Raw genomic sequence first — 288,358 nt, 5'->3', positions numbered from 1 at the left:
ACTTGAAAAGTTAGGAGGGTAGATCTCTTATTAAGTACTCTTACCACAAAACAAAACAAAACAAACCCCAAGGGGACACAGGTTAGGTTTTGGAGATGTTGCCATGGCTAGTGTCTTGATTGTGGTGAAGATTTCATGGCTGGGAGCATATGTCCAAAGTCGCCAAGGTGTACATTTATTAAATGTGCAATTTTTATCTCAATTATACCTCAGTAAAATTGTTTTTAAAAAACAACAAAACAAAAAATAAAAAGGCATCCAATTTCAGACATAATTAGAAAAATTAAAATTATACAGGTGCCATTTACCACTTTCTTAATTGGTGAAAGTTAAAAAGTATGACTTGATTCTATTGGCAAGGCTGTAAAGCAGCCATTACTCTCATATATTGCTGGTGGGAATGCAAATGAATATAATTCTATTGGATGGAAATCTGGCAATATCTAACCAAAGTATATATTCATTTACCTTTTGATTCAGTACTCCCACATATATTACTTTATCTTGAAGGTACACCACCAATAATATAAAGTTGCACATGCACAAGTTATTCAGCATTGTTTGGAATTGAAAACTATAAAAATCAACTTAAATGACAATACGTAGGAAATTGGTTAAATGAACTTTGCTACACTGACCCTACAGAGTTTAATGTATGTGTAAAAAGAATGAGAAGATGTCTAAAATTGATATGCAGATATTCCCAGGGTATATTTTTTAAAAGGCAAAACAAACAAAAACTTTCAAAATATACTAAGTTAAAATTAATGTCTATACTAATTTAGTAGGCCATCATTCGTGTAATAATGAAGGGAAAATGAAAAAATACATGTGCTTGTTCATTTGATGAGAAAGAAACATGTAACATGTAAAACAAAAACTAATAATATAGACCTTATATTATTAAAAAATGGTGAAAGTGGCATTAAGAAGAATAGAGGGATGAAGTAACACTTCTTTGAATATATCTTTTAGTTCATCTGACTTTTAGAAACATATCAATGCTTCCTATGCTTAAAATCAAATTATTAAAATTAATGTCAGTACAACTAACCTGACATGGAAAACAAACAGAAACATGAATCTAAATATATCACAATATATAGCATAACTATAGTAAGGGAGAGAAGGGAAAAGAAAATGATTAACCTAAGAAACATTGAAAAACAGTGTTTTTACTGTATACTTTAAGACTAATGATTAAAAGAACTGGACACAAATATTGAAATTTGGTTAGAGAATTTCTTTTTCATGAATGTGTAGGTTAGTAATTCTGAAACAACGTTGTGTATATTTTAGATTTAATCAAATAATATATCGTACATGATGAGAACCAGATTTTTCACTGTCAAAAAAAAAAAAAAGGAGTTACAGTTGGGAGAGGTGGAAGCCTAGAATAAGTCTTGTTGCTATCAAAGCCTTCCAGCCAAAGCACCAGGAACACACTTGTAATTGACAAGTTAGCATTAGCATTTGCTGTAATGAGGGAGAACACACACCATAGAAAAACATGGATGTATCAGAGAATGTTAGAAAAAAGACACATGATAAGATTTGGCTTTTGCGGGTAGTGGTGAATTGAGCAAAAGTCTGAGGAAGTGGGGGTTCACTCTAGATTAAATGCTGTCATGGAGTGGAGCAATTCAGTCTTTGGGTATCTCAATAATTGTTTTTATAGGGAAGGCATCCTAGAGTGAGAATAAACCTATAATTAAGAAGAAGCAGCAGCCACTTATTTCAACAAGAAGAGTTGTTATTCGATAGGTGTCACAGTGACCCTGTTTTTTGTCTGTGTGAAGAAAAAAATATGAACTGGTCTTGTCTTATTTTATCAAGGTTTCAGAGTAAAGTTTTCTGATGTTCTATATGTATGTTCAACATGATAATAACATAGCCCAGATGTGGGTCCTGGACCATCTTCAGTAGATTAGAATATGAGGAATCAGTATGAATTCACGATTTAAGCACACAACATATATTTCTTAGCTCCATCATTGAAAGGATCTTGCCACAATGCGTACACCTCTCAGCCAAATCTTGAGTTTCTAATATTGTCCTACAGCAAAAGAAACAAGAACTCCTTGGAAAAATGGCCAGTTCTGTGGCTGAAGCAGAGAAATTGCATAATGAAACTAGAGCACGCTGTGGTACCAGAAAATAAGGAAGTGTTCAGAAAATTACTAAGATATCACAAAGACACAGGGTAAATAACCAGAAGTGGAATTTCTGGGTCTTATGGTAGTTCCATTTTTTTAGGGTTTTTTTTTTTTTTTTTTTTTTTTTTTTGGTATCTCCATACTCTTTTCCATAGTGGCTGCACCAATTCTGTCGACATGGACCTAGAGGGCATTGTGCTAAGTGAAATAAGTCAGTCAGAGAAAGACAAATATGATTTCATTTAACTTATCTGTAGAATTTTAAAAAATCAAAACAAATAAACAAAACAAAAATAAACTCATGGAAACAGAGAACAAACTGATGGTTGCCAGAGAGGAGGAGGAGTGGATGGATTGGTAAAGAGGTAAAGGAGAACATAGTCAGTAATAATGGGATAATTTTGCAAAGTAATAGATGGCTATTCGTCGTCGTCGGCAGCTGTCCGTCTTGAGAGACGATGGTGTAGCTTCTTAAGAGTCTATCTGCACCGCCGAAAATGGCTGTGCAGTCCAACTCGGGAGTGACACGGTATCTGTCTCCTCCCGTGTTGAATCGACATCTTGCGATGACGCTGGAGTGTCCTCTCCAGCGAAGCTGAAGTTACAGAGCCTGGGCAGGGTGATATGGAGGGTCTGCTGTTGCCCATGCAGCAGACCCCCCCTCTCTTCGCAGCTGAAGGATCCAAGGGAAAGACGGAGTCAATACAGCTTGGCTTCAGGTGCGCCGCAGGAGTTGCCGGTGTTGACTACAATGTCAAACCGCCTTAGGGACTCCGGCTCCGGATTTTCTGTCGGGGTTTACTCCCTTAGCCTTTCCCCTGAAGAGGTATGCCGCAAGGCAGCGGAGGTTTTTTGGAGTCAGAGTTTTCCTTCTCTGATGTGCCCTGACTGGAAGATCGAACCAGCGACACTTAGCTCGCAGGCCGACGCTCAATCCACTGAGCCAAACCAGCCAGGGTATAATAGATGGCTATTAGATTTAGTGTAATAGTCACATTAGAAGATGCATAAATGTCAAATCACTATGTTGTACACTTGAAACTAATATAGTATGCCAATTGTACTTTAATAAAAATAAAGTAGAAAAAGAAAACATAGGAGTCTACATTGAAGGAATAATTAATAGAAAATCCTGTGGCAATATTAGCAACAAAATAAATAATGTTATAAATGCATTATAATCCATACAATGAAGAAAGAATCTTATAAATACAGCAGTCCCTCTCTATATCATGCTTCATTTATTGCAGCCTCACTGTATTGCAGGATTTTTAAAAATATTATATTTAATTATTTATCGCAGATTTTTCACAATATCGTGGGATTATGCGGTACTGTATATGTATGTTGTTAAAGTTATGTAGGTTTAAGAGTGTAGAATGTGTTTAAGAACATAAGTAGTGTTTATTAAAAGTGTGGAAAAGGTTAATGAGGGAGTGGGAAAGGTTAATAAGGGACTGGGAATGGTTTATAAGTGTGTGGAAAGGGTTTATAAAGCCTTAAAATATATATAAATACTAAAATAAATGTAAGGTTCCTACTTCGTGGATTTTCACCTAAAGTGGGGGAGTCTAGAACATAATACCTGTGGTAAGTGAGGGAACACTGTACTGATATGAATAAGTAATTGGATAAATAGAAGGATAACTAAAGGGAGAAGAGATAGCTCTTCATTCAGTTTAACTCAAAGTAACTAATATAGAAAGAATGATAGAAATATCATAAAAGGAATTATTTCAGACAAGAATCATCAATGAATTCTAAAATTGGCCATGAGAAACAGAATATTTACATAGTCTCAAAGTATCTGCACACAAGATACAATGGGAAAATTGTACCTATAGCAGAGCACTGTGATAAATAAATTGACATCATGTATCTCCTAATAAGACACACATCACTTTTGTGTTATTTTTACAAGGAAGGTTGTTATATTTTTATAAACTCAATTTGATAATGAAGAAATAGTAGACAGATTCAAATCGAAGGACATTCTATAAAATAATAAGTCAGCACTCTTTAAATATGTGTAGGTCTTAAAAGATCAAAAAAAAAGGACTGGCCCTGATTAAAGTATACTAAGAAGATATAACAAGTAAAAACATGTCTCTCTGCATTATTTTTGGAAGAAAAAAAGGATAGTAGTTATCAATTGGCAAAATTAAAATGAAGTCTTTAGATTTGATAATAGTATTATATTAATATAAGTATATCAATATTATTATATTTATGAAAGATATAAACAATTAGATAAACAGTGATATACACACACATTCTTTGTACTATTTTTGTAGTTTTTTATGTCTGAAGTTTAAAAGTTTAGTTTGGTTTCCAGAACCTCAAAAATGTAATTAGCCTCTATAGTCTTTAGAAAGCATTTTTATGATTGCCACCTGCTTGTCATATTTATGGACACAATGTGAACATTCAAATATGTCTCTGGGAAGTGCTATTAGGAAAACTTAAAGTTAAAAGACTCGAGGTACTGTTAATGTTGAGGAAATGGAAGTCTTCAGATATCATTAAGTAATTTATATTATAATTATCAAACAGAGAAGCCTTCAAAACTGCATTAATAAAATGTTTCTTTAACAACATGGAAATCCTTTTTCTATGAAACAAAATTTTCCATCATATTTATAATAGATACTTTTGGATAAGGACATGATTATTTTTAATCTAGAACTTTATTTTCTGTATTTTTATAGAGATATAATTTAGATACAGTAAAATATTATAAATTTTAACAAATGCATAAAGCTATATAACTACCACAATCCAAGAACAGTTTCATCACTGCCAAAAATATCTTCATGCTATTTGTAGTTAACTCTTTTCCCAGTTCCACTCTAGGCAACTTACTGCTTTTGAATCTATAGTTTTGTCTTTTCCATAATGTCATGTAAATGGAGCCATGTAATATTCAGCCCTTTGAATTTGACTTGTTTCACTTCACACAGAGCATTTGAGAATCACCCAGTTTATCCATCAGGATTTCATTCCTGTTTATTGCTGAATAGGATTTAGTGTACAGATGTGTCACAGTTTATTTATTTATTTATTTATTCATCAGCTGAAGATCAGTTGGGCAGTTTCCAGTTTTTTCTATTATGAATATAGGCACTATAGACTTTTGTGTAAAGTTCTTTTTGTCTGAACTTACGATGATGTAAGGAATGAGATTAAGAATTTCACCTTCCTTGTTGGTAACGCTCATTCAGAGTTCAATCTCTTTCCCCACCCATAGATGCCCATCAGCCAGGGCTCTCCCTCAGCCTGGCTTTCCTTCCGGAAAATAAGCAAATCCATTAAATATGTGATATTTACTATGCATTGCTTTATCAGAGTGTCTAAAATCCTTTCGGAAACATCATAAACAGTATAGGTTATGAACTGTAGTCAGTATTTTAATCTGTTCAATCATATCTTCACTTTTCATCACAATTAATAATATATTTCTTTCCCCATTTCTTTCAGAGACCTTAGAATGGCCTTTCATTTAAACATTTCTTCTTGTTTTCTAAGAAGACACGAAATGATATAGTCTCATTGTTTCAGCCTTATCACTTTCCTGCAGATTCATAATCTACTTTTCCTTCTGGCTTTGTTTATGGTTTTGGTGCTATTGGATCAGATAATGGCAATGGCCTGGTCCTTCTGCTCGCAGTATCAACCTAGTTCAGTCCATGACTTACTTAAAGAAAGATCTTATCATTATTCATCTATAAACAAGCTCCTAACAGTTCCCCATTGCCCAACGAATAAAAAGAGAACTCCTTATCATGGTATGCAAAGATCTGCCAATCTGGCACCCATCTTTCCACTCTTACCTCTTGCTATTGTAATCAATATATGCATATCACAATATTGCTATTTCTAGAAATTCTTATGCTTTTTAATCTTTGCTTATGATGTTCGAACACCTATATTTTCTCTCTCTCTCTCTCTTTATGTTTTGTTTATTTATTTTTAGAGAGAGGGAAAAGGAGGGAGAAAGAGAGGGAGAGAATCATCAATGTGTGGTTGCCTCTCCCATGCCCCAACTGAGAACCTGACCACAACTTGGCATGTGTCCTGATTGGGAATCAAACTGGTGACCCTTTCATTCACAGGCCAGCACTCAATTCACTGAGCCACACTGTTAGAAATAGTAAAAACCGAAACCAAGGAAGCTGAGATGCAAGATTTATTAAGAGGAACCTGCCGGGCTGTCTCAAAGGAGAGAACAGCAGCTGGCGTACAGGCTGACAAGGTTTTAAAGGGAGGGATAGAGGATGACTGGAACAGAGTATCGGGGCGCCTAGTGATTGGTTTGGCCTGGGAGTAATGGCAGGAACAATGGGTTGAGTCTGGGGGTAATGGCGCGAACAATGGTGGGAACAACGAGGCACTTGGTGTTCTATTGGGTATGTTGTTCGGGAGAAGGTACTTGGTGATTTATTGGGCATACTGCTGGGGAGAAGAATAGAATAAGGGAGTAAAAAAATTTCTACCTCCTACTGGTGCTTTGCAAGATTTGAGGAACTTTTCACTGGACTGCTCAATAGTCATTGTTCGTGGTTTTTACTTCCTGCTAATTAACTTATTGGGTGGGGGGTTTTGAGGCTCTTACTGAACCTAAGACACACCAGCCAGGGCTTCTCTTTCTTTTCTAACTAGAGAATGTTTACTTATCTTTCATGATACATCTTAGACATTCTGATTTTTTTTCTCCATGTTCCCTATTCCTACCTAACCTGGGTAGGTTATAACATTCTCTCCTTTTTTCAGGACATTGCACACATTTTGTTATTATCAAATGGATCAAATTATATTGTTATCGTTATGTCACTTTTCATTCAGTAGATGCCTAGCATTATTATCAACCTCAATAAATGTTAAGTTGAAAGAATATGAAGTGAATGTGTACATAAAAACATAATGGGACTTCTGGCCAAGATTAAGGTATAGACAGACATGCTGCATCTCCCTCCACAACTAAGAAGGAATACAACTACTTATCTCAACACTAGAAACAACCAGCAGTCCAGAAAATCCAACAAACAATAATATAAAGAAGAAATACTCATCCAGACAAGTAGAGGGGCAGAGCTGGGGTGGAAAGGATGCAGTGTGGTGGTGGCAGCAGCAGCAGCAGCAGTGGCAGGCTGACAGAAAGTGCAGTCACACATTTTAAAAAGTCAGGAAGGACACCTGGGGAGCTTTCCCAGCTCCTCACCAGACCTTGAAGCTCACAGTCCCAGCACCGGGGAAAATCAAGCCTCATTGCTTCTGATTGTGCAGACAAGTGGGGGTTGGGGTGAAGGCAGAAACTGCCAGTCTCTCAGCAGAGTCCGCTTGTTTAAGGGCCCCCACGGTCCTAGAACATCCGCAGACTCACCCACTCTGGGAATGATGGCCAGGGCAGCAGCTAGAGGGGCGCCAGTCTGGTGCAGAAGTGGGAGAGGTACCTGGAAAAGGGGTGAGTGCTGGGCAGGCAGCATTGTTCCCTCTAGGACCCCTCCCCAACATACAGTGCCACAACGTGGTGAAACAGGTCGCCCTGTACTGACAAATCTTTAAGGCTGCACCCCTTACAACGTAACAGGAGCAACAGCTCCACCTGGGATGCGGAAGCAAATAAACACAAGAGCCTGTCAGAATGAGGAGACAGAAAAGTATGACCCAAAAGGGAGAATGGATCAAGGTTTCAGTGGGAGAAATAAGTGATGAGGAGATAGTCAACCTAACAGATTAGGAGATAGACAACCTAACAGATGTAGAATTCCAAACACTGGTGATAAAGATGCTCACAGGCTTGACAGATATGTTTGAGTATGGCAAATGCATAACAGAAGAAGTGAAGGTTATGCTAAGTGAAACGAAGGAAAATCACACAAAACCAATGGTGAAGGGAAGAAAACCAGGGTTCAAATCAATGATTTGGAACATAAGGAAGAAAAAAACAGTCAACCAGTGCAGAATGAGGAAGCAAGAATTGGAAAAAATGAGGAAAACTTCCCAAATTTTGCGAAGGGGTTGCACATACAGGTCCAAGAAGCATGGAGAGTCCCAGGTGAGCTGGACCCAGAGGGGATCACACCAGGACACATCATGATTGAGATGCCAAAGGTGAAAGATAAAGACAGAGTCCTGGGGGCAGCAAGAGAGAAGCAGAGGGTTGCCTACAGGGGGAGTCTATAGGACTATCAGCTGATTTCTCAAATGACACTTTGCAGGCAGGAAGGGATTGGCAAGAAGTATTCAAGGTGATGAAAGGCAACCTGCAACCAGGATTACTCTATCCAGCAAAGCTATCATTTGGAATGGAAGGGCAGATGAAGTGTTTCCCAGACAAGTTAAAGCTAAAGGATTTCATCATCACCAAGACATTATTATGTGAAATGTTAAAGCAACCTACTTAAGAAAAATAAGATCAAAACTCTGAACACTAAAATGACAACAAACTCACAACTATCAACAACTGAATCTAAAAAATAAAAACAAAATCCATCTGAGCAAACCAGAATAGGAACAGAATCATAGGTATGGGGATCAGTTGGAGGGTTATCAGCTGGGAGGGGGGAGGGGAGAAATGGGGAAATGGTGCAGGGATTAAGAAATAATTGTTACGTACAAAATAGACAGGGGGAAGTTAAGAATAATATAGGAAAGGGTGAAGCCAAAGAACTTATATGCATGACCCATGGACATGAACTAAGTGGGGTGGGATTGCTGGTGGGAAGGGAGGTACTGGGCAGGGGGGAGCAAAGGGGAAAAATTGGAACTACTCTAACAACATAATCAATAAAATATACTTAAAAAAAGACATAATGAGGTTATTTTTACTAGAGAAACTACTGCTACCATTCAAATGGGCACCATTAAAAAATACAGGATGTCACAAAAAAACGTATTTACAATTTTAATGATTATAAAATCTGTATTTATTAGCATGCAGTTCCCTTTCAATGTTTTACAATAAACTACATAAATGTACTTTTTTATACTTAGCACCTGTTTTCAAACTGATGACCATTCTGGTCTAGACATTGCTGGCAATGCGAAGCAACAGAATCACAGACATCAAGAATCATTTCATTTGGTATTTGGGCACATTTTCTTTCAATGGCTACTTGTAACTCATCAATGGTTTCAGGGTTTTTAGTATAAAGGTTATTCTTGAGAATCCCCAAAGGAAAAAGTCTAGTGGTATGAGGCCTGGTGAATGCGCAGGGTAATCTACAGGACCTCTTCTCCAGATCCATGTTTGGCAGGTTCTCATTAAGATAGACCCTTACATCACAATGGTAATGTGGAGGCGCTCCATCTTGTTGGAAATAAAAATCCTCATCATGAAAATCTTCGTGAATATGTGGCATGGCTGATTTCTGCAGTAAAGTCAAGTAAGTGGCACCAGTTACAGTACCAGCAAAAAAGAAAGGGCCAGCTCATGCGCAGATACGCTGCACCACAGTCAGTCCTATCTGTGCACTGCTACCGCGTTTTTGTACTTCAAATAGCACTTCAAAATAAACTTTCTTTGTTCCGAACTTAATCTGGTTTCAGCCATTATTTCTCAATGGTTAAATCCAAAACAAACAAACAAACAAACAAAAATTCAGCAAGTTACCAGCCGTTAAAGTATGGATACATTTTTTTTTGCAACACCCTGTAGTCTACTCTGGTGATAAGAATGATTCTTCTCCAGTAGTTTATATGATTTTTATGTTGTAAATAAACTTACTTTTAAACCTGCGTTTATTCTTGGTATATATTTTGCTGAGAATGCATAAAAAAATCTAAATTCTAAACTATATTCTTTTCATTTAGACTATAGCAATAATAACAAATGATTATAGGAAACTGCATATTTAAATATTAAGTCAGATGTTAAGAACAAGAAACTTTATTTTACAGGTCCAATTAATTTAATAGGATTTTTAGTTTCCATTATATACAAAATGTTATATATTGTTTTAATAACATGTTAATAACTTTTCACTTTAACTGTTATGCTTTTGAATGTAAGTTACTGTGAAACTAACTAAAAAAAAAAATCAATACCCTGTCAGACTCTAAGTGTTGAAAATCTTTTTGCCTCATATTGCTATATTAGAAGTAGATGACACCATTTTCCAGTTTGAAATTATAAGCCAGTACACCTCCGCACATTTCTCAAAGAAACTGAAAGGCAATCACATCGTTATACTCTGTGTGCTATAAGCTTGATGGATTTGAGGGGATTGTATTGTTTTCTAAGAAAAGATTAAACTCTTATCTTTAAGATAGAGAGCTTCTTACTTTAAACTGGTTTTTAAAGAATTTACATTGGAATAGCAACTGCATGTGTAAAATGTGTAGGGACAAAACCCAGGTTTATTTAATGTCTTATATGATCTTTGGGTACTTAGAAAGGCAGAGAATGCATTTTTCCACGTCTTTTGTTCACGGAAGTCTCACAATTGTGGCTTTATATAGGATTGTTTCTAAACTCTTTTTTTAAAACATGTGAATGTACATGTTTCAGACAAAACAGATGTTTGCATGTTGCTACAGAAACATTTGTTAAGTGCCATCTTACCTTATTAGTCCTCAACCCCTGGATTTGTGTTCTTACTTTCAGATTTGAACTTGTGACAGAGAATGTTGCATGGGGCTAAAGGAGCGTGATGGATCCTTGTGCAAAATGAAAAACTGGTAAAATTGCAGTGACTTAAACTGATGCTCACAACATTTAATTCTTTGGGCTCTAAACCAGACTTGGTCATAAATTTTTTAAACTTGAAGAGTAGGGAAACAGTCAATATGTCATTTTTTTTCTTCATAGGTATAGTTTGATCTTGACATAGGCTGAAAAATAAACCAAAATAAGCTAAGGGAAAACAAATCTGCTGTCTTCTTTGTCAAAGTTTCTTTTGCATCCTCTCTGTAAGAAGGTATAGAAGGGTACAGAACCTTCTTTTTTTTTTTTTTTTTCCTATGAAGCAGTGATCACCACAATGAAAAACTAAGCATCCAGTGGGTCTATGACCCATAAAAGACTGGTAATATGCTGCAAAGGAATTTTAAATACTTAAATTTCTCTTTACATATTGAAGACTGTATTTTAAAAAAAGAGCCTTTAGTGTCATCTTGGAGAAGAGACCAAATGTACTTCCATGCCTCCTAAAAGTTCTAGTGACCTGAGAAGCTTTCTTAACTTTTCCTGCTGATATTATTGTTTCAGCAAAGTACAGATGCTTGGGACCTTCCCTGACCCAGAGAAATGAGAGACCAGAACCAAGGATTACATTTTCCATTTTTATTAAAAGCACTCTGTTCTTTCAGAGCCTATCTGAATCTTTGTGTATTGAGTGATCTTAGCAGATTGAAGCTCTCTAGAGGGTTTCACTGAGGAAGAGGGTTGAGATTGATATTTTCACTGAAAACAGTGTTTGTAAAGATGCTACTTTTCTTCTGAAGCCCTAACATATATCTTTACTTACTTAGTGTGAAGAAAATACCACCAACCCATCCCTGATGTAGAAATTAATTTCATATAAAGAAGCTTTTCCTTCTATATGAGAAAAGAGAAATATAAATGTCTCTGAGATAGGGAACACATTGATTCAGATTCATACTGTGGTATAACAGATTTTTTTCCCAAGAGCAGTGTTTGATGGATGAAAGAAGAGTAAAGAGAACAATAGAACATATGTAAAAGAAGGAAAATGTATCATAAACTTTGGATAAATAGAAAAGAATGGACTGAGGGTCTGTAGCACTCACAAGATAGCTCGATGACAGTTTTATATATGGGTAGCCTGGCCTTCCCATGCTGTTTATACTAAAAGCTGGCTAGCAACTTTGTGGCTATTATCTACATATTAACCTCATAGATAATTGGAGTTGTTGCTACAACAGTGCTGAACTGGGCTGACTTTTGTAGTGCCCCCTAGCACACACACATAGAACTTGGACACATTTTTAAATAATCATGCTTGACAACATCTTTTTAAGTACTTCTTTCTGCTTGAATTTACCTTTCACACAGCATAACACATACAATGCCTAGAACATTCATATTTTAGCAGACATGGCAATTGACTAAGTATACTTAAACATGGCATAATGATTCTTTTAGACCTCTGAGAGTTATTTGGACAGAATAAGCATTTCAGGAATTAATGTATATGAGAAACATAAGAATTAAAAAAATATTTTAATTATAACAAAATACAATAGTCTTGGTTTTATTGATAAAAAAGTCTTTGTACACAATAATGTCATTTAAATATGAGTTAAACTATTTACAACTCTGTTCTCATTAGAGTTTCTTTTTTTTTTTTTTTTCAGTTAAGCAATCGACTTACTTTTCCTTTCAGGAGACTAGAAATCATGGACCTGAAGCCTATGTTAGAACTCCTTACGAGCTTCCTTTAAAAAAATTATTTCCCCAGCCAGGACCAAACCTACAAACCAGGCATGTGTCCTGACCTGAAATTGAACTGGCAACCTCTCAGTTCACAGGACAATGGCCAGCCAACTGGGCCACACCCAACTGAGCTACACTGGCCCAGGCCTCCCTCCCTAGGTTCCTTTGCAGTCTTTGGTCAGTCCCCTTACTTCTTTCTTCTTCAGTCTTCTCAGTGGAGGAACTGCTACTCAGTGAGTTTGTATATATTTTAAAGTGCACAAGGCACCACTCACTAGCAGATCAGCACTTCCCATTTTCCCTAGCCTTTTTAGCCTGCTGCTTAAAATGCTGATAATAAGAGGAGATCTTGAGTCTACAATTTTCTTGAGTGTTTGCTATTTGCATGTCACTGTATCCAAAAATAGAATATTCTTGTTCTCTGAAGGTGAGAGCTGGGAGGTGAAGTTAATTAAAATATTCATAAATAACTTGTTTAGGTAAGCTGAACACAATACAGAACAACCAGATGTTTACTGAGCAACTACTGTGTACTATGTGCTATGCTGGGTGCTGTGAGCAACTGGGGAGAAGATGTAGACACACATGAAATGCAGGCTGGGATGAACCAAAATAAGTGAGCAGACTCTGATAAGAGGACGTCAGAATGAGACAGCTGAATTTATAGTATTCAGTAAATGTTTAGAAGTTGATTAAAGAAGACCAGGGTTCATCAAAAACTATGGAGTAGTTTTAGCTGGTCCTTTAAGAATGATGGAAAGGAGTAAACACTGGGAAGAGAGTTGACAAGAGCAAAGGTAAGGAGTTAGGTATGGGCGTGTATAACTGGGAATAAGAAAGGCTGAGGGAAAAAATACAATTAGAGTCAGATGCCCTTTCTGAGCTTCTTTGGCTCAAAATAAATGGGGATGGGATTTGAACCTGGGAGACCTTTCCCTGATTCCCCAGGACAGGAGATAGCACTGCACACATCAAGATTGTGACACCCTAAATTTGAGCACAGTGAGTTGACTTTCATTTTGTAGATACCTGGAGGTTTACTGAACATTATTTTTTGTCTTTTAACCATGAATATTAGCAGCTGCTTTAATATTAGGATGGAGAACTCTGAGTGGAAAGAACTCAGTCGTCTGAATGATGATCTTGTAAGTGGTCTCAAGTATTGGGAAGTAATTTGTTAACTTCTGGCATCTGATACTCTGGTAATGATAAATAGCATACAATTCTACGCTATTATTGAGTTTCTAATGAAGATGTTAGGTTCATAAAAGGAATACTTTCAAGCTGAGATATAACTTGCTTGAGATGCTTATTATGTGGAAAACTTGTCTCTAGCATTCTAAATAAACCTAATAATTAGTTCTTTGGATTGATCTGTTTCCCTCCAAAGTTCATATGTTGAAGCTGTAACCTGCAAGGTGACTGCATTTGGAGATAAGGTCTTTAAGGAGGCAATTAAGGATAAATTTGGTCATAAGGGTGGGTATCTGATAGGAATGTAAAGAGAAGAGACACCAAAGCTCACTCTAGTTCCTCTCACACAAAGGAGAAAAAGGCTGTGTGAGGACACAGCAAGAAGGTGACTGTCTGCAAGCCAGGAAGAGAGCTCTCATTGTAAACCAACCCTGATGGTGCCTTGATTTTGGCTTTGTGGACTCCAGAACTGTGAGAAAATGCATGTCTGTTGTTTTAGCCACTCAGTCTGGGGTATTTTGTTATTATGGCCCTAGCAAACTAAGACCATGAGTATTTATAAAGAGAAAAAGGAGCAAGAAAGCAGAATTCTGTTCTGAAATTGCTAAAGGTAAACTGAGGGAAAATACAGTAGACCTAGAAATGTTATTGTTTAAGGAGGCATTAGGTTCTAACATGGAAAGCTCACCTCATAGGCTGTCTGGATTGACATACTATGAAATGTCAGGAAATAAGTTAATGGGTCTTTTTGGAAAGAGAACCCACCATGAAAATTATGAACAGGGTCACTTGGGGTTACATATGCTTAAAAATAAATGTAATTGCTGCCAATGAGAAATATAAAAAGCTATTGACCATTTTCTCTATCTCTCTGCTGTAGTTTATTAACACAAGTTTAATTAACTCCATTGACAGTATTATTTTTCTCTTGCAGCAGCTGACTAAAAATCTAGGACAAATTCTAGCAATAATTGTGTTGAATCTCTTCAGGGAAAAAGTGGGAGCAATAATACTTATTAAATTTTCCAGTCGTTTGAGTTAGCAGAATTTTTTTCTAAGACTGAATAGTATTTTCACTTTTTGCTTAGTTGAAAGCAAGCAAACCTGAGTTGTCTGAACTGGAAGAACAATTTCACTTTTCACAGGAATAACTTCTTAAAAGAGAGAAATCATTTTGAGGAAGATGCAAATTCCTTAGTATCCGCATGTCTAAGCTTACTTAGTAGCTCAATGTTGGGTGATTGGAATCTTTTCTACTCCTGTATTCACAAATACTGAAATTGTGCCTCAGTGCTGCAATTAAGACCTGACTACTGGTGCTTTTTATATTTTCATAGATTCTGTAAAAAAACTGAGGTCATGGCCATATTAAATAAAAGACTAAAAATTCTCTCCAGATCCATACAAACCCATCTAAATCACTTGAATACTCTTACAGAAATTTTGAAAACTGAATTTCTAGCTCTACAGTGTAGATGATACATAAATTTATAGATATAAAAATTGTGAATACAAGAAAAAGAGTATAATTTGTATTATTATTTATTATGTTATTTTTCATACAAACAACTATAATCTACTCTTACCCCACCCTGTATACAACACTGACAATGCAAGCGTTATGAGAGCGCTGATTAATTTTTTCCAGATAGGCCTTATGGAGAAGGGGACATTTGATCTGGCTTTCTAAGGATGAATAGAGTTTTGTTTGTTGTTGTCGTTCCTCAAGTTCTTTAAATGTAGGGTTAAGTTGGGATTTTTTTATCCTTTTAAAGTGGACCTGTATTGCTGTGAACTTCCCTCTCAGAACTGCCTTCACCATGTCCCATCAATTTTGAGCTGTTGTGTGTTCATTTTCATTTGTTTCCAGAAACTTTTTGATTTCCTCTTTAATCTCATTGTTAACCCATTCATTATTTAATAGCATGTTATTCAGTTTCCATGTCTTCGAATATTATTGAGTTTTTGCCTTGAGGTTGGTGTCCAGTGTCAAGCTATTTTCATCCAAGAAGATGCTTGATATCATTTCAACCTTCCTGAATTTGTTAGGACTTGTTTTGTGTCCTGCCATGTGGTCTATCTTTGAAAAAGGTCCGTGTGCATTTGAAAACAATGTATATTTTGCTTCTTTGGAGTGAAAGGTTCTGTATATGTCAATTAAGTACATTTGATCAATAATGTTGTTCAATGCCTCAATATCCTTGTTTATTCTTTGCTTGGAAGATCTGTCCATTGTTGACAATGCGGTGTTAAAATCCCCTATGATGAGTGTGTTGCTATTGATATCCTTCTTGAAGTCCTCCAAGATTTTCCATATTTATTTAAGAGCTCCTATTTTGCATGCATATATATTAACAAGGGAATAGCTTCATCATGGACTACTCTCTTAAGTTAATCCAGTTCTAGCACTAACTACATGGAGGTAGAATCCAACTTGACAGGCTTATGGACTTAGTGTCACAAGCGGCCCTCACTTTATATGCCAGTAACAAATAATGGGTCCCCACACTTTGTCCAATTTAGCCACAAATTGAGGGTTCCCCCACAGCCCCTTAGGTTCAATAATTTGCTATAATGGTTTACAGAAGTTAAGAAAACAGGTTGCTCACTACTACTGGTTTATTATAAAGGGTACAACTCAGGAACAGCCAAATAGAAAAGATGCATAAGTCAAGATATAGGAAAAGGGGCATAAAGCTTCCATGCCTTCTCTAGGCATGACACTCAACCCCCTCCATACACACATCCCAGCATCTGGATATGTTCACCAACCTGGAAGCTCTCTGAACACTGTCACTTAGGGGTTTTTAATGGAGCTTCTATTATAGGGAGGATTGATTAAATCTCTGTCTGCTGGTGATTGAACCCGATCTTCAGCCTCTGTCTTACTCCACAGGTCTGAAGGTGCAGCTGAAGTTCCAATCTTCTAATCACAGGTTTGGTTTCTCTGGCAACTGCCCCTCTCTTTGAAGCTGTCTAGCAGACTACCAAGTGTCATCTCACTAACATAAAGTCAAGTATGGTTGAAAGGGGCTTGTTATGAATAATAAAAACTAAAATGTTTCTATCATCCCCATCACCCAGGAAAAGGATTTTAGAAACTGTCTCAGAAACTGGAAACAAAGAACAAATATGTATTTACTACAAGTACAAATAATGGTGGAATCCAATGGTTGGCTCTAGGCCAGCCAGCTTTGGAGACACAGTACATTTTAAAATTACTTTTGACACCCCACAATTCACACTATGTAGATCATTATTTATTAAGGGGCAAAAGGTTTTAACATTCCTATAAATTATAACTTCTATAATTTTAATCTTAAAATAACATCCATCAGGATATATATTTACCCCAAATTCTTCTTGATGAAATGCAATTTATTACTTTCTCGAGTACCATATGTTTCTTTTACAGGTTATAATAAAATGATCTCAAAAATTATGTTCAGATTTCAGCTGCTTTACATAAGCTAGCTCTCTTTGTACAATTAATGTCAATGCCAATTATAATAAAGATGCCTCAAAATTATGAAGGTCAAAATCACCAAAGAAAATGAAGATAGTCAATAACATTTATAGAGCACGAAGGGTGATTTGATTTAACCTTACAATAATGGTCACTGAATGTGTTAGTTTTTCAATAAAGTACAGGACCTACACGTATTTATGTGTTGCTAAATGTTTCCCGCAAATTAGAGAATTGACAAATAGATAAGATTTTATTTTAAGGCTGAGAGAATGGACAGAAATAAAGGCAATCACATACTTCTAATAAAGACATAAAGTTGCTCATGATAACAATTTCAGTCAATTTGAGAAACTATGATGCAATGTTTCACCATTGTGAAAATCGCAACACCCAGTTGGGCATTATCTGTGGCACATGTCCACTGATGTGCCACAAAGAAGGTTTAACGTGACTCCTGTAGAGCATTTATAAATTTATGAAAGAAAAACGTGGGGTACTTTTGAAATTAGGCAAAATTGTAATATATTAGCCTCTTCCGCAGGAAAATCCAGAAAGAAGGCTAACAAGATGTGACTGATTGCACTGGTGGTTTTCACGTGGGACTGTGTTGGGGGTACCAGCCAGCCGGTGCTCTGGATGGGCTGCTGTGGTTTGGCTGCAAGGCTGGAGCTGCTGGTGGTACTGAGCTTGCGCTGTGAATCAGGATTCAGTCTCGCACCTGCAGCGGGGGTTCTCATTGAGTGGCAGCCCAGCCCAGCTGATCAGCATGATCACAGAAAAGCCGCTCTGCTCGCCCTCTTCGCCAGCACTTGGTGCTAGTCGTTCGTTTTTCCGGGCGTGTTGTTCTCAGTCACTTAGTGGCTGTCAGTGCTCCCAAGAAGCCGGCTGGAGGTGTTTCTTTCTCCGCCACAGGCTTCCAGGACACAGTCGGAAGCTGACAGTGGGTAAGAGGCCGAGGGAAGGGGGGGAGGGGGGGCGTCACCTTTCTTTGTCCTTTCCACCCACCACAACTTCTGCAAAGCAACTGCACCTGGATTTTCCCAAACTTCTCTTTTCTCAAAGTCTTTCTGAACCTCATGGACCAAGAAGCGGTCAGTGTGGGGCCTAGTAGAGGGGCTGTTTTCTTTCCTACTTCCGCCCACCCAATCTAAAAATGTATTGAGTGTGTGTGGGGAATACCCTGATCAATTCTTAATATATTTAATGTGCAGTCAAACCTTGTTAGTAAGGAGTTCAATAAAAGTCTGGTGAGTATGGTTAAGAACTCAGGTTTCAGAGTCTGACTGCTGCAGTTTTAATCATGGTTTTAAAATGTATTAACTGTGAAACTTCAGGGAAAGTTATGGAATGAATGTGTCTCCTCGAAATTCATATGTTGAAGCCACAGCTCCCAGTGTGGCTCTTTTTGAAGGCGGGACCTCTAAGGAAGGAGGTTTAATTGAGGTCAGAAGGTTGAGGCTCTGATCCAGCAGGACTGGTGTCCTCCTGAGAAGTGACACCAGGGCTGCATTTTCCAAGTCAGGAAGAGAGACCCACCTGAAATAGAATCAGCTGGAATCTTGATCTTGGACTTCTAGCTTCCAGAGTTGTGAGAGAATAAAGTTCTGTTGTATAAGCCGCCCAATCTGTAGTTGCTGTTACAGCACCCTGAGAAGACTGTGCAGGGAAACTGCTTGGCCCTCTGTGCCTTAGTTCCTTTACTATAAAATGAAGGTAACAAATATGTCCACCTCCTAGTGTTGCTTTGATGAGCGAAGGGTAATAAGTTCAACTAATGTTAATTATTCATATTATAATTACTGAGATGCAATTACTGTTCTTTTATGTATCTAGGAGAGAATCAGCTAATTTTATTTGTTGAATGGGTCTTTTTAAAAATGAATTAAACCGATTAGGTATAAATATTTATACTTAGATTGTCTATAGAAGAATCTGTATGAGCTTGAGACAGGTATAAAGCTATGACAAAGAATGCTAAATAAAGCTTAGTGGAATGTAAAGAGTAAATTAATTTTTTTTGAAATGAATTTTGGCTTTTTTTAAAATGTGATTCAAATGTGACCAAACAGATTTAGATAAATATTATTTTGAAATTTTCAGGACTCCTCAAACTGTACTCCCAATAATAAAATGCAAATTGTTACTCCGACATATTTTTTCAACAATAACAAAAAATAAAAAACAATCAAAAAGAGTACAAAGCCTTTTAATTATCTTAGCCCCAGACTTCAACATGAAGTTTTAACTGCAACCAATTAGATTCTTTTTTTTCCAGTGAGTTGAAATTTTAATGTCCTGGAGACATAGGTTCAGTCAATTTAGTGAAAACAAAGGTCAATAAATTACTTATTGTCCAAAAAGAGGAAATGAGTGATCAGTTTATATATATATATATATACATATATATATGTTTTTTTAAAACTGGTTATCCATGTAAGTTTTAGACAAAACCTTAATAAAACCAGGATTTCTCATGCTACTAGTTAACACCTCAGGACTGTGACATGTATCATTGTATAGGCACATAGCTTATTGCATTGGGTGCCTTCATAAAATCTTTGGCACCCGGAATTGAAAGTAGATGTGTGTCTTCAATCATTTGATTGATCTAATGAAGTTCCTACTGTTTCTGAAAAAAATTTCTAGGTTGTTGCTGATGCCTTTGAGAGAAGGATGCAATTCCTGTAAGAAAATAAAAAACCCAAAGATCTAAAAAGAGAATGATCAAACTCAGAGATAAGGTAGGAAAAACAGAGTTCTCTGAAAAAAAAATGTGTTTTTAATCATTCTTCTCCCTTTTAACTACAGTGTCTGCTTAGTTGGAGGTAGAATAAGAAGGTATGAAAGAATACAGAATGTCAATGTCATCAAAAAGGTTGTGTATCTATTTGCATGTTTTACTATAAACCCACAAAATTGGGGCTTAATAGGAGGAAATTCTATAATAGATCATAAATATAGCATTTTAATGGTATAAATTATAGTCTAATTATAGTTATAGTAGGATAATAAAGTCTTTTAATAAGCACTAGAAAGATCCTAAGTGTAAATCCAAGTAATGAGACACTGTAGTTTAAAATAGTACTGTAATTTGTTTGGCATCTTAATTAAATAATTATCTGAACTTAGCATTATAAGTTCAGTGTGTAATTAGATAATTCCTTTGCCTAAGAATAAAGGAATTCTTAAGTTTTTTTTCACTTGTTATGAATACATCATATACACTCTATTAAGAGAGGCATAGGAAGGGACAGAGAGGAAAACAGACAATTTTGTTTAAAATAATGCATGCTAAAAAGTGACACAAAACTTTTGTATTGATTTTCCATCCAAAATGTCTGAGAGAGAATAGAAGTAACTAATATATCCAGTTTTTAAATATTACAGTATAAATAGTTTTATTTACTAGATAGTAATGAAAAGACAAGGAATAATACATTTCTCAATAACCAAAATAAGTATATTTGACTGCAAGATTTTGCTATCTACAAATGCTGTATGAAAACTATTATCACTAAGAACATTTGGTTAAGTGGTTGTTTTCCAGAAAGTATTATAAATCAATAGCTTTATCAGTAATAAATATTTAAAAGAACAAAAAATTGCACCAAAGTTGCAAAATATGAAATTTCTAAGAATAATCTCGATAAAAAAGTATAAGACCATGTGAACAAGTTAAAAACCTTATAGAGGAAATAACTAACAGAATATTTTTTCCTCTTTTGAATTTCTAATGCTTTGAATAGTGCTGTACTCACAATAAGCCATGAAATATTCATTTAATAGCTAATGAATCATGTTGCAAAATATGTAAAATATAGTTCGGGAAATGCTTTCATGGTTTTAAAATATTGCAATGTGATGTTTAGTGTGCATACATAGTGTGTGTGTGTGGGTGTGTGTGGGTATAACAAGTATATATATATATATATATATATATATATGTTATAAAAATGAATATCCTTTTCAAAATTGTATCCAGTATCTTAAATAACAGAAGAACAATGGAAGCATGTCATTCTAGTATTTAATCAGATAGTCAAGGGTCACACATTTGCTCTTTTGTATTTATTTATTTTGGTCCTGAATTTTAATTGCTAGTTATATACTCTTTAATTTCTGGATACATAATCCAAAATACTGAAGTATCGAAAACAAGTAAGTACAACATGTGCATATACACATAAACACACACAGCAGTCAACTAACTAAACAGAGAACAAAACCTAGTGTCCCTGTTCATGTCAGTCTCTTGTTTCACCTTCCTACCTATCTGTACATCAATCTATTGATCGAGTCATCCTTATATGCAAACATTTTATATAGTTTATTGACCAGTATACATATAAACTGGTTTTATCAATCTGTTTTGGCCCTGGCTGGTTTGGCTCAGTGGATTGAGCGTCGGCCTGCGAGCTAAGTGTCGCTGGTTCGATCTTCCAGTCAGGGCACATCAGAGAAGGAAAACTCTGACTCCAAAAAACCTCCGCTGCCTTGCGGCATACCTCTTCAGGGGAAAGGCTAAGGGAGTAAACCCCGACAGAAAATCCGGAGCCGGAGTCCCTAAGGCGGTTCGACGTTGTAGTCAACACCGGCAACTCCTGCGGCGCACCTGAAGCCAAGCTGTATTGACTCCGTCTTTCCCTTGGACCCTTCAGCTGCGAAGAGAGGGGGGGTCTGCTGCATGGGCAACAGCAGACCCTCCATATCACCCTGCCCAGGCTCTGTAGCTTCAGCTTCACTGGAGAGGACACTCCAGCGTCATCACAAGATGTCGATTCAACACGGGAGGAGACAGATACCGTGTCACTCCCGAGTTGGACTGCACAGCCATTTTCGGCGGTGCAGATAGACTCTTAAGAAGCTACACCATCGTCTCTCGAGACGGACGGCTGCCGACGATCAATCTGTTTTAGCCAAGGAAACATACAAAGTTATCACAGAGAGAATAAGAAAAATAGAAGAGTATTACCATAAAAGTCTAGGAAAGGAAGAGTTTCAAGGAGTAAGAAGGAGCCAGGGGGGATGATACAGAGAGATGATGTCTTACCAGTTTTCTATTGGATTCATTACTTTAGGATGCTACTGATGAATTTCAAGAAAGCAGTTTCAGTAGGTTTATCAAGTACAAGCCACATTCACTTGGACTGAAAGTAAGTGGGGTGAGGTAAAAGTAAGGAGATGAAGATGTGGCATCCTTATCAGTACCACTCAGAACTGGGAAAGAGTGGCCCCAGCCCTGAGAACTGCATTATAAAAGGATGCGCACATCACTCCTATGAATACAGACTCACAAGTTTGTTAAAGGACATGTTGGTAGTGCTGTTATGAGGGACCTAGCACGTGGTGCTCCCATAACCTAGGCAGGGAACTTAACATATTCTTTTGTGACATACCATTCAGTTTCCAAGGAAATGCTTCTCTCTCCCTTGTACCATGTCTTTGAAACAAAAAGTGACAATGTCAGAATGCCACGAAGATTTGTGTATCAGGTCACTGTCAAAATGATAGACGAATATACTTTCAAAGTGAAGGAGTGATCTGAGCATCAAAAGTGCTTTAGTAAAAGAAAAAAAAATATCAAATTCTTCCTCTCACATGGAAAAATGTTATAGATGCTTACATGGTGAAGTATTAGTCCCTGTAGTTCTGAGCATCCATTCTCTGTTCCTCTGTGTTCCAGCTTCTGGTTCTGGAGGCACTTAAAAATAGTACAAAATTTGCAGCATTTGCATGGCAGCTGAGAAAGTATGTAATGTTAAACCACACCTCTGTGATGTTTAAATTACTTATTTTTAAATAGAACAAAGAGCAGAATAGCAGCAATAGGGGGGAGGGGAGAGGGAGAGAAGGGGGATAAGTAAGGGAAGGGTTTAATTAAAGAGCCTGTATAAAAGACTCATGGACATGGACAACGGGGAGGGATATGATTGCGGGAGAGGGGGTGGGTTGGGTGGGGGAGAGAAATTAGGGGAAAAGGGGACAACTGTAATTGAAAAACCAAAATAAAAAAAAATAATAATAAAAAATAAAAAATAAATTACTTATTTTTACTTAATTTACATTTTTGGTGAAAAATAAGTCAAAATGTGGATGCTTTTCATACACTAACATTTTATATTTTAATTCTTACATCATTCCAGTCAACAGAGCAAAAATAACAAAATATTACTTATAAAAAACAATGTGATTTTCATGAAATAAAGGCAAAAATATTTTGTAATATAATTGTGAATTAGGTATTCTTTGTCTATTATATCTCCAGACATTGCCTGCTCAACAAGAGAATGCCCAGAAATATGCAATATTGATTAAATAGAATCTTGGATATTTTGCCTAATTTTAATCACATAAAAACATAGTTTTATTTTTGTTTCCAATCTTTTACATTATAGAGGTAGATTTGTCAAAGTAAGAAGAAAAACATTCTTATTTAGCAGTGTGGTAGCTTGGTTTATAACATTTGAATACTTAGACATATGGTATGTGGGCTTCATCTGTCCATTTTCTTGCTTTGAGTCGTGCACATTTTAGGGGTGGGTCTAATGTGAATACATCCTTGAACATTTTTATTCACTTACATAGTTTCTTAAGATAAAAAGAGAAATTTTTTGTGAGCATTATTTAGATTGGTGATGCTATTATGGTAAATGCACCTTTAACAAATGAAAATATTATTTACTGAGTACTGTTTACTATCCTTGTATCCAAACATCCTCTTAATTTTGTTTTTGGATGTGTACATTACTATAGTGTTCCAAAATTCTGCAGAGATATTTCATAGGCCCTGAAGAAGCAAAAGAAATCAGAGGAGAGCTGGGGAGTGGGCAGGACAGCTGGAGGAGGCTTCCTTGGGGCTTAGGTTTTTGTCAGTGATGTTTGTGTTACACTTACTTGACAAACAAGAGTCCTACATCCTGGAAATTTGGTGGTGAGCCCCATGGGGAATATGTGTTTTATATTTTTCCAAAAACAATTAGAATTTTGAAAAATACACTCACATATATGGAGGGAATGATAATCACCTACACCCTGCACCCAGAGAAAAATTGCTATAGTACTTTTTATATATATTTTCAGACATATACATGTAATATTTGCATATATATACTTTTAAATTTTATTACCCATTAAATATACTGTGAACAGTTACCCATGTCAATATATGAGGTCTGTCTGGAAAAAGTCCAGTCATGGTTAATATAACAAGAATTATTTGCATGACATCAGTGTAACCTGGCAGCCAAGGAGAGTGGACTGTAGTGTACATATGTGAATGATGATGACTTCACTGTACTAGTCAGTGGGGGTGGTAGATGCCATTGAGTGAGCACGTGACTGTATGGCCATCACATTCAAAATGACTGTATGAGTAGAGTAACAAATCTGCATCAAATTTTGCGTTAAGCTTGAACATTCCTCTGCAGAAACTATTGGGATGATTCAGAAGCCCACAGCTATGGGCAACTGGTGAGTGGTAGCTTCATCACCACAACACTCCCGCTCATGCATGATGATGTCTCATGAAGAGTTGTTTTGCAAAACATCAAATCACCCAGGTTACTCAGCCCCCATACAGCCCAGACTTGGCACCCTGTGACTTCTAGCTCTTCCCAAAATTAAAATCAGCTTTGAAAGGGAAGAGATTTCAGACCATCAATGAGATTCAGGAAAATACGATTGAGAGAACTGTGTGAGGTCCCAAAGTGCCTACTTTGAAGGCGACTGAGATCTCATTGTCCTAAATACAATGTTTCTTGTATCTTGTATCTTCTTCAATAAATGTCTCTATTTTCATATTATGTAGCTGAATACCTTCTGAACAGACCTTGTATACCTAGGGTTGCATTACATTGATATATGCACATACTTTAATACATTCATTTATAATTTATGTCACGTTCTTAGATGTCTAAGCTATTTTACTTTCATAAATCCCAAGATAAACATTTTTGTATATAAATCTTTAGAATCTTGTTCATTTATTACTTTATCATACATTTGGCAGAGTGGAATTATGGATTTTTAAATAAATGAGCATTGAAGCTTTTGATAAATTTTGTGAAATAACTCTTCACAAAGGGTATATATATATATATATATATATATATATATGTTTTACCTTGCAGTAGATGATGTATAATTTCCTAATTTACTGTCATCATTCTTTTTCACTCTTCACTAATCTCAGTGGCAACCCATAATAATTTTTGTTTCACTAGGTATGGTCAATTTTAGATAACATTTTATGGGCAAATTATTTTTGTAAATTGTTTTTTTCATATAGTTTCCTTATTACTTGGTATCTTCAACCTATTATGAATATACCTTTTACAAAACATATTAAAACTTCATCTCAATTGAACAGCAGTTAGAAATTTTAGAGGAGTGCTCTCTTTAGGCCTCATGGAGGGCATGAATAAAGACATGATGAACAACCTAGGCATGATGGCTGAGCAAAGTAACTCATTTAATGATCAATCCCATGAAAGCATAAGTAAAGAAAAGATTGTTCTTCATACCTGGAAAGTTGTTTTAACCAAGAGTAGTAGTGATTAAACTTACATTGCTATAGAGCAAGAAATCTGACTCCATAATTCATATTTTTATATTTTCCAGTTTTTAAATATTAGTTTATTACAAGGATAAATTTAATAAACAGTTTTAAAATTCAAGTAGTAGTAAGCAGCTTATTACAAAGCACAGAAGCATACCCTGCCCTGTTTCTCCCCAGCCTGTATTCCACTGTACAGAGCGGCCACCATCATTTTTAGTTATTGGAACAGATATTTGCCTGCATATTTCTAAATAATATATTTAAACATCTATTTCTGATCTTCAAATTTTAGATATTAAAACTTGATTTTATGCTGAGAAAAATGGGCTTTAACTCTCTTAAGGTAACACTCTTTTATACACACATACATCCACATGTACCCCGAACACTTACAGTTCTGTATCTTCTCAAAATTATAATTTTTGTTTAAGTCATTGTTCTGAGTTTCTAATATATAACCATTACCTGATATTTCTCAATATTGGCTCTACTGACATTTGTGAGGGGCTGTCCTGTGCACTTGAGATGTTTAGCCACATCCCTGGCATCTACCCATTAGATGACAGTAACACAATCCAGTTGAGATAACTAAAATATCTCCAGAAAGTGTCACATATCTTCTGGAGGACAAAATTGCCAGCAGTTTAGAACTACTCTTCTTATTTTATAAATGAGGACTCATTAAATATTGTCCACTATTGAAATTATGTCATATAATTGTTTTACTATCTTTGCATTCAAATTTTGTTCCTACTGAGTTAATAATTGCATTGTGTGACCATGTGTTTACTTCACTTTATATGTAAATTCACTGACAGCTACAAAATGCCTCTTGATATGTCAAAGATAATCAGTTAATCCACCAGTTTAATTTTCTCTGGGAAGTGCTTCTGTTCTCCTGCTCCAGTAAAGGATTGGTTGTTCTCTCTCAGTGAGGTACAACTATCATCTTGCAACTTCTCATACTAAGAATTTCCTTTGCCTCACTGATCTGGTAAGGCCTGTTTCTGAATTCATGTGTGTTGATATAAATTGCACTTGGCTGCTTATATTAGGTATCAAAACAACAATGGCTTAAATAAGCAATAAAATGACTTTTTGCTAATGTAAAAGTAATGGAAAGCTAGTTCTGTGCAGTCATGGTAACTACAAAAGTCATCAGAGATCAAGGTGCCCTCTCTCTGTGATACCACACTCATGCAGGGCATGCCTTCTGATGGTCAAATGTCTGCTGGATCTCTGACGTCACATGCACTCAGAGCAGGTCACACAGGAGGAAGGCGTGGGGAGAAAACAAGAAAGGTTCTTGTATAATATTTGCTTTGGTTTGTATAAAGTTGTGTTGGAAGTCATGTTCACTTAGATTAAAATGTTGCAGCCGTTCCTTCCTTCCTTCAGTGTTGCTATTATAAAGTTTCATATCATTCTGATTCCTGATTCTTTGTGATCCATTTTCTTTTCCTTTAATGCTTTTAGCATGCTTATTTTTACTGTTTCTAAATGTCATGATAATCACCTTGGTTTGAATCTTTTCCATTCATTGTACAAGACACTTGGAGGAGTTTTCTTTCTGGAAAGTAAATCTTTAGACAATTTTCTTATAGTTTCTTTGATAATTTATTACCTCTATTTTTGCGATGCTTTGATTTTGGATGTTAGAGCTCTAATTAGTTCAATGTTGGAACACCTGGATTGATCATATAATTTTTTCCTTCTCTTTTTCAATTATTTTCTTTTTAGTTATGCATTTCTGATATTTTTTTTCAATCTTCAACTTTGCCTTTGGAATTTTTGTTTTTGCCACCCAATTGTATTTTCTTTTGTTTCTGTTTTATAGCAGTCTGTTTTTACATCATGATTTCAATAACTTCTTATCTCTCTGAGACCACTAATGATAAAGTTTCAGTATTTTCTCTGCTTTTCTAAGGTGCTTTTTTTCTATTTCTTTTCTATTTTTCATGAAAGGACATCTATCAAATATCTTATAATGCACCTCTTCAAGAGTGAGGCGCTTGAAAGGTAACTGGAAGTGCTCTCTTTGTATAGGTTTGTAATCTTTCTATAACACTGTTTCATAAGGACTTGGCCATTTTACTAAGAAAAGCCCCAAATCAGTATTTGTAGGTATGAAGTTTTTCCCAGTTTTATTGAGATGTAATTGACATATAACATTGCATAATTTTAAGGTGTGAAACATAATGATCAGATATATGCAAATTGTGTTTTCCAGTTCTGATCAGTCCCCTGTGGATGACTCCTCCAACCCAGTGCCCAAAAGGCATGTGTAAACTTGACTGTTAGCTTTCTGGGAGTTGAGTATGAGAACTCGTATGTTAGCCTCCTTTTAGAATGTGTAATTCAATTAATTTCCTGTTTTTTTAATTTTATGATATCCCTGCCCCCATCTGTACAGCCTCAAATCCACAGGTTCTTAATTTCAAAATTTTCCAAAACTTTACTCCAGATATGAGGGTCAAAATTCCCATTATGAAGACTTTCAGCATCCTCCCTTTTTCAGACCATCCTTTTCTTCTGCCTATATATCTGCCTACACAATTACCTGTACCTCTGATTACTGAATCTCTAGGGGTTCTCTGGCTGGAATTGGTTTCAAACATCTCCATTTACTGGGAAGTTACCACTTGTGAATTTATTTTCATTATCTATATCTTTATTGATATATCTTAAGTGTTCTCATTAAATCTTCCATTTACTTTGCCCTATGTGTTATAATTTTGGTGGTATTCTTAGAGGCTGAAGATAAATATGTTTAATCTGCCATATTTATCAGAGTTTCCACTATTTTGTTATAATTTCCCTTTATGTGAAGTTCCAAATGAACAAGTTGCCCCTCACTAGCACAGCATGGCATTGATAGGAAGACACAGGAGTAAGAGGAAGGAGAAGGAAGAATATATTTCTAACTTTCTAAAACATGACTAAGGTGGAGGATCCCCTATTCCAGTTATTTTTAGAAATTACGTTGCCTGACTTGTGAGGCAGTATGCAATATGACTTCAGTCATAAACTTAGTGAAATTGACTTATTATTTAGATTGTATTGAATCTGTAGTGCACTTTGCCTCAACTTAGCTCAGTATCTGCACATTAAGGGCAAATCACTTCTCAGATGACCCAGAGTTTGAGATGCCATTATGAGGATAAATAGTTTCATTTGACTTTTGGTTACTTGCAAATGCATCGGTGAGAAGCTGTGGTAAGATATAATAAGGTTAATCCCTGAGAAAAGGAAATTACTTTATTTCAGCTATGTATCGTGTGTCTTAAAAAAAATTCTAAATCATTAAGAGATACATTGAGTTGTATGTTTCAAGAGTAGAGGATTTTATGCACCCTACTTAAATAAATTGCATATCTTGGATTAAGCAAAACAAGATAATGGTGATGATATTTGGCTTTAGTTTTCAGATGTTAAGATAAAAATAGAAATACGGAGAGTTTAACAATTTTTATTTTTATTTTTATTGACATTAGGAATATGTGAGGACAACACTTTTCTTAAAAAAAAGAAAAAAGAAAAAGAAAGGAAATTTGTTTCCTGGGTCTTTACACAGAGTATATCTATGAATAAAATATTCAACTATAAAGAAACATTGCTCAAACTAATGGTTTCTGTATTGACTTTCAATGGAGACAAAGAACATTACATTAAGTCATGCCTCAGTGAAAGCAGTTCTTTGAAGAACTGAGATAATGTGGTAAATGTGCTTTACTCTTTGATGGTTTAATACAGGAATGGATCTTGGAGAATCAGACAAATGGATGTCAGCACATATATAGACTATTTCCAGCATCATGACTATAAGGAAAGTTAAGATTCTGTAGAATTTATATAGGAAATTCTGTTCTTCCTTAGACATTCAGAAGTATAGACATGTTATTTATTTCTGAAGTAATCATAATTATATCCCCGTAACTGAAATTTCTTATAATATTTTTACCTTGTGATGTAGTCTCAAATTCATTTCTCTATTTTCTCTGGTATAGTAAAGATGTACATTTTTACTTACACATATATAAAGTTTTGTTTTTATTGATATCCAGAGGAAGCTGAATATTCAGAAAATAGATGAAATAAATTGTAAACATACTTATATTCTCTTTAACCTCCCAATTCAAAATCAAAAAGACTTATGGCTCAGCAATTTATAGCATGGTTATTTTCTTCAAAATTAAATAATACATTTAAGTACAGTAGTCCCTTTCTATATCGCGGTTCACTTATCGCAGCCTCACTGTATTGTGGAATTTTTTAAAATATATTTAATTATTATGGATTTTTCACTATATTGTGGGATTTTGCTGTACTATATATGTATTTATATGTGTAGTATTTATGATTTTAATGATTTTTCACTAAAATTTTTCTAAAAATATATAATAAATGATTCTAACATTAAAAGAATATTAAATCGAAGTAATATACTGCACACTGTTTACAGTATATATATATATATATATTTTTTTTTTGCAGACAAACACATACATTATGCTGAAAACGAGATGTATGCTTGAGCTCGTTTGCCTACATGAGATCGTACATGGCACATGATTGGCTGATTAATGGAAGACGACCAACCAGAGCATTGTCTTGTGTATCCTGGGCGCTGATTGGCTCAGTAACCGAAGCATCAGTCCATCTGCTATCCTGCACTGTGCGCATACATTCAGTATCTCACCTGGTCCACTTCACTCCTACCTCCAATCACTGTGCATAGTTTTGCTCTGAGATGTTGTGTTTTGTGAAATTTTTCTTAAAGACTGAATTTATTACAAGCCCTATGATGCCACCCAAACGTTCTGCATCTTCTAAGGATTCTGGCAGTGAACCCAAGCGCCAGAGGAAGATGCTTACCATAAAAGAGAAGGTGGAACTTCTCAACATGTTGAAGGAAGGGAGAAGCTATCCATTTGTTGGCCACCATTATTGGATCAATGAGTCTATGGTTCGCCATATACAGAGGGACGAGAAGAATATCAGGTCGATGGCATCAGTGACTTTCAAAAAAACAGCAAAGACGGTGGTTACTTCCCATAAAAAAATCATTGCGAAGATGGAGTCTGCATTAGCTGTATGGATAAATGATTGTAGAAAAAAGAATACCTCGCTGGATACAAACACCATCCGGACAAAGGCCAAGCAACTGTATAATCATTTAGCAGCAAAAAGGGATGATCATGACGGTGATGAGAATAAAAAAGAGGATGATGACAACGGCACTAAAGCAGGACCTTCGAATGCTTCTCCAACCAGATCAACCCCATTCAGTGCCAGCAAGGGCTGGTTTGACAAATATCAGAAATGCTTTGGACTCAAGAGTGTTTCTCTGCATCGAGAGGCTACCTCTGCGGATAAAGCCAGAGCTGAGGAGTACATGAACAACACATTCAAAGACATCATCGAGGAAGGAGGCTATAAGCCTGAACAAGTTTTCAACATGGACAAAACGGGCTTATTCTGGAAACGGATGCCATCTCACACTTTCATTATGAAGGAAGAAGCAAAAGCCCCTGGTTTCAAGGCCCCAAAAGATAGGGTAACTTTAATCATGTGTGGGAATGCTGTGGACTTTATGATAAAGCCGGGGCTTATTTATAAGTCTAAGAATCCAAGGGCCCTAAAAAACAAAAATAAGAATGTGTCGTCTGTGTACTGGATGCACAACTCTAAGGCTTGGATCACGAAACTCTTCATGACTAATTGGATTCATCAATGTTTTATCCCAGAGGTTAAGGTTTACCTGACAGAGAAAGGCCTTGATTTCAAAGTGCTTCTGATAATGGGCAATGCTGGAGGCCATGCTATCAACATGACATATGATGGTGACCAGATAGACTTCTTGCCACTGAACAACACATTGCTCATTCAGCAAATGGATCAAGGCATTATTCGCACTTTTAAGGTGCTCTACACCTGAAACACTCTGCAAAACCTCATTGAAGCTATGGACTCAGATGAAGACTTCTCAATAAAGGCGTACTGGTGTGAGTACACAATTGCATTGTGTCTCCAAAATATTCAAAGGGCCCCATAAAGGAGATGAAGAGTGAGACTTTGAATGCCAGCTGGAAAAAATTGTGGCCAGAAGTGATCCATGATTACAAGGGATTCTCTCCTGATGAAATCTATCACTCTGCAGTAGATAAGGCCGTGAAGCTGGCAAAAATACTGGGAAGAGAGGGCTTCAGTGACCTGATTACTGAAGACGTAAATACCCTTATTGATGTGCACTCTCAACCATTGACAGATAAAGACCTGGAGGAGCTGACTAAGTCAGCAAATGAAGAAGAGGATGAGGAACAAGATGAACAATGAGTTGAAGAAGAGAAGGAGGTTGGTCTAACAGTTGATCGTCTTACAACCATGGTCAGAATGGCCAAAGAACTTCAATGAGTGGCTGAAGAATGGGACCCACATATGGTTCATTCATTGCAGTTTACAAATTCAATCGACAGTACCATGTCAGTTTACAAAAACATTCTCAATAAGAAAAAGAAGCAGTGCCAGCAACTCCCCATAACTATGTTCATCACTCAAAGGAAAGCATTGGTTATATCTACGTCTTTAGCAGAAGTAGAAGTTACGGATGAAGCCAAAGATACTACTGCACCACCTGAAGAAGTGCCTGATGAAGTGGTGCCTTTACAAGAGCTGTAATGCTCTTTACTGTGCAATACATTCATCTCATCTTCATCGTCATCAGTACTGCACAGCTTATTTATCTTCATCATTCAGGTTGTAGTATACTTCACTAGTGACTACCCATATAAAATTTGTTATAATGTTGTTAAAGTTACATAGGTTTAAGAGTATAGAATATGTTTAAGAACATAAGTAGTGTTTATAAAAGTGTGGAAGAGATTAATAAGGGAGTGGGAAAGGTTAATAAGGGACCGGGAACAATTTATAAGTGTGGGAAGGGTTTATAAAGCCTTAAAATATATATAAATACTAAAATAAATGTAAGGTTCCTACTTCGTGGATTTTCACCTATCGTTGTGGGGTCTAGAATGTAATACACATGATAAGTGAGGGAATACTGTGACTATCTTCATCTACTTGGGCTGCCATAATAAAATACCATAGACTGGGTGGCTTAAACAAAAGAAATTCATTTTCTCACAGTTTTTGAATATGGTAGTCTTAAATCAGGGTGTTAGCATGATCAGATTCTGGAGAGGGCTTTCTTCCTGTCTTGGAGATGGTTGTCTCTGTGTCTTCACATGTCAGAAAGAACAAGCTCTCTGGTGTCTCTTCTTATAAGGGCACTAATTCCATTATGAAGGACCCACCCTCATGACCTCACTTAAACCTGATATATCCCAAAGGTCCCATCTCCAAAAACCCACGTTGGGAACTAAGGCTTCAACATATGAATTAGGGGGGACACGATTCAGTTCATAGCAATGATATTACCTGAGTTTTCATGTTGAGTATTCTAATTGACTCTTCTAGATTTTCCTGCTGCCGGTGTTTGCAAACCATGATGTATATCCATCTGTCTGCCTCTTTGAAAGTACCTGGGTTCATTCAAGATAACCTGTGTCTCTTCTTTTGCCTGTCCCTCCTTATTTTTTCCAGAAATAACATGGCCAGGAATCTCAGTTTTGAAGCAATCTAGGAATGCTTGGTTAAATGACTGGTAAATATGATGGAAAAAGAGAAGGAGGAAATTCAGAAGCAATGGAAAATTTTTAAACAGATTCTATATCAAACATATTTTCATACCTACTTTCCATCAAACATAAAATACATAAACTCATAATCTAACTACTTATGACAACTTATTTATCTACCTAAACATATACAAATATATAATGCAACATATTAAAAGTAGCGACTTCCGGCCAAGAAGGAGGCTTAGACTGACATGCTCTGTCTCCCTCCATAACTCAGTGGGAATACAGCTACTTCAAAACCAAAGATAACCAGAAATTCCAAAAAATAAAACTACTTGGAAGCCCAATGTATGAAATTATAAACCAGTGGTGCTCGTCTGGATGGGTAAGAGGGGCGAGATCAGAATCAGGATGGAAGGGCTGGGCTGAGCTGTCCGCGGTAGTGGTAGCAGCGGGGATAGTGGTGGGACTAGAAGAAACGCCGGGGGAGCAATCCCGGCTGCAGTCAAGACCCGGCTGCTCACAATTCCAATGCTGGGAAGGCAGACCCCCCCATTGCCTTGGACAATGAGGCCGTGGGGAAGGAGCCTCCCAGTCTCTTGGCTGAGAGTAATGGCAGGAATCCATCTTGGACCCCCACCTCCACACAAAGCACCACAGAGCAGTGAAAAATGTCACCAGTCACAGGGTAGTGATGCACGCATGGGGCACCGCTCCCTACAGCCCACCCAGGAAACAAAGGTAAACAGAAAGCTGACAGGATGAAACAGACCATGATTGAATTCCTGGTGAAGCAGCTCACCAGGCAGCAGATGAGGGACCTAACTGATGAGCAAATAAGAAATCTTTCTGAGGCGCAGTTCAGAGCTATAGTCATAAGGTGGCTCACAGAATTAACAAAAGATTTGGAACAAGATGGGGAAGGAATGAAAGCTAGTCACACTGAAATGAATGAAAACACATATGAGACAAGTGGTGAGGAAATTAAAACCAGAGATCAAATCAACAAATTGGAACATAGGGAAGGAACAAACAGTCAACCAGTGCAGAAAGAGGAAGCAAAAAGGGAGGAACACAAGGAGAGGCTCAGAAACCTCTGGGACAGCTATAAGCGAATGAACATTCAGATTATAGGATTGTCAGAGGGTGAAGAAAAAGAACTAGAAATTTAAAAATTATGTGAAAAAATAATGAAGCAGAATTTCCCTAACTTGGGTAAGGAAATAGATTTACAGGTCCAGGAAGCACAGAGAGTTCCAGAAAAACTGGACCCAGGGAGAACCACATCAAGACACATTATAATCAAAATGTCAAAAATTAAGAATAAAGAGAGAATCTTAAAAACAGCAAGAGAGAAGAAAAGAATCATGTACAAAGGGGTCCCAATTAGACTATCAGCTGATTTCTCAAAGGAGACCCTGCAGGCAAAAAGGGATGGCAAGAAATATTCAAAGTAATGAAAATCAAAAACCTACAGCCACAATTACTCTATGCAGTGAAACTGTCATTCAGAATAGAAGGGCAGAGAAAGTGCTTCCAGGCCAAAATAAAACTGAAGGAGTTCATTAGATCCAAACTACTATTATATGAGATGTTAAAGAGACTTGTTTAGAAGAAGGATCAAAATTATGAACATTAAAATGAAAACTGCATCACGACAACCAGCAACAGAAGTTAGGGAATCAAAACAAAGGCAAACTAAGTAGGCAACGAGAGTGGAAAAAGAACTATAGGTGTGGGTAACATATTAGGGGTAGGTCAGCAGGGAGGGGGAAGGGGGAAAAGGGAGGGAGATGTTGCAGGAATTAAGAAGCATAGCAGGAGGGAATGGAGTAGACAGGAAGATGTTGAGAAGAACTATATGCACAACCAATGGACATGAACTAAAAGGGCAGGGCAACTGGAGAGAGGGGGGTCACTGGGTGGAGGGGAGCAGAGGGAAAAAGAAATTGGGACAACTGTAACAGTATAATCAATAAAACATATTTAATAAAAAATGTAATGTCACTTTTTCATTCTCCATATTTCATGTGTATCCACACATATAGTTATAATTTCATTTATTTAAACAAAATTTCAATATGTTTTACTTATTTACATCTTTACAACTGGACATTCCTAATTAAATGCACTAGGCATAGGGCATCTGTAGTTGTGAATGGCCTTTGCCCCCAGTAAAAGGGCATGCATCATATTGTCAACAGGACTGGTTGCATATAAATGTAATGCTTAGTCTTTGATGTAGATATGATAGTGTTATCTCTAAAATATGCTTATAAAACATCTCTATATTACTATATACTTTTAAAAATATTAAGTTCTTGAGGCCAAAGCAAGTACATATGAAAGTATATGCACAGTTTCATTTCTATGTGTGTTATCCCCAGAATAAAGGAATGTTGTTTAGTGCAGGGTAAATTTTAGAAGTCATGTACTTTATTTTATTATTTGTGTTTATAAGATAAGCTAGTTGGTTTAGAAGAGTGAAGACTGGGCTATATTCATATGTATGTGTCTCACTGAGCTGTGAGCTCTTTGAGGGCAGGCTCTATAGTATATTTCACTCTGGGTCCTCAGAACAGTATTTGCATAAAATGGCGACTCTGTAAGTGCTTACTGACTAACTGAATATATATCTCCAAAATATCTAGAATGCAGCATAATTAATTAAATAGTTTAATTTGATTTAATAATCAATGATGGCCCATGGTCAAATAAATTGACATACATCAAATTTACAAAAATGGTGAAGTAACTTACATTGTTTCAGTAGCATTTATTTATAAACTTTATCGTCATTTGACTTAATATTTCAACCGAAATGTTAATTATGGAGCTTTACTTATTGTTAGTTTATTTTATTCCTTTTCTATTACTTCATTTTTGAAGATTCCCCTGAGCTCAGAAAATACTTTCCACATCATTGAAGATTCTGGATGACAAGTCCTCAATTGAAATATGCCAATGGCAGTTAGTTTTGCTTATTTCTAATGCACTGGCAAAGCATTAGAAACCTCGGGGACTTTTTTGTTCATTTGTTTGTTCGTTTATAAATCAAGTACATTTTCACAGAACCTCTTAAAGGTAGACCAAGATGATTACAAAGTCAAGGTTATTTTGCAAGGGTAAAATTCCTTATTGATTTCTAGTTAACCTTTGGATTCTGGTCAAATGCAAAGTTAGGTAATTGCTTTATGTTCTAATAAATTTCCTTCTTGGGTTAGAATGCATTTGCTTGATTTTATGATTTCTTCTAGGGGTGGGTAATTGGTGAATATTGGTGATGCTTCATCACAGACATAGTTGTAATTTGGTTATATGGGAAGTGATATGTGTACGAGAGTAGAAGAATATTGTGGTTTTTACATTTAATTTCTGAAACTAAATGAATTCATAATACTGTGCTTGGATCTGGTGAAGTAGAATCCAGAGAGAAATAACTTGTTGCCTTATCATAAAAGGAAGACCTGAGATACCATCAGCTGAAATAATACATTATAGCAATATCATCAGAGAATTACTTATAAATGAAAACAAACAAATTCAAATATCTATGAGATGTTCATTGCAGCATTGTTCAGGGTGAATGAGAAGGATTTCCTATCAGTTTATTAGATTAAATAGTGCAGGTTACCTTACCTCCTAGTTAGAGTATCAGCTTCGGAGTCATACAACATCAGTTTCAATTTCAAGTTCTCCCTTTTAGTAGTTGTGTGTATTCGGGCAAGTGAGTTTTCAGTGTTTGACATGTAACAGACCCACAATAAATGGTAGTTACTGTCATTAACTAAAAAACAACTAAGGTGTCTTTTGGGAATACTCAATTTATCAATCAGTATTTGTGTTGAGAATTTTTAGTTATTGCCAGACTGGATGTTTTGTTGTGCTCAATTAGCCATATATTTTCCCTCTTTAGTTTGAAAAAGCAGAAACCTTAAGGGTTAGAAACATAGGTATTTGCATACTATATCTCATTTTTGTTGAATATTTTAACATAAAATTTTTTAATGCACTAGTAATAGAATCATGGTCATTCCTTCTAAATTTTGGTCATATATTCAGGAAGGTAGTGATGGTAGTTGATAGGGAAACTGATTTAATGGTTCCCATAGTGCTAGACAGCACATTTTGGGACATATTCAGATTTACCTAATAGACTATCCTGCCTTGTTAACTTTTAAAATTTTTATTAAATTTATTGAGGTATCATTAGTTAATAATAACATACAACATCTAAGCACTCTGTTGTCTGCTTACCACATTTCTGACATTATGTATTTGACCCCCTTTACTTCTTTATCCTCCCGACCCCATTCCCCTCTGGTAAACACCATTCTTTTGTCTGGATCTGTAAGGGTTTTTTTGTTTCTTTATATGTTTATTTTGTTTTCTCATTTGTTACTTTTTGTTTTACATCTCACATATGGGTGAAATTATATGGTCTTGTCCTTTTACATCTGACTTATTTCATTTATTTTAAAAAATTTATTGTAATTTTCCATTACCATTTAGTCCCCTTATACCCCCCTCCCACCTGAAATCACACACTGTTGTCCACGTCCATGAGTCCTTTCTCCTTTTTGCTCAGTCTTTGCTCAATCCCTGCACCCCCTAACCTATCCTCCCATAGCTGTCATCCTGCTCTCTATTTATGACTTATTTTTTTAGAATAAAGGCACTATTTCATCTTTTTATGGCTGAATAGTATTCTGGTGTGTGCGTGTGTGTGTGTGTGTGTGTGTGTGTGTGTGTGTCACATCCAATCATCCATCGAAGGACAGTCAGGTTGTTCCCATGTCTTGGCTATTATGAAAAATACTTCAATGAGAATAGTTACATATATATTTACAAATAAGGTTTTCAACTTTTCTGAGAAGAAATGCAGGAGAAGAATTGCTGGATTGCATGGTAACTCAATTCTTAACTTTTTGAGGAATTTTATATAATCAAGGCACAGGTGGGATTGAATGTGCTGAAGAGCATGATCCTGAGATTTCTTATTCACTTTTTTTTAATGTTTGTCAAAGTTGTGATTCTAGAGAGAGGGGAATGGTGGCAGAGACACAGGGACAGAAGCATTGATATGAAAGAAACATCTATTGGTTGCCTCTTGCAAATGCCCCAACCGAGGACCAAATCTTCAACCCAGGCATATGCCCAACCAGGAATCGAACCAGTGACTTTTTGGTTTTCAGAATGACACCCAACCAGCTGGATCACACAGATCATAGCTCATACTATTTTATTTTTTATTAACAAGGGGTACCATTATAAATTAATAAAATCTAATATAAATATGTGTTTGCGTGATTTACTGCTTTGATTATAATCAACTCTTTGATTTTGAGGTCAGGATTCTTTGTTTTGCTGTTAAGTGTGTGACCTTTTATGGATTACTGGACTTCTCTGAAATTAGTATCATCATCTGTATAATGTAAAAAATATGTCCCACATTGATATAAGTTTTATCTAGAACCCCTTTGCCTAGACAATACAAGGGAATTCATGATTCAGTTTGTAGTGCAATATATCTATTCAGAAAATAAGTGATGGTCTCTGAACTAAGTTTTTGAGGTGTGATAAATAAAAAAAAGCAACCAACAGTTGTTGAGTGAGCATATATACTATATGTGAAATAAATTTGGACCATTATTACATAAATTTATCTCATTTAATCCCTATAGCTCTCACATTGAGTAGGTCAATGAGTTTTAGCTTGGTTTAGTAACTTAAGTCACATAGCTAGAGGCTGACAATGCCAGTAGTTTGCTCAGTTTGTCTATTACCAGACACCAAATTTTATTCTCATGTAATGTACTGTGGCCTGGATCTGTGTTTTTTGCTACCACCAAAATACCTTTGTTTCATATTGATTAGTTTATTCCTACTTATGCTGAGCCTGTGTGCTTTATTTTAACATACATACCTGCTTGATTTAGGGTTTATAAATATATATTTATATATATATATATATTTATTTATTTTAAATGTCATGAAATCAATGCTATCGATTTTCTGGTTAGCAGGTATAGTAAAGAGGAATGAGATTTACACAGGTCATTTTGCAGCATTATTGTTTAACTTCAAAAGCAAACACATTCATTTTATATGCATTCAATACACAGAAGACCAAGGATCTCAGTTCCTTGATATCTTCTTGAAATGACATCAAATATAACAGATTTACCAATATTTTTCTCATTAATCCACATATGGATTTACTCTATACAAAGGCAAGGTCTGCATATCTGTGACAGGATCAGGCATGGCTGAAAGATGAAGTCATTCATTCATAGTTGCCAGGGAATATTAACAATATGACTGTGGAGAGTGGAAATGCTGTTATCTCTGCCTCCACCTGCTAGAGGCTTGCAGAGAGGGCATAGAAAAGCAGAAATTCTGCAGCTGCACCAATATGAAAGTTCTAAAGTGATCTGAAAGTAGAAAAAAATCAGAATTATTGATTTTTGAGATATTCTGATATGCCAGTTCCAGAATTGACTAAATCCAATCTTTAATGAAAAATGGAGAATTCAGACATGGAATAAATTAATTTGTCATTCTCCCTCCCATTTATATATATAAATGTATGTTTTCTGTTTGAAGATGTAATAGGTAATGTAAAGTAAATACTTCATAAATTTAGACAAATCTGTATACAGAATGAAAATTAATTTGGTGTTTAAAAGAGTGTTTAAGCTTGAAAACTTTGAGAAGCTTTAATTTTTCCTATAAAAGGTAGACAACACAAAAATCAACTGCTTTTATTTTTCAGGTTATAGATAGTATGAAAATAAAATTGCCAATCATTCCAGAGTTTTACTTTTAATGGTTCATGGATAATGTATAAAAGTATAATTTTTTAAACTTATGCTTACCTCTCATGAAGCAGAAGTAATGAAACTCAGGAGAACACAAGGGTAATCTTGGCCCTTTAGATGTTGTGCTTTTGAAACCCTGCCCTTCGCAACTCACATATCCTGCACAGATCTCAGCAAATGACCCTATCTCTGGAGGAAAATAGGAGCTGCCCGACATAAATGCTCTCAACTTTCTGCCCCTCTATTCGTGAAATTATTTACTTCTATATACTCTGGTTACAGAAGGAGAGGGCCAGGGCTGATCTATTTACTGGTGCTCCGACCCCATCCCTTTCTGCTACCTCTAGTTTCTCATTATACCCATTATCACTGGCTCTGTTCTTTGTTGTTGATCTGTCCCTCTTCACTGGTTCTTTTTCAATTTATAAATATTTATTAACCCAACAATTATCTATGAAGAATTTTCTTGAATTACTGGCACTTGTCAAACCACAGACCAAGAGGCTCAGAAAACACCAAACAGAATAACTACCAAAAATACTCAAACACACATCTTGGCATATCATATTAAAACTAAATACTAAGATAAAAGATACATTACATGCAGAAGAATAAAAATAATCAAAACAGACTTTGTGTGAGAAACAACCAGAGGGCATTGTACTAATTTTGTTAAAATACCAAAAGGATTAAAACCTGTCAACTCACAATTCTATACTCAATGAAAATAACTTCATAAAAGAACAAGTAATGAAGATTTTCCCAGACCAAAAAAGTACTGGAACTACTAGGAGAATTCATTTCTAAAAGACCTGGTATAAAAAAATGTTAAAGGAAGTGTTCCAGGCAGAAGTAATATGGCATTAGACAGAAGTTTGGATTTACACAAAGAAATGAAGATTGCTCAAAATAAATGGAAGTAAAAGTTTAAAAAAATTTTTCAGTTTCTCTAAATGGTAAGTAAATATTTAAAGCAAAAATTACAACAGTGTATTGAGTACTTAGAACATATAAAAGGAAAATATATGACATTAGTAAAAATGTTGTTGCAAGATCAAAATTGGGGAAGTACTTGTAAGGTGTTTGTATTTACTATTGATAAATGTGATCAATACCCCCTCCCCAAGTAACTCATTATAAAGCTAGAGTCGTCTTCAAATTCTAGACTATCCCTGTTTTCCTCCTGTCATTACTACTATAGAACTTATCTCAAACATCTATTATATCTCATCCTTTCTAATCCTATTGCTTCTGTTTTCTAACTAGTATTTTTTTTTTTCTGAGTCATCTCTTCCCATGATTCCAGAGGTTTATTTTCAAGATGAAGATATAATCCCATGTTTAAAACATATTGCTCATTCTTATCAGGAAGCACGGGAAGCCCTTCATTGTATCCTCCCCCTGAGCAACCAGTCTCATTTCTGATTACTTCATTAAATGCACTCGTCAGTGTCACACTTCATACAGTTCTTCCAAATTGTTTGCGTCGCACATATACACGTATTTTTTCCATGTGAAAGTGCTCATCCTCCCTGATGGTTGGTATGAACACACGTTAAATTCTTCCTCCTTTTAAAAGCCTTCACTGATAGCTCACTGCCGTTCTGTCTCCTATAGTGACAACACCCCACATATCTCATCCAACATGGTATTCCTTTTGGTACTTAACAAGTGTGTTATTGTTTCAAATTCATATGTATATTTCCTCCACTAGATCGTGAATTCCTTTAAGTCAGCATGGCTGGCATCTTACTAGTCTGTTTTGCTAACCCCTTGACAAACCCTGGACAAAGAGAATGTTTTAAGTGCAAGAATGAATAAATAAAATGAGTCGGAGGTTAGGTTTAATAATCTCCCATGATTCCAAAATGCATTGAAATTGATTGAAGATGAGGATTAACTTTAAATTTTTTCCAAATAAATCTGATATAGAAAACATAGCAAATACTATTTATTTTATCCATTTCCAAAACTGAAACTCACCAATAATTCTTTGTATTTCTAGCATTGTTATCACACATGGTCTGCAGAGGTATTTGGATTTAACTGTTTAGAATTTTATATACACCTGATTTATTCTTTTACTTCAAAATTTAAAAAAATAATGGCAGAAACTGAACTGGCTATCTTTAACTACATAAACATTCCTTTTGTGCATAAAATATAATTCTATAATTGATAGTGTTGAAATTTTACCTCCTATAAATTTAAAGATGTGCTCAAAACATGGCCAATGATAAAATGTATAAGCAATAAATCTTGAACTAAATAAGATAAATTAAAATACCCCCAAATTGTTTGTTTCTCATAGGAGCTAGTTGACCTGTTGAGTTGGTCAAGTTCCAAAACTGGATTCAGAATGTCTTGCTACTGGGTGTATTCAAATTATATTACTTAAACAGATTATCTTTTTGCCCTCATATTTTATGGATTAGACTTGTAATTCTTGCTCTGAGGAGTTACAACAGCAGTATTACTGGGCTCAATAAATCAACCAAATATTTTTTAGTTCCTTCTATGTACAATAAGTTTAAGGGTCAATTGATTAGAAAGAATCCTTGCTTCTAATATGCTTATAGTTTGAGGTTAAGACAATAGTATTATTACTGCTCCTAATTTTGAGACCCAAGGAATAAACAAGATAACTCAGGCTTAAGATATTAGCCATTGTTGAATTTTTGCAGAATTAACTGGAGTAAGATGTTCTTAATATCTATCAAATATGTGCCAGTTAAATAGCCATATAATAATAACAAATGTTTGGCTGTGACCTACAAAGTACAGATTTTTAAATATATGTTCTTATACTATATCTTCCATTTTCCCTTTATTTTAAAGCTTCTTTCCATACTACCTTAGAGGTTTGCAAAATTCAAAAGTAACTGCATTCAGTCTGAATGAATAGGATTCTGGAGATTTATCACGGGCCCATATAACTATATAAAAGTGAAGTCACAAGATAATGATTCTCTTTGATTGTAAGAAAATGCTTTTTAGAAAATCAGTTGAGAATTTTTTCCTCCCCATTTCAGTGTAGATCATCACTACTTTAGTTGCAGCTTACATCAGGTTTTGTATAGAAGGAGAAAGAAAGCTTTGTTTGGAAGTGCTCTGTGTTTGATTTACTGAAAGAACTACCTCAGGAGGGATCATTTAAACCTTAGCTTTCCAAAAGAATCAGCAATTTAAAAATATAGGTAACCTTCAAATGCAGACCTATTAATTCTATGAATATTTATGATAGTGCAAATACTTTTAATTTAAGGTAGATCTATCTCCAAAACAGAATTAATGTTGTTTTATATACAGGCTTCAAAAAAATTTGTAATATTTATGAGAGTATGATCAGAAAGGACTCTCAGCCTCATAAAGTAACTTTTATTTACAATACAAACAAGATTTGAATACGGTGGCACAAATCCACAAGCAAAACCGGCACAGAGAGGTTAATGATTTTATGAAACTGTTTGACTATTGGAGTTTATTTTGATTATCTCTGACTTGATTTTCCTTTTGTGAATCTATGTGCAGAGAAGCAAGAAGCCCTTGATATAAGGAATTTGTTAGTTTTCATAATATCTTAGTATATTTTTGATTGACTCCGATGTCTACTGTAATATGCAATTTACTTTTTTTTGCATCTACATTATATATAATGTTGAAAATGCCACATTATTTTAGAGAAACTCATTCATAAGAATTTCTGAAGTGCCTGTTCTTGCCTGTTAGGTTTTAAGTGTAGATGCAAAACTACTGATTTGTGAGTCATGAGGCCATGACTCTAATGCTTGAGGTATTTACCTCTCTGAACTTTCATTTCTTCTTTCCTAGAATAGGAAACATGCCTAACATAACACACCTAATATAAAACAGCCATATAATATGGGTGTTTCTAATAAGGTTTAAAAATACATGTCAAATAGCATTGCACATTACCCTTATTATGCAAGTGTTAGTCATCACAGCCATTTTTCATAATATGTAATTATTAACTTTGCCTTTGTTCAACCAGAAAGTCATTTCTACACTTCTCTTTTAATATGCAGTTTTGTTTTTTTTCCTAGTTTGGCACCTGAGCAAGGTTTCCAGATCTCGTTAATTAATTCTTTTTTATTAAAAGTCAGTTCTTCACAGTGGAGCACTACTGACTGAATCACCTTCTCTGAAAAATGCTACACTTCACTCATATAAGTTGGGAAACTTCTGGTTGTGTTAAAACCTATGTCTGAGACAACCAAGTGCTTCCCAAACACAAATTCCTCACAGATTTTGTCAGGAATCCTAAAGGGAGAAAAATTAAATGTTTGAACTTGCCATCTTTTATTCAGATATCATCATTTAATGTAATATTTTATGGTTGCTTATTTAATGTACATTAACAGATTTTAACAATCTTGTGTAAAAGATTCCTATAGCAATTTACTAGAAAAATACTAACCCAAGTCATTTTATTGAATTCTCTTTAATCTGAGTATCAGTTGATGGCTGTAAGAGACCTGATATGTCAAAAACATGTAAAAGTGTCAATTATGCACAGAACGTGACCCTAGATTATATAAACAGTAAAACCAGAGCTAGCAGCTGAATTTGATAAATTTAGGAACCGTTTTGAAAAATCACAATTTTATGAAAACATTTTGAGCTCTCTAAATGTATTATTTCCTTTAAAAAATGCTTTTATTTACTGCCAGAACCATTAACAACACAATATTTATCAATCAACTGATTCTAAAACAAAAACCTTTGTGAATAAGTAAAGCATAAACTTACATGGTTTTAGCTTTTGTGTCAGCAATGAAGAAAGTGTTATTTTTCAAAATGCTACATTTCATTTATATTTTCCAATTTTTTTGTACCATACAATTATGAAATGTTGATATTTAAAATGTCTCCATATGAGCATTTTTGATGTGGTCCACCTTTATATTTTACTCATTGCAAATGCACCACCAAATGACATTGACTTATTGGGTCACATAAACAAATTCTGAAGCTTTGAACCCCTTGTATCTTAAATGTGATGGCATCTGTTGAGGTGGGCAGGAGAATTCTCTGGATGGTATTGCTTGGTTGCCTAGCAATCAGTCACCTGATGTATTTGGGGAATCAGGCAATGAGCAAGAAGGCTGACAAAGAGAGAAGCCACAAGATCTTTAACAAAGGCTAATTATATATACAGTAGCATCTGTTTTAGCTTCTGCTTGAGTGTATAAAGTAATTGAAACCAAGCCAATACGTTTGGATAAATTTCACTATGGTGAAAGAGGGATCTTGCAATAGGTGTATTGAGTTGTTCATATGACCTTTTTTATCTTTATTTTTTTGATGAAGGGAGACATACTCTCAGAAGACTTCTAAGAATCCAAGATGTTCAATGTCTGTAATATGAATTGTTATGACCTTGTGAAATAACATTTTGAAAGTATGTTCTTTGGCATTATTATAAGTAGAAAATTTTAATTCATGAGTGATTATACTTAATTAAGCAAATGTTTGTTCTTAGATTAATTCTCATCAGATGGGTCCTTTTCCATAAATGTTGTGGCTTCTTCATATAATAAAGTTTTGTGACAAAAATACAGAAGTCATCTAACTAGATGTTGTCTATTTTACTATTATTATGTTTGAATAAGGTAATGCTAATATTCTTTAACTCATTACTGTAACTTTAAGAAGAAGCTACAATTCAAACTTTTCTCTACCAATGAGTGTCTGATGGATAACTGAATTAAATACAGTAAAGCCTATTACTTCTTTAGCTTTCCTAAATCTTGGGAATATGGGTAGAAAATAAAGAACTAATATGAAAATTGATTATGGATATATGATTTCTATAACAACTGTCATGAAAATGTATATAATGATTTAGTAAAACCTGTAGTCCATAACATGCTTCCTTTGTAAGCATATCATAAAAAAAAATCAGAATATATACACTTCCCTCTCATTAATGTTAGACCTAACTATTTACATTTAACTTTAATGTTTAAATTTTAAAAATAATGGATATTATAATTTTTTAAATTGAGATAATACATAACAAGAGCTATCATTTTAATAAAGCATACAATTCAGTGATTTTTGTATATTTGCAAAGTTGTGCAACCATCACTACTATCAATATTCTAAAATATTTTCATCACCCCAAAAGGTAATCTTAGATTCATTAGCAGTGACTCCCAGTCTTCCCTCCCCCCAAACTACTAGCAAGCACTAATCTATTTTCTGTGTTAAAGGATTTACTTATTCTGAATATTTCAAGTAAATGAGATCATACAATATGTGGTATTTTATGCCCGACTTCTTTCATTTAGCATGCTGTTTTTAAGATTTATGCAGGTTGTAGAATGTAATAGGACTTCAGTCCTTTTTAGGGCTGAAAATATTTCATTGTATAGATATACCACATCACAATTATTCATTCACTGGTTGATGGAAACTTAGGTTGTTTTGACATTGTGACTATTATGAATAATGGTGCTGTGATCATTCATGTACAGAATTTTGCATCGATGTATGCTTTAATTCTCAGGTATATGTCTAGACATGAAATTGCTGGGTAATATTTTAACTCTACATTCAATTTATTGAGGAACTGCCAATTGTTTTTTTTAAGCATATTTTATTGATTATATTGTTAAAATACTTCCAATTTTTCCCCTTTGCTACCCTCCACCCAGCACCCACCCTCCCCCAGCAATCCCCCCCAAATCCATGCCCATGGTTTGTACATACAAGCTATCCTGCTTCACCCTTTCATATATTCTTCTTTTTTAATAAATAAATGATTAATTAATTATTTTAATAATAAAAAATAACAATCCCTCCCTCTCAGATATTAAGACCCTTTATAATCTTATAAAGGACAATGGGCGAAGGTCTCAAGCTCCTCTAGCTGTTTCAAGCTGGACATGGTCGTCGTCCTACCTACCCTTCGGTCCAGAAATCCCTAATAAGAGTGGGGGTGTGAAGGGGAGGGTGGCCTTCAGACATGGGGAAGGATTGTGCAGACTCCAGGTCAGTTGGCTGTCCCCGGACAACGGCGTGCTTGGTTTAAGAGGCTGGCATCCTTGTTGTATTCTGGGGGCAACAGATTTGGCAAAAGGGTTAAAAGACATCATTCAATCCATAACTACTAGATGACAAAAGGCAGGGATTAATTTTGCAATGTCACACATTAGGGAAAAAAAAGGGGGCTTCTTTGGAGGAAGGTGTCCCAGACACATCTCACTTGTCCAAAACTCTTTTGTCCATTATACTTAGTTTGGGCTGAGGGAAATATTTTAGGTTTCCCCCCCTCTCAGACCTCTGGGCCCTTTCAGTCCAAGCCATTAGGCTAGAAAAGAGAAACCAGTTTTAAAGTGAAGCCCACAGAGCACCCCATTCTTGTTTTTAATAGCAGTTGTACCATTTTATATTCCAGCCAGTGAGATATAAGAGTTTCAATTTATCCACATCATTGCCAACAATTCGTATTTCCTGTCTTTTTGTTTTTTTGTTTTGTTTTAGTGATTCTGATGGGTGTGAAGTAGTTAGCTTATTGTGGTTTGACTTTTTTTTCATTTCACAAATGATTAAAGATGTTAAGCATCTTTTCATGTACTTATTAGCCATTTCAATACATTCTTTGAAGAAATGTCTATTCAGAAACTCTGCCCATTCTTAAATCAGGTTGTTTGTTTTTCTTACTAAGTTGTAAGAGTCCTTTATGTATTCTGGAAACTAGACCTTATCAGATATATTATTTGCAAATATTTTATTCCATTTTGTAGGCTGTCTTTTCACTGACTTGATAACCATATTTCAATAAACAAAATTTTTTAAGCTTGATGTTCAATTTATCTTTTTTCTTCTTTGGTTGCTTATGCTTTTTGTGTCATCTTTAAGAAACTGTTACCTAATCCAAGGTCACAGAGCTTTACACCTCTACTTCCTTTTAAGAATTTTATAATTCTAGCTTTTACAGTTAGGTCTTACATTTATTTTGAATTAATTTTTATATGCTGTGTAATAGAGATCTATATTCATCCTTATGTAGGTTGATATCCAGTGACCTAAGATCCATTTTTTAAAAACTATTCTTTCCTCATTAAATGATCTTAGCACCCTTGTTGAACATCAGTTTAATGGATTTCATTCTGGTCTTATATTTCATTGATCTATATGTCTCTTCTTACACCAAAATCACAATTTTTTGTTTCTCAACTGTAGAATGTGTTGAAATTGGAAAACGTGCATTCTCCAACTTTGTTTTTATTTTTTGAGGTTATTTTGGCTATTCTGGGTCCCTTGCAATTCCATATGATTTTTTTTTAGGATCAACTTGTACAATTCTGTCAAAAATAAAATTTGACATTTAATAGGGTTTGCATTGAATTTGGGGATTAATTTGGGATTATATTAAAATATTGTCTTCCAGTTAATGAACAAGCTGTGTCTTTTCATTTATTTAATTTTTTAACAATGTTTTATTATTTTCAGTGGCCAAGTCTTGCACTCCTTGGTTACTTTTATTTCTAAATAGTTATTCCTTTTACTACCTTAATAACTGAAATTTTTTCTTGTTTACACTTTAGGATTGCTCACTCCTAGCATGTAGAACTACAACTGATTTTTATGTTAATCTTGTGTTTACAATTTTGCTGACTCATTTACTAGCTGTAATAGTTATTGTGTGGATTCTTCAGTATTTTTTATATTTAAGATCATCTCATCTGTGAATATAGGATAAATTTTTCTATTCCTGTAAAAAAATGCTGTTGGAATTTTGATAGAAATCAATATTTTCTGCAACTATTAAGGCAGATACTAAAATGGTAAACAGGGATATTTCTACTTCATTTGAACATTAAATTTAGTTTGCATGTTCTATGAGGATGTATGTTTAAAGCAATTATTGATTCTATTAAAAACAAAGTTCCAGAATACTATTTTAACATGTTTAATTCCAGTAAGAAGTTTTGGAAATTTGTTCCTGTATATAACTTCAGAAAAAATATATATAGCCTACTTAATAGTAATTAAGATTGATAGAGAAATTTATGGCTTATAAACTTATAGTTATATATCTGTGTGGTTTCTTCACATACTGTCCCTTCAATTTTCAAAAAAACTGTATTCACAAAGGAGAAAAATGTTCAGGAATGTTGAAATAACCTGGAGTCAAATGTCTAGTAATTGCCAAACTGGGACTAACTACAGATCATATACTTTTCCCAATACCATACATTTAAAAATAGTGTATATGGTTGGGTAATAGATGCTTAGTGTGAACCATTTTTCTAAACAATTTATGTAATTGATACAGTGCAATTCTGAAATTCCACTTCTGTCTATGATTATTAAAATGATTCCTTAAAGTAATGGTATAAATGGGTTTTCCTATGTTTTAGACTTGTCTCTGAGGAAGAACTTGCCTGAAATCTTTGATGTTTTATAATCAAAGAGCCTTTTTGATCCAGCTTGGTTATACCAATTTTGCATAATATTCCCCAGTCAATAATTACACTATCATATTAAAATTATTCTGCTTTATGCTCAATGGTCATCAAAGAATACTTGTTTCAGCCAAATTAATTGCCTGTGATATAAATGCAACCAAGGAATTAGTGTCTGTAAGAAGTTTAAAAGCTGGCTCACTATCTAAATTTCAAATGTTTATTGGGTTAAATTTGTGTAAACCTTTATTTCTAACTTTGGGGAGTAACAAAAGTCATATTCAAAAAAATTTATCTTTAACATGTATCAGACTTTGGAGATACCAAAATAAATAAGAAGTCTAGACAACCAAAGGGAATAGTCATGTACTTGATTTACAAGTAAGCTACAGTATTGCTATTTGAGTCTTTCAAGAAATGAAATACCTCTGTTTTTGAATGTGAAGAACACTTAATAAGCAATTAGTGTTCTGAATCTTTATGAGACCAATAATCAGAAGCATTCTTCTGTGGGAAACCATGTTTAGATGTATGGATGGTAGGGAAAAAATGGATTTTAAGCCAGACTCTTTTGTCTTGGTTTGCTAATCTGTTTTAACTATTTGCAGGATTATTTTTAGTATTTTGTCAGGATAAGTATGAAAGATGTTTCTAAAACTATAAACTGAATCATAAACAAAATACATTTATTGCCACACATTAACAATTTTAATAATTATTAATATAGTATAGCAATGTGCCACATCAGAACTGTCCACCATCATAGCAGCACTTCTAGCCCTGTCGCTAGTCAGGGGAGAAGAAATCATAATTCTTAGCTCTTCTAATACAAGTGATATGATAGGTCCAAATGTCACAAAGTATTCTAAAGCAAAAAAAAAAAAAAAATGTTTGAGTTACATAGCCAAATCTCACAGTGTTGGCAGTGGCTCTAGGATAGCTGGAATCCAGATTTAGACAACATTAGGATTTCCTCAACATTTGACTCTGATTCTCTCTATTGTTTTGTTTTGTTGTTTTTTTTTCACATTGGCTTCAGCCTCATGACCTCATGTAATTCTAATTATTTCTCAAAGTCTCTGTCTCTTAATACCAACCCAGCTGGGTTTCAGCATATGACTTTTGGGAGGACACGAACATGCAGTCAATCCCTGACACCCAAAATTTGTTTCCTTCTCACATGCAGAATACATTCATTCCATTTCAACAACTCCAAAAGTCTTAACTCATTCCAGCATCAACTCTAAAGCCTAAAGTCCAAAGTTTCATCTAAATACCATCAAAATTAGGTATGGGTGGGACTCAAGGCATCCTTGAGTCAAACTCCTCTTTAGCTGTGAACCTGTGCCTCCAAAATACAATGGTGGGACAGACTAAGGTATACATTCCCATTCCAAATGGAAGAGATGGGAAAGAAAAAGGGGTAATGAGTCTCAAGTAAGTCCAAAACCTAACAGGGGAAACGCTATATGTTAAGGGTCAAGAAGAACCCTCTGGTTTGATGCTCTGCTTTTCAGTCCCACTAGACTGGTGATGTCATCCTCATGGCTCAGTGAGATAGCCCTATTAGTGGCTTTCTGCAGTGGCCTCACACCCACAGCACCTCTCTGCCTGGACTCTGTGGCTTACAGGTTTAGAATCTTATAGCCATGGTTCTCCTAACCTGAGATCTCTAGCCTATGGCTCTGATGGGTGGCTCCATTCTTTGAAATCCAGGTGGAGGTAGCCAGACTTCCCATGGTTCTGCTGAGCATGACCCATGCTAAGCTCTCTGCAGGGTCCCAGGCCCTGAGACACTGAGCAGGGGGCACCATGGCCTGGTTGACTGGCAAGCTGGCCCCCACATTTGAAATGACTCTGCCTCTCCAGCCCTTGCACAGTGGGCCTGTGATAGGAGTGGTAATCTTGATGGATCTGATTCACCTTTTGGGTAACTCTTCTGTTTTCTTGAAGAACAACTTGTGTATTCTGTTGAGATAGCTGATAGTTACTAGCCTCATTATCTAAGGATCACTGGGTCACACCTTTAGTGTTCTCGTTTTTTGTAATTGGATAGGCTGAGGATTTTTCCAAATCTAAATTCTGCTTCATTTTTGCTTAACAATTTCACTTTTGTTCTTTCTCTCTTCTCACATTTTATTATATATAGTCAAAAGAAGCCAGGCTGCATCTTCAACACTGCTTAGAAAGTTTCAGCTAAATATTTCATTCCATATCCCACCAGTTCCACCTTTCACAATTGAGCCAAGTTCTTTGCCACTTATTGGCAAGGATTGTCTTTCCTCCAGTTTCCAATAACATGATCCTCATTTCCATCTAAACCCTCATGAGAATGGCCTTTATCACTCAAATTTCTACTTACATTCTGTTCAGTATTACTTAGGTATAATGGTAGTCTTGTGAAGTGAGCTTGTGAGTCTTCCCTCTTCTTGATTTTTTTTAGAATAGTTTGAGAAAAATAGGGATTAGTTTTACTTTGGTAAAATGTACCTGTGAAGCAATTTCATCCCAGACTTTTGTTTGGGAGTTTTTTATTTACTGACTCAATTTCTTTTTATTTTTTGGGTATATTTTATTATGTTGTTATAGTAGTCCCAATTTTTTCCCTTTGCTCCCCTCTGCCCAGTACCCCACTTCCCTCCAGTAACCCCACCTCCCTTAGTTCATGTCCATGGTTTGTGCATATAAGCTCTTTGGCTTCACCCTTTCCTATATTATTAACTTTCCCATCTATTTTGTACCAACTGATTATGCTTCTTAATCCCTGCACCCTTTCCCCATTTCTCCCCCTTCCCCCTCCCAGCTGATAACCCTCCAAATACTCCCCAAACCTATGATTCTGTTACTATTGTGGTTATTTGCTTAGTTTGTTTTTTGTTTTTAGATTCTGTTGTTGATAGTTATTTGTTGTCATTTTAATGTTCATAGTTTTGATCTTTTTCTTAAATAAGTCCCTTTAACATTTCATATACAGTATTCCCTCACTTATCGTGGATATTATGTTCCAGACCCCCTGCAATAGGTGAAGATCCACGAAGTAGGAACCTTACATTTATTTTAGTATTTATATATATTTTAAGGCTTACAAACCTTTCCCCCACACTTATAAACCATTCCCAGTCCCTTATTAACCTTTTCAACACTTTTATAAACATTACTTATGTTTCTAAACATATTCTACACTCTTAAACCTACATAACTTTAAAAACATATGTATACAGTACTGAAAAATCCTGTGATATAGTAAAAAACTCATGATAAATAATTAAATATAATATTTTTTTAAATCCTGCAATACATTGAGGCCGCAATAAGTGAACCACGATATAGAAAGGAACTACTGTAATAAGTAAGGGTTTGGTGATGATGAACTCCTGTAGATTTACCTTGACTAGGAAACACTTTATCTGCCCTTCCATTCTAAATGATAGCTTTGCTGGATAGAGTAATCTTGGTTGTAGGTCCTTGCTTTTCATCACATTGAATACTTCTTGCCAGTTCCTTCTTGCTTGCAAAGTGTCTTTTGAGAAATAAGCTGATAGTCTTATAGGCACCCCTTTCTAGATAATTTTCTGCTTTTCCTTGCTGCTTTTAAGATTCTTTCTTTATCTTTAACCTTTGGCGTTTAATTATGATGTGTCTTATTGTGGTCCTCCTTGGGTCTAGTTTATTTGGGACTCTCTGTGCTTCCTGGACTTGTATGTCTATGTCCTTTGCCAAATTTGGGAAGTTTTTCTTCATTATTTTTTAACATAAGCTTTCAATTTCTTCCTCTTCCTCTTCTCCTTCTGGTACCCCTATTATTCGGATGTTGGTATGTTTAAAGTTGTTCCAGAGGTTCCTAAGCCTCTCCTCATTTTTTTCAATTCTTATTTCCTTATTCTGTACTGGTTGACTGTTTTTCTTCTTCCTTATGTTCTAAATCATTGATATGAATCCCAGTTTCCTTCCCTTCACCGTCGGTTTTGTGTGGATTTTCCTTCGTTTCACTTAGCATAGCCTTCACTTCTTCCCTTATGCATTTGTGGTACTCAAGCATATCTCTCAAGTGTGTGATCATCTTTATCACCAGTGTTTTGAATTCTGCATCTGTTAGGTTGGCTATCTCCTCATCACTTAGTTCTCCCAGTGGAACCTTGACCCATTCCCCCTTTTGGGCCATACCTCTCTGTCTCTTCATCTTGAAAGGCTCCTTTGTTTGTCTGCTTCTGTGTCTTAGGTAGAGCTGCCACTCCTGTCATGTTCTAAGGGGCAGAGCCTTAGGTATTCATCAGTACAGGGTGACCCATTTCACCATATTGTGGCATTGTATGTGGGGGAGGGGACCGAGAGGGAACAATGCCACTTGCTTAGCACTTGCCCCTTTTCCAGGCACTTCTCCCACTTCTGTATGGGACTGGCACCTCTCTAGCTGTTGCCCTGGCCATCATTACCAGAGTGGGTGGGTCTGTGGACATTCTAGGACTGCAGGGGCCCTTTAAACAAGTGGACTCTGCTGAGAGACTGGCAGTTTCTTCCTCCACCTCAACCCCCACTGCTTTACACAGTCAGAAGCAATGAGGCTTTATTTTCCCTGGTGCTGGAACAGTGAGCTGTGTGGTCTGGTCTGGTGCTGGAAGTGCTCCCCAGGTGTCCCTCTCAACTTTTTAAAACATGTGACTGCGCTTTCCACAGGCCAGCTACTGCTGCTGCTGCTGCCACTGCCACACTGCGTCCTCTCTGCCCCGACTCCATCCCTCCTACCTGTCTAGATGAGCATTTCTTCTTTATATCTTTGTTTGTTGGACTTCCATGCAGCTTGACTTTCTGGAAATTCTGGTTCTCTCTAGTTTTGAGGTAGTTGTATTCCTTCTTAGTTGTGGAGGGAAATGCAGCATATCTGTCTAAGCCTCCATCTTGGCTGGAAGTCCTACTGATTCAATTTCATTGCTAGTAATCAGTTGTTCAGGTTTTTGTTTACTCTTGATTCAGTCTTGTCAGATTGTATGTTTCTGGGTATTTATTCATTTCTTACCAACTGCCCAATTTGTTGGATTATGATGTTCATATTTTCTTATAATCCTTTGTAGTTCTGTGATGTGAGTTGTTACTTCTCCTCTTTCATTTGTGATTTTATTTGTTTGGGTCCCCTCTCTTTTTTATTTGCTAAATCTAATTAAATGTTTATCAACTTTATCTTTTCATAGAACCAACTCTTGTTTATTTATACATACACCAGGAGTTACAGAATTTTTAGAAAGTGCATGGGGATGATGAATACCAGATTCAAGGCAAGGTTATCTCCAGGGAGGGAAGGAGATGGGGAGATAAATGTATAGATATTTCAATTAGTTGAAATATTTTATTTCCCAGGCTGAGAGTTTATTACATGGTTATTTCTGTAATTTTATATGTCTGAAATGTTTCCCAATAATCTGTCTATTCTATCCTTCCTGTCTGTCCATCACTATCTGTCTACTTGTCATCATCTATCTTCCAGTTGCCTAACTGAACATGCATGACATAATGAATCATCTATAAGTTTTATGCTATTCTCCTTACTTTGATGAATATTTTAAAATTTAATTTTCTAAAAGGTTATATTTACCATTGTGTTGATAATAAACAGAGGAGTTAGGAGGTGTGAGATGTCCCTGAGTCTTATGGCAGAAGCAGAGAGAAGGAAATAGTGAAGCTGAGAACTGTTAGGAAATTGAGTGGATGTCTGTGGAGACTACTTGATAGTGCTGATGCAAAGAAGGTTGTCATGTTTCTGTCATGAGCCTCCCAGTGGACAATAAAATGGCTTCCTGTTACTAGAAAATATACGTGGAAAGGGTGATGTTGATAGTTCAGGCAAGACGACCCTCTGTCTAAATTTTAACATTCACAATTTATATTTCTTGCATGAGTCCTTGATGTATTTGTTGTATATCCTAATAAATGCATCCTGGAACCTTTGTAAGAGTCTAATAGAAAAACTTTTCATCTGAAAAGTCCAAATTAATTTTTTGTTTGTTTAAAGAAGATGTATACTTTTTCAAATGGCACATCCACACTTTATACTGAACTGGCTGGCATGAGGTGGTCTAGGAGAGATGCACTAGTTGGTTGTGCTTGCTGATGGTATAGGTTTCAGACTGTAGAAACGCTGATGAAATTGAAATGGTGCTTGCAGCTGAGGATCATCTGTTAGGGTAGTGATGTTGCCTCAAGATGCTCGCTGGACGTTGAAGAATGTGCTGATTTGTATACTGGAGAGGGCCCTGAAGATGGCAATGTGCAAGGCTTTCATTGTTTAAAAGAATTCAGGCGAAAAATGTGTGTTACAGGCACTTTTTACCCCATCATGACCTCTGTGGATGCTGCTAATTGATCAGAACTTGCTGCATGTTGCTTTATGTCATTTTTTTCTGCACTGGTTATGCATGTAGGATTTTTTTATATTTCTTCAGCCACAGTGGGAAGGAACACCTAACAGTACCTTTTCACCTTCATAACCCAAAGTTATATTTAAGATTTTCCCATTGGACTGGTTTTTGGTGGTGGTGGTGGTAGTGGTTTTTGTTGCCTGATCAAATTCTTGGCAAGTAGCAGAAATGAATGGTTCTATTCTTATATTACTGATGCCAATTGCTATAATGGTATGAAAGGAGCTAGTGGCTACCACTATGTACTAATAAAGTGAGCAGTGGCACTGCTTAAGAACAGTCTCAGCTTATGAGCCATCCTTGCTTTGTATATATCATCCTTATTGGAGATGTACCACTTTTACAACATTGATTTTTCTATGTCCCTTATTCTGAATCATAAAAGGTAAATATATGTTTTAAAATTAAAGGTAAATATAATATTTATTATGAGTAGTTTTGTAACATTTATGGAGAACATAGACCATCCTGTTAACTTGAGGGTTCATTTTAGTTAAGAATAGAAATTTCACTAATATGTTTTTATTCACTGAGACCAAACACAGATTACATTTTGGTTAGTTAGGTTCCAAGAATCTGTCAGTGGGAAGTTAAGACAAACAGAATAAAACAAAAATGAGATCTTGACAGAAGAAAGACTCAAAGGCCTGCCTATCCTTTCCTTATAAGAAAGTATACCTTCCATAATATTCATATGAAGAACTTTTGAAAAAATTAATCAGACATTTCAGGGGAAAAGTGGTATTTATTATTTGCATTCTCAGCAATCACAACAGTATCCAATTTGTTAAAGGAGAAGCTTCAATAAAAGTTAACATTACAGTACTCCCTCACATATCACAGGTATTACATTCCAGATACCACCACCACCCCCACAAAGTAGAAACCTTACATTTATTCTACAATCTTAAACCTACATAACTTCAACAACATATGAATACAGTACCGCAAAATCCTATGGTATAGTGAAAAATCCATGATAAATAATTAAATATAATATTTTTTTAAATCCCACAATACAGAGAGGCCGCAATAAGTGAACCGCGATATAGAGAGGGACTACTGTAGTATTCCAGAGCTTTGATCCTAGGTTATCAAGATTACAAGAGAGCCTGATAAATCATTTGTTTCTGCTCCGTTTTTTATTGAAGACTCCTACTTTTATCTTCTCCGAATTTTACATATTCTCAGCTACATTCAAGCACTCTCAAGGTTGCTTGTACTCCTAGAAAAAGTAGTTTTACAAAAAATAATTTATTGACCCCCTCCCAAACCCCTTTCTAAAATCATAGTCTCTTAACTGCCAAGCTCCTATGCTTACCTTTACCTAATATATCCAGTTGGTTCTTCTAAAACAGATTTCCTCAGCCTTAGCACTGTTGATTTGGGGCTGGAGAATTCTTAGTTGTTGAGGACTGTCTTATTCTTTGTAAGACGTTTAGCACCATCTCTGGCTTCAATTCGGTAGATACCACTAGTGTTACAGAGCAAAAGGGGGTTCTTTCACATGGTACTGTGAGAAATGCTCACAATAAAAACTGGGACACAGGACTTGAGCAGTAAAGCGAGGCCTTTACTCACGAGTCTGCAGAGCCGGGCGCACCCTCACAGCCAGGAGAATGTGCGCGCCAAGTAGACAAAGATGGCTGGTTTTATATTTTTGGCTTCCCCACCCTAAAATTGCCATCCTAAAGTGAGAGCAATTAGCTTCCCTGCCCTAACGCAACTAGCTCCCTGCCCCCTCTCTCCTTCTTCCCCGTTTCTCCATGACCGGATACTCTGGAGTTACAATCTAACGGGTTCATCTAAATGCCCCTATTGTGATTTGTGAATATGCTAATGCTGTCAACTTCCTTCTTAGAGATCCTTTAATTACATTTGCCCTTAAGACCCTTCATTTACATTTACCCCTTTGTTACTAATGACTTTTTACTGGTTTGGGAGTCACTATGAACTTGTTTCTTACAGTACCTTTGTGTAAAACCCAACAACTAGTGTTGAGGAAAACAGATCTTTATTTACAATATTCCAACCTGGGGAGGACAGTGAGCACTTCAGCTCAGAGCCCTGTTCTCCCACGAGACCCAGCACTTCCCTTGCTCCCCAAAAGGCTAGAAGCCAAAAACATGCCCAGAAGTTCCCCATCCCTTATCTGTCAGCCATCTCCTTCAGGATCTGGGGTACAATGTCATCAGCCTCCGTATAACAGTCCAGGAAAACATGTGCCATGTTGCACTGGATCACGCATGGTTCTCCCTTTCAAAGCAGCATATAGTACTCCCTTTCCTTTCCAAACCACATGGAGTTCTCTTTCCTTTTAAGGCTGCATGGTGTTCTCCTTGCTAAAATGTCTGCCACCTATTTTTAAACCCCTGACTGCATCCTCTGACGCAGTGGTTGTGGTACCCAGTTCTGACCATTCACAGAACCTTGAGCAGGCTCTGTATGCTCTTTCTACACCATTCCATGGTCAAAACCCCTCCCATCTTCTTGGGGCCTTGGAAGAACCAAAGCCACTTGCATAACTGAGAAACTAAGCTACTAGCCATAGTCATGCAAAGGCATCTTAAAAGCTGTTCCCTTTTCCCCATCCCCCAATTTGCAGGCTCTTGGGATTTTTAAAGAACCCTACTTTGTAACACTAGTGCTCAGCCAAGCAGCTGTGACAACAAAGAACGTCTCCAAATCTTATCAAATATTCCCTGGGGCAAAACTGCTCCCAGTTCAGAACAACTATTCTAGAAATAATGTTTATTGCATCTCCAAGGGAAAATGTGGTGAAAGACTGTAATTCTGTAACCTAATTAATATGTGGATATTTTCATGCAGATAAACATATTTTTAGGAATTCGTGGATAGGAACTGTTTTTATAGAAGTACTGTTCTGTCACAGGGCTATTCTGTTTTCCAACTCAGCACCATCACAACATGGCTCACTTTTCTGTGCTAGGTGCTGAAAATACTAGTGTGAATGAAAAACAATTTCTAACCTTAGAGGCACTCCAGGGACTTTTGGTAAATCCTTGGCCAAAGTGAAACTTAACATACATCAGCATTTACTGTGGGCCCTATATCCATGAAAGACACTACTGCTGGTTTTCATTAGTGAAAAAGACCAAATATATTTATATCCATTCCTATTTATAAGAATTTGCCTTATTCTGCTATAGTTGTGTCATTATTAAAGGATGAATAATACTCAGAGAGGTAGTTAAAGCCACTTAATTGACATATGAATAAATTAAATGTTCAGTTAAGAGGGCCAAATGCCTAGGATTTGAATTTGTTGAATGCTTTTCTATGACTTGACATGACACATTGCCGGTGACTTGCATTTATAAAATGTTCTGCTTTATGAGACACAGGATTAATTGTTAATATTTAGCTTAAGCCACTTTATTCTTTTGTCACATCGTTTTATATTTTTCTGTGTCATTAATTGCTTAAATTCATGAAGAATAGTCCTATTTTAGTAAATATTTTTCCCATCTTAGGATCTTCCAAGGCTTTATTATTCACTGATGCTTTCATCTGATGACATATATTTTAATATACTGTGCAGCTGCTAGATTGAAATGATTTCTTAATTGGCACGTTTCAGCTTTCCTGCAGCTTGCACAAATTAAGAAGATTCTACTCCGCTTATCAGGAACAAGCTGGTTGTAGTTTGTCACATCTGTACTGATCTTAAACATTACCAGATAAAATCATTTATTGCCCAATCTAGTAATTTGGAAAGATTCTATCACTAGGTAAATTTTCAGATTTTTTGAAATAAAATGATAACAATGAATAATAGAATTGTAATAAAAACAAAGTACTTATGTATGATACAACTTTTCATTGCTCTTGCTCGTTCTGCTGGTCATTTCTCCTGCTACCTATTTTAGAAAGAGTCATCTCTGAATCTTTTTTAAAATACTCCTTAGAAAGAGAAGAGCTTCTCTTTATTTTGATGCATGAATATTTAGCAGTCGTTGAGTACACAAAAATAAGAATATAGATGGAATCATGTTATTTAGAACAGAGTGATTTTAGGTTAATTCACCACAATACCTTTATTTTTCATATATGAACACTGAAATTCAGATAGGTTAAATGACTTGTCCGAGGTCTCTCAGATAGGCAGAGACAAGGTAGGTGTAATAATACAGAATTACTAATTCCTCTTCTGGTATTAATGATTTTCCGATATATGATCTTTCTATATAAACTTCAGAATTATATTTTCTGGTCATGTGATTATATGATTTAGATGTTGAGGATAAAGAAAGCTAAAATAATCTTTTATCCAAAGCCCAAAATTTTTTAAGTTAAGTTTCAAGGGTTATTTTAATAATGCATAGTATTTTATGATCTCTGACATTTGGAGAACCTGTACACCTCACAAGTACAAGTGGACACATGAACTATATGATCCAAGTGTTCTACTTGAATCAGATTCCTTTTTATCTTTATAGATGCACCTTTTGAAATTTATATTTAGAAGATAGCTTTAGCATTGTTGATTTACATAAACATAGATTTGAAAAAGTAAAATGATATCTTTTTATGTGTTAAGGAGAGGTCTTTTACAGGTGGGAACAAAAATATTTCTGCTATTGTAATAAAGCCAGTGTTGCAAATTGAGTATTGTTTTGTTATGATAGATAGAATTTCAAGTAATAAAAACTTGTTGGAATGAGCATTCATATAGAGAAGAATTCCATCATAAGTTAATAACATTAGTGACAGTGTAGAGATCTATATATCTGCAGATTTAATCGTATATATGTGTATACATACATCGTCGGCAGCCGTCCGTCTCGAGAGACGATGGTGTAGCTTCTTAAGAGTCTATCTGCACCGCCGAGAATGGCTGTGCAGTCCGACTCGGGAGTGACACGGTATCTGTCTCCTCCCGTGTTGAATCGACATCTTGCGATGGCGCTGGAGTGTCCTCTCCAGTGAAGCTGAAGCTACAGAGCCTGGGCAGGGTGATATGGAGGGTCTGCTGTTGCCCATGCAGCAGACCCCCCCTCTCTTCGCAGCTGAAGGGTCCAAGGGAAAGACGGAGTCAATACAGCTTGGCTTCAGGTGCGCCGCAGGAGTTGCCGGTGATGACTACAACGTCAAACCGCCTCAGGGACTCCGGCTCCGGATTTTCTGTCGGGGTTTACTCCCTTAGCCTTTCCCCTGAAGAGGTATGCCGCAAGGCAGCGGAGGTTTTTTGGAGTCAGAGTTTTCCTTCTCTGATGTGCCCTGACTGGAAGATCGAACCAGCGACACTATATATGTACATAGGATATAAGAAGTACCTCATTGTGGTTGTGATTTGTATTTCCCTAATACCTAATAATGTTGAGTATTTTTTCAGGGGCTTTTATGTTTATTTGCACATTTTCTCTTCAAAACCTTTGCCCATTTTTAAATTAGATTATTCCACTTCTGGGTATATACCCACAAGAAATGAAAACATATGTACATACAAATTTTGGTGTGTAAATGTTCATGTCAACATTATTCATAATAGCTAAAAGTGAGAACAGTTCAAAGGCCATCAGCTGAAGAATAGATACACTGTGGTCTATACAATCAATAATATTTGGCAATAAAGTGAAAGAAGTACTGATACATGTGATAATATGAATGAACAATAAACATAGTAAGTGAATATTCTTCATACTAAGAGAGAAGCCAATCATGAAAGACCAAATATGATTCAATTTACATGAAATGGCTAGAATAGGCAAATATAATAGAGAAAGAAGGTAGATTAGTGGTTGCCTAAGGAATGGGAGAGAGAGGAATGTGGAGTGACTGCTAAGAGTACATGGTTTCTTTTGGTGTAAAGAAAATGTTCTAAAATTAGATAGTAGTGATAGCTGCACAATTCTCTGAACATGCTCAAAACTATTGAATTGTACATTTTAGTAGGATAATTTTTATGATATGTGAATTATATCTTCAGCTATTCATAAAAATAAACATACTTATAAGAATGATAGTTTTACTCTCTGGAAGTCTGTCAAATAATAGAAATGAGAGTTTCAAAATAAGGCTTTTAAAATCCTTACGAGGAGAATAAGGTGATTACCAGCTGGAAAATAACCATTTGTACTTAAATTGTTAAAAATTAACATCTACATATTACAAAAAAATACGTCATGTCCTCTCAGTAAATAGTACCATCAACTATCTAGTGGTCTCAACCAGATACTTGAAAGTCATCTTCCATTTACTTTACCTCCAGTTTTAGGGAGGCAGATGGTTCTCCTGAATTCACCTTTTATCTCCTGGGCATCATGTGATATTCTTCCTTTTTAATGATGGGGCCCCAGGCTTAGTATGAAGTATTTAGCCTACTCTATTGTCATAGCCTATGAGTTGGTCTATACTTCTGGTAAAGATTGTGCTAAAATGCATATATGATCTCAGTAGCATCTATGGAATAGTGTCACTTATAGAATAGACTAAACTTCTCAGTAGAATCTGGAAGGCTTTTTATATTCTAAACCCTGTCCATTTTTCCGTCCTACTTTCTGTCACTCCCATGCAGCAAATTACACTATAGTTTAATGCACTTCTCATGAATGTTGTCTCAGACATTTAAACTTTTCTCTTGAATATTTTTCATTGACTCATAGGTTATTTAAAGTGTGTTGTTTGAATGTCCCATAATTGTTTTATCCACTCATCTGTTGTTGGACACTTGGGCTGCTTCCATATCTTGGTGATTATAAATAATGCTGCAATGAGCATAGGGGTGTATATGTTATTTCAAATTAATGTATTGGGTTCCTTCAGATATACTCCCAGAAGTAGGATTACTGGGTCAAAAGGCAGATCCATTTAAAATTTTTCTAATTATCTCCGTACTGCTTTCCACAGTAGCTGTACCAGTCTTCATTTCCACCAACGGTGCGAACAGGTTCCCTTTTCTCCGCATCCTCGCCAGCATTTGTTGTTTGTTGTTTTTTATTGATGATAGCCATTTTGACAGGTGTGAGGTGATTTTTCAGTGTGTTTTTAATTTGTATGTCTCTGATAATTAGTGATATTAACCATCTTTTCATATGTCTGTTAGCCATCTGTATGTCTTCCTTGGAGAAGTGTCTTTTCAGGTTTTTTGCTCATTGTTTAATTGGGTTTTGTCTTTTTTTTTTTTTTTGGTGTGAGTTTTTTAAATACTTTATACATTTTAGATATTAACCCTTTATCAAATGTATTAGCGAATATGTCCTCCCGTTCTGTGGGGTGTCTATTTATTTTGTTGATGATTTCCTTTGCTGTGCAAAACCTTTTTAGTTTAATGTAGTCCCATTTGTTTATTCTTTTGTTTCCCTTGACTGGGGAGATATACCTGATCAAAATTTGCTATGAGTAATGTCTAAGATTTTGCTGCCTATGTTTTCATCTAGGATTTTTATGGTTTTGGGTCTAACATTTAAGGCTTTGATCCATTTTGAATTTATTCTTGTGTGTGGTGTAAGAATGTGGTCTAGTTTCATTTTTCTGCACATATCTGTCCAATTTTACCATCACCATTTATTGTATGAACTGTCTCTAGCTCATTGTATGTGCTTGCTTCCTCTGTCAAATATTAATTGACTATAAAGATGTGGGCTCTCTATTCTGTTCCATTGATTGTTGTATCTGTTTTTATGCAAGTACCATGCTATTTTAATTACTATGGCCTTATAGTATAGTTTCATATTAGATACCATGATTCCTCCAACTTTGTTCTTCTTTCTTAGGATTGCTGTTGCTATGTGGGGCCTTTTGTGGTTCCATATAAATTTTTGAAATATTCTAGTTCTGTAAAATATATCATTGAAATGTTGATAGAAATTACATTAAATTTATAGATTGCTTTGGGTGGTATGGACATTTTAATGATGTTAATTCTTCCTATCCATGAACATAGTATGTACTTCCACTTATTTGTATCTTCTTCAATTTCTTTCTTCAGTGCCTTATAATTTTCTGAGCACAGGTCTTTTATATCCTTGATTAGGTTTATTCCTATGTATTTTATTATTTTTGAAGTAATTATAAATGGGATTGTTTTCTTAATTTCTTTTTTTGTTTATTTGTTATTGGCATATAAAAATGCAACTGGTTTTTGTATATTTATTTTGTATCTTGCTACTTGCTGAATTCAGAAATCAGTTCTAGTAGTTTCTTGGTGGACACAATGGAATACTAGTTGGCTGTAAAAAATAAGAAAATTTTACCCTTTGTGACAGTATGGATGGACCTGGAGAACATTATGCTAAGTGAAATAAGCCAGTCAGAGAAAGACAAATACCATATAATTTCACTCATACGTGGAATATAATGAACAAACTGAACTAACAAGGAAAATGGGGACAGACTCATAGATGGAGCACTAATGGAGGGGGAGATTAGGAGGTGGAAGGATTAAGTAAAAAGAAAAAAGATTCATGGGCATGGACTACAGTGTAGTGAATGCTGGGAGAAGGGGGATATAAGGGGACTAAATGGTAATGAAAAAAGAAATTATAAAGGTGTAAAAAGTAAATAATAACGTGTGGTTTAATTTCCAAATAGTTAGTGATTTTTTCCAGCTCTCTTTTTGTTTATATTTAATTCTACTAAGCTCTAGAAAAAACTTTGTCTGGTTTCTATTCTTTTTTAAGTAAATTTACTGGGGTGACATTGGTTAATAAGATTACATAGGTTTCAACTGTACGTTTTTATGATACATGATCTGTATATTGCATTATGTGCTCACCACCCAAAGTCAAATCTTCCGTCACAGTATGTTTGGTCCTCTTTACCCTTTAATACAACTCCACCCCCTTCCCTCTGGTAACCATTATACTGTTGTCTGTGTCTGAGTTTCAGTTTTATGTCTCACATAACAGCTGTTGAAGAGGTTGTGGAGGAAAAGGAACCTTCATTCACTGCTTGGTGGGAATGTAAACTGGTACAGCCACTGAAAAAGAGTATTGTGGTTCATCAAAAAGTTAAAAATGAGAGTTACCATATGACCCAGCAACCCGTCTTCTGGGTATCTATCTACCAAAAAAACTTGAAATCACTTATTTGCAAGAATATATGCAACCCTATGTTCATTGAAGGCTTCTATTATTTATTTATTTATTTATTTATTTATATTCTTTAATCTCTAAGGTGGATTTTATGGCCCAGAATGTGGTCTATTTTGGTGAACATTCCATGTGAGCTAAAAATGTGTATTCTGTTGTTGGATGGAGTATTTTATAAATATCAACTACATCATTTTGATTCATAGTAATGTACTATTCAAATCATATATATTCTTTCTGATTTTCTGCCTATTTGATCTAACAACTACTGACAAAGATACAATGGAATCTTCAGCTAGACTCGTGAATTTATCTATTCATTCTTACACTTTTATCCATCTCAGCTTCATGTATTTTGACCCTCTTTTGTAAGGTTCATACTGTTTAGGATTGTTTTATCTTAACGAATTGACCCCTTTATCATTATGTAATGCCCATATTCATCCCTGCCTCATCTGAAATTAATATAATTACCCCAGCTTGCTTTTGATTAGTACTAGCATAATATAGTAGTATAGTTTTTTCCACCCTTGTATTTTCTTCCTATCTGAATCTTTATATTTAAGGTGTATTTTTATAGACTACACAAAGTTGGGTTTTTTTAAATCCACTCTGACAATAATCTTTTCATTGATGTGTTTAGACCATTCACATATAAAGTGATTATTTACGTGGTTAGAATATTATTAATCACATACGCAACGTTTCTGTTCATTATTTGTTTTTATCCACCCCCCCCACTTCTTTTCTGTCTGGTTTTATCCAAAAACTTTATATAATTATATTTTATCTTCTCTCTTAGTGCATTACTCACACTTTGTTTTATATAAGTTGACTTTATTGTAGACCAGTTTTAGTTTGCAAAAAAATTGAATGGAAAATATGAAGTTTCCATATGCTCCCTCTTTCCCTCACCCATATTTCTATTATTAACATCCTGCGTTTATGTGGTACATTTGTAACAATTAATTAGCCAATATTGATATATTACTACTAACTAAACTCCCTTGTTTACATTCATGTTCACTCTTTGATTTGCACATTCTATGACTTTTGACAAATGCAGAATATTATATATCCACCGTTTTAGTATCATACAAAATAGTTTCATTTCCTTAAAAAATAGTCCCCCATTTTCCACTTATCTCTCCCTCTCTACGTTCCCTCCCTTCTCCTCCCACTGTGAAAGTCCTGGCAAACACTGATGTTTTAGCTGCCTCTGTATTTCACCTTTTCTGAAATGTAATATGGTTGGAATTATATAGACTGTAGTCTTTTCAGACTGGCTTATTCCATTTAGCTATATGCATTTCAGGTTACTCTGTCTTTTCATGACTTGATAATATACTTTTAAATTAGTGAATAATATTCATTGTATGACTGTACCATAGTTTGTTTATTTATTGACTTTTTGAAGGATATTTTTTTCTTAGCCATATTAATGTATTTTTCCCATCCCCCCACTTCCCCCTTGAAAACTATCAGCTTGTTCTCTATATATATACTTCTGTTTCTATTTTATTTTGTTTATTCATTTGTTTTGTATTTTTAGATTCCACTTATAAATGAAATCATAGGGTGTTTTTCTTTGACTTATTCACTTGGCATAATATCCCCCGTGTCCTTATATTTTGTTGCAAGTGGCAAGATTTCATTCTTTTATATTGCTGAATAATACTCCATTGTCTTTATGTATCACATCTTTATCCATTTGACAGACATTTAGGTTGCTTCCATATCTTGGCTATTATAAATAGTGCTGCAGTGTACATAAGAGTGAACATATACTTGGTGCTTTGAATGTTTTTGGATAAGCACCCAGAAGTGTAATTACTGAGTCATGTGGAAGTTCTAGTTTTAATTTTTTAAAGAAATTCCATACTGTGTTCCATAGTAGCTGCACCAATTTGCAATCCCACCAATAGTGCATGTGGGTTCCCATATCAGCACTTGTTTATTGATTTATTAATGATAGCCATTTTGACAAGTGTGAGGTGATATCCCATTGTGCTTTTGATTTGAATTTCCCTGATGATTAGTGATTTTCAGCATCTTCTCATGTGTCTATTGGCCATTTGTATGTCCTCTTTGGAGAAATATCTAGTCTGGTACTCTGCCCTTTTTAAATTGGATTGTTGTTTTTATGGCATTAAGTTGTATTAGTTCCTTCTATTTTTTTGGATATTAGCCCCTGGTCAGCTGTATCACTTGAGACTATCTTCACCCACTCAGTAGGTTCTCTTTTTGTTATGTTCATTGTTTTCTTCACTGCACAAAAACTTTTAGTTAGACTTAGTTGCATTTATTTATATTTTCTTTTGTTGACCTTGCCTGAGGAGACATACCCAAAAAGATATTACCAAGAGTGATGTTGGAGAGATTACTGCATCTGTTTTCTTCAATGAGTTTTATGTTTTCAGAACTTATATGAAAATTCTTTAATCCATTTTTAGTTTATTTTTGTATATGGTGTAAAAACTGGTCCAATTTCTTTTTTCTTTTTTTTCGCATGATCTGTATAGTTATTCCAACAAAATTTATTGAAGAGACTGTCTTTACTCCATTGCATATTTTTGCCTCCTTTGGCATAGATTGACCATGTAAGTGAGAATTTATTTCTTGGTTCTCTAGTCCATCGATCTAGATATGGTTTCATGTCAGTACCAAACTGTTTGGATTGTTATAGCTTTGTATTATAGTTTGAAATAGGAAGCATGATACCCTCCACCTTGTTCTTTCTCAAGATTATTTTGTAGCTATTTGGGATGTTTTGTGGTTTCATATAAAATTTAGGGTTTGTTCTAGTTTTGAGAAGAATGCCATTGGTATTTTAATAGAGATTGCATTGAATCTGTGTATTGTTTTATGTAGTCGGGGCATTTTACAATTTTAATCTCCCCAAACCATGAGCATGGTATATCCTTCCATTTATTTATTTTTCTTCTTCAATCTCTTTCTTCAATGTCATAGTTTTCATAAGTACAGGTCTTTTACCCATTTGGTTAAATGTATTTCTATGTATTTTATATTTTTTATGCAATTATAAATGGGATTTTTAAAAATTCTCCTTTAGTTTGTTTATCATTGATTTATAGAAATGAACAGATTCCTGTCTATTGACTCTGTATACTTCAACTTCACTAAATGCATTTATTAGTTCTAATAGATTTTTGGTGGAGTCTACAGTTTTCTCTATGTATCATGTATTATGTCATCTGCAAGTAATGATAGTTTTACTTCTTCCTTTCCAATTTGAGTACCTTTAATTTCTTTTTCTTGTTTGAATCATATGGCAAGGACTTCAATAATATATTGAATAGACGTGATAGTGGCATTCTTGTCTTGTCCCTCATCTTAGAGGAAAAACTTTCAGCTTTTCATTATTGAATGTAACATTAGCTCTGGGTTTGTCATATATAGCCTTTTTAAATGTTTAGATATGTTCCTTCTATCTCCACTTTTTGGGGAGTCTTTATTATAACACTGTTGCATTTTTTCAAATGATTTTCTGCATTTTTTGAGATGATGTTTATGTTATCTCTGAGATCCTTTATTTTTTCAATTTTTGCTTTTTATTTTTTTAATAAATATTTTATTGTTGTTCTATTACAATTGTCCCAATTTTCCCCTCTTTGCTCTCCTCCACCCAGCCCTCTCTCTGCTCTCACCATCAAACCCCACCCAGTTATCCATGTCCAAGGATCATTCATATATGTTCCTTGACTAGTCTCTTCTTCTTTCCCCTTTTATTCCCCTCCCCAATCCCCTCTGGTCACTGTCAGTTTGTTCCTTGTTTCCGTTTCCATGCCTCTGGTTCTATTTTGCTCATTTGTTATTTTTTCATTAGATTTCTCTTATGGGTGAGATCATATGGTTTTTATCCTTTATTTTGTTCATGTGATGAACAGTAGTTCCTCTCTATATCCCAGTTCACTTATCGCAGCCTCACTATATCATGGGATGTTTTAAAATATTATATTTAATTATTTATTGCAGAATTTTCGCTATATCACGGGATTTTGTAGTACTGTATATGTATGTTGTTAAAGTTACATAGGTTTAAGAGTGTAGAATATGTTTAAGAACATAAGTAGTGTTTATAAAAGTGTGGAAAAGGTTAATAAGGGAGTGGGAAAGGTTAATACGGGACTGGGAATGGTTTACAAGTGTGTGGGAATGGTTTAAAAAGCCTTAAAATATATATAAATATTAAAATAAATGTAAGGTTCCTACTTCACATTTTCACCTATTGCAGGGGGGATCTAGAACGTAATACCCGCAATAAGTGAGAGAATACTGTGTCATGTTGATTAATTTATGGATGTTGAACTATCCTTTCATCCAGGTAATGAATTCCACTTGGTCATGATGTATTATCCTAGTAATGTATTGTTGAATCTCGTTCATTAATATTTTGTTGTAAATTTTTACATCTATGTTCATTAAGTATATTGGCTGGTGATTTTATTTTTTGTAATGTGTTTGTCTGGATTTGGTATCAGGTTAATGCTGGCTTTGTAGAATGAGTTTGGAAGCATTTCTTCCTCTTTAATTTTTTGAAATAGGTTAAGAATAGGCATTAATTCTTTATTGAATGTTTGGTAGAATTCACCTATGAAGCCATCTGGCCCTGGACATTTATTTGTTGGAAGTTTTCATGATTATTAGTCCAATTTCATTGCTTAGTAATTGGTCTTTTTAGGATTTCTTCCTGGCTCAGTCTTGGAAGGTTATTTACTTTTAGAAATTTAGCCATTTCTACTAGATTGTCAAATTTGTTGGCATATAATTGTTTGTTACATTCTTTAATGATTCTTTGTATTTCTTTGTTGTTGGTTGTAACTTCTCTGTTATTTATGATTTTAATTATTTGGGCTCACTTTTTTACTTGATGAATTTGGTTTAAGGTTGTCACATTTGTTTATCTTTGCAAAGAACCATGTCCTTTATTTCTCTTTCCTATTGTCCTTTAAATTTCTATCTTTTTTATTTTTACCCTAATAGTAACTACTTCCTGCCTTGTTTTCCACTGTGTTTTGTTCTTTCTCTAATTCCTTTAGGTATAGTGTCAGATTGTTTATTTGGGATTTTTCTTGTTTCTTTTGGGAGTCTGTATAGCTATGAAATTCCTCTTAGAACTCCTTTTGCTGATTATCATAAATTTTGAAAAACTGCTTTCATTTTCATTTGTTTCATGATAGTTTTTCATTTCCTGTTTGATTTCCTCTTTATTCCATTTAGTTCATCAGTAGCATGTTGTTTAGTCTCCAAGTATGTGTTTTTTCCACTTTTCTTCCTGCAGTTAACTTCTAGTTCATGACGTTGTGGTTGGAAAAGATGCTTGATATGATGTCAACCTTGAATTCATTGAGCTTCATTTTGTGGCCTAATATGTGATCTATCCTGGAAAATGTCCCATGTATGCTAGAAAAAAACAGGTACTGTATTCTGCAGTTTGGGGATGATGTGTTCTATAAATATCTATTAAGTCAATCTGTTCTAATGTGACATATAGGCCATAATTTTCTTATTAATTTTTTGCCTGGATGATCTATCCATTGTGAGTGGGGTATTAAAATCCCTGCTATTTTTTTTCATTTATTCCCATTAATAAGTGCTTTATATATTTAGGTGTTCTTATGTTGAATGAGTAGATATTTATGATTGTTACATTCTCTTCTTGGTTTGACCCCTTTATAATTATGTGATGTTTTCCTTTCTCTTTTTTTTTTTTTACATTTTTTGTTTTAAGATATATTTTGTCTGATACATTGGTATCCTGGTATTCATTTTTGTTTCTACTTGCATGAAATATCTTTTTCCATCCCTTTACTTTCAGTCTGTATGTGTTAATTTGAAGTGAGTCTTTTCTAAGCAGCATATAGATGGTTCATGTATTTTTCTAAATATTTTATTTATTTATTTTTAGAGAAGGGCAAAGGGAGGGAAAAAGAGAGGGAGAAAACATCAATGTGAGAGAAACATCAATTGGTTGCCTCTCACATGCCCCAGCTGGGGACCTGGCCCACAACCCAGGCTTGTGCCCTGAGTGGGAATCATACCAGTTTACAGGATGACGCCCAACCCACTGAGTCACACCAATCAAGGCAAGATGGGTCATGATTTTTAATATATTCAGCCACCCTATGTCTTCTTCTTGGATTATTCAATAATTTATATTCACAGTAATTAGTATTAAGTATACACTTCTTGTCATTGTAATTGTTTTTTTTTGGTTGTTTTTATAATTCTCCTCAGTTCCTTTCTGTTTCTCTTGGTCTCTTCCATTCTGGTTTTCTGATTTTCTTTACTGTTTTTGGGGGTCCTTTCTCTTATTCTTTGTGCATCTTTTGTAGGTTTTGGTTTGTGGTTACTATGAGATTTATGTATATCATTCTATATCTGTAGTAATCTATTATATTTTAATTGATAGGTGTTATAAGTCTGCATATATTCTATGAGGACTACAGTTTTACTCTCCTTTCCATTCTTTATGTTATTGATGTCATGTTTTAAATCTTGTTGGGTTGTGTTTTATCCTAACTACTTAGTGTAGTTTGGGTGGAGTTTGATACTTTTTCTTTTGACCCTTGTAGCAGCTTTCTAAATGTCTAATTTACTGTATTTATTAAATATTTGACTTTACCTATGAGATTTTTTTCTTTCTCATATTATATTTCTGCTTATAGCCTTTTTCTTTTTTGCTTAAAGAAGATCCTTTTTACAGTTCTTGTAAAGATGGTTTAATGGTGATGACATCGTTTGGTTTTTGCTTGTCCAGGAAACTCTGTCTATCCTTCAATTCTGAATGATAACCTTGCTGGCTACATTATTTTAGGTTTGCAGATTTCTTTCTTTCAACACTAAAAGAGGCTCTACAGCTCCCTTTTGGCCTGTCAGGTTGCTGCTAAAAAATCAGCTGATAGCTTTATGGGCTTTCTTTTGCATGTAATTCATTATTTTCTCCTTGCTTTATTGAGATAGTCTCTTGATCTTTAACTTTTACCGTTTTAATCACAACGTCTATTGGTGTGAGTCCTGTTGGGTTCATCTTGATTTGAACTCTCTGTGCTTCTTGGAACTGTATGTCTGTTACCATTCCCAGGTTAGGAAAACTTTCAGCCATTATTTCTTTAAATGCAGTGTATATTCCTTTCTCTCTTCTGGGATCCCCATAATATGAAGGTTTGAGTGCTTGATATTATCCCAGAGGTCCCCTGAACTATCCTCACTTTATTTTTTTTCTTTGTGCTGTTCTGATTGGTTGATTCCCACTGCTCTGTCTTCTGGGCCACTGATCCATTCTTCTGTATTAGCTAAGTTACTGTACTCCACGCTCAAGTTTTATGAACATCCTTGTGACTTTTTCTTTGAATATTTTTATTAAGCAAATTATATCCATTTCCTTAGGGTTTTCTATCCTGGGCTCTTTCTTGTTCTTTTATTTTAGACATATTCTTCTGTTTTTATTTTGTTTGACTTTCCTACATTTGCTTATATGAATCAGACAAAATAGCTATCTCTTCCAGTCTTGAAAAAGTGGCCATTTGTAGATGTAGAGCTTCTGTGTATAGACTGTGTGTGCTGGGTGGTTTTGGCAGGCTCTTAGGAGAGGAACAGATAACTAAGTCATTTGGGGCACCAGCCTACCAAGTTGGAGTGTCTCTGTGTATAGTGGGCAGGTACATGTAGTAACGTAACTCCTTGTTGATCCTGTTCATCCCTTTGTTCAGGGCTGATGTGAGCCCAGACATGTGTCTGTCCAAGAATGTGTTGCAGAGACCTTGCCAGTAGGCCAGAACCTCTGGATAGAGGCCCTGCCCACCCTGTGAAAGTTGGGGGAGGACATAAATAATGGTGCTCAATGATACCTCTGACCCCTGTGAATTCCTACATCCCCTGGAGAGCTCCCACAGCTCCCCAGCCTTTTCTCTACAGTCTTTCATTTGCTGTACAGAAAGTGGCCTTATGTAGAAGTGACCTCTGAGTAGACTTTATGTGACAGGTAGTTTGGGAAAGCTGGTTGGAGCCAGGCAGTCACTTAGGGTGCCTGGGGCCCTGTCTTATTGAGCCACCTGTATATGGTGATAACCTATTGTTCCTGCTTGCTCCCTTTATACCAAAGCAAAAGGCCCAGGCAGTGTGACAGGGAAAAATTCCATGGTGATCTTTCAGGCAGGCCAAAGCACCAGAATAGAGCTCACACCCACCTTAATGAAGTAGTAGGGGACGTAAACAATGGTGCTCAGCCATCCTCCAGGAGGGAGAATTCCTGCAGCCCCAGAGGGCCCCAGCCCCCTCTATTCTGCCTTTTTCTTTTGTTTGTTGTTCAGAAGCTGTTTGTTCAGCTCCCATTTATCTCACAGGAGTAACTGTTCTCTATATACATGCATATTTGCGTTGCTCATGGGAGGGGCAAGTTCACTATCCCTATGTGCCACCACCATCCCAGACCCCTACCCATGAACAATTTTCTGTGTTTGCATGCAGTTATTTATATTATAAAACTATAAAATTATGAATGGAAAGGATACATGCCAACCATAGACCATATTTTGCCTCTAGGTTGAGTAGAAGGAGATGAATAAAGAAGGAGGTTTTAAAAGGACTTAGAGGATGTTTTTTGTTAATATTGAATCAAATATAGCAAAAATATCAGCATTCATTAAAGTATTCTCTATTTTTACTATATCTTTGAAACATTTTATATTTTGGAAAAATTGTGAAACTCCAAATTCAGAATTCTATTAACATCTCTTGTACAGTTTTATTTTTGGAAACTAAAGTTCTAGGATGCCTTGACTTTCCTCTCAGGGGAAGTCTCCCCTCCAGGTCGGCCTGAGCCCACCATCCAGTCCCTCCCTCTCATTCTCCCCCTGCATTGCCATAAGCAGTCTCCCTCTACTGTTGAGACTCTGCCTCAGCATGGTTTCTTACCTTTTTCCCAGATGGACTGAAGGCTAGGGGGTTCGGGATAGGAGTTGCAAAACAAGTGAAAATAAACAAGCAGAAGAAATGACAAGCATGAAGCCTCATTTACTAATTTTCTTTTATTCCATTACATAAAGATAATATAGAATCTCTCTTTTGTGACAGTAGTTAAAGGAATTGGTTGTTTAAACACACTCTAAAACACTTAAAACGAAGCCATCATCATATAGAATATTTATCCTCTAATTTACTGTATTAGGAGAACATATATCCAATTCATAACATTTAAAGCATACAACTTTATTGAGTAGGATTTGTAGCAAAGTTCCAGATCAAATTAGTTTAAAACAGTAAGAAAAAAATTAATCTACCTATTTGGGAATCTAGAAGCAGAGTGGATTCTAGACAAAATATAATCAGTGTTTTAGCTCTTTTCTCTACTCTCCTCTTGGCTTTCTCTGCCCTTTAGTGTGTGTGTGCTTTCTCCTCAGGATACCTCTCTAATCACAGCCCATATGGTTGCAAGTAGCAGACAAATCTTTCTTAGCACATTGAACAAGAGAAGAAAACCTTGCCCCAACCCGTAACATAAAATTTCTTCCTTAAGAGCTTAAATGAGCCTTATTAGATGACATTGCCTCCATTGGCCCATGAGTACCATGTGCTGACAGGCTTAAGATCTGTTTCCTGAACCAATTATTCACAAGTAGGGTAAGAATACCAAGGCAGGCTTTGAGTCTAGGCTTTAGACTAATCAAGATTCAGCTTTGGAATTGGAAAGAGCTTCTCCTGAATCTCTTGGACAGTATGGAAGAGGGGTGTGTTTCTAAAGCAAAAAAGAGCTCTCTTAGAAAGGAGGAAGTAACAAATGACTCCTGGGTTGCCAATCAATGTGTTCACTATTGATTGGAAGGGCTACGTGAAGGGGAGAAAAAGTACCTGAGACAAATCTTTTCTGGCTTGTGAGAAACCCATTCTTACCAAACTAGATTCTTGCAGAGGGAAAACAGATTTTTATAAAGCCTTTCTTAAATGCTATATTAAGCTTATGCAGCTTGGCCTATACCCAACAATGGTTCTTAGAATCAAAGGCCAAATTCACACCCTTTGTGCTTCTATAAAACTGCATTGCTGATTAGCATATGAATCTGTTGCCATGGCAATTATGATGATATATATTGTATGCTATCACTTTAGAACAGGATCTAGAAAAATAAAGGTCCTGGGATAGGAAACAAAAGGCTTTTTGGTAATAAGATCAAATGGAATAAAACTTGGACATCAAAACTATGAGAAACTTGCAAAATGAGAGAATCTCTTTCACAGGGACATTATTAAACCTTAGCAAAATGATACTATGCTTCACTTATGATTTATCCTTGCTTCCAAAGTGTTCTAAGGTAGCCTTTGACATTGAAATGCATATAAAATAGGGCAATTAAAAAACAACTAGGAAAGAGAAGGCAGGAAGGGTTAAGGAAAATGGTAGAGAGTGAGAGAAAGCACAGGGGAACCTTTAGGAAAGAATTTCCATTTTCTTAACTCGCAGACTTTAAAAATTCTCCCACTAAATTCCGGCAAAGCTTCTTGGCTCAATCTCACTAAATTTCTCTCAGCAGTATCCTACTATGTAGCCAATATATTGAGTTTTTTACATTAACATTTTGTTCCCGAGATGTAAAATTTTTGTTACTGAATGCAATATTTACCATCTTTCTGAGAATGCTGTCTGAACTTCTGAAGTCATCTTAATTCTTTTACATGGTATATAGTCTTTTCTTTGTTGCGTTTTGTGCTTTTGATTCATAGTTGTGGTTTTTCTCCAATGTTGGGTGATATTTGGTTGTTTACTCATTTTAAGTTTGAAATTTCCTTATTATCCTGCTGTGTTTCTTTAACAACTTGCTTGCAGGAGAAGCAGGATGGGATGCTGGATTTGGGAGATATTTCAGCCTTCCTACACTAAGCATAACGGAGATAATGGGATGACTTTTTGGTAGCTTGTGTAAGTACCCAATGGTCTGAGCACAAAGTCCCTTTTCCTCTGGATATTGTTAACCTGAAGACTTTGCCCCATGTCTTTAATTCATATACCCTTACTCTCTGCTCTGGGAAAATTATCTCTTTTGTTCTCTGCCTGATCCAAGGAATGAGAGGTTATATGCAAGAGTCAAAATGCCTGGCTATTGGCAGTTACCTTAGAATCCCATGCAATGCAGGTATCAACTTTGCTTGTTGGAGCATCTTTGCAGGCATTCTTACTTTTCAAAAATATTCTCCATTGTGTGCTTGAATTGTGATTCAATTCTTCAACCAAACACAGTGTCTCTTCTTTCAAGAATCATCATAATTGCTGGTCCATAGGGCACATGATTTCTTATGTTCTATTGGGATTATAGATTTACTAAAATATCTTTTCAATCATTTTTAGAGTTTAAGGCAAGAGGAGGAAGCTGCTGCAGGTACTTATTCTTCCATTTTGAAAGAAAAGTCTTTATTCTCAAATGTCTTCACTTTGACATAGAAACAAATATAGAATTAAATATTTTGGAAATTTGGTTTTTCAAGCATACTATTCCTATGTGAGAATCAGACAAATGTCACTTTATTCTCCATTCCCACAATCACCACCTGTGATTGGCCATACCAGGGATTTTGGTAGGCTAGATGATGTATAAAGAACAGAGTTTGAAAATACACAATGCAGCTATCGTAGAATCTCTTTACATGGTAAGTGGGCCCTTCAGTGTTGATGTGGTTCCCTCCCCAGACTGATGGTATAAATTTCCATAACCCATGAGTCTAGGTTCTTATGTCTTGGAAGACTTGCTGTTATTCCTTGTGAACCATCAAGGCCATTGAACTTTGAAAGTAAGGAGGCTATAAAAAAACTTACAACAACTTAGAAAGATATATGTTATCTCCGTTCAGCATGTCAGGAAACTGAGGCTCAGTAAGGGTAAGCTACTCAAACTCACAGAGCTAAATATAGAGTCAAATGTTGACCCTCCTGGCCCAAAGTCTTCCTCCCTATGTCAAACAGCCTCTATTCAGTATTGCCCTTAGTATAGCATATTTTACATTGGCTTCAGCTCAACATAATGATACTCTCCTTTCTAACTTCTGCTGTGTTTACCATCTAATTCCCCCCCCCCACACACACACAAATATCTGTTAATCATATGAAGTTGCACCATATGGAATTGTTCTCTTATGGCCTAAAAATAGTCAAATATTGACAATTTCATATAGCCCAATCTAATATATTTCCTAATTGTGTAATGCTATAGAAAAAAAAGTTAATTTATTAAATTTATTGAGGTAAAGTACATTAATAAATTTATATACATTTCAGGTGTGCAATACATCTGTCTATTATGTGCTCGCCACCCAAAGTCAGTCTCCTTCTGTCATGTTGTATTTGGCCCCTTTCACTCTTTTCATCCTCCGCCCACTCCCTTCCACTCTGGTAGCCATCATTCTCTTGTCTTTATAAGTTTGGTTTTTGTTTGTTTGTTCATTTGTTTATTTTTTGTTTTAGATCCCACGTGTGAGTGAAATCATATTCTCAAGATCCACCCATGTTGTTGCAAATGACAATATTTCATTTTTTTATGGCTGAGTGGCATTCCATTGTATATAGGTACCACATCGTCTTTTCCAATTATATGTCAAAGGACTCTTGGTGTGTTCCCATGTCTTGGCTATTGTAAGTGAAGCTGCAATGAACATAGGGGTATTTATATCTTTATGAATAAGTGTTTTCAGATTTCCTGGGATTGCTGGTAACTCTATTCTAAATATATTGAAGAACTTCCATACTGTTTTCCATAGTGGCTGTATTGATTCACATTGCCAACAGCAGTGTACAAAGGTTCCCTTTTCTCCACATCTTCTAAAAATGTATTTCTTGTCTTAATGATAAAAGCCATTCAAAGAGGTATGAGGTAGTATTTCATCATGGTTTTAATGTGCATTTCTTTTACAGCTAGTGATGTTGAGCATTTTTTTCATAAATCTATTAGATATTAGTACATCTATATGCCTTCTGCATGGGCAACAGCAGACCCTCCATATCACCCTGCCCAGGCTCTGTAGCTTCAGCTTCACTGGAGAGGACACTCCAGCGTCATCGCAAGATGTCGATTCAACACGGGAGGAGACAGATACCGTGTCACTCCTGAGTTGGACTGCACAGCCATTCTCGGCGGTGCAGATAGACTCTTAAGAAGCTACACCATCGTCTCTCGAGACGGACGGCTGCTGACGACGATATGCCTTCCTTGGCAATGTGTCTATTCAGGTCCTCTGCTTATTGTTGTTGAATTGTAAGAGTTCTGTATATATTAATGTTTGGGATATTAGCCCCTAATCAGAACTATAGTATGCAGATACATTCTTCTATTCAGCTGGTTGCTTTTTTGTTTTGTTGATGGTTTTTGTTGTTGTTGTGTCAAAGCTTTATAGTTTAATGTAGTCCTATTTATTTATTTTTGCTTTTTATTTTTTTACTGTGGACAAGTTTGCAAAGACCCCACTGAGACCAAGGTCCATAAGTTTAGAGCATATGCTTTCTTCTATATATCTTACTGTTTCTGATCTTATATTGATGCCTTTAATCAACTTTGAGTTATTTGTATATGCTGTCAGCAGTCTAGTTTCATTCTTTCACATGTACTTCCTGGTTATACCACCATCATTTATTGATGAAGCTTTTCTTTCTCTATTATGTATTCTTGACTCCTTTGTCAAAAATTAGTTGCTGGTGTATCTGTGGGTTTATTTCTGTTCTGTTTCATTACTCTGTGTGTCTGTTTTTCTGCTAATTCCATACTGTTAGGATTAATGTAGCTTTGTAGTACAATTTGAAGTTAGGGTGTGTGATACCTTCAGCTTTGTTTTTATTCCTTAGGATTGCTTTGGCTAATTGGGATGTTTTGATGTTTCATACAAATTTGAGAAGTTTTTGTTCTATTTCTGTGAGAAATGCCATTGATATTTTGATAGGGATTATATGAAATCTATATATCACTTTAGATTACATGATCATTTTAACAATGTTAATTCTCCCAATCCATAAACACAGAATATATTTCCATTTTATTATTTTTTCTTCAGTTTCTTTCAACAAATGTCTTGAAGTTTTCAGTGTACAAGTCCTTCTCTTATTTTGTTCAGTTTATTTCTAGAGATTGTATTCTGTTGCAATTGTAAAATTTATTTTGTTGTCAGTATATAGGATAACAGATCTTTTATATTGATTTTGTATCCTGCAACTTTGCTGTATTTGTTGTTTCTGGTAGCTTTTTGGGGGGCGGCGGGGGGGGGGCGGTGAAGTCTTTAAGATTTTTTATATATAGAACCATGTAATTTGCAAGCTGTTTTATTTATTCACTCCCAATTTGGATTCCTTTTATTTTTTCCTTTTGACTAATGGCATTGGCTAGGGCCTCCACTACCACCTTCAATAGCAGTGATGAGACTGTGCAACCTTGTCTTAGTCCTGCTCTTAAAGGAAAAGCTGTAGACTTTTCACCATTGAATATGATGTTAACTGAAGGTTTGTGTTATGTAGCTTTTATTATGTTGAGGTTCTTTCCTTCTTTACTCATTTTATTGAGGGTTTTAAATCATAACTAGATGTTATATTTTTAAAGAATATTTTATTGATTATGCTATTACAGCTGTCCCAATTTTTTCCCCTTGGCTCCCCTCCATCCAGTACCCCTCTTCCCTCCAGCATCCCCTCCCCAGTTCATGCCCATGGGTCATGCACATAAGTTCTTTGGCTTTACCCTTTCCTATATTATTCTTAACTTCCCCCTGTCTATTTTGTACCTACCAATTATGCTTCTTAATCCCTGCACCATTTTCCCATTTCTTCCCCTTCCCTCTCCCAGGTGATAACCTTCCAAATGATCCCCATACCTATGTTTCTCTTCCTATTCTGGTTGTTTGCTTAGTTTGTTTTTGTTTTTATGTTTTAGATTCTGTTGTGGATAGTTGTGAGTTTGTTGTCGTTTTAATGTTCATAGTTTTGATCTTCTTTTTCTTAAATACGTCCCTTTAACATTTCATATAATAATGGTTTTGTGATGATGAGCTCCTTTAGTTTTAACTTCTCTGGGAAGTACTTTATCTGCCCTTCCATTCTAAGTGATAGCTTTGCTGGATAGAGTAATCTAGGTTGTAGATCATTGCTTTTCATCTCTTTGAATACTTCTTGCTAGTCCCTTTTTGCCTGAAAAGTTTGAGAAATCAGCTGATAGTCTTATAGGCAACCCTTTGTAGGTAACTCTCTGCTTTTATCTTGCTGCTTTTAAGATTGTCTCCTTATCTTTAACCTTTGGCTTTTTGATTATGATGTGTCTTGGTGTAGCCCTCTTTGGGTCTAGCTTTTTGGGGACTCCCTGTGCTTCCTGGAGTTGTATGTTTATTTCCTTTGCCAACTTTGGAAAGTTTTCCTTCATTATTTTTTCCCATAAGTTTTCAATTTTTTGTTCTTCTTTTTCTCCTTCTGTCAGTCCTATGATTCAGATGTTGACATGTTTAAAATTGTCCCAGAGGTTCCTAAGTCTCTCATTTTTTCAATTATTGTTCTTCATTCTGTACTGGTTGACTGTTTATTTCTTCCTTGTGTTTCAAATTGTTGATTTGAACCCCATCTTTCTTCCCTTCACCATTGGTTTCATGTGGATTTTCCTTCATTTCACTTAGCATATTCTTCATGTTTTCCATTATGCATTTGTCATACTTAATTTTGTCTATCAAGTGTTAGCAGTTTTATCACCAGTGTTTTGAACTCTGCATCTGTTAGGTTGGCTCTCTCCTTGTCACTTAGTTCTCCCACTGGAACCTTGATCTGCTCCCTCTTTCTGGCCATACTTCTCTGCCCTCTCAACCTGACAGCCTCCCGTGTTTTCCTGTGTCTTAGATAGAGCTGTCGCACCTGTTACGTTGTAAGAGGTGGAGCCTTAAGTATTCATCAGTTCAGGGCAACCCATTTCACCACATTGTGGAGCTGTATGTGGGGTAGGGGTCTGAGAGGAAACAATGCTGCTAGCTCAGCACTCACCCTTTTTCCAGGCACTTCTCTTGCTTCCAATTTTGGACTGGCATCTCTCTAGCTGTTGCCCTGCTTGTGGCTTCCAGAGTGGGTGGGACTGTGGGGGGGCCCTCTAAATAAGCAAACTCTGCTGAGAGACCAACACTTTCTTCCTCTGCCCCAACTCCCTCTGGTTTTCAGTTAGAAGCAATGAGGCTTTATTTCCCCTGGAGCTGGAGCCATGAGCTGTGCCGCCTTGTCTGGGGCTGGAAGTGCTTCCCAGGTGTCCCTCCTGATTTTTTATAATGTGTGACTGTGCCTTCTTCCAGCTGGCCACAGCTATGGCTTTGCTGTAGCCACCAACACCGCACCATTTCCTCTCCGCCCCTTCTACCTCTCTGGATAAACATTGCTTCTTTATATCTTTGTTTTTTGGACCTCTGTGAAATTCAAGTTTTTGGTCATTCTGGTTTTTAGTTTTGAGATAGTTATATTTCCTCTTATTGTTGTGGAGGGTGGCAAAGTGTGTCTACCTACATGTCTGGAAGTAGGATGTTTTATCTTGACAAATGCTTTTTCTGCATTTATTGAAGTGATCATATGATTTTTATCTTTTATTTTGTTAATGTGGTGTGTTACATTGATTGCTTTACATATGTTGAATCATCCTTGTGACCATATAATGAACCCCAGTTAATCGTGGTATATTATATTTTAATGCATTGTAGTATTCAGTTTGCTAGTATTTTGTTTAGGATTTTTGTGTCTGTATTCATCAGAGATATTGGTCGGTAGTTTTCTAGTGTTATTCTTGCCAGGTTTGGTTTCAGGGTTATGTTGGCCTCATAAAATGTTATGGAAGTATTACCACTTCTTCAATTTTTGGAAGAGTTTGAGAAGGACAGGTATCAAGTCTTTGAATGTTTGGAAGAATTCACTAGTGAAGCTATCTCCTGGACATGTATTGGGGGTGGGGGTTAATGGTTGTTCCAATTTTCTTATTGTATATTGGTCTATTCAGATTTTTCATTTCTTCATGAATCAGTCTAGGCTATACATTTCTATGAACTTATCCATTTCTTCTAAGTTATTGAATTAGGTGGCATATAGTCTTTCATAGTATTCTAGTATGATCCTTTGTATATGTGTGATGTCAGTGGTAACTTCTCTTTCATTTCTGATTTTGTTTAGTCTTTTCTCTTTTCTCCTTAGTGAGTCTCACCAGGGGTTTGCCAATTTTATTAATCTTCTCAAAGAACCAGCTGTTTGTTGCATTAATTTTTGTAGTCTCTTTACTCTCTATTTCATTCAATTCTGCTCTAATTTTTATTATTTCCTGTCTTCTGACTTAGGATTACTCTTGTTCTTTAAGATGTACTATTAGGTTGTTTACTTGGGATTTCTCTTGTTTTTTGAGGTAGGTTTGTGATGATATAAACTTCCCTCTTATTGCTACTTTTGCTGCATCCCAGAAGTTTTGATAATGTCATATTATCATTCTTATTCGATTCTATATATGTTTTGCTCTACCCTTTATTTCTTATTTGACCCATTTTTTTAGTAGCATGTTCAATCTCCACATATTTCTGTGTTCCTTTATTTGCTTTTTGAAGTTGGTTTCTAATTTCAAAGTATTGTGATCAGAGAATACACTTGGTATGACTTTAATCTTCTTGAATTTGTTGAGGCTAGTTTTCTGACCCAATGTATGGTCTGTCCTTGAGAATGTTCCATGTGCAATGGAAGAGAGTGTATAATCTGATGTTCTGGGATGAAATAATTGCCTCTTATCTTCACTTATCTGTACATGTTCAGTCCTTTTTCTTCTTCCTTTTTATGATTTGTTTTCACAAGTTATTTTTTATGTTGTGCATTCATTAGCAAATTGTAGTAATTTTTAATTCCTCCCTTTTCCCATATAAACTCTGTTATATTTGTGTTTAATATCCTTCTCTGAAGTAGAGTTGCAACTTCCTGCTGCTTCTGTCTGTCTGCTAGTCATATTACTGGAAGTTTTCTCAACTTTTGTCTTTTTGTTTGCAGTGGAAGAGCTCATTTCTAAATTTCTTAAAATGCAGGTCTTGTGGGGGTAAATTCTCTCAGCTTTTGTTTACCTAGGAAACCCTTTATTTCTCCATCATATCTAAAGGTAAACTTTGCTGGCTGTATTACCCTTGGCCCATTTTTCCTCTCATTCAGTATTTTGAGTATTTTCTCCCACTGTCCCCTGGCTTGAAATGTTATACTATGAACTTTCTAATGGAGTCAGAAAATTTGTTTAGAGTTCTTTCTTTCTTTTTTTAATTCTTAGTTCTCTCTTCTTCCTCCTGGGTCATTTCTAAGTTTCTGTCTTAGAGCTTGCTAATTTTTTCCTCCATATGATTAGCTGTTTCCAATGCTATCTAATGTAGTCCTCATTTATTTTCTTCAGCTCTAGAAGTTGTTTTTTTTTATAGTTTCAATCTCTTTGGGAAAGTATTCCTTTTATTAATTTTCTTCCTGGGCTCATTTAAACTGCTCTTGTATCTCTGAGACTCTTTATAACAGCAATATTAAATTCTCTGTCATTTAAGTCATAGTTTCCATGTGGTTTCTAGAGACTTCTTATATTTTTTCTCTGCTCCCTTATTACCCTGTTTGTTCATGGTATTTGATGGTTTTTATGCCTTCACATTTGAGGGTAATGAGCTCTTGTTTATATACGGTTTTTCTGTCAACAATTCAGCAGGTTTATAGGTATGGTACATTTTTGTGTTTTCCAGTACACTGTGTTATATAGCAGGGGTGTTTGTTTCCTCTTACCTACACCATTTGCACCTCTGGGAATGCAGTGTAGCAGTGTTACTTCAGGTAAGGAAAATGCTACATACACACTGGGATGATGGGTGTCCTCTCTATGACCAGCTGCCTCAGTTACAGGGCACTACCATGGAGTCGGGGCATGTGGTGGGTGGTGGAGAACTGGTTTCTGAGCTCTCAGTACTACCTCCCTTTTAGTAATGGTCCCTGGCCCTTTTGTATTTTTGGAGATGTCTACATCATTTCTACCAGGCTCTGCTAAGATGGGTGTTGGCAGGGGGGATTCACAATTCCATAGCATCACTGTACTGTTTTTTTCTCTGGCTGTATGGGGTGGGGTGGGCCAAGTTTGTGATCTTGCAGGCCCCCTCCCCCAACAATGGTTGTTGGCACCTCTTACTGCCTAGGGCTTGTCAGCTTTCTTAACTAGCTTTTCTGGGATGGTTGGGGCCAGGGAGGCAAATTTCCTTTGGTGTTTCTATTCCTACCCCCCATCCAGGAATGGCCGTTGGCAGTGCTGTACTAAGGTTTCCTGTCACGTACTTCTACCAGAATCTGTTGCAATGAAGAGAGGAGGGCAAGATGCCTTTTCTCAGGGACTACAGCTTCTGCCTCTTACAGTCTAGGCTATAGTGTGAGAGCTGTAGCCTGACTTCCCCCTGCTACTGCACTTCCTGGAGCCTCTGTGGGCACTGAACTGCATCTGTGGCAACTACTCCTGTCTTTGTCCACCTACCTACTCATTGCAATCTGCCCACCATCAAACGTTCCAATGTGTGGATCATTCAGGCATATTTGTGTGTTAAACAGGTGATTCTTTATTGTGTTACAGTTGTCCAACTTATAAATTTAGGAGAGAAATAAAGGAGTCTTCTCAGTCCTCTGTGATGCTGATGTCTGGGATGGACCTTTTATCTTTTAGAAGTCAGTGTATGCGTCGGCCTGCGAACCCAGTGTCGCTGGTTCGATTCCCAGTCAGGGCACATGACTAGGTTGCACATTAGGTCCCCAGTTGGGGGCGCGAGTGAGAGGCAACCACACAGTGATGTTTCTCTCCCTCTCTTTCTCCTTTCCCTTCTCTCTAAAAATAAGAAATAAACAAACAAATAAATAAAATTAAAAAAAAATGTCAGTGTATGGAATCCTCGTAGAAGGTGCCTTGAGTTCAGTGGCAATCTACCTTGATAACCCACCCTAAGGAAGGAAGATCCTTTCCAGGAGTGGGTGACAAGATTCCCAGGAAAGAATCAGTTTGCCTTTGAGGTGGAGGGGAATGAGGAAACAAGATGCTCACCACAGAATAAAAACCCTGGAAATTAGAAGTTATTAGGAGACTTACCACTTCCTCAGATCATGAAGATGGAAATTTGAGGCAATCTTATATAGATATAAAGGAAGCTTCCATAGGTATCCAAGATACTATCTGTTCCATGTTTTTTCTTAAGAGCATTCAATGCCATGAGTCAGGAACCAAAGCTGCTCGCTCAATGGCACAGTCAGCCCAATTAGAATGTTAGCGTTTCACTGGATGTCACATAGATGATTTAAATTCTCTACAGTGCCTCAAGCATGTGCTAGAGACTTAAAAGACTTATTTTAGAAAACTTAAAGAGTCTGATATCTGTCATCTTCAAAGCTGGAAAATAATATTCTGCCAAGATATGTAAATTAACTTTTGTTCTAAGGAAAAGGAAATCAGATCATAAACTGGTCACATAAGAGGAACAGTGCTATTCATTTTTATTGATAAACACAGTAGGCAATGCCAAGATTCAGGCCCTAGGCTGTCCATCTATGTCATTCAGAGTTGGAGCTAGTGCTAAATGTAGGAAGCCTTATTCCACAGTTTTACTAGTGATTTCTAAGTGTGTTCTTTGATCTCTGTCCTGCTTATATATGTGCATATATATAATCTCTTCCCCCAATAATATATAAACTTCTTAAATATGGAGGCTAAGTTTTTAATTTATTATTTCCCCTCCAGTAAATTTCCTTCTGATGATTTTGAAATAATAATTAATTGAGTTAGGTTTAATTTTAATCTATATGAATTAAAGGAACAAATGATGGTTTTCTAACCCTTATTTTAAAATACTCCTAAACATCATCCTAAAATTTTCACTACATTATAATGTGTGAGTTGAGTAATATCTGAATTCCCCATTGCGAGCATGTTTAAAAACACACCTTTGTTTTATACTTAAGATGATACATCATTTGTAGTACTATCATCATCATCATCATACAAGAGTATTATGGTATTTAGCGACTATCAGAAATCTTATTTAGGAAAAACATTTTGAAGGAAAAAAAAAAAACACTGTGAGATTAAATAATTTATTACCAGTGCTAAGATGAACACATATACTTGATACTCAATTTTATGCAGAACTTTAAAAAAATAGTTTTAATACAGTATCAAAATTTCCACAAGTATTTTGTCAAAAGACCAGTGTTCCTTGTATTAGCTTCTGCAGGCACAAAAACTTATTTTAAATGTCTTCAAAGTGTAGGAATATAACAATTTGAGGATGAAATATTTCCTAACAAAAGAAGGTGTAAATATAGCAAGCAATTTTTATATTTTTGAAATATTACTACTCTGTAAAAGAAAGATAGGCTTATTATAATTGGATTATTCTATAGTGAATTAACTCAAATATTTTCTGAAAGCAGACTGATTTTTCATCACAGTAACATTTTAAAAACTATAACAAAAATTTTCACCAATGACAATTAATAAACTCTGTAATGAGCCCATTTAAAAACAGAATATCTGCTATGAAGCAAATATGAATAATATAGAAGAAAACTGGGAATTGTTGCATTCCTACTTTCATCACTTAAACTACAGTAAAAACAGCATTCTGTCACAGGCCTCTTGCACATTCATACAGGAAACTATCATTGCATTTGAATTAACACAAAATACCTATCATAGCATTTCCTATACACACAGTCTAATATTATATATACCAAAAATAGGAAATAAACTAAGCAAAGCTAGCACACCTCTTTTTCAGACCTCAAGCAATCTGAACAAAGCTTTTAGCCTCAATAATGAAGGACATGCGTCAGTTTCATAAAACATTAGCTGCTGTAGTCAAAGAAAGCTTTTCATAAATGCAGTGCAATATTTTAAAGTTTACACGAAGTTTATTAAATATAATAGCATGTCTAGAAACTAAATTGTAGAAATTGACATCCCACAGCTGAAAACACTTAGAAAAATTGTTTGCTTTTTCTTTAATTGAAATCGTTAATATTACCATGAATGGATATGGAGGTTGACATGTCCCCAAGATGTGTCTTCATGAAAAATACATCAAGATTAAAAGAAAAAATATATTTATTTTGATCATTTGAAATAAAAGGCGCTCTCCAATAAGCACTCTACAAATTTTTGCTACCAGCTAATAAGGAGAATTTATGTGGTATTTTAGCACCTCAAAAGTAAAAAAAAAAAAAAAAAAATCCCAGGAACCCAATCTTACCTTGTATCTAAATTATGCATCAGGAACTAGTATTTTGTTGATTAAATATAAGAAATAGGTACTCAACTCAAACTTGGGAAGCTGGAAGATACCGCTTCTTCAAAACACTCTGGTAGAAAACTGTCACCATTAAATGCAATGAGTCAACTCAATCAAAACCGCTGAGGCTCTACTGTACTCTTCCAATCAAGTGTGTTTCCCAGTTATAATCTTAGGTTTAAGGAGTCAAAAACGTTTTAGTTCTCATGAAAATATTGATACCAAAATGGTGATTTTTCAAAGCTACCTTGTTTGAAATTGATTGCTATAGACATCAAAGCGAGAGACATAAAATACAGCTTTAGTTATACTAAAGGTTTTTAGAGGGAAATAATGTGCAATGTACAATCACTCCATGTTACTCCATGAGTTCAGGTTTGTGGAAATCCACTCTTTCCTTCTTCTTTTATCTTGTTCTGGCAGTGGTGACCTCCTATCTCAAAGAGTGTTTCTCACATTGGTCCTTTGTACTGGTTTCCAGACAAATGCTGCCTAATTCCAGGACACGAACCTGCAGCATCTCCAAGTTTCCTCCACACAACCTTAAAAAAAAAAAAAAAAAGCATCTTAATCGTTCTCTTCCACAAAAAGATGTGTGTGTTTTTCAGGGGTGTCTATGAGAGGGTAAAGAGGAATGTGGAGACAAAAGACAAAATATCCACATGAATGAGCTCAAACACAAACGAAATAAAATGTGGTGCAAGCTTCTAAAGCACAAGATCTACTCAGTTGATGGGACCACTAGGCTTTGCTAGAAACCAGGGTCAAAATTAATGATGTGCCAATTTACTCTAGCTATATATGAGTGATACTGAGCTCTATCTGCACACTGTGCACTTGGAAAACCCTTAAACAGTATCTCCCACCCTCGGAGGTTGACTTCAGTGGCTAGATGGGAGGCACAGGCACCTGTAATTTTTTAAAAGCTCCCAATGTGATTCTAATGCATAGCTAGAACTAAGAACCCCTAAGCAAAATCATCCTGGTTCCTATATTATACTTCTGTAACAGGGATATCAAAGAGATATCACTAAGGAAAATGAAGAAGCTTTGATCTTGCGCTATTTAAGTCCTGAACTGATAGCTTTAGGGCTGCCAGTAAATTTCCCTGCTTTTTCCCTGCAGTTGGGAATCATAAATGTTAGCAAGCAGACAGTACAATCTCTCAGATTACCAAAACAGAAAGCATTCAAATGCAGGGAAAAGATAAAAATAAATGCAAGAACCGCTGAACTACATATGATTACACTATGTTAAAAATTGGGCTGTTTTAGAGGTGAGATTAAGAATAAAGTAAAACTACTGAATTCACCAATGATATATCAATGTAGTAACGTAAATTGTTACTCTGTGTGTACACATACATACACGGTTATAGTTAAAACCCTTGTAGAACGTGTCACTATAAAAATTATGTTCAGATTTATTAATTCCACAAAAATTTATGTGACTATAACATGAACACAAATCATTTGGTTCTTCATTGATTCATAGACTGCACTCCTTTGTTTTGTTTTTCTTTCTGAGAGAGTAGATACACCAGAGAAACCCAATGAGAATACAGGGTTCTGTCTCCTTTCATTTGTAAGCCAATGCAAGTATTAAGTCTCTATGTTTTAGCAGACACTACTATGTGGCAGAAATGTCCTGCCCTATTTAAAGAGAGTTGTAGTTATGGTCCTTAACTATTTCAAAGGGAAAGTCATAGCTGTACACAAGGGAATTAAAAAATTTGACTGTGAAGAGGTACAAACATCTAACCAGGAAGCCAAGGTAGCACCCCTTTCTAGCCCTTAAATTGTAAATATAATAATATCTATCCAGATGCTTTAAACTGGTTTAGAAGCAGAGGATAAACTCAAGACTTCAAAGAATCATAGACACAAAGCATTATATGGTTACACTGAATATGCAACTGCTCTTCAAGTACTCAAATGTCGACTTCAGTGGGCTGTGTGGTGAACCACAGAGCAGGCAGAACTCGGAAATAAGCCGATGATGCTAAGGTAGACAGAATAGCCATCTGTTAACTCAGAGAGCAGAACAGGTTGGTGTCTGAGACGGTCCCACATGACCCATCAAGTATTTCAACTGTTCTCAGGGAACTTATAAGGAAGAGTCAAACAGAGGAATCTAAGATGAAACCATTAATACAAGGAAATAAATTTAATATTTCTTATAAGGAAGGGAGTATATTTATTTTTAAGATACTATTTTTCTTTACTCTCCAGTATTTGTGTTTTTGATGTTCACATGATTTATAATGGTGATACAAATATTTTAAATCAACACTTTTTTCTCTTGGCTTTTAAATAGTTTCCAAATATATGAGTGTGAATTGTCAAATTTGGGCTAGCTTTTTTTTTTCAAATTATAGGGATCAAAGACAGAAATGGACAGTTAGAAAACATTTAAAGACAAACAAGGAGGGCAAGCTTTTGGTTTCAGGAAAAGATCTTCTACAGAGAAAATCAAAAACAAGACCTGTTACATGTGCCTTTTGAAGCATTTTTGGAAATACAGGAAAACAAAAAGATAAATACAAACTAATCAACATACAATTCATTAGTAGGTCTCTTCTGTGATTAAGAAGTAAATTTTCTAATGTCTAGAAGTCTTTTATCTAAAATTTTAAAAAGCAATGAGAAAAGAAACAATCCTGTCATTTGTTTGCAGAATTTCTGGCATTATGCACATTGGAGATGTAAGATGCACTGCTGTTCATTCTTGAGGAGAGAAAACAGGAGCCTCCATATTTATCGTACTTGGGAAGGTGAAGAGAGCCAGTTCTCAGAGGATATCTAGGTATACTCCTGCTCATTTGAGAATTAGAGCAAGTATTGGGTTGTCCAAAAAGTCTGTTTAGTTTTTTTCATTAAAACAAAATATGTTTTTCATTTTCACCAGTAACTTTATTGATTTGGATATTTTGAGTATGCTGGCTATCTCCCACTATTGGCTTGACAGTCCCGCAGCAAAGAATTATTTGGCCAAAATGTCAATAGTACCAAGAAACTTCACAAACCACTTCTGACACATTTGATCAGTCAAAGCACCTTCTCCATACACTGCACAAATCTTTTTTTGCATTTCAATTGCATTTTACCTATCTTGAAATAATAAAGCTAAATAATAATACACTAAAAATGTTGCATATTTTCTTCCATCTTCAATATTAAAATAGCTGCATAAAAATTCATTGATTTTGATTTTTTTATGCATGCTGATATGAAAGCTATCACAATACAATCTAACAAAATTGTTTTGAATGAAGTTAGACAACTAAGCACTGCTAGAGCCATCATATGGAAAAACATAATGGACTTTTTGGTCAACCTAGTAACTTAATTAGAGTAATTAACAAATGTCAGGATCTTCGTTTCTTCACACATGAAATGTGATTGTGGAGTTCTTACAGTAGTTCTTATCTATACTGCCATGATCTGGGGTATAAAGGAGCTCCATGTGCTACTGTTTGGAGAACCACCCCAACTGGGGAATGAGCTCTCTGGCCCCCTCTAGTTCTACAGTTCCTAATGTCTGAACTTTCTCATTCCACAGTCAACAGATGAGATGCAACAGGCATTCCTAAATTTCTCTAGGGGAAATATTCAAATTGAAAACCTAAGGACAAGCTGAAAAGCCACAGAAGGTAAACAGTGATGCATTTAGGAAAGCATGCCATCTAAAACTCATGACCTTTTGAAAACAGACAAAAACATATGCAGGAAAGAAAAAAAAATTACTTGGAAAGGGATGCAAAGGAAAAACAGCCAGAACACAAACACATGAGACTAAAATGCTTTTCCCAGCACATATAAATGCCCACGGGACTTCGTAACATTCACTGGATTCCTAGAAGACTCAGAGAGATTGATAAATACCTGAGAATATCAGGTCCTAATACCCTAAAGCCTAAGGATAGTTCTAAGCAATTTTTTATATCCTAATGGGCAAAGAATATAAGGATAAAAGTACAATATATATAAAGCCAATCAAATTGAAGTTAATATAATCTTCCATGATTTTTTGCTTTTAACTAATGTGTTCCTCTACGATATTGTATTTCTATTTAACTTTTAATAAGATTAAAAATTATATTTTAATAAGATTCACAATTGTATTCTGGATCAAATGATACATCCATGCATATTACTAAAATAATTAAAATTTAGTCAGCAATTAATAAAATTCAAACCACATAATGATTACACATGATATGTATATGAAAACAGCATGTCGATTTTTTTACTGCATTCCTCTATGACTTCATAGATAGGTTTCTATGTGTCTATCCCCTGTTACTGTATCCTGAGCCTGTGTCAATGACTGAAAGGTAAAGATACTATTTTGCATGACATGAAGCACACATATATATACATGAAGAACCTAGTAAATAGTACCTATTAAGAAGGTGATTTTCCCCCAAGTATAGTTACAAATAAACCCAAAGAAGTCTGTTTTTCCTTTATTGCAAGTTTTTAAACATGGATCTTTAAGGAACTTCTCAGAAGTATGAAACAAACCCATTTATTATATCAAAGCTAATAACACATTTTAGACAATAATATTTAGAAACTTTCTCAGTTTTGAATATATTGGCTGATTATTGCTTACCTGAAATATTTTATAACATGATTATGTTAATAAAACTGCAATAAAATATACTAAAGAAAAAAACAAGGGGAGTTGATTTTATTTTAATATAAATAATTAAGGCACTTGATCAGCATTTTTAAAAGCAGGTATTCATAAAGCAATAACTAAGTTATGATGAGGCTTTTCAACACAGAATACACAACAAAGCACATTAAACTTACATTGCACATTTCTCTGACTATAGCTTTTTCTGTCTCACTAAGGTCATGTTCATACTCTTTACCCTGTTGACGATCTATAGTTTCCTGAACATCCAAGACCTGGATTTGTTGAAAAAGAAAAGCAAATTTCACATAGGAAAAAAAAAACTTGTTAGTTATAGAATAAAACCATTAAGGATCTCCACTTTGTAAAACCTTTATTTTTTTCCATGTCTGCATATCAGAGTGGATACATATATGCCAAAATCATTTAGAAGAGTTCACTATTCTGAAATCTATTTGGAATCAATTCTACTTGCTTTCAAATGGTCATTAAAAGCAATCTATTGCATCACTAAGAGTCAATTGAATTTATTAATGTCTAAAATAATTAGATGCATTTAGTTAATTGGGTCATTACGATAACCTGACTGTGTCAATGATTTAGAGGGTCAATAATTCTTGCTCCATTGTAAAAATGAGCAATATAATTAATTATACACCAAATAGTCCAAATGATATGTAGACATGGTCTATAGAAAAGATGACTAAAAAGATGGCAGTGATGGTGAAAGTGGTCAGAATTTAGCAATATGTACATAAGAACTTTTGTTAACACCAACACTACTGACCTCACAGTTCTTGCCTGGACATTCTCAGTGACTAGGAAAGGAGAAAGAAGATGGTCCTCTGATATTAACATTGAGAAACACTGACGCCTTATAGTGAAAATATTTGAGCTACACTTTAAATACTTGTCATTAGAGCAAAGTATCTAGGGATGACATGCTTTTAAACAATTTTAGATTCCATTTCTCTAAATTACTGGTAAATCGATGGAAAATATTCCTTTAAAAATGTAAAATTTTCATGTCAATACTTTCCATAGAACAAAACCTAGGCTTTGAGTGCTGTTTGTTATTTTCCTCTATCTGCATATAAAACAAAGTATTAATGTAGCATTAAAAAAATAATGCTTTTCCCAAAAGTTCCTGTAGACTCCACCCTGACATTGCTAAACTCCTTGTCCTCTCGTCCTCATGGTCAGTGCTGATGGCCACACCTAAAGGTGTCACCTGAGAATTATCACCAATGAATAGTTAAGCCAAAATAAATGACTTAAGCATGAAGTGGAACTTTCATGTCAAATTCATATATACTGAGACTACAGTGTTATTTAATAGAGTTCAATCCTAATTCACAAACTACTCTCTGGTTAACTCAAAACTTCCAACCATTGTTACTATGTAGATAGTACTTTTTTAACATAGGATAGACTAGCAATGAATAAAAGCCTCGCCCTTTTACTAGCTCAGATTAAAGTCAATTCACATTCTTTATATACTTACAGGAAATTGTTGACTATGCTCAGTGAATAATCATAAGAAACTTAAAGAACTCTTGGAACAAGCTCATTTACTTACAAATTTAATTTATAAGGCACCTCAGAGAAGTGTATATCAAATCAGTTAATTTCTACTAAATGAAATGAAGCTCCAATTAATAGTTATCATGAATTTTAAAACAAGAAAAATGAGGTGTTATTTTAAGTGAGCTAATTTCTCACACTGGCTTCAAACACTTCCCCCAACCATGACCACAGAGTTATTAAATCCTAGAGGATTTTTTTTAATCTATCAGAAGAAACTGAGCCATTGTTCTAATTATTCTTTTCAGAACAGAACAGAAAAAGCTTATACGAATCTGCTCTAGATTGGTGGCTTTTAAAAACAGAACATGTTGCATGGCTACATTTCTTTTTTTACATTGAGATAGCCTTAAGATGCATTTCCCACAGGCTATGTTTACACATATTTCTGTTTCAGACACAGTTAACTCATGGAAGCAAACATGTTCTATATTTAAGAGCCTCCACTTATCCAATAAAGATACTTCAGTTCCTCAGTATTACCCATCTGCCAAGTGAGGACACTTATGTGTTCTGATTATAACATAATATCTTCCTCTCTAGAGAGAAAATTTTATATGGAAATGAAAGAATGAATGCAGAGAAAGTTGAGGAGCTCTTCCTTGCCTGTTCCTGCTTTTTAGGCCATGCTAACACAGCTGAATTGAGAAATCTGGGAAAGACAGCAGTGTGACTCACTATGATTCAAACTGCACTTGCCATTTAGTAAGGCAACAGGCTGAATCAGCTTTCAATCTGAAATGTAGGACAATGTGTTGCTTTAGGAGTATGTGCAGACACTAACAGTACAGGATTGAAGACGCTCTCATTTTTTTCATTTCTAAAATGCTTTTCAGATAGCTAAGGCCTGTTTTATGCTAAAGTAACAGCACATTTAGCATGTTGTTCATGCTAAGCAGCATTCAAATGCTGTAGCAGAGAGCAAGTGCTTCTCAGTGGATAAGCCAGCACGCATCCGAGGGAGGGCAGCACCGCTCATTCCGGTATGCGTTCTGGGAATGCCTCTCAACTGCTCACTTTGTGAGTTATCGCAACCAAGACAGGAAATGCCAACTGCATTGCCACTGGCCACAGCGTGGGTCTGCTGCCGTCCCTCATCAGCAGTTTGTGCTTGGGAAAAGCAAACTCGTTTAATCTCAGTGACAGCAAAGTATAACGAGGGAGCTAAATCTGCTAAAACTAAATCGTCCAAATCAAATATTTTGAAGTTCTCATTTACTTATTTGCTTTATGCGTGCCAGGGAAAGTGTGGCCCACTCCAAAAACATGCGTCTTCAGTCTGTTAATAAATCATTCTGAATTCAAAACATTCTGAATTCAAAACAATGTTAGGAAAATTGTGAAACCCGTGTGGCAGATGCAGGACAGAAGCACTCTACCTACTTCATGGCTCAGAAAGTTTCATCAATGCTGCATGTTAGGGATTATAAATAAGTGGAAGGACAGTGTGTCATACTTGGAAACTGATAAAACTTAAAATCGAGACAGTTCCTTGAATATGATTTTTATTGTCTGCATCTGTTTCTACTCTTAAATATTTATATTGTTTATTTATTAATTTTACTTATGGTACTTATTAATAATACTTACTGGAAATCTCATTCATGGTAAAGAAAATTAAATGATTAATTTTAGCCAAGTCATTTTTTAAGTCATTGCAGAATTTGAAGTAAAAGCCAAAAATAAAATAGCTTTATGAGCAAGACCATATATCTACTTTCTAATATTCTATAAAGGAACATCAACTAGAGTTTGAAGACCTAATTTCTATTTAGTGGAGAGTAAGTTTTTTTCTGTTTCAATACTTTTAGTAAGTTGTACAATGTATTTCAAATGCAAAGAAAAAGATGGTATCCTTCCTTACTTAAGCCAACTGTTAATTCCCTATATTTAAAGACATCCATGCTACAGACATTGCACATAAATAACTATAACAATATTTTACACATATGAATATACATGCACATCAGACTTTACCTTGATGCAAATAATGAATTACGTTACTCAAAACAAAATGATAACACTAGAGATTCAACCATAAGTACTCAAATCCATTGTTGTTTGAAAAAATTAAAATCATACTACAAAAATTAAGAAAAAGTTACATCAATAGGGGTAAAAAATAAAGCATATATGGTTAAAACAAGATCGTGAGGACTACTAGACTACACCAAACAAACCACAACACAACTGAATTTCTTGATAAATGATTGTACACAGTTTGTTACCTTAAGAGAATGTACCACAGGTTCAGGCTGCTGAGAAGGTGTGGTATGTCCACTGAAGCTAGCTGGAGAGTTGGGTGAACTGTTATTCCCATCAGCCCCTGATGACAACCTAAAAGAACCCTTAGTAGAAAATCAACAACTTTGTTATTAAAACAAAAGTCGTTTATAACTGTATAGATGTCATTCAATTTCACTGCCAAATGAGAATTAGCCATTTAGTTAAAATTTTTCTGAGCCTGTCCTATGATACTATCAACCTATTAATTGGAATACACTTGCCCCTTGACCAGCAAGAAAAGTTAACCAAGAACTACCTCTATGCGTGTCCAGATGTCACTTCTGATTTACCAAAGAGAGCAATGCCCCTTAAGGTATGGCCGTTAAACATTTCAAGAATAATTTTTGAAACTGAAAGATACTCAAGAGTAGGGAATTTGCAAGTTATTCCACAGCTGAGTTAAACATGCTTATTCAGCAAGACAAATGCCATAGTGCATATGTCTCAGAAAATGCAGACACATCATATTCCTGCATTGGAGAAACTCTCTCTCTTATAAAATGCTTCCTTGAGGGAAGACCTAAAATGGAATATATTCCAAAGAGACTTAACCAAAATCAGTATTTTCTTTAAGAAAAAAATTATCTCATTTTCTGTTCTTTTTTGAACTGAAGAACAAAATAGATCAGAAATTACCGATTTGCAGTTTAGTGGCTCTGCAACTTAGTTGGTTAGAAATTGGAAACTGGCGTGACTAATTTTGACCCGTGAGAGTTATAGTCACCCATACAGGAAATAGGAAAAAAATTAAAACTACCTTTTCTAGGGGTTGCTTGGAGAAAGACTAACAGATCAGCAAGGAAAAGGGCAGCAGCAGTCTACCCTCCCACAGAAAAAGTCCAATGGGAACTTCCAAACCTGTTTTTATGGCAATCATTACACTCAGAGGGCCTGAGAGATTTTAATTTCTGTTCATCAACAAACCTATAGATTTTTTTCATGCCTAATAGACTAATAACTACTCCATTTATCTTGGTCCTGAGAAGGAGCATCACATGTGAATTCATAAAGGGAAGAAACCACTGTGGTTTTGGATCTGTATTTCCCAGCTTCTGTAGGACAGCTTCAACATGGTGCATTTTAGGGATAGGAAGGAGAAGCTGAGTGCAGCAACAGCTTTAGGTAGGGGTTTTATGCAAATGGTGCTATTTTTAAAGAAATGGACAAGTCCCATTGATTTTTACAAAAATTATTATGCAGCAATTTGAAATATCTTCTCTCTTCTCTCATTGCCGTTATTTCTCACGTTCTTGAAGGTATCCTTGCCACAGCACAGGCCAATGGAGGCCATGTTCATACCCTTGCTCAAAGAGTTATGGAAACAAATCAGGCCCTGCCCCCACCCTCACTAGCCAAAAGGAGAAGCAGCCATAGAAATGACATTTAGGTGACCTCTCCAGCTTCTGTCCTGCATAGCTACTAATGATCAAATTAATAGCCCCAACCCACCCTCAGGAAAAAAATAGCTATAAGATTTGTTTCCCTGTATTCATAATTCAGAACAAATGAAACATGATAATACCTGATAGAAACAATAAACAGGAAACTATCTGAAGTTGGTTAATTGGGCACACCCTCCCTCCAACCCCACCACCAAATTCTGGACATCCTCTTCCTCTTTAGAGATCCAATGTTTCCAAAACAAAGGAAGGATAACAGAAGCTCTTCTTCCCTGCATAGCCCTAGTCCTCCACTGTTCTCTTTCCCTGCTATAACCACCCTTCTGAATGTTTATGAAAAGACTGCTGAAGTTATGCAGAGTTCACTTCAAACCTCTCATTTTGGACCCACCTGTGCAGTTTTGTCTTTCTTCTAAGGGGTAATCTTAACTCTGTGGCAATAATCCATCCCCCTCAGGGCTATGCTCCTTTCAGGCCTTCTTTTCAAACCTTTTCCTATCCACCCCTTCTGTTTCAAAGGTGTGCCTCCCAGGCGTGGCAAATGGAAGACATATCAGTCCCCAGTATGCTTCTGCTTGGAATGGGACCTCTATATTTCAGGGCACTTGGGTTTAAAAAAATTTCTAAAATCAATGATGAGTGGCTTCCCTAAACCAAATCTTCTGGACAATTTAACACTGTTAAACTTAGGGGAAGTTGTGTTCCACTCTTACCTCTTTAGAAAATAAATATTCTTTTATTAAAGAAATTTCCTTAGAATATAATAATAGAAGTTACAGTAGGAAATACACAATGGGGGAAGTTTATCATTGAGGGGTTAAAGTTTATTTCAAATTCACTTTGTGAACCATGGACTAACAATCACAGGGAAGATCAAGATTCCTGGTTTATGTATTTTTTGTGAAGCCACAAAGGTAGCCAAGTGCCTGGTAAAGTTGTCCACCAACAGGTGCTGAATGGTTTTCTAGATTGTAACAGAGTGAAGAACCTCATTCTAGCACATCTCATTTAGTTACTATAAAATAAAAGTTTACATTTCTATGTGGTTAGTAGAATCAGAATGATCTAAGTTCAAAGTTTACATTTCTATGTGGTTAGTAGAATCAGAATTATCTAGGTTCAATCAATACACACTCTCTGATGACTAGTGTGTTTTCACTGATGTATTTTTTAAAATGTGCTACTGAGTGAAACAAATTATTTTAAACGGTCTCTTGAAGTTTATTTCAATAATATTTAAATAAATAAGCCTATTTATTTAAATTATAACTTGGCTGGTTCATGCAACAGGGAATTTTTAAAAAAGGAATATCTTAATGAAATTGGAAATGTGACTCCCAACTTCAGAGTGGCTTGTTCTCAAGATGCATGTGATCATTCACTGCATCGTCATCTCTTGGGTCAGTGGTGAAATTGAAAGGGCAAGGAATGATTTTCTGGGCTGGTCAGGAGACAGCTGACAGCATCTCACAATTCGTTTTCATGGCCACTGACCTCTTAAACTCCTTTTCATGAAAGGTACAGGCTACCTTTGTGCTTCTCCAGTGTTTGAGGTTACTCAACTTTCACCCTCAGGTTCAGGGAAAAAAAAAATACCAGAGATGATTGTTTAGGAAAGACTGCACTCCGAATTCCCCTCCCCAGACTTAGACAACTTTCTCTTCATGTATACACACTCATTCTCTACCCCCCATATAACTTTTCCTCTAGCAGTAGAAGCGATCTGGTTATGCACAAGCAAATGCAGCAGCTGACTCGTCTTCACTCACCGGGAGAGTGGGCAGGCATCGTCCTACTCCTCGGCACCCTTGCCACCACTGCAAGACCCGCCGGGCTCTGGGCCCCCAGCCTTTCTCCATATTTGAGCTGTTTCTAGTTGGAGGTTGCCTTCTATTCTGGGTGGCCTTATATTTGGAACAATATAGTACAATCACTCAGAAAAATACTGTTTCCCAAGTCTCAAGAAAGCAGAGAGAACAAGAAGCTTAATGAAATGAACCACAATGACCACAATGGCAAGCTGTAACATGCACCTCAACTAGGGAAAAGACACAAAATAAAAACAAACTGAAGTCTATATTAGAGGTAATGCTGACTTTTAAAAAAAGGTTTTGGCAAAGCTGTAACTAATTCTCAAACTACCAAAAAGTGGTAGATGATAGTGCTAAAGTTAAAGAAAAAAAAAGCTACTTAGACCACTTTATTTTGTGGGTTTTACTTATGAGTAATAGAGAAGTAGCATAAGTCTTCCAAGTATTTAAAGCAGTATAACTTCAGATCTTAACAAAAATTATTTGAAATGCATTTGGGAGCACAATGCCCTTTTGTTAAGAAACACAAGTTATACACAAGTATATTCAACAATACTCAAAACCTGATATTCAACAAAATATTGGCACATTTAAAAATACAAGGAGCGGCAAAAGTAGGTTTATGCTGTTCATGGGGAAAATAATGCAATAATTAATAAATAATACAAGAACAAGTTGTTTCGTGTTCTCACAATTATAAACCTATTTTTGCTCTACACTGTATATATGAGCTAATGCATCATAATAAATGCTTTACATGGGACATATACATAGTTATCAAAATTTGTATTAATCAAGCTAACCCCTAGATTTCTGTACTAGTTGGAACTAGAGATATCACATAACAAATATAAAGAAGAAAATACAAAAAAGTTTTCCCTAAATTTCAGTCTTTTCCCCATGAAAACTAATTCTGTTAAAATGATCTGAACCAAAATGAACTTACTTGAATGTAATTTCCTCTTCCTGCCAACTTTCACTAACACCTTTCAGAATGCTATGTCCTAAGTAATACCAAGAATTTTAAAAATACAAAAAATTCACAAAATAGCCCTTGGATTCCAGTGTCTACCTATTTAATTTTATGAGACAAAAAAATGAGAATAGAAGATTTTAGTTCTCATTGATCCATTTCCCTAGAAGCATGTGCTTACTGTGAATAGTAATGATCTGATTTTCACTATCCGCTAACTTTTGGAGGCAGAATTAATAAAGAAAATGTCTTAAGTGAAGTAAAAATAAGGAACAGTGATGATCAGCAGCTGTTACTCACAAAACTACATTCTGAATCTACAAAATCAGTACATACTATCTATTAAATAAGTCACATATTCCTCACTCTTGGACCATAATGATCATTTCATCATAGGAACACTGATTTGAACATTGCCCTTTTGTCCTCATTTCATATGTGTCTATTTCCACCATCAAAAGAATTATATCCAATAATTTATATGACTGATGTCTTAAAATTTACCTCTCCCCCAGTTGTCATAGTTCTATTTCTGAGACCATCTTTATGAGTAATGCTTTTTTTTAAATTTTTTAAATTATATTTTATTGATTATGCTATTACAGTTGTCCCAATTTTTCCCCCTCTACCCAGAAGTCCCCCTCCCTCAGGCAATCTGCACACCATTGTTCATGTCCATGGGTCATGTATATAGATTCTTTGGCTAGTCCATTTCCTACACTGTACTTTCCATCCCCATGGCTATTCTGTAACTACCTATTTGTACTTCTTCCTTTTTTTTTTAATCACTTGATAATTTTTTGAAACTTATTTATTTATTTTGGGGAGGGGGCCCCCGCTCTGTAACAATTCCCCCCTCTCAGACTTAAGACCCTTTATAATCGTATAAAGGACAATGGGCGAAGGTCTCATGCTCCTCTAGCTGCTTCAAGCTGGACATGGTCATCGTCCTACCTACCCTTGGGTCCAGAAATCCCTAATAAGAGTGGGGGTGTGGAGGGGAGGGTGGCCTTCCTACATGGGAAAGGATCTTGCAGACTCCAGGTCAGCTGGCTGTCCCTAGACAATGGCATGCTTGGTTTAACAGGCTTGCATCCTTGTTGTATTCTTGGGGCAACAGATTTGGCAACAGGGTTAAAAGGCACCATTCAATCCATAACCACTAGATGACAAAAGGCAGGGATTAATTTTTCAATGTCTCACATTAGGAAAAAAAAAAGGCTTCTTTGGAGGAAGGTGTGCCAAGCATGTCATACTTGTCCAAAACCCTTTTGTCCACTATACTTAGTTTGGGCTGAGGGGAATATTTTAGGTTTCCCCCCTCTCAGACCCCCCCTTTTTTAATGAGTTCTAACTTCAGGATTTGGTTCTTTCCATGACTTCCACATCTTTCAGATCTTATATTTTTCAGATTCAGAAACTGGATAAAACATAATTCCTACTGTCATTCTTCCTTAACGTGTAGTGAGATTAAATCCCAATATCTCTCTGTTATGACAAAATGTATTATACCCATGAAATCTAAGGTAGTAATCTATAACCATTTAGAAGTGGCTGGAAAGAGCAGCCATTTAATTAATATGTAGACAACATACAATATTTTCCACTTTCAGAAAGCACATAAAATATGAAATAATAGGTATGCTTTTTCAGGATCTTGTAAAAGTTCCTTTTTAAACATTATTTGTAGATTATATAGTATTATTAATCTCATAAGAGGAGGTCATATACATGGGCCAGATTTTGGGGAAAGAATAAACTACCTGATGATATAAACTTTTTAAAGGAAAAGGTACTCTTAGAATCAGGCTTCCTGACTTCAACTCATGTTGGCAGTATGGGTTTTTTTGTTTGTTTTTTAATCCTGGTCTTGGAAAAGTGTATTGGACTGGCTATTTTTGACCTTCAAGTAAACTACAGCTGAATGGTATTTACATATTAATAAAGGCTTCGCTCTTTGCTGGCTCTACAATTGTCATTCACACTATTTTCTCTAGCCAGCTTCTACAAGAAAAAAGAAACATACTGTGCCTCCAAAGACTCAGGGATTGGAATTGTTGCTGGCAACTTTTGAGCTCAAAATGGTAGAAACCCAGATTCTGGCCATCAATTGGGAGAAAAAGTCCCAACAACCTTAAGAAAGTCACCTTCAATCATATTTTCTGAGTAATCCTATTTTGCTTAGCTTCATTTTCTGCAGTTTTTCAAAATTCTACATTTTGAAAAAGAATGCCCAAATGTCTAACATTCCAATGGAAATCTGAGTACTCACTAAGTACTCAGGTACATAATGTAACCCACAAATTATTGTAGCTATAAGGACAGTCCATCCTAAATGCCAAAAGCAAAGTAATACTCTACATCAAGACTGTGTAGGGGGTAAATTACAGATTACTTACCCTGAGGTAAGTACTTATAGAAATCCTGAATTCTGATGCTGTAAGCCCCAGCCTGGATCAGGAAACAAAATGCCTTCATTTCACTGAAGAAGATAAATATATTGGTTGCGCTATCCCTCTTTTCTGGAAAATCTCCAGTGAAAAGTGATATTAAGGATATTTTATAGTATTGTCTTGAAAATAATTGACTTCTTAAGAGTTAAGAAAAAACATGAAGCCATTCAATTTTTTAAGAGACCATCTAAACAGAGAAACTATTTTACTTACAATCTCACAGAGTAAAATACAATTTACAATATGAATTTTAAGAAAACTGGCAAGATAAAGCTATTATAAATAAGTTACCTTCGTGCTATTTATGGTTATATTTTATTTATTGCTATTTTAGTAGCAGTATTTTAATTAACACTTTGGAAGTTTCCATTCTTTTGCCTTATAGAAGTACACATTAAAAAAATCTTTATCAGGAATAACAGAATAATGCTTTATATTTCACTATATGAAATACAGGTTTCTTGTGTTTTTTTTTAATTGATTTTTTTTAATTGATTTGAGAGAGTGAGAGAGAAACACTGATTTGTTCTTTTATTCATTTATGCATTCATGGTTGAGTCTGTGCTCTGATGAGGGAAGAATCTGTAACCTTGGAGTATCAGGATGATTCTCTAACCAACTGAGGTACCTGACCAGTTTAGACATAGATCAGACACAGTGCACTTGTAAGAAACTTTAGAGCTCAGCCCTCTTATCTATTATAGGAAGCCAACTATGGAAGTCTGAAAATTGATCGGCTAAAGTGGTTTCCTGTTAGTTAAAGAAGTTTAATTTTTTATAAGTCCTGAAGGTAGGTCAAGCTATCATACTCCATCACAATGCATACCTAGTTTAAGAAAAAGGATGAATTCAGTTTTTCCTTATTATAGGACATGCACAGATGGCTTCTTTAATCTTATCAGGAAAATAATATTTTGTTCAATTTTACCAGTCTACATTCTGACATTTCACAGAACTGCAGTATCACACAAATCAAAGCTTAGATTAGAAGCGACTTTAAAGGTCACCTTGACAAACTTCTCCCAAAAGATTCCTGTGAATGGGCTTAGTAATGCTAAGGGACTCTGCTTTGCTTGACTAGAGAACATTTAGTTGACTGTATTCAAAGAAAAGTATTTTTTTATTTAACTAAAGTGAAAATTCTATTCAATATTTATTTTGAACATTAATTTCCTGGATTTATAGATATTCATTTATTATTCACTTAAATATTTGCTAAGCATCTACCAGAGATAATATCCCATACTATGCAAAGTAGGTATCTATTCCAATGTTTGCTGAGAGAGAAGCAGAGTAAATTCAGCTCATTGACTCTAGGGTCACAGTGCCTGGGTTCAGATTATTAATTTGATGCTCATCAACTACATGACCTGGCTGTGCCTCTGTTTCCTCATCTATAAAATGTGGGTAATAACAATGCAATAGTATCTCACTCTATGAGCTTGGTTACTTATATGAAAAGAGCTTTTAAAACAGTGCTCTGTAACAGCTATTTTCAACCTCTTTCATCTCATGGCACACAAAAACTAATTACTAAAATTCTACAGCACAGCCAAAAAATATATTTTTTGCTGTTCTGACAAAAAAAAAAAAAACAAAAAAAAAACAACTAGGTATAGTTTTGATCCACTCACACCAGATGGCTATTGTGTTGGCTGCTGTCACTTTTTAATTTGATAATCTAAGCGAAAAGAGGTCAAGCGCCCCTGATTAAATAGTCAGGTATTGCATGTTCTAAAAATTCTCACGACCTGCCAGTGTCTCTTGTGGCACATAGGTTGAAAATCCCTGTTGTATAAGTATTTGCTGTCATCATAATTTTTGCTTTGCTTGTCAACCCATTTTATAACTTGTTTGTCAGTTTATTTTCAGATGTTTATTATTTAGAGCAGCAGTTCTTAACTTGGGGCGATTTGGCCCTCCGGCAGGTACATTTAGAAAAAAAGTTTGCAGATACTTTCAGCCATCAATACTGCGTGGGTAGAGAGGCCAAGGATGCCGCTGCACATCTGACCGTGCCCAGCACCGCAAAGGGTTATCCAGCCTCGAATGTCCATAGCACTGCAGTTGAGAAAGCCTGATGGAAAGAAAGGACTATCTTGGAAACTTGAAAAGCAAAATTTCTGTTGAGGGCTCCGTGGAAGATTTTGCATATGAGGACAAATCGCCCACATGATTTGGAGCTTGTAATAATTTTGAAGAAAACTCTAAACTTCAGCCTGGTCTAAGTATAAAGACAACCCTATTTCCACCTCCAAGTAGGAAATTACTCTTTCTAACAAAAGGAGCAGAATTAAAAATATCCAAAATATCCCCTGCAACAATGCTAGCAGAATCAGAGTACAAAATGGGCAGGTGAGGGGCAGTAGTCCAGAGAACAAGCTGCTCCCCGCATGGACAGAGACAGCTCACTGCAGCACCTTGAAAACCGAGACACCAATCCCACAGAGAATAAAATTGGCAAGAGGTGTTTGCGGAAATTACGGAAGAAAATAAAGCTCTCTTAGCAACAACACAGGTAGAGTCTGAACTTCACTTTAGGCAGACACACTGGGAAAGAATAAAACTGCCAGGAAATAGAAATGAGGTTCTGACATGTGCCATAGTGCACAGGGGCGAGCACTGTGCGCCACGCACAGGCAAATCAAAAAGACAGAAATCAGGGATCCGAACAGTGACCACTCTCTCCTCCACATGCGGCTCAGGGCCATGTCATCTGTTTACATGCTTGTCTCCTCAGTAGGGGAGGACTCCTCTGAGTGTGTCTTAGTCATAACAGCTCCTAATTACTAAGCTCTTCTTACATGTTAGCACTCTAAGTGCTGCCACTTAAGCAATTGTTAAGGCTACCTAATATGAGCTTCTGCTACATCTTACTACCTAGGTAGACACTAAGGGTTGGACTGGTGCTATTCTGAATAATGTACACTACATAATGATTTTTAAATTTTTTTGTTTGGGCCCTGAAGGTCTCCTTCTGTTCTGTTTCCTCATCATGTGGCTCCTGGGGCTGCAAGGAGAGCCAGGGGATCCTGGGGAAGATCAGGATGGTTAGAATGGCCACGGGGTCTTGCAAGGATCAGAATGGTGTTAATATTGATAACTGATCCAGAAGAAATGGTGCACACCATCAGCTCCATGCCAGTTTGCTTTTCTCGACTCCAGGCACATAACTGTGGCAGTGACAGTTACCTCAAGTCTGCATCTATAATAATATCCCAAGGATTTTGAGACTTACAAAATAACCTAAGGAATTCATTGAAAATTAGTGACAGCTCACTTTGAAATACTATATGAGTCACGCTATAAATGAAATACAGTAGGGCTCCAGGTAAATATAATTATTTTGTCAAGAGAACAGTCTATTTCCTGTTCTTTCTTATCTCTGGGTTTGGGTTCCAGTGAGACTTTTCTGGATCCCATGCTTTTCTTGTCCCATGCTAATGTGATCCAGGAATGTCCCTCTCTTAATTCTGGTTCCTTACACATTCATATTCACATTCTCTCTCTCATCCTGGAATAGGTATCATGGCTCTGCAGAGAAATAAGTCATGATCATGTGAACTTTACTTTTCATTATTTAACAGATGGGTGTAATTCCCTTGACCACTCACCTTACATGAGCTGAGAACACTTTTTTCTTAGCTCAATTTTAAGCCCTATCACATTTTGCAGTGATATTAAATTTATATTGTAGAGCTCTTCAATATCATTGCCCTTACTTTTATTATTGCTGTAATCATGATGACTAGCACCCTATCTGTCCTAGCAACATAACAGTTGCTCAATAAACTTGATATATTAATAGATTATCAAAATCAATGTGTGAGTCTGGGACTTCTCCTCTAGCATTGCAAAAATAGTTGTATAAATACTTGGTTATGTGCCTATGTACTTGGTAATTAGCAGGTAATCAACTATTTGTCAAGTAACTAAAGCACACTTCTAGAGTGCTAAAACAGCCTGCAATAAGTGAAACTGACATTTTTGTGATGATCCATATTTGGCAAGTCTACACAACTTAAACATAGACTAAATTCCCACCATTGTTTTCTCTCACTAGTTACTATTGTTCTAGCAAAATAAATCCATTCAGGAAATCTTGAATCACTTTCAGGAAATCTTGGATCACTTTCATCTATTTCTAACACCACAGTGAAGCTCAAGTATGTTAAAACAGTCACCGAAATTATCATGAGGGATGAGAGCAGACCAAAAGTAGAAATAGACTTTATCCTGGGGCATCCAAAGTATATGCTTATGCCCATCAAAATCATTATGTAATGGCAAACATCAAGTAGTGAAAATAAGAAATAACTATCATCAAAAGAGATATTATCCTCAACATGAAGTGTAGGCCAATTATGAATATATACGTGTCCCCAGCTTAGGAAACTAGAAGGCAATATTTATTCACTCACCCCTCATTTATCATGCCAAATAATGGCTAAGATTCAGGTTTGTGGAGTCACAGTAGAGGTGGTAAAAGAAGCTTAAATTCAGAGGACCTGAATTTTAGACAGGGAAGCAGAAGTAGTTCAGAGGGACATGAGCCTAGCATGTAAGGGACATGAGTAGCAGACTAAGGCTGACATGAAAGGCAGGAGTCAGGTCACAGAGACCCCTCTACACCATATGAAGGCTTTGAAATTAATTCTATACTGAAGTAGGAGCTGTGACAAGACCTGACTGTGTTTTATAGATCACTCTAGTAATGTGGAGAATAATTTGGATGCGACAGCACTAGCTGGGACAAAGTCCAATTAGGATATTAACAAATAAGTTCAAGTGAAAACTGATTACTCATTGCCTACACTGGACAGTAGCAGAAGGAATGAAAAGGATATTGATGAATTAAAAGACATAGCCCTATGAGCCCTAATGTTTATTTGAATGTAGGTAATTAGGTTGAAAGAGGAACCCAGAATGGCTCCCAGCTTTCTGGCTGGGTACCAGCCAAATGGTCAGGCCATTAACCAGTACAGGAAGTGCCAGGAAAAGTAATACATCTAACTCTTTCATCAGATTTTAAAATCAAGAACAAAGAAGTAATTAACAATTTATGAAGCCCCAAATCATCTTTCTCACTGATACCCATACAAATAGGTTTCTTCTGACATGTGAAATAAAAGTTTACAAAAATTGTAATGATTTTAACTTCATGCCATGATGAAAATATCTGATCAAACAATATAAGGTTTTTGGAAGGAAAGTAATTTTGAAAAATCTGTGACTGCATATAAAACTTGAAGATATATATATTTCCCACAATAAAAAATATGTGAAAGTAATTACAGAGATTAGCCTTTTTATAAGAATTAGGGCAAACCCCAGGAAGAAAAGAATATCTTGAAAAGGCTAAGACAGAAAATGCCCTGTATATCTGTCACCAGAGTGACAGCAGACAAAGAATAACAATGAAGGCCTGGTACAAAATGGCTGTGAGACAAAAGGTAGAAAATGTGGACAATTCGATTTATGCACACTCTGCTTCTAGGTAATGAGTTTATGTGCATAGTTCTTGTCTTTTATTTACCATACAGCTCCCAGTGAGAAACACTGAAATTTGTAGAGGGAAAAAAATGACAACAACCAAGTTTACATTCAGTAGTAAAAGTTTATCACATAGATGAATACTTTTAGGTCTTGGGCTTATTAAAAAATGGGGATGAGGGGGACATGAGTAGGACTGAGAGTCAGGGCACAGAACTGAGTTGCCTGTGTTGATTGCCAATGCAAAGAAGTCTTGCTGATAAGCATTGCATTCGTATTGCAGAGTAGAACCAGTTGATGCTCATGTCAGATATCTCAGTACTCCCTCAGAGCCCAGTGGAAGACATGTACCTAGCCAGAGCCCTAGGGGCCAAACAGCTAATTAAGATAAATACTTGTTGATTTGACTAAGAAATGCTGCATGGTGAGGTGGTGTTTGCTGCCCTGGCTTTAGCAAAAGGAAGGATCTTCAGTTTCATCAAGCAGTCTTCCAGTACACGAAGCCCCCGCACAAAATAGGAAGGTCAAGAGAAGAGTTGGACAGAGCCAGCTTCATACAAGGGCAGCTACCTCTCTAGGAGATGTGTTAATAATACAAGTACAGCAGCTTGTTAGACTGCACTTCTACCCGGGCCATTGTTGGAAGCTCTATCTTGGAGCATTCACAATAATCCTACACTGAAAGCTTTACAAAAGCATGAGTGGCCAAGATGATCCAGGCAGTGCAGCTTCTGCATACGTGGGCGCAAGACAATCACCAGCGGGAGAAATAAGTCTCCGTTAGTGAGAACACTGCCAGAGCACACAAGGAAGCATCATGAAAGCATGAGTTCATTTTCACAATCAACTCTTACTAGGAAGAAAGAAAAGAAGTGATTTAAAAAGTAGTTATTTGTGCCCTACTTCCTAACATGTGCCCTGGCTGGTTTAGCTCAGTGGATTGAGCGTCGGCCTGCGAGCTAAGTGTCGCTGGTTCGATCCTCCAGTCAGGGTACATCAGAGAAGGAAAACTCTGACTCCAAAAAACCTCCGCTGCCTTGCGGCATACCTCTTCAGGGGAAAGGCTAAGGGAGTAAACCCTGACAGAAAATCCGGAGCCGGAGTCCCTAAGGCGGTTTGACGTTGTAGTCAACACCGGCAACTCCTGCGGCGCACCTGAAGCCAAGCTGTATCGACTCCGTCTTTCCCTTGGACCCTTCAGCTGCGAAGAGAGGGGGGGTCTGCTGCATGGGCAACAGCAGACCCTCCATATTACCCTGCCCAGGCTCTGTAGCTTCAGCGTCATCACAAGATGTCGATTCAACACGGGAGGAGACAGATACCATGTCACTCCCGAGTCGGACTGCACAGCCATTCTCGGCGGTGCAGATAGACTCTTAAGAAGCTACACCATCGTCTCTCGAGACGGACGGCTGCCGACGACGACTTCCTAACATAATTTATATGGAAAACAAGATTTTTACATTCAAACTTATATATGCACATTTAGGTAAATAATGTTCATAAAGGTAAGTCTAGGACCCATCAGAGAGCTAAAACAATAACACATAAAACAACTTTGCATAATTAGAACATAAAATAAGTTCAAAGATCATCCATAAAATCTGGGAGATTTAAAATGTTAAATGGGCCTCTTTGTTTCCTCTCCGCATGGTGCTCCTTCCTCCTTCCCTACCTTCATATTTTAAAGTGTCCCAGGGCACAACCCACAGTCCTCTTCCTCAGCACGCTCACAGGAAGTCCTAATTCAGTCCCATAGTGATTTATCCTTCCAAAATTATCTCCAACCCCGACCTCCTCCCTGAATTCCAGGTGTATATACCTAATTCTGTACGTGACATCTCCTGGGTGGTGTCTAACATCTCAAATTTATTTACCATTCCCAAAAGACAGCTTGATTCCCTGCACCTCCTAATCTGTTCCTCCCAGTCTTCCTCATTTCAATGAACAGCAACACCAATGATATAGTTGCTCAGATCAAAATCCAAGGAGTCATCCTTGATTCTTTCTAGAGCCAGCATGCTGAAGCACCCTGGGACGCCACTCATTGCACAGTCTATGTGAGCAGGGGTTGTAGTGCCCAACCTGTGAAAACATATGGGGTCTCTTTCCCTTATTTACACATCCAGTCTGTTATCGAGCACTCTCAGCTGCACTTCAAAATACATTCTGAATCCAACCTCTCTCCTCACCATCTCTACCCCGCCACTTAGTTCAAGCAACCGTCAGCCCTCTTTGACTACCAGACTGGTTCCCTCATGAGTATCCCATGTCTGTACCCACTCCCTGCCTCTATCTTCTCTACCCAACATTGACAGTGACCTTTTGAAAATGTTAATAGATGTTATCACAGCCTTGCTCAAGTCCTTCAATGGCTTTCCATCAATTCGGACTCAAGTCCAAACACTTGACCTTGTTAACAAAGCCTACAGGCTTTGTTCCCAGCTTGTCTCTGACTTCATCTTCTGTCACTCTCGATCTCTCTCACTATTCCAGCCACACTAGCCTTCTTGCTCCTGTTCCCTGAAACATGACTAGTTTATTCCTACCTAAATCTTTGTCTTTAGTGTTCTTGTTTCCTTGTAACACTTCTTTCTAGCCATATTCTTTCCTTCCTTCAGGTCCCTTCAAATGTCACTTCCTCAGTGGGCCTTTCCAATTCCATGTAAAATACCTTGACACTCCAGTCACTCTCCAGTTCTGTAACCTGCTTTTGTTGTTTCATAATTATCATCATTCCCAGATATTACATATTTTTAAATAATGATCCACCTATGATCCAGCTAATTGTATGTAAGCTGCATACATTTCTTATACTAGGCTGTATACTTATTGTCTAAAACAGTATCTGTACATAACAGTTACAAAAAGTATTTAAGAGATAAACATTGAATAAATGGCCAAGACATCATCTTCCCACGACCTAAAGAAACCCCATTTCATATTTGTTAAGAGTTATTTTTGTTCTACTAAGAAAAGCAGTGGAAGACCACTAATCATTTCCCATTGAAGGAATATCCCTGTACCAATCTCATGCAAAATGTAAACCTTTTTCATTTCCAATAACAAGATCACTGGTTTTGTCTAGCCTAGATTCTGGGGATAAAAGATAGCATAAATAACTGAAATTTAGTTTTCCCTAATCCCTCCATATAAACTTTGACCATAGCTAATGCCACAAACCAAGTCTACCTGGTAAAGTTTTTTGTTTTCCTGAAGTTTCTGGGTGAAGGACTTAAAGGCCAACATTCTGAGAGCATTACCCAAGTAAAGGACCTGGCTAAACTTTAAAGTACACAGCTAACATTTTCTGAAGAGTTGACTAAGAAATTCTGAAAAGTGGCATCATAAAGCTTTAGGAAAGGCAAATTTTAAAAAGGGAATTTTTAAAAATTAGAATTTTTGCAGTAGTATCATTCTGGAAAACAACCAGGCCAACCAGTAATAATAAATTTTTCAAGGCTGGCTTGAGGTTTTTTTTTAAGTAAAAAGTATTTTTCCTACTCAAGAGAAGAATAACCCAGTGACTAATGAGCTCCATAAGCTACTCACTGCCTGACCCTCAGCAAGTCACTTGTCCTCAATGCTAAATGGAGAGGTCTGTCAATTAGCTTCATGTGGTGGCTGTGAAGGGTGACTAATAAACCTGATTGCAGGGCACTCTGAAAACATTAATTGCTATATTGAGGCTTGATAATTGCCAGGTTGCTATCAGTCACTATCTAAGCACAGGGAATGCATTTGGCTCTTTTTAAGCTCTCTTCTACCCCTTGGCTTTTCTGATGTCAGTGAGTCCTAGTGACAAAAGCAAAAAGACAAGTGAGGTTCATTCTTGCTTTTCTATAGGTCTTATCCCCATCTGTCTTATCTCCATCTGCAAGAAATATGCTGGACACAGGAACTAGCCTGAGAGCCTTCTCCTCTGTTCTTCCCAAAGCACACTGCAGACAAGGCTTTTCCTTTCTTTCCTTTCCAAGCACACATACATCGTAATTAAAAACCACATATGTGACAAAGATCATGGGAAAGGAGAATATTAACACAGAGGACTTGAAAACACAGACTTTACTTTATTCTTACTAATAATCTCCCAATTTCTCCTTCTTTCATAAAATGCCCACATTTAAGGAAAAAGGGTGATTCATTGATCTCTGATCTCCACCTAAGCCAGTAATGGTTTTCCTCATTCTCTAGTAAATGTGGATTTAGAAATTCACTTGTCTTTGAAGGACTATATAGAAATTCGTTTTCTCTCCAAGCCGCCAGCCACATGGTGTCTGCTTTAGAAACAAGCCTGCCCCACGTTATCTCCCCAGAAAGCTCCGTAAGACATGCAAGACGAGCCAGCACACAACTACAATATCATCACTCGCTCACTAGAGTAACACACATAGGTGTTTCAGAAGGTACACATTTCCTAGCTTATAGTAGTACCACAACAATTGTCCTTCCTGTAAAGGAGGGCTTGCCTTTTCAAGTCAAGTGCAAACAATCTTCATCACCAACAAATTTTCATCCCAAAGCTAAGTGGTTTGTTAGGAAAAAATACCTTTGCTCTTGTTCAACCAGCTCTTCTGGTTCAATCACAGGACATTTCAAAATCCAGAGGCTGATCACTTAAGGACAGGTTTGAGGATGATCGGACAAAGGAACTTAAACCAATGAAAAAATAAAAAGTATATGTTGAAAAAGTATTTGTGTATAATATTTTATATACAAATGAAAATTTATATAATAATATGAGAGACTCCAATTAAATAAAAATACCAGTAGTAAGAGATAACCCAAATAACTGACAAATTATTTTGGTGTGGAGCGGGGATGAGCAAACTACTTGCAGAGTTAAATCCAGCCCCTTTCACCTGTTATGTAAGTAAAGTTTTATTAGAACACAGCCACACACATTCACTTAGACATACCTGTGGCTGTTGTCAGCTGTTCTGACGCTACAGTTGCTGGCATGTGTAGTTGCAACACATCGTACGGTTCACAAGTTTGAAAATATTTACTGTCTGGGCTTTTACTAAAAAAGTGCCGACCCCTAAAGGAAGGATGAAAGGGTTACTGCAGACTGCAAAAGTCTGGGCAGATTCTGGAGAATGAGGCAAGTGGCTTAACGGTAAATGGCAAGTATACAAATATTCTTTCCTATGTAACTTATTTAGGGGCTAGAAATGTTCTTAAGATTGATAAAAGGGTGAGATCTTTCCATGCTGAGAAAATTATTAGAGTGATGAAATCTCTCAGTGAATAGCAAGGATGGACTAGAAACTAAACTGAGTTTATTAGCTACTTCCAATTCAGACCCCAAAGACACCACACCAGCAGTTTGTTTTGGATGGTGGTGGTGTCTTCATAGCTATCTTGCTTCCAGGGAAACACACTTGCCACAGGACAGGTTTCAAGGAAAACAAAAACAAAAACCAGAAAACTAGACCAACGCTAACAAAAGTTGGACACAGACCTTGCTTCTGCCCGTTAGAGAACATTTTCTCATCTGCAAAACAGAGGTAATTACAGGGGCCAGGGGCCCAACACTCAGGACTTCAGCTGATGCTCAGGTTGCAGTGAGTGCTTATAACAAAAATGAACATCCACCCAGTCATTTGAAAAAAAAAAAAAAAGAGCATGTAAAAATAAGACTTGGATGCTATCCTTTTCATGACCTACAGTGGCATCCTAAAGACTTAAGACCCTGAATATTTAAAACAAGTAGGACTGATGCCTTCAAACAAAATTCACATAAAACATACATGTAAAACAAAGCATAATTTTGTAAGGTAAAAAAATATTAAATATCAAACATTTTCTAGTGGTTGAAAGACCAATAAAGTCTTATATATTCCTAAAGCCCTTATTATTCCTTATTAAAATTACTATGCCATCACTTTACAGCCCTAAGAAATCGCCCAGAATTGGGAGATATTTTATCACATTCTCATGACTGCTTCTGAAGAACTTCGTCAATAACAAAATCCTGAGCAGGGTATTTATTTCGAGTGTAAAACATTGGAGAACGGCAGCTGCTCTTACCTGCTCTAACACCCATCTTGATCTCATTCTCAAGTGCCAAAGGCTCAGTGTAACTGGTTTCCCTAACTGAGAAAATGTTCTTCAAAAAAAAAAAAGAAGTGCCCGAACAGCCGCATGAGCCACCTTCCTCCCAAGTGACCATTTAGAGGACCCTGTCTTAAACAGACCTCCCCAAAGTCCTTTTAAGTTGTTAAGGAACCTGAGCTGCCATCACCAACTATCTTACTGAAAACACAATTTGCAGAATTTAGTGATAAACCCATGTGAGTTTTGCAGGTTAAGGAACCACATATTGAAATAGGAGTGGGGTAGGAACATGGAATGGAAAGTGAATGAGGCTGGTCCCCCCCAAAATAACCAAATTCAAAATGCAGTGTTGCTAAAGCCCCCTTTGTCTAAACCTCTTCGTCAGAATGCTGTCATCCAAGTTCTAACTGTGGCTTCTGCTAACGTTTGGCACTCAATAGAAGCTTGGCACCCAAAAGGATCAAGACCCATCATTCCCACACAATTATTTGTGATCAAATTTACTGGAATTGAGATTTGTTCCTGAGTGTGTATGTTATGCTTTTCTTTCATGAGATTTCTGTAGTTATGGATTTTAAATTTCCTAGAATATGAAAATATTTAAATTAAAAAACTCCCAGTTTTTGGCATGATGGCACACCTGCCTTGGGTGTCAGAACAGCTGATATATCTTGGCTATTACCAAGCCTCCTTTCTTAGAGCCAGCTTTTATATAAGTCCAGGATGGTTCCCATCTGGTCCTGGGTTTATTATTTATTTGTCAAATATTAGAACTTCTGCCTCGCATTTTGTTCTGTTGCAAGTGAGAGCTATTTTAAATGAAGAGAAGATAGCACCAAATCTCTTTATTTGCTATTACACATTTGAGTCAGATTTGCATTTCTTCTGTGATCCTTACATTTCTGTATTCAATTTTTTTGAATATAGCTGCTAAGAGCAATAGCCAGTTAGATGATTTTCAACTTTTCATCTCATGGCACACATAAACTATTACTAAAATTCTGTGGCACACCAAAAAAATTTAGTTTTTGCTAATCTAACAAAAAATAGGTATAATTATGATTGATTTACAAAAAAATACTAGTAATTACTTACCCTTTTTGCTTCAAAGTAAATTTTTTAAAAATCAGGTGCTTATTACAGTATATAAGGATTTCCAGTACCAAGAATTAACTAATCAGATACAATCTTATTATGCAACGTGACCAATAAGATACACCTCTCTTATATGACCTATATATTTATGGTTCCAACAGGGCATACACACCAGAAGGCTATTGTTGTGCTGGCTGTTGTCATTTTTTTATTTGAAAATCTAAGGGAAAAGAGGTCAGTGCCACTGACTAAATAGTTAGCTATTCATTCAGCACCCTGGCTGAAATGGCTGAAAATTGCTGACCTAAATGAATAAAACTAAATAATAATTAGTCCAAGAGTTTTAAGCAAGTAAGTTTGCTGCTTCATTTTTTTTCTCTTTTTAAAAAAAAACTATAGTTCAAAAGTTGTTTCTATTCCATTAACCTATATTAATGGAATTAACCTCAAAGAGGATAAAAATTCTGAAAGAGAGCTTGCTATTATTTGCATGCTGCAACTGAGCACTCCTATAATCACAGATATCTGAGGTACTGAAAAGTTTGAGGACAAGAAGATCTCCCAAAGGAAAGAATTAGACAAGGTAAATACACTTGAATCAAGGATATTGGAGCACTTTCAAAAGGGAGAAATAATCTTTGAATTGACTATCTCTTTCCTAATAGTAACTGTTCCTTCCCACCTCCATTTCTGGGCTAAATACTGTCATAAGGAGTACAGTACTTTTTCTGCAGGGTTTGGGCCTGGAACAAGGTAGAACCCAAGCAGGAGTTGGGACTGTCTCAGCCCAGAGAATGGTGGGAGCCGCTAGACCAGACATTAATTACTGCAGCAGCCAGTCAACAGCCCGAGTCAGGACCAGACTTAGGAAGCCATGTAACCACGCCCAAAGGTAAGCCCATGGGGCCTAAGAGAACTGGCCACCTCTGTTTCACCAGTCTGTGCTGGTGTGGCCTGAGTAAACTCAATCTATTGCTTTCAGTAATGCCACATTTACAAACAGGGGTGGGTTGCTTATCAAAATACTCCACTGCTTATTGATATAGAAACTACATAGAATTCTTAGAATAAGCTCATAAATAACCCTAAATCTTCTCTTAAGAAGGATTCACCTAGCCACCAAAGGCTGCTATGTCATAAAACAATTAGGGCAAAGCCATTTACTTTATTTCACATTCTCTTTCTTCGTACTGCTTCTCTACACCTTTAATTAGCTTTTTAGGTTAACATGTTACCAGGTTATATAGGCTCAATGGCATGCTATCTGAAAGATACTATATAAACTATAACAGCAACACTGATCATTGTCTCACAGCATACCTCCTCCAATTCCTCTTTCATTCTCTATGTCAACCACACATCTAAAGAAAGGTCCAGCTGACTTTTATTTCAGATGCTTTAGTCTACAGAATGAGTCCAATAAATCAGATATCTTTTGAAAAAAACTATTTTCTTCTTTGGACATGTCCTTCTGTGCATCACAAGTAAAGCAGACTTGACTTCGATTTATATTCAGGTACCCTTGTTATTCTCACTCTGGTCACACTGCAAAAACTAATGTATGCTATCTCATGTCTTCTTTTTCCCACAGTAATTTATTTCAGTTTATTCCTGAAAGGAATTACTGAAAAGTATATTATGTTTTAAAATAAAGACTACACATTCTTTTGGTAAATATTAAAGTGAAATAAGTTAATTTTCTGACATTTCCTATATTATTATTCTCTCATATTTAAAAATTGTTTATCTTTGAAACATCATGTCTCCATTTATTATATGAAATCTTTTCAAATATTTTTACCTCTGATTTTTTAAAGATTGTTTAGTTTTTGTACATGGGAGAAAATATCTTACATTCAGGTGATCTTTAACTATGATTTGTACCAACCTTTAAAAGGCATTTCCTTCTCAAATAATAATATTTTTAAAATAACACTTTTAAAAATAAGACTACATTTATAACTTTGGGCTCTCTTTGAAATATTGTATTTACAAACTGGATCTAAAGTTCAACTCCAGGACACTTGCAGGATACCACAGTGAACGGAGAGCACCGCGCTCCCTGGGCAATGATGATACTTCATCTACTCCTCTCTGAGCTCCTGCCTGGCACTGGGGAGAACAAACTCAACCTTCAACACATTTCTCTATCTGTTCTTCAATAAAGACCCCCGCATTCTAGGACCTGGGAACTTTGGATGGGTAGAAGACACAGACTCAAGCTTTCATATATCCTTGGGCCAGAATGTTCAGGACTGGAAAGAGCCACACTTACCAATAAAGAAACAGAGGACTTTGCCACCAGACCAAAGAGAAATCCATAAGGATTTATCACACTCATTTTATGTTTAATAAGTATATTGGTAGGAAAGACTAGTGCCTTTATGTTCATTGCACATAATTTTACATGGGGGGGGACACAGAATTCATTAAAAAATTGTGTATTCTTACATATTTAAACTCCAGTCACCTTCTAAGTACTCTCCATTTGATGCAATACACCTATTGAGTTTTTTTTCACTGCTCAGAAGTTTGTGAATTCATCAATTTTGATGCCTTCTAGTGCTTCTGCCATTTTTTGTTTCACCTCTTCCACATCAGCAAAACATTTCCCTTTCAGAAATTTTTTTCATCCAGGGAAACAAAAAAAAAAAGGGGGGTACTCAGGGTGAGATCAGATAAATGGGGAGGGTGGGGCACAGGGGTCATGATATTTTCGGTCAAACACTGCTGAACAACACTCAGCACGGTGTGGGAAGGTGCACTTGTAAATCACCCATCCTGAGGTAGGCAAACATGGTGAAAGAGTCTTCAAAAAAGAATTCACTGAAGCTAAATGCAGCTTCTCACAACAATGCCAGCTGGTACTCCAATAGAGATGGGTTCCTAGAACACTCACCTAGCAGGGGAAGCTTGTACTGCAAGAAGCCCACCCTCTAGAAGATAAGTCCTGGTTGTTGTTGTTTTTTGTTCCCCCTCGTATAATGAATAAAAATAAACATTTAGAGGACTGCACATTATCTCTTGAAATACATAAAAGCTAACACTGCTTAGACTAGTATGTGAGCTCCACTATATGCATATTTGATGTGATATGAGTCTCAAAAGATATATACCATGACTGTATGTGATTTAAATAAATTTAATAGCTATATGATGAAATTTTATTAACATTAGAACCCAATGAAGTAGAATAACCCATAATGACATAATCAGCACCTATAAATAACAGAGCCAGTAGGGTATAAAGTTGTAGTTTTAAGAAATTTTATATCAAAATAAAAAGGAGTAAACCTATTTTGTGCGGACATTACATATAAATGCAGACTTTCTCTGGGTTAAGAGTCATAGGTTTACAGAACTGAGTTGAACTTCCACCTCAAGTTTCTCAGTCAAGGCATGCCAGCAAGTCGTCCTGGCCCGGCAGCTGATTAGGCCAAGTTCTGGTCCTCTCTACTCAGTGCTTGGTCTAGTATTTTCACAGCACTTCCTTTAATCATTTGATTACTAACAGAGTCCAAAGTCACTAATGACTATGCTCAGCTTTCTAAAATGACAGTTATATTTTGCTTATTTTTCACACAATGACAGCTTTTTAAATATAATTTAGTGAAGTCTCAAGCCTCTTAGAAATTTATTTAAACTGTCTTTTTTGTCAAAGTATAGAATTATTGGTCTATTTACATTTATTATCTATAGTATATTTATATTTAGGCAATACGAATACTGCCTATATTATATTTATATGTCTACTTCATATTTAGAGGATATAAGTAACTACCAGTTATCAAGAGGCACCAACCTGAGTTTTTTAATGTGTTATAAGCATCTTCACTTTCTCAGGCTACAGCAAAGAAAGGAAGTAGATGTACTTTTAAATTAAAAATGCCTCAGTGCTATCGTGGTCAACGTCTGAAGCAGACTGAAGGAGAGGATAGCATGGTTTAGATGCCTCTTTAGACACATCAGTCACAGAGGTAGTGACCCCTAGCAGGAAATGGAGATGGAGCGAGACCACTCAGGAAACTCGGCCTCTGTGCAAGCTTCAGCAATGCCCAGTTTTCATAATTTCCTGCTTTTATTATTGTATTTCAATAGATTTTCATTTAACTAATCTAATCCCCAAATCAAACACTACTCAACATTTTCTACTTTCTATAGGCCTATTTCCTTACCCTATTAGAAAAGGAAAGACTTTCATCTTTAACTTTTTCTTAACTTTTGGCTTTACTTTGAATTTTTTAAAAAGCCAAAGGAGAGTCAAAAACTATTATGACAAAGCAATGTTAATTTCTCTTATAGTTCCATCTCAAATTTTTTCCCAAATCTTACAAATGAGAATATTGCCTCTCATTCATTTATCTGAGATTCTAGTTGATACTACTACACAGCAAAACTTGTTGCTGACTGAGTCCCATAAATATTTTGTGATAAATTCTGCAAGGACAGGTAACAAAAATGCTGCTATTTTTATGGCTACTACAAACCAAAAATAAATTTAATATGCCATAGTGATATAATTACTAACATATCAGTGTAGATATAAATAAGCAGAGCTTTAAATATGAACTATAGATACCATAGCCCCTAATAACAGTATTTTTTTAATTCAGTAATTCTATTAACAAGCTTAACAAGTGACATAGCTATATTTTCTACTGCATTTCTATTTCACCTATTTTCTCTCATTAGAATGAAGATTTCTTTTCATGTATCAGAGGTTCTCAAATGAGAACCCTCAAACATGAGAGGCATTACATACAAATGTTGAAAATCTCACTTTGGGAGCCTTCCACATTGCCTTAGACATTTTTCCTAAGAATTTTACTCTCTTTGACATTTTCTCTGCTAGACTTTAACTTCTCCCTTAATTCAGTCCCCCTTCATTTAGGTTCTCCAGCGTGACTTTCCCCCATACATTATTTTCCGTATCTATTCGTCTCTTATTCCAGTACACCCACACCCCTTGTGTAGCTCCCATCTGTCCTCTGAAAACTGTACTGAACTATACATGAAAGCCTTTTCCTTTTCTATAAATCATGGTGATTAGAGAAAATGGTAATCCATAAGCAGTGCTCCTCGGTGGAGTTCATTTTTTCACCAAATAGGACTCTAGCAGCCATCAACCCTTAATGGGTTTAACTTTTTTTCTCCTACCAGTAGCATTCAAGTTCTACACATGCTGTGCACCATAGAGTTTCTACTCATGAAAAAGAATTTTTTTGCACATGTTACTCCTCAGGAGAAGAGAATGGTAGATTCCATGTAAATGGCAATTAAAGAATACCACCACTGGCTTTTAAGGATCCTGGAAGGCTTTACCTGGTGCCTGCTTTTTATGCAACAGTTACTGATTATTTTTTAGAGCAATTCAAGCCTTCTAAGAGCCATCTAGATACTTATGGCCCTGTAAGACTAAAAGGACTTGCCAAACAAAGTCAGCTAAATGTGAAGAGTAGAAAGAAGAACAACCATAAGTATCTCCAAAGCAAAAAAGAAAAAGCACATGAGGGATATCCATGTGCAGGAAGACTCCTCCCGCCTCTGCCCAGCGCCCTGGGAACCTGCATAAGCACGTGGTGACAGAGCTTTTCTGAGGCATGACCGTCGCCATGGAAATGAGAAGCTCAGTCTCTTTAGTTCCTGTGCACCCTCCTCAGCACTTCAGGCAACGGTGACAGGTTCTTTTCCTTTGTTCAAGAACTGCTCCGGAAATGGCCCTGCCTCTTTCCCAATGCACTGAAAGACTGCATTGTGAGCCACATTGTCCCCAAATTACACAAGAGGGCTTTTTCATTCCCACTGCTAAAATTAGACTCTTATTTGAGTGCCAGCACCACAGAAATAGAAACACTCGCTGAAAGGGGCCACTCAGTGGTGTGCAAAGCCATTCGCTGAACGCACAGCAGCCAGCAGGCAGGTGACACTACAGGTAGGCAGGTCAGAGCACTTTACTGACTCTTGAAACCTCTAAAATTTTGGCCTCAAGTGGAGGTGGTTGTTTGCAGAGGGTCTCTGGGGCACAAAGGGGCTACACAGGCTTCTCAAAGAGATGCTGGCGCCAGACATTGATGAAGGCGAGAGATCTCCCAGTAGGACTTTTAACAAATGCACTTAATTGCCTTTGGCAACTCAGCAAACTGCTTGTTTCATGTCTTGAGCCCTATTAATGATGCAAAATCCAAGCTCAACACAGAAGAGATGAGAATGAGTTTTCAAAAATAAGTGGCATCGCTGTTACGTTTGAATAGTGACTGATGTCTTTAAAGGGTAGTATTATCTATCATAAAATCATCAAAAAGGTATTCTGTATCATCCACTCTTATTTTCTAGTTGAATAGACTTCATTGCAGATATAGTACATAAACATATTGATTAGATAGATCTGAATTAAAACTCCTCATGACCATCAAGAAATGGACAATGGAATGAATAGAGGGATCTAAGCAAGGTTTTGAATTTGGGCTAAAATATTAAATGTCATGGGTATATATCATGAAAACTACTCTTGTAACAATGTGTTCCCCTATCCACCTGCCTCCAGTTCATGCTGAGCAGTTAAAGGCCCTCTCTAACCACATTCTGTTAAGTATAAATTTTTTATGCAGATGTGAGTATATGTGTTTGTACAATAAAACTTTATGATTTAGAGGCATTTTAAAATGTGTCAGAGAGAAGACTCTATAAATGCTTTTTTAAAAAAATATTTTGATGGCTACCATGGTTTTAAGAAAAATAGAATATTTCCCCTAAAGCAGAAATATAAAATATGTCTAAGAAATCTTAGATGGCTAAGCAAATACCTTATTAAGTTTTAAGATAAGTGTTTAAAAAAGAATTTGGCAATGGGATAAAAATAGATGTAACAGTTTAATTCCATTGAATTACATTAAAGATAAGAAGTGATTAAAGGAGGCACTGTGTGTGTTCTAGAAAAACCACGAATAGGCCAGCCTACATGCTGGCCTTTGTCCTTAATCGCCTGTCTGACCAGGACTCTACTCCAGCTTCTATGAACCTTATGTGCCTTTACTTAAAGAGGGGATTTTCCAATTTGATATGTAAGGTTCTAACTTTGAAAATCTGTTTATCCACAGAAAGTTTGTGTTTATGTGTAAATGTATACATATAACAGGTATGTTCCTTTTAAATTTTAGATAAAATTCCATGAAGTAATTTTATACTACATTGGGTCTTTTATTTCATAAATTCCTACTTGTGTCATTGTGGGTGACTCTACCTAACCAGATTTAAAAGTTAGTAAAATTTAAGTAACACACAATTTTCATTTAGTGTTTATAGCATCTTAAATACATACAGAATGGAGCTCACTGATCAGTCTGAACAGTTTTAGCATAATGTGTGTTATGATAGGTTAGATGCAATCCTTTGAAATATTTTTAAATGTAATCTATAAAAAAAATGTTTACATTAGTTTATGTGTTCAAGAAAGAATACCTTAAGTGCAGGTAATCATTAATGATCATTTGTACCAACTTTCAAAAAGCATGTTCAAGGCTCATTCACATTGTCACATATTGCAAGATTCCTTACTTGTTGAAGGATGATTAATATTCATTGCATGTATGTACCATATCTGTTGACGGACATTTTGGTTGCTTCTACATGTTGGCTACTATGAATAGTACTACAGTGAACATGGGAGTGCTAATATCTCTTTGAGATCATGATTTCGATTCTTTTGGATAAATATCCAGAAGTAAGATTGCTGGATCATATGGTAATATACCAAGTAAAATAAGCTGTCACAAAAATGCCACATGATTAAACTTATGAGATATCTAAAATAATCAAACTTGTAAAAAGAAACGATAGAATAGTGGTTGCCAGGAGCTAAGGGCAGAAAAGATAAGGAGTTGATAATGAACATGTATAAAGTTTTAGTTATGCAAGTTGAATAATTTCCCAAGATCTAATGTACAATATCATATCTATAGAAAACAATACTGTAATGTACACTTTAAAATCTTCTAAAAGGGTAGATCTTATATTGTCATCCTAGCAAAACAAAATTTTCTGAAAATAATGAGACTACTTTTACTTTAGGACACCTTTGATTATTGGGTTCACACATCAGATTTAAAGTACAGCTCAATGGTTCTTGTAGGATACTATAGGGACCATGGCAGAGCAACAAGCTCTGTGCTCACTGAGTAGTGACCTGACACAGTGTCTATACTGACATTCCACCTATATTTCCTGTGGGCTCCTCTTTACCCTGGATAGAACCAACTCAATCGTCACTGCTTTTTTCTACCTGGTCTTGAATAAAAATCCTTCATTCTAGGACTTGGTAACTTTGCATGGGTATAAAACTAGACAAAAACTTAGTCACACTCAGACCTACAAAATTTAAGAGCTGGGGGGAACCTTGTCATTTATAAACTAAGAAATGAAAGCTTTTGCACCTGACCAGAGAGAAATCCACAGCATTTATCACACTCACTTTGCTTATTTTAAAATATGTATTGCCAGGGAAAAGTTGGGACTTTCTGCTCATTATATGGAACTTTACATAAAGAATAAAAAAAAAAAGCATTATGGAGAGTTCTTCCTCTGGGAATATGATTTACATAATTGGTCTAAATACTAAATTATCAGCAAAGAAACTGGACATAGTCAAAAAATATATCTGATATACTTGGAATTCCAATTGCCAACTTTATTCTTTTCTTATTTATCCAAAGACAAGTGGACATATTTTTAAAAACTTGGGAAGAAATAAAGAATATCTCCTAATCAATGCACAGTGAGCAAGCTCTTAAAACTGAAAATCGTGTTCAGATATTGAGACTAATTTATGTGGTGATGTTAGCTTGTTGCATTGACTTGACCTTGCAAATCAGCTAACATCATGCAATCGGAAACAGTTTCTGCAGGGAAATCTCATAATTATTTGTAATAGTCCCATTGACACCTAAGAAGAAACTACATATCTTTTGTGTTTTCCAGCCCAGGTCTCAGCCTTCCACAGGAATCCCTTTACATGATCCTCACTATGTTCATTTCATTGTATTTATACAAGTAGTTGCAACTGGCGGTTCTATCATATCTATTTTAGCTGTAAATAAAGGCTTCATTCTCAAATACAGAAACTTAATGGAAATGTATTTTTGAACTGAGATATGGCTATCGCATTCTTTGCATATGTCCAATAGGATATTTCAAACAATAGATTTTCTTTGCATTAAAGTAATTTGGACACATAAAGGCTGTTTAATTTTAAAATGTTTTTCCATTTTAACATCTCTGAAATCACCAAGAATCTGACATGAAATAGTTGACATCTTTTTTTCTTTCTTAATGATACATATAAGGGGGAAATACACATCAGTAATACCTTCAATCAATAAAATATGATCTTTCCTAGCTATTTCTTGTGGAGGAAAAAAACCTCTTTGATAGAAAATAGCAATGCATTTAACAATATATGTATGAACACTTTACGCCTGAAAAGTCTTTTTAATCTCTTCTACTGTTAACTATGTAAGGACTTGTATTTAAATAAACACACACATATCAGTTGAAGACTATTCTGGGTTCCCTTCAAGACCTCTAACACATTTGTAGGTTTTTACAAATCAATCTTGTAATCATTTTCACATCTGTAGTTCTTTTTCAATAAGATAGCATTATGTGCTAGTATTTCCATGTTCATGTGAGCCTCGATTCCCACTCAGAGGAAAACTAAGAAACACGTCTTTTTCTCTTTCCTTTACATTCCCTGTTGCCTCTGAGACAGTATAACCATGTGTAATGTTCACAATAAAGTAATTATATTTTTTTAGTTTTGGGAACAGAGAAGAAGTTTTTAGTCAAGGGTCCTAGCACTGTCATACCGTGAATCCAATATAAAAAGAAAAACAACCAAAAAAACTTAAAAATAAAAAGTATAGAAGAGCAAAGAAAAAACTCTATGTAGCACTTCATTTCATGATACAAATAATCCCGTCTGTCATCAAGAGTTTTAAGATATGTATAGTTTGAGAAAGGAGATAAGTAGGTTTATTTCATTTAATCTCACGGTTTCTAGCCAGATGGTTAGCCAGTGGCAAGAAAGAGAAAGGCATTCTTATATACAGTACCTGACAGCCCAAATCTTCATTAATGAGCAAAAGTAGTTTAAAAACAAAAGATTTTTAAAAACTTAAAATTTTTCCCAAGCATATTTGCACTAATGTTTTTGTATCTGCGCCTGCATTTTAACCAGTCTTTGTATATTTATTTAAACTACTGTTTACTAGCTAATTGAGTTTTAATTTTCCCTTAGTCACTCATGAAATGAGAAATAATCACCAAAATGTAGAAAGAACATTAGCAACTAAATATTTAAAAAGCTCACTTTTATAAAATATTAAAATACATTATTGTCTACACATCTGTAAAAGAAACCAACCTAAAATCAGTAGGTTTGTTCAACTCCTCAACAGAACATTTCCCAAGAGCTACCACCTCAGAGCACAAAAATCATTTTCACCAAGACATCAGCCCATTGAAACAATTTCATAAGTAAGACATATGGCAAGGCATTAAATTCCAGAAAAGGTGCACTTCATATTCACCAGGGAAAAGAAATTAAGCTCCAAAGTAAAAATTGTCAGTTACTGTCATAACTTTGTTGCACTGAAAGAGTTCAAAGAACTTTAGGATGCACTAATTTAATTAAAATATGAAATCTTCCAAATGCCTACAGCTTTCCCTACCTCATAAATTAGCAAAATTTTTATTTAAATACAAGTCCTTTCTCTATATTCACCATATATATATATGCATCGTGTATATGAGCAGTGCTATCAAAGTACTTTCTACTCTTCATTTTTCTCTGTTTCCTTCCAGAATTATTTTACATTCTTATTTGAGACATCTGCATCTTTTTTTGTCACACTTAGGAATCTGGATAATATGATGGCCATTATGGAAAGTAATCACACTCCACAGTGATGAATGGCTATTTACAGAATGATTTCTATCATTTAAAAGAGAAAATGTAATTGAGACTTTAAATTACAAATACAATGCTACAACTCAAATGACACTGACTAGCTATGAGCTTCGGGAAGTCACCCACCTGGGGCAGCATGCGATTCTCTTCCTCCAGCTGTCTTACTCTTGCCTCCAGCTGCCTAACATAGGACAAGGTTGATTCTAAAATTAAAAAGAAAGAACTCACATTATACACACAGGTCTTGGTCGGTGCACTGTCAGGCTATTTCTAGCTTGATTTATTTAAGTCAGGTAGTGACTACTAAGGCTGTTATTTAAAAAGAGAAAAAAATTCTCCCTAGAGAAACAGTAAACAGAAGCTATTGAAACTATACGCAGTTTGAACCATTGTACAAGGTTAAGAAAAATTAAAGAAATTCATAGATGGTGAGACTGAAGGCTTTTGTGCACCATGTAGCCCTCAGAACATTAGACATGTTGAAGAGTTATCTCCTCTTTTCTGCTTATTTTGTGAATTTTGAGCTTTCAATGAGCTGTCCCACACATAAGCAAAATAAATTATAAGCTCATATTAAAAATAGAAGAAAAATATTTCAAATATCCAGCTCCCTTCATTTTTCCAATTAATATTTCAAGTGTTAAACGTTTTGTTCTTGTCACAAATCTACAGTTATTAAGGGACTATAATTCAGAGAATGGCTATGAGAGGGCTAAATAATAGAGTTAGGCTGGATTTTGATTTTCTTTTTGGCTGTGTGGGACAGCGAGCCAGTTTCTCCAAATCTCCAGGTTAACCAGGGGCTGATTTAACATTGATTCTTGTTTTGATTTCTTCACAAGCTCAGGTGTGTGCTGCAAGCTCACAGTCAGCATCATGCTTAGTTTCTGTTCCTAGTGAAACTGGAAAGTTTATAGCTTTGTTATCAGGAAAGGAGTTTCATTTTGAGAAACAATCTGACAGTAATATTTTTTCATTAAAGTGAAAATATTCAAACACGTCATTTAGCAACATAGCTCCAATTCATTACCCAAGAACAAATATTTCAGGTATACATAGTAAAACGGACATAACAATAGAATCCACAGCATATTCCCATAGTTAGTATTAAAGCAGCAGATCCTCCTCAGTGCATGCTCAGCCTCAGGGCATTCGAAAGGCAAGTGTTTAAGGCCCCTACCAACCTGAAGTTGGAATGAATTTTGATGCCAATGAATAGCTTGATCTGAAATTCATCATGAGAACTCTATAAGTTTATATGTAAATTGATTATTTGACCTCAGTTCCATATTTGTGACCTCCAAATCAGCATTGTATTTTCATAAAATACATAAGAACCTTCAGTCCTTAATTCACAAATGTAGCCACTAAATTCATCACTGACCAGTTAACAATAGCCTATTTTCACAAATGTTTGCAGAAAGTCCTCATCACTGACATTAATAGAACCACCCACTGATCTTACACAAATGGAGAAAACAGCCTTGAGCACACCTCCTACAAGAGAGGAACACAAAGGTGAAGGACACTGAAGACATTTACTACTTGAAATATGCTCTCTTTTTTTAGCTCAATGAAATGTTACGAGTTAATTTAATGGATTCTGCCAAATGGAAAAAGAAGTATAAAGCATAAATGAATAATAAACTTATTGATTTCCTGAATCTACTTTATTCTAGCAAATGAATAAGTATTTTGCAGATCATCAAAATATGAATGTAGATTGCCTGATTTACAGTTTTGCAAGTCACTTTCTACTCTAGAAAGAGTCCCTTGAGAAGGGCCATCCAAATGAAAACTAGTTCAGAAATATTCTATTTTAATGACCAAATGCATTTCTTTTCTCCTGTGTCCACTATTTACATCTTATCTTTACTGTCCCTAAACTCCACTATCCCTGAGCTGTAATACTTAAAGCAACTGAAATGACTCTATACAGAGTGATTCAGGTGACATTTGAAAAATGCCACTAAATGGATTTTAATTCAGTAACTACCTCAGTCACTTGAATCTAGTTCTTTTTAAAAAATCTTTGCAGTTTACATATTTGATGTGATGCTTTCACTAAGATTCTACTTAAGTTCAAATGATGGAGGGTAAATTCCTGAATTTGGAAATCATTCCTTTCTCCAATTTTTAATGTAAAATTACAGTACCTGAAGTTCAAAGCTTTGTTTCAAAGCACTCACAGCAAATACAAGCACATACGGGAAAAGCTAGGGAATATTTTAATCAGGTAAAATAATGAAGAAAAAATAGCTTTATGGTGAAGACAAAGCTAAGGAGAGTTTTGAGTCCATTCATTAAACTAATATTTACTGTATCACTGATTTTTGTCAGGCACTGCTCTAGATTTGGGATGAAAAGATGACCAGTTACTCCAACTCTTAAATTTCTCAGAGCAAAAATTTCATTTTAGAATTATATGACCCTATGTTGTATTCCAGAAGGTTCTGTTGTTCCAGGCTCAGTCCTAAGTCTCTGTTGCAATTATTACTTAAGAATGAAGGGAAAGAACAAATAAGAAAACTTCTGGGGGTGGGAGGGGAACAGGAAGAATAACTGATTTGCATACATTAATAAGAGAACTCATGCTGTTAGTTGTTTTATTCATCAAGAAGCTGATTATATAAGCCTTTAATGGGAGTGGAGTAAGCAAACGTTTTTCTAAAATATACTGTAAAATCATCACTGAGTCCCCAAATCCCTTTATGAAGAGCTACTGAGGAAACCACCCAATCCTTTGTGAAATGAGAGAAAAACAAATATTTTGTTAATCTCTTAGGATTTCAAGGGTTATTTGTTATTGTACCATAGGCTAGCTAAGCCTAAGTACTATTGCATAACCAATAATGGGAAAGGAAATATATAAACATTTGTAAATAAAACATAATAGGATAAAGTGTAAGAAACTCCATACTTTCCAAATATTCACATCAAAATCCACATTCCAGTCCTAGGTGATTTTTTTTTTAATATGTTAAAATCCTGTGTATCAGAAAGAAAAGGAGCCCCTTCTGTGCCACCTTCCCCTGGCACAGCCCCTTCCCCATGCTGTTTTTTTTTTCTTCCTTCCTTGAGGGGCTTCCAGAGTGGTATCAACTATAAAATAGCTGGCCTTGCATTGCACCCAGGGCATGTAGACTTCGGTTGCTCATTGCCCTAAGAGAAGTGTCTGACAGAAACTGGTGTTCTTTCCAAACACAGGCACTCATACTCCCAACTGCGCTAGAATAGCCTATACTTGGAATTGATCATTACGTTTTATACCAGTGGCTGACAGCTGTTAAAGGTGAGATTTCAGAATGCCATTTTGGCTTTCAGAACGCTGAGAATGAGCATCAAGGCTCTCCCCAAAAAACAGCCAAATACTAACTGTACGTACATGTACAGTTTATTAAAGAATGACCCCATCTTCAAGAAGAATCTTACCAGTTGGGAGAAGAGATGGCAAAAAAACAAAACAACAAGGTGATATGAAATTCAGTGCTGAATCATGTGGAACAACAGTATAGAAACATGGCAATATCAGCCAGTTCTTTTGAAGGAGAAAGCTGAGCTTCATGGATTAACAGCACTTTGACAGGCAGAGGTGGACAAGGGCTGGAAGCCAAGAATAATCCTGTTGTAAGCAGGAAGGGACAAAGCAATCACAGGAAGGAGAAGAAAGAGAAATACTAAGGAGCAAATGGAGGAAAGGCCAGGTTTCTTCCCACAATCATGACCTGAAAAGCCAGCATCAAGACACAGTTATGCAGGTGGTGATTTTAATCTCCGCAAAAGTTATGTTATTTCTCTTTCCACCAGGGAAAACCTGTGGACATCTACACATTAGAAAAACAAGGTTAAGTAAATAGTATCAATGTGAAAATTCAACTACATTCTCACTACATTCCTTGAGCAATCCTATGCATATTTTCATAGCAGAAGCCTTTTCTCTCCTGGTATCTCACTTTTCTTTGAACCTACATGTAAAAGTCCACAGCACCTCTTGCAACAAAATAAATGTAAGAAATAGTCATAAGAATTCCACTAAATTCACATATTATAAATTATTCTAATTTTAGAACTTCAATGCACCTAGAGATTTCCTAATATACCTGTCTTCAGTCCCCTGACTCATTTGACAAATGAGGCAATAAAACCTAGAAGGTAGTGAACTGGCCTAACACTTGGGATCAGTCAAGTATGTTCTAAAGATTGTTTCATTGCTGGGACATCACAGTGATGATTCCCATTTTGGATCTTCTAATCATAATAGGTCAAGCTTCTTACATACATAGTTAAATTCTAAATTCTGCCTTTTTCTTCCTGCTTTTAGATCTTCTGGATGGATATTTACCTTTACAATAGCTTGATATTTTCCATAGACAAATATCCTGGACTTGATTTCATTTCACTTTACTTGAAATGCCCTTGATCATACAGAGTAGCTGAACTTTTTCCTCTGATAGTTTGAAAATACTCTGATCAAAATATTAAACCTCCTTATTTTCCCCTGGCTTTTAAAGCACTGTTACTGTCTGTAGGCAAACACTCATCCTTAAAATCACCCCTGAAGGACTTTGATTGTTGTACATAAAAAGTTTATTGTTGGTAGTTGGCAACTGTCTAAAGTTTGTCAAACTGCTGAGTGGGTTTTGATAATGAAGTGCTGTCTGGTCACCAGAATTTCAGGGCAGAAAATAAAATCTGGTAATGGTCCATTCCAAGATAAATCATAGCACTTGGAAGGGTGTATGGGAGGAAAATCATTTGGGGGACATAGCACGCAGGGGTTTACAGATGTAAGCCCTTCTGTGGCTAAGAGTTAGTCCCATGGGGCCAGGGAGAGTTCAATGGCACTGACTTCAAACACAGAGGCCATCTCTTCAGTAAACCTCAAACTCTTCAATAAACCCCAAATTCTAAAGACACTGGTGGTATTAGTCCCAAATTAATCCCACTACCCACAGACTTTAACACATTCCTAAGGAAATTACTTCAGAATTATATGTCAAACATTATTACTGCTCTGACTAAAAGTATTTCTCTTCCTTCCTCAGGCAAACAGAGTTCAGCCTCCTACTTCAAATTTATATTAGCTCCAGAAGTCTAAGTGATTATATTTCTCACTATAACTTGATACTAATTTTTTTTAAATTTGCTCGGATCAGCATTTTCAGATTGGCCTGGATATTTAACTCAGACTGCTTTATTGACAGAGAATGAGTCAGGTACTGCTCCAGTCTGTTATCTATGAAGCTAATCATAGTCTTCTCAAACCATTCTTTCTGTGCCTGCCTAGAAGAAATATGAGGTAGTTATTTTCTATCCAATTCCTCCCATCTAGAAAGCTGTTCATGGCTATTCACAGGCCTCAACTTCCCTTAGTTCTGGGTCTCTGCCCATACCTTCCTCTGGCTAAGTACTCAATCTATTCTGCTTCATCCAATATTTCTTACCCTTCTATGCCTGGTATGAAAAATAGCTTTCTAATAATTAGAATATCCAAGGATTGAAGAATACGACGAGATACTTCATGTTAATAGAGCTGTTCAGAGAAAGATCAATGAGATTCTGCCAAGATTTCTATCTTTGTATGCTGTTGGGCTAGTCCCTTTAACTCTGAAGTTCAATAATTCTACATTTTCAGCTCTTCCCACTCAATGGATTTCTTTCAGTTTTTCTTCTTCTCAACTCATTTGCCAATAAATCGTATATTGCGTGACCCATGATTTCTCTTTAGTTATTTATTTTCATGTTTTCATTTTTTAACACATGCTTGATTAACTTTGATATCAAGACTTCTTCACTCAACAGTGATTGCCTGCTGTGTGCTAGACACTATTCTCAATACTGGGGATGCAGCAGCAAGCAAGGTCAGTGCATTGGTGGAGTTCAAATTCCAGGTGGAAAGACAGACAATGAAAAGCAAACAGGATATTTTGTGAAGGAAATAAGTACAGTAAAGACAACAAAACAGAACACTAGCCTAGAGAGATTTGGGAAGTACAGCTACATTAGGGAGCATGGCCTGGGAAGAGCTCTCAGATGCCTTAGATCTACAAGTAGGCCAACTATGCAAAGATATTGGAGAAGAGAAAGGTGAGTTCACAGACACTGGCTGGGAAGGCTTGTATCCTGGGGTCAAGAGGGGCAAGTGACAGAGACACTTGTCTTGTCACCTTCCTCCACTGCTTAATTTTTTTAAATTTTTCTCTCAATTAAAAAAACAAAAAATTATCATTTTCACTGACTCCTTCCTAGTACAGTGCCTGGCACATGATATTTTCTCAATATTTGTTGAGAAGTGAATGAATATCTTGTAGCAGGTACTGAATATATATAGCATTTCAAAATAAAAAGAATTGGACTTTCAATTAAAAGGATTAACTAGATTTCTTAAGAAAATTGAAGTTAAACTATAGTAAAGAAAACACTTTGCATCAGTTACTTGTATTTAATACAACACTCCTAAGGCATAGATATCACCCCTCATTTACTGTATGAGGAAGTTGGGCCCAAAAATGTTAAAAGTCATACATCGTCATTATGAAGTCGTGGAGTCAGATTTCAAGCTCAAGTAAGTCCTCAAACAAAACGTGTGTGTATGGGAAAGGAATATACGGGTGTATGGAAACTATCACCCACGCTTCCCTACTTTAAAATATTTCCCATTACAAAAACTTCAGAGGAAAAATACGCAATGGACCATTTCCAATTCCATATACATGTTTACAAAATCCACAACTTTTAAAGAAATCTGAACCCACTTAAATTACAACAATAATTGACAAAAACTTCAATGTAAGTAGATGAAGAGGTACATCCGCCTATCCTTCCCTCCCGGGACTGAACTGGGAGTGAAAGCATCCCCCACAGCCCGGGACAGATCCACCGCGCTCAGGACGGGAGGCGGTTCCCCTCCCAGCTGCTCAGGGGGCATCCGTCCCAATCTCCTAGAAAGGCGCGAGGCCAGTGGGCTCCAGCCTACCTGACAGGCTCCTGCTGCTGCTGGAACCAGCTGCAGCAATTGGCCGTCGGACTGAACACCCCAGGCCACTCCTCCTTCCTCCTCCCATCCTAGCCTGGAACAAGTATGGACCCCTAGTTGCCCCCTGGCCGAATCCAGAAGCCTCCTTCCTCCGAAGAGCCTCAAGGTGGCCAGGCCAGAAGGAAGGAATGAGAGGGAGGTGGGGACCATCAGTCCACGCACAAAGCTCGTATAATCTTGCTGGCCTGGTACCAGATAACAACTGCCCTCTTAGTCAGGGACAGCAGAGAAAGAGGCCACATTTTTTAAAACTGTGTGTTTCTTTTGGCTGTTTACACTTAGACCTGGACTTAGCCTATGCTTGGCTGCATTCTCTCACACCCCCACTTCCTATCCATTGGGAAATTCTGTTGACCCTACTTCCAAAATATCTGGAGACTCCAGCCTCACAATAGTCTCTGAACAGGTGTCTCTGCTTCTTGTTCTTCCCCTCCACCCTGAAGTCTGCTTCCATGCAAAGTCCACTACCAGCCCATAGCGGAAAGGGTTTTCTTCCTAAACACTAAGTCTGAACACCATTCTCCACGCAAACCCCTGCACCACATAAGAGCCGAAGTCATTAAAAAGTCTAGCAGATCCCACAGGACTTGGCCACCTGGTACCTCTCCCACTCCAGCCACACAGCTTCCTTGAAGTTCCTGAACACCCTCAAATAGCTGCTTAACTAAACTCACCTCCTACAAGTCTTTGTTCAAATCTCAGCTTCTTAATAAGACTCACCAAGTCTACCTCGTTTAATCCTGCAACCTGCCCCACCTCCACCCACACTCATGATCCTGCTTTAGCCTGTTCTACTTAATTTCTTCAAATACTCTATCACCATATATCATACAAATTAACTTGTTAACATGTCATATTTAGTAAACAAGATGTCTCTCCCAATCAGAAAGTAACCTCCACAAGGCAGGCATCCTTGTCCGTTGTATCGAGTGATGTACTCCAAATGCCTAAAATAGTGTCTGGCCCAATAGAAAATGGATTGAATGAGTCAACCAATAAATCGGTTATGTAGATAGTGCCCTAAAAGAAAATTATTTCATAGTATAGGTCTTTTCAATCACTCGAGGCAAGACAGATTTGTATTTAAATGAAGCCTAATATCAATTCTGTTGTGCCATTTGAAAAACATTCTTTGCAACATTAAACTTTGGATGAAAACTTTAGGGAGGGCCTCAAATTATGTCAGATCTAATCATTGGTAGGTATTGTCAATAAGAAGTCTGAAATGTGCTTTCACCAGGCTCCAAAAGTGTGTGTGTGTGTGTGTGTGTGTAAAAGGGGGGCATAAGGAGAGAGTAGAAGGGGTGTAGAAAGATAAAAAACATGAGACAAAAGCAGTTGTGGGGGATATGCAAAATACAGACTGCTTCTACCACTAATAGCTTGGAATATAATATAAAGGAACTTCAGCTGGATAGCTGCTTAATAAGGTCTCCTTTTGATTACAAACACCCACTGGAAGGAATGTAAATTTCTCCTGGACGTTTCCTTCCCAGCCACCACTAAGAGTGGTGGACTGAGGGTCAGGAGAAAGCCCAGCTGTGTCACCTGGGCCCTGAGTGACGGGCTTTGAGCTGTCAGAGAGCTACCTGAGGAGGGCAGTGGGCAGTGGTCCACATTAAAACAGGTTATGTTTCCTTGTGAGGAGAAAAAAAAAAACCTGTCCTGTTTATTAAACTTAAATCTAAATAAACCTAAGAATCTAATTAAAATTAGAACAAAGGCTGGAAATACTGAATCACTGCTCAAGAAGACTTTGACAGACAAAGAAAAATTATGAATGCTGTTCTAGCCATGCAAGTGCTATGTTTTTTGAAACAGCTCAGATTTTGTTTTATTTATTATTTTCTAGGAAAGAATAAAATGTTAAATGGACATGGAAATCTGATGATTTGCATATAAATCAATTAAGAAACCAGGACAAAATAATCAGTGTCTATATCCTAACTTTTGTATCAGAAAATAATCACCATAAATTTGTTTGAGTCTCTATTCTTCCCAAATGAAAGTGTTTTTTCAATATGGAAGAAAATGGGATTTTTTTTTGCATGCTTGCTATCATCTACCTGCACCTACTCCTTGGGAACTGGTCCCATTACTCTCTGTCTCTTTGAGTTACAGACGCCATGTGGCAAGGCCCTGCCTTATAAGTCTTTTCTGAGCTGCCCTATGATCAGCGCAGTGCTATGTGCTAAAAAGTGTTCAATAACTTATTGTCAAAGGAACGAATGAATGAATGTCCTCGTCATTCTGTCTCCAACTGCCTTGGCTGCTACTCAAAGTTCTGTGCTCCCAGGATAGGAGAGCATTTAAGTCAAAATGCAATCAGATTTCTACCTAGAAAACACACAACAAGCAATCTAAACTGAAGTCTGGCTTAGAGGAAATTTTGGTGCCCTAAAGTGGCCCTCACTTTTAATCTCTCCTTTGAAAGCATCAGCCCTGCAATGGAGGTACTAGGTAAACAGCAATAAATTGGACTAAAGGACTGGGAACTACATGGAAAATATTTCACACTCTAAAAAGCTGTTTAGCATGAGTACCATTTTAACAGCTATTTACACTTAAAATGTGTCTTTCCATTGTAATGTTACTACTGTTGTCTTTTCCCAGAGAAAATACCTGCCTCTTCCACTGCCAGAGGATAAAAACTGATGTCATTTTAATAAATGTAACAATTTTCTTACATGTATGTGGCCCCTTGTAAGTGCATCTGCCCATATTGTCAGTGAAAGCACAAGGAAGTAAATCTGTAAAAGCAAATTTTCAAAAGATAGTAAACCTATAAAATGTATTTTCTCTAGGATAGTTATTTTGAAATTTTATGTATATTTAGATGTTTTTAAAATCCTATATATTGTTGTTTTTTAAGAAGTACTGTCATACTTTTCAGCAAAATTAAAAGTTTTATCAAATTACACAGCAAAGCATCATTAGTTTGGACTCTATCAATTGGAAATTCATAAAAATTTTATTGAATTTAGCTTACAGGATACTGTCTGCACTAGCTAGGAAACAAGAGTTGGCAAAACAAACTCACAGTGTAACGATTAAGAAATAGTTCCCCTACATAAGAAAGGCAAATTTTTCACAATGTTTTATCATTACCTATCTGCATACAAAGTAATATGAATAAATTAATGGTTGAATCTAGTTAGTTGAGATAAACAAAATGGGAAAGACTGTATACTTTGGAACACTTTTTTTTGTATGTTTATGATTTTGGTGTATTTATCAGCAAGTACTTTGAAATCACAGTCACTTAACATATATTGATACTGAGCGCTTACTCTGTGCTAAACATTCTTTCAAGTGCCACAGACACTCAATTGAAAACAAATGAAATGGTCTCCACTCAGGAAAAATTCTGGTAAGGAAGATATACAGACAAATATGCAGACACAGACACCTTAGTGCACTGTTTTCCTGTGTGCCCCCTACCACTCTAGCTTAGATGTGGTTGATCAGAGAAGATCTGGGGCATCCCAGCTAAAACTGAAATGCAAAGATCTGGAGCCAGCTTTCCAAAGAGCAAGAACAGAATTTGCAAAATCCCCAAGGTGGGAATGAGCCTGAGGCACTCAAAGAACAGAAAGAAGGCTGCAGTGGCCAAAGTGAGGTGAAGAGCGTGAGGGGAGAAGGGAGAAATCAAGCTGAAGCAGGAGAAAGAAGACAAGACCCACACTATCAGTGGATCAATGTAAGGAGCTAGGGTTTTTGTATGGTTCGGGGTGGAGAGATATTTGGCATGGGGGAACTGGTACCTTATAGTGACATCATCTGATTTATGTGTTACAGTGACCATCCTGGCTGCTGTGGAGGACAGAGAAGAAAGAATGAGAGTGAAGTCTGGTGATTACTGAGAGAGCGTCTGTAGGAGATGGGCAGAGGGATGCTGGTGGATTGTTAAATGAGCCACAGCAGCGGTGCAGAAGTGGCCCTACCTAGGGTGTCTCCTGGAGGAAAAGACAACAGAACAGGTGTAGAGTGTAGACTCACAGTGTCGTGAAAAAAAAAAATCAGAGAGAATGGCTACATTTTCGGCATGAACAAATGGGAAGGTAGACGTGCTAATTGTAGGATGGCTTGGAGATGGAGCAAGATTGGGATTTGAAATCAAGAATTCAACTTCATTCATGTTAGGCTTAACATTTCTCCTAGCTGTCTAAGAGTAGGCAGGTAAATAAACAAGTTTGGAGCTCAGAGAAGAGATTGGGGCTTTGGTTTAAACATGAGCATCAACAGCAGAGAATTGTTGTCAAAAGGAAGCATGGGGGACAGTGAAAGGTCTAAGTACAGAAGCCGGGAGGGGAACAGCCATATGGCGGACACACTTCCACAGCCCCCCTCCCCAGACTTCCGTGTAGACACCGGTACAGACCTTGGTCTTCTCTGTTGGATCCATTTTAATGAGATCACTCTCTTTCCTTCCTTCAATTCACCTTAATTTCATTCTTATATCTAGTCCTCCCATTTTCTTGCTTATTTCCTGCTGCTCCCTCTTAGCATGCCTCACTCATTCTTCCTCCTCCGGGACCCCTTGCCTCCCGCAGTCAAGTGAAGTGAAGAAGTGAAGTGAAGTGAAGGAGTGAAGTGAAGCACAGTGACCGAGTACTGGCCCTGTGGGGTTTCATTTTCACTCATTGAACATAATATTGAAGTAGATGGTCTTTAAAACTCTTTTAAGATTCACAATTCCTCAACTTATCATGCATTTCACAATAATCTTTATTAACGGTTTAACTGCTAAAGGCAGCTAAGATAGGATTTCTAACAGTATATGTATGTCATGATCCTATTTTTTTTTTCAATTTTCACTAAACAAACATTTAAAGAATATTTACCATGTACAAGGCTCTGGAGAAGTAGAGAATATTTAAGGCAATGCTTTCATGTTCTGAGAGAGGCAATAAAGCACACCCATGTGAAAGATCCATGCCAGTTCTGATTACAGCTAAACATGCTTATCCAAGGCTTGTTTACATTCTAACTACTACTCTTTAAGAATACATCTTTCCAGATTTCTCTCCCAAACTGTGTATATTTAAAAACTTCTTCCAGTGAAGAAAATTATCAGGTTAAGAGAAAAAAAATCTTAATCTCAGTATAAAGGATATTAGTTGATGCTATTGTTGAAAACAAGTTACTGAATACTTGCAAAAAACAAGGAGTCAAAAAACTATAAAAGTACTATTTAATCAAAGCATTTTATCTGATGATGGTATTCTAATTAAATAAGATATCATTGTTTTTTTCCTGCCATTAGTAAAAACTCTCCAAAATCCCATTAAATACAGCCAACAAAGAGCAACACAAACATGTTTACCTTATTTTTCATGCCTTTATTTTACAGATATTTTATAATAGTGTAGAATGAAGAGCACTTTCTGACCAGGAAAATTCCTGTTGACTCTGAAGTTCACTTGGGTTCTTCTAGGGTCACAGGTATTAGATCATTTTGTCTTCACAAAAACAGTTACTAGGCAACAACCAACTAATCAATTTGGTCAAGCAAGTAAGGCAGATGACACAAATAATAGCTAATAACTTTAACTTGGTTTATCATGTATCGAGCAATTTGCTAAAAAGGCATATGCATTTTTCACATGTGCTAATAATGCACTTAATTCTCACTGCAAAACTAAGAAGCAGATATTATTATCCCCACCTTAGAGATGAAAGACTAAAGGCTTAGAAATGTTGACTAACTTCTCAAAGTCACAAGGCTAGTAGAGTTCAAGTCTGGAACACAACCAGAGGTCTGCCCCAGAAAAGCCCACCATTTGCAGCATCGTGAATACATCTCACTACTAGAGAAGACAGAGTCTGTGAAGAGACAGAGTGAAGGTCATATTAAACAATTATCAAAGAATTTGATCAGCACCAATAGTCTGATTGATCTAAATTCTCTTCCTGTTATACTGAGCACTATGCTATCACTCGATTGATGCATTTGTTGAAAGAATGAAAGCTATATTTTCCCTAAGATACAAATAACTTAATCATTTCTCCAGTACATATGGTGGTGACTTCAAGTAAACAAGAGTCAGCCAAACAAAAAGAGCAAGTTTCACAGACACTAATAACCACACCATCCCAAGCTGTACGCATGGATAAGCTAAGCCGAAGGTAGGCTTAATAAATGCAGATGGTCATTTACAATGCAACTCTTGGAAAATTTCATGAACTTGTTATAGCCCAAGACTTAGAAATCTACAAGCTTAGAAAAGTATGATGGACAAAGACAAAGGACAGTTTCTCCTGGCTTGTAAATGTCTAATTATAGTTTTCAAAACAGCTGCTTCCCTGAACCTCTCCTCTCTTATGGACAGCTGGGGAACCAAGTTAATGTTCACTCTGCTTAATTTAATACCATGGCTATCAAAGCTATCAATGTTCTTCCTGGTGATAACAAAAGAGAATTGGGCGCATATGATCCAACAGAAGTAATAACAGGCATTTGGAGAAAAGTGGGTAATAAATATTAAATATCTCAAATTATCTCAATGTATTTAAAGTAATCACCCTTGTCCACAAAATCCTATGGATTCTTAAAGTATCTATCAGTACTTCTAATACAAGTGAAACTGGAGTGGATACAATAAACTTCTACACCTAAAATCATGGTTATCTTCAAATAATGGTTTCTCAAGCTCCATATGGCCTGAAATTATACACACAACAATCGAAAGTGTATTTTACATTCATCTTGGCCATACAATGAACCTGTTAAATTCTGTCCTGCTTACAATAATTTGCAGATTATATATTTCCCTGGAAATGCTATGTTATAAAAGAACATTCTTAAATCAATGATTTTTATTCACCTTCACAAATTATAAGAGTGCTTCTTTTAACTTTCAAAGCAGATGAAACTGAAAATCTTTGTTTTCACTTGAGTTACCACTTGTCAGTGCATAGTCATTCTAACTGTTTTGGGAAAACCTTAAATTATACATAGGAAATGTATACATAAAGAAGTAAAAGAAGGTATAAAAAAGACTGTGAAATCCTAAAATAGACTTAATTCTATGTTCCTTAAAGAAAGGACTGTGTTTTATCCATCTTTATAACCCCAGGTCTGGCACCAATATTAAATCCCAGATAGGTGTTAAACTAAAGTACATGTCTCTTCAGCAGGAAGATAACAACCATTGAGTATTTTAAGAGTTAGAAATGTTTCTATGAAGTTCAAGTCTATGAGACCTGAAAGAATGCAAGCAGTTGACTTTAAGGAAGAAATATAACTGTGAATAAAGTAAGTAGAAGTACAAATAATATCACAAAAAAAGCATTCCTCTTTAGGACAAATTATGATTTAAAAAGTTGTTTACCTGGTCTCAAATGGCTTGAGTGAGGCATAATAGTTAAATAATAATTAAGTGGTATTTTTACACATTTGGGACAATCCCATTCTAGTAAGGTATCTCAGGACATGATGAGTTGAAGAGAGCTGGTCAAAGATGTAGTTCCTGCCTGTGTATTCCTTCAATTAATAATTAACATGATTTTATCCTGTGTCCTCTGGGAGTACACAGCTACAGAGGCACCATCTTGCTTAAAGAGAATTACAAGTCTATTTTCTCCCTGAGAATAAACAGAGTTATGTAAAAACTTGAACAGTGAAGGAAAGAGGATCTGCTAAGAGAAATGCTTACATCGAACACTTTCTGCCCTGTGTGGACAGCTCAGCTTTCTGCGTTCAGATCAAGGACTCAACCAGGGCTGCTGTTTGAGGCTACTGGCTTAGTGGATTTACTGAGAAAGGGCTTCTCAAATCATCATATTAGACCCAGCAAAGAAACAAGATGAGCTGCCTTTAATTTGCAGTCTGTACTTAAGAAGTGCCCAGTAATGTTAAGCTGGAATAAAATAATAGAACCGTGGCCCAAGTAAATTCAAATCCATGGAAAATGAAGGACACCTCTTACATTCACAAATGTATACATCTTTTAATAATGACCATTTTAACAAAATGATCTACAGATGAATCTTCTTAGTCTAAATAATAACTCACTTGAAATTTATTTTTCTATTTGTCTCTGTGAAGGTTACTTAGAGGTCAACCCTCAAGAGACACAGACTTTTCTAATTCTATCACTTTTATTAAGCTTAGAATTTAGCTTTAATATGCATAGAGAAAAATGGATTACTTGGAGGGAATGCATATAATAATTATGAAGACAATGCTCCTCAATTCTTTATAAACAAGATTAAATCAGCCTTTTTTTTTTTTTTTAATAAAGGCCTAGGAAAAGAACTCGCTGTGTGATCAGGACCATCACTGCATATTTGATACATTTGTAGGAAGGAAAAAAAAAAAGTTAGACACTCAATCAAATCTTCCACATCAACTTAGAGTAGGCTCTATCCCAGGAGGGGAATATCAGAACTTTCTCAAATTTACAGCATGAGAAACTGTGCCTGATATGGCCTTATACTCACTCCAATCTACACAGTAAGCAGTTAATTCCAAAGTTAACTTCAACACAAAATCGGGACACCTAGCCCTGTCTCCTTTACAGTGGTCGGTTTGGCCTCCATCTTTCACGCTCTCAGAAGCTAAGTTCTGTCTTGCTGCTCAGTGTCTCAGCACCTCACATCAATGCTCACCGCCCAGTCACTTTGTGTGTAGAGTCCAGTGGATTCTTTAGCCAATTTTCAGGACATTTCACAGAGCACCTGGGTCTTCTGTATGACCTCAGCATCATGAAGGTTTCAGCTGTGCCCAGTTTCTTCACTTATTCTATTGCCTTTTCCATATATTTTATTCCACTTTTATCACCTGAAAAGTGCATGTAATTATTTATTTCAAAACAATATTTATTGTAAATTAATGTATTCCTTTAAAAATTTGGTCTCTTTAAAGTTATTCAAATAAAAGCTTTCTAACATTTAAAAATCTATGCTATGGCATTTATGTTGTATATATTGCTTTTACAGTAAAATAGAGCACGTCTAATCCAGTCTTAGGGTATTTTTTCTTGGACAAAGCATTACGGTCTGGGGCAAGAAGACTGCCTAACTCACCCCAACCTGCTGTACTACTAAAAACCTGCACACCATGGGTGCTTTGAATTTGTTCCAACAATCCAGGATCAGGCATCTTTCCTGTTCATCTGCTTCTAACTTTAACTATATATATTTCAGACAATTCCAATTTTTATCTGACTCTGCTCTATCTGTGCAGTAGTCTTCCGAAAACACTCATCTGAGATCTGGTATGGACCAGTAGCTAGGAGCATGGATGCTGGAGCCAGACTGCCCGAGTTTGACTCCTAGCTCTAACCCTTACTCTGTGGCCTTGAGCAAGTTATTAAACTCCTGAGTCTCAGCTTCCTCGTTAGTCAAATGATTAATAACAGTGCCTCGCTCACAAGTGGAGGATTAAGTAAGCTCCTATATGTAAGGAAAGAGGAGCAGTGCCTGCCTATTATTATTACTTGCCTTCTTCTAATGCTAAGTGTGGTTTTGATACCACCCCCACCCCCACATCCAGTGCAGCAAGTTGCTTGCTTCTCCCTGCCCTGCCACCCCAGTGGCATGCCAGCAGACAGGCTATGCTCAGTGTTCATGGAAGCTTCTCCCCACTGCAGTCCATGGGGCTTTCAGCATGGATGCCTGTTGTAGAGATTCACAGCTGGTCGGGCTCAGCCGTCCACGCTAACAATGGCGAGTATAGCAGCTTTCAGTGATGCGCCCTGAACACTGCACTAGCAATGACCCTCAGCAGGCAGAATCGATGAAATGGGAGTGAAAACCAGTTGAATACTAATGAAGAAGACTCAAACAAAAGTCACTGCCTGTGTTTTGAAGCAGCACTGACTAAATGACTATATGTGCCCCAGATTTGTATGACTAGTGTTAATAAACTGACTAGTTTCACTCTGGCCACTAATAAACACGGAGTTTAAGCCAAACCAAAGGTCACAAATAAACAGTATATTTGTTTATTCAACAAATAGTTGAATGTCCCAGATACTGGCATATAATGGAGAACAAACAATAGATAAGAAACAAGAACAGAAACAAATGAAATCATTTCGAAGATATTAAGGGGGATGAAGGAATGATTGGGTGGTCAGAAATAGCCTCTCTGGGGAACTGGCATTTAAATTGATAAATATTAAATGAATGAGAGCCAGTCTGGTTAGAAGATGAGCCTTCTAGTCAGAGAGGCCTGTGATGGAGATGAGCACGGTATTTTCTTTTTATTTCTTTTTTTTTAAGTACAGAGTACAATTTAAAAAAAAAAGAAAAAAACAGTGTTAAGCATCAAGTCTGTAACTGCCTCAAACCAGTATGGTGATCAGAGTCCTGTGATCCCTTCTAGCTCTAAAATTCTATAAATCTCTATAGGAAATGATATATTGATAGCACAGATAAAGCAGATTTTATTGGCTCTAGCACTTTGGACTGATTACACAAAAATGCCAGAGGAAGGCATTTCAGTAGATGGCATGCATAGCACCCATCAGCCTTCATTACAAGAATGAAAAAGATGGGACCTGACTGGCATGGCTCACTTGGCTGGGCATCATCCCACAAAGGGAAAGGTTGCTGGTTCGATTCCTGGCCAGGGCACATGCCTGGGTTGTGGGCCTGGTCTCCGGTTGGAGACATGCGAAGCAACCGATCCATGATGTTGTTTCTTTCCCTCTCTTTCTCACTACCTTCCCCTCTCTCTAAAAGAAATAAAGAAATAAAATCTTTTTAAAAAAGAATGAAGAAGATGGACTGAATTTTATAAAATGTGGAGTAAAGTAGTCACGAATAACACCCCATGTTCACATCTAAAGGACTGCAGGACTCGAGGATGGAGATGGGGTGGGAAAAGTGGGAACCAGAGATTACATAGCAATAGGCAAGCAAATCCATGAATGACATGGAGTTTAAAATATTATTATAATTTCTTTTTAAAAACTGAGATGGAGATTTTACCGTTTAAACTCCGATGCTGTTCAACAGCAGCAGTCACACTACTCTGCTGGGGCTTTGAAACAAACACCCTTTTCAAGTCCCTTCTGAAAAACCCATTTCCAATTATGAACACAACTCCAATATTTCAGGTAAAATTTCCTCTTAATGAGGAATGAGAGAGTCTGAGGACATTAGACCTGGGTTGCCTTGCTGGTATTTAATTTCCCGCTTAGCCTTGCAAGTCAAGATAGGCAGCCTCAGATCAAGCATTAATATTTATGAAAAATGATATAATTTTTCATTTGGAAAGAAGATTTTGGGGAAAGTCTACATCTAACAATACCAACCTAGTCATTCTGAACTGCTACATACATGCTGGTATATGTGTGCTCCTTAATATAGAAGGTAAATCTCCAATTAACATAGAATTTATTATGTGGAAATATCTTTGCAGATAAACTACTCAAATGGATGACTTGGAAACCATAGCAACTATATATTTTACTTAAAGTTTGCTTCTTAGAAGAAAAATCTTATCTAATTGGTGCCTACAAGTCTTTGCTGAATTGGCTTAGCTATGGGAAATACAGGCTTTTAATAACAGGAAAAGAAAAATCTTCCACTTTACCATCTTCCACTTACTGTATGCATCTCTTACAACACGAGATAGCCTGAGTTAAATATCCAGTACATGAAGCTAAAATTCATTCTGTGAATAAAAATCCACTTAAGCACAAAATAGAAGAAAAACTATGATGATTTAGGAATGTTTTTCCAGATCTTGATAGACACACACACACACGAACATTTTAAGATACCTCTGATAACTATCATTAATACTCTCAATTTACTGAATGTCAATGACATCTGTTTACCATAGAAAAGTGACAGTTTGCCATTTTGTGAATAACTGCCTGAAACAGCAATGGGAATCTTTAGTCATTCATTTATTCAACAATAATCATGGGCAATCAACCATGTGTCTGTACTGAAAAAAGTCTTAACACAGTCTATTTAATAGCACATTCCCTCACTGTGTGCTTTCTGTACATTCTTATTCTCACAATAGTATCATCATTATTTAACAGAGTGGAAGGGATCTAGTAAAAGATTAGTGACTTTTTCCAAGTCCAGTACTAAGATTGTGTCTATACCTGCAAACCAGTTCAAGGCTTCAAAGGAATTCTCCAGTTAGCTTCATCAATAGACTGCCAATTTTTGTAAATACCAAAGCCAAAACCAAAACTCAGGTGAATCACTGGCCTGATCTTTCCATTAACTGAAAGGGACAAAGGTCCTCTGTGACTTTGTGGACCAGTCAAAAGTAGAATTAAAATTCTGAGGTTTTGTCTAAATATCTGAGACAGGAAAATCCAAGCTGGAACATACCAATTTTGCCCCTGACATTCAAGAATGGGTTATAAGAGAACCACACAAATGTCCATATAACAATATAAGTGTTATGGAAAAGGATAATGGTTAAAAGCTATCCCAACCAAATGTGGCACTGAGGCAGTTCTTAGGATTATTCCAAATGAAAAATACCAACATTTTATTTGAAATGTATAATTTCATTAGCTGTCAACTAATTCAAATTCAGTTCTTTTAACAGATATGTCTCAGGAATTCTATACTACAGCATTATTATTATTATTGCTATTAATTTTACATTCCTTTGTCACCACTCTATCTGGTGCCAGGTGTCCCAACACAGGGTCCATCACAAAGCTGACTCCTTCTAGCTGGTGTCCTAACATGCTGGGAATGTCCCAAGTTTTAAGTTCCAACTTAAAACTCAGCAGGGAAGGACTTCCGGCCAAGATGGAGGCTTAGACTGACAAGCTCCGTCTCCCCCCATAACTAAGAAGGAATACAACTACTGCAAAACCACAAATAACCAGAAGTTCCAGAAAATAAAACTACACAGAAGTCCAACATATGAAGTATAAACAAGTGGTGCTCGTCTGGACGGGTAAGAGGGGCGAAACTGGAGTAGAGAGGTCAAGCTGTGCTGTCAGTGGCAGTAGTGGCAACAGCAGCGGGACTGCAAGAACTGCCAGGGGAGCAGTCCTGGCTACAGTCGAGACCCATCAGCTCACGATTCTAATGCTGGGGAAGGCAGACCCCCATTGCCTCGAACTGTGAGGCCCAGAGGGCGTCGGGACGGAGAAAGAGGGTCCCGGTCTCTCAGCGGAGAGTAATGGCAGGAAATCGTCCTGGACCCCTGCCCCCACACTAAGTACCACAGTGTGGTGAGAAGGGTCGTGGGGTTGTGAAGAGTGCTCAGGGCTCTGCACCCGATAGCATAGGAGGTGTAACAGCCCCGCTCAAGAAGGAAAGATAAACAAAAATGGTCAGGATGGCAGGAATAATGATTGAAATACCAATCATGCAGCTAACCAAAAAGCAAATACAGGAATTAACTGATGAACAAATAGAAAATCTTTCAGAGGCTCAGTTCAGAGCTATAGTCATAAGGCAGCTTACAGAATTAACAAAAGACATTGAACCAGACCTGGCTGCTGTGGCTCAGTGGATTCAGCGTAGGCCTGCGAGCCAAGTGTCTCTGGTTCAATTCCCAGTCAGGGCACATGACTAGGTTGCACATCAGGTCCCCCGTTGGGGGTACGAGTGAGAGGCAACCACACAGTGATGTTTCTCTCCCTCTCTTTCTCCTTTCCCCTCTCTCTAAAAATAAATAAATAAACAAATAAATAAATTATTTTAAAAAAGATATTGAGCAAGACGGGGAAGGAATGAAGGCTAGTCATGCTGAAATGAATGAAAACACATACGAGACAAGTGGTGAGGAAATGAAAACCAGAGATCAAATCAACAAGTCGGAACATAGGGAAGGAACAAACAGTCAACCAGTGCAGAAAGAGGAAACAAAAAGGGAGGAATATGAGGAGAGGCTCAGAAACCTCTGGGACAGCTATAAGTGAACGAACATTAGAATTATAGGGTTGCCAGAGGGTAAAGAAGAAGAACTAGAAATTTAAAAATTATGTGAAAAAATAATGAAGCAGAACTTCCCTAACTTGGGGAAGGAAATAGACATACAGGTCTAGGAAGCACAGAGAGTTCCAGAAAAACTGGACCCAGGGAGAATCACTCCAAGACACATTATAATCAAAATGCCAAAAATTAAAGATAAAGAGAGAATCTTAAAAGTAGCAAGAGAGAAGAGAAGAATTATGTACAAAGGGGTCCCAATTAGACTATCAGCTGACTTCTCAAAGGAGACTCTGCAGGCAAGAAGGGACTGGCAAGATATATTCAAAGTAATGAAAATAAAAAACCTAGTCATGAATACTCTATCCAGCGAAGCTGTCATTCAGAATAGAAGGGCAGAGGAAGTGCTTCCAGGACAAAGTAAAACTGAAGGAGTTCATTAGATCCAAACCACTGTTATATGAGATGTTAAAGGGACTTGTTTAGAAGAAGGAGGATCGAAAATATGAACATTAAAATGAAAACTGTATCACAACAACCAACAACAGAAGCTAGGGAACTGAAACAAAGGCAAACTAAATAGGCAACGAGAGTGGAAAAAAAAATTATAGGTATGGGGAAGATATTGGGGGGAGGCCAGCAGAGAGGGGGAAGGGGGAAAAGGGAGGGAGATGATGCAGGAATTAAGGAGCATAGTAGGAAGGAATGGAGTAGACAGGAAGAGGTTGAGGAGAACTATATGTACAACCAATGGGCATGGACTAAGGGGGAGGGGACAACTGGAGGGAGGGGGGTCACTGGGTGGAGGGGAGCAGAGGGAAAAGAAATTGGGACAACTGTAACAGCATAATCAATAAAACATATTTAAAAAATCTCAGCAGGGAAGCTGGAATTCTGGGATTCCTTTTTCTTTCAGTCTGCGTTACTTTATTTACACACTCTCCCAGGTCCTACATATCTACTCACCAACTCAAAGAGGGACTTCTCATTATCACCCTGGAAACAAAATGCACTGTCTAACACACACCAGGGTCCAAAAGTATTTTATTTGAGTAGATTTGATTTGCTTATGCTTTTGCCCATCTAAACATTGTCCCTTTCCATTGCAAAATCTAAGTCTCAACTATTCCCTTAAGTCCTTTCATCTCAGCAAAGCCTTCTCTGACTAAGTTAGCTTGTAATGGCCACTCCCATCTTTGAATTCATACCACACTTTCCCTTAACTCAATGAAGTACTATGTAGATTAATACTGGATTCCATTCTAATATATCTATTTGGTGGCCTTACCTCCCAGTTGCATATGTTTCTTGATGGCAGAAACTTGCGTGATACCCCAGTATCTGCCACAATGTTAGACATGTGGTATAAACTACACAAGTACTTGCCACTTGAGTAAATATTTTTAGTCTTAAAGTCATTACCATAACTAGATTCAATCACTAAAAAACATTTACTTCCACCAAGTTTATTTTATGAAATTTTACCATTCCCAAAAGGCTATTGGGAAAAAAAGTCAAGCTGTTCTGAAGTTATTTATGCAAAATGCAGTCTGATAAAACAATTAGTATTTTTTCCTACTCTTGATTACAAAATGTTTAAACAGATTGTATTTAAGGAACTACCTCAGCCAACCCCATGGGAGGTGGGGCAGATGGGCAGAATTCCAAAGGTTCATTTGTAAATCAGTTGTTTGGAAAGAGGAAACACTTTCCCAGTGACAGAAATAATGCTCTACATGGGGGTTGGTTTTCCAGAAGCCTCTGGCAGATGAAGAAAAAGGGGGCTGGGAGGAAGAGAACAATGACAGGTGCTCTCCACTGCCCTCCTGTGTTGTGATCTGGAAATCACAGTCCAATGCTCTAGTGTGGGGAGAGAAGAAATACCAAGTTAAACTTGAAGGGGAGGTACTGCTTGTGGCTACCCAACTAGACAGGCCATTTGTGTATCAACGGCCTCATAAATGACTGGTAGATGTATGAGAGGGTATGTGCAAATGGCGGGCATCTGAGAAATCACCAGGCCCAGTCCTTCTCATGTGTACTTCCAAACTCTGGATCCCCTCACCAAGTCAAAAGCTCCTCCGGGAAAAAGACATTCTGTGGTCAATCAGCTTGCCAACCACCAGGCGAAATAAACTCAGCCACAGGTCATCATTGGCCTTTAAGATAATAATGAACATTGTAAGTCTTGGCAATGTTGGGACAAGATATACTATGCAGCAGTTCTAAAACTATTTTAAAACAGAATGATTTTTGCAAAGGACAACACTATGCAAGTGATAGGCTGGAAAATGTACATCAACACAGCCTTTGAATTTTACAGGCGAGGAAACTGAAGCCTAACAAAGAAAAATAATTCCTTGAGATAGCAGGGTTAAGATGTGGAAGAGAACGGACTAGAACTCGGAGTTTTCCTACTCCAGGTCAGTATTCTTTCTTCTACAGTACCACACACCTTCTAACTCCAGCTCCGACCACAGGTTCAGTTCTGTTAGGCAGCTGTGCCCTAGCCCCACGTTCTCTCCTCAGGATCCTGAGGCTCTGCCCTTGCCCTCCCACCCCCCACCCCATGGCTAGGTGCCCAGGCTCATTCAAGACTGCCCTTGACTCCTGTCCTCAATCTACTCTACTTAATACAAAATTCAATTTTAACTGCCAGCTCACAAGAATCTCTGCAGATTACCTGTCACCAGAATCCCCATCACAACATGGCTGATCACCAGCCAAAATACACCTGCTGCTCTTAATCGGCCTCTTCAATGCTAATTACTGCTTGCAGCAACACCATCTCCTGACACCACATGCTCCCTCCACAGGCCCAGTCCTGACTACCTGAATAGAATGTCCCCCCATAGCCTCTGCTGGGCCCAGCCAAAGTCCCTGCCCTCCTTGAGAATACCTGGTACCTGTATCCCATCCCTGTTCCTCTGCCGCCCACCAAGATGCTTGTTGCCACAGGCAACATCTTGTACCACTGCGGGTAGGGCAGCCTTCTGCCACAGCAAGTATCCATGGCAACCAGATGGGGCCAGCAAATAGAATTAAAGTCCATAGATAATTCCCCAAAGTTAGCTCAGCCAGTAGATGATTTATCAGAGCAGTGAACATTTGGCAAAACTGAGTATATTGGGCTCCAGATCCTCTTTGTTGCACTATGGTCTGCTGGGCAGCGACATGACTTACAGCGAGAGCCTGGGAAGGAGAGGCGGCAGTCCCAGCCTGACTGGACCAAAGAAAAAACACTGCCTAGGAAATGAAACGAATGAGGCAGGATGCAAATCAGGATATCAGTCCTCCTGATCCCTGCTTCAGATTCAACTGAATTGACTGAGGGCCTACAATGTGTCCGGTATTAGAAGGAATATAAAGAAATATAACACACATGAGATTTGTACAGGCTGCTTAGGAAAATAAAAGTGAAACGTATTTAAAAAATAAATATTATTTGAATGACTATTAAGATAAAAATAGAAGACAAAGAGTTATCACATATAGCAAAGTGGTTATTGCCAACTGGGTTGTACAAATAGTAACAGCCATCAACGTCAGAGCAATATGAGAATTCCTCATCTATAAGCATAAGAAAAGACTTTCAGGTTGCAAAGGGCAATAAGATCATCTGACTCATCCATCCTTCCATAAAATGGGATATGAAATGGTCATGTTAAGACTTAACCTATGTGAGGATTAAGTAAGATGGTGTATATCAAGCATTTTGAAAGCATAAAGAGCTCTACAAACTTAGTTACCAATATCATGCTTTTGTATTTCAGGATTAAAACCTAGACTAACAACACTATCTTTTTTATATAAAACCCCAGAAATAGGACATCAAATCCATTTCAGGACTTGTGAATATTGCTACATTTCCAAAATTAGAAATGAATGTAATTAGCACATAGTAGGCACTCAATAAATGTCAAATGAATGAATCTTAAAATGAAAATTATGTACAGATAGCATTTCTTTTTGTCAAGTTAAGTGGGTGTTTGACCAAGGATTCAAATGTATTACAGTTAATCCAAATATGAACTACGAAGTCACAAAAACAAAAATAAAATAATCATAAATCTTTATAATATCATAAAGTACTAAAGTTATTCTTCAAATCCTACAACATGGGCATTATGCATAGTACACACTGCTTATACAAAGGGCCCTAATGCATCACACATAGTACCTATATCACAAATACAACCTTATTACATTATAAATTCAAACCCAGACTTCCGTGGTAACTACAATGTTAAATATTTAATTAACAATGATTTTCTTGCTTTATAAGCACTGTTTCCAGGTGTTCAAACACAGTCCAAGAAATTCTGACTTAGACTCCCTTTTCTCCTGCTAAAGCAGAGGCATTCTAAGTCATTTCATCAACTGACAGCTGCCAGTTCAAGAAAAAAGGTATTTGGTAGATGTTTACTATTGATAATTATAGTGATGGTGGTATTTCTACACCTCAAAAATTAGTCTGTAGGTTACCATTAACATAATGCTTCTCTTCTTCATTTTCTCCTACCTCCTGCTTCAGTCAAAAATAGAAAAAGAGATGTCCAATATCACACCTAAATGGTGCCACCAAGAAGCAAGACCCTGACCCTCCTTACCTACTACAGTCTCCAACTTATCTGAACTTCTGAGTAAAGCAGTGCTTCTCGGACATGAACATGCCTTCACACCAGCTACGGATTGCTGTAACTGTAGGTTTGGGTTCAGCAGGTCTGAGCCAGGCTGGCCCTTTCAGAGGAAGGTACTAGAAGAGAGCACTATGAGTCGTGAGTCCCTGCTCGGGCCTGTACCAGCCATGGCCCTGAGCAAGTTACACAGCCCTCTGAGCTGGTGTACATCCACAAAAACTAAATTCTATTGCTATATTTTTGAAATTACTGTAAAGGTAAACTGAACTCACATAAAAGCTCTTAGTATGATGCCTGACACAGTTAGATTCTCATAAGACGTTAGTTACCTTCACTTTATCACAAAGTCATTAAAAACAACCACAACCAAGATTAACAGATCATCAGCCTAAGCTTTCAGAAGCAGTCTCAAAAGGACTCTCAACAGAATTGCAAAAAGCCAGCAAAAGCTAAGACGCTATGCTTAAGCACTGATGTAAACTGTCAGACAGAGAAAGGCACAGAGCCCTGAGGGACGGTGGGCATCATGCGTGTGAACGAGGGCAGGAGGGAAACAGGAAGCAGTCAGACAGGGAGGCTGCCCCAAATCACTGACTCTGGAGCAGGGGCTGCAGTTCTGGACATTTTTAAATGTGTAACCTATTGCCAGCTTAAAAATACCTAAATTATTAAGAGAATCACCTACATTTTGAACCTAGCAGAACCACTCATTCTGAATTTTTAATCCATTAACCTGGACTAAGCAAAATGTCTTCCTAACATAGTAACAGCTGGGAAAGGAAGAATGTAGCCCACTTCGGACGATAACCGCATTGAGTCTGGCAGTACCGAACCGGCTCAGGTTGTCCAGAAGGACAGATGCTGCATCTTTTTCACTGCTGTAAGTCAGCACCCAACCCGGGCCTGGCCCACAGTATGTGCTCAATAAATATCAAATGCCTATCCAAGTGGCAAACATGCTTCTAAAAATGTTAGCCTACCTCAAATCCCTAGGGTGAAGCCTAACCTTTTAATGTGATGGTATTTGGAGGTGGGGCCTTGAGGAGGTAGTTAGGTCATGAGAGTGGAGCCCTCATGAATGCAATTAGTGCCCGTATGAGGAAAAACCCAAGAGCTATGATCTCCCTCTCCCTCTCCTCCCTTTCTCCATCATGCAAGGTTCCAGCAACCAGGAACAGGGCCCTCACCAGAGCCTGATCACGCTGGCACCCTGGTCTTAGACTTCCAGTCTCCAGAACAGTAACAAAGGAAGTTCTGTTGTTAAGCCGCCCAGTCTATGATATTTTTGTTATCACAGCCTGAGCTAAGACAGACCATGATACGGGGTTACTACATGCAATAACCATACAGGAAACAAAGCATTCTAACTCATACTTTTCACTAACTATAACTTATATCCCCACCCCAATTTCTCTGAATTAATTAAATTGAATGTATGATTATGTTAGTGGTTATGTAATGAGTTAAAATATGAAATTTTCCTTAAGACATTTTCAGTCAAACTCAGAAATGGCTGTTTAGAAAGATATGAGTACTTGTTCTGTCAGCCCCACAGAACTTAGAGCATGAGGAGAGGCCCCCACATTCCTGTCTACATTCCTCGTGGGAGCCAGATCTTTTAGCACAGCTCTCACACTTGGCACTATTTAAGTACAATTTTTTATGAAGGAATTGAAAGGAGGAAGACAGTATGAGACAGGAGGAAATCTCTTCTTGGAATAAGTTTATCATTCAATTAAAAAGAAATGTGTCAATCTTCAAATTGTCATTTTTGGTACCTAATGTCATTATTTTGGAAACAGGGGTGCTTGATTATTAAATCAGCAATGCTGATTACAGAATCAGAAGTACTCTATGCTGAATTAAATTCAGCAATTAATCAAAGCCAGTGTGCCCACTTACAAATATCAGTATTGAATTTTAAGCAGATAAACTAGCCAATCAGTTAAAACCAACACCAAGACTTTAATCAGTGCCAAACAGAAAGCAGTGAGGAGCTCCACTAATACAGCAGTCCCCACCCTTTATGGCACCACAGACCAGTTTTGTGGAAGATAGGGGGTAGGGGGGACGGACAGGAGACAGAGCTGTCCCGCTGTGGATGGGGGCAAAGGGGTGGGAGACAGGAGGCAGAGCTCAGGCGAGCTTTATTTGCCACCAAGCTCCTAACAGGTCGCCGGCCTGAACTGGTTTGTGGCCTGGGGTTGGGGACACCTGCACTAATAGAAGCAAGGTTTTTATAGTGAAGATGTGGAAGCAAAGCAAAAAAAGTATTTCATTGCTTAGCACTTAAGCAGTTGCCTTCTTTGGGAAAGTCTAACTAGCTATTTGTGACTGGCTATCTAAATTTCACCTTCTAGGATTAGAGAGTTTTGATTCTGACTTAAGAGTTTAGTTTGCTTACATAGGCAACCAAGGCATCAGAGCCACCTGAGTGTAATGGCCCCCTTGTTTAAATACTTCAGCAAGCTCGATCTTGCTACTTTTGAGGCAGATACACAAATCACAGGTTCTCTTGCAGTAGCTGTACTGGCTGCATCCTTGCCTTTTTAATAAATCTGGAATTAGAGGTTGTGTGCTACAAAGAGTACTCCCCTGGCTATAAACACAGAGAAGTATATTTTAGTGTTTAAAAACACAGGAACTAGAGACTGTCTAAGTTCAAATCCAAACTCCACTACTTACAAGCTGTGTGACTTCGGGTGGGTTACTTGACTTCTCTGTGCTTCAGTAAAATGGGAATAATAGTAATACCTATCTCAGATACTTATTGGAAGATCAAAATAAGTTAAAACCTAGGAGCACTTAACACAGTATCTGCTAAACTGTAACTGTTTGGTAAATGTTAGCCATGACTAACAAATATATGTATTCACTTCCATTCCTTAAACTGACAACATATCAGTTGTATTATGTCCTTAAGTATATTCATGACAAATATTACTCTTTATTTTTTATTTTCTTAATAATCCTGAGGACAGTCTATACAAGAGCTATTTCTTTGAAAAGATAAACAAGACTGACAAATCTTTAATCATATTCATCAAGAAAAAAAGAGAAAGAACTCAAACAAAATCAGAAATGAAAGACAAGAAATAACAACTGACACCACAGAAATACAAAGGATTATAAGAAAATATTGTGAACTATATGCCAACAAAGTGGACAACCTGAATGAAATGGATAAATTCCTAGAAACATATAATCTTCCACAGTTAGATCAAGAAGAATCAGAGATTCTGAATAAAGGTTACATCTAGTGAAACTGAAGCAGTAATCAAAAAACTCCCAACAAACAACAGTCCTGGATCATGTGGCTTCACAGGTGAATTACATTAAACATTCAAAGAACTAACACCTCCTCTTCTCAAACTATTTCATAAAATTCAAGGGGAGGGAAGGCTCCCAAACTCATTTTACAAGGACAGCATTATCCTAATTCCAAAACCAGATAAAGACACTACAAAGAAAGAAAATTATAGGTCAATATTCCTGATGAACATGGACACTAAAATCCTCAACAAAATATTAGCAAACTAAATACAGCAATGCATCAAAAATATCATACACCATGACCAAGAAGAATTTACTGTATTCTGGGAATGCAAGGTCAGTACAATATTTACAAATCAATAAATGTGATTTGCCACATAAACAAAATGAAGGTTAAAAACCACACGATCACATCAATAGATGCAGAACAAACATCTGATAAAGTACAACACCCATTTATGATAAAAACTCTCAGCAACATGGAAATAGAGGGAACATACCTAAACATAATAAAGGCCACATATGACAAGTCCACAGCCTCCATCATACTCAATGGACAAAAACTACAAGCATTCCCCTTATGATTGAGAACAAGACAGGAATGTCCGCTTTCATCTCTCTTATTCAATATAGTATTTAAAAACATTTTAAAAATAAGTGTATTTTATGGAAGTTTACTGAAGTCACAAAGTTCCTTTAAAATATTTGAGAAATGTTTGCTATGTCAATATTTCTCAGTCTCACTTTCATCAGAATATTAATTTGGTGACCCAATAGTTCTTCCCATAATTTTAGTTTCCTATTCTGCCACCAGCACAGATGCAAATAAAATGACACTGTTATTTCACCTCATAATTAAGTCTATTTGGCCTGATGATCTCTCTTATAAATGCACCAGTCCTGGAGGAAATTACCGATGCCACTGCACTAAAGTCAAACCTGCATGCCTATCATATTCCTCAGATCTGAAATTCTGCTTGGAATCCATCTTCAGTGCCACTGCTTAGTGTGGGCATGAGAGTGTTTCAAAAACAATTTATGTATTTGAAATATCAGTTCTGTGAATTTTCCTTAAGTTCAGAAAGCACAGACAATACGTGGTATATTCGATTAGAACCACAGAATCAATGGTGGACGGCACTGTCAGTGGCGTTAGTCATGGGATGGGATGGGATGTCAGGTAACAAGTCATACTTCCTAATGAAAATGCATTTACAACAGCCCAGTTCATAGCAATGCAAGGAACCACCACAATTACTACCTAATTGAAATAACTTATGTAACTGCTTTCATTTGATGAAAATCACTAGGTCATAAGGATGTAACATCCACTCTTCCCTCTTTTTGCTTCAGTCTTTATCTCTCTCACAGCTTCCCCTAGCTTTACTTGAAAGGGTAACGTTCCTCAAATAGCGTCAGTTCCCAAAATGTCCTTGCAGACCGAGTTTCTAAGCAACTTTCATTAGACAATATGTCAACCAACATATTGCTTGTCCATTAATGATGCCAGAACACAACAGTCTGAAAGATACTTTATACTTATCGAATAATTGCTCCTTGCATTCAACAAAGAGTCAAAACTTTTATGAATATATAATTTTCTTCCCTCAATTAAATAAAAAAGGCCTAGTAGTTTCTCTTCTGCACTATAAATACAGCCATCATTCTTCACAGAGGAAAATAATGACTGGGCTCCCACAAAAACAAGCTTCTCATTCTCCCAAGTCTTTTGCTCATAGGAATTACCATTCTTAGAATGCCTTTCCTGCTTGGTTGCCTTGAACTACTTATCCTTCCTGGTTCAATGTTCAAGTTCTTTCCTACTTGTGACCGTCCTTGTTGATCTTCCTCTATTTCTTCATCCAGCCAAACCTGATTAAGCACATACTCTGTGCCGGGTCCTGAGCCAGAAATTGAGGGTGCAACACAGAGGAAAATAACAGTTGATACTCTCCTGGGTTCCTAGAGTCCAGTATTATGTCTTTTGGACTATTTCTGGTTTGAACCACAAAATCATGCATATTCTTTCATTTAAACATTATGTAATGATTACTTATTATGGGCCAGGGCTCGGGGGATATGAAGTATCGAGGAGATATAACCCTAGGCCCTTAGCAGCTTACTCTGAGTCTAGCACAGGGGATAAACAAACAGATCAACAAAGAACTATGAAGCCATGAGAGGCATGTAAAAGATAATGGTACGATGTGAAATAAGACAGAGAAGGGTTGTTTCCAAGTTGAGGAGGAGGCTGGAGATGCCTTCCCAGTGGAAGCACACGGGCAAGAAGGTGGAACATGTATCTTAATGCGAGAGTGATGGCTCAGAGACACAGGGGAGCAATGCCAGTGCCAGGGACGTGGCAGAGAGGTCAGGCAGGTGGGCAGAGGCCAGGTGATGACAAACCTCTGACTGCCTTCACCATGTCCTGTGGTCAGGGCAATGGAGAGCCACCGAAATTAATACATGGGAGCAGCCTGGCCCAGATTTGCACTCTAGGTGAACAGGGATATACAAGTTAAGAAACTAGTATAATAGTTAAGAAGACAGTGTAATTCTATAAGTAGCTGATGGGGAGGAAGAGAAAATTAAAGAAATAATCAGAGAACTGATAGAGATCAGGACAGAGTCCATAGGAGGGGAGTAGGAGGAAGGAGATGCTTGTGAGAGACCTGTACTCCCAAAACATCACATTCCTTCATGGCAGGTGTCCTGTTCCAAACTCCCTCAGTGTCACTACGGGTACCTACTGCAGCATATATACAGCACATAGGAGTGGGCTTCAATAAAATGGAACCAGTTGAGCATCTTGGAAAAGCAGCAAAACATTTATTTTACCTGTTTTGAGCTATGTCCATAGAAAAACCAAAGAAGAACTAAGATATGATGATATAAAAATAATGAGGGAAGTCAAGTGAACTGATAATATATTGAATAATATCACTTTCAAATGTTTGTAATTTTATTTTCAATGGGAAATAAATTGTTCCCAAATTTAAACCACATTCCTTGTTTTCAGCACCAGAACATAAAATTAAAAATGTTATAGTAAGCTTTGGGGACCTGTAATATACAATCATGTATGTCCCAAATGCCCTAACATGAAAGTTATTAAGTAAAAGAGGAAAGATTTCTGTGATGCTGCACTTAGAAATTTCTAAACCCCTTAAGTTCATCTACTTTGCAATTATCAGCACATCCTACAAGTTCAATACTATAATCAACATCTCAGCAGACAGTCAGTACTCAAGAGAAAGTCACACAAGAGAAATAAAGGCCCACTGAGTGCTCACATTAACAGCATTTTATTCCAGCCTAGACATCCCCAAACAAACTTCTTTGCTTTTCCATCCTTCCTTGCCCCTGTGCTATCTTAAGCAAGTTACTCATCAATTCTAGGCCTCTGTTTTCTCTATCTCTAACATGGGGATAGAAGCAGTTCTTACTTCATAGTGTTAATATAAGGATTAAGTAAGCAAATATGTATAAAGGGTTTAGAAAACCACTGTACGTGTTCAATATTTCTTATTATTTTTAATGATGAACCTAATCCTACTGCAAAGTCCAAAGAATGTTCTAAGTCTCTGTATTCTGTGAGAAATCTCTACCTGGAAACCAAATCACCATATTGCCAGCAGCCTGCAGGCTCTACACTGGTGCCAGGGACAGAATATCCCTGGAGTTCCAGAAAACAAATCAGCAGGTGCACTCAAAAGAGGCCTAGCATGTGCAGAGGACAGCGCCAACCTGGGCATCATAAAGCCCGGCCTGGGAACCAGAAAGCCTGGCCTGGCTCCTGCCAAGCACACGACCAAACTCCCCGACTCAGGTTCTCAGTTTAACTGCTCCAAACGAAGCCTGTCGCCTTTTTCATCCAACCCCGCAAGCCCCTCCCCTCAAACAGCTGTCAGTCTGTTCTCTATGAGTCTGTTTCTATTTTGTTTGTTAGTTTATTTTGTTCATTAGATTTCCATGTATGAGTGAAATTATATGGTACTTGTCTTTCTCTGAACACAATACTATATACAGAGGATGGATTATAGAATTACACACCTGAAGCCTGTATAACTTTATTAACCAATGTCGCTCCAATAAATTCAGTTAAAAATGGTCTGTACGAAAATGAAAGAAAAAACAAAGCCTGTCAATTTCATCTGTCTCACAAGGTTCATATGCACATCACATGAGAGGAAAAAGAAATGCAATTTCCTAAGACCTTGTTCTCAATTCTCATATTAGGTTGGTAGCAGAGAAGGGGATAAAAGAAAGGCTCAGAAAAGCCAACCTAATATCCACAAATAAGCAAAGTAACGCACGTGTGCAGTGAATCTGTCTTAGATGCTTGTAAAATGGGCTTTCATGTTGAAATTACTATATTAGTCTAAGATTAGGTTCAGGCCAGAAAAGATTAGAAACAAAGATGTCATTGTATTGGAAAGATGGTAGCTGGACACACTAATCTCTGTCCAGATTTTTTGTACTAAGCAAATAGTACAAAACCAATTATATTTCTCCCAAGTAGTTTTCCTCCTGCAATCAGGTGGTTAGTTTTTCTGGCCCAAAACTCTGGAGGCCATGCCTGTTTCATTTTCTGACAGGTGGGATAAGGAAGGAAACCTACGTGCGCCAAAGTACTGCATATTATTCTGCATGGTCTGAGAATCCAGTCCCACTCCCCCAAGCTCAACACCAGTAATTTTCTCACCCAAGCCCCTCATCACATCTTGCCTCATCTTACCTATCCAAACATCTTCTAGTGCTCTGGGCAAAATAAGCCTTCGATCTGCCTAGCAGATCTATTTACTCCTTCTAAACTCCACCTTTTGTTTAAGGCATTCTTTATGCATAAATTGTCTGTCTCCTGCCTCAGCATCAGGAAAGTTCAGATTCTACATTGTCTATCAAGTTTTGCTCAACACCACCATCTCCTCCATTTTACTTCCTGTTCTTTTGGTACTAATCACATATTGTTCAAAAAATTCTGCTTGATATCCCCTATATATCAGAATCAAAGGTGCAGGGGTGCATTTCTTTAAAATAGAGATTCCCATATGCTAAATTCCAATTGGAAAGTGTGGCTACAGAAACTGCATTTGAACCAGCACCCTAGTTGATTCTGCCTCAGGTGGTAAGAAGGTCATACTCAGAGAAAGTGTCCTGCAACAGTACTCTACACAATCGCGTGTGTACACTCACACATATAACACACACACCACACACTACCATAACACACACACACTACACAACAGACACTCAAACACACACACAGAAACACACAGCACACATTTAGTGACTGCTGAGTAATTCGATTTGCCTCACATATCCCTTGTATACTACAAAAAAAAAATACTGTATTGAGTGGGAAAAAATTCTAGGGTAGAGCTTTCTATTATTTCAGTAAAAGCATCTAAAATCTAGAGATTGGCTTCTTTTACAAAATTTCTGGTGCAAAGAATTATTTCATTTGCAGTTTGGACAAGTATTTTTAAAAGATGAAAACTGAATATTACTCTTCCCATTCAGTGCTGCTTATAAAACAGAACCAGGGCTTCAAAATCCAGATTATTTAGTTGATATTCTAGACTGAAGTTCACAGTTTGTGTTTGTAGGAAAAATTAATGTGATTAAATGTGATTCAAATCTTAAAGTCATAAAGGAAGATTCACTATCCTTCCAGAGTAAACATCACGAATGAGGTCGTACTCCAAAAACACTGTCCCCAAAAGGGACCTGACGAGAGTGGGCCAGCCCATCCACACTGACTGTATGCCCCCAATACTATAACCTGTTTTGATTACAACCAGTTATGTTGTATGTACTTTGGATAGCTTCCATAAATTCTCTTGGAAAAAGAGTACAAATTTATTGAGTTTACACACTGAAAATCAGGTGATGGTATGCCAGAGTAACCTGTATTTTATGCCCCTTACACTTATCCTCCACCCAAGTAGAACCACTTGATCAGACTCTAATAGGTTCCCTTTCTCCAACCAGGTTCAGCCCAACTCCCAAGTGACTAAAGCTGCCCTTATGAAAGGGGAAGGGAGTAGAGGAGATTGCTGGGAATTTCTAAGTGGACTCACTAATTAATCAGCACTAAATTATAGTCTGTCTTTAAATAGACTATGAGTCTATTTTCAGCATCATGGAATAGTTTTTTCCATGTTAATTTACCTATTCAATAAATATTTATTTAGAGCCTGCCTTGTATAATGTATGGTTTTTACCCCTCGAGGGTCCTATGATCTAGAATACTAAAGTTAAACTTCACCCTTCACTTCTCCACAGCAGAACCATAATCCATCTTATTCCCCTAACATCTGATGCTATGTCTTGATAACTTGTCCAACAGGCCAGTTCTAGGTCCAGGAGCTATGGAGCTCTTTCTCTGAATCACAGCCACCTGCGGCATGGTCTGCCTGGATCTGTGTGGACTCTGTTTATAAATTCTGGTCACTCCTCAGGCCACCACTAGGATACACCTTCACGTAACCCGATCCCTCTTACCTGCCACTGTTCTCTCCAGATATTGTACTCCTCTCTTCCCTAGAACAGGGCCTACTGAATGTGACAAAAGTCAAGTCTCTTGTCCAGCTGCTTACGTTTTTTAGTTTTCCCCAACCTGGTTAATTCTTCTAGTCCCCATTATGTCATTCCAGTCATTGCACCTGAGACCTCTAAGAAGTGTGTCCTCTTTGTACTCATTTGAATGAATTGCTGTAGATCTTTAGTTACTAAAAACTCACTCCCCAGCCCCATGTCAAATGGACTAATCCAGCTGCAAAAAACAATGGGAATGGAGGAGAGAAGCATCAGCTGATTTCATGGAGACCATAGCAGGGAATTACAGCTAGCATTACTTCAGGGATCTAAGTTAGTCTCTCTTTTTGCTCTGTTCCTCACCTTACCTAGTTTCTTGATTCAGGATAGGCATTCACTGGCTATTGTCCTTTCTAATATACACAGCCACTGGAATAGCCTCTTTGGAATCAGGCAGATGGTAACTGCCCAGCCTCTGTGCCTAGCATTTTCTTTCTCATGTTAATGTTGCACATCTAACGATCAGCCAACTTGCCAGGAAGTTTGTTTCCAGTGACAATGCTAGGAAACAAGAGACATCTGGGCTCCAGAACAGAGTACAGCCTCAGGATCCCAAAGAGAAATTATGAATTTTAATTCTCAGTTGTAGTACAGAGGCACCCAGGCAAGGACATTAGAAAAGACTAATCAAGGAAGAAATCAGCAGGGGGCATCGGTGCAGTGGCTCAGTGACAGCACTCTAAATTTAGCACAGGCGAGGCTAATAGCCTCCTTATATCCACTCCTCCCATTAAAGATGCCCTGGAAACAAGCTACCCAAGGATATTGCTGCAGTTATCACAGTTGGCAAATTGGCAGGCAAAATTTGCTAAGTGCATGAGGCCAAGAGCTGAGGATTTCCTGTGCACCCTTTCCTCTACCAGACCGAGTGCAGTTTTAAGAGGGGTAAGAGCGGAGGTACAAGTCAATAAATAATGGATGTAAACCACAGGTGCGGAAAGCCTTCTTCAGACCTGTCACGCTAACAGGCCTGGCACTGACGCTGGCTACGATGTGACTGGATTTGCTACTCTGTGTGTCCAAAATGGTGATGAGAATGGCAGAGTTGAGGAAGAGCCTGTACCTTTGACCTGGTCCTTGGCCTCTCTCTCCAGCTGTTCTGTCCACTCTGCATTGCAACCCCTCCCAGGTCTCTCCCTTTCAGACCTTTAAAATGTGGCTAGCTAATAAAATCGTGGCATTTTCAAGGACACAAAAGACAAACAGAACAGATGTGTGTAGTTAAATACTTGCTCACTTAGTAAGACCCCCAAAGTCCAACCTCACAAAGCTTATTTGCAATTAAATTGGATGCCTCCCCTAATTTTCAACTGTTCTCTCCTCTTTAGGTTAGTGATGTCACCATAAACCATTCAGGTGACCTCCTGGACTCCAGCTGTCCTAGAAAGAGTTGAAGAAAATCTGAAACTAGATTAGGGATAGTAGGTTTAAACAATTCCCTAATCTCATCACATCCTCAGGGGATGCGTGATACTATATAAAAGAAAGATTTTTCCTTAAGAATTGCTGAATGTAAAGCTCAGCTTGTTACAGGAGCATATGTAGCAGAGGGATACCTGTCTCACCCACTAACCCAACAGTCCTGGGTCTGGTCCGATAATATTGCCAGGTGTTCTAGTATCACAAGAAACACTATGTTAGCACAGGAAGAGGAAAATCCTTGGAATTCTATGTATTGTTTCCACTATCTTGGAAGGAAAGCCTTTGAGATGAAATTGTTTACATCTCAAGGCCCAAAAGACAGGAAAGGCCTCATAGGGCCTAAAGGAAGAAGCCCATTACACCTTTAGGTATCCATGCCGCAGTCCTGGAAAGCTAGCACCATCTTTACCTGTCAATCAATATGTAACTTCTTCACCTTCCCCCAGCCCGCCAACTATACAAGTCCTCAGAACAAAGGATTTGCATGCTGGCCAAGGGTCTCTGGCCATACTTGGCCTTTGGCTGCCCTTGTTTTTACTCTCTCATTCACTGATAAATGTTGCACGTATGCTAATAGGCTCACTGATCTGTAATTTTTCACTGCATCAGCAAGAAGAAGCAGGGTTTCTCCGAAAACAAGCTGAACCCTGAAACAGAACTCAGGATCTAAATACTAACTGAAAGTGTTAATATGTCCCTTGAACCAAACATGGAACAAGCCCATTGTTTCTCCATAAAGCAGGTTCTCGTGCAGTGGACAGGAGGGCTCTCTGCATTTCAGTGCCTGTCTGATCTAAAAGTGCACGAAGCTTCTGAAGGGAACCAAAGTTTTGCCACCCTGAAGCTGCTTTATGGGATGCTAATTTTAAGACACAAGGAAGCCTTTGACCACCCTCTTCCTGCCCAAGAGATTCAGACAGAGAAAACTGCTTCAGAAAAGAGATCTTAGCACATTCACCTTCGCCTACTTTGAATTAAGTATGGTAAATAGAGGGCCTCAGATGGTGGCCTGGGATCTAGATCCACCCTGTATCCCCCTGTTTCTGAGCCACCAGGCAAGAATTTGCCTGCCATGTGTATTAGGCTCTTCCTCAACTACCTGTAAATTGCCCATTCTCACTCCTGAAATCTAATACCTCCCACCCCACCACAACCCTCACTTCTTTCCTTTGTCAGAAATGTCTTAAATACCCAATATTGCCACACTGTCTTTGCAATTGTCATGCTTATGTGAATCCCCATGTGTATGTAATGAAATTTGATTTTCTCCTATTAATCTGTCTCTATCAATCTGATTATTAGCGCAGCCTAGAAGAACTTAGAATGTGGGAAGAAAAGTATTAATATTGTTTTAGCCTCCACACTTCCTAGACAAGGCAAGTAAGTGTCTGTCTAGAACTTACTCACACACCAGAACCCTCACTTCTGCAATTACCTCTGTAGCAAACTCAGAGCACTGGGTATTTCAGTCTTGCCTATTCTCTCTCCTGCTGCCTTTCCTCAACCAGTACCACTCAGTCAACTTCAAATTACCTGCAAGTACCTCCTTGGCACAAACTGCCATTCAGCTAGTCCACTCACAAACAAGAAATCATCATTTCTAGGCATACCATCAGCCCCAGGCAGTTTCCGTGGCTATGCAGGATTCCTCTGGTACTCAAGGCATGACCTTGTAAATCTCTTATGCTGTCTATGTGGGATGGCACAGCCTGGGAATCACAGCTAAAAACTTTCCCAGATATGAATATATTGCCGATAGCAGATCATAGTGTTTCAAACATAGGCTGGAAGGTATTACCATTTTATAGCCCTTTTTCAAAGCCCTGAACACTGCCAGTGGTTGGTGCCAAGCTCCAGCTTACCATCTGCCAAACGTCATCAGTTCAGCCAAATGGCTACAGGAAAATGAAGCTCTGGACCCAGTTCCAGGCACCAGCATCTAAGGTCCCCAAGTCCTCTCCAGCAGCAAACTCTGACACTCACCAGGATTTAGTGAGCAAATATTTTTCCCACTACCCTGTGCTTTTGGAATTGACTGAGAACAGGGCATACTGTTGTCCTTGGAGACCTCACGGGAAACCTACCAGCAAGGAGCCACTGTCCATGGCCCTGCACTACGACTCCACTAAAAATGTATCCCCAGTCAGTGAAGTCACTCATACTTATTAAGTAGCGACATCACACATGACCCAACTCTTAGCCCTAAAACTTAAATGATCACATATACATGTTCTGGAAACAGAAAAATATACATACATCACACAAAGATCACACAATAGGAAACAGAGGCTGGTACAACAGCTGATGTGCAAAAACCCTAAGAGAAGCATGTGGTTTTCTAAACATGGAACTAGAAGAGAGGCACTGCCTCTTGTCCTAAGTTTCACCAACTCACGTGTACTTCCCTTAACGTAGTAATACGAATCCATTTCAATGAAGCAACCTCACCAGGCTTGCTTCTCATTTTCCCTGATCATTTTAGTGCCACCATGGAAAGCATTTGTAATGTGTTTACAGATATATGCCCCACCTGTCAACAAATTAAGTATTTCCTCAGGAAATCCCGCTGAGAGTGCACTTGAGAAAAAAGCAGTGCTTGCAAAACATCTCATGTTCATTTTCAGATTTCAGAATGAGGGGACTAACCCCTGATATGCAATAAAAATGATTAAATGCAAACACTACCAAGCCTCTGTAATAAATATTTTATACATTAATATGTTTCCAAAAGTCTTATTTCATTTTCATTGCTTTTCTGTATGGCATTATTCCATTTTAGTACATGCAATGAAATAATCTTCCATGAAAAAAGTAAGTCGGCATTTCTGCCCCATTTTAAACAAGCAAATAAGATACTTATTGTGCTATTAATTTGCTATGTAAATTGTGTAAATTGCTAACTCTTTCCCCTTTCCATAATTAGAGATGGTTCATTCCTTCCCAAAGAAAATGCAAAATTTCCTTCTAAACTAAATTGTTTCTTCCCTCAAGTCCAAGACATAAAATCCAGGTGCTCTGTCTATGAGTCATTTACAAAACAAGCCATAACACCTTGATGAAACGCATTCAGTATACTGCCTGCTTAATGCTCACTCAATGTCAAAATCCACAGAAATTCCTGTCCCTACTTTAGCCACTAGCACTTGGCTTTAGGAAAAATCGCTGATGGGCACGACTTGAATACCTCACTATAGTAACGACAAGGTACTAGTGACAGCTATGCTGCTCTGTCCTTTGACAGGCTTAGGTGTGCTTCAACAGTCTCCTTTTCTTCTTTTCATTTGCTGTTTATGGAGAAGAGGAAAACTACCGCATTCCAGGGACTTCTCAGGAGACATGCTATTAACAGTCGTTAAGTTATTTTAGAACACCCCGACACAGCTCAGAAAAAAGAAATCCTTTTCTAAACTATTAATGACTCTTTGGGATAAGCCTCTTTCAAAGGTGCTGTAGTGGTAGCCAAAGAGGCACACGTGGCCATGAGACACACACCTGAAAGTGTCTATTAAGGAGGAAACAGAAGGGAGGGGCGGACTGAGAGGCCACAGAAGCTGTACTTGTAAATTTCACATTCTAAAAACTGGCCTTTTTTTTCCATTTTCAGGGCTGCCTGCCTCCCCTCTCCTTACTGTGAGTATAAGAAAGATGTCGCTACTTCTCAGACTTAATAGGATAGTAGAAAACCCCATCAGCCAGACTTGCAGAATCCTGACACAGGTGTCCTCAGGCCCGAGGTACCTGGACAGTGACATTGGTGGCTGGACCCTCACCCTCTCAGCAGGCCTTTGCCTGAAGCCCGAAGCAGGTAGGGTGTGGGAGGCAGGGGGATTCCTGCAGGCACATCCTTCTTACTCTTCTCCTTCTGTCGCAGAAAGACTTCCCTGGCATTAGGTAAGCAGGCGAAAGCTCATGGGAGGAAGTCGCTACACAGGCACCACCACAGTAATTTGGACAGGAATGATCTGGAACAAGAGTGAGTGGCAGCAGAATGCCACACTCCCAGAGAGAGGGGTCGTTTCTCTTCACTGGAGCCAGGCACTTGCGACCCATAATTGTTGCCCTCTGAGGGCCCTGTGGGCGGACCCAGCCACCTTCTCTCAGAAATGGGGCAGCCCCCTCGCCATTTCCCATGTGCGGATGCATTTCTGCATCACACAGAGCGCGCTACTCAGCAGAGTGCCCTTCTGTCCTGGCCCACATGCAAAATGTGGCTCTTTCTTTCTCTCTCTGTTTCTCTCTTTCTGTTTATTTATGTAAAGTCAGGGGAAGAAAGGGAGAGAGGGAAGGAAGGATTGACGGGTGACAGAAACATCAATCAGTTGCCTCTTGCACTCTCCCTGTAACCAGGCATGTGCCCTGAACAGGAATCGAACCAGTGACCTTTTGGTTTGTGGAACAACCCACTGAGCGACACTAGTCAGGGCAAAATGTGGCCCTCTCTAAAGAAACCAACCGCGCAACACCGGTGCCCTCAATAGCCTGCATCAGCTCCTTCCTGCACTGCTGCTTCCCCATACCCCTGCCCCTCAGTTCCTGCTCTGAGTCATTCTCCACAGGACTGTCACACTGATCCTTCTGAGAAGCAAACATGATACATGCTCTTCTCATCCACAGTCCTTCAAGAGCGTTCTGGTGTATTCTTCGGCACCCGGGGTCCTTGAAGGCATGGGTCCTGCTTACTGCCCACATGTCCTCACGTGCTTTCTTAATCCCAGCCCTGCCCAGCTGTTTGTAACCCCATGACCTCTGCTGGGTTACCGTCCCTGCATGTTACTCTGTCTGTCCGGCAAGCCCTTTCCTAGTAACTCTATCTGAGTTACTTCAGCTCATTTTCCTGAACTTAGAGCAGGAGTTACCACCTCCCAGAAACCGAGCAGAGCTAATGGCTACTCTCACTCATTACAGGGTTACCTAAGAAGAAAATGCTCGAGGCAGCTCCTTGGGAGATGCTCCCACAGTCCGGTGCTGAGTAGAGGGCCTTGTATGCAGGTTAAAAAAAAGTTAGCTGAAAGAATGAATAAGTGAGTGATCCAATGAAATTAGGAATTCTGTCAAGGATTTCTTCTAGAAAATTCCAAAATGTAATATAGTATATGAAGCAATCATCATACAGTGAGTCAAATTTTGAGTACTACCCTATGACTTTAAATAAGTCATGTAAATTTTTTTATGCTGTGTCTCCTAGGTCAAATGGAGAGATTGATTAATCTCTAAAGAATTGTTTCCTGTGTCAAATGGCGAGATTGGTTAAATGATCTTTAAAGAATTACCTTCAGGTCTAAAGTTCTTTGGTGCTATGATTCTATGTTAATGAAGAATCAAGAAGAAAATGTGCTTAATTTAAAGCAGGGGAGATCTAGCTGGTCATAAGAAAGAACCTCTTAAGAATGAAAATGAGAGGCATTTGGGGTTTTTTGTTCCAAGAGTTTTCAGGACAGACAACTGTCTGCTTAAATGGTTTAATTGTGCCCCCAAAATAAAGAGGCATGCAAGATGATTTTTAAATTTTACCTCCTTTCCTACTTTATAATGATCAGAATACAGATATCAAAGCCACCAGTAGAAATTCCCCCATTAGGAAAGACCAGTGACAGTTTATCGAAGAATTGGATTGCCGGCTTGGCGCGAAGACCCAGCTTCCCATTTAAGCTGCTAGCCTATTGCAAAACAATCAAAAGAGTCAAGACAGAAAGACATGTCAAAATGAGAGGACACAGGTCTTAGAAAGACCTCATCACTCAGAGCATTTGAGAACTTAATCTGCTCTTGCAAGGTCTGGAGACAGAATTCTCTGCTCTTTGGGCTGTGGAATCATTCTGAGACCCCAGGGTCCTCAGCACTGACTACAAGCTGAACATAAAGTTAGTTTCTAAAGCAGATGATGCTTGCCTAAGTGATCAGCAACTTAAAAACTACCCATGACATTCCAACCAGGCATCCACAGAAAGCTGTGCACAAGAGCCAGTAAGCAAAATAAAAAGCACTACAGAAGGGAAAAAAAGTTCCTAGGTCCATAGCTTTGTTACCCAATCTGAGCATGTTCCCAGAAATAATTCTACATTTACACCCATGATTTCCAGTAGGTAAAAAAATTAATGAGTTTCTAAATTTACCTAATAGTGGGAATATGAAGGGAAATGCCCCATACATATCTGTTTCATATAGTATGAAATTCTCTCAAAGCTATCAATCTGAACCAAATTTATCACATTGCGTATGGGTGGTGAGAATTCTCGTCATTTCTAAAAGGCATTTAAATTCCCCAGTATGCAACGTGTTAAACAAGATACTTATAGAGGATAAGAAAACACCATGAGGATAGCCTTAAGATATTAATTTTTCCAACTCAACTGAGAAAACGAGAGCCACAGGAGACACTGAAACAAAGGGACATATTTACTCCAAAGGTTCACAATGAATTTCTGCCTCCTGTTTCCCAGAAATGAGAACTGACTTACACTGTATGCTACAAACTAAAATGTGTCCCTCCACATTCCTATGTTGAAGCCCTAACCCCTAATGTGATGGTATCTGAAGATGGGGCTTTTGGGAGGTAGTAAGTTTAGATGAGGTCATGAGGGTGAGTCCTCATGGACACCGGAGAGCTTGCTTCACCTCTCTCCCCTGCCTCACAGACATACACACAGGCACCAAGGAGAGGTCATGAGGGTGGGTCTTCACGGACACAGAGGGAAGGCAGCTGTCTCTAACCCCAGGAGAGGGTTCTCACCAGACACCTAGCTTTGCTGACTCCCTGATCTTGGACTTCCAGTCTCCAGAACTATGAGAAATAAATTACTGTTTTTTAACCACCCAGTCTATGATGTTTTGTTATGGCAGCCCATGCTGACTAACACACAGGTTATGCTTAACAGGTTGTAATGGTTAATTTCATGTCAACTTGGCTAGGTATGGCGCCCCGATATATGGTCAAACACTAGTCTAGATGTTTCTGTGAGGGTATTTGTGGACAGGATTGATATTGACCATCAGTAGACTTTAAGGAAAGCAGATTGATTACCCTCCATATGTGGATCCAGTTGAAGGCCCTAACCACAAAGAGCATGGTTTCCTGAAAAACAAGTCATTCTGCCCAAAGACGACAACACAGAAATTGCCTGAATTTCAAGCCCTACAGATTTTGAACCCAGAACTGCAACATCAACTCTTACCTGAATTTCCGACCTGCTGGCCAGCCCTACAAACTTGAGACTTGCCACCCACTATTTGGTCCAGTTTCTCTGTAGAACCCTGCCTATTACAAACGTTAAACTGAACAGTATAACACAAACATGGGATAAATAATCAATTGGGTGTGGGGAAGACAAGGAGAAAAACAACACATAGATCTTTCCCAAATTATCTGAAAGGGTTGGAGTAATTTACAGAGCTTAGTAAAGTACAGGATAGCTATTTTAGACCTATCAGAACAAATCTTAATAGAACTGATTTGATTGATAAGTCTAAGCAAATATAGTCAAAACTTCTAGTGTTGTCTACTATGATCATGTTTACTTTAACCAACTTTGTGTTTTCCTTAAAGATCACAATGGCCCAATTTTCTCACTTACACAGTTTTCAATGTTTTCATCCTTAATATTTGCCATGTGCCTGACAAAAGATTTTTTCTCCTACAGTGAACATTATTCTATGAACTCCATTTTTTTTTCTAGCATCCTTCCTCATAGTTACCTCCAAGTCATGCTACTCCTAGACCCAGCTGTGCCATGCAGCCAACATCCTGGAACCCCACTTTTTCTTTCTCTAGGATTGCATGACCCATGTCCTCCTCTTTCTTGGGTTACTCATTCATTATGTTGAAGTGAATCATGGAGCAACTTTCCAAGAAATGTTCTTTCTATGTAACCTTTGTAAATACTTTTATTTCAGAAAATACCATTGTTTTATTTCACATTTGATTACTTGCTTGGGTATGACATACTAAGTTGAAGTTAATATCCCCTGTTTTAAAGGCAGTGTTCCTTTGTTTTCTAGAATCCAATCTTGTGATTTTAAAGTCCAACTCCAATTCTTTTGTTTATTTCTTCCCCATTCCCATTTTGTGGAATTCTGCAATGATTTTCTGTGGTCTCGGTTTTATCCCCTATACTAAGGCACTCAGTATGCCCTCAGAAACACATGTCTTTCTGAATTTTTATGTGTTCAAAAAAACACGTATCTTGAGTCTCTCAATATGTTATGTTAATTTCCTGTCCTCTGTTTTTTGGTGGTCTCTCTTTCTAGTATTGGATTTGAACATTACAGACTGACCTCCTAGTTTTATTATCTTTCATCTCCTATTTTCCACATTTGCTTTTTATTTACTATCTAGGAGTTATCTTTCAAATCTTCCTTTGATATTTTACATTTTGGCTAAGTATGTTTTTATTTACAAGACTTCTTGTCTTTTCCTTAATTTTTCCTTTATTATAGCATCCTATTCTTAATTCATCAGTATAATACCAGCCCAGATCTCTTTAAGAATATTAAATATGGTTATTTTGACATTTTCTTGTCTCCATTTTCCATTGTTTTCAATTTGTTCATTTCAGTGTTTCTTACACGTTGAATGCTTTTCTCTCATGCCTTATGGTCTTTGCCTGCATATGGGCACTACAAGTAGAGGCACTATGAGAGGCTGGAGTGTATGGGCTGGGTATCTTGCCTTGGAGACTCTCAAGGATCTGGTAGTCTTTTCATCCAGCTGTTAGTAAATCAATGTGAACATGTAAAAATAACTGCCAAGTTTTAACAATTCTTAATATAAATGGAAAATCAATTGTTCAGGTTTACATAATAATGGACATATATTGCAGGTATCTATTAGTGTCTATTACTTTTAATCCCAGGTGTTTGTTTAAATAGAAATGGTAGGAATCTATTCCAGTCAAAGCTTTTCTTGTTCTTTGGTATTTTATAATCACATTTTCTTTGGAAATCCGAATAGTAGCAACATTCTGTCCTTTCCAGGACTCTTAAAAATCAGCCTTCAAAGATATCTAGTGAATTAATAAGAGGATAAACTAATTATTTTAGGTATTGTTCTTTGCTATCAAACTAGGAAATTATATGATTATTTAAGAAAATCATCCTAATGATACACAATTCCTTAAATGCTGTCAATTTCCAATCACTAAGATAAATCATCAAATCTTTCTGGATCCTCCCTAATTAGTATAACAAACAGGTCAAATCCACCAGTCTGGATTGATATAAACACATGTATACATTTACCCACCAAGATTTTAATCATTCCTTCAGTGGAATGAAAACAGGTGAAGCATACTTGACAGGTTATTTCTGCACAGAATGAAATCTGACACTTAGCCTGACAACCCATTACCATGACAGAGCATTTAACAGACAAGATGCCGAACAACAGTCCAACAGACAGATATGCATATCCATATTGAGTATAAAATAAGTCACCAGCAGAGCTAATGTGAAAGAAAAATACAATCGTGCTTCTGGTAATGGATCCTCAGCACTAACCCAAGGGAATGAATGGGTGCTAACTCTATCCCAGAGTCAGAGTCAGGCTAACATTTGCGTACCCTCACTTAAAATAAAATGACTTTCTTTCCCAGCACTTTCTCAGTGAGAAGGATAGTGCTAATGGGAGGTGTAAGACAGCATCATTAAACACAGGAGATTTTAAATCACATGCTTAAATTATGAGAACTGAATGTAACCTTGGGGTTGGAGTTGCTGCTGGGGGAAAGTGCCATACTCTGACTCTGGAGGGCATTTTTTGTGATGAACTTGACGAATCATTAATAAGCATTAGCAAAGGCAGATTTACTGTGCCAATAGTGAAGCTTAAGCTTTAGGGCGCTCCCTTGCACAGGCCTCTTCCAATGACTTGGGAGTAGCCCTAGCACTGGCTTCACACTGACTTATGGCCTTGTAAATTCTGCAAAAGTGAGATCTAGTACTACTACCATTAAGATTGCTTCCTTCTACTCCGATTTTCCCTCCTTTTTACACCCTGTCAAACACAAGACACTTGCCAGAGGGTGTGGTAACTACTTCGGGCATTTTGGAACCCAGCTAAGGAACAGCTAAGTTGAGAGCTGGGACTTCGCAGTGTACATTGAGGTAAGATATTGCTAGGGGTCCCAAAGAAGTGTCTCCCAGGAACACTCCTGCCAACACTGTCCCAGTTCCCGTGCGTCATGACCCACGGATTCAGGGCCAGAGATTGCAAAATAAATGTGGCCTATATTGCCCCGCACTTTCAAACAGGAATGGGCTGGGGAAGGAGCAAACGAGGCTTGAAATAAATGTTCAGAACCAGAAATCGATCTATGGAAAAAAATCTTCCAAATCTTACAGAAAAGGCATTTACAGTGAAAGAAACTTGACTGAGTTTCCATAATCTGACAGCAATGCTTTAAAAATGTAGTATATGACATTACTAATAAACTCTAAAATGTGTCTAAACTAGCAATAAAAACACAAAGGCCAATCAATCTCTATTGAGGAAAGACAACTATCTTTCTTGGCTCTGTAGAAAAAAATATTGCAAATATTGTTGCATGAAGTAATAAAAGACTCTAGGGCCAAAAATGTTTTTCAAAAAACAAACAATGGAGGCAATTCATTAAAATATTACATAATTTTTGTAGATATTATATGACAATGGACTACTTGTCAGTTTTTTTAAAGCTATAATTTGTTGTGATTTCTTTTCTCATTCTAAATATCCCATTTATACCTAATCTTTTGTTTTCCGTTAAGAGGTCCTCCCAAATTTCATGTGTCAGGCCACACAAAACCTAGATCTGCCTCTGCATATTAGATCTTTTTCTTCAATATTCCATAGATAATTACATATCATTCCTGACATATATGTGAAAGCCCCAGAAACTCAGAAACTTAACTTAGTGTTAACCTGATTTGCTCATGTAAATCTCCCAAAAATATTGACTACATTAACCTGACATGTAGAAAAAGCATAATTTGATGTATGATTTCTTTTAATTTGTATATAATGCTTCAAGGGCATCATTTAACCATCACACATAGAAGAGTCAAAATAGAATGAGACTGATCCTTGAAATTGATTTTTAGGAAAATTGTTGCTGTAGTCTTTCTGACCTACCAAACTTCACACCAACCAGTATGGCTAGTTCTAACAGCACTGCCCATTTAGCCTGTTTCTCTAAATTATGCTCAAGGAGAAACTGCTGATTTATCTAAATCCTGGTGGTAGTAAGATTTTGGCTAATGACGCTTATATTGACACTGAAATTCTGGTTGGGGTGGGGCAGTTCAAACAGTCCTGAGTTACACTGAATCCAAGTTCTAGTGTTCCTGATGAAATATGAGTTGATCTGGTTGTCTTCCGAGGTTAACTGTGTAAAACATAACCAGTTTATGCTCCATGGGGGTTGTGAACATTCAATAACCCTGCTCCAAGGTACCCAGAGCTCACCGTGGGTGCCAGCATGCCCAAGCCATGCTATCGCCTCACATTCATCCCATCTGGTCCCACTCAGAATGAACACGAGAATCTGTGCACTACAATGAATACACCAATTACATTTTTGAAGAAGAATAAAAAACTACATGGAAAATACCTAGTTAAAACAATTTAGGTGCGCATCATAACACTATCATTCCCAGCAGGTTCATTTAATCTTTTTACGTATCTTCTGGACTTCTGCTTTAAAAAAAAAAAAAAAAAAAAAAAGATCAGAAATAGCAGTACTGGTAGTTAAAGAGAGCTGCCCAGGGAGCTGGCTTGGTTTCTGTTCTGTAGCCTTGGCTAGGGCTGGTACGAACTGGCAGGAAAGTCGGGTCTGGGGGGTGGAGGAGGAGGAGTTCATCTCTATTTTTAGGGCTGGCAAAAATTGTTCCATTTTAGAACAGCTTCTGATTCTCAGTTGGAAATACCACAAACCAAGCCTATGAACATATTTCATTGTCCATAATTGCAAACTACACTATCTCTACATTGCATATTTAAAAAAATAATAAGGCTGCCCTCATGTGTGCAAGCACATGGAGCTTCACAAAGTTCAGGCTATAGGTAGGTAACAATAGCAGCCAGAGAGGCAAAGGGACAGAGAAACTTAAATAACAACAGGAATCAGGAAGTTACTTAACCCATTTTAATACTCTCGGTAAAAATTCAAAGCCATGAACACTAAATTGTAAGTTTCAAGGTTTTTTCATTCCTTATAAATTATGGTTAATCTTTACTTGTAGCTGTGGTAGTAGAATTGTTCTCCACGGATGAGATTACTAGAATAAATTGGTTCAAGTACAGGCAACTTCGACACTTCTGGCATCAGAAGGACAACTTCTCTTTCTTTCAATTCTTCTTCTTTTCTCCTTTTCCTTCCTCCTGCTTCTTAAGGCTTGAGAGTGCCAGGAGCATCCATGAGCAATGCCTGCCCCTTCCCTCCCCACTCTGGTTCATTAAGTCAAAGTGCTTTGTGCTATGGAGGGGGGAAAAAAAAAAAGGTAAAGGGCAGAGGTAATGCTAGGATTAGGAGGCTGCTATTGTATTATTTTACTAGGTAAGTCCAGGATGTCCTCCTTAAAACGGTGACATTTCACCAGAAATCTGAATTAGGACCCAAACCATGCAAAGTACCTGAAGATGAAAGACAGGGAACAGCACACGCAAAGGCCCTGAGGCAAAAGCATAGTGGGTGTGACTGAAGAGACAGAATGCAAGGATGGCCTGGAGTGGTGTAAGAGAGGTGAAGGGCAATGGGAGGTGGGGTCAGAGGGAAGGCAGGGCCAGACCATAGAGGGCCAGCCTTTGCAGTACTATAGGAACTGGTGCTTTCAGGCTGTAAGAGGAGGGGAAGCGATTAAGAGAGTTGTGAACAGATGAACAGATGTATGATAGTGACAGGACCACTCCAGTTGCTGCGTGAAGAATAAATACTCAGGAGCAAGAATACATGCAGGGACACCTGTCCGGAAGCCATGGCAATAACCCAGGAGAGAAAGGATGGCAATTGAGACTGGAGTGCTCACAGGGCATGTGGGGAAGGTGCATAGATTCTGGATATTTTAAAAGCAGCACCAACAGGACTCATTGGTAGTTCGGATGTGAAATTTCAGAGGAAGATAGGGTGTGAGAGTCAAGGGTGACTCCTAGGTTCCTGGTCGGGAAACAGAAAAGGTGGCTTTACTATCTACAAAGACTGGTCAAGCAGTCAGAGGAACAGGTTTTGGGGGGAAGGGAATAGTAAAAGTTTGGTTTGAACATGTTAAGTTTGAAAATCTATTTGACATTCAAGAAGAGCTGTTAAGTAGGCAGTTAGATAAACACACTGGAGTCCTGGAGGGAGGTGAGAGCATAGACATAGTATGAAGATGGTATGAACACCATGAAACTGGATAAAATTACCATGGAAGGAGTAGAAATAGAAAAGGGAAAGTATTGAAACCCTGGGCAGTCCAATGTTTTAGTTTGTAAGTTGGGGAAGATGAAAAGAAACCAGGAAAAGGGTCTGGAAAGAGTCTCTCATAACTTGTAAAAGGAGAGAGAATCAGTTCTCAGTTCCCAAGAACTTCCTACCATAGGAAGAAGGCTGCTAAATGTCTACATGGCTCACGCGTCTCTCATTCTGACACACGTTCCTCCTATACACAGACATACACTCTCACATTCTCAAGATCACACTCACACCCTCGCTCCCAGGTTGCACATCCAAGGACCAGCCCAGTAACAGGTAAGAGTACAGACTTAAGAGAACACACTTGGGATGACACCGGCCAGGGCTCCACAGAGTCAAGAGCTACCTCCCCACATCACTCCTCTCCCCTGAGGAGGCAGGCAGAGCGGGGACAAGGAGTGGAAAACTCACTGGGCATTTCAAGGTCCTGCCCTGATTCAATTACACAAATGATTTCCCAAAGGGGAAAAAAAATCCCAGAAAAGTTAATTATTCTCCTTGTCTCCAAACATTTACCCAAGTTTTAAAGAATGTATTTCTTAATCAAGTTTTAGCACTTACAGAAACTAACACTATCCAGAAGCTTTCTTCTCAGTATACCAGGGTGTATAAGACAAAGAGCCCCAGGATGCCAGCTTCCCTTTTGCATTAGGATTTCAGCCATCCTAAGGGTGCCGGGCTCTCTGGATTCTACTGTACTGCATTTCTGCAAGATGTCACAGTGCTGGGAAAGGCCAAGTTGTACACACTCTAATTAAGTGCTTTCACTTGCTCTGTGCAGTATTTCTAGTCCTTTTCTGAACCAAATATTCATTTGGTCCCTGCTGGTCTTTTTGTTAATCAATGCTTTAAGTGGTCTTGAAAAAAAAATGTTCTCTAAGGCACCTCTTATTTTCCAAGCAATGTGATTGAAGCTGCAGCTATACTCCGCCAAAGTCAAAGAGCAGTTCAGCCAGGGGAGAAGTGGGCACACCAAATGTCCTGGTTAGAGGTACATGGCTGAGTCCTTAAGTTTTCTAGTGCTGAAGTTTTCTCTTTGGGAGCATCCTAAGGACAGTCTCTTGCTGGGAGCTTGCCTGCACTGACTCTACCGGAAAGCATGATACTGAGAGTGGGAGACAGCAATGTCCTCCCTTAACCTCACTGAGAACACTGCTGCTGTCTCTCTCTAACCACTGACACAAGCTACCGATTACCACAGAGAGTCTAATGAACCCTTAGCAAAGTGTAGATTGTTTATCGATGGCCCCACCATTGGGGAGGAGTGTCTACCAGGGAGGTGAAGAAAGCTCTTGATTACCTGGGAGTTACACCAGTTTATCCAGCAGCACTCCGTCGCCCCATCCTAGCCTTCTCAGGCAGAAAACCCCTTGGGAAGCAAGAAAACTGGGTGAAAGCCAGTTTTGTATTAGGGAGAGAGATTTCTAGCAATTAGTTATAGAAAGGAGTGAAACAAGTCTTTATGAGCAAACCTTATTATTTTGTTTGAAATAAATCACTGAATAACTGATGCACTTCTATTTATATATATATTTTTAAATCCAAAGCCAGCGTTAAGTTAGTTCTGCATAACCCTCCTTTCACCTGAATATCAATCAAGACTTACGTAAAAAAGAATGAAATCTTGTCTCACTTGTGAGGACATGGATGGACCTCGGGGGTAATACACTAAGGGAAATAAGTCAGACAGAGACGGATAAATACTGTATGATCTCACTTATATGTGCAATCTAAAAACAAACAGAAACAAGCTCATGAATACATAGAACAAATTGGTTGTGAAATGGTACAAACTTCCCATTATAAAACAAGTTATGGGAATGTAATGTGTAATGTGGTGACTATAGTTAATACTACCACACTGCATATTTGAAAGTTGCTAAGAGAGTTAGATCTTAAAATTTCTCATCACAAAAATATTCTATAATTATGCATGCTGATGGATACTGACTGTACTCACTGTGGTGAATATTTACCAATATGTACACATACCAATAATTATGTTGTACACCTGAAACGAATATTGTTTTATGTTAATTATACCTTAATAATAATTTTTTTTAATGAAAAGAAGAATTTTTCAAAAGGTGATAAGAATATTACAACTAAAGTTACACTGACTTTAATGACAGATCACAGCTCACTAAGTTTAGAATAAAGCAGCAAAGTTCAATAACAAAAAAAAAATCTTAAGAAAAGAATCAGTTTAACATATAAGAGGGGTAATTGCACAGCTATAGAGGATCAGCCCACACCTCCTCCACCCTCTCAAATTTCCTCTACAATCCTATTCCTGACAAATGAAATTTCACCATTAGCATAAAACGGGGCTCAAAACCCTGTAACCCATCACATGGCAGATGTTCAATAATTACATATTAAACATGATTAACTGATTTCATTAGCTCTTTCCTAGTTGCCAGAGGAGCTAGGACAGTGGATGTGACAAAGGGCTGAAGAAGGGCGAAGGGCCAGCATAGCTTGGGCTGGGCCCCCGGTGGCTGAGCGCCACATACAGTACAGGAGTAAAGAGCAACGTGGAAGGGCATGTGAAGAGTGCTCCAAAAATCCGTCTCCCTACAACAAAGTTGCCTCAAGTCACTGGCTCTGTTTCCACTTTTCAAATAGCAAATTTACAGCTAGCTGATCTCATTTAACCATATGGGAAGTCCTTGAGAACAGGGGCCATGCCATATACCAATACCTTACACATATTTGATGCTCACTTAGTAAATGCTGGGTAAATTGAAATAAAATGAGGCACAGATGGTATGAATATAATTAACAAGATCCTAGTGGAGTGCAATACATGCACAGTTTCAGTCTGGCTTAGATGAGTTAAGTCTTAGGTTCACTGATGTATAAATGCTCACAATGGCAGCAAGGCTGTGCTGGAGCCTCGTGGGATGCAGTAGGATGTGCCCACAACATCCACAAAGGAAGGAGAGTGTGGGAATACCCGAGCTTACAAACGACCAATCTTGCTGCCTTGTTTATCTGTGTGTGTAAGGCTCAGGGTTTCAAGTCCAGCCCAGAATAACACCATACATTTGCACAACCCTACAGTTTTCAAAGGGCTATCGCAGCTTTCTTCACAATCTCCCTGAGGAAGATTTCATTATTTTCATTTAAGGGATGAGAAAATTCCATTTCTAAGAGACTTTGCAAATTTCCCCAGATCACCCAAGACGAGCCTGATCTTGGCAAACCCAGAGTCCTGGTGCCTGTGCAAGGCTGTGTCAACTTCAGCACTAAATCAGATTGTTTTCACCTCCTAAAAAATAATAACAACAAAACTAAACTAAATTTGTACAAGATGGTTTTGTTACACCAACATACATTCCAAAAATTACATTAGTTTTCATGAAGGCAAGACCTATGAGAAACAGGTCCAATAATCAAAGGTTAAATGCCTTAGAATAGCAATACAGAGACTATTCAGGCTAAATAAGACATTTTTAACTAACAAATTGAATCACTAGAAATGTTTTTTAAGTGATACTCTTTTATATATTCCAACGACCTTTTCATTTTACTATAATAATAACCTGGACAGATATGGTGCATATACTTTCAGAGCTAGTGGAGTTCAGGCCAACCCCAGGGAGCCTGCCCCCCTAAAAGGCAGCAGCACCTAATGAAGAGACTACTCAGGTCATAAACGTAACATGATTTCTGATGGGGCCCCATCCTGCTCATCAGGTTGAGCTACAGAACTGCAGCACATCAGAGCAGCTCAAGGAAAAAAAGGGACAAATTTATCATGTCTGTGTCAGCCCAGGATTGAACCAATTGGTTCCACTAAAGTTTTATTTCAAGCATGACTTCTCACATCATGGGCAGTGGCAAACGTGTTTTTAAAAAGAGCTTTGATCTAAGGGAAGATCCCTGTGATTCCATGTCAGAATTCACCTTTCCTTTTTTCAACCCTGCTTCCACCCGGATTCTAGATTCTAGCTGCAATCCCTTGGAGAGCCGAGCTGGCACCAGAAAGTCTCTTCCCCGGCAGGAGGCATGTGGTATTTTCGTCTCCTTGCCCTGTCCATTCTCCCCCAACCCTTTTTTTGTTTGTTTTTTTGGTTCCATAGTATCTTTCCAAATTTCACCATGCAGGCTGATGTTCACATTGGCATTTCTCTGCTTTCTGTCAGTCTTCCTGTTTTCTGACCCTCTGGTTTCCTTAACATTGTATTTCTCTTGTGTTAAATGCTGCTTTGGTTGCTAACTCCCCACCTTAAATTCCCCACCTCGATATGAACATTTGATCAGGTTTGGCCAAGGGAGTCCTAAGGTCTCAGCAACGTAGATTTGTAAGGAAGCAGCCCCACCTGGGCTTGGTGGAGATGACCCAGGTATCAGAATGGCCCCGTGATGAGCAATGGAAGTTCAGCACTCAGTGTCCAAAGAGACAAGGAGAAACCAGGTCTCACCAGTGCCATCCTCAGCATCTAAAGAGGCCCAATTTGGCAATAAGGCCAAAGTAGCTTCATGGTTTTTAGCCCATTAAGGGCAGGACTTCAACCAGTGGTTAGGCTCTAGTCCCCAGAGAACAGGCTCTAGGAAGACCTGGGAGGGTGACAGAGGGCCAGCCACGCAGGCATAATGTCATGTGATCCCAAGCTCCGAGGAGAACTACACAGAACTAAAGAATCTGCAAACACTGGGTGCACATGAAGACTACCACTCCATGTACACCCAAGGGCCAGGATTCACCACTTCGACACCAGACATGAGTACAGACCAGAACTGAATCCACCTCTGCCCACCAGTGGCCTGGAAGCCCCCAGTGTGCACATCCCCCTTGCCTGTTCAGAATGATCAGAGTCCTGATTTGCCTATTCTGTTGATGAAAAGGACATCGGCATCTTATCAGCACCCTCAATCCCTTTTTCTTAACCCCATCAGTAGCTAATACACAAAAATATGACACCTGTGGCATCTTTTGTATCTTTTTCTTCATGTCAATTCAGAGAGCAGCTTTCCTTGTTCAGATCTTTCTCATTTAGAGCCTCACGATAAGCTTCCTTACTCCTCTGCCCACCCCCAATGCCTCTCTAATCCATTTATAAACACCTGATTGAACTTCTTAAATATGTTTATCTTACTCCTCCACTCAAAAACATATCAACCCCTCATTCAGGCTTCTAAGCATCTCCAAATTATACCCAAACCTACCGTAATCCCAGTTGCTTTTTCTTGTGACTTCGCTACCCCTACCTGACCATCCGCTTCTGCCAGAACACATGACTACACACAACACACACTTGCCCTTTCCCACCTCACTTCCTCCACTTCATGCACCCTCACCCCCACTCTCTCTCACTATCTCACCATCACTTGGGTTCACTTTCTGATTCAGGATTCACTTTAAATACTGCCTCCTTCATGAAACTTTCCTAATCCCCTACCTGAAAGCATTACCTTCTTATCTTGGACTCCTATAGTACTTCGGGTCTCATTTGTGTCATTGATTACATTCTGGTTGCAGCATTATCATTTATGTCTTGCCACCATCTCCCCTATACACACATGTATCACAATACGATACTATAAGCTCTATGAAGAATTGAGTCTTATTAAGTTTATGCTTCTAAAATGTACCATAACATCTTGCACATGGAAGGTCTTCATTAAATGTTCTGCAAATTGAATAAAAGCAAACTGAGGCCTATCACATGCTGACTTCTCAGGTCATGGGTGATTCGAGTTATTCTGCATTTACAGTATGGGAAGAGTGGCACTATGTGGACTCCATGTTCCCCCTTGAGCTCGCTCACTCCTTTTCCTTCTCAAACGTTTTTGACATGTTGAATGTGTCTGAGATTACTAGCAGTTATTTTTAAAATTCTCAGGCACAAAATGAAAAATATATGGCATTCATCCAGCAACACTTTACAAGTGCCTGATTTTTTTTTTTAAACAACTGGTGTCTGATTATTTTTTAATCTTTTCAGATGAGTCTGCAGAGCTGTTCACTCTTAGAAATGTCTGAAGTCATAGCGAGCTTACCAAACATATGTGGCCATCATTCAGCTTAGACATTGGGATGGAAGGTATAAATTAATCAGGCTTGGCAAGAGAGTCATTCCAGCCAAACAACACTGAAGCCACCAATGTGGCTCTTAAATAGGGATAGAAATGGTCTGTCCAACTTTGAATTTCAAAGTGAGCAGTGAAGACCTAATCCTCCAAAAAACAAAAATCTTACTTAATACTGCAAATGAATTCTGATAGGTGTAATTCATTCCCTCCTTATGCATGAGTTATTTTAGTCAACCACTGTATAATTGAATTTTCTTTAGGCAATTCACAGCTAAGCTGACTGACAGGTTTTAAACTGATAACAGTCATCAAAAGGCCTCCAAGGACACATTGTGCCTACTTAATAAATAGTAATAATAAGCAAGTCCCTGACATCTGAAAGATATTCTCATTAATTAATTCTCATATATAGTCCTATAGATACCTTGATGCTGCTTAAAAAGATCTATAGACAAGTCCACCCAGCTAATTGGTTCTATGTTCCCACAAAAACAGCAAAATAATACACACACAGTTATTCAAAATGGAACATTTACTATTGTATTTAACTTCCCAATAATAGTCCTTTCATAGGGTCCTCAGTACATGACCCCCAATCAAGATATATTTGAATTTTGACCTTTATGAGCTAAACTGAATATTTAGTCCTATTATGTAATTTATTGTACATTTCAGGATTATGAACAGGAAAACTTTTAAAATCTTGACTTCTACATAGACTATGTACATCTCTTCATTTTTCCTATAAGTCCCTTCAGTACCTCAACTATTTCTCTATATTTGCAAATTCTCCTGCCATCTATCGCTCTTAATCTCTAAGAATGGAATGCCAACTCCTTGTTTCCAAGGCTAACTCAGTCTCAGCTAACTCTGTATTCAGTCTTCTCTGCTCTCCTCTAAATCCTATTCTTCCTGCATTTTCATTTTCTCTTTCTCCATGCCATCCCTATTCTATGCCGATCACATTCAGGACTTCCTCCCTTCCTCCCTCCTTCCTCCAAAAACCTGACCCACAACTTAGTAATCTTCCAGGATGCCATCCTTTCTTCTTCCTTCCTAGAGGATCATCAATGACCTCCTCAATTCCCTGACCCAAAGACCTGGTCTCATTCCCCATGCTCTCTAATGCCTACAACATCTGGCCACTACTTCCTTCTGAAACACCCCTTACCCAGGGCACCGTAACTTCAGGTTCATCCCTTTCATTGACCTTCTGTCTCTTTGGATGAGTATTTTTTCTTTTGGTGCCAGCTGCATGGACGTGTGCCCCCAAGTACAGTTCCTACCATCTTTTCTCTCTGCTTCAGTTTCAGCTATCACTCCTATTTGTACTTCTCTCAAAATACCATCTCCAGCCCTCACTTCTCCTGCGAGCTCTAGTCCTGTATTTCCAACTGCCTGCTGGACATCAGCTAACACCTCAGACTAAACATGGCTTCACCCACTTATCTCCTCTCCCCTTAAAAGCCTCTATCACCTACTTAACCTTATCAATGGTACCTTAATTCTACATTCACCAAGATGCTAAAGGCCACCTCTTTCTCCTTAACTCCTTCCCTACCCACATGTTGTCAGCCACCAAGCCATTCTGAGACATCCTTGGCAAGGACACTGACATGCTTTACTCCTCTGACATACCATTATCATTACTACAGCGAGGGTTATTATCACAGAGACCCAGACCTTCCGGTCCCTTGCAGTTAGGTGAGGTCCAATCTGGCTAATGGGCCATGAGCAGAACTATGTTACTTCTAGATTGGAATAGAGAAAAGCAAGGCATGAGAACCCCATGTGCTCTTTTCTCGTGCTGCAGTGACCCACAGTGCTCCAGAGGGGAAGCCTCCATCAGCCAGGGTCCCTCAGTACCTAGGAAGAATAGAATCTCTTCACCAAGCTCCATCACCCACGTAGGGAAAGGAGGAAACAAGCTGTGTAATGCTGTTCTTCACACGTAGCCTAGCTTGCTTCCTCTCTCATCTCTTCAGACTCTCCCTTTGGGCAGCGCTTTTGTCACCCCCTCTCCTGTCCCAGTGATACTATTCTTGCATCTTAATCATCACCTCCCGGGAAAGTCTTTTCTGATGTCCCGCACTAGCTCCAATGGCTATTTATACGTCCTTACAATGCTGTATATCCCTCCCTTATGGTATACATCACTGTTACTTGTTGATTAATTAATGTGTTCCTCTTCTACTGGCCTGGACACTCCATGAGAGCAGGGACACCGTGCTTGTTTGAGTCCACTGAAACCCAATGCCCAGCACAGCATAAACAAATTAATAAGCACTTGTAAACTGAGTCAGTGCTGCTCATCTTTGCATTTGCAGTGTCTAACACATGGCTTGGTACAACACCTGGCTTTTAATATGAATTAATCAATATGGCAATCTCATACACCATAGACATTGGCATAAATGTCTGACACCTCTATTCAGTTGTTTCTGGGCAGTATATAGACATTTTCCCTTTGACACCACTGCTCCCACTCCCACCTCCAGGTGCAAGGGGGCGGCCACAACTTCTCCCTGTTTTCATTTCACCAACCACTCCAATTTGTCCTTTCCTCAAAATGCCATCTCCAAACCTCAGTTCTCCTGCAAGCTCTAGTTCTGTATTTCCAACTGCCCACCAGACATCTCCTAACTAATACACCAGAATAAACAGAAAATAAAAGTTGCACAGCATTGCCAGAGGGACTGCTGGGGCCCCTCTGTGAGTTTACTAAGGGTGAGATAGGTATTAATCCTTTAATATTCATCAAATTCAACAGCCCTCATCATTCATTCAAATATCTGAATAACTATTCCAGCCAACTCCTGCCTGCTCAAAAATAAATAAATAAATAAATAAATACACCTAAACTATACACTGGTATACTGACATACGCATATATGTGTGTACGGGTGTATCTGTATAGGTATGTGTATGTGTATGTGTGTCTTCTCAAGTAGAACTGAGGGAATAAGTTAGGAGTAAATGTAGCACATTTTTTAATACCCAAATGTACCAATCTGTGACTTAGAGCTTTCACGGCCAATATTTGCTTGGCTAGTCACATTTGTCCTTTGTTCTGCCAACTTTGTTCCAAAACACAATCTGCAGAGCCATTTTAATTGACATGGCAAATGATCTCTGCAGTTGGCATCGTTATTCTTTCCAAGCCAGAAACCAAAGTCATCCTTGACAGCTTCCTCCTCTGGCCTCTGTGGCCAAGCCAGCAACAAGTGCGGTCAACCTTTGCTCCAAAACATCTCTCAAAGCCACTCACTTCTCTGCATCATCATCCTTGACCAAGCCCTCTCCTTCCCCACTTAGAATATAACCTCCTAAATGGTCTCCCTTCATTCCCTACCCTCTCTTCAACCCACTCTTCACCTTTCATACAAGGTGATCTCTTTGTGAAACACATGTGATCCCCCTCCCTCCAACTCCACTGCTTTTAGAATGAGGCAAAACTCCATGCAATGGTCCATGTGACCCAGCATGATCTGGCTTTACCTTTCTCTCCAGCCTCATCCTAAAGCAGGAGCCCTTTCTTCCTACCTTAGTTTAGTTCCTCAAATGCTTCCTGCTCCATTCTATCACAGAGATTTCCCTCATCGGCAGCCGTCCGTCTCGAGAGACGATGGTGTAGCTTCTTAAGAGTCCATCTGCACCGCCGAGAATGGCTGTGCAGTCCGACTCGGGAGTGACATGGTATCTGTCTCCTCCCGTGTTGAATCGACATCTTGCGATGACGCTGAAGCTACAGAGCCTGGGCAGGGTAATATGGAGGGTCTGCTGTTGCCCATGCAGCAGACCCAAAGATTTCCCTCAACCTTTACCTTAACTCCTGTCCTATTAACCCTTTAGCTCTCAACTCCAACAACGCGTCCTCAAGGAAGCCTTGCCTGCCTTTGTATCAGATTCCATCTCCAAACCAGCTGGAAGTGGTAGAAATTGCAATCACAATTTATTCTTCAATAGGGGGTAGGAACTAGAAGAGGGCACGAGGCAGTGCTTCTGGGTGCTGAACAGTCTGTTTCTCAATCTAGTGCTAGCTACAAAGGAGTATTAAGTTAGAGAAAATTCATCAAGCTGTACACTTATAATATGGGCACTTTTCTATATGTGTATTAATTATACTTAAGTAAAGAGCTGTGAAAATATCCAGTATCCTGATTATAATGTATGTCTCCTATTACATGTGATGGATTTTCACAGCCACAGTTTTGTATCATTAGAATAATGTGTCACATTCTCCTGTTAGATGGTAAGCTCCGTGGAAGCAGTCTAGGCTTGCTCACCAAAACCCTACAAAGCCTGGCCTAGACCATCAAGAAATACTAGGTGATTTGGCCACTGAAATTCTGTTGAGATGGATCTCACAGAAAAATAAAAGAACAGGTCAAATTGAGAGGCACACATTACCTGAGAGGACTGTCTTAATCTGCCCTCTCAGGGTCCCGCTCAGCCCCCAGTGCTCACCTGCTCTTCATCTGAGAAAGACCATGACCCTGGTCAGTCTGGAAGGCAGAATGAAAGAGTCAATAAAGGCATCAAAGAAGGGAGGGAAGCAGAAGCATCGCAATGATGGGATCAGGAGCAACACTAAGAGGCAGAGCAGGCAAAGGGGAAAGAAGGGCCTGGCAGGGAGACGGCGTGACGGCGGGAGCACGGGCTGGCCAGCTGCAACACAGCCCAAAGGAGGTTAAGCTAAGAGGGGTGCACACCCTGATGTAAGCAACATCACAAACAGGAAGAAAAAGAAATGGTAGACCCCACCAAAGAAAATAAGCACTTATGAAAGAAACAGCACTAAGACCTAGAGCAACCAAATGGCAACGCCTCCATACCCAGAGGCAAATCCAAATGAAACCCAACATTTTCCCGAAGAGTAACCCTTACTTTCCATGCTTACCAGCTTATTTTCAGAGAATACAGTGACTTGTTTAATAAACATTCACTGAGCATCTAATATGTGCCACGTAGTGGACAGACCTGGGCCCACAGTGCATTTGCTACCCTCCAGGAGGAAGCAGCACTCTCTCAAGGCAGGTGAGTGGCTCAGGGAAGGTCTAAGGAACCCACATCGTTTGTATCCCCAAGCTCACCAATATGTGGCAGTGTCACTCACAGGTTCCAGTGAAAGAGCCTGGGGGAGAAACTGAGGGGACACGTGGCACAGATGATATCAGGTAAGGAAGCGTATTGGACACAAACCATCCAAAAAGAAAAAAAATACAGAAGGGAGATAATAAAAGTAGAAAGTAAACAAATACAAAAAAAAAAAAATAGAGTGAAATACAAAATGGGAGAGTGGGAAGTCAGGTAGGTATATTGGGAATCTGGCAAGAAAGAAAGAAAGAAAGAAAGGAAAGAAAGAAGAAAGAAAGAAAGAAAGAAAGAAAGAAAGAAAGAAAGAAAGAAAGAAAGAAAGAAAGAAAGAAAGAAAGAAAGAAAGAAAGAAAGAAAGAAAGAAAGAAAGAAAGAAAGAAAGAAAGAAAGAAAGAAAGAAAGAAAGAAAGAAAGAAAGAAAGAAGAAGAAAGAAAGAAAGAAAGAAAGAAAGAAAGAAAGAAAGAAAGAAAGAAAGAAAGAAAGAAATAGGATGTTTGCAGTAAGAGACCTCTGCATCTAAAATCCTTCAGACACGTGTCTAATATCCCTGTATCAGGTCAGTAGGCTATCTCTGTCAATGACCTAACTGGTTATTAACAAAATGCTTCAATTTTTCTGGACTTAAAAAAAAATGCATTAGAAACTTGAATCACATTATAATCTGTCCCTAATAATTCACTTCTGAAAACTGAGGGAAAAAATCTTTACATCTCTACTCACTGCTTCCCTAGAGACCTGGACTTCTCAGGCCTCAGTCTGACTGCCCTGGTCCTGCCCCACCTACCTTCCGGACTTACTCCCCACCGGCCTGCTCTCCCATGGACCAGAGACCATCAGGCCAGACACCCAGGAGGCTTGTCCTTAAGTTTTTTCCTGGTCAGCTCTGTATCATCTCGTTCTCAAGATACATACACCATGATATCCTTTGTAACTAGATTCCCAACAGAAAGTTTCCTTTGTTTCTACTAGGTTGACCCCGACCCCACCCCCCAAAAAAGAGCCTGTATGGCTTTTTCCATAAAATAAGGCACATTTTTTTCATTTTCACCAATAACTTTATTGATTTGGATATTTTGAATGTGTCAGCTCTCTCCCACATGCTATAATGTTGATTGTTTTCAATGTCTCTATCTGATTGCCATCAGCTTCATCTGGTCTACCCAACCATGGAGCATCATCCAGAGAAAAATCTCCAGCACCAATCCTTGCAAACCACTTTTGCTTGATCAGTCACAGCACCTTCTCCATACACTGCACAGTTCTTTTGTGTGTTTCAGTTGCGTTTTTACCATTCTTGAAATAATAAAGCATAATATGCCAAAAATGTTGTGTATTTTCTTTCATCTTCAATATTAAAATGGACACACAAAAAATTCATTAATTTTCTTTTTTTTAATGCACACTGATATGCCGGCTGACACAATACAATCTAACAAAATTGTTTCTAGTGAAGTTAAAGACAACTAAGCGCTACTAGAGCCATCTTACAGAAAAAACAAATTAACTTTTTAGCCAACCCAATAACTTCAAACTAAGAATATTTTCCAAAGGTTGCACATACAAAAATCTACTGTAGTCTCTATGCCGATTACAAAACAGCATCCAGGGGACATTTCTATGCTGATGCTCAGAAGACCATATGAACCTAAAATCTTCCTATAGTTTAAATGGGCTTCCCAAAAAGCAAACAAGTATCAAGCCCTTAAAAGAATTAACGCTTGCTTCTGGAGGCTGCCTGCTGTCCCACAAAGCCCTCCCCACCACTTCACTCCCACAACAGCCCCAGAGTCCTCGCCCACACACCGCAGAGCAGCAAAGCCTGTGAACACACAGATCTCATCCACACAGCCCTGCCTTCCTTTTTGGCTGCTGGCCCACCAAAGGCATTTACCACCTCAAGATCCTCAAAGGCAGAGACAAAGCAAAGAACAAGGCAGTAAAGCCATGTAAATACAGCTATGGCTGGCTTTGGCAATGTTACTGAAAATTATATTTTAACAAGACAAGGGAAACCCTGAACTTGCAGAAAGCTTATCAGAAGAAGGGGCATCTGAAGGACACAAATGCTCCAGGGTCCAGATGCAGACTACAGGGGTAACTACAGGCCAGGTCCACTCAAGGTCACCAATTTGCAACCTCATAGACCAGCCCTCTATCAACATGCTGGCTTTTGTCAGAGAGCAAAGCAAAATGAAGCAGGCTTCCTGTAGACAGCATGGAGAAAACTGATAAGTAACAAGGTCGAGCAAAAGATTCTGTACATAAGAAGGTAAGGGACCTAAATACAACTGCTGACCAATGACCCAGTGACCTCGAAGCGGCCAGTGTATCTTCTGAGATTGCTTTTCAGGGAAGGATTTACAAATAAGCCATGAGCAAGATTTTTTCTGTGTCCCCCACCCCACCCCCTGCAGGTTCACTCTGCCCTTCCCCACCCTGCCTCAAACCCCAGGCGGCTATGACCACAGCCTGGGCTCAGCCAATGACAGGTGCTGGCAAGATAGGAGTCAAGAAAAAGGGGTTCTCTCATGGCCAGGCTGTGGTTTGGCAGCATGTACATCCCTTTATCTAATGCAGAGCTCAGGGCTGCTGGCTCCTCACCCATGGGGACAGCCACCTCCTCCTCTTGTCCCTGCAAGTCTGATCTACACGGATTGCAGCAGTGGGTTCTCAAAGCCTCTGGTGCCCCCTGAGCATGGACACTGAGAACCATCTGCAGGGTATGGGGCAGGGGGAAGAGAGAGAGGTCTTGGTATTTACTCTGACTCCTTCCTCTAGTGGCATCTTGTGCTGGTGAATCTCTCCCCTGACTGAAGGTTACAGCCCCTGCCCTCCTGCCCTTAGCTTTGCAAAGAGTCCCAGCTGTTCGTACAGATATCACCAGCCACATGATACAATCTTCAGGACAGATGCTAGCCAAGAGTGTGGTTTTGGTGTATGACTCCCTGAAAGGAATTTTGAATTCGCCAGTCATTACCTATATGATCCTGGATTAGTGATCTGCCCTTTTCAAGCTTCCTCACCAAGGCGAGCCTAAGAGAACCCAGCTCAGAGTGTTGTCGGACAGTTAAGTCATGTACATGACATTTAGCTCAGACCCCGCCGTGTAAAAGCACTCGATAAATCTCATTATTATTACCATCACTATTATTTACAATGATCACTCCCTAGCTCTTCCTCACTGACTGCTCCTGTTGCCTGGAATCCCTACTTTGTGACGAGGCTCTGCACTACTAGAAGCCACTTGTTAAAACAGACACACCTCGGAGGTGTATGAAATAAGTCTCTACCTTCTGTTCAATTTTGTGTGAATGTAAAACCGCTCTAATAATAAAGTTTATTAAAAAAAATAATAATATCTCAGGTAGACATCTTCAGCATCTATGATCACCTATCACCCTAAGCAGGACACCACCTGGCCGTGACCAGCACGTGGACCGGGAGAGGCAGGCCTGACTGGATTGCCACAGTCGGGGCCTCGGGATGCCAGAGCTTTTGAATTGTTGACCAGCAATTTTATACAAAAGCTATCCCATATCACAGACTACTTTTCCATAACAGACCATGAAAATGAAGCAATTTACAAAATTTTTTTACAAAATCCTATATTACTCTCAGTTTTAAGAATTGTGCAAACATGAGTTAACTCCTTATCAGTCAACAACGTTTGGGCTTGAAAAAACGAGTTCTTTTTGTGACTGGTAAGTACTGTGTTAGGTGGAAATTGAGGCCTTGAGATGCAGGCCAGCCACGAGGCAGAGAGCAGGCAATGGAATGGAGGTGGCAAGCACTGATGGGGCTCAGGACAGGCCACCTCAAAATATGCCATATTGATTATTTTGAAGAAAAGTTACTTGAGGAACAGTTGGTGCAAAAAGGACACTCTGATCCTGCTTTGTTCGTGGGAAAGCAGGAAACTATGATTCCCATGTGAAGGTACCCTCCCTATTCCAGGAGTAGAAAAAGCATCCTTATGGCCATATTTGGAGAATTCAAGGCTGAAAAAGCTTTATGAGTAAACTTTATAACTTCTTCATTAATTTGCAATCCCAAGTAAAACCCCTTTCTTTTGTCCAATCTTAACAAATAATTGTTTCTTTGTCTAAAAGGTATAAAAATTTCCTGCTTCGGTCATTTTTTGAGCCTTGTATATTTGGGGTTCCCATATATACAGAATTAAATTTGATTTTTTTCCCTGTTGATATGTCTCATGTCGATTTACTTATTAGACCTGTCAAAAGGAACCTAGAAGGGTAAAAGAAAAGTTTTCCTCCCCCACAGAACCAAGGACCTATGTTACCTGCTTCCCCCCTTCCTGAGGGCAAGCCAAATTGGTCCAATGAGCACGTCCATCTCCTGACTGCACTGCCCATCCCAACACCTGGTCCGGAGGCCAGGCCTGTCCCAGGACAGAAGTCACTGAGGCTGGAGACCTGAGCAAGGGGGTCCCTTCCAGGACCAGCCGTGCCCAGAAGAGGATCTTCACCCTAAATCCATCATCCGTCCCACCAGGTGGCAGACATTCTCCCTCCAGAGCCAACGTTTCTGTGGAATATTTGGAGAGCAGAAGCATTTATCACAGTGATGTATCCTGACTTCCAGAAATTGAGACATCTAGAAACAGCCATCTGAGTAATATCACTTGTGTCCCCTGTCACTTTCTGAAATGATCCAGTGAGAGAAAAATATAAAGTTGCTCTAAGTTTCTGCCAAGTACACCTGACATGTCTCCCTGCTCCCCGGCGAATGAGTGGAAAGGTTCTGAAGAACTCCTTCTTCCCTCTCTGAGGAGTTTGTACCTCTCTGAGTTAGCTTCTGCTATCAGCAAAACATTGGTTCCAATTCCAGTATCTCAATCCATGCATTTCTTCCTTTCTCCTGTTATCCAAAGAAGAGAATTAAACAGTATCTTACAAAACTGCATTAGAAAGGAAAATATATCTTCTATCTGCAGTGTCCTTCATAACCTCTACATCTTTTTGTTTACATTTTAATGGTGTGATTTTTTCCATTTCATATTTTTTATCAAAGTACAAAAGGAGACACTTATCAGTTGCCATCAAAACAAGACACAGTTTGGAGATGCTCAAACAAAACACTTCAAATTTAAACAAGGTGGCTTCAAGGACCCTATTTCTCTCTGTGAGCTTACTGAGCTTACTACATTAAAAGCCTAAATATTCTCAATGGGGAAAAAAGCAGGACAACACTCCAACTGTTTAAGATTGTAGAGAAACACCCTTTTAATAGTACTGGGTGTGATCTATCCCAGGCAGAACTGCAGAAGTACAATGTATCTTCCAAATTTCCTTCCACTTCGTTCCAGGAACAAAAAATGTACCTGTCATATTCTAGGTCTGCTATCCCCAGATAAGTATTAAAATAAATTTTAAATTTCTCAATATTTGTTATCACTGAATACCAATGGGTTATTGTTAGTCTTCCCAAGCAACAGATTTCATTGCAATCCAATGTCAGAGAACCCCAGCGCCAACCCAAATAAGTGATTGTAACAGAGGAAAAGAGCTGGAAACCCACTGTGTTCTGGTCATCTTCCAATGAGCTCACATTAAAAGTCACCCTCTTCACATACCCAGGCCAGTCTTCGTTTCTGGCAAGAAGCTATACTGTGGCATAATCATGTCTTGAGAAGGTACCATTTAGCATGCAGCATATTTGACTCCCCATAATAAAAAAATAAAGTGAGGATCATAATAATCACAACTCCAAGTCCTTTATACATACTCGGGCTGCAAGGTAACTGGAATGAGCTGTTTTTTACTCAGATATATTTTAAAACCATGAAGTTAGAAGTGAGAGTTCTTAAAGTCACAACCTTCAGAAAAAGAGAGCATGAGAGAAATAAATCCAACAAGTTTTAGGACTTTTTTTTCTTCTTTTTAATCTCAATGAAAGAAGTCTATGTGTGCATTGGATAGTACAATGTTCAGACCTAAGGTAACTGTCCTACCATGTTCTGAGTCCCCACTTCCTTTTGTGTGTTCTCCTTCCTTCATAACTTACACTGATCTTTCCAAGAAGTTTTTTAAATGATAACAACAAAAAACTTCTGTCTTTCTTTCTCGAAGTGTCACCACTAAAGATTTCAAAAGGGGAGTGCCTTTAAAAGAGGAAAACATACACAGTGGGGCAACACTTCTGGGCTCTAGCAGTTCTTTCTGCTCGGGTAGTCTGGCTTTCCAGTGACCCACCGGGAATGCCTAAAACCAAATGAAGCAATGATCTGATGGCTGCTGGATGCTGAGACTGTGATTTGCTTTCAAATGCCAATTCACATCATGCACCTCCATCATCTTTCCTCACAGCCCAGTGTTCATGAAGTTAGGTTAAAAATTAAAGAAACATCCCAATGTAAAACTGTTTCCTCTCAAGACAGCCTGAGCATCAAGTTTAATTTAAATATAAAAAGGATTATACACCATGACCAAGTAGGATTTATTTCAGGAGTACAAGGTTGAGTCAACGTTTGAAAAATCAGTATAATAAACCATAATACTAGAATAAAGAACAAAAAACACATCTTATAAAAACCAATACCTTTCCATAATAAAAACACAAACTAAAAATAAAAGGAAATTTCCTGAAATTGATGGAGGGCATCTATGAAAAACCCATAGCTAACATTATACTTAGTACTTAAAGTCTGACATTTTCTGTCAAAAATTAGGGAAAAAATAAAGATGTCCACTCTCACTACTGCCATTCGACATTGTACTGAAGGTTTAAGCAAGGGAAACTGGGCAAAAAACCAAAAAGCATACAAATTGTAAAAGAAGAAGTAAAAGTAAAAATATTTCTCTTGGCAAATGACATAATTTTCTTTACTGAAAATCCCAAGGAATGCAGAAATAAACTATTAGGGCTAATAAGTTCAGCAAGTTTTCATGACACAAAAATCAACTGTATTTCTCTATACTAGCAATGAACAAACAAAAAATGAAATTAAGACAACAATTTCATTTACAAAGGCATCAAAAAGAATAAAATATTTAAGAATAATTTTAACAAAATAAGTGTAAAACATGTACACTGAGAACTATAAAAGATTTAGGCCTTTTTAAAAATTTCTTTCAACAAATGGAAAGATAGCACATGTTCATCAATCAGAAGACTCCATATTGTTGAGATGGCAATACTCCCCAAGCAAACCTACAGCTTCAACATAATTCCTTTCAAATCCCCACGTGGCTTTTCTGAAGATATTGATAAGCTGATATTAAAATATATATCAAAATTCAAGGGACCCAAAATAACCACAATAATCTTGAAAAAAATGAAGGACTCACACTTACCAACTTCAAGACTTACTACAATGCTGTAATAATCAAGACCATGTGGTATTAGCAATAGAACAAAACTAAGAGTCCAGAAATAAAGTCACATTTATGGTCAACTTATTTTCAATAAAAAAACAGGGTCTGAGACAAATCAATGAAGAAAGAACAGTCTTTTCAACAAATGGTTCAGGGTCAATAGGACCTCTACATGCAAAAGAATGAAATTAAAACTCTACCTCACACCATATACAAACATCAATTCAGAATGGATCAAACCTAAAAGTAAGAGGCAAGCTACAAATCTCTTAGAAGAAAACAGGCATAAACCTTCATGACTATGGATTAGATGGTAATTTCCTATGACACCAAAAGCACAAGCAATCAAAAAAAAATTAACTTGATTTTATCAAAAGTAATTGTTGTGCTTCATTCAAAGGACTCTCTCATGAAAGTGAAAAGACAACCCATAGAATGAGAAAAAAGTATTTGCAAATCATATATATCTGATAAGCAACTTGTACCTAAATTATATCAAGAACTAAAACAATAAAAAGACAATCAAATTAAAAAATGGGTAAATGATTTCAATAGAAATTTATCTAAATATAGGCAAGTGGTCAATAAGATATGAAAAGATGTTTATTAGTCATTACAAAAATGCAAATCAAAACTACAAGATAGCATTTATACCTACTAGGGGGGCAGTGATCCAAAAGACAAGCAATAGTGAGTGTTAGCAAGGATGTGGAGAAGCTGGAACCTTCATATATTGTTAGTGGGAATGTAAAATGGTACAGCCACTTTGGAGAACAATCTGGCAGTTCTTCAAAAAGTTAAACATAGAGTCACCATATGGTGCAGTAAATCCACTCCCAAGAGAATACGAAACATATGTCCACACAAACACCATACACAAATATTCTCAATGGCATTATTGATAAGCCAAACAATGGAAACAACACAAATGTGCATCAATAGATGAATGTATAAATAAAATGCGGTACATCTATACAATGAGCTATTATTCAGCAGTAAAGAAGGACTGAAGTACTGAGACATGCTACAACATGAATGAACCTTGAAAACATTACCCTAAGTAAAAGATGCAGACACAAAACTTACATATAATTCCATTTGTATAAAGATCTCAAATAGGCAAATTCATAGAGACAGAGTATATTAGCAGTTGCTAGGGACTGTGATAGAAGGAAATGGGGAGAAACTGCCAATGGTCATGGTGTTTCTTTTGGGAGTGATGAAAGTGTTCTGGGATAGATGGTGTTGTTGCACAATTTTGTAAATTTATTTAAAATCATCGGATAGTATACTTTAAAAGTAAATTGTATGGTATGTGAGTTCTATCTCAATTTTTTTTTTAATTTGAACTTTATTGGTATGCAGATTTTAAGAATATACAAATTTTCATTAAAAATAATCAAGCAATTCCATTAAAAACTTACCATGGGAACAGAAATACATATACTAAGTGATAAAAAGAGTAAGTTATGATGATCCATAAAAATGTGATTCCAGAAGCCTTCCAAGGGGATTCTCCATAAAATTATGACACTGTGTTGCCAGCAGCTGACACAGAATGGCCAGGACTATGTGCTCACTAAACGAGGCCAGACCATGCCCTTTCCAAAGCCCAAAACCTGGAAATAAGCTTTAGCTTGATCTAAAGACTTAAACTCAGTAACTGTTGATGAACACTCTTAGTAAAGAAAAAAAAAAAAATCACACCAAAACTATTGTTTAATCTTCAACATAAAAATGAATGCTTTCCACTTATTCCCGAGGTGAGTTCTGTGCCTCAGTGCACTTCAGAGCTTGTTTTAAGGCTCCATACACTAACTACCAAGTAATTTGAATGAAATGCTCTTGGCTACCTCCCAGCACCATGTAGCTTCCTACGAAGTTATTTTGAAGAGGAAATAGTAAGGAGCTAGATAAAACCTACAGAGAGTAATTTGTCAGCCAATACAAGGCATTAGTCAGCCTGGCTTCCTAAGCCTATCACTTCATGCCATTTCTCTTTTGGGTCTCATCACCCACAGGTTTCTTTTCCCTGGCCACTTTTAAACAAAGAAAACAGTATGACATGTACCTTGAGTATGAGGACATTTATCTCTTTTTCTGACCCCAACAGGACTGTCTGGCTGTCTGTGCAGACTACATGGTCACAGACACAGTGAAAAAAAGGCACACTTTCCTCTCTTCAACATTTTAAATTCCAGTGCACTTTGCAGAGAAAACCTGTCTCTCTCTTCAAAATTCTTTGCATTTATTTTCAGCTGCCAAGAAAATTTTTAAGTATAAGGAACCATTTTGCTCTTGGGCAAGTACCAAACATTTGAATATAATGTTCCATCTCAGGGGTAAAACATAAAATAAAAAGCAAGATTAAAGTAGTTAAATAGCCCTTAGCAAGCACCCATTTCAAAGCCATACAACCAAGGTTACATGTGTACATGATGCCTAGCAAATGAGTTAGTGCTTTATGAAACGGGCTGGTTTTGTACTACTTTAAATCATGGGCTCGATATATATAAGTTTATCACTCTCGCATATTTCCTAAGTAAGCTGTCTAGTATAAAGAAAGTGACCAACTCTGTGAAGGGAAAACAAATCTCTGATTATGTAAACAAATTGCACAATTTGGTCACTGCAATTAAGCAAGTAGTCCCATCAAGACAAAACTTTCAAATAATTTTCAAAGATTTTTTATATTCTAAATGTATTTATTTTTACAATGTTCAACAAACCAAAATATGGGCTACCCAGACTATGCCAGAAATGAGTCACAATTAATGAGCCTTATTTATAACAAAAGAATAGATCATCCATTATGTTTGTACATTTATAATGAAAAAGTTGAACACTTAGTGCTACATTTATATGAAGCTGCTACCTCATGGCAGCATAGCACAGTGGATAGAATAGAGATGAGCAGGACAGTCAGGCAGATCTGAGTTCAAAGCCCCACTCTGCCAAGAATTGGCTGTGGGTGAACTTGAAGAAGTCACTTTACCTCTTTGAAACCCAGTTTTCAACTCTAAAGTGAAGATATCTCCCTACTTTATTAAGCTTCCATGAGGATGCAAAATGAAGATACGTACATGGTGCATAACACAGCACATGGCACTAAAGAACAAGCCACCAACCCCTATTAGACCACCCACAGTAGAGCCCTAGACAACATTTTTTCATTTACAAAAGAAATGATACTTCATTAAGCACTCTACCATAGCAAAACTTATTTTTCTTTATGATTATTCACTGTCTATAGGAAGTCAAGCATCACGGTTAAGAGTTCCAACAAATCAATGAGAAAACTTGAGTTTGAATCAGAGTTCCACTGCATAATTGTGAGTAGATTTGGACTACATTTCTTTTATTTTTAAATGGGAAATAGCTTGTTTTTATTTTTAAACATTATGTAATTAGGAGCAATATATTTATATAGTGTTTGATGGCTGCTGGAATGGGACCACAGCACTGCAAGCATTCAAGACATTTCAGTTTACTTGCCATTAATGTTCACCTTTACACTTGAAATCTCACCTGCCAAAATCTGCTGGAATCCTGTGATGGTCTCCTTTAGGGGAACCAGCTTCCCCGGATGACCTGTGAAGACCTCAGCAACCTAAATTTCTTAACCTCTCAAACTCAGTTTCTCTGTCTTTAAAATAGAGATGAGACATTTATGTCAACTGCTTAACAAAGTGCTTGATACACATTTAGTGATTTGTTAGTACTTATTAAGATTCCTCTGGAATTCTTTCCCTACTGAATTCCTTTAGGTATAAATCTGCTGACTCTACATCACGTTACACAAAAGTAACACCATGACAGAAACACCTGCAGGCCACCTGCTTTCTGCCTCCTGTACCCAACCTTCCCAGGCAGATGGGCTAGGCCCCCCCGGCATTTGAATTACAACTGTAACAAGAATAAGCTTGAAGAACTCACTGTAGATCATGTGCACTCTCTAAGTGGTGTCAGGAATCCGGAGAGGACATCCAGCTTTGGCAAAGTGCACAGCCTCGTATGAGGGAGTGGTTCTCCATGCTGACAAGGTCTGAGGTTAGCCCTCTTAGTGAGGCAATCAGATTCTGGCTCTACCTCTCGTGAAAATCTCAGTATAACAGAAATGCTGAAATAAGAACCATTGAGAAATGTCCCTTTGCATCAAAGCAGCTTTTTGCATGCATTAGCAAACAACTAAAAAACATTTTGATGAGCCATGTAAATAAGTTCATAGGAAATCTGGACAAGACAGAAATAAAATACCATAGTATCAACATTCTTGCAGGGGGGAAGGTCTGTGTGTTCAGTCCCTGAAAGACAATCTAGTACCTTTGGGGTAACCCTGCATGTTTCCCTCTTTCAGTCATGAAAACAGTAATGAGAATGATGGAGACACAAGAGGCCTAATGAATTTGCACGCATGTGGTGCCAAAATGTGGAAGCAGCCATTGAAAGAGACAAAAGGACTCGTTCAGAAGACCTGCTCTCTTCATTTCACCACTTGGTAAGTGGGGTGCTTATTTTATCTCATCTGCCCTGAGTCTCCACCCCTTGTCTCAAGACTGCATAGGACATTTTTAGATTCTGAAATGGAATGTGTAAAATGACTTTCTCATAAAAGGTTAAGAAGTGTGCGGTCTCACACCTCCTCCATCCTTCATGAGTGGCTCTTCCTCTTTCCTGTACAGTAAATCTTCTCACCTCCTCTCTCAGCATCATCTGAACCTCACTTCCAACTCAAGGAAGAATCCAAACCCATAAATGGTTACAGAAGTCAGAGTCAGATCACACCTTCTTATCTCCCCTGGTCTCCCGGCTTCCCCAGGTCTCTCCACACACCAGTCCATCAAGCACACGATTATGTCACTTCTCCGCTCAATCACAGACAACAGGGTCCTGCAGCCCCTACAGGCCCCAGTGCCAATGAGACGAACAGCACATACTCAGGCCCAGGTGCTGCACGGCAACATTTTCTTCATTATTTCCAATGCCTATAGAGACCCTGGAAGAAGTTACTGTTCTGGTATTATTGTCACTGTCCCCAATATTATTTAAACTCCATATTTCACCAGATCTGTATTTTCAGCATCATTCTTTGAACCCCAACCAAACTGAACTTCTCACTGTTTCCTATTCATGCCTTGTAGTTCTTCCCCTTTAGTTCTTCCTACGGTTCCCCCTCCAACAGGAATGCTCTCTTATTTACCATGTACTCCCTTTTAAAAGCTGATCTCAAATACACCTCCTTCCCAATGCCTTCTCATGCCTCTTAGCCAAAAATAATATTTTCTCTTATATACCACAGATATTTATTGTACCACCTTTATGGAACTTCCATTTGGTTCTGTAACCTCTCTGTTCTGCTGGACTGTTCATTTTTCAAGAAACTGAACATCATGACATCAGTGCCTGTGCATGGCATTAAATGCACAACACTCATTTGCTCAAGGAGTATTCTAATGATAAATAATAATTCTGAGAAAAAAAATCCTAATCTCTTTTTGTACCTTATACATTCTGCTTCTCTTGTTGACTAGTTTTGTATTTTCCCTAATCTATCTTTTTCATTCACGTAAAAACCAATATCAAAATAAGCCTCCTATATTATATTATTTTTCAAAGTACATCTAATGATGGTTATTTACTCAAGGCTCTAGGTGGTTGGTTTAGAGTAAATGGAACTAGACAAGAAATTAAGAGAGGGGTGGAATTTAGGCATAAAACTTCCCATGCCTACTCTATTAACTATTCTAGGCAATGAGATTATCCACATTTCCATTTAGATAAGCTTGCAGATTAGGAGTAATAAATCAGTACTTAGCTTCATACTTCTGTCCTATCACAATGCACACCCTAGAAGATGGCATTTCATATAATTCACGGAAGGTATTTTTAGCTTGTTCATAAGTCTTCATGGAATTTTAATGGAAATTAATGATCCCAAAACCTTACATCTGTTTTGATTTATTTCAGATTTTAGTAAACTGTTTTTTTACAACCTGAAATCAATTCATTTATGTTCAGGCTTATAGGTATACAGGAACATGTACTAAGCTATTTTTATCAGCAGAGATGATAAAAACTGTTCAACCTTTCATAATGTGGTAATTACTATTCAGATAATTAAAACATAGTGTCTTCCCTCAGTCTGCAAACAGGCAGGACAAGAAAACAAGAAAAGGATGTGTAAACACTCAGTGAAGGAAGCTGAATACATAATCAAGGGGTTAGAAAGATTAGATCAATTCTGAATATCTTTAAGAAAGGTCTAAGCTGGCTCTAGAGAACATGCATATTTGAAAAGGAAATGAAAACCCAGAGAGGAGGAAAAGGTAAATGATAAAGAATGAATGTCTAAAATGAACAGACCAAGGAGTTACAAGATGAACCCAGATATAAATAAGCATGAAATATGAGAGAGAGAAAAAAGAAAATCCATGGAGGTTTTATTCTTTTAATATCACAAAAATACTTGTATCCAAGACATTTTTAAGTGATAAGACCAGTAGCTATAAATTAAAGGCTAAGGCAGCTCAGAATGGGGCCAGGTTCAATCTAAAGCTATTTACTGAGGTCCTACTAAGGACAAGATGCTATGCTAAGAGCTGTGAGACAACAAAGACAAAAGACAGACCCCGCCCTTCAAGATGCCCAGTGAAGTGATAAAAACAAAGCCAACAATATACCTAAAAACCAAGAGAGCTGGCAGATTGAGAAGACTGTAGGGGGAGAGATAATGAGGAATAGGAGAAGCTTCCCTAGTGAAAGAAGTGACTCACCATTTGTATGCGTACTATTCTCATTCATGAAGAAAAAGTGTTTCCTAACCACACACACAAAAAACCTTGTACAAGTAAGAGCTAGAATTTCTCATTTTAATAGGGTTAGGCTAGAAAGAAAGGATGGAGCGGAGTGGGGGTGGGGGGGAGTCCAGAACAAGCACTATCTGTGCAAATAGTATGTTAACTATATGGACAGGTATTGCCGTTGTAAGTGTTGATGAGTATTATTAAATGAAAGGCATTCTAGCTAGACTCTTTAGGGAGAGAGCATTTTTCAGGTACTATGCTACTGAATGTTTAATGTAAATTTTACCCCTCAATATCTCTGCTTGGAAGTTTGAAAATACTTGAGTAACAGCTTAGCTCATGGTGCATTACCAATTTGATTATGCATCAGCTAATTTTCCCATGTTTTTAAACCTGAAATGTAGGCAGGATCTTTTTTCCATACAGACTGCAAACCAGGACTCAACAAAATGAGGTCAACTGAAGCAAGTACAGTATTCCCTCACTTATCTATCACAGGTATTACGTTCTAGACCCACCCGCCATAGGTGAAAATCGATGAAGTAGGAACCTTACATTTATTTTAGTATTTACATATATATTAAGGCTTTATACACCCTTCCCACATACTTATAAGCCATTCCCAGTCCCTTATTAACCTTTTCCACTCCCTTATGAACCTTTTTCACACTTTTATAAACACTACTTATGTTCTTAAACATATTTTACACTCTTAAGCCTACGTAATTTTAACAACATACATATACAGTACCACAAAATCCTGTGATATAGTGAAAAATCCATGATAAATAATTAAATATAAAATTTGTAAAAATCCTGCAATACAGTGAGGCTGTGATAAGTGAACTGCGATATAGAGAAGGGCTACTGTAGCGGTAAAAGAATGTGGTAGGAAGCACATCACAAGGGCCTTTCCTCAAGGAGGTTACAATTGAGGCCTTGGTCGTGAAGGCCATCCTCAGATTCACAAATATAGCTTAGGAGCGCTCCAACAGCATCTCCGAGAGCAAGGGTCAGCAAACTACGGTCCCTGCGCTAAATCCAGCCCACTGCCTAGTTTTGTACAGCCCACAAGCTAAGCATGAGCTTTACATTTTTAAATGGTTAAAAAAGTTTTTAAACATATTTTGCCATGTGAAAACTATATACAATTCAAATTTCACTGTCCATAAAGTTTTATTGGAACACAATCACATCCTTTTTTTTACATTTTGCCCATGGTTTCTTTGGCACTGTAACAGCAGAGTTGAACAGTTATGACAAAGACCTTTTGGCCCAGAAACCCAGCCTAAATATTTACTGTCTCATTTTTTTTATAGAAAATGTTGGATGACTCCTGCATTGGAGTGCCAGGATTCCTCAGCACAAATGTTCGGCATGAATTCCCTCTGCTCTTTTTCAACATATGAGACAAGAAAGCTGTGTAGTCTCCTTGTTACAGAACAGACCCTGTAATCAGAAAGAAAGGGGCCCACCCTTCACCCCTCAGGCATCAGCTATGTAATCGGCCAAGTGATTTCACTTGTAAGAACCTCAGTTTCCTCACCTGTCCTGGGGAGTGCCACAATCCACATCAACCAATCAGCAGCCGAGATTTACCAAGAACTAGACAGGCTGGTGAGTTCTTGGCCTTGCCTACCTAGCTCACAAGCAAGTCTTTTTTTCACATGCACATTTCTGAAATGTCAAATTTGTATAACACAAAAGGCAGTGTTCATATAATGACACAAAAGACAAACCCTGAATGACAAATCAACAGATTTGCTGACATCAGTCACTCTTAATGCCTTTTATAACCACAGATACCTCTGCATATAATCATGTATTCATTCATTCAACAAATAATTGAGCTCTCATGATGTGCAGGACACATTGTAGGCATGATGGGGATAGAGCACTAAACAACATTCCATGGGGGAAACAGACAACAAACACAAACATGTGTCCTTATATATATTCATACATACCTCCCAACTACATATATTTCTCATAAGTTTTATATCTATATAGATAGATAGGTAGGTAAATAGACAGGTACAGAGGCAGAGTCAATGGGCTAGATGTGGAAGGTGAGGAAATGCAAGAAGTCAAAGGCAAGTAATAGAGTTTTGGCTTGAGCAACGGGAACCATTTTCTAAGATCAGCAATTCCATGGGAGAAGCAGCTATAGTGGAGAAATCCAGAGTCTGGTTTTGTGTAAGTATCAGATACCAATTAGACATCCTAGTGATGATGCCAAATAGGTATTTAGATATGAGAGTACGAAATCTTACAGAGAAGCCATGGTGATAGTACAGATTAGGGAATCATCTGTATTAGGTTAGCATTTAAAGCCATGGGAGCAGAAGAAAGAGGAGGGACAGAGACTGCCCCAGGATCCCCCAACTCTGAGAGGTCAAGCTGAGGAGTAAGACCAGGACTAGGAGAAAGAAGAACCAGAGAAGTAGGCGAGGGGAACGTGATGTCAGGAAGCCCAGGAGATAAAATATTAAAAGGAGAGAATGGCCATCCCTGGCCACTGCTGCTGACTGGTCACAGAGCAGTGCCCTCTGGAATCACCAGAGTGGAGGTGACTGAGGACCCTGATAGAATAACTCCAGAGTGGTATAAGAAAGGAATGTGAAATGAGAAAGCGAAATCAGTGATTAAATATCTCTGATGAAGCTAAGACCCTCTGTCCCAGCCAAAAAAAATGCACACCACACATAAGCATCAGCTAAGGGGGATCAGGGGACAGACTACATGACAGACTTCTCTAAAGCCACGTAGCCCCTCAGGTGCAAGGCACCCATGAGAAACCATGGTCTCCAGTGAAAACATACTGCCAAGGCTAATTTCTTTCACCCAGCTGACACCAAAAATCATGTGTCCACAGACAACTCCAGTTATTTAGGAGGTCTGAAGCTCTTTTCCTTTAGAATAGGTTTCTTTTTCCTAAACTGAAGTCACACAGATTCAGAAAGAACCACAGGTTAAATGACGGGCAACAGAGTCGGACTGACTCCAGCTGTTTCCCTGACTTCTCTAAGAGACACGTTAGACTGAATGTCTAAGCAGGAGCCAAGACCCCTCAGAGACCATTTCAGAGCTCAGTTACCTTATCCTGTTACCTAACTTGCTTGTCCTCCCATCTCAGGCTGGGAAGATTGTGTTTAGCTTCTGGTGTTTTACCAAAGTGAGATGTTATTTTTCCAAATTCTGCCTAAGAGACTTTAGTGTCATGCTAACTGAAGGGTGGTTAGGGTATGACACCATCAGACCCTACAGAATCAGAGGTTGGAAAAGATAAAGTAGTATTCAAGACCTAGTTTTTATACCTCTCATTTGCTCCTAAATGTCCACTTCAGTTGGCATGTTGCCCTTTCGCATAAGAGAAATAGACCAGATTATATATGACAAGTTTGTTGAATTTCTTACAGAAATCCTGAGATGTAATAAACAGATAAGCAAGGCCTATCCAGATCATGCTTTGCAACTCACTTTAACACCTAAGCAAATTTTCAGTAGCAAAAGAAATACTAATATATATGACAAAAGGAGTATCTGAACTGGAAGCAGTTTCTTCTTGTCCTTATTTCTCGGGCATTCCTCCATCAAGTACTTGCTATGTCCTTTCAGAGGCCAGTGCCACAGCAAGGACCAAGAATCAAGTGCTGAGTGACAGCCAAGGCCCTTCTATTCATGGAGCTCACATTTTAGCAGATTGAAGAAGGCACTAAACAAGTAAAAATAAAGTAATATAAAGAAATTTTCAAATGGAGATGATTGCTTTGAAAAAATTAACGAGAGTCGAAAGCAGAGAGGCTTGTCCATGTTGGGTGGGTGGTCAGAGGAGGACCTTTCAGAAGAGTAATATTAATACCTGAGCTGAGACCTGAATGACAAGGAGGTGCCAGCCATGGGACAGCTGAGCACGAGTCTTCATTTATGCCTTGAAATTCTTGCTGCCAACACCTAAGTTTAAACCACTGGAAAATAATCTAGGTTTTGCAGTTTAGTAACAGCATTTCTAATAGCAGGAAAGAAAATATGAACTCCAGGGATTGCCCATAAACAGGAATTGAGTCATTACTTCTTTTATGATGTTTTCAATGACTAATTATGAGAATAGAGAGCAGTATAACAACAGCTGTACTTTTACTGCCTGTGTCCAGGAATTACATCATCTGCCCTAGGTATCTATTCTTAAAGTATATCTATGTTTCTAAACTATCAGTCATGAACTACTTAATCATAAGCAAGTAGAGAAGGTTTTAGTTCAGTTAGTCTAAGTAATTCTGAAAATTTCATCCAGGCTCAATAAAATGAAACTAAACACAAGATACAAAAAGTAGAATGTTGAATATGCTGGGCTCAATGTTGCCAAATATCTTGCTAAATTTTACCAGCTGATTGTTATAATGATACTGTACAATATATTTTTAAATGGCCCAGCAACAATTAAACATAATTTTACTGACCTTAGTATCTGTATCAACCTCACCAAGATTCTGACAAAACAAAAAACAAAAAACAGAAATTCTCCTAGTGAAGACTCAAAGTCAAAATTCAGATACATCTTGTTGTTAAAGCAAAGTTAGCTCAAGGTGAAAGTCATATTGATTCCCAGGTGAAAATCCATTTGTTGGGACTGATTTATCTTTGCATCAGATAAAAGACAAAGATTGTGCAGGTAGGCAGGTAGGCTCTTTAAGCCTACTTTGTACCACATATTGTTTTTGAAAAATTGATCATTTTTCATGTTACCTAGGAAAAAATCTGGACTTATAGATTTGGCTGTAACTGTGCTTCAACATGGTTCTTCTAGCTTTAATAAAATACAAATAAACAAAACAAGTTAATGGTCACATAGAGCAAAAATCAGAGGTCTATGATATTAGCAAATGTGCTGTTCCTTTTCCTTTCTCCGCCCCTCCTCCCCTCCTCCCCTTTTCCTTTTTCTTTCCTCTTCTTTATACTTCAGGCTTGTCACCAGTATCCAAGTTTTATAAAACTTTGCATAACTAAAGTCTTAAATGACTGGCAATCACTGACTCATAGCTTTTGCCATTATTACTAGCTACACTGTTAATAATCTTACCTTTAGAAATGCTTCTTTAAGGTCCTGTCTTAAAAACCAGCAAAAAAAAAAAAAAAAAAGTTCATGCCCCAAAAACCCAGCCAGTCAAAAGGAGGAAATAAAATGGATATAAAATATATATACATTCACAGACCTAAGTCTTTGTCCTGATCATGTAGAATTAAGCTTCTAATAAATTAATACTGGAAGACCTTTTTAAAAAAACACTGGATGTGAAATGACAAATGAAACTTTAGATACATCCACTCTCCCTAGAAAGCCCAGAATTTCCAAACAGATGGGATAGGTCCTAATTCTGTGGGTAAAAGTATCAGTGTCACAGCAATACTAGACCACGGCAGGAAAATCCTGTCCTTAGCTTGGTTTTGCAAAAATCGAGACCCCTAAACAGTAAGAAGTTGAGGTTTTCAGAAACCTTTGCAACCACCAGAGGTATCCAGTTCTCTCATTATTTAAACCTATTAGTCCAATGAAAATCGAGTTTAGAAAGTAGGTAAAAGCTCTCAACTTAATTTTGAATCTTAATATGATCAAATAGAGTGGAATTAAAGAAATAAGGAGGGAGAAGATGATGTGTGAGCTTTGATGTTACTGCCTTTAACCACTAAAATCAATAATAAAAGCAAACATATTGTACACTTAATGTGTGCCAGGTAGTGTGTTGTCTCATTTAATTCTGAGAACAACCTGATAAGCTGGGTATTATTATTACCCTCAGTTTACAGATAAGGAAACAGGGGCACAGAAAAGTTTAAAAATTTGTTCATATCACAGAGCTTATAAGTTGCAGAGCCAAAAAGTAATATTGGACTGGTTGGCTTGGCAAAGGAAGGTCTTTATTACATAGTTAATTCCTTGATGTTCAATGGGAGAACTTTAGTCTTCAACTCTATTTTGTGCAATGTCTTTGAGAAAAATCATCTCAGTCTCTCAGCAGTGCAGTCATTTCTAGGATGTTGAAATAGGACGGGTCTACTTAGAAGTCACAGTGAAAGCTCACAACAGAGGAATAAGTAGTGTGCAAAAAGCACGGGTGTCCACAGTACTGGTTCTTCCACAATTCTTGAAAGCAAGGTGAGCATACCTGGAAAAAAGGGCAATCAAGTCATCAATAAATCTTATAACAAGCCCATGGGGGAGGTGGGGTGCTGAAAAAGGCTTTCAAGGCCCCTCAATTCTGATAGGAGAGAGACGTTAGACTAATATGCAGTCACCGTAAATACACAACTAATAAAATATACCAAGAAGATAGGCAGGTCCTCATGTATCAGACAATGGGCACGGTTAATTCTAGAAAGGTTTCCTGGAGAAAGAGGACATGTGGGCTGTACTTTTGTAGAAGGAAACAATGAAAAGACAAAAATAGTTCCTCCACATGTATGAATGGGGAGAGTGGGCAAATCTTCAAACCATGAGGCTGAGTTCCAGCCAGAGTATCTCTACAGCACAAAGAAACAAAAACCAATTCCTGCTTAAAACAACCCCTCAGAGGACAACTACAAGAAAGATATTGATGCCATGGTCTGTTTTCTTCTCCCTCCAGGCTATTTTTCCACAGAAAAGGAAATAATTTTAATTTTAAAAAAATGAATAAAACCCTGAATTGAATTATTTTTAAAATCTGAAAACATTATATCTTTCCTTCTGTTGCCAAGCAACACACTTCTGCTATGATACAATCTGAGACCTTGATCAACATTGTCAGTCCTATAGAAAGGATATAGAAATAGGATACATTAATTACAGAATAAAGCATTCAAATATAAGTAAGAGAAAAAAAGAAATAGGAATCATATGAAATATTTGATTTCTACACTGGAAAGAGCAAGCCATGGGTTCCTCAGTTTGAGAAAACTCAGTGTAAGAGCTAATAATAATGGAAGATTCTAAGCAGCTACTCAAATTGCTGTGGCCATGTGAAATCATAGCAATGTCACTTATACTGCATTAGCTATAATTATGCATTTTCAGTTACCGAATGATTTTTGTTAGGTTTTTCACCTTGAAGGGCTAGAATTTGCCTGTTGAAATTACTCAGAATGCATCCCCATGAGTTATGTGTTCATATAACAAAGAAAAAGCCACTGATACTTAGATTCAAAAATTCAAACCTGCACACCCAGTCTATCTTAATAACAGCCTTCTACTTGAGCTAGGAAGTCAGATAGCAAAACTGTAGACAGAAATTTTAGAGAGAGATTTTAAAAATGTGACTACCATGGTCATTGAATTCTATATGGTCATTTAACCCTATAAAGCCATGAGGAGAGAGGAAAGACTGGGGAATGGTTTCCACTAATAGACTTGGGAGACAAATGAAGATGCAAGAGTTCAACAAAACAAAAGAGATAAAATTCAGAATACCAAAGTTAACAAACACCAAACATAATAAAGTGTATTTAGCATAAAAAGATCAAATTGGGAAAACGTGATTTAAAAGAGTTCATGAATGAAAGCATGGAGTTGAACGGAGGTTTAATATCAGAAAAAATGTGACTTGTTTTTAAAAGCATTTTTAAAATTACTGAATGCTTGCTAAGTTCTGGGCAGTGTGCTAAGTGCTTTCAATCCATGTGACAGGCATCCATTCATCTGACACTTAATGAGCACATACTGTGTGGTCTACAGGCGCTGTTCTAAGAACTGGGTAACAGACGATAAGCAAAGCAAAAACAGATACATTTCCTGCTCTCATGAAATCCACAGTCTAGAGGAGCTCCCAAGTTTTATCATCTTTATTTCATGGATGAGGGAATTAAGGTACATTTAAGTAACTTTCCCACAGAGTTAACAACTGGCAGACCTGGAATTTTAACTCAAGTCTCTTTGACTTCAAAGCCCAGTCTTAACCACAGTTCATTGCACATTTCCTGACTCAGGAGGTGATAATTCCATTGCATTTTGCAATGATATTACACCTGTAAATCTGTATTTGATTCTTTGTGATTCATTTTAAAAGAAGCACTGAGTTCCTCTAGTTACATTCTAGTTTGTCAGTCAGGATAATGGATTATCTGGAAAATATATCAGGAATATTCTCCAGATTGTTTAACCAGGAGCAAAGATTTACATGTACATGTGGTAAGCATCTTTGTATAAAAAAAAGAGTTTTTAGGCAGAAAAGTATGAGATTTACTCTATAAAGCCTTAAAACATGAGTAGAACTAAAGAGAGAATATAATGGGAGGAGGCCAGCAAGGCAGCTAATTTCAGTTAAACAAAAACAAGAGATTTTGGACACAAATCTGTCCTAAATTGGTGATAGATGTCTTTAAAACAAACTAAGGTCCCAAGAGCTAGGTTTCCTCAAGTGGAGAATGGCCAATAAATCCCTGATTGCAATATGGATGATATGTGTGCTGATGTGGAGGTTGGATCAAATCCTTTCTAAAAAGCCATTCACTTCACTATGCTATCATTCCAGAAGAAATTCATACACTTTATTTTCTGACACATACAAACATACAAAATTAAGGTTACTGGACATATTTTTGTATATAGAAACAAAAACATCCTATTTTCTTTTTAATTTTCTTTTTAAATTATGTTAACTACATAAATGAAAAAAGCTCCCTCAATTAGGTGCCGGTTTATTTTTAACAATTCCCTTTAACACTTGCTGAGAAACCCAAAACAAAATCACTAGGATATGGCAGGAGTGGGCTGAAGCCAACCCAAGCACTAGGAATCTAAAATGAGTTGATGAATATAAATGAATATGCAAACCTCCGAATTCTCTACCAGCATACTTGAAAGGCTTCCAATTCTGACAATATATTTAACCCTGCTTCAGGACCAACAGAGCACAATTGTGCATTTTAATCTACGTGAACTGCACTCACTGCAGCTGTTCAATGCGCAATGCGCCAGGCCATGTGCCCCAGCCCTGCCTATCCTTCATTAACCAGGAGAACATGCCTGACCCTCTTCCAGTTAGAACAGATACACTCAGTTCCATTCCCACTGGTGCCCAAGGCCTGCTAAGCTCAGTTTACCCTTTCAGCACCATCTCATGACAGATGATGGTACTTATTTATAAGACTGGTTAACACAGCAATCAAATTAATGATCCTGCTCTCACCGACCCTGCTCCAGTAAATAACCTAAGCAAGCACCTTGTCTGGTTATGATCAAAACAAACAAAAAAATTGTTTTAAAAAGCTCACCAATAATAAAAGCAGTAATAATTTATTTTTAAAAGCTTTCACTACTATTCTGACCTTGGAAATTTCAACAAACCAGCTAAAAAGTATGAAATTTTAATTTTTCAGCCACTCCTTGACTTGCAGTTAAGATTCTATTAATGCAAAATTGCTGGAGGTTGCCCCTTTTGTCATCCCAGGAGAAGATCATCTCCGGAGAGCAGCGGGGACAGTTGCTGGGAAGGAGACAACTGTGGTGATGAGAGTCTGAAACAGTCACAGGAGGGAATGAAAAAGGAAGCCAACCAGGTCCAATAAAATAGATTCTTTAAAAAATTCTCTATTTGCAGATGATATGATCTCATATGTAGAAAATCTAAGGAATTTCTTAAAATATCAGAATATATAAATGAATTCAGTAAGATTGCAGCATATAAAATGAATACAAAAGATATCAATTATATTTCTATACATTAGCAACGAACAATCCAAACATGAAATTTAAAAAATGATTCCATTTAGAAAGGCAGACAAAAAAATGTATAAAGAAATTTAACAATGGAAGTATATTTATGCACTGAAAACTACAAAACATTATTGAAAAAGTATCTTGGTTACCAGAGGAAAAGATGGGGGCGTGGTGAAGGGTAGAGGAGGGCAAGTGTGTGGTGACGGAAAGAGATTTGACTTTGGGTGGTGAGCACACAATGCAATACACATATGATGCATTACAGAATTCTATACTTGAAACCTATATAATTCTATCAATCAATATAACCCCAATAAATTTAATTTAAAAAAACAAAGAAATTTTAAAGAAGATCTAAGTAAATGGAGAGACATTCCATGTTAATGAATCAGAGACCTGATATCATTAAGCTGGCAATATGTCCCAAATTGATGTACATACAGATTGAATGTAATCTCTATCATAATCTCAGCTGTCTTTATTGATTGACAAGCTGACAGTAAACTACGTATGGAAATTAAAGGACCCAAAATAACCAAAATAACCTTGAAGAAAAACATATTTGAAGGATTCACATTTCTATGGTTTCAAAACTTACTATATAGCTACAGTAATCAAGACAGTATGGTTCTGACATAAGGACATATACATAGATTAATGCAAGAGAAGCAAGAGTCAGAAATAAACCTTTCCCAAACTCATTCAATGCTGAATAGTCTTTTCAACAAATGGTGCTGAGAAAGTGGATATCCACATGCAAAGCAATGAATTTGGCTCCTCTACATCACATGATATACAAAAATAAACACAAAATGGATCATAGATTTACATGTAGAAGATAAAACTACTAAACTCTTGGAAAAAAATATAAATGTAAACCTTCATAACCTTAGGTTAAGCAGTGGTTTCTTAGATAAGACATTAAAAGCATAAGCAACAAAAGAAAATATAAATTGGACTTCATTGAAATTCACTTTTATTCTTCAAAGGGCACTACCAAGCAAGTAAAGATGACCTATGGACTTGGGAAAAATTATAGAACATATATAGACCATTTACAACTCAATAATGAGGACAAACTAAGTCTTAAAAAGGGGAAGACCTTTGAACAGACATTTCTCCAGAGATATTCAAATATAAATAAGCACACAAAAAGTTGTTCAACCTCATTAGACATCAAGGAAAAAAAGTCAAAACCACAATGAGCTACTACTTCATACCCACTAGAATGGGGATTTACCACTAATGAGTTAAATATAAATTCTTTTTGAGGTCATAACAACATTCTAAAATTGTAGTGATGGTTGTACAACTGTGAATATACTAAAAAAACCACTGAACTGTGTACCATTTTTCCCCCATTGCTCTCCCCCACCCAGCCCACCCCTTCTCCCACAATCATATCCCTTCCCGTTGTCCATGTCCATGAGTCATTTATACACGTTCTTTGACTAAACCCTTCCCTTACTTATCCTCCTTCTCTCCCTCCTGTGTACTTTAAATGGGTGAATTTTATGTTATGTGAATTACACAATATTTTAAAGACATGAAAGGAAGGGAGAAGAAAGATATTAGGGGGAAATAGAAAGGAACAGAGCAAGAGAACAAGGGATAGTGGAAGGGAAAGAAAAAAGGAGAGGATTAGAGACAACTAGACAGTTGAAGTCGATTATAGAAAATTATTTAGGGAAATGGGAAGACCCATCTCATGACATCTTCCTTAAATCCCTGATATAGCCATTCCAGACACTTGTATGGCCAAACTTTGGAGTAGCAACAGCAGAGATCAGACAATACAGTGGGAATGAGCACTTCTAGCTGATTAGATACGTAAGTACAGTCCCCTTTAGACTTCTTTCTTAGGCTACTGGCTAAGAATATCAGATTGTAATTATGTTAATATGGTCAGAATTTTTTTCATTCTTTAATATAAGTAGCTGTCCTTTAAAATTGTGACTATTGCATCAAAGATGAAAACAATGATTCCAATCTGTATTTTCAGGGGATGAGACAGAACTATTGAGGGTCATCTGTTTTTCAGGACTTTAGAGCAATGATTGACAAACTATGGCCCATCGGCCAAATTCAACCCACTGCCCATATTTGTAAAAAAAAATAAAAAGTTTTATTGGAGCAGAGCAATGCTCATTCATTTACATATTGTTTACAACTGCTTCTGTGCACAGCTGAATAGTTCTGACAGAGAACTCTGGCCTGCAAAGACTAACCTCTTTACTATCTAGTCCTCTATGGAGTGAATACGGAAAAAGTCTGCTGAATCCTGCTCTAGAACAGGTATGACTAATTTGACTTTTTAAACAAATAATTTATACATTCAAATGAACACTATCCTCTTCAAAGCATTCACCTCATTAGATGGTTTGTGTTTATTTCAGTGATGCCACCATTGCTCAAAGCAATTTTGAAACTCCCCTTGGGGTCTGTCTTTAAGACCTGAAATGTAAGCTTTCTAATAGCCTAGCAATGCAAAATCTTGACACTTATAAAAAGGTAGGTAGATATTTGGACCCAAGGTGGAAGATCAACATGGACAAAACTATCATTAGTTTAAAATCAGGTGTGACTCTGAACAATTCAGCTGGAATTGCCATGAACCTTATAAATTGCCTTCCAATGCAATTTCAATGGAGTTCCAAAAATGATTTCTGAGTAGAGACAGCACCTTTGGAATAATTGTTGAACCTCCTACTGTCATTATTTTGAAAAATAAAGCTCATTTGGACATGTAAATTCTGGTATATTGGTTAAATCTGTCTCTTTACTTCCCAGTCACATCTCATACTTGGGACTTGGGATACATTTATTATCAACAGGTGGGAAAATGTCTCTGATAGGCCTGAACATTATGTGCCAGGAAAACAAATTTAAAAAGACATTAACTCTCGATGGCTCAATTATCCCTGATGTGCTCCCTAATAGCTGACGGGTCTGTACATCTCCTTCCCTAACTAGGTCCAGAAATTCATTCTTCTATAAAGGAGAAGTGTCGCAGCCAACCGGTTCAAACAGGGAATACTCCACTTTGCATGTTTGCACATAACAAGGGGGCGTGGGACTCTGTATTTCAGATGCTTCCCAAGTCTTTTGACTAGGAGACAGCAATACTGGAGTTATTCATTAATTTCAAAAGATGGAAATCATTTTTAAATAATAAATATAAAAACCTTTTATCAAAGTCTACACAAAAGCCAATGCAAAATGTATTACCTACGTTCTCTAGTTTTGCTATCTTCTTTACAGTGTAGTGAGAAATTAACAACATTTAAAACACTTAGGAGTGAGAAATATGTAATCTAGCAAAACCCTCCTAAATTTTTGTGATTGTTTTCAAATAGTTTATCATTTCTTGCCCATCTTTAATTTGATAGCCATTTTCATCAAATAACTTAGCCTCATCTTTCCATAGCATTTTATTTACTTTTCATAGAAAAATAACTCTGATTTTATAGTCATAGTTCATCAATCTATGCACAATAACAAGTGCAACTGACATAAACAGATTGGAGAATACACACAGTAACTCCTGGTAAGCCAACAATTCAACCAGTGAGAGAAGTGCACAAGCTTAGCAAGAGTATCTTTCCAGCTGTAACTGCTATAGACATCAGTCAGTACATTTTACAGTGAAATGGGAAGCATCAGTTAGTATGTAACCAGGTTAAGTGGAAGTTGCTTACATGCAGGTCAACCACATAGTAAGTGTATACGTGAAGCCCAACTTCTTGGTAGCACATGAATGTCTTGGCAGCTGATAGTTTAAAATGCCAAGAGTAACCTTGCGCACAGGCTGATTCTATTCTTGAGTGGCCATCTATGAGCCCAAACCCATCTAAGATGTTTCTATGAAACAATCTGTGATTCATTTCTTATTCATAAGCTAGTGCTTGTTATTGGTATACCAGGAAATGGAGTCAGAAAAGCAAAGAACCACAGAAAACATCAATAGAATACGGAAATTCAATGTAGTTATTTTTACAAAATGAGAAATTTTTTTTTAAAAGAGAGGAGGAGGAAGATGTAGTCCAACCCAGCAGGCCCAATGTCAGAGATGGTGGGGAAAAGAAAAAGTCACATAAAGACCCAATCAAGAGAATCTACCTCTTTGGCCACCTGCATATTTCTTTCTTACTAGATTCATGGAAAAAGTTATTACATGCTATTTTTGGTAGCCAGGAAACAAAAGAAGAGGTTATGAATGAAGATCAACTTTTATTGCTATTTTGTTAGGTAAAGCCAGCCTTACTTAGCTTTTAGACAATCCATTTGTGGTCTGTCCTATCATTAAGCACACTGACATTCTGAAGAGTGATCTTCCAGAATGCCACTTAGCTACTGAGAAAAAATGATGAAATATAACCTGCCTTCTCAGAAATGTCTGACCTGATAAACTGTTTGCAATGAAAAGAATATTAAGTGATAAGAGTTTCTGGAAATCAAAGCACTACTCCGTGTGAGTGTGTGTGTGTGTGTGTGTGTGTGTGTGTGTGTGTGTTTAGTGTCCTAGTTTATTCTTCAAAATGAATTTTTCTTTCTTCAGAATCATTATGATAAAGGTAAGTTGTGTTTCAAAAGCTCATTGATAGCTTACTGACTGCCAATAATCACATCTGATTCTCTGATATGTCAATAGTTCAGTATTTTGTCTTCATATTATACAAGCTTAGCTTTATTTTTTTTTAATCCTTAATATATTTATTCAGCATGTTGAGAGTACCTGATTTACCAGTCTTTTAAGGAAATAATAATGGCAGCCAATGGAGTTTAAGATTAAATACAAGTGAAATAAAAGGGGATTGTAGAAGAGGTTATTTGTGTTTATACTGACAAACAGACTCATAGGCAAGAAAGGATCTTCCAAGGACACTAACTTCTCAGAATTCCTTGATTATGTCTTGACTTCAGAACACCATGTTATTATAATACTCTTCTGGCTTTCCTGTTCTCTGTCTAGCAAATCCCAGAAACTTTAAATCTTTAGATTTAACCTCCATAAAGCCCTCCTTCTTCCCCACAAGGCTGATGGCCCCCACTCCTTGCTTCCATAGGTCACCACACTTCTGACAGTTACCATATTGCAGCTTGTTTCTGACCATCACCCCAACTATATTTTGCCCCATGAAGAAAGAGCCGAAGTCTTATTCTAAATTTTATCTACTCCAGGATCTAGCATTAAGCCTGAAATTTTATGGATATTGAAAAAAATATTTACAAAATGGGTGAAATAGGAAAAAGGAAAAGTTTGCTAATGGGGGCAAGTGTCAGGTTAAGATATTGTTCGAATGGAGTAGAACATATTATGCAGACACTTTCTTTGGTAAATAGCCTTATACACAAATATCTGAGATCACAGGGGAGCAATAAACAGCCAGGTGTGAAGCTAAAGGTTCAGGAGCAAATTGCACTAAGAAAGTGGGGTAAAGGGCACTCTAGACAGGAAAGCAGCAAAGTCTCTCCCTCCCACCTCAAATACTGAATAGCTGGAAAGGCAAGAAGGTGAAACTTGGGAAAGACCTAACAAACAGCTTGTTATTGGAGCAGGATGAGGCAGGGAGTGGTCAAAAATTATGGGTGCATTTTATTGTATGTAAATGATACCTCAATACAGATGATTTTAAAATGCAAGGCCATGGAATATTTTTAATGCTATTGTTTCTACTGTCCCAAGGGTGTCCTGTAACAATGTACTGATTTACGTTTTCATATTTATGATAGATCTTTTCTCCACAATTACTCTATAAGACCTCTGAGGGAAGAGACTGTGTTATTCATCTTTACCTCCCATAACATCTAACAAGACATAGTACATTATAGGTACTCTATAATATTGTTTTAAGCAGCAGGTCTCATGGCTCAGAAAAAGTAAACATGTGCGTGCAAATGCATGCATGCACACATGCACATACATAGACATACAGTCAGTGTGAAGGCAAATAATATCCTAAACAAAATTCAAGAAAGGCACCCCTGCATTACTAACAACTTCTTTAGTATATGATGCCCATGGTCAGTCTTGTTAATATAGTAAGAACTGGAGGAAGGGCTTGGTGAATTCAGGGCTTCACAGCTTGGGAAATAATATCTCATAGACTAAACACGTAAATAAGAGATAACTAGTATATCCTTGTAGATAAAAGGATTTCCTCAGGTCAGGAATATATTTAGGTCTACCTTACCTCCACTCTTGCTTCTAGTCCTCCTAAATCCCATAAGAAGTGAAATTTTAATGATTTAAGAAGTTAAACACTATCTCCTAACAATTTATATTAAAAAATCTATGACCTCTTCAACAAGTCAGTGTCATAGAAAGAAAGAAAAAAAAAGGTGGGGCTATGCTAGAAATGTACGGGACTTAGTGACTAGAGGCAAAGGGGACTGGGGTAGGATTCCCAACTGGACAGAAGTTCTAAAGGATATTTTGAAGACAACTGTTAGACTTGGAATATGAACCAGGTTAATATGTAAGATGTAAATTTACATGAAGAGTTGGTGATTAAAAACAGGAGAAATAAGCAGATTACAAAATAGAATGTAGAATATGGCTTTTTTGGGGGGGTTGAAACACAAATACATGTACACAGAAATGGATATAAAAATGTACAATGTTAATAATGTCTGTGGTGGTAGGAAGATAGTGTTTTCATTTGTTATATTTTCTAATTTTCTACAATGGATACCTATTGCTGTTATAATAATACAGTTATTAATTTAATAAAATAGGTAATTACTTAGCTGCTTCTTTAGCAAGTATAGTTCTGCTTTAAAATAGTTTAGATCACTATATTTGAACAATAGTTCCCATTTTCAAGTTTGTTCTTAAACTCTTCTTTCTCACAAATAGAAGCTCTTTAGTACTGTATCCACAGTCACATGTACAATATATTTGCTGAAATTACATAAAAGCATTTTGAATGAGGAAAATTTTACGTTGCTGAAGTTTATTCTTATTTTTTGTTACTTTTGTTTTGGTTTCTCACACAAGATGTTGTATCAGACAAGGTACCATATGGCCGCAAATCTCAGCAGGAACAACTCAGAGTCTGTAAAACTAATTTAATGACGCTTTTCCATAAACGGACTTCCCGATGATTCTTAAAATATGCACATATTTTAAGAAACCAATAATCAGGCAAACCTAATTAGGAGAGAGAGAATTACGACTAACAAAAAAGGTTGCAAATCACATTCAGAGATGTATATTTGGATGTCTGCCATGATTTTCATGTACAATTAATATAATAACTGTACATCATGTGCTTTATTTCCTTGGATAATTAAGCTTTTAGGAAGCACATAATTATTTTGTGTATTTAGTTTTATTCTATATAGAAAATTTTTTTCCCTTCCAATGTAGATGTTTATGCCCTTGAGAAGAAAACACCTTACAAATGCTGGCTCACCTTACATGAACACATGTGCATAAAAAAGTGAAATAATTATTCACTTATTTAATCTCTCTAACACCAAACATTTATGTATTTTATAGCACCAAAAAGATATGTCATGACTTGCAGTTAAAAAATGGCTAAGCAAAAGAATTCTTTCTCCTTCAAAAACAACCCAAAAATTAAATATTGAAGAAAATTTTTTGGAACAAGGACAAGGTGACAACTCCAAAATGCAAACTACGAAGCACACCTAAGCAATGGAGGGTTAAGTTTACTCCCCAGACCTCTTCATACATTAGTGGGGAAAGGTTTCCCTAAAAGCTCAACTCAGGCTAGGCCTCCAGGGAGAGGCCTATCCAAAGTCTACAGCAACCTTACAGAGAGGTGTACGCCTGGGAGGTGTAGACAGGGCGGTTATAGGGAATGTATCTGGGAGCAATAAAGATACAGGGCAAGACACAGAATGTCATGGGAGATATAGCTGAAGCAGAAGCCCTTTTTAGCCCTTTTTAATCATTGCATTTGCATCACCTCTGACCTAACCTTGGAGGAGGGAGACTGACCACCAGAGGCAAGGTAGCCAGGCCAAGAAAATAGACAGTTTCTGACTCTAGGGACTTTGCTGTGAGTCATGTCACCTGTTAAAGGCAAAAACCTAAGGGAAGACATCACAGAGCAAAGAAAATAACATATCTGGTGAGAGGACTTTGGAAACAGAACGAAAACTGAAGCTTCAAACTGTTCCAGTTCATATTTATGAAGAACATAAAGAGAAAAACACAATAAAAGCACAATGAAACAGAGGAAATTTTCAGACAAATAGTTCATAAATATAAGATGGTAGAGTCCAAATAAAAAAATGGAAGAGAAAAATGAAAATATTACTGACATGAAAACATTAGGAGGAAAAACAGATGGAATGACTACATCTAAAAATCACAGTAAAAAACGTGGGGAGACTGCCTGAGTCACTTGAAAAGGGAGAGTGTGTGGTGGAGGGGGGGCAGGGAGACAACAGATATATAAGTGGTGTTTCAGAAGAAAAGAATTAAAGCAGAAAAATGCTAAAAATATATTAGGCCTAATTAGTGGTCAGGAAGGAACAAAATAACACCTAAATTAAATACAAGGTTATATCTATCAAACTGACAGAAGTTTTAAGTCATACAAATAGCAATTGTTAGTGAGCATATGGAGCAATGAGGAGTTTCATCTGCTGGTGAGAATGTAAGCAGAAATATCCACCCCGGAACACAGAAACATTCCATGACTCAGCAATACCACTCCAAAGTGTACACCCAGCAACAGTACACATGCTTGCATGCCCCAGTACACACATACCAAAGTTCATGACAGCTTTATTTATAGTTGAAAAAATCAGTAACACCCTAAACCCATCAGTAATAGAATGGATACATATTTTGTGAAATACTCATGCCATGGACAACTATACAGCAAGAGTCAGCAAAATTTTCCTGTAAAGTGCCAGACAGTAAATATCTTCCACTTGGAGAGACTCATGATCTCTGCTGCAACGATGGGACTCTGCCACCGTAAACCCTACACAAACAAGTGAGTGTGACTGAGTTCCAATTCAGACTTATGGACAATGAAATCTGAATGTCATCATTTTCACATCACAAAATAATTTTCTTTAGATCTTTTCAATCATTTAAAAATATAAAAATCATTTTCAGCTTGCAAGTCATAAAAACAGGCAGTAGGCTAACCATGGCCTGCAGGCCAGAGTTTACAAATCCCTGCTCTACAGCAATAAAAATGGACAAAGCACAGCCACCTGTACCAGACTGATGAGTCTTCAAACCTAAGACTGAGTTTTTAAAAAATTGAGCCAGGTTCAAAAAGAATGTATACTAAAGAAGAAAAGCCATACCATCATAACGATATAGAAAAAGCGTTTAACCAAACCCAACACCCATTCTCGATAAAACTCTTAAAAAACTAGAAATAGAGGGGACTTTCCTTGACTTGATAAAGAACATCTACAGAAAGCCTAAATCATATTGGATCCTTTACCCCTAAGATCCAGAACGAGGCAAGAATGTCCTCTCTCACCATTCGCAGTTCTAGCTAGGACAATTAAAAAAGGAAATCCAAAGTATACAAATTGGAAAGGAAGAAATAACACTACCTTTGCTTGCAGATGACATGATATACTATGTAAAAAATACCAAAGGGGGTGGGAAAACGCCTCCTGGAACTAATAAGCCAGTATAGTGAAGGCTGCAGGAAACAAGGCTAATACATAAAAGTCTGTGCTTTCCTATATACCAGAAATGAACTGGAATTTGAAATTTAAAATATATATATACCATATACAATAAAAGGAGAGGTATTTTGTGTTCATGGACTGGAAGATTTAGTATTAAGACATCAATTCTTCCCAACCTGATCTATAGATTCAATGGAATCCCAAAGTTCCAAAAAAACTATTTTGTGGATATAAACAAACTGATTCTAAAGTTGGTATAAAAAAAAATAAAGATTCAAAGTAGCCAACATAATACTGAAGAACAAATTTTAAGTAAGGACACATACCACCCAAATTCTGTAATTACAGAGCCGTAACAATCAAGACTGCAGAATTAAGGTGGGGGGGAGACATATACATAATGGAACAGAATAGAGAGCTCAGAAATAAACCCACATAAATACAGTCAACTGAGCTTTGATGAAAACACAAGGTAAACCAAGAAAGAACGGTGCTTTCCACAAATGGCATTGCCCATATGCAAAAGAAAATCAACAGAGACACTGATCTCACACCTTCTAAAAAAATTAACTCAAAATGTGTCATAGGCCTAAATGTCTAACATAAGAGTTAAAAACTCCTAGAAGATACATAAAGAAAATCTAGACCTTGAATTTGACCATAAAATTTCAGATACACCACCAAAAACAATCTAAGAAAGAAAAATTGGTAAGTTAGAATTCATTAAAACTAAAACATTCTGCTCTGTAAAAGACACTGTTGAGAGAATGAAAAGACAAATTGGGAGAAAATATTTGCAAAATATGTATTTGATAAAGGACTTGTAACCAAAATATACAAAGAACTCTTAAAAATATAACAAAATTCAATAGCACCCAATTTCAAAATGGGTGAAAGATTTGAACAGATATCTGACCAAAGAAGAGACACGGGCAAATAAACACATTAAAGATGTTCAACATCATTTGTAATTAGAGAATAAACACAATATGAGCTCAAGTAAACTGAACTACACCATTTCTGGAAATGAATGCTGGTCAAAGACTATTACACACACACACACACACACACACACACACACACACAAGAATAGTGTCTCTCAAGTCAGGATATGGATACCACCAAAGAAAGGAGAGGTTCGGATTGGGAAGGGATGACAGGGAGTTTGAGGGAAGACAGTTAAGACTTGTATGTTTTATAAATAAGTCTTAGAATTGCCCAGCTCAGTTTATTTACATTTTCTCTGTTATCTTACAGTAAGACTGTTAAATATTGTAAACATTACGGAAGATAATTTCCTTAAATTAAAAAGTGACGACATCAATAGGGCCTGCTCCATCCCAGGAAAAACAATTCTGAAGCATCAACATCAAGACAGACTCAGGGAAAGTTTGCAGGAAATTTTTCTATGCAGAAAAATAAAATCACGGTCATGGGGAGGAAAAACATTGGCCTCATTTCTCCACAGCAACCCTCAAAATAAACTCCATTTGTAAAACAATTTCAATCCATCTTCATCTCTGTTATGCATAAGGAGATTTGTAGAAGGTTCACAAACCTGAATTGTTTTATTTCTAGATAATACAATTTAGGCCTTTTTGGGGGGAGGGGACTTTATTCTTTCTAATTCTGTGTTGCTTACATTTTTTATTATGATCATGTGCCATTTTTTACAAAAATAATAAATTCATTATTCTTAGCGGGTCGGGGAGAGGGAGAAGCATATCACTTTTCACTTTGATGAGGCTGAAAGTTCAGACTCTAGGCTCAAACTACCCAAGTATGAGTCCAGGTCTGCCTTTGACCAGTAAATCAATACAATGGTTAACCATGATTTACACGTGCTCTTTCTTTCCCACTTTTTCTTTTAATTGTATCATCTTCAGCTTATCTTAGATACCAGCATCTATCTAGGAAATAGAGTAATTTGGCCGGCAAGATGAAAGGAAATTCACCACTTGGTAATTAACACCCAGGTAAAGGTTTTCCCCTCTGTAGCCATAGATCTTCATCTACAGTTTCCAAGGAGTATGGCTATTGGTGGAAAACCCTAATAATTCATCTCAGACATTGATGTAGCACTTAGTAGGGGCAGACATCAATATGTGCTTTATATACGTTGACTCTCTTAATGTTCACAAAGTCCCCATAAGGTAACAATCTTTATCATCCTGTTCCTACAAATAAGAAGCCGAAGCCCACGTGTTACATAACTTGATAAAGACCATTCATGTAGCAAGTGGAAAAGCCAAGACTCAAAACCCTGCCTGGCCCCAGAGTATATTCTTTGCACATAACATATAATAATGACAATATTTTCCCTGGGAGACTGTGCTCAGTTGTGTAGTCCTATCTCAGTAGAGTTCAAGATCAGCACCTACTATCAATCAAGCTCAATCCCCAATGCCAACCAAGCCTCACTGGAGATGCTGCCTCTTGGCCTTCCATCCTGCTGCTGACTGGGTACCCTCTCCACCAAATTCCAACTTGCTACCAATTCCAATTGCCCTACCCAAGCCAGCCAGCCATGATCAGGTCACATGTAGGAGAGGAGACTATTTTTGGTGGGTATACTTTCAGTTATTAGACTTTGTTCCTTTCAGGCAGAAATGAAAATCACTTCAACAGCAACTTTTTTATACTTGAAATAAATACTCTTTAATATCCAGTCATTAAAAGTGCATTAGTCTCTTTTCAAGAGGTTCCTAGAGTGCATAATAATAAAAATTTTAAGAGGCAGCTCAATCCCTATTTGGCCTAGATCCTAGAGTGTGGGTATTCAAACAAAAGTCGCCTCTCTCTCCTCTTCCTCCAACCTCCTAGAAAAAGGCAATTCCTAGAAGAACTCCTTTTGTGTGACACATAGGTAATTTTAGCTACAGCTCTTGGCAACACAAAGAATCTCCTGCCAATTACAGTAAAATCTAATTATGTGGATCCCAATTGCTACCATACTGCCTTGCCGCCCAAGCCCTGCGAGCTTGTATCTATTGTACAAGGTGGGAATAAAATGCAGGTAAATATGAGACTTAATACCCTAACAGCAGGCACCAGGGGACCAGGACTCAGCACTAAGCTTAACGCTGTGAAATTCTGAACACTCAGAGCACAGTCAAGTGCTTATTTCTTCTTTTACGAACAATAACGACCAAGGAGATTCATTTGAAAGCTGTCAGCCAATGAGAGTGTAGAGCGCTACCTAAGATTGTAGAGTCCATTGAGAGCTCTTCACCTCTCATTCCCTCGATTCTGTGATGCTCTATCCTCTTGACACAGTGAGTTACAATTAGTTTACAATATGAGGTTTACTAGCTTCTAAATTGCTGAGATTAAAATGGCAAAATCAGGAACTAAGAGATGACAGAAAGGATATCCGGCCATCAAACAAATAGAAAATGGGGTGCACTATTTTTTCTCCTCTGAAGGAAGTATCGACTGCCCCTATTACCTGCTAGCTACATTTTCTAAATAAGAGGAGGCTCTGAGGAGTGACACAAGCTGTCCCCAAGGAGGGGAAGCTTAGGAAGAAACTGGAGCCAGAATTCACAGTGTGCTTGGTTCCAAGTTCATGGCCTGTCCACGATACCAGGATGCTTCCAATGGGATTCTCGTGAAAATTTGGCTACTCACTAAGGGAACTAGGAATGTGTCACTAGCACAGGTATATAAAAAGCAATTTTTTTTCTTGACATTTACCAGGGACAGCTAGGTTTCATACTTACTACTTTTGCAATATATGCAAATATATAATCAGGATATATAGATTTCAGAAAAAGATCTTTCATTGTTTTTTCCCAAATACATATTTATATTTTCCCTTTCGGTGTGGAGAGCACAGAGAATAATGCCTCCTCCTGCCAAACACAAACCTGGAACAGGGTCCCCGTCCCCTTACAAGTAGTCTCTGAACACTGCTGTTCAGCAAGGGTGATTTTGGAATGGGATCACTAGTGGGCTTTAGTCAGTCTGCCATTCTGTAAATATCTACTGAGAGCACTACTTATATGTCAGGCATTGATATACACAGACAAAAGGCTTTCTTTTCTCAAGTAATTTGAATCAGAATTGGGAAGACAGGTGTTAAAAAAATTATTATCTTGATAGATGCCCTAGGATGTTATAGAAACCCAAATACAAGGCATTTGGCACAGAAAGGGAAAGACAGAACACCAGGAGAGGCTTCCAGTGTGGATTTGGCCAGGCATATGTGGCAAAGCACTTGGAAGCAAGTGATGACCAGAGCAGCCTAGAGTGTGGATGTGCTGAAGGGAATAGAAACAATCTGGTATGAGGTCCTTGAGTTAAGCTGGGTCCATATCCTGTAGGACCTGCTGGTGCCATTTACAAAAGATGACTAAGTTTTATCCAGGGGCATAGCTATGCCATTGTCAGCTTGTTCACAGAGAATTAACATGATCTGATGGAGGGTTTAGGAAGAGCACTCTAAAACAGAGGACAGTTTGATACAGGGAGATATTAGAAATAAGGGGAACATCCAGGCAGGTGGCCTACTACCAGAAATCCTAATTATGAGGTCTAAGCTACAAAAGTGACAGTGGGGACAGATAAAAGGAATATTTAGGAGAATAAATATTAACAGCCTAAGAGGATGGTCAAGTGAAGACTGGATAACACCCAGTATTCCTACTTGGGCAACTGTGATACCAACACTAGAAGAAGAGAATTTGGTGAAAATAAGGTAATAATATTTATTTTACATATCTTTCCTTAATGATTCTTTAAAACTATGATTGCTTTATTTGTAACATACCTAGTAGTATGGCACCACTAAATATAATTTCATTATGTAGTGATAGTAATAACACCCATAGGACATCTTAAAAATAATCAAACATGTAGCTTGACCCAGAATAAGGAAATGCATGAAAAAATGCACAAGCCCAAGAATAAGAAACAAGGAAATGAAAACATGCACAAGATAACACATTTCTGCAAGTGCACCTGCGGGACATAGCCTCAGTGCATTATCTCCCTCAGCCAGAAATTGTACACAGAGTCACAAAAGGGGGTTTGCAGTGTGGGTTCACACTGCCTCCTACTTTTTTCCTCAAAAGGAATGCTTAGATTCATCACCATAGATAGACAACATATAAACTCTAATGAGAACTTAGGGTTCATCTAAATTTTGTAGTACCAAGTAATGCCTGACTCAAACGACCTCATGGGCAGTTGGATAACAGAAATCAGTCAAGTAGCCTGGAGGTAAGTAATAGGGAGTGGTGCAGACTACAGCAAAGGGAAACATGTTTGCCCCCCTTTGGTGTTTTAAAACATAGTTGCAAATTCCTTGACCCTTAGCCCATGGAAAAGTATAAACTGTTAAGTCCCTAAAACAGAAATGACAAATTCTCCTAAGTTCCTATACCTGACGGAGCATAGCTAGTTCATTATAATACACCACGGAATAAAACTTTTGCCAAAAATGAAAGCCTTAAACAAACAACAACCCAAAAGGGGCATTCTTATTTTAACTACATTAAGTTTTGAAATTTAAAATAAAATAAAATAAAAACAGTCCTATTTGCATCTATGTAATTTTTACCAAATATCAACCAGGCCTAAATTAATTTTCTTGTAAGTGACTAGGGTTTTGTTTGTCTGCTTGCTTTAATTTTCTTTATAAGGAACAGAGAAAGTCCCAGGAGACCACACAAGAATGTTTACTTTCAAATAGGTTGCAGTCAACAAAGTAGCTTTCTATTTACTTTCTGTGAAATCACGGTACCACAGCCAACTGTAGAAATTTTGAGCTATGGTATAAATTATCAGACAAGCTCAATATTGAAGATGACTTAGATATGAACTCACACAGCAAGTTCAAATCTACCACCATTCTGCAATCTGCTCAGGAGGCCTTCAGAGAAAGATGGCTCAGAGAATGGCCAGAAGACTCCTTTCTTTCCTTGCAGCCCAAATTAGAACACAGGAAGTCCTTGAGACAGGTGAAGAATACCTGCAGCTTCTCGTCTGGATTTTATATGGGGAATTCTGAGATACCAAAGGAAATTTGGGTTTCTTCAGCATTCATCAGCAGATACTCAAGACCATGAGGTGCCAAGAGCTTACAAGAAAATGGGAGGGAATATCCTGAGATGAAGAGCCAAGGCCTCTGCCCTCCTAACAATGTTCCATTCCCTCCCGCCTTCTTTTCTTCACATGTGCGGGGGGAGAATGAGGTTGGAGCTTGAAAACACTATGATTTGGAAGCCTATAAAAATCACCTTGAAAGTTTCTCTCTCGAAGTTAAGCTCAGCGAGTGGTTCACCATGTGCCCAATAAATTCTAAGATTCCACTCATCAAACCAGCTCTTCGTTTACATTACCCCAGGAGTCCAGGAGCCATGACTTCAGGAGAGAAAAGGATCGTGTGTTGCTGTGACATTAACAACTGCTTCAAAATTACTCTGCTACAGGGACTTCCGGCCAAGATGGAGGCTTAGACGGACGCGCTAGGTCTCCCTCTACAACTAGAGAGGAATACAACTACTTCAAAACAAAGGATAACTAGAAATTCCAGAAAATAAAACTACACGGAAGCCCAACATATGAAGTTATAAACCAGCGGCGCTCTTTGGGCAGGTAGGACGAGAGAAAGGGGGCGGAGCTGTTTGCGGTCGCACCTGGGACAGCGGCGGGGAGAACAACCCCGGCTGCAGTCGAACCCCCCGCAGCTCGCGACCCCAACGCTGGGGAAAGCAGCCACCACATCGCCTTGAACAGTGAGGCCCAGGGGGGCAGGAGGACGGATCCCGGTCTCCTAACGGAATAACTGTGTGAATCCATCTTGGACCCCCGCCCCCAAAGAAAGCGCCACAGGGCTGCGAAATAGGTCGCGGACAGGCGCCGGTCGCTGGGTTGTGACGCGTACACAGGCACTGCCCCCTACAGCCAGCCCAAGAAAACAAAACGCATCTGTCAAAATGAGGCCGACAACTATAGAAATCCCGGTGGCACAGCTCACCAGGCAACAGATGGAGAACCTGACAGATGAACAGATAAGAAACCTGTCAGAGGCTCAGTTCAGGGCCATTGTTATCAGGTGGCTTACAGAATTCACAAAAGAGCAGGACAAAGATAAGAAAGAAGCGAAAAACATTCATAACGAAAGGAACAAAACCACATACGAGACAGATGGTGAGGAAAAAAAATCCAGAGTTCATTTCAACAAACCGGAATATGGAGAAGGAACAAGCAGTCAAACAATGCAGCGAGAGGAAATGGGAAGCAACGATGAGAGGATCAGAAACCTCTGGGACAGCTATAAAAGGCCCAACATAAGAATCATTGGTTTGCCAGAGAGCGAGGAAGATGAACTAGAACTTGAAAAATTGAGTGAAAATATAATAAAGGAGAACTTCCCAGACTTGGGGAAGGAAATAGACTTACAGGTCCAGGAAGCACAGAGAGTTCCAAAAAAACTGGACCCAGGGAGAACCACTCCAAGACACATTATAATCAAAATGTCAAAAATTAAAGATAAAGAGAGAATCTTAAAAGCAGCAAGAGAGAAGAAAAGAATTATGTACAAAGGGGTCCCAATTAGACTATCAGCTGACTTCTCAAGGGAGACCCTGCAGGCAAGAAGGGACTGGCAAGAAATATTCAAAGTAATGAAAATCCAAAACCTACAACCACGAATACTCTATCCAGCGAAATTGTCATTCAGAATAGAAGGACAAAGAAAGTGTTTCCAGGACAAAATAAAACTGAAAGAGTTCATTAGATCCAAACCACTGTTATATGAGATGTTAAAGGGACTGGTTTAGAAAAAGGAGGATCAAGACAATGAAACCTAAAATGAAAACTGCATCACAAGAAACAACAGAAGCTAGGGAATTGAAACAAAGGCAAACTAAACAGGCAACGAGAGTGGAAAAAGAACTATAGGTACGGGGAACATATTGGGGGGAGGTCAACAGGGAGGGGGAATGGGGAGAGGGAGGGAGATGATATAGGCATTAAGGATCATGGTAGGAGGGAATGGAATAGACAGAGAGAGGCTGAGAAGATCTGTATGCACAACTAATGGACATGATCTAAAAGGGGGGGACAACTGGAGGGAGGGGGGCCACCGGGTGGAGGGGATCAGAGGGAAGGGAAATTGGCACAAATGTAATATTATAATCAATAAAACACATTAAAAAAAAGTTAAAAAAATAAAAAAAGAAAAAAAAAAGAAAAAAAAATTACTCTGCTACAGTAAAACTGTAACTTCAGGGAGTTAATATTGGTACTGGTGAAAGAGTAGGCATTTTGTGAGTGTCTGAGTGTGTAAGAGTATATGAAAAAAAAGAAAAGACCTAGAATAAAACTTAATTTTATTTTTTCAAATTAAAAATTTAGCTTAGTCTTTTTATAAAGTATCAATTTAGCTTAGTCTTTCAGATCTGAGAAACTTTGTTTCCTGAATAATATTAAAAATTAGCTCTTAAAAAAATAATAAAGCTTCCTATTCCAACTCAGAATTGAGGCAGACAGGCCATTAAAGAAACCTAAAACTCAAACTTAACCTTTTAAAATGGCAACTCACTGACATTGGCATAATTATTTAAGCTATTAAAACACAAATTCTGCCTAAATAGTTCCATAGTAAAAAAAGGAAAAGAGGAGGTTCAAACAGGCAAGAACTCTGGGTTAGTAGATTTAAGGATAAGTTTTATTTCCCTAGAAAAGTTTTGCTACTTTCTATAAAAACCATTAAAAATTATTAGCACCTCAACTGCTCCATGGAGAGGTTAACAAAAAGCTTTGGTTTCCTTTGAAGAATTTATATTTTGTTTCCTCTCCAGCCCCAGAAGACAACACAAAATAAACAACAGATGGGGGAAACTAAATAGGACAAATTGAAGGTGAAAGTTTTCAAAGATGCACCAATTTAAGTGTCTACCTCTGAAAAATAAAATCCCTGTGCCTTTTTATTAACTTGATTGTATGTTTTCATATCACGCCTATCATCAGAGCTGAGACCAAGTACACATGCTCGGTGACAAGAATCTGGGACCATCCATTCACTGGTCCAGCAAGTCGGTGCATATGTCCAAAATGTGTGCTTCTTTAGATGCCTCTGGGTTGGACCAGATGTTTTCAAACTCTGTAACGTGTCACTTCTGTTCAAGTAAAAGCTTCAGCAGAAGTGTGAACAAGTCAGTTGAATGCAGAGTTGCCTGCCGAAGGGGTACCTTGGTCAAGGTGCAGGGGTGGCAGAGTCTGCCTACTTCCCCTCTTCACCCCCCAACATGGCTCCACAGACCCTCTAGGGATCAATGGAGCAGACTTTGAAAACTATCTGAGACTTAATATGCAATACCCCAGGTTCAAATGATGCCAAAATACTATAGGGGAAAAACATTAAAATGAATGAAACGTAAAGGCTAAATTAGGTTTATTTTACTACACTAAACCAACCAAAGAGTCAACAGATTCCAAGATTATTTTTCTCCCTTTGTTGTTTTAACAGAATTAGGTCATTGATTCTCACTTAGCAGTATATTTCTGCCTTCCAGGCAAGTAGACTGTATTTTCCCTAAATTCTTATGACATCTTCATTACTGACTCAGAAGATATTAATCAGAAGATAGACGTTAACTTATAAACCTCATTGTAAGACTCCCCCACTAAAGAAGAACAATAACTCAGCATAACCTTTGGTAGAAAAATAAAATAACAGAAGATGATTAAATGATGGCATAAATCTAGGTACATGAAGACCTCAAGCATGGATCACTATAAAACCTCTTTAGTTCATGAAACCTTAAGAAAAGGAATAAAAAAAAAACTATTAAAATTGAATTGAGTTACAAAATCCCAAGAGATTTTTTATCTTCCAATACTAAAGAACTAGTTTTCCTGACCCACTTAGCTTAATCACAAGGTCTAAGGGATGGAGAACATTTTGCATTCCTCCCCACATGGGACACTAATGTTCCTATTAGGAAAACACCTGTGGATAGCATTTCACACTCTATGTAATCTAGCCTTTATCCACTTTACAAAATTATCTGCCACAGCCTAAGCAAAACCTCAGACCTACTCATGTCCTCATTGTTCCTTTAACACCACTGGCTCAATTCCACCTCTAGGCCATCTCTCCTAAACACCTTCGGCCATCTGGTCAGACGATCCAATTCAACCAAGCCCACGACTCAACTTCACCACACTCCTCCTTTGAGCAGCCATCCCTGACACTGCATCCTGTGACCCATCGCCCAGGCCCACAGAGGCCCATGGTACCAATAACTCACTCTGTCCATTTGGTTCTTAATCGTACACCTTCACTGGTATAAATCTTCTCCCATGAACATATCAGACCATGAACTCCTGGTGTGGAGGGCCTGTGACTCACTCTTCTCTATCTCACACAGCATCTACCACCATGCATGCGGCACTCACATGGAATACACAATCAATATTTGCTGAATAAATGAGTGTGGGTCTCTATACCTACTATTCTCAATCTCTCAGCCATATATGGAGCAGTACAGAAAAGTATACAAAGTGAAATACAAGCAGAATTTGGTTTTCCACTATCACCCATACCCATGACTCTTCTACCAGCCCATGCTTCCTCTTAGACATTCATATTTGTTTTATTATGTTGTTTATCTCAGAACACACTCTGATTAGCCTTTAATTTGTTGTAATAAATCTTTATTATCCCTGACACTGTTTAGAATGCATGGCTGCCTGATGAGTCAAGGAAATGATTTACAATGAAGTTGCAATAGATTTTGCACTTCCCTTCACTTAATGTTAGCCTGCCAATTTCATTGAAGAGCATTACTCCAAAGTAGTTCAAACAACAGCTATAAAGTAATAGGATTAAAGTGCCAAAGAAACAGACCAAAGGTCCTAGGAAAAGATCACCAAAATCTGGTTAGATGGGACCTAACAAAAGCACATGAAGAGCCTGGTGCCACTGCCTTGTGATTGGCTTACTCTCTTCCAAACTTCAATTGACAGCCATCTCTCCCATCTAGTCCATAGATGGCAAAGAGGCTTGAGAATATCCAGTCTACAGTAGAGTAGAAAGTGAAATCTTTCACCCTGATTTTCCAGAGCACTATCCCACTAAGCAACGTGGGGAAATATGTAAGTCTCGATGCAGAATGCGCATGTTTCACACAAAGCCAGCCCATCTGCAGTCCTCCCTCTGAGGCCTGCCCAAGCAGCAGAAAGCTAACATCAGACTGACTCTAGAACTCTGCAAACCCAAGTCACCTCCACAGTAGCCTCATTAGCTTCTTGTTCACCCATGAGGTGTTCAGACTCATCACTGTGACCACTTCCATTGAGTCCATTCTGACATTGGAGAACTGTTGCAACCCTGACAAGTTCCCCACAGGCACAGTGGCGCAGAGAGAGGATTTAGCCCAGTGGGTCTCAGGTGGAGCCATTCACAGTGAACTTTCCACCTAAGCACAGAACCCCTCTAGGATGTTATCTTCACTGTTCCATGTTGAGACTTCAAGCCCAGCTGCACAACTTCTGGAGGAAGTTGGGTGGGCAGCAAGCAAGGAGAAGAGCCCCCATCCTAAGCTCATCAGACCCCTAAAACTGATTAATCACTTTTCTCCCTACCCTGGTAAGAGGAGAGCAAGAAGCTGGTAGCACTACATGAGCTATGAGTTCTGGTTTCCATCACTATGATGGCCAAGCTAAAAATAAGGTCCCAAAACAGCTTGGACACGAGAAATACATTTTGTATGTCACTGTTGAATCTGAACCCCGGGCTACATATTAGCATTATTATTCCAAAAACTGTTTATGGAGATATAATACAATGTTGCCAGCTGTTTCTTTCAAGGAGAAAAGCTGCCCTTAAGTAAATATATATATGTTTTTTTGTTTGTTTATTTTTAAATGTTTGGTCTTTTTATGAAATGATAGTGTTAGTAAAGATTATTTTACTATCCATACCTCACAAAGGTAAAAAGTTGGTGAATTTCATGTTTACTTTCATGTTATATATATCTGTAAGATTCAAATTCTAGGACTACTGACTTAGACTTCTATTCCAAGCCTCTAACTTAAGGGAGCCATTATTTTGCCCACAGAGGTTGGTGGTGAGCTACAAGTCAGAGACAAAGCCAATTCTATACCTATATCTCCAGCTGGGCAGCATGCCATGATGCCTTTTAAGATGTTAGTGCAAAGTTGACCCCAAAGACAAGCAAAATAAAAGCAAAAATTATTGAAGGGGACAGCACCAAACTAAAAAGCTTTGTACAGCAAAAGAAACAATCGACAAAGAGACAACCAATTGAATGGGAGGAGATATTTGCAAACAATACCTTCAACCGGAAGCTAATACCCAAAATATATAAAGAATTCATACAACTCAACAACAACAACAAAAATCTGATTAAAAATGGACAGAGGATCTGAATAGAAACTTTTCAAGGACCAACAGATATAGGAAAAAATACTCAACATCACTACCTATAAGAGAAATGCAAATCAAAACCACAGTAAGATACCACCTCATACCTGTTATAATGCTTATTTCCAATAAGACTAAAAGAAGTGTTGGAAAGGATGTGGAGGAAAGGGAACCCTTGTACACTGCTTGTCATAATGAAAATTGGTGCAGCCACTATGGAAAACAGTATAAATGTTCTTCAAAAAATTAAGAATAGAACTACCATGTGACCCAGCATTCCCTCTTCTGGATATCTACCCCAAATATTTGCAAACCCTTACTCATAAAGCTATACATACCCCTATGTTCATCGTAGCACTATTTACAATAGCCAAGACATGGGAACAACCCATGTGTCCTTTGATGAGTGACTGGATTAAGAAGGTGTGGTACATATATACAGTGGAATACTGTAATATTTAGCCATAAAAAGATGAAATGTTGCCATTTGCAACAGCATGGATGGATGTTAACAGTATTATGCTAAGTGAATAAGTCAGATGGAAAAGGACAGGAACCAGGTAGTTCACTCATATGTGGGACATGAAACAAAAAACAAATAAAATTCAAAAACAAAAACAAAAAAAATGAAACTCAGATACAGACAACAGAAGGGTGGTTACCGGGGGGAAGTGGATGGGGAGAGAATGAAGAGGGTAAAGGGGGTCACACACATGGTGATAGGAGACTAGACCTTGGGTGGTGAGCACACAATGTACTATACAGATGTTGTGTTATAAAGCTGCCCACCTGAAATTTGTTATTAACCAATGTTATTTGAATAAATAAAAAATAAAAATAAGTTAGTTCATCATATTATTTTTATAACTCAATGAAAAATATAAATTTTAACTTATTTTAAGATAATTTCAAGTACATATTACTTATTCACATTGAAAATAGAATTTGGCTGTAGGAGGTTTATAAAATTGTTTCATTGCTTTAGAGTTATAAATAAAGCATGGATACCATATGCCAATTTAAGGATGAGTATCTACATATTACTTTAACATATTGGTGAAATTCCACAGATTATCTACAAAATAACTAGATATGCTTTGTGAATAGGTCTCATAGTACTAGCCTACCTCTTTTTTAAATGAATGCCTATTGTATAACTTGGCTGTATAGACTCTGGCAGGAATAAGTTTCCATCAAAGATAGATTCATGTGGTAGGCCAATAGCCCACAACATAGGCAATTCTGAGATTACAACCCCAAAATGCCAAAGAAATTAAGGGTGAAAACTGTGTGGCAGTCTTAGGGCAAGAAGGACTGAAGTACTGGTCTCCATTTTAAGTGCCAAAGGGATACTCTGAAAATAAACAATATTCAAAGCTGTTCTTCCACAGATTTTGAGAAACTTGATTCCAAATTGTTTCTCATGAAAGTCACTATACTGGGGGAGCTATTCATGGCAAACCACCTGGATAATGTTTATTTCTAGACCTCTAATTGATCATAATTGTAAATGTGCTCTCTACCGAAGTACCCTCACATGTAAAATAAGCAGCTAAATTCGGCCAGTCCCCCCGCCCTCCCAGCTCCATAGCCAGACAGTTCTGGTTGGCTCCTGTAACAATGTTCGGGCCTGTCCTGCCAATCAGCATCAGACGGGTGCCCACTGACAACATGCACTGCAAAACAGACAAGTCCTGTGAAATTCTTCATGGCATTGCCCCCCTCACACCCCCTTTGTCTGTTTTCATTCTCTTTCTCACTCTAAATTGACTCTTAGCTCACCTTCCTATTAGTTGCGACTAATCCATCATCTGCAAGATGACTAATGACCTGCCTTTCAGGGTCTTATTATTCTGTTTGGGTGAATGGTGAATTGGCACTTGCTGTCTAGGGAAATAGAAGGGATGCTGAATTAATGAGCATGGTTAATTTGAATTCTCAAGAGTGGTTCAACAGACCGGGCTACTTTGAACAGAAATCTGCAACTCAGATATTCTGACCTTTTAAATGCCATCAAAACTGTAATGTAAGTATACTTTACTTCTGCCTATAGTAGCATAAATCAGAATAACTGGCTTAATTAGTTTTGTTTGCAGTAAGCTGAGTTATTAAAAACCACAACTCCTTGAGAGCAGTTGGTGTGGCCATCTGGCCCATGACTTTGCTCCTGGTCTCTTTCCCTTCCTTTTCTTGCAGCCCAGAAGCTGACAGTTCTCCAGACCCACAGCATTTTTGCTGTTCATACAAGTGGGTGTGTGAGGACAGAACTAAGGTCATTCACCTGCACAAGAATGTTCACCTGGAAGAAATGTGGTCCATTGGGCTGTGGAGAGTCTGTCTGGGAAGAAACTAGTAGCAAGGTTGTTGGCTCCTGAGGCTAGCAGCAAGAAAGAACACATCTAACATGCATCTGAGTAACTGTCCATTTGCTGTGAACTGTGCACCCCATTTGGCCTAATCAGAGATTCCTGGACCCAAGCTCATCTCCTAAATCACCAGCTCATCTAAGCCATAGTCTATTGACATTCTTCTCGTCCCACTCTCATCATTGCAGGTCCCTCGTTTTCTGGAATCTCCAACAGGAAAGGGGGAAGGATAGTTCTCTAGTCCATTTCAGGTCTTAATTATTTAAACATGATTCCTGCTTCAAGTGGCCTCGAGGTCTAGAAAATTAAATGTCTTCCTTATAAAACATTCCATGCCCTGGGAGTCAACTGGATTCTAGTTCTCTACTACAGAATTCGGTAAACGGCCTTAGGCAATTCACTGAATTTCTTTGAAAGTCGATTTTCTCATTCAGAAAATGGGGAAGTTGAACTGGATAAAAAGCAGAGTACTTTACAAATTTAAGTTCTAGGATTCTGTGACTTCCTGAACTAAATACAACTACAGCATCCTCTTTCTATTCTTCAGTGTTAAAACCTACCTCAATTAATTTAACTAATAAAATATATACACACACACATACACACCACTAATTGCTTTTTTCCTACTGAAAAGAAAACACACACTATGCTCCAAGTGCAATTCATGCTTCTCATCATTTTTGAACTAATTAGTAATTATAACTATTCAGAAAGCTGTAGTTACACACAACCCAGATCAGGGATTTCCCCTGAAATCCATACAACCCCTCAATACTGGAAGAAAAGATGAGAAGACCATTCCTTTTCCTTTACAATCAAGACTAGAAGACAAAATTCTCAGTTTAAAGCAATGATAAATACACCTGACTAGAAAAGCCAACTTGTTCTGAAATTATCAGAGACCACCTTTGATTTCTTGGTCATCAAAAGTTAACCAAAACATTTTAGCCCTAAATCATAGCAGCAGGCATAAATGGTGCTCTAAGTATTTTGTTTGCAAACTTTTTAAATGTAAGAATTCATAGTCCTTTATGTAGCTGAAAATAAAAGTGAAAAGGGTATTTAAAAATCATTCAAGATCTTCAAATTCAATGCATTTAATATTCTATTACTACACACTAAATACTGTGTGTGTGTAGAAAGCAAGCTCCAATAATTAAAATATCCTCTTTGAGCAATCACTAACCCAACCTTTGTGGTTACAGAAGGCCTAAAGATTTGTTTGGCCAAAAAGTCCATTTAGTTTTTTTCTGTAAAATATAAGATACATTTTTCATTTTCACCAATAACTTTATTGATTTGGATATTCTGATTATGTCGACTATCTCCTGCTATTGGCTTCTAGCTGGTAGAGGCTGGGGTGCTGCTAAACACCTTCCGATGCATAGGACAGCCCACAGCAAAGAATTATTTGGCCAAAATAAATGTCAATAGTACCAAGAAACTTCGCAAACCACTTTTGACATGTTCAATCAATCACAGCATGTGCTCCATACACTGCACAAATCTTTTTTTTGCAATTCAGTTGCATTTCACCTTTCTTGAAATAAAACATAATACACCAAAAATGTGTATCTCCTTCCATCTTCAATATTAAAATGGCTGCACAAAAATTCACCAATTTTGATCAGTTTCTTTTAAATGCATGCTAATATGACAGCTATCAAAATACAACCTAACAAAATTGTTTCGAATGAAGTTAAAGACAGCTAAACATCACTGAAGCCATTGTATGGAAAAAAGCATAATGGACTTTTTGTCCAACCCAATAACTGAGGCTATGAAGAAAAAAAAACCTAATAAGTGTTATTCCTGAAGTTTTTACCTGGTAATTGAGTGTTTGCCTAGTTTCAATCCAGGCCCAAGACCAAGTCCCAAGACTTAATATACCCTTTCATAATGATTCAAGTACAAACTGTAAATGTCCAGTATAATACATAACTCTGTTGTGTGAAAACTGTAAATGATTCATCTGAATGTGAATAACCCAGTTATTGCCTTTTATCTTAGGGAGGACAAACCGGTATTGCCTTTCTAAGGATGATAATGTGACCTGCTGTTTCTCTGCCATTTTCCCTTTTCTCAACACCTCTCCTGCCTCTGTGGCTTAAGGATCCTCTGTCTCAGAGAGAGCAGCCACTCTTTCCACTGCAAGCTTTTGAATGGCTCTCTAAAAAGGAGGCAATTTATGTCCGGCACAGCGGTAACTTGAACCTCACTCTTTTGCAGATTAGATAGAAACTCTTATAACTTAGAGCAGAGATTTCAAATCTCTGTTCTCAAGTGTCCCTTGGTCTATTCTTGATATTGAATCTCAACTTTCCTAGAATTCTTGAAAACCAGTCCATTTTGGAACTTGAAACTATTCTTACTATTTCCCAGAGTCAAATTCAAAATGAATAATTTTTTTCTCAAATGTGCACAATACTTGTTCTAAATATTATGTATGAAAGTACTATTAAGGGCAACCTGATTGTGCCAAAGTACCCAAGAAGCAAATATTTCTGGGTTCTTCTAGGAATACAACAATTCTCTTAAACATAGACCAAAAAAAAAAACAAGCAAAAATGAGCCTCAGAAAGCCAAAATACTTATAGATGCATGGCACATGCACCATGCACTAAACCTCACACACTTTATTCAGATAACGACACTTCAAGGCCCTTTACTCTCCTTTGAAACAGTTCTGATCAGTATGGTTAATCACTCTTGCAGGATATGACCAGCCATTAGCAACAGCAGAACAGAATTTAGAAACAATGAGAAAATGAGTTAAAGTCAGGCCAGCTGAGGGCAGCAAAGATACTGCAACAGGAGATTGGTACCTGAAGTGACTGAAAATCTATTACTTTAAAAGTAAGTACTGGGGGAAAAAAAAAAGAATAGCCACTTGGGGCCTCAGGTCTATCTAGCATAAGAATCCCTGGGGTCTCTAAGCATCAGAAGTGGCTAAAATTTGAAAAGTTTTAGAGCCTGAAGTCCTAAATTTCAGTATGACAAATATCATCAAGCATACACTGGCCCAATGGTGCTATACAACTATACCTTATTGTTATTAAAAAAAAAAAAAAAAAAAAAAAAAAAACCTCAGCAAAGTCTGACTTTACAGTCTCATTTCTGACCAAACAGTCTCATTTCTGACCAATGGAGCTTGACTGAGATCCCTACACCAATGCATCCAGAATCATCTATTGTTATTGATGAGTAAATGTATAGCTTTATAACTTGTCAAGTTATCTGGTGAAATGGAATACTCACCAGAACTTTTCATTTCCCCTATGTGTCATTCTAAATTACTTTAGTTTGAAAGATAAATGCATCACTAATTCAATAATCATGTACTTTCTACTGTATCTTCTGGAAAGTTGCAATAAATTGGAAAATACAAACATCTAATTAATTTCAATTGGATTTAAATGACACGCCCATCATCAGCTAAAAGGGATTCTTGGTTGACTTCACAGCAGCAACTAGCTTATGTGACTGGATGCATCTGACATTTGTTTGACTAAACAGTCAACTGACTGTTTGACGTTGTTCATATGCAATATTAAAGTTACTACAACATACATGTACATACACATATATATAATGTATAGATTGTAGATACAGGAAATCTCCTTTGGAAAAAGATGAAAAGAATCCCCTAGATTTAAAGAATGTTTATAGCTTTGTGCCATTATTTCCAGTGGAGTTGAAAAATCTTACATCCTACTGGAAAATACCTTTCTAAGCCATCTAGGTTTTCCAATAATAGTTTGCCTCTTAGATATAGTTTAAGAAATTGCAAAATATTCCCAATAATAAGTTTGTGTCATTAAATAAAAATGTATACTAATATATTCTTATGATGAATGCAATGTGCACACACAAGTATGTTACAATAATTGATTCTATTTTTCAAGACTACTTAAACTGATGTCTTATCAAAGTGGATATAAGGCTACCAAATTATTGTATTAAAGTTTGAAGATCAAAAACTATTATCTGGTTCTTTAACCATCTTCATGTCTGTTCAAAAAGTTGAAAATATATTCAGAGGTCCTCAATTAAAACCAGCTCTAGCATATAGTCATTGTTCAAATTTTTCTCCAATTTAATTTCTATTGTCCAAATTTATTCATAAGTGATGTTATGATGTTTTCTAAGCTAAATAAGAGATTTATGAGAGCAATTATTGACACTATTCTGCATCATCCTCACTTCAGAAAAATCCAGCTGGGCCTCTTCACACATGGTTCTTACATCTCCACAAACAAGACCACTTTGTGTTATCAGTTTTTGTTCACTCATTATAAACCTCAACAGAGAATAAGGAGCAGTCTTAAAACCCAGGGTGACACCTACAAACTGGGTGACCTAAAATGCAGTGTTCTCTTGTGGGAAAAATGCATTAGCATTGCAGATGTCGCATGATCTACATGCACCATTGGCATCTACTGTAAACGGGTTAGAAACTCATGTTCTTTTCCCATCTGGGTGTGAGGGCTTAAAAAAGTAATCTTGAACTAGCCATATGCCACAGTTTCCCCAAATTAACCAAACAAGTACACCCTATAAACACTCAAATTTTCAAAGCATATCCCCTATAAGTGCATTATCAGATAGCTTTGATCTGGGTTGAGAGGGATGAAGTTTTACAGTACCTGCTTGGGTCAGACCTTCTCAGTCCTGGAGTACATTTCAGCAAAGGAAGGGAAAAGTTAACTTTCTTCTTCCCAGGAAGCTCAGGTATTTGAGAGCTTCACTCACACCAACCCGTCTTATGCAACCATCAGTCACCTAGGGCAATGGGTTTCACCCGCTCTGCTCATTAGAATCACCTGAGGAGCTCTGTGCAACATGCCCAGGCCCAGTGCCAGACCAATTCAATCTGCCTTTGAGCGTGGGGCCCAGGCACCAGTATTTTTTCAAAGCTACCACAGTGATCTCAATCTGCGGCCAGACTGGAAAACACTGCTCCAAAACAGTGGTTCTGAATCAGGGGGCAATTCTGCCCACTCCCTGGGAACACCTGGCAGGGCCTGGGACACTTTTAATTAGTCACCACTGGGTGCGGCTTGGGGGTAGAGCCCAGGATGCTGCTAAACCTCCTAAAAGACACAAGACAACCCCCTCGCCACAAAGAATCCCATGGCCCCGAATGTGGGCAGCACTGTTGCTGAGAGGTCCTTCTCTAGAGAAAGAGCTAGTGGGAGAAACAGCCTGCTCTTTCTATCTCTAGATACTCTCACAGAAAACAGGAGGCAGTAGACGCTTTCAGGAGAAAGACTTGCAACCCTGACACTGTCCCGCAAGGCCACATGTGGTTCTAAATGGACCTTGTCCAACACAGCAAATGGTGCCCTCGTGTGTGCTCTCCCTGGCTACATGATGTTGAAAGAGAACATGAAGCTGCTGTGCACTGCAACATGTTCGAAAATGTCAAATTAGGAATAACTGAGCAATGTGTTTAGAAGAAGATAAAAAGTAAAAAGAAGAGTTATGTTTCTTCTTCTATGTATTTTTTCTCAGTTGCTGATACCCAGACATAGGTGTCTCTAGAATTAAAATAAAACTCTTTCTATTATTCTTTGACTGGGTGGACTATGTACTTGTAAAGAAAGACCTGATGATCAGAACCATCATTGTCTGGGAAGTTAACAGTATACCAGAGCTGTTATTGCTCAAAGAACCTGTATCATCCATGACACCTACGACCTGGGCTACAGAATTTTCTGTTAAAAAAGCAAAGATCTGCCAGCTGACACCTGGAAGCAAAACCTCTTGGACTCACTGTGGAAGGGAATGCTTTAAAAGTTCAGTCCAACATTGGCTTTCAATGGAGTCAGGTAAATGAATCCCCCATTCTCAAGGAGACTATCAGTTTGTACATTTACAGCAAGAAGGGGCTATTCAATTACTTAATTTACAAATCTGGAATACAGCAAGTAACCTGACTGAATAGACAAATGCCTTAATGTCTAGATGTGATAAGTGTTGAATCTACTTCAAATGGAACTCTCTACAAATTGAGAAGAAATAGTTGAATAATAACTTTTAAACAAGTAAATGTACTCATGAGTATTTTGTTCAGTTTACAGGGATTTTTTTTTCTGTTTGTTTTGTCTTTGCTTTTGTTGTTTTTTAATCAGCTATGAATTTAAAAATGGCTATATAGTGCTAGTTTTAAAGTAAGAAAATGCCTAAAATTTGTCTTTGCATCCAGTTGGATATTAAGCCAATTATTTAAACCAAAGGAAACACTTGGAGGTCAAGTTTATCAACTACTTAATGCAATTGAAGGCACAAGAAGATTTAAAGATGCTCAAGGCACAGTCAACTAAAACAGCAGTTGTTTTCACTGATGTTCCCTCAGTTCGTGTATGTATGTCTTCTTGGTGGGAATGCATATCCTTAGAAGTAGGACAATATCCCACCATCTCTGTTTCATTCTACCATAATGCAGACACACTTCCATTTGCTTTCACCTGCTTTTTGTTCATATAAAAACATACCAGTGCTCATCCAAAACACTTGTGTCTCACACCAATGCCAAACAGAATGACTCTGTAAGTGACTCAGCAAATCTGCTATTTGAGATAAACCTTGCTACTGGTTCCTATCTGTTTAGAAGCCAATGACTCAACCAAAGTGTATAGGGATTTATAAGTATAAAAGATCGTGTCTTTCCATCCATATCAAAAATTAATTTGTAATGTCAGGATAAATATAAGCTACCAATGCCCAAGTTTATAGACTGGTGATCCATGAACATTGTGCCACTTCATTTTCCAATTAATTACTGAAATAAAAACGTAATGCAAATGTACTATAAATGGACCTTGGTGAGGATATCAATTGTCAAAAGAATATGTTACTTTAGAATGAGAAAAGTAAACACAAAAATTAAATATAGTGGCATTATAAATGATGCATCGAATTTTTAACTGAATAAAATTGTTAAATTTTAAAAAACATTTGACTGAACCCCTAAGTTTATCAGAATCCAGACAATAATAAGTCATGATGTAATACCATCCTTTAATACCATCCTTATCTACTGACATACCTTACTTTATGACAGGCATTGTTTAAAGTTGCACCCAAAATCTTTTGTTATAAGTTAAATCACACATTGATTAAAATAAGTGAGTTTTTTATTTTAAAAAGTGGTTTGATAGAGAGAATTGTTCTGTTAGTTAACCATCTGCCCTTAAGTTGTTTGTTTGTTTGAAATACAAAGTTTCCTTATAATAGTGCATATTGTTTACTTCTCAAGCTCATCAAAAAGTAATCAAGAAATGAAAAGTCATTAACTTAACCATCCTGTTAGCCCATTACCCTCTGAAGACAAGCTTCATGGCAATGACCCATCTTTGGTAGTAACACAACCAAAATATCCTTCTCAATGACTTTCACCCATGTGAGAGATGCGGAGCCAATGCTGCCCACAGCAATCAAGGCAGCATCTCTGCCTCTCCTGGAAAGAGTGGGTGAAGGTGAAACAAACTCACAAGCTCCAGCCAGCCAGGAGGCCTCAGCACAGCAGGTGAACTGGCCTCTCGCACCTCCATCTCCCAACACACCCAACCCATCATCCTCTCTCCCACCCTTTCTAGTTCATTTGCGCTAAAGAGAACATTGGATGCATTAGAAGCCAAGCTTCAGAAATCAATTTTCAGCACTACAAGAAAAGGATTAGGATGAAATTGAATCCAACAGGTAAATCCCCAAGTACAATATTGAAAATTTACCCCATTGTGTCACTGTTAAAAGTGGAAGCCACCACTGCTCAAAGCTTTGACTCCTGAGCAGCTTTCAAATAAAGTGAGAAACCCCAGATATTTGAATGAAGAAAGCCCACAGTTTATAAAACCAATCATTTTAGTTCCAACTCAACCATAGGTAACATAAAAGGATTGTGAGGATTTTTGTTTTTTAAAGAAATGATTTTTTTCCTCTTTAGTTCAAAGTGGCTTCAGAACCAAGATGTAGAAAATTAAACCTCTTCTAAAAGGTTTTAAAACGTGGGTTCAGAGCCTCCTCAGCAAACTCAGTGGATATTATGCTTTGGAAACAAAAGGTGTGTCCTAACACATCTGTACATTTTTAAAAAGGAACATTTAAGCAACTAACAAAGATTTCTCTCATAAGGTAAAAGAGTGCACTATTCAGAGTATGTTACAGGGAGTTTGGTGGGAAGATTGGGTAGGTTTTAAGTGAGTAGATAAGCGAATTATTTAATTCATTTTAGATGCAAAGTAAAGTTACAGATTCATGCTAAGGTCGCCAACACAATGAAAAAAATCTCCTTGGACAAGTAAGGCATGTTTCTAGCACTCAGGCAACCCAGCATCAAGCCTGTTTAGGGACACCATATTTCCTTTTTAATGTTACTGCTTTTCATAGTAAATATTCATGTCTTCCTGCACATAAACTATTAACTGGATTCAAAACCTTTGGGTCACCTGCTCCATAAGCGAGCCCCAGTAGGAAACTGCACACAACTTAGAAAATGCTCAAGTTCAGGATGGAAGAATCTTAGACGGTTCTGTTTTTATCTTCAGTACCCATAAATCTCACCCTGATTACTCAGGGTCTCGTGGAATTATTGTTCCTCTCCCTCCCCCAACGCCTCCTAATCTTCTCCAGGCTTACTGGACCGATAATTGTATGAACTAAAACCAACGTGGGGAGGGGTGCACACCATGACTTGGGGGCAAACGCTTGTTCCTCCCCCACGCCACCCTCCAGCCAGCCTGCACTTTCTAATGTGGCTGGAACGCCCTTTATCACTGAGCACTCTCTACCGAGCTGCCCCAGCCAAAGCGGTTCCCCAGCACATACTGACCCACCGTTCATGCCACTGTAGACATTCCGGTGATGGGGTGACACTTCCTCCTGTGCCTGCCTCCGCAGGGTACCCTCCCTGCTGCCGCCGCCGGAGCCGCCGCCGCCACCGCCCACGTGTTTGTGGTCGGGGCTCCCCCCATAATGCTGTTTTAGGTGCTCGGGGCTGGTGCCCCTGGCTCTGGGCAGATGCTCCAAGCTCCCACCGAGGGCGTGTTTCTGAAGGTGCTCAGGGCTCCCTCCGCTGTGCCTGGCATGCTCGGGGCTGCCCCCGGGTCTGTGCTTCTGGAAGTGCTCCGGACTCCCGCTCAGCACGTGCTTGGGCAGCGTCTCGGGGCTGCTCCCGGGGTGCGGGTGCCTTTGCTGCTCAGGGCTGCCCTTGCACAGGGGTTTGTGGTGCTCGGGGCTGGGTCCTTTGAGTGCCTTGGGGTGCTCCGGGGTGCCGGAGGCCCTGGGTTTCTGTAGATGCTCGGGGCTAGTGCTCCTGTGCTTGGCGTGCTCAGGGCTGCCCTCGGCCCGGGGCTTCTGCAGGTGCTCCGGGCTGCTACTACTCGCGTGGTGCTTGTGGTGGTCGGGGCTGTCGGTGCTACCCGTGCTAGAGGTGCTGCTGCCATCGCCCACATCGCGCACGCAGGGCGCCGAGGCGGCGGTGAGCTGGCACAGGCTGGCCTGGCTGTCGATGGAGCAGCGGCTGCCAGCGCAGCCCGCGCCCTTCTCCTCGTCCAGCAGCACGCATAGCTCCTTGAGCTCCATATTCTCCTTCACCACCTCCTCCTGCTTCACCTCCAGCTCCTTCAGCTTCTGCAGGTATAAGGCCACCTCCTTGTGCATCACCCCTGCCGTGAAGCGGCCCAGCCTCTGCCACTCCCGGGACACCCTCTTGCCTTTCTGCCGGTCGTCATCCAAGAAACAGCAGAGGTCCCTCAGCTCCTGGTTGTCCTCCTGGAGTTTCTGGTTGATATCCTGAAATGAGAGAAACAACCATTCAAGAGAGGCACACATAGGAGGCTTCCTCAGGATTAGACTTCCCCAGGCCAGGGAGCTGAGAATGGGTGAATTCTCTGTATTTTTACTGGAGGAGACCTGGAGGTGAGAGGACGCTTCAGCTTTGTAGGACAAAGGAAGGAAAAAAGGAAGGAAGGAAGGAAGGAAGGAAGGAAGGAAGGAAGGAAGGAAGGGAGGGAGGGAGGGAGGGAGGGGAAAAAGAGAAAGAAAGAAAGAAAAAGAAAGAAAGAAAGAAAGAGGAAGAACGAAAGAAAGAGAAAGAACAAAAGAAAAGAAAGCTAATAAGAAAGAAAGAAAGAAAGAAAGAAAGAAAGAAAGAAAGAAAGAAAGAAGAAAGAAAATTGGTTATGCTCCCTGCCTAATGCTTTACATGTATTATCCCATCTAATTTTCGCCAAAGCACTTAGGGGATAATGATTATGGTTCTTTTACAGAAGAGAAAACTGGACCTCAGAAACTTTGTCTTGTCCGAGGTCACTCATTATTTCAATATTTAGAGTGACCTGTTAATTATCAGGAAATCAGGAAACAAACAAGAAAAACAACAAAAGAACACTTCCCTGTCCCATCTTCAAGGAAGAAAGATGGCTGCTTGTGACCTGTGAAATGCTCCAAAGCTCTGAGCTCACAGGCCTTTCATCAGCACAAACGAGCACTGCCTCAGTTTACAGCCCACAGCATGGGATAGAAGCCCCAACTCCCCCACCGAGGGAACCGCACAGTGCCCTCTCGCGCCCTGTCAGTGCTGCGCATCCAACTGGGGCGTGCCACACCCCAGGCACATCTCGCAGGCATCTCATGAGAAACCAGCAATGCTGAGCTTTCGGGTGATATTCAAACATACACCCCCCAAATTGTACCTCTCAGCAGCAAATGCCACCTAACCAACCCTGTTGCTCTTTTTATGAGCCTGTGGTTATGCGTAGTGTCTCCTTCTCTCTTGCCTTCCGCTTCCTAGCCAACGGAGTCTTCTGAAATATAATTCCAAAATTCATCTCATCACTTCCACACTTAAAACCCTTAAAAGCTTCTCCATGCCCTAGGATAAAGTGCAAACTCCTTCAAGTCTCACAAGGCTTTCCATCCGCTGGCCCGGCCTACTTCTCCAACATGAGTGGTGAGTCATCGGTTCATTCACAAATATTTAGTAAGCACCTATTATGTGCCAGGTATCAGTCCAGATGCTAGGGGTGTACTAGTGGATGCTGCAAAGACCTCGACATCCTACAGCTTTCATTCTGGCAGGAAACACTGGCAAAAAGCAAGTACAGAACATAGTGTAATGTAGTAAAAAGTGTTGGGAAGAAAACTAAAGCAGATTAAAGAATACCATTTTTTTAAGAGAGGGTATCTCTGCAGAGAGGGAAGACATATCAGCAAAGGGGCATTTGAGAGATGATCCCAGGCAGAGAGAAGATCAAGTATAAAAGCCCTGAGACATATGTGGCTCACGATGCAGTGAGGTCAGCGTGCAGAAAGGGAGGCGAGCAAGGGGGGCAGAGCTGGGAAAGAGGTCAGAGATGTGTCAGGGGCCAGATAACGCGGGTCCTTGTCAGCCACAGTAAGGACTTTGGTTTGCTGGCAAGCAGAGGACAGAGCAGTGACATGATATGATTCATTTGGTAAAGAATCACCGTAGTTTTGTGTGAAAAATAGACTGGCTGGTGGGGGCAGGGAGATGGAAAGAGAAGAGAGAGACAGGATAATTAGGTGGAAGCCTGGAGACCAGCTAGGAGGCTGCTGCGCTAGCCCAGGTAGAGGGCGAGGGTCGTGGACACATGGAGGCATTCAAGACAGTGAAAACATGCTCTTCCCGACGGGCACTGAGCCCCAACACTGGCCTTGTTTGGTGGCCTCATGGGACAAGCCCTTCTCTCTTTCACTTGGAATGCTTTCCCCCAACCTTCTACACAACCTCCAGGTCTTTGTTACTTCCCCACAGAAGCTGTCCCTGACCACTATCCCCAGTCTTCATGAGGTCTGAAGTCCCCTTCTATGCGCTACCATTACCCCTTAGACTTCGCCTTTGTTGCACTTATTACAATTTGTAATCACATATGATTGAGTGTGGCTATTAGTCATGTCTCCATCCTCATCAGACTAGTCTTGAGATGGAGACCCTCCCACTACCAAACCATCTTTCTGTTCCCCTCTGTGTATACAGAACACTGCACCCCCACTGTAGATACCTGAAACCAAGGAATTTTACAGACTAATGGAGAAGTCCCCATTTAGTCTCCATGGTTTGGTGGGGGTGAAACAGAGGCTGCTACCAAAGATTCCCCCTACTTTACAAAGCCTGAAAACCTCTGGTCTTGTGATTCTGTTACCCATTCCAGAACTAGAGGTGCTCGGAGAGGGACGTAATTCTCTCAAACTCAGATTGATTCCAACACTTCCCCTGCTATTGACCAGAAAAATAAACTAGAAAACATCTGCCAACCACACCCTGCACTTAATAACAGTCATGAGACCAAAAGTGAGAGAGATTTTCAAGGTCCGAAGATGAAGGGGATCTGTGCAGCTTAGTGTTCAACTCCAGTGCTAACTCTTGCCATTACCAACATCTGTTTCCTTGTCTCTAATTCCCTCCTATTCCTTCTGCTTCTCATTGCCACTTTCTGACCTCTGGCCTGAATTTTCCAAAATCCTCTCACCTGGCCTCCCTATCCTGGTCTGTGTCTCCCCTCGGTCTGCCCCATTCCCTCACCCACTCCAGTCCAAGCTCTCTGTGGCCAGATGGATCTCCAGAAACACTCCCTGTGGGTTATGTCTCTCCTGCATACCAACACATATCACCTTCCCTTTGCCTGGGACAATGAGTAAACCCTTGGCCAGGGCAGAAAGGCCTCCCTCTGTCTTTCTACCTTTAGTATCCTCTATATCAGATAATTTTGAACCCTGATTTCATCTAGTTCTCCAGCTAAAATACCATCTTCTGCCTTATATGAACTTATTAGAGGAGAAATTCCTCTGAGAAGACTCCCTCAGCCCTCAAATGACACCTGGAGTACAGCAGCACCAGGCATGAATGAATGAATTAATGAGTAAAATAAGTAATTTTTCCACTCTCTGCTTACTGCATGTAAGACACACTAGGTAAGGCACTCACTGGTCGTCATTTTCTTTTTTACTCTTCTAAAGTAGATATCTTAGTTTCTGAAGGGCAGAATCCATCCCAATGTCCTTCTTCACATTTTTGACACACCTGGCATGGCGCTTTGCATAGAGAGAACACTTAATATGTGTTTATGAACTGACCAACCTTTTAAAGCCCTAGGCCTGTGGTCAAAACAGAATAGAGCTCTAGCTACTGATGAAGGGTTTCTTATTATTATTTGCAGCAAGTCCTGTGATGGTAGAGTCTACAATAATGAAAGAATAAGTTATCCATTGACACTTGACACTGATGCTTTAGGCAAAATCAGAAGCTATGGATATTCTGATAAAATAATACTACACATAATTAATCTTTCTAAGCTACAAAAGTTATTCTACATTTAGTTCAATCCTGGTGTGTCATAAAGTCCAAATCATGTTCTTCTTCATCTAAATTTCCATCTGAAATTACTTCCCTCTGACTATCCTACAACTGTTCCTGATTTCACGAAAAATGGGAAGTAAACAGGACTTGTGCTGCTGTGGGCTTCAAGGAGTGAAACAAATACTTCTCAGAATTCCGGCTAGGGGAGAAAAGGATGGATATGAGTCCATTCACTTTCCTTTATCACAGCTTCCTTCTTCCTACTATTAGTTCTCTTGGGAATATTACTTATTTCCAAATTTGAGCTATTTTGTTTGCCTTCTGATGAACAGCTAAGCAACCAACTTGATAATAATAAACTTGTGAGCCAGCTTCTTCAAATCTGCCACATTAAAACTTCGGTTTCCTTCTTCAAAACACTAAGTATCCTTTTAACATTGCCACAAGCCACCAGATGTTATCCTGCTGTTTAAAGTGGACTTCTAAAAGATTAAATTATCTCATAGCATACAAACCAAAATTTTACTCATAAGATTCTCAAATACTGTATTGTGGTTAAAGAAGAATTGTTTTGTTATTTTCCATGATTGCAGAATGGGAAATTGGTGTGTTGAGGAGCAAGGAAAAAAATCAACATGCTGCAGAGACCCAGTACCCCCAAACCCACCCCTACCTCCTAAAAATCCAGGTCAGAGCAGCCTGAGTGTTGATGTGCAGTCAGCAAAGCACAGGCACAGTTCTCAGGAATCCAGTTCCTTACAACATCAGAACCCTAATCTCCTTTCTCCACCCCGTTCAGTACCAAATTCTAACTGGAAAATGTCAACTAGCTAAAAGAAAGGAAAGTCAGCCTATTTTGACCATTTTTATCTGTAGGACCTTGCGTTACTTCAGCTATATATCACTTCATCCTCACCAAACCTCACATGGAATTAATATCTCCAGTTAGCAGATGAGAAACTAAGGCTTAAAGAAATTCAGTTTTCCCAGTCCTTAGTCTTTCCACTGCCTCCCATGGCACTGCCTCTGAAATGTTCAAACACAAACAAGTCAGCCAGTGGCTGAACAGAGTCATAGCCCCCTCAGGGGGAAAGAACTGATGCTCCCATCTCCCCAGGTCTACAGCTACAGTACCACCCAGCAGGGCATAAAAAAGAAAAAGTGTTATGGCCTTAATTACCCTAAATTTACAGTTCTCAATTGAGAATCCCAAGTCATCAAAGAAAAATCCTTTCCTTCCAGAATTATTCAGCCAACTGCATTTATAGATCACTGTGGTGTCCAGGGAGGCTCTTGAGACTGGCCCCTGCAGGGTTTTAGTGTAGCCCCTGAGAGGTGGGTTAGAGGTCTTGGGGATACCACCTTGCAGCTGTTCAGGAATGACGGGAATGAAGAGTAGAGGCTGTTTCAGAAAATAACCAGACCCCGTCATTTGTGAACTTGATAAAGGAGGTAGGCTGGGAAGTCTTTTAATGCCAGGTCACAAAGTTAGACCAGGAGACTCCCCTACTTAGGGTGCGACCACCCTTACCTAACTGGCCTAATAGGTATTTCTCTCAATGAGGGTAGTGGAATGAAGACCAGGCATCGCACTCCTCATGCATTGGCCCACACGTACAATCAATCCACACAAACTAAAAGAACTTTCAAGTATTTTCTGAGCTGTTATGTCAATTCTCCATACTCTTAACTGCCTAATTAACTCTTTCAAGTCATCTTACAGTTCAAAACATGGAAGATTAAATTGGAGGGTTACAAACTATACTTTTATTTCAACTCTGCCTAATAGCCAGATCCTGAACATGTGTCCCCTCCCGGTGAGAATAACTACCATTTTTTGAAATCAAGTTCAGTGTTAAACCTTCCCCTACATTATCATAACTTACTGTCACAACACACTAGGAGATGGTTATTTTTTTAATTGCCTTTTATTTTTCAATTACAGTCGACATACCATATTATATTAGTTTCAGGTGTACACCTGGGAGAGGTATGTAGGACCCTGGAGCATGCTCTTGGGTCTTAGATACCAGCTGACTTTGGGAGAGAGGAAAAGACCTCTGGGCTATCCTGCATGGTCCAGGGAGGAGGCTGGGAGAGGCTGCTGAGGTATACCTTTGGGCCTGGCTCAGCAAAGGGGTGGTGGTTACTGTCCTCAGACTTGGGGTGAGGGGCGCATGCCATCAGGACAGCCTGGCTGACTAACCACATTTACTCAACTTGAGTGTTGAACCCCGATTGTAATGTCTGTACATCGCCTTTCCTCAGCGGACCCAGAGCCCGGGGAAGCAGGAAATCACTACCAGCCTCTTGAACTGCTTTGTCTCCAAAATAAACTACTGAAATCAAATTGCAATAGACATTATATAACTTACTAAGTGATTAGACATTATGCAACTTATTAAGTGATCATCTTGATAAATCTCACATCCAGCTGACACCATACAAAGTTATTAAAATATTATTGTCTATATTCCCTGCGCTGTATTTTCCATCCACATGACTGTTCTGTAACAACCAATTTGTAATTCTTAATCCCTTCACCTTTTTCACCCATCCCCTGAAACACCCCTCTCATCTGGCAACCATCAAAACATTCTCTGTATCTATGAGTCTGTTTCTGTTCTGCTTGTTCACTTATCTTTTTAGATTCATTTGTTCATAAATATGTATTTACTGCCATGTTATTGTTCATATTTTTTCTTTTTTTACAGTCTTTTTATTCTTAAAGGAGACCCTTAAACATGGTTTTGGTGGTAAAGAACTTCTTTAGCTTTTTCTTGTTTGGGAAGCTCTTTTTATGTCCTTTGATTCTCAATGATAGTTTTGCTGCACAGAGCAATCTTGGTTGTAGGTTCCTGCTTTTCAACACTTTGAATATTTCTTGCCAATCCCTTCTGGCCTACAAAGTTCCTGTTGAGAAATCAGCTGACAATCTTGTGGGAGCTCCCTTGTAGGTAATTAACTGCTTTTCTCTTGCTGCTTTTAAGATTCTCTGTCTTTAACCTTTTGCATTTTAATTATGTGTCTTGGTGTGAGCTTCTTTGGGTTCATCTTGTTTGGGACACTCTGCACTACCTGGATTTGTATGTCTATTTCCTTCATCAGGTTAGGTAAGTTTCCCATTAGTTTTTTAAATAGGTTTTCAATTTCCTGCTCTCTCTTTTTTGCTTCTTATATTCCAAATCACTGATTTGATACTTAGCTTCGTCTACTCTGCTATTGATTCCCTGTAAATTATTCTTCATTTCAGTTAGTGTATTCTTCATTTCAAACTGGTTCTTTTTTATGGTTTCCAGGTCTCTTTTTATGCTGTTGAAATCCTCTCTAAGTTCATCTACTCTTCTCCTAAGTTCATTAAGCATCCTTAGAACCAGTATTTTGAACTCTGCATCTAGTAGATTGCTTGTCTCCATTTAGTTTTGCTTTTTTTCTGGAGTTTTGTTCTGTTCTTTCATTTGGGCCATGTTTCTTTGTCTCCTTGTTTTGGCAGCATCCCTGTGTTTGTTTCTATGTATTAAGTAGAGGTGCCATGTCTCCAAGGCTTGGCAAAGTGGCCTAATGTATTAGATGTCCTCTAAAATCCTGTTGCACGTTGGAACACCCTCCCCATTCACCCCAGCTAAGCATCCCAGGAGTGTTCCCCCATATGGGCTATGTACACCCACCCTCCTGCTGTAGTAGAGCCTTGATTGCTGTTGGTACCTCAACAGGAAGGCTTTACCTCCAGGCTGATTGGCTGCAAGGACTGGCTGTGACCACTGTCAGCTGTTCAGGGGCCCATCCCGCAGAGCAGGATTTACTTCAGTGGGGCTCTGGTGCCCACTGAGTATGCCCCTTGAGTGTGTCAGCTTTGATATGGTCTGAAGCTGTCCACCAGGTGCACTGCCCCTGAGGCCTCCCAGGAGGTGAGGCCAAGGTCAGCCACTGCCTGTGTTCTTCCCAGTGGACCTCTGCAATGGAAATATCCCTCCCAATTTTTATCCCCTGTATGTGGGTGTAGGACTAGCCAGTTCCTAGTTTCCACCCCTTTTACCTGTTCTAATGTGGCTTCTTTATATACTTAGTTTTAGGATTTCCATTCAGTTAGATTTCAGTTACCCCTGGCTGGTTTGGCTCAGTGGATTGAGCGTCGGCCTGCGAGCTAAGTGTCGCTGGTTCGATCTTCCAGTCAGGGCACATCAGAGAAGGAAAACTCTGACTCCAAAAAACCTCCACTGCCTTGCGGCATACCTCTTCAGGGGAAAGGCTAAGGGAGTAAACCCCGACAGAAAATCCGGAGCCGGAGTCCCTAAGGCGGTTTGACGTTGTAGTCAACACCGGCAACTCCTGCGGCGCACCTGAAGCCAAGCTGTATTGACTCCGTCTTTCCCTTGGACCCTTCAGCTGCGAAGAGAGTGGGGGTCTGCTGCATGGGCAACAGCTGGCCCTCCATATCACCCTGCCCAGGCTCTGTAGCTTCAGCTTCACTGGAGAGGACACTCCAGCGTCATCGCAAGATGTCGATTCAACACGGGAGGAGACAGATACCGTGTCACTCCCGAGTCGGACTGCACAACCATTCTCGGCGGTGCAGATAGACTCTTAAGAAGCTACACCATCGTCTCTCGAGACGGACGGCTGCCGACGAGATTTCAGGCAGTTCTGAATGATGGTTGTTCTGCAGTTTAGTTGTATTTTTGATGTCTGAAGATGGTTATTTTATTGATAAGTAAAATGAGGCTCTGAGAAGTTAATTACCCAAGCTCACTCTCCTGGCAAATGAGGATTCTAGATACAAACCCACTTCTGAGATGATCTTCCCACTACATTAGTCTGTCTAATCCCACAAGGTTCTGCTACTTAATAAATACTTCACTAGTAATGAATTAAGCCAAAGGAAAGAGTAAGCCTTGGGATGTTTCGGACGTGAGATCTCCCTAATTGCACCCACGCTAGGGACTATATGACAGTCCTTTCTGGCCATCTCCACCCAGGTGCGCATCCCACTGCTCTTAGCCCCAAAATCCCAGAGCTGGAGAGCTGAGGCAATAAAGAAAGCGTCTTCAGCCTGAGAAGTAGGTGGGAGTGGAAAGGGGACAAGAACACCATGTGCCTGTGGGAATTTGCTCCCTAAGGTCCCTGCAGTGATTTCGTTTGTGTCTGGCTTCCTATAAACAAAAGCAGAACAATGAGAGGAAGGAATACCAGGAGGCACCAGCGCACGCAGTGAGGAGAGGAAGTTTGTAGTGCACGCCCGCAGGGCGGTTCCCCGCCACCGGTGAGAGCTGCCAGCCGGGCAGGCACACTGCGGGCACACGCAGAGCTCTCCAAGGACAAGAGAAAGTTGGGGGAGGGGTGGATTGTGGTTTTTTTCTTTTCCCTAGTAGCAAAGCAGGGCAGTTGGCTCAAAAAACAAGCACCACTGACACTTGGGGTACCCTTCAAAACCCTGTGCCCCACATACTGAGTCCTTTTGCTGCTCCCCCTTTCTAAATGAAATTAAAATCAAAACTGCGGTTATTGGGGAGACAGACAACCCCAGATGACGCCATCCGAATTCGAGGAGAAGGAAAGCCCAAGGGAAGGGAAGGCAGAAAACGTAACAGAGCTTAAGCTCTTCTGCACCGGGTGATATATGCCAGCTCCGAAGGTGGCGCCCGTGGCCTCTCCCTGGACGCCCCGCCAGCCCCTCTCTCCGGCATTGGCACCCTGTCCTCACCTCCGCCCGACCCGCCGGAGAAGTCGTGGCGCCAGAGCAGCCTTTTTTGTATCCCCGACCCCCAACGGCGAAAATGCCCTGGGCTCGCTCCCTCGCTTGACTTTCAGCCGCTGGTCTGTAACCCAGCACTGTAACCTAAAGTACTGATTTTCCTGGATCTCTGGGAAATAAAAGCTTCCGCGTACCCATCACCTCCTCCCAGCCTTTCAGCATCCTAGGTGCCCGCTCCTCCGCCACAGAGGACCCCAAAAGAGAAATCGACGCTGTGCGTCCCACAAGGGAAAGAGGAGGGAACTAAACACCTCCAAAGTTTGGAAAAGTTTCCAAAGGGCAGGGGATGGGGAACAGGGGTGCTGACCTGGAAAATGGGGAGGTTCACCTGTTGACAGAGAGAGAAAAAGTTAGCCTGGTCCCACCTCCCCGGGGCACCCCGCTCCCGATCCTCAAAGCAAAAACTCCCCTCCCCGCCCCGCGCTCACCTTGAGCCCGCGGATCTCGCCGAGGTGTAGCTGCAGGCGGCGGTTCACCTCTCGGATAAGGTTGCTGTGGTCCAGCATCGCGCTCACCTTCTCGGCCTCTGCGCGCCGCAGGCTACGGATCAGCTCCTCCTTGCTCCACTGCAGCAGCTCTTCATCCGACACTTTGGACAGGTCCTCCACGGCCGCGGACGCGCCTGCAGGGGCTGGGGGACAACTTTCCGCCGCCGCCGCTCCGCTTCCGGCCGCCTTCGACATGATATCCGCGCGGTGGCAGGTGCAAGTGGGTGGAAGAGGCAAAGCGACACCCAAGGGCGCGGGCGCGGCGGGGCCGCCTCCGCCCACACCCCCGTGCGCTCCGGCGAGTCAGCGGCACCGCCCGGGGGCCGCTAGGTTGGGGCGACAAGGGTCGCGCTGGGCGGCCATCCTACCTCGCCATCCCTGCGCGCGCGCCCGCGCACCCCCGGGGCCGGGCAGCCACTCGCGCGCAGCTGCCAAGGCGCGTCCCAACTCCGTGCAAGTCCATGGTGAGGGGCGCTGAGAAGCTGGCGCCGCGGCAGGAGAACCTCGGAGATCGGTGGGGACGCAGAGTGGGGCGCCGAGGGGGCTGCACCCTGGTTCCTTTGCCCTCTCCGCCCTAATTCGAGACTGTCGTCCCCGACACTGTGGCACACGCGCGCGCGCGCTTTCCTCCCCCTTGCCCAGTTACAGCCCGCGGCTTCCCCTCTCTCCTAGTCGTGCAAGGGCGCGCTTGACTCTGGCACCTCCAGGGCTGCTCTTGCAACGCCGCTGCTGCTGCTGCTGCCCGAAGGCTTGGCGCGGCCGGCTGGCGGGGCGCGCTCTTCCTGCGTCCTTCCCTGCGCCCGCCACTGCTCCTAGACTGCTTGGGGAAGCCTTGGGTTTTCAGAGCCGAGCCCGGGGAAAATGCGGGGAGTGGGGGGTTGCTGAGGCTGGACCAACACGAGGAGGAGCCTGGAGCCGGGACTGCCGGCAACCAGCCGTACCTCCCGCTCCGGCAGGACGCTGCAGCAGCTTTACAGCCTCCCGGGCTGGCTCCGGGAGGCGCGCTCCCCGCTATCCCGCTGGGGAAGGTCGGGGGCGCGGCTACCTTCGGTGATGGGACGAGGGTGGGGCGGGAAGGGGGAGAAGCATGCAGGGTTTTGGGGAGGCTTGAGTGCGCCACCGTGTGGTCAAAGAAGCTTCTTTCTCCTCATACCATGTTGGTCACCACGCAGGGGAAAAATAGCGGCCGACCAAAATGAGAGCAGTCTGATATTTGGAGGCATCGGGATTCAGGGAAGATGGGTAGCAGAGCCTGAGGCATAACCGCCTGCTTGTAATTTGAAGAATGAAACAAGATATCGGTGGGGAAAAAGGGGATAGGATGATGTTGGGGAAGGAACGTTGAAAAAACCCTAATGCTCTGAAAAGGGGAAAGAGGCTTCAGAGCACTGCCCTTTAGGGACCAAACCCCACCCCCACCCCCGCAGGCCTTAGTCTTTTCTAAAACTACACTACTTTGCTAAGAAGCTTCAGGGCAAGGAACTGGATCTTTTAAATATTTATATGAAAAACATCAAAGCCTTAAGGGAAAAATAAAATACCTTCATCTCATACTTCCCGAGGCCTGGATTTTAAGGTCAGGTCACCTCCTGCCTGAGCAAAGCACTGCCCCTCAGGCGAGCAGAAATGCTGGCCAAGGCGATTTCCACTTTTCTCTGTGCTGCAGACCACCTGGACTCAGTGGTTCGACTTTTTATGATGCTAACTTCTGAAAGGGGGGTGCCCTGTGTCCCTGGGTTCTACTCTTCGGGCTACAAGAGTCCCTTCCACCCTCCCCATTCTACCCACTTGTGAAGTCGCAGGGAATCCCGAAGAACTGGACAGATTTAGTCCTGGGCAGGTCGTTTAGGTGAATGCTCTCCTCTCCAGGATAGAGATAGAGCCAGAAAACAGCAAGGGGTTTACCCCCAAGGAGCTTCATGAAACCAGGGTGCAAAGGCAATCATCCACCAGCTAGTCAGTGTGTGTCCCCTGATGAAGCTGCCACCTGATAAGATGTAATCAGTCGGAAACATCTCTATCTGGCTTCCTGCAGAGCAAGGTTAGGTGGTCCTGCCCTCTGACCTAGGCAGCCTTAAAATTCCCCTCAGCTTGACTAAACTACAGACAGGTTTCTTCATGCCTATAGTTCCCTGACCACCCTTTACTTAGCGGATTTACTTAAGAAAACTTTCCATTGTAAATTATTTCTCTGCTCTTGAAATGTAAATCTCCTGGCTTCTCACCAGTTTTACCACCCAGGAAAGTTTCTTGAGCACAGGGAAGCCATCCCTTTGAAATAGCACCATCAAGGAAGACAGGGCCACTTTAAATCAGAGAGAATAGAAGCTGAACTTGAACAAATGCTGATTAGCAAACACAGATGGCCTAAACACGGGAATAACTCTTCCTCCCACTCCCAGAGCCCTCCAGTAATTTTCCAATAGGTCATCTCGAGGCTTAAGAAACCTCCTGCCTTTTTATGTCAGTGGAGTTAAATTTGGTGTATGTCTCTCTCTATCTCCCTCTCTCTCTTCCTTTCCCTCCCTCCCTCCCTCCCATTGCAATAGTCTTGAATAAAGTCTTCTTGTCTTGTTTAACTGTCCAGTGCAGTGTTCCTTTGACACCTTGCTTCTCTCATGCACTCAGAAGGTTCCCCTCAACACAATTCCTAAGACCACTTTTGCCACAGGAAGTGAAAATACAAGTCAGAAAAATTTGAGTCCGGTCTCTGTCACTTGTTAGTTTTTCTCTTTGAACAAATCATCTAACCTCAGGCAGCTAATGAGAGGATGTACATGAAGTGCTTTTTCAGGTTCCCTGCAGAAATGTAACTTCATCATTACTGATATTACATTTGGGCAGCCCTTTATTTGGAAACAGCAGTCTCTACATTTTTTTCTTTTTTCTCCATCACAGGTTTGTTCTTCAAGAGTCCTATTCTAAAACAAAACAATCAGCCTTTCACTGCTAACTCCCTCAGATGAGTTAACACTTAAGTAGATATTATAAGGCAGCTAGATGGCTGAGAGGAGGAATTGGACTTGTGTGGGGAGGACAAGAAAGAAAGAAATAAAAGATAAATTTCTCCACAAATTTATATACGGTAGTGTAACAGAACCCACAGGCTGCCCCAATTGAAACAGAACCCATGGGCTGCTCAGTTATTAGGGGCCTGACTGCCCGCCACCAGAAGCATAACTCTCAATACCAGAGTTTGATGAAAAGAAAAAGAATAGTTTATTTAATGGTTATATAGATTTAGATTATTTGTGGATTTCTGCCGTTAAGTCTTATTTTCTGTAAAACACCCACAAACATGTAGTTCTCCCTCCCCCTACCAAACCAGCCTAGTTTTAGAAAGGTCAGAGATATAGTCTTACTACTTCCCAGACACAGATCAGTTTTACCAGCAGCTCCCAATCATTTGATCCTGACTGGGGAGGTTTTGCCTGTGTTACGGTGCCCTCCAACTCTTAATGCAGAACCACATGGAGTTCCCAGTCTCCTTGTAAACAGCATGGAGTTCTCCCTTTCCTTTCAAAGCCGCATGGTGTTCTCCTCTGCCCTCCTTGCAAACCACATGGATCTCCTCTCTCTCCCTCTCAAAGCTGCATGGAGATCTAGCCAAAATGTCTGCCGCCTACTTTTAAATCCCTGACTGTGTCCTGTGACATGGTGGCTGTGGTAACCAGTTCTGACCACTCACAGAACCTTGCACAGGCTCTGTTATGCTCTTTTTGTACCATTCCATGGTCAAAACCCTTCCCATCTCCTTGGGGCCTTGGAAGAACCAAAGCCATTTGCATAATTAAAACACTAGCTACTAGCCATAGCCATGCAAAGGCATCTTAAAAGCTGTTCTTTTTCCCCCATCCCCCAACCCGCAGGTTCTGGGGATTTTTGGAGACCCCCACTCTGTAAAAATAGCAGCTGCTCACTGCTAAACTACATCACCTTGATGAGGTTTTAATGTTTTGAAAGGGGACCAAAAAAGTTTTGCCCTTTTGAGATATTGATTTTAAGCTGTTATTAAGAAACAAAAGACTCATTATAAAACAAAACAAAACAAAAAAAAAAAACACTTAAAAAAACCTTTGACCCTTCCTCCTTTCCTGCTCAAGAAATTCACATAGAAAAACTAGGATGTTTTCTTAGCCTAATTTGAATTATGGGAGGCTTATAGGAGGCTTCGAGCAGGGGCTTGTTAACTAGATACACACTGTGTCCTATTGTTTCTGAGTCACCAGGCAAGAATTTGTCTGCCATATATGTCCCACTCTTGCTCATCTACCTGTAAATCACCAATTCTCACTTCTAAAAACCCATTTCCCCCTTTCTCCTTTGTCCAAATGGCATGTATACTCAGTGTTGTCTCATTGCCTTTGGAATTTCATGCATATGTGTATTTCCCATGAGCATGCATTAAATTTGATTCTTTCCGTGTTAATCTGTCTGTTAACTTGATTATTAGCCCAGGTTGGACTTAGAAGGTGGGAGAAAAAATATTTATTTTAGTCCCCACAGTTTCTAATTTTGGTCATTGATCAGGATAATTAAATGAATGATGTTTCTTTATTTTCCCAAGGACATGTGTGGTGACAGGAACTTCACTTGACTATGAAAAACAGACAAAAAAGAAACAGTCACTTAGCAAAAGGCATTTATTTTCTCTCACATAACCAATCTTCTAAAGAGGGCCATTGAGGGCTGTTATGGTGTCTTCATGATGTCATTAAAGACTAAGGCTCCTTTTCTCTGCTCATCCATCCTCAGCACAGTTGCCTCCTGGCCACAAAATAGCTGCTGGAGCTCTAGTCATCCATCTACAATTGAGGCAAAAAAAAAGATAGGAGAAAATTGGTAAAAAAAAAAAAAAAAAAAAAAAAAAACTCTATAAAAAGTTTTTCTGGTAATATAACCTAGTGAATCCCATTTATACCCAGTGTTTCCCATATGACCACCTTCCAAATACAAGCCAAGCTAGCTTTTTTTTTTTTTTTTTAATTAAGCACATTAATGCCACAAGGGAAGTCAGAGTTGTTTTAATAGAAGTAGGAAAACAGATATTGGATAGGCAACTGACAGTTTTGTATACAAACCTTAGCAGTGGACTCTGTATACAGTAAATGGAGGTATCTAAAAACCAGCCATAAATGACTGTAAGTCATTAAGTGCTGGTGGTTTTAGCTCATGTGTTAAACTAACTGTTTCATTGCAGCTCACTATTGCCCAGCCCAGGTTCTCAGTAGCTCTCACCTGACCCTCCCGACTGGTTCTTCTGACTCCAGCATCACCTCTTTCAAATCTGCTTTCCATACAACTACCCAAGTGAACTATCTAAAAATGACAAGTCCAGCTGCTTCACCCCTGAGGTAGAAACAATTTTCAAAATTGTTTGAGTTGGATAATATGGTGTTTTAATGAGTTAGCCTCAGATCGTTGCAAAATACACTCAGGTGGTGGATTTATTCACTGATGAGGCCAGACATACGTAATCACACTGCAGGAAAAAGGCTGAGACTCACCTCATTGTAATATCTGTATCATGGCAAGGAACACAAGCAGCTACTGAGACACCCTCCCTTGCTCCACCAAGGACCAATTTTCTGGGCAATACTTCAAACTCAACATGAAGTGAATTGGACTTCAGCTTTGTTACCTAATTCTGACTTTAGATCCAGAGAACACAGCCATGGTAAGGAGCTGGGAACAGCTGGGAATCCCAGTAGTAAGAGGAATCTCTGGTGGTGGTACCTCTTACTGAGGGATGCCTCTAAAACACACTTTCGCTGCAAGCAGCTGTGGAAGGGCTTTGCCTTGATCCAGCCCCCAAAATGGAACATTTAAGAGCTTGCTGGCCTTTACTGTATTCTGTTCTGCCAAGTACTATGACAGAAACTGCCAGGAAGAGTTGATCTAACTGCCAGTAGCACTCGGGAGTGAGAGAGAGGTCCAGCCAGACTGCCCCTCAGAATGTTGAGATCCCAGATGCCTTCTGGCTCATGGAAGCAGCTGCTGTGGAAATAGCAATACACCTGGCTCTGTAGATAATGCTATTTTCACTATTAACCCTCATCCAGGTCTCTACTCCATGGATTCTCAATCTTGGCTGCAGACTAAAATCACGTGGAGGGTTTAAAACATGCTGATGCCTGGGCATCCCCATAGAGGTTTCAGTTTAATAAGTCTGGAGTACATCATGCACATTGGGGCTTTTTAAAACTCCCCACATGATTCTGCCATGTAGTAGTTTGAGAATTATTATTACAGATAGTGTAGAAGACTGTCCAATGGAAATACAGTACAAACCACAAATTTAAGCCACAGGGGCAATTTGAATTTTTCTAGGAGTTACATTTTAAAAAATAAAAAGAAACAGGTGATACTAATTTTAATAATATATTTTATATAACCTAATATATCAAAAATGTTATTTCAATAGGCAATCAACATAAAAAGTTATTAATGAGATGCTTTGCATTTTTAATAGTAAGTTTTCAAAATCTAGCATGTATGTTACACTTACAGCACATCTCAGTTCAGAAAAGTCACATTTTAAGTGCCCAATAGCCTCATGTGACTAGTGGCTACCATATTGTACATCACAGCTGTATGTGATTGGGGAAACGGAGTGGAAGAATGACGATGGCACCTGAATAATGACTTTCCAAAAGATATCCATGTGTTAATGCCTGGAATTTGTGAATGTTATCTTTTATGGGACTTTGCAGATGTGGTTGCATTAAGGATCATGAGGTAGAACAATCATCCTGTCTTATCCCAATAGGCCCTAAATGCCATCACATCTATTCTTGTAGGAGAAAGGCAGAGGGAGATTTCACAGACACAGGAGAAGGGGATGTAACCACAGAGGCAGGGACTGGAACGACGAGACCACAACTAAAGGAATGCTGGCAGCCACTAGCAACTGGAAGAGTCAAAGAACCGATTCTCCTAAGAACCTTCAGAGGAAACACCACCCTTCCAACACCTTGATTTTAGTCCCGTATGACTCACCTCAGATTTATGGCCTTCTGTGAGAAAATAAATTTCTGTTGTTTTAAGCCACTAATCCTGTGGCCACGGTAGGAAACTAATACAGCAGCATTTATAACGAAGCACTTCTTTTATATCTGTATTGTTGTAGTTATCACAGTCTTTCTTTTATTATAGCTAGTCGGATACCTATTTATCTTTTTCTTTTTGGAGGGGAGGGACTTCTCTTATTCATTCGTGAACCTCCACCACACCTGGAAAGTGTTTGTTGTAGGAGCACAGCAAAGGCTGTTCGAGTACATCTGAAGCTCAACCTCTGGGGTGCCCAGGTTCTGGTGTGAACTCGGGAAAAGCGTGAAAGGAAAGCCACCTCCCAAAGAGATGGTTAAATAGGACAGCGACAGATCACAAACATCCCAGGAGTCTAGTAATGCCTGCCTGCCCTGGTCACTTGAAGTGTCTTTGAGAAGCAGTAACCCCAGGAGTTAAGGAAGAAAAGGAAGAAAGCGCTAAAAGCAGGAACCGCCTAACGGGTCTGAACTGTGAGGCACACTCCAGTGGAATTGGCCCTGCCCCCATGCAGACCCACCCCCACAGGATCAGGGAGTTTTCAGTCCCTTTGCTAAGAGTCTCACAAGTGAAAATGTCTCTTCACACATTTGTTCACTAACATTGCTTTTTGCCTAACACAAAAATCAGCTGCCCCGAGGGTGTGCAAGTTTGATTAGGAAGACTTCTCTGCAGCAGACAATCTCCTAGCAACGTTCATATCGCCTGGGATTTGGGGTTATAATATGCCACCATACAATTAAAAATGATAAGTGACAGCTCACAGGAAATTCCACTGTGGACTTAGTCAAGCCTTGATCATATCTAGGGATAGTGTGACTGAGGAAACAGGGCTCACCACTCCTTTATTCCTGAATGTCTCATCTCCTTAAGGAGGATGTAAAGTACCTGGAGCCTAAGAGTCTTCACTAACCTCCTTGTTCTTCACAGGGTGCAGCCTTCTGACCTAGAATTGGGTTTTGGGTAAGCAATGATGTCATATAAAAATATTTCTGAAGGGTTGACCGATAACCTGTTTCTACCATTTTCTCCTAAACATTCTTGGTCTAGAACTTCAGCTAACCCTTCTAGGAGGATGTGTGAATATCACAAAACTTTAGAAAATGGTTGAGAAATCTGTTATGAATAATCATAAATATAATATGACCTTCCGCAGAGATGGTCTTTCCAGAGTTGGAGCGGTAGATGATTGTGGTGCTGTTAGCTGTGTTAAATGCCCCAGAGGAAAGGTTACATAAAAGTAAAAGAAATCATGAAACCAATTTGGGTGGCAGATGGAAACAAAACAAAAACAAAACATTGGTTCTCTGGTTCATTGACTTTCATCTTCTCCCTGAGGCACAAAGAATGCTCAAGTGCATCATAATATCACTGCTCCTCTTTCACTACCCTGCTGTGTATGAGCAGCAACAATAATTCTTATTTTGAGGACAATATTATCTCACATTTACCTTCTATTGCAGTGATCTGTGTAATACTGTGGTGTCCTGAGTATGTGTAGTCTGAGCACTGTTTTAGAAAATTAATGAACAAAACCGTCCTGAGGAACGTGTGTGTGAGCACATGGACTTGTGTTTGTGTGGATTCTTGCCTTTTACAGCACTTAGAAGAGACTTTGGACAGTAAGAGCAGATAACTGAATTAAAATATATAATTATAACCTAAATAAACGTGGTCATTTTCTCAGGGAAAAAAACGAAATCTGCACTAGCCAGACTCTCCAGTGTCTGTTCTTGAAGAAAATCATGCTCCTAATTATACAATTCTATTTTTTCTAAGAAATAAAATGCTTAGAGCAAATCTACTAATGTTCTAAGTGTTCTGTCAGGTCTGTGAGGAAGGCAGGGAAGAGCCCAGGAGCAGACAGAGAAGCTCAGCTAGAGGACAAACCTTACCTGTGCCTTTATAATAAGAATGATAAGCATCAGCCATACCGCTTTGTATTAAAACAGTGAAGGGAACGTGTTTTAAAAAGCACACATTGCCCCACCAAAACACAAAGTTTTGAATATTTTTTCTGGATATATCGTTGCAATTTTACTGGATATTGCAATTAATATCTTTCTCTGACCAGTAAAGGTATTCTCTGGCACATCAGGAATTTAACAGAGAATCTAAAGCCCTGAATTGTTTCCATTCCTCTGGAGTTGCAAAATCACCCCTATTGTGTCTCATGTTGAGAGGAGGAGTTGCATGTGAACAACGGCCAAGCGCTAAGCTACATGGGAGTGGAGGGGGACACATGGGGTGGGGGTGGGGGGGACGACCCAAATAAACCCAAGCTTTTATTTATAAAAACTTGTGTATTTATTCTTATATATTTAAACTTCAGTCACCTTTAAAGTAGTCTCTATCTGATGCAATACACCTATCAAGACATTTCTTCCAGTGCTCAAAAAAGTTTGTGAACTCATCAATTCTGATGCCTTTTAGTGCTTCTGCCATTTTTTGTTTCACCTCTTCCACATCGGCAAAACGTTTCCCTTTGAGGATTTTTTTCATCCAGAGAAACAAAAAAGTTGCTCAGGGCAAGATTGGGTGAATAGGAAGGGTGAGACATGGGGGTCCTGCTGTTTTTGGTCAAAAACTGCTGAACCCTCAGCATGGTGTGGGCAGGTGCCCTCGTAAATCACCCATCACGAAATGGGCAAACGCATTGAAAGAGTCTTCAAAAAAATTCACCAAAGCCAAATGCACGCTCTCACACCACCAGCTGGTACACTGATACAGATGGGTTCCTAGAATACTCACCTAGTGAGGGAAACCTGTATGTACTACAAGGGCCCACCCACCAGAAGATAATTCCAGCTTTTTGGGGTCCCCCCTCACAATTTTTCAAATTATGTGTATCAGCCCCTTTCCTGCCTCTTTACACCCAACTCCACACCCACTACCAGAGCCTTGGTTAGTCCAGAGGGAAACTTTGTGTGAATTAGCAAAAGGCATTTTTTCCCTGGCTGGTGTCTCAGGTAGGATAGTGTCTCCTTAGAAGGAATTAGCTTACAAAATTAAGAAGACAGAGAAACCCAAGATCTGCAGTTCACAAGCTGGAGATCCAATGGTAGAGCTCCCGCCTGAGTCCCCAAACTGAGAATGAGGACAGCTGATGGCATGAGTTCCAGTTTTATTCTGAAGGCAGGAGAAGACTAATGTCCCAGCTGGAAGCCAGTCAGGCAGAGAGCAAATTCTCCCTCACTTGTTTGGTTTTTTTATTTGTTTGTTTATTCAAGTCTTCAACTGATTAGATGAAGCCCACCCACATTTGGGAGGACAATCTGCTTTACTCACTCTATTGATTCAAATGTCAATCTCTTCCAGATACCCCACAGACACAACCAGAATAATGTGCAGCCAAACTCCTGAGCACCCTATGGCCCAGTTAAGTGGACACATAAAATTAACTGTCAAAAGTAGGTGCATAGCAGCCCACAACCTGCATTCCAGCCTGTCTGCCCCGCAGCTGGGCACCCCAGTGTAGAGCACAGTAGACAAAGGACACACAGTGGCCCTCCCCACCACATCAACACTGATCTAGGAAATGGCCTCTTATCTTCTCCAGAATCAGGGACCTTGGAGTCTTGTCTTTGGCTCCCTCAATTTCATCACAGTTTCTGGACTGGTCGTGGTTTTGCACTCCATGTACTTACTCCAACAAATGGCGTTTCATCGTTTGTTCAAATGAAACCTCCTTCTGATTTTTCACTTGGGGCCACCCAGACCAACATCTGAGTTGTGTGACTGACAAAAGCCAAGGGTACAGTGCTGAACCCTTCCTTTCAGTGGGAGAAGCACAGATTACCCCTGTACTGTCCTGCCAGGTCTGTGCAACACATTCAATTTCCCTTCGGTAATGAATAAGAGAACAGAGAAAATCAAAAAAGGAGAACGGACAGCAGTCAAAACACAAAATGAGTCCACAAAGTAAAGAATCATGAACAAACAGGGAGATAAACAGGAATAACAACTGACAACGCATTCATTGAGTCCTGAGTGTCAAAAATAACACTTGTGTGGAACTGGAGCATACGGAATGAATCACTGTTTATCAGCCAGTGCTGTCAAGTTCAGCACATGTGTGACAATTAGGAGTGGAATGTGTGGCACCTGGTGTAGGGCTGATGTTAGTCACTTCAAGATGAAGCGGGGTGGCATCTAAAATTCCCCCATATAAAGTTCATGCACACAGTACATAAATGTTTCATGAAGCAAAGGGTTGAAATAAACAGAAGCTCCAAGTGAGATTTTTTAAAAAAGGTTTAGATGTTGTTGGCTAAGAAACATAAACAATGCAGCCAGGGAAAGCTGGGGACTATAGTTCTTGCTATGGTAACAGATTTAGAAACCAAATATAACTCTGATGTGGAAATGCAATTTTTTATGCTGGAAGAATAAGTATAAATTGCCTTGCCTTAAAATTACTTTCAGTGTTCATCCCTGAGATCTGAATCCCAAACTCAAGGAGGCAGAAGATTTCAGAATGGTGTTTTAGATAATTTTTCACACAAATACAGTATTCCCTCACATCACAGGTATTACACTCTAGACCCTCCTGCAAAATACGAACCTTACATTTATTCTACACTCTTAAAACTACATAACTTTAACAACTTTAACAGTACTGCAAAATCCTGATATATAGCAAAAAATCCACGATAAATAATTAAATATAATATTTTTTAAAATCCCGCAATACAGTGAGGCCATGATAAGTGAACCACAATAAAGAGAGGGACTACTGTAGTGTCAAATTCTGACATTTTAACTGGCAAATGGATAGTGCTCATGTGGAAATGTATTTGCCGCTAGATCAACAGTGAGTTTTGCAGAAACTCAGCTAAATCATAGTAACTGGGAAACCCAATTCCAGGCCAGCATGCCCAACAAAAATCATGGAACAGGGTCCCAAATGTTCTTAGTATTTGAGTCTCCTCTTAGAGAGCCTAGACTCTGTGTCCTAGGTCAAGAGTGCTGTCATCCCTGTCATGCTCCCTAGACGAGTCTCCTTGCCAACGTACCCTGGTGAAATCACCCTTCAACAACACTTGCGTGTTCAATGGACATCTCAAACTTAACCCATCCAAACCTGAATTCCTGATAACCTCCTAAGCTTACTCTTCCCACAGTCTTCCCCATCTCAACAAATAGCAGCTCCATTCCCCAGTTACATAGGTGAAAAACCATGGAGTCATCCTTGACATTTTCTCTCATACCTCTCATCTGATGATCTATAATTCTATTGGCTCTGCCTTCAAAATAAAGCCAGAACTGACTGCCTCGTACCACTTCTACTGTTATCGCCTTAACTCAAGCCACCATTGTCCCCTGCCTGGATAATGGCTGTAGCCTCATGACTGCACACCCTGTCTCTTCCCTTTGTTGCCCTTGGTCTATTCTCAATGTTGGTTAAATATAAATGAGATCATGTCGCTCTAACACGAAAAACTCTCCAATATCCCCCAGGTCACTCAAAGTGAAAGCCAGTGTCCTTACGATGACCTTAAGATCTTACACAATTTTTTCTTCCCCATCTCCAGACATCTGTGTGGCCTTATCTCTATTATTTTCTCATTTGTTTACTCTACTTCAGCCACAATGACTTTGTCCTGCTTCCTTTAACACACCAAACTCAGTCCCCTCTTAGAGGCTTTGCAATTGCTGCTCGGTCTGTTCAGAATACTCCTGTCCAGGTGCCTCAATTCCCTCACTTTCTTCAGGCTTTCAGCTCTCAAACTTCTCATAAGGGCTTCCTGGCCACGTTAATGAATGTGTAACCCCTCTCAAGTACTTCCAAATTCCCTCCCTGTGTGGACTGGCAGGAGGGGGTGGGGCTCTCTCTCCAAGCAATCCCAAGACTATCTAATGCTTTGCCATCATGTAACTGCACAATCTGGAACATGTGACCTGGGTTGCCAGAGAAGGGAAAAGAGAGATTGGAGGTGGCACATGGGCCTTACATGCCTGGACATAAAAATGGCACATGTCCATTTCATGTATATTTCATTAACTTCAACTTGTCAGTTTCATCTAACTGAAAAAGGTCTAGGAAGAGTAGTGGGTTTTTTTTTGTTTGTTTGTTTGTTTTGTTTTGTTTCATCTTTAACTAAGCACAAAGGCTCTTCTAATTATGTCACCTAGAGCTCATTTCACTCATTGCTCTGTTTGGCTGCCAGTCTCTTGTCTCTCTCTTCAGCAGTGGTGAGGCAGATGCCCTTTCCATGCGGAAGGCAAATCCATTGTTTGCTGCCTTTGCCAAAAGCAAACATGTTGGAGAACTAGGTGGAAAAACTGTTGCCATTGGCATCTTTCACATGAACTACATCGAAAGAACCAGAGTTTCTCGCTGTTGGTGATCCCAAGTTAGTACCTCTGGTCACCATATGCATGTTACCAGTGTCAAACTTGATGAAATCAGTAATTTAGCCAGACTCCCAATCAATCTGAATGGTGCTGTTCACATTGATGAGAGGCTCAGGGCAGCAGATGGTGCAAACATCATGGGTGACCAGATGAGGGATTCCTTTTGTGTTCACAACGATCTTTCTCACTTTGCACAATTTGTACTTGGCCTCCTCAGGTGTGATATGATGAACAGCAAAGTGACCGTTGGTGTCATAGATCAGACTGAAATTCTCTCTGGTCTTGTCAATGCCGATGACATTCATAAAACCAGCAGGGTAGGTTACCTCAGTTGGGACCTTGCCACCAATCTTAATAAACCACTGTCTGCAGATCTTCTTTACTTCATCTCCTGTTAAGGAATACTTAAGTCTTTCAGTTTGTGGGGACTGAAGATAGCCAAGGAGCCAATACACTGGTCAGTTTATCCATCAGCCAATGTTTTGGAGCTGCTACATGCTTCAGATGCTTCTTAGGACCATGAGCCAGGGCAGCGCTAGGCATTGGGAGAGGACCGCATCTTTCCAGTACACCAAAAAAAAAAAAAAAAAAAAACGGTTCGGAGGCTGTGGTGTGCTCACCTGGATGACTGTATGCCCCAGAAGTATATATTGTATATTGTATGCTCATGAAGGACAAAAGGACATGTGTGAATTCTGGACATGGAATTACATGTATTTTTTGTTTTTGTTTTTGTTTGTTTGTTTTTGGAAATCCCTTACCGCTTAGGCACTAAGGATCCTTGGTCTCCCTATTTTATTGCTGTAAGATTAATCTTTGATTCCTTTTTCTTTGGCCATTCAGTATCTTTTTTTGAGTGGCTCCTAGACGTCAGACATTGCCAAAGAAACTCAAGATACAAGGCATGAGGTAGTATTGTATTCCTGACTGCAGTACCCCATGGTAGGATGAGAGAGGCACACCACAGTATAGACACCAGCTACCCAAAGCCAGTGGCCTGGTGCACATGCCCCACAGGATGTATGTGCAGGGTGGAAAGGCAGTCTTTCTTCCCCCAGGATTACTGAAGCTCTAAGTGGGTGCTACTAATTTAAGCTTTCTGGCAACCCTCTCAGAAATTTATAGACTCATTGTAGACATATGTAATTACATAACTAATCATAATCACCTTTATTCAAAAAGTAACAACACATAAATGTTCATTTGATCATGCCATGAATTGAGTATAAACATTTTCCTCCTCGTTTGGACCTCATATGTACACTGTGAAATTTTTGCAGCAATTAGAAGCAAAATTCTAAATAAGCTCACAACAAGGATAGAGTTTAATTTTTAAGTATATTTTATTGATTATGCTGTTACAGTTGTCCCAATTCCCCACCTTTGCCCCACTCCACCTATTACCACCCTTTCCTCCAGCAATACCTGCCCTTAGTTCATGTCCATGTTTACGTGTAGAAGTTCTTTGGCTTCACCCTTTCTTATATTATTCTTAACATCCTCCTATCTATTTTGTTCCTACCAATTATCCTTCTTAATCCATGCACAATTTCCCCATTTCTTCCCCTTCCCCCTCCCAGCTGATAACCCTACAAATGATCTCCATACCTATGATTCTGTCCCTGTTCTGGTTGTTTGCTTGGTTTGTTTTATTTTTGTTTCTTAGATTCAGTTGTTGATAGTTGTGAGTTTGTTGTCATTTCAATGTTCATAATTTTGGTCTTATTCTTTTTCTTAAATAAGTCCCTTTAACATTTCATATAATAATGGCTTGGTATCATTTAGCTTTGCCTTGTCTGGGACACATTTTTCAATGTTCATGATTTTGATCTTCTTTTTCTTAAATAAGTCCTTTTAATATTTCATATAATAATGGCTTCATGAAAATGAACTTCTTTAGCTTTACTTTGTCTGGGAAGCACTTTATCTGCCCTTCCATTCTAAATGATAGCTTTGCTGGATAGAGTAATCTAGGTTGTAGGTCCTTGCTTTTCATCACTTTGAATATTTCTTGCCTAGAAAGTTGCTTTTTAGAAATCAGCTGACAGTCTTTGGGGAACGCCTTTGTAGGTAATTCTCTGATTTTTTCTTGCTGCTTTTAAGAGTCTCTTTATCTTTAACCTTTGGCATTTTAATTATGATGTGTCTTGGTGTGGTCTTCTTTGGGTCCAACATGTTTGGGACTTTCTGTGCTTCCTGGACTTGTATGTCTATGTCCTTTGCCAAATTAAGGAAGTTTTCCATCATTATTTTTTCACATAAGTTTTCAATTTCTTGCTCTTCCTCTTCTCTTTCTGGTCCCCCTATGATGCAGATGTTGGTACGTTCAAAGTTGTCCCAGAGGTTCCTAAGCCTCTCCTCATTTTTCCCATTCTTGTTTCTTCTTTCTGTTCTGCTTGAATGTTCATTTCTTCTTTTTGTTCCAAATCATTGATTTAAATTCAGATCTCCTCCCCTTCACTGTTGGTTCCCTGTATATTTTTCTTTATATCACTTTGTGTAACCTTCATTTCTTCTTTTATTTTTTTTTGCCACACTCTATGAGTTCTGTGAGCATCCTTATCACCAGTGTTTAGAACTGTGCATCTGATAGGTTGGCTATCTCCATTTCGTTTAGCTCTTTTTCTGGGGCTTCGTTCTGTTTTTCATTTGAGCCACATTTCTTTGCCTCCTCAATTTGGCACCTCCCTGTGTTTGTTTCTGTGTACTAGGTAGAGATGCTTTTATTCCCTGTCTTAGTAACATAGCCTAGTATTAAAGGCACCTGTAAGTTGTGTGGGGTGGAGTCTTAGGTAACTTCCAGGGTGGTAATTGCCACTTTGTGGCTCTGTTTGTGGTGGGGGGCTCAAAGACAGGACAGTGCCACTGCCTGGTTTCGGGCAATTTGCCTAGCACTCATCCCATTTCCAATCACTTCAACCACTTCCCATATTAATCAGTGCCCTTCCAGTTGCTTCCCTGGGGTTTGAATACGTTCTAAGACTGCTGGCCCTTTAAGTGGCAAAAATCTGGCAGTTTTTTCTGCCATCCCAATCCCCCTGGTTTTTACAGTCAGAAGTAACAGGAGTTTATCTTCCCAGTGCTGGAACCCTGGACTGTGTGGTCTGGCCTAGCGCTGGGATCACTTGTTCCCAGTGAATCCCTCCCAATTTTAATCTACCACATGTGAATGTAAGACCGTCTGATCTGCCACCGCCAGCCCCATCACTTGTCTGAGCCACACCACCTCTTCACCCTATCTTCACGACTTGGTCCCTCCTCCCTGTCTGTATGAATGTGGATTCTTTAAAGTCTTGGTTGTCAGACTTCAATGTAGCTTGATTTTTTAATGGTTCTGGTTGTTATTCGTTTTTGAGATCTGTTTGTAATTCTTTCTATGATTGCACGAGAAGGCAAAAAGTGTCTACCTATGTCTCCATCTTGACCAGAAGTCTAATTTTTTAAATGTAGTGTTTAGTATTAAAAATTGTAAGGCAATAAAAGATTTGTGAATAAAATTTATGTAACTTAAAAACACAAACTCAAACCACAAAACATTATATATTCTTCAAGGAAGCATGCATATACAATATATATGATAATTACACTAGAATGGCTGCTTATGGGGAAAGAAAAAGGAGTGGGAATCAGGACAATAAGAGAGGAAATAATAAAATAAAAATAAGAGAGTATCCTGGTATGACAGTGCTAATGTACTATCAACTAAGGAATATTATTAACTTACCAAATATTAGGTTTTACATTATATTTTTTTCTTTTTTTCTTTTTTGAAGAGGTACTCAAGAAACATTTATTGAGTAAATTAATTAAAAGGTTTTGATCTAAAATTAGTCTTTAGAGCAATAAGACAGACTGACCAGGCTTCCCTCTACACTTTTATGATCTGATCTAAGCCCAAAGTTAAGTCTATAAGTGAACAACAATACTATATCATATTTTCTGTCAATCAAATTGACGAACATAAAAAATGATAACACTCTGTATTGCCGAAGGTATGAAGAAAGGGGCATTTTCAAATTACTGATAGGAACATAAAATGATACATCTTTCTGAAAAGCAATACTTATTGAGATCCACTAAGATATTCACAGCCTTTAACCTAAGACTTTCACTTTTAGAAATTCATCATAACAAAAATAATTTATGTATAACCACATTTATATAATATGATGTTTGAGGCAATATTACTTGAAATAACAGAAAATTGCAAATAATGTTTAGTAATATGGGTATCCTACAGTTTAGTTATGTCAGGACAAGTGAGAAATGACTAACCATAGTGATCCATTTGAGGCTAAGAGTTATAGTAAAACTCAGGTCAGCTTTTACTTTAATAATAAAGAATGAATGTTATTTAAATGTCTTTTCTTCTGAAATATAAATCACTGGAGGGGTAGAGAGATAAGCAAGAGTTAGATGAGGTTGAAATCAAAATGTTGATATAATTTCTATTTTTCTACGGGTAATAGCTAGTTCTAGTATCTTATTACTTCAACAATCAAATCTTCTTGGAAGAAAATAAAAAAACCTCACACACAACAAAAACAAGCCTGGATCCATATTTAAATATCACTGATAGCAAATGTTACCTTAAGAAATTACATTTTTTAAAAATTTCAGCGTAATGGATATAGCCATAAAGACAAATGTGATATTTTTAGTCTATTAAGCACACACCAATACAATATGTTAGTTGGGAGAGGAATGGAGGCATATTCCAAGGCAAAATGTTTGCAGTTAACATCATTTGGAAGATAGCATTTTTGTGTCACTAAGATTTAGAAAAGCACAGTTTTTTGCTAAGTATGCATTTGTAAACCCATCTACCACTTGTCACTTTGAACTATATTGGCTTCTTTGATACAACTTTTAAAATCGAATTATGAAAAAAATGAATTATGTAGATTATTTGAGTTACAATGAACAACCTGTAAGATTGAGTGTATTTAAAACTAATAAATGCAGCTAATGTAAAAAAATTAATTAAGAAATTGATTTTGAGCCCTGCTGATGTGGCTCAGTGGATTGAGTGTTGGCTTATGAACCAAAAGGTCACCAGTTTGATTCCCAGTCAGGGCACATGCCTAGGTTGTGGGCTGGGTCCCATGTTAGGAGTGTGGGTGCAAGAAGCAACCAGTAGATTTATCTCCCATGCATGTTTCTCTCCCTCTCTTTCTCCCTCCCTTCTCCCTCTCTCTATAAATAAATAAAATCCTTTAAAAAAAGAAATTGATTTTGATATTTTGTTCCTTTTAAAGTGATAAATCTGTCTATGTCTATAACTTCTATGATATTCCCTCCTTCAAAAAGAAGACAAAAACCAATATGTTATACCATATATTGCTATGTATGGACTGAATGCAACCTTCCAAAATTTTCATGTTGAAGCCCTAATCACCAATGTGGCTATATTTGGAGATAGGGCCTCCAAGGAAGTAATTAAAGTTGAAAGAGGGTGTAAGGCTGGGACCCCAATTCCATCAGGCCCTATCACTCTCTTTTCTCATCAATAACACACACAAAAAAAGAGGTCAGATGCATACAAAAAGCAGCTGTCTATAAGCCAGAAAAAGAGTCTTCACAAGAACTGAATTGGCCAGAACCTTGATCTTGAACTTCTAAACCTTCAGTGTAAGAAAATTAATTTCTGTTATTTAAGCCACCCAGTCAACAATGTTTTGTTATGGCAGCACAAGAAGACTAATACACAATTATTTCATATCATTTATATATTTGGAATGTACTTTGTACCAAACAAATTTGATTTAGGTATTGATTAATTAGAGTCTACTAAATATAAATTTCTTATATTATCTAGACTTTGAATTCAATCTGCATGAATATGTGGCACCCATGCTACCATTCTCCATTCCTTAAATAAATGGTATGTATTATTAACAACTGATCACAGCATTCTTTTCATTCTGAACCTAGACTAGACTTCTAATGCTTATTAGCAATCCAAGATGCCACCATCAATTAACAGAGGTAGACATTTAAGTTGAAATCTATTCATCATTCATATGTTACACTATAAACTCATCAGGTGCTTGGATACTATTTTATTTCTTTTTAAAAGCCTATAACCTTTCACACGACAGAAGCTCTGTAAATATTCACTGAGTTAAATAAACTTTATTGTGAATATAAACCTTCTATAAAGCAAGTTCCCTACACAAAAGCTTTAGGTCTTGAGTCAAGATAAACTTGTCTTGACAGTACATGAATGCATGGGAAAGACAGCATCATATGTACTTTTAATGTTGACTGAATTTTCATCAAGTATGAATAATGAATCATAATGATCAGAATAATAATTCAATACAATAGTGTATCACTCACAGTAATGAATGGTGCATTGTGCATCATTATGTATGAAATTCAAATATGGAAGGCTCAAGGACACAAAGGAGTGTAGAAACTCAGCCCTTTACCTTGAGGAACTCTGGATTTACTTGAGATATTAGACTCTTACACATGATAATTTCACTTACAATAGGAACAGAATGTGACAAGTGTCCCTGCCAAGTAATTGGTTTTGACAGTAGGAGTAGAAGTGTTCAGAGAAAGGAGGGGAAGATTTTTCTTGAAAACTAAAAGCAAATGTGATAGATGAACCAATTCTTACAGAGTTCAATAATTCTTGCTCTATTTTCTTATGACAAGCTCCCTGAGGATTGGGGGTTGATTTATCAGATTAGCTGTCCAGGATAGTTGCATATTCCCCAACAGTTGCATGCTCTCTGTGCTGCACTGCTCTGCCTAATCATGTGCAAAGTGGTAGAGGAGAATGATTTTCTAAATCCTTGAACACACTGGGAGATGCAACATGTCTTCCCTTTGGTGACTCAGTATCCAATGGTCAAAGTCTGGCCATCCTGATTCAAAACATTCTCAACACCAACAGCAATTCACAGCAACAAAAAAGATGTGAGGCTCCAAAACTACCTTTGAGGCCAAAATTCTAAAAACTAACCAATTGGTTGGTTTCCTACCCTCAGAGAGGCACTTCTTAGGGTTACTATACCTAACTTACCGAGTTATGTCAGGAGAGCACAATTTAAACTTTTAACTAAAAACAGAATTTGGCCTTCCTGTATGAAAGGTAGTGAATCATTATCTTTAAATTACTAAGAAAATGGCCTATCACCCATAAGCAATAAGCGAATCAGCAGTAAATTTAGTTGATGCAGACATTTATTAACATTTGATTACAGAGAGTCTCTAAATCATTCTGGGTGTCTGCTAGAATGTTTTTAAGTGCAAATTAGATGAAAAAGGCAAAATCAAAATATCAAGCTTCCCATGTATGAAGACTCAAGATACCTTTAAGACCCTAAAACTCATACCAAGTGGCAGCCTGGAGTTTTCAGAGTTAGTTCAATATAGTAGACACTAAGAACTGTGTCCCAAATTACTTTTCCCTGGCAGTCATCCAGTTTTTTGTAGAATGAAATAAAAGAAATTACCCAGGCTCCATGCTGGGTGCCATAAAGAGGCATCATCCATTTTCCTCTAAATTTAAAGAAGCACAGTCTAATTTTCAAGATGTAGAACCACATCATCCCACCTTCAACTCATTGTCCTAGGACACCTGGCTCTCAGGCTAGGAGGAAACCAGAATCTGCTTGATGAAGCCAGATATTTTTGAGAAGGGCTGGGAATTGGTAGAGCTTTTCTGGCTTAAATAGGAGAAATGTTAATATTACCAAGTTAATCACTTTCTCCAAGTGTAAACAAACCACTGAAACAGCACTAAAGCCAGAAATATTGCAAAAGGGAAGAAGGAAGGGGTGAAGGCACCCCGTATTATACTCATTTTTGAGGAGATAAATGAGCACAGGTCTCTTTCTTGTCCCCTCCTCCACTGCCCCCTCCCAGCCCCACAGCAGGCAGAAGGGTAGCAGCAGGCTCTCTCCCATAACCTGCTCAGTTGGAGAAATCATTGTGTAAGTGGTTTTCTGGCTCTTCTCTGAAGAGAAATCTCTAAAGGAATCCCCAACAGGTGAAGAGATATTTGGCTGGAGTCCCAGAGATGAGAGGGAGGAAGGAAAAAAAAAAAAAAGAACAAGAAAATCAACATTACTGAGCTCCTAGTAAATTCCAGACATGTTATATCCTGTTTAATTCTAGCAACCAGACATGAGACACTGGATTTAGATCTCGATTTGAATTCCAGCCCTGCCACTTACTAGCTATGACTTTAACATCTTTCAAAGTCAGTAGTTTTATCTGTAAAGTGGGGTAGCTAATACTAATAATCATTAGGGTTATAATGAAGGTTATATGAGGGCATGCTTGTAAAGTACTTAATGTAATAAATGGTAGCAACAATTAATGAAATATGAGCTCTATTTTGTACATGGATTATGTGACTCCAAAAGGCAGAAAACTCTCCCAGACAAATGATGCCCAGAAGAGGGCACATTCCCTACAAGATGATGCTTAACTAGTTTAAAACATTATACAAGAACATATATGGTTTTTAAAGGCACGTGCATTCTCTGTGCATTCAGGAGTCACTTATTAAACTCCATAATCATGGAGAACAATTATCTTTGAAAGTGACTTTCAGATCCTGTATGTCAGCCCCTGCTGCAGGCCATCCTAGTGATCAGAATGAGAACTCAACTAGCTGAGGGCTCCAGGGAACTCTTCCCTGCCAGACCAGGCTCTCCTCTTGCCTTCCTTTACATCTCTTTTGGATTGGTTCCCTTCTACTTATTTCTCCAAACTTCTGGCCTGCCCTTCAGCAGCAGCACCCTTGCCCCACTTCTGATGGAATTCTGTTCCATGGATCTTGTGACAGAGACAGAATTATCACCAAATACTATACAGCTCTCCTACATTTCCAGACCCCCTTAAATTTACAGAACCATTTGACTTGTTCTAGCCAATAAAATATGACCAGAAGTGAATGCATCACCTTCGTACTGAGGCAGTGAAAAGCCCATGCCAGATTCTCTAGTCTCTTTTCTCCTGCTGTGGAGTATAAAGTCTACATGACCCAGATTATGCAGATAATAAAATAACAGTGCCTTGCTTAGCTTGACTCCCTGAATAACTGTGTGGAGCAGATAGATCATTACATCATACCATACTGGATATTTTGTATAAGAAGTAAACTTTCATTTTGTTAAAACACTGATTTGGGGCTATTTGTCATTACAGCACAATCTAGCATATCCTAATTTATACAAAATTGAATCCCTGCCATTGAGTTAGCACTGGGTGTCTTGCTCTTGGCCACCTCTTTAAGATGCCTAGACTGGCTCTCATTTTGCCTTTTTGATCCTAACACACTTTGCAGCAACTGTAGAACCTGATGTTCTAGTCTCCTTCCCTTTTCTCCCCTCAATTCTTACCTCAACCCTGAGGAGGTCAGGGGCTGATCCAGCTAGAGATTAGCTAAAACATCAGACTAGAAAATGAAGCAGGGAGTTTTTAACTGAAGCAGAAAGAGTCACTGGAACAAGGCAGGTGAAAAAAGAGAAGGAGCTAACATCTCAGAGATCAGGAGCAAATGTTCAGAATGTTGGAGTGAACTGCTTCAAGATGGAGAGATGAGGCCAAAGGGAAAGTAAGTCAGGATCAAAGGTTAGATGGTCCTGGGCAGTTATTCCCTCTAACCTTGTTTGGTGCACACAGCTCACCTCTAATGGGTTAGCAGGTGAGTCTGCAGAGCTAATTCTGGCCGCCTTCAAGGATCAAGTGTCTATAAGCACAGAAGCACTGACCAACCTATTGTGCTAAGCGATCCGTTAAATCCTAGAATGCTTGTTAATACACTGGAAAACTTGGTTTATTCCATGCCTCTGGGTGCAGGGTTCCTCTTTTCCCCCCAAATTCAGCAATTCATAATCTCTCACCAGGAGGCTCCAATGCAACATGCTTAATAACTTGCTTCATAATCTAATAGTTTACAATCTGACTCACTTATATAACATAATTTCTACATAATGAGCACAGAGCTAATTGAGGAACTTAATGACTAATTTCTCAAGCCAAACAAGATGTGTTCACATTATCTTTTAACATTTAAGTTCGTGACCAGATTATCTGATTTGACTATGAAAGCAATAATCATATCTTACACCCCAAATAACATTAAAAAGTCAATGTGCAGTGAAAAAGTTAATTAAGGACTTCTAGCCAAGATGGAGGCCTTGACAGACACGCCTGGTCTCCCTCCACAACTAAGAAGGAATACAACTACCTCAAAACTAGAGACAACCAGAAGTTCCAGAAAACCAAACTGCATGGAAGTCCAACAAACAAAGATATAAAGAAGGAATACTCATCCAGACAGGTAGGAGGGGTGGAGCCCGGGCGGAGAGGATGCAATGTGGTGGCAGCAGTGGCAGTGGCTGTGGCAGCAGCAGGCCAGAGGAAAGCACAATCACACATTTTTAAAAAGTGGGGAGGGACACCAAGGGAGTGTTTCCAGCTCCTGACCCAGCTCACGGTCTCAGCCTCAGGGAAAATCAAGCCTCATTGCTTCTGACTGTGCAAACCAGTGGGGGTTAGGGCAGAGGAAGAAACTGCCAGTCTCTCAGCAGTGTCTCCTTGTTTAAAGAGCCCCCACCATCCTAGAACTTCTGCAGACCCACCCATTCTGGCAACGACGGCCAAGGCAACAGCTAGAGAGATGCCAGTCCCATATGAAAGTGGTAGAAGTGCCTGGAAAAGAGGCAAGTGCTCAGCAAGTGGCATTGTTCCCTCTCAGACCCCTCCCCCACATACAGTGCCACAATGTGGTGAAATGGGTCACCCTGTACTGATGAATACCTAAGGCTCTGCCCCTTACAATGTAACAGGAGCAACAACTCTACCTAAGACACAGAGGCAAACAAATACAGGAGCCTGTCAAGAAGAGGAGACAAAGAAGTATGGCCCTAAAAAGGGAACAGATCAGGGTTCCAGTGGGAGAACTAAGCAATAAGGAGATAGTTAATCTAACAGACACAGAAATTGAAAGCTTATGTAAAAAATAATGAAGGAAAACTTCCCAAATTTGGCAAATAGACATACAAGTCCAGGAAGCACAGAGAGTCCCAAACAAGCTAGACCCAAGGAGGACCACACCAAGACACATCATAATTAAAATGCCAAAGGTGAAAGATAAAGAGAGAATCCTAAAAGCAGCAAGAGGAAAGCAGAGCTACCTACAAAGGGGTGCCTATAATACTATCAGCTGATTTCTCAAAAGAATCTTTGCAGGCAAGAAGGGAGTGGCAAGAAATATTCAAGTGATGAAAAGTAAGGACCTACAACCAAGATTACTCTATCCAGCAGAGCTATCATTTAGAATTGAAGGGCAAATTAAGTGCTCTCAGACCAGATAAAGATAAAAGAGTTCATTTTCATCAAGCCATTATTATATGAAACATTAAAAAGACTTATTTAAGAAAAAGAAGATCAAAACTATGAACACTAAAATGACAACAAACTCGTTAACTATCAACAACTGAATCTAAAAAATAAAAACAAAATCCAACTAAGTAAACCAGAATAGGAACAGAATCATGTATAGGGATCATTTGGAGGGTTATCAGCTGGGAGGGGGAAAGGGGAGAAATGGGGAAATGGTGCAAGGATTAAGAAGCATAATCAGCTGGTACAAAATAGACAGGGGAATGTTAAGAATAATATAGGAAAGGGTGAAGCCAAAGAACTTATGTGCATGACCCATGTACATGAACTAAGGAGAATGGGATTGCTGTGGGAAGGGGGGGTACTGGGCAGAGGGGATCAAAGGGGAAAAAATTGGGACAACTTTAACAGCATAAGCAATAAAATGTACTTTAAAAGAAGAAAAAGTTAATTAATATTCTGTAATATCCTTTTTGATATTTTCATTTAAAAAATCAATTCTTCCTCCATTTGCTCAATATTCAAAGCCAAACTGCAGATGATGTATCTCTGATTTTACAAGGCTATGACCAGTGATATTTACAAGACAAATCTTCATGTTGCACACTGAATATTCAATGAGAAGCAGCACACTGCCTACTAGCTCCTCTATTATTGATGTTCTGCATATCTGGAGAGATTGTAAATTTAGACCCAATTAAGTTTGCAATTAAATGTAAAGTAAAACAAATCCTTGTATTTCAGGCCTCAGAAAGTATGAGAGGAAATATTGTTACCAATGAGCTTTCTTTTAAACTAAGCCAAATGCTTTTACCATGAAGGAACACTGAGTTCACCTCTAGACTGAATCCCACACCACTAAATCCCACATGGCAGTATTTAAGAACAGATTCCATTGTCAGCTCTGTTCCCTTTCCAGAACTGTGTTTTCACTTTGTGCCTATGAGACCTCATACATCCTATTCACATTCTGCCAATGTAATGCTGTTCATTCCCACTGAGACTGAGAAAGGCAAGAGTTTATGAAAATGTGTACATTTAAAATCTGCAGTTTTGAGAGATCTTCAAATTCTAAACCCCTTTCATATAAAGTTGGTGTTGTTAGAACTTGTGAAGGTGGTTTCAATTTCATTTTTATTGTGCTTTTCAGACCACATGAAAGTTTTGTTTGATGCTCTTAGTACATTGGTTAGTCAGTATACTACCTAACAGACAAACCAACTTGAAATGGGGGAGCTTACCAGAAACGATGCTCTCTGCCCCAGATTTTACAATTGTAGCAGATTCTACTTCCCTTGTGAGAAACTTCCAGGGGCATTAATCTTAGAAGGAGAGCTGTGAGCACCCCAGAACCAGTTAAAGCAGCCAATATTATAAAAGGAAGTATGAGTGTTCCATTGTGCAGGACCCAGGAGCAGGCATTGTCACCTGTACACCCCAGTGACTTCTTATTACACATGGCAATAACTCATGGGGGCACACTTGGCCTCTGTCAGGGCACTCTGAGAGTGCTGGGGACTTAATGCCTCCAGGAGAAGCCTTCGACCAATGACTGATAGGGATTTGGTGGGTAGATACCATCTTACTTGCCTCTCAGCTGGGATAACTCTGAAGCATGTTCTACGCTACCTCCTAGGTCTGACCAGGAAGAATGGGCTTCAGTTGCCCAGTGGTTATTGTTTGATATGTTTTTCTGTTTTAAAACTATTATTTCAATTACAGTTGACAGCCAATATTATATTAGTTTCAGGTGGTTAGACATTTATATAATTTATGAAGTGATGTGCCTAGTAAGTTTAATACCCACTTGGCACTATGCATAGTTATTACAATATTATCAACTATATTCCCTGTGCTGTAGTTTACATCCCCATGACTATTTTGTAACCGCCCATTTTTACTTCTTAATACCTTCACCTTTTTCACCCAGCCCCCCCCCCTTCCAACCCCCTTCCTACCTGGCAACCATCAGTTTGTTCTATCTGTGAATCTGTTTCTGTTTTATGTACTTGTTTATTTTGTTTTTCATATTCCATCCATTTTATGTCTCAACTCCCTTTGACACTTCCTAAATTCACCTACTAAAGAAACTACTTACGGTTGAATTCTTGTCTAAGAGTCTATTGTTCAAGGAATCCAAGGGAAATCCTTTGTGTTTTTGACAATTCAAAAGGAAAAACTGTCTGACTCCTAGTGACAATTACCTAGACAGAGAAGTGGTCAGTGATTCTGGGTTCATGAGATGACAAATAGCAAAATCACCTCCGATCCTGACTTCTGGTTGCTGCAGAAGTCCTAGGTGGCAGTTCTGTATGGACACCTGAATAAACAGACTTCCAGCCTTGGAGTCTAAGCATGGACAGTGTGGCCAAAGTTAGCCCAAAGAAGAGGCATCACACCCCTCCCAAGATCTGCAGTAGCAAGGGACCAGCAACTGTGACAGCAATGCTGCACTGAACTATGATAAGCAATATCATTTGGTGATGGGAAGCATCAGCTGCTGTGACTTTGGGACCCAGCCGCATTCTACTTGAGTGCAGAAGTTGAAGTAAAAATTTTTCAAGATGGTGGAATCCCCTAGAGCTGTGCTATTCAATATGGTAGCCACTAGCTACGTGTGGCTATTAAATTTAAATCTAAATTAATTAAAATTAAAGAAAATTAAAATTTCAGTTCTTCATGTGCACTAGCCTCATGTAAAGTGCTCGATAACCACATGATAGATCATGGCAGCAAGTTCTATTGGACAATGCCTCCTTAGAGTTACTGTGTAGTTCAGAAAGAGGGGAAGTCTCAAGGAAGAAAGACATACAAAACTCTTGACAATAAGGGATCTAATGTACAGCATAATGATTGTAGTTAACAATATCATGTTATATACTTGAAAGCTGCTAAGAGAGTAAATGTTCTCACCACAACAAAATGGCATTTATTATGTGAGGTAGTGGAGGTGTTAGATAACACTAGGATGGTAGTCATTTTGTAATATGTATGTGTATAACTCAACATGTTGTACAGCTTAAACTTAATAGTTATTTGTCAATTATATCTCAAAAAAAAGCTGGAAATATAAGGGATAAGAGATATTAATATAGTCGTTTAAAAATAAAAATACATACCTTTATCTGTATCCTAAGTTTGTGGAGCATTCATATTAGCTATAGAATTATAGAAGTTACAGAATTAAGGAATGACTGTAAGAGAGTTTAGAAATTATACAGGCAAACCTCTTGACCTAATGTTTTACAAGCTAGCATAAAAATAAGAGGAGTGTAACTATGACTACTGGGAAAAGTAATGTATAAATGTTAAAAGAACTATAAAATCCCTATTGTAAATTAAAGAGACAGAGATTAATTTTTTAACTGAGGCCAATATGGTAGGCTTCATAGAATATGTGGTATCTTCAATAAGTCTTGAAGTATATGAAGGACTTCAGTAGGTGAAAAAAACAAGGAGAGGAGGGGCATTCTGTTCTGAGAGGGGTGAGAAAGAAGAAACCATGTTTGGGGAAGGTTTATTAGTCAGATTATCTCCGTAGGGCACAATATAGATGGGCCAATGGGCTGGGGCCACTTGAAGGAGAACCAAGAGTTACGTGGGCCTCCCTCCTTGCACAAAGCTGCAACTAAAGATTTTCTGGGGAGACAAACTTCAGACCTTTTCCCCCACTTTTCCCTCTTTAGCTAGTTACTGTTAAAGCTATAAAAATTGATTCATCATAAGACCTTCCCCAAGTATTTCATGATCTATACCTTCAGAATCAGCCCCTGTCTAAAATTCTGCAGGCCTTGAGGCTAATTTTGCTGAACTACTTGAAGGTGGTGTCTACTCCCCCACTCAAAGCGAAGAATAAGTAGGCTGCTGTTTTAATGGTGTGATTTCAGAAGAGTAATTTCTCATGATGCCCTGTCCTGATCCCCATTCCAAAACCTTCTAAAATGGCACATGAAAAAATCCCAGCACTAAATAGCTTAAGCTAACAGGGGATTTGTTGGTTGCATCCAGGGATAGCTCAGAGAATTAAAGACAAAGCTATCTCCCAACCTGTGAGCAGGACAGGGAGGGCACTGCTGAAGATCTCAGAGGAAAACAGAGACTGTACCTTCCTTGCCTATGCTTTCCTTACCACCACCATTCCCTTCCGGTGCTGTTCTCCCTGGAGTGCTCTACATCACCTTTCTACAGAGAAGCTCTGTCACCCAGCTGTGGACATGGGACGACAGCTGCAAACTTCCACCCTCATGGTTCTTTCACCAATGAGGGGCAGCTCCCACTTAATAACTCACAAGGACGAACTCATAAGCCATCTCGAACCTGTCACTATGGCCAGGGAACTGGGGATAACTAAAACTATAACATTTAGGCCACATGACTAGGGTTGGGGGAAGAAAAGTAGTTTTACCCAAAAGAAAGGGGCAAGGAGAGAAAGATCTAACTTGGCCCAGACATGACCGCCAGGGAAAATTGTTTTGTCAGCCACCCCAGTCAGAATGTAGGGCACAGGGAGCACTTAGAAGAGACTTTTGAGGAAAAGGAGTGAGAGTTTGGAAAAGGATCCCTTGTGCCAGGTGGTCCCCCAAGCTGTGTAAGAGGCCTGATGTTAGCCAAACCACATCCTTCTTCTACTCAACCCCAGTTTTATAGTCTTAAGGTTGCAGTGACAAATATAGTACAATCGCCCCCAATTTGCCAAACCCACCCATAAAATCCAAAGCAGAGACCTCTCTGGAATAACCATACTGCCATTCCAAGCGAAGCCAGGCCCGGATTCCCAACCTCTTTTATACTAGCTTCAGGATATTTTCAAGGTGTGCTTTCACTCAACAAATTTTCTAGGACTTCAACAATGAACAAATGCAAAACGTACCAGCATGATGGATGATGGTGTACATTTTAAAGACACAAATATGCTAAAACTAAGAGTGACCCCAAAATGGAACTCCATTCCAGAAGACAGTCTTCTTGGCGGGAGACATGAATTCAAATCACGTGTGGTATCTGGTGAGGGCTGCTCATCGCATAGAGCCAGAGGCGCCGCTGACCTTTCTGTGGCCCCTGCAATGGTTTACCACATTCACTGAAACACAAATGCATCCCTGCAGAGAGAATAAAACTGTCAAAGCCCATTGGAGAAAAGAGCATTTTTCAGCTGAATCTTCAGCTTCTGGAGGGTGCTTGTTAAAGGGGAAAGGGGACAACCATTTCACAGCCATCTCATGGCTCCGACCAGAAAATCATCTCCGCCATCAAAGAGAGACAAGGATCCCACACATAGACTGCTCACAACCGATATGAGCCTTGAATATGATTTCCCACTGCCAGACTTCTGGATGTTTCCACACTGATTGAACCCAAATTAAAATTTGGTATAAACTGGGCAGAAACTAAAGGCAAATGTACTATTTGCCTTTAAACCAGCTCTTCTGCCTGACTTCAGTATAATTCTGAAAAAAACAAACAAACATTCTCAACTATGTCCCAGGCTTTAAACTCCATCTCCAGGTGCCTTCTGTCTCAGCCCCGCATGAAGTCACAAAGCCTGGCGATTCTTCATGCTAGGTCTTCCCTAGCCTATCCTTTCTTTCTGCTCACACTCGCTGGCCCATCGTTAGTGCCCAGTGGCCTGAGAGCCAAATCTGCCCCCATCTGTCTTTGGTAAATAAAGTTTTGCTGGAACACAGCCATACTCATTCACTTCTGTTTCACCCAGGGGTGCTTTCACACTACAACAGCAAGGCTGAATGTCTAAGGCAGAGACTGTTTGGCCCTCAATGCCTAAAATATTCACCATCAGGCCCTTGACAGAAAATATTTTACAACTCCTGCCCTATAATATTGCAACAGGTCTACCTAGCCCTAATTTCTTTACAGTTCTCCTTAATCTTCAAAAGATGCCTTAATCAAAACAATCCTGTACTAAATTATCAATGGATCTTACACACACATACATACATACATACACACATGCACATGCACATGCACATACCCTGTTTAAAACTTGGAAAAAGCTTCTCACTGCACTTAGAATAATTCCCAATACTATGTTTTACATGCTTGGGCATGGCTTACCTGTCCAGCTCCTTTCACTGCCTCCTCTTCACTCACCACACCCCCGCCTCACCAGCTTCTCTCATTTCCCTCACGCACCAAGCACTTCCCGCTCTCGGGCCTTTGCCACTACTACTCCCTCTGCATGCAATACACTTCCCCACCCACTCGCCTCTGGACAACAGCTCTCATCCCTCAGATCTTTGCTTCAATGTCACCTCCTCCGAGACAAACTCACCTTTTCTAAAGAAGATTTCTTTCACTCTGCTCTCTCCTAGCACTCTGTTCTTTTCATCCATAGTGAGGAATTAAGCATTTATGGCATTTGCTTACTAGATTACTGTCTGTCTCATTGATCATAACAGCTCTAGGGGGCCAAGCATTGTGTTCATTTTTATTTATCACTCTACATCTAGCACCTGTCCAATAGAAAGCACTTCAAACCATATTCTTACAATGAATGGCCTTCGCTTTATTCCCAAATAATATTCATTCCTTGCCCTCGTACAATCTGGGTCTATTCTATTTTTCAGTCCCAGTTGTATGCCTCATTGCAGGCAACCTGAGATAATCATCATTTCCCACATACACACTGCACTTTTTCACTTCTAATACTGTCTTGTCCCTCCCCAACACTACCTCCTCTGTTATTTTTTCCCTGGGAAAACCTTTCTCTTCCAGGCTTAAGTCAAACAATTATTCTAGGAAACTGTGTTATAATGAAAAAGTTTGAATATCATAGAAATCAAGGATATATTTCATAAGAATGTTTCCTAGAACAATCTTTTACATAGTTTGATACCCTCATGCCAAATTACAATCCAATAAAAACAATTCTACGTGAGCCAGGCTATGATGCATTCCAAGTCTAATTCTCTGATAAGCTTAACTCAGAGATAACTTTTAGAGTATGAATGGATGGATGAATGGATGGATTACATAGCAGTCAGGTTGTTTGTTGTTTTACATTAATATTATTTCTCTTAGTTCCAGTTTTGAAAGTAACTGAGTACTAATGAGTACTGATGGCATCCTCATTCAATATTTCAGTTAAGTGGAACTGGGAATAGAATTGATAACTTTGTGTGAAATCTGAGGAGCCTAAGAATCATGCTTCTAAAGAAGGCCAACTCATGTTCAGCAATAATTCAGTGATAGGAGAGTCTATCCTTATATCAATCACAAGAAAGTGCCATACCTAGGGTACAATAACCTGTTTACTAAGTACATTTTTAGTCCATACTAATAAAACCTATCATATGCATAAAAGAGAACATTTCAGTGTCTATTGCATGTTCCTTGAGGGTCATCCCATTTATTAGAAAAGATACCAAAGCACCCCCCAAAAAATTGAAAAGGGGTGAGGCCACAACACATATCTGTTGTGTGTATGACTGTCTCCTCCCTTGTTCCACGCACAATGAATCTGCAATATGAAGCTATTGAATAATTTCAAAGGTCTCAGCTGTACGAAAGTTTTGGGATTTTAAGTGTGGACTGAAGGTTTCTCCTGATATATAATGTTTGAACTAATGTCAAAACAAAATATTATATCAAAGAACATATTAGAATTCAAATAAATTTTTCAAGTATTAAGCAACATGTAAACTTTCCATTTCTCTTCATTTTTTTCCTCCTATATATTCATCAAGTTCTCTTTTTCTAAGTGTTCATTCCTTTGAGTGAGAACCCCCATGAAGTCTGTTTTCTTAAATCTATTGTTCTATTTCCCCAGTAGGTGGCACTCCATTACAACTTTCGATTACTACCTTCTGCCTACGAAGTACAGCCAGTCCAGAAATTAAACATAAAGACAACATGGGGAGCATTTACTTAGCAAACACAGATAAATAAGAGAAACCTTATATTAATCATGCACCTAAAATTCATTGATATTTCTAAGTTTTAAACAATGAGATTCAATATGTCAAGTGTCATAAAGTAATTAGAATGTTTTGATACAGACATGTCAGAACCGTATGTTAGAATTAAGTACTACCCTTCAAAATGATGAAATTTGAGATTACGGGGGATTTAAATGATGCTGCTATATTTCTGTTTTAAAAAACATTTAGAAAATCATTTTCTGGAATACTCCCAGGATTGATGTCTTGCCTACGTGAGAA

The 288,358-nt window shown here is 38.3% G+C and overlaps 1 protein-coding gene, 1 long non-coding RNA gene and 1 pseudogene across 7 annotated transcripts; all 3 read right to left on the bottom strand.

Moving 5' to 3' along the window:
• Nucleotides 1-86,585: 86,585 nt before the first annotated feature.
• CCDC85A (coiled-coil domain containing 85A) lies at nt 86,586-255,655 on the bottom strand. 6 transcript variants are annotated; one of them, XM_090281318.1, is made up of 7 exons: nt 255,345-255,655; nt 244,681-245,638; nt 126,330-126,406; nt 99,125-99,259; nt 95,898-96,017; nt 92,262-92,360; nt 86,586-87,983 (listed from the first exon to the last, which is right to left on the bottom strand). In XM_090281318.1, exons 1-7 carry the CDS (start codon nt 255,597-255,599, stop codon nt 87,894-87,896), a joined length of 1,734 nt encoding a protein of 577 aa, XP_090137444.1. In that variant the 5' UTR covers nt 255,600-255,655; the 3' UTR covers nt 86,586-87,893. The 6 variants fall into 6 exon arrangements, with proteins under 6 accessions (XP_090137444.1, XP_090137445.1, XP_090137446.1 ...); XM_090281319.1 differs by lacking the exon at nt 92,262-92,360; XM_090281320.1 differs by lacking the exon at nt 99,125-99,259.
• A 4,374-nt stretch (nt 255,656-260,029) lies between these two features.
• LOC150005995 (uncharacterized) lies at nt 260,030-285,271 on the bottom strand. Its single transcript, XR_016511711.1, has 2 exons — nt 285,052-285,271; nt 260,030-260,209 (listed from the first exon to the last, which is right to left on the bottom strand). It is a non-coding gene; the product is annotated as an uncharacterized LOC150005995 (long non-coding RNA).
• LOC150005996 (small ribosomal subunit protein eS4, X isoform-like) lies at nt 268,595-269,351 on the bottom strand (annotated as a pseudogene).
• Nucleotides 285,272-288,358: the final 3,087 nt, after the last annotated feature.

This window comes from Furipterus horrens, unplaced genomic scaffold (genome assembly GCF_987537825.1).
Source record: "Furipterus horrens unplaced genomic scaffold, mFurHor1.1.pri manual_scaffold_6, whole genome shotgun sequence".
NCBI lineage: Eukaryota > Metazoa > Chordata > Mammalia > Chiroptera > Furipteridae > Furipterus > Furipterus horrens.
The sequence above is the reverse complement of the archived record's forward strand: the minus strand, read 5'-3'. Positions and strand labels throughout refer to the sequence as shown.

Bases quoted from the DNA above. Each gene is read 5' to 3' on its own strand.
- CCDC85A (XM_090281318.1), bottom strand. From the start codon at position 255,599: ATGTCGAAGGCGGCCGGAAGCGGAGCGGCGGCGGCGGAAAGTTGTCCC. The intron at 245,639-255,344 runs GTGAGCGCGGGG...CTCTCATTTCAG, and splicing joins GCGAGATCCGCGGGCTCAAG to GATATCAACCAGAAACTCCA. The intron at 99,260-126,329 runs GTGGGTGACTTC...TCCAAATATAAG, and splicing joins AGAATCGCATGCTGCCCCAG to GCCACCCAGAATAGAAGGCA.